Raw genomic sequence first — 271,521 nt, forward strand, 5'->3', positions numbered from 1 at the left:
CTAGTGTGAAAAAAAATCAGGTGTTTTATATACAAAAGTCTTTTATTCTTCTTTTGAAACAGTCTGACCAACTTTTCAATTGAAAATAGACTAATAAATCTCTCAACTGAAACAGTCTGATCAACTTTTCATTTGAAAATAGATTAATAAACCTCTCAATTGAAACAGTCTGATCAACTTTTCATTCAGTGAGTAAAATGAGTTCAAGAGTACACTCAGTTGATGTGAAAAAAGATGTTTTCCCAGATGCCATTCCTGAGATTGAAATTCTAAAGAGAAGAAAGAAGGAAGAAATAGAGAAACAACAAGTTCTTGAAATACAGGAACTGAAAAAAGCAAGCAAAATTCTTGGAAAACAGTGTCTGAGTGAGAAGAATGAAGAAGTTCTGTTAATTCTTCATACTCAGGCTAGACAACTACAAGAAGTGATCAAGTTCAAACTTGGAATTTCAAACACAATTCAAAAAACATTGAAATCTTTCAGTACAGTCACTGACTCTTTTTCATCTTCTACTTCTTCATCTTCTTCTTCAAATCAGAAGAAAACATATGCTCAAGTAGCAGAATCTGCTGTCTTCAAACCTGCTAGTTCAAAATCTGCTTAAAATTCTGAGAAAACTGAGAAGAATATCTCTCAGACCTCTGTTCATAGAAAGGAAAAAAAAGAAATGCAAAAAGAGAAGAACTTTCAAATCTTCAGAAACAGAAGACTTATTCTCAAAGTCTCAAACCAGAAGAGCTTGCAAAAAAACAAGCTAAACTCAAATCTCATTTTCAGAATTAGAAATGAAATTAACCAGCAGTTCTTTTCTCAGTTAATGACTGATATTGAAGTTCAAAAATCAGTCATAGCTTCAATTGAGCCATCTTTCTTTGAAAACTCTATTATTTTAACTACAATGCTTGAATTCAGTGCAGAATTCCTCATTCAGAATGAGAATCTCTAGAAATCAGCAATAGAATCTCTACTGAATACAACAATTCTATCTGAAAGAGATGAAAAGTGGGACAAATTCATTCTTCATGATATTTCAGTTGAAATTTTTGACTGTGAGGAAGAAATGCTGCTTCTCAAAAATGAATTAGAAGAATACAATTCTATTCAACTGAGAAAAGAGCCTGTATGACTTAATTCAATTGAGTTCAGACAGAGCAGAAGAAATGTCTCTGTTCTAGTATATACAAAGACACTTGAACAATCAAGAATCTCTGAAGTAAGAGTAGCAGGTTTGAAAATGAGAGTTCATGAATACAAAGATTCAAGATTGAATCTCAAAGCTCAAACACAGTGTTCAAACTGTCAAAGATATGAACACTTTGCAATCTCTTGTTTCAGAGACTCAAAATGCGCATTCTGTGCTAGAGATCACAAAACTAGTGAGCATAAATATGAAACATGCTCAAAAAGAGATGAAATATGTCAACATACTCTGCTTAAGTGCTTCAATTGCAAAGAAAAACATGCATCTAGCTCAAAAGAATGTGTATTTGCTTCAAGAACTCAGAAGAACTAGAGAAAAGATGAAGCTCAAAGTGAATCTAAAACTGAAGAGAAAAGTCAAGCTAGTAAATTCACAACTGCAAGCTCAAAAAGAAGAAACTCTCAACTATCTAGGTCTTCAAACTCCAATTCTCCAGCTAAATGTAAACAGAATTTGAATTCTCAAACATCTGTTAAGATTAGAGAATTGAGAAATGACTCTGATAATAAACTAGATAGAATGCAAGCAGTTGAGATTCCTGCTTTTCAAAATAGTTATAATCTACTATCTGATGATAGTGATTAGATTCTACTATATCTTCACTCTCTTTTAGTATGAATGTACAATAAAAACAACAAAAAAAGTTTAAAAACTCTTCAAAAATCACATTTATTCAAAATAATGTGAATAGAAACTCAAATTGCATTTATTCTTGTCTTCAGATTGCATTTGAATAAAAAGTTGACTTTGTACTTCTTCAAGAATCAAATTTTGATACTGAGTAAAAGTACATCATTTCTCATTCAAGCTATTACTGCTTTCTTTCTGAAAAATCTGAGATAAAATCAAGAGTAGCAATCTATGAGAGAAAAAGATCAAGATATCAATTTAATCTGAGATTTGATATCATATCTGACTCTGACATTCTAGTGAGTGACATTATAGATAAAGATAATGAGTTTGATACTATTCAACTTATAAATATCTATAATGAAAAATCATTGAAAGAAAACAACAATACCTGGACAATTGATAGAGGATTTTTGAATATAACTCTCTTAAAAAACTCTATAATTGCAGGAGACTTCAATGCACATCATCCCTGATGAAACTCAGAGTGCATAAGAGCAGTAAGAGCAGATAAACTGATTGAATGAACTTTTGAGCATTCAATAGATTTAGTTAACAAGTCTGATCAACAAACATTCTTTAGAAAAGGCATGAAACAGAAATCTATTATAGATCTAACTTTCATGTCATAAAATCTAATTGAAAAAAGACTTATAAACTGGTTTATTGATTCAAATGAAACCTCAGGATCGGGTCATGAGATCATTCAATTTGATATTGAACTGAGTGAAAAACAAAGAAGTGAAAATCCTCTTCTCTCTAATCAGTATAACTTTGAAAAAGCTGATTGGAAAGCAGTTGAAGAAAGAGTAAAACAGCTGAAATCTGAAAGGCAGAGTGAGCTCTATTAAAATCAAAGTCAAGATATATCAAATGAAATGCTTGAGAATAGAGCAAAGCTGATTACATCTATTCTTCTAACAAGTATTAAAGAAAATATTTCAAAGAAAAAGTCTTCTGAGTATTTCAAACCTTGATGGAATAAGAATATCACTTCTAAAAGAAAGCAATTAGCCACTGCTAAGAGAGATTGAAAGAATCACTTAATATCTGATGAAGAGTTCAAAGCTATTTGAAATGAATATTTTTCAGATATTAAAAAAGCTAAAACAGATTGCTGGAACAAATTTCTTAAAGAAGCACAAGGAAAAGAAGTTTTCAAAGTCTTCAACTATACTAAAACAAGAAGTGTAGCAAAGCTTTCAACCTTAGAATATGAATTTCAGAATGAATTATATACAGCAAATTCTTTTGAGAAAAAATGTCAAGCTTTTATGAGAATTCTCTTTCAAAACTCATCATCATATTTAGAAGAGGAGAATATGTCATTTCATGAATATATTGATGAAAATAACTGGGAATGGCCTGAGCTTACATATGATAAACTAGAGTCAGTAATATTCTCAAGTTCAATTAAAACTGCTGCAGGGCCTGATTCAATTAATCACTCAATTATTCAAACCACATATTTCTACTTGAAGAATGAATATTTTGAGCTCTTTTTCAATCTCTTAAAAAATGATTATCATTCTGAATGCTGGAGAGAAGCTACTGGAGTAATCCTTGCAAAACCTAATAGAAAGGCTTCAATTCCTAAGTCATATAGAGTAATATCTCTGTTGAACTGTTTGGGAAAAATTCTAGAAAAGATAATAGCTACTAGATTATCTTTTATAAGCTCTATTAGTAATTCTCTTCTATTTAATGAACAAATGAAAGGTAGAAAACAATGTTCTGCAATTGATACTGTTCTCTCAGTTGTTCATGATGTTCAAGTAGCAAAGCATGAAGGCCTGGTCTCAACTGCAGTTTTTATTGATATAAAAGATGCATTTGATCATGTGTCAAAGTCTAAGATGATTCAAACTTTGAAGATGTTAAAACTGCCACTTTCTCTAATAAAATGAGTCAATTGTTTCATGTCTAAAAGAATTATACAACTATTCTTTGATGGAAGAAAACAAGATAAAACTGAGATAAAAATAGAAGTATCACAAGAATCTTCAATCTCATCTGTTTTATTTGCAATATACACTGCATATCTATTCAAGAATAGAGAGATGAAAATAGTGAGATCTTCAAGTTATGTAGATGATATTGATCTACTCTACAGTTCAAAGACAATCAAAGAGAACTTAGAAGTGATTAAGAAAGTAGCAAAGGAAATCTTTGTTAGAGCAGATATCAATTTAATTCAATTTGATATAAATAAAACTGAGTTAATTCACTTTTTTCCCAGGTTTAATGAGAAAGAACTAAGTCTAACTCTTTTAAATAAAGAGATTAAACCCGGTTTAAATGTCAAATGGCTAGGAGTATGGTTAAACTTCAAGCTGAATTTTAAATATCATATTCAACAAAGAATCATCAAGGCAGAGAGACTACTGAATAGTATAATCAGACTATCAAATACTGAGAGAGGTCTATTCTTTCAGGCTATGAGACAGTTATACATAGTCTGTATTACCTCAGTAGCTGATTATGAAGTTCAAGTTTGATGAAACAATCAAGGAAACTTCACTGAACTCTTTCAAAGTCTACAAAACAGAGCTTTGAGAAGAATTCTGAGTGCATTCAAGTCATGTAAGAATAAGTGCTCGCAGGCGATTATTCGGGTGTTTGCAGCTTGGCGTGATATGTACTGTTAACTACTAGAAGTATTCATGATAGAAAGATAAAATGTAGAGATCAAATGTATAATAGTATTCAAGCTGAGTTGTGAATAGTATTCATGAACTCCAGTCTATATAGTTGTGTGTAGCCAAGGGCCGCTAGCTCTATTAATTACATGAGAGATAGGAATAGAGGTAAAGAATCTGTGAGAAGTGAGATTTCTTACATATCTCTTCCTCTCTAAGACTTCATCTGTGAAGCCTTTCACTGAGTGACTTCATAGAATCAGCTCAGCACTGCAGTGATACTCACTAAAAATTCTTTATATCTATAAAAAATCTCAGTGAGGAAAAATCCCTTGTTATTATAAAGAGAAAAGAGTCTGTCACTCAGTTTCTTGTTTCATGAGATTCTTTGTGATCTATAGATTCTTCTCTAACTATCACACAGATTCATCTTACATCTTTCATACAGAAGAGTTTCAGTTGACTCTCAATCATTTTTACAAGATTCTTATATGATCATTACACAGATTCATCTTACAGATGAATTACTCTCTGTGAGATCATTCTCATCAAAGAGAAACATTCATGAGTTGATCTTTCACTCATTCTCATAAATCATTGTTCTTTGACACTGTAGAATTATGAGAAATTTTTCATTCTTTCATTAACTCTGTAGAATTGCAGAATCAAGATATCTGCAGTCTGCAATCACTCTTTATAGTTATATAGAAAGATTCAGGTCTGTAATTCACAATCACTCTTATTTACTAGAGTGATCTGACTGTTTTATGAGATCACTCACAGTATAAGCAAACCTCTCTAGAGTAGTATAAATATCTCAGATCTATTTATAAAATCTCATCTTCTTTTCTCTTTTTCTGTAACAGCTTCTATTCTTATAAACTGTGAGTATTCTCATTTATCTGCAAAGTGTTTTCACTTAGATGATAGAGAGAGAGTATTTCTAACAATATCTGTATATTGATTCAAGAACTTCTCAAGAATAAAAATTTTTTAATTTCAATATCTTTATAATAATGTCTGATCATTACTGAGCTTCTTGTGAGTATTTCTATGACTTCTCTGATCACTTTTTATCAGCTGATAAAGCAGGGACACTGCTACTCATAATCACATCTTCATCTTCTTCAGCTCTGTCACTGCACCTGATCTTCAGACCAGCAGCTCACTTCATTTCTTTCTCAGATCAGCTTCTGACTCTAAGCAGTGCAGTTTCTCTCTTTACTGTAAGTCTTCTTACAAGTAATTTCTTACAGACTCTAGCTGACAGTTCTTATAAAGTTTCTGATGTTGTCAGTGTCTTCTACAGCTCTGTGAGCCTACAATCACTCTCTCTCTGCCTGCACAATCTCTGATCAGATATATGTGAATATGCCTAGATTCTCTATCAATGATTCTCACACCATGGCACATTTTCACAATCTCATTGTCAATGAGAGATGAATTCTCAGATACCTGCAAAATCTGAGTAATCAAGACAATGCAAATGTCATGAATTTGTGACAGAAGTTGACCTGAATAGATGAGCTCTCTCTTCATATCTTAATTATTTTCAGGCTGAATACTTCAGCACAACTGAGAGAGTAGACACAGCTTCATGAGAGATATCTAATCATATACACAGATAATCAGTTCTCAAGGCTCTGCTGCAACTGCATGCACTCTGATATTCAGCTTCTCTGAAGTCTGTGCATTTCTGATAATCTTCACATCAAATGCAATAATTATCTGTATCACAGATATAATACTCTCTGCTTCTTTAAAGAAAGAAATTGATAGTTGTGAGAGAGTTAAGTATCACAGATATTGAGAGTGTGAATATGAGTTTTCTTTATTTTTTCTTTATTAATCTCTAAATTGTGTTCACAGCCCTGTTTATTTTCTGTTTTTTAGCTTTAATAAGAATATGATTTCTTCTTTTCTTACATACACTGCAGACTGTTCATTTTAGTAGAAACTCATTATCTTATAGACTAGAATTTATAAATGACAGTGTTAATATCTTTATCACAATCAGGTTCTTAGTAAAGACCACATTATTCTGACTTATCAGAATTCATAATATGAAAGTCATATCTCAGCTTCTGCAGATATCTTATCTACTCAGATAATTCTTAAGTGAACTTATTCATCTTATCAGAATATTCTTATCACTGAACCTTGAATCAGAGCTTGTGATCTTACTTCTCTAAGTCAATAATTTCTTTAATCTGATATTCTTTTTCACTCTCTAGTGCTTTATAAACAGAGTGATGAGTCACAGAATTCTCTTCTAAGAATTTCTTATATTTATAAAGTAAAGAGATATGAAAAATATTATATATCTGTAACTCAGATAACAGTTTCAATCTATAAAACTGTAAACTAACTTTCTTCACAATCTTATAAGACTCTGTCTGTAAGAGATTCAGCTTCTTACTAGATCTTCATATAATAATATTTTCTAGACTTAGTCAGACTCTATCATCTTTCTTGAAACTCTTTGTAATATACTTAAAGTCATAGTATCTCTTCTGATACTCTTGAGTCTTTCTCAAGAATTCATGAACTTTCTTCTGAATCTTCTGAATTCTCTCAGCTCATTCACAGACATTATCACACTCTATAGTGTACTCTCATGAGTTCATCAAGATCATCTACAGATAGACTAACCGTGTGACCGTGTCTGAGACCAGGATCAAACTTTACAGTTGTCACATTGCCTAAAAGCATTACTCCTGGTCATGGTTTGTGTTCATCACATTGATTCTAAATCCCGTTATTTCAAATATTAAAGGTTCTAGATTCACTTTTCAAATAAAAATCTAGTCTCAGATAAAGAATATGTTTGAATTCTTAGTCACATTTTCATTCTGATCTCATTATTGAAAATGACATTAAATGAGATCATGAAATCATTTCTCACTTACATAATATCATAACATAGTGCTCATTTGTTGAAAATTCAACAGAGAGTGTTATCAAATATTATTACTTTTCTGAACACAGATTATAATTAATATCATTTTAATTAAAAAAAAAAATGTAAAATACAAAAAATAACAAAAAAATAAAAAACAAAACAACAAGAAAAAATCATAACAAAAAAAAAAAAAAAAAAAAGAGAAAGAAAAAAAGAAGAGAAAGAAAAAGACAGAAAGAGAAAGAAAAATTAAAAAAAAAAAAAAGAAAAGAAAAAGAAAAAAACAAAAAATAAAAATAAAAAAAAATCAAGATTACAGAGCTGCAGTACTCTCAAAATACTCACTTCTCAGAGTCTTTGCAATGTTCATCATCAACTGTGTATCTCTCACAGTGAGAGTAACACAGCTGTAATGAGTCATTGTCTTAACATCATCTAACAAATAATCAGTATATATCTATATAAATGTGAATAATTAGAAAACATACACTTAAAAAGTGTGACCAGGGTGAACTCTGCTGTCACTTGAATGACATCAAGAACAGAACACTGAAATCAATGATTTCTCTCATCAATTTCACAGACAAGGCATGTGAAGATGATCTTGAGAAATATAAGATTCTCTGACTTCTGGTAGAAATGAATCTCATGAAGAGACTCTATTTTCATCATATCAGAGACTGAGTATTATCAAAAAGTGTTACTTCAATGCACATGCACTTACTGCAGTGATTCACTCTCTGTGCACATGGCTGAGAGTTGCAGCTTTCTCACGCCACACAGCTCTCCCTGGGATGCTGCTGCCAGTTTGCAACTCATGCAGTCTCTCAGTCCAGCATGCGCTGCGCATATGCAGCTCTGCATGCTGGGGCTGTGTTGGCCATTATGGCCTGATGTGATACTCGCTTTTCATGGGCCATGTTTCATTTGATTGAGGGGGGGGGGGGATGTGACTGCTGTTTTATTTAAGAGGGGATGGATAATTGAATCTGTAGAAGATAATTTGATTTCTTCTGCATTTGAAATTTGATTAGTCTATACTCTTCAATTTGAGGATTTCTGAGAGTGTTTTAATAGTTTTCATATCAGCTTGAAATTAGTGATTGATTGAAGAAGAGAAAAGAGAGAAGAAAGAAATAAGAATAACTTATCTTTATGATATGAAAACAGAGAATTGCTGTAATCATTTATTCTAGTAACAAAGATCTGTTTTCTGCATGTATCTTTGATATAGATTATATGATAACTGTATATAAAGAATATCAACAGTGTATATATTGAATGAAGATGATGTTACTATGCAACACTGTAGCTGTTTCTGTACATTGCTGAAAGCTGTTAATATTTTCTTTGAGTCTCTTTATATTTGATAAGTCAGTAATATATTTCAATACACTTCTTCTTTCATCATCATCATCATCATCATCATTATCATCATCATTATTATCATCATTATTATTATTACTATCACTATCATCATTATCATCATCATCATCATCATCACTATCATTATTATCATCATTATTATATTATTTCTGGCTGCCTCTTCTGTCTTCACCTCTCTTCAATACTCACTGAAATCAATCATATCATCTCTCTTCAAATATTCTGTGGTCCTGTGGACCACCAAGGCGCGTGAGCACTGTCACAGATTGAAGAGAGAGAAGAAGAAGATATTCAAGTGAGAGGAGACAGATTGCAAGGCATGTTATAATACCTTGAAAAGGCTCTGCAAGAGAGTAGAATAATAATGATTTTAAGTAACACTTCTGATAGATTTAGACTGAACTAAGTATAGGAATAATGCAGATGACACTGCTCATGAGAGATTGAAGAAGAAGACAGTGAAGAGTCTCATGCAGCAGTGATAGAATCAGAAGAAGTTCTGAGAATGATTTGAGATCAAGATGAAGAGAGAGAGAGAGAAGAAGAGTGTTACTGTAAATAAGTAATGACAGAAGAAGATTGAGAGAGTGTTGAAGTGAGAGACAAAGAAGTCAAAACTGATAAGTTTTTTATTTATTGAGAGATAATAATTTTTGATAATACTTCTGTTCTCTAATTGATTAGCAGGAGCTGGCAGAGAAGAAGGGAATTGAGGCCTTGTTCAGGTCTCAAATGTACTCCATGATTCAGAATATTGAGAAGGCAGCCCTGCTCTCTGAGCATGTCAATCTGCTTACTGCTGGGGTGAAACCCAAGACAGCAGACCAGGAAATATGGGATTTTGAGATGCAGGTTGACCTGGCTGAGAGAGAGCAGTGAGAACCCTTCTCTGAGAAGGTAGTGAAGAGAGATTTTGAGATGATTATCATCTCAGATAAGAAGAAGAAGAAGAAGAAGAAGAATGAGAAGTGAATTGTGAAGAATGATAAGAAGAATGAGAAAGAGAAGAAAGATGATGAGTAGAAAAAGTTTTTTTCTTTTTATATTAGTTAGTTTAGTTATAAGTTCATAATTATTAATAATTGAAATTAATTTTGAGTTTTTAAAAATTATTGTACAAGTTGTAATCAAGTCAGGAACAATATATATATATATATATATATTTAACTATCATGATTCACAAATCACTATAATGTATAAGTATCAACATTTTTTCAACATTGATATTCACAATATTAATATATTTTTAATAATATCATCTGATAATATAATTTAGTAACACTCTCTTTCACAATATTAATATATTTCAAGAAATATGACAGAGATTAATCAAGATTGTTTATTTACTTTTATACATTGATAATATTCAATCTGAGTTAGTACTAAAATTATAACTAAGCTAAGAAACAAGATTATTTTCTCTTATATTAATTCTTCTTACACACATCAGTGATCAGTTATTGAAAATAAATTATCATCTTTCTCAAATTATTATCATATCTTCTGAATTCACTTCTTTTACTTCTATTAAAGATTCATAAACTCTTCAAGAAATCACTGTGAATTATAAAGTCTATATTATTTACAATTCAACACAGAATGCTCTCTTTTAATCATGATGAATGATCACTTCATTCTTCACATCTGATTCCAGGTCATGAAATTTATGAAAAACTCAACACAAATATTAAGCTGAACTATGAAATAATTATCAACAGGTTGCATTGCAGATTACTGAAGAGTCATCTCTCTGCTATAATCACTATAACTTCATTCAGAAACATTCATCATAGACTGATTATAGCTCTGAAGAAATTTCCCAACATCTGAAGTCATCAGAATGCAGACAATAAAAGGAAAATAATCAGAAAATTACTACTGAGCTGGTAAGTTGCTCTATCAGATAATGATTTTTGATAATGCTAACTTTCTAATTTGAAGAAAATCATGCAAAAATGACTCTGTATCAGTACTCTGATTTCACAACTCTCATCTGATAACTTCTGTGAATAATTACTTCACATATGTATATCTCTGAATCTTCCTCTTCAATCAATTGAAAACTCTGAATTCTGAACACTTCTTCAAATGCTTAATTTAAATCTTCATATTTCACATTGATTCTGTCTTCAGTTCAACCTTGAGACACACTACAAAGTCAATATGCAACATCTAGGATCAGAGTTGAAGAATCATTGAAGAGTGTCTCTCACAGTGAATGCATGAACTAGTACAAACAATCTTGCATTTATGAGAGTTACATGTTATTACATTGATGAGAACTGAACTTATCAAGAGACATTAATTGAATTTGAATCATTAATCAGTAGTCATACTGAGAATTATATAACAGAGATATTAATGACTGTGATTAAAAATGACTATTAAGATATTAGTTCCAGTCTTCTTACAATTACAACTGACAATGCTGCGAATAACTACACTATGATGAAGAGCTTGAAGCAAAAATTGACTTTACATTTCTGAAATAATAAACAAGGTCATATTCTCTGCATTGCTCATGTGGTTTAACTTGTGATGCAAACACTGATAAAGAATCTTAACATTGAGATGAAGAATAATGAGATGACTGATTCTTGAAATGAGAATGAGATGAAAGTGATTACTTAAGTAACTTTTGCATTCATTTTGTAAAAGATAATGTTTTTTGATAACACTTTTTAATATTGCTTTTTGATAACACTTTTTGATAATGCTACTGTTAATTTTGAATAGATTGACTAATAATTTAAATATCATAGATTTGAAACATTGCTAATGTGATTTGTACCTCTTCTAAATAATAACAACAATTCCATGATATTCAATAAATAAACAAATCAGTCACATCACTGAATATGATACAGAATGTTAGAACACAGTGAAGTTTAACATATGAGATGACTGTTCAGACTCTTCAATTGTATCAGATGATTGATCATTGAGTGCAACACTCTGATCAGAAAAAGATTCAGATATTGAAACTTTCTGATATGAAGTGAACTCAGTTGAAATATGTGATTGATTTACTGTTTCAGTTTTATAAGATAACAAAGACAGTCTCAATCACTCATACACCAATGCTGCAGTCAGCCTGATGAGTGTATAACAGTTTATTTACTCATCTTGAGAAGCAGTTGAATCACTCAAAAAGAAATTCAGTCTGAGATGATGCTATAGTGCAGGCTATTATTACTGTAAGAAATAAACTGGCATATTACTACAGCAAAATGAAACAATCTTTTACAGAGTACTATGCTGTAGCAGCTCTACTAGATCTCTTCTGTCAAGTTAACATCTACACTTCTCAAGATTGAACAGAGAAGGAATGAGACTCATATGTCAAATTAGCCTGAGACTACTACAATACCAACTATCAGAGATTTGAATGAGCAGATGTTCAAGATGTGAAGACAGTGAAATACAATTCTCTAGTAAGTAATGATCTTTGATAACACTTCATATCACATAGAACTATAATACTAACTTTGAAACAGAACTTGCATACATTGATTACAACTGAAAATCAGGCAAAACTACATACTTGTAAAACTGAATTTAACTGCTATCTTCAAGATAATTCAACAAATTTACATGTCAAATCAATTCTAGAGTTATAGAAAATTGTTGAGAGTATATATTCAACTGTTGCACTGATGATGCATGATATTCTGACAATTCCATTGACAGGGGTGAGAATGAAGTGAAAGTTCAACTCAAGTCAAGATATTTGTCACTATCATCAGAGACAATTACAAGAAGAAACAATCAAGAAACTCATGATTGTAAAACATGAAATTATCAGACAGTTTAATACCTCTGATCACAGTATATCAGAGAAGTGTAGTTTTCATGAGAAAGTGAAGAATAAACTTGTACAAGAATGTATTTAGTTGTTTCATGAGTGTTATCAATAATCATTATCAAATTCTGATTATATAAGCAATCACTGAATGAACTGAATGAGACTGATTTTGATCTTCAGTCTCAGTCTCATTCTGATTTTAAAAGAATGATCATCTTTCACAGTTTATCCTGGAAAATTACTCTCATTTCACTGTTCTTGAATTAAATCTGGTCATTTTTCACACCATTTCTCTCAGAAATGGTCCATTTTCAGATTTTTTTGAGGCTTGGTCCTGGTGGGACTCACGCCAAGAAATGTATAGAACCAGACCAAATGGGACCAAATGTGAAATTCATGGTCTCAGCGGCCAGTCTATCTACAGATAAGTCTCAGTGAGCATCTCAAAGAGAATTTTATCTGTGCTGACATGCTTTAAGTTGTTATACATGAACTCTGTGAGTAATAATCAATATACTCAGTCATTCTGATTATAATTAACAAAGTATCACAGATACTGTTTTAATATACTCATCAGATATTCTGTCTGATCATCTGTCTATTGATAAAAAGCTGTGCTTAGATCTTATAAGATCTTCAGTATAGTTATCAGATCAGATCAGAACTCTTCTGCAAAGATTGATTCTCTGTCTAAGACAATGTTTACAGATAATTCATGCAACTGAATCACATTGTGAATAAAGATATGAGTCAAATTCTTTGACTTCAAGTTCTTGCAGATGAGTATAAAGTGTGTTATCTTAATAAAGTAATTCACTATCACCAGCACACTGTCAAAGCAGGCATCATATATGTTCTTACTTTCAGAGAGACTCACAAGAGCATTCATTTCTAGCTATTCTCAAGGTTTTCATAGAATGAGTAGAGGAGTAAGTTCTTCATATAATCTGAATCACACTACTCATGAACTCTGATAAATAGTACAAGAATTCACTATCTTCATCATAAGTTCTCACATCTTCAGTCAGAAGTATTTTCTTAGAAGTAACTCATGAGTTCTAGTATCTGTAAAATGACCTGCTAGAGAAGAGTTATAATATCTTTTAATAAGTTCTATATATAGAAACTCATTCATAGGTACATAAATTCAGTTCTCTCTTTACAAGAGACTATTTAAGTCTCTTCAATTCTTTATTTCTGCAGAATTGATCTCTGCTGTGAGCAGTTTCTGAATATACTGAGTATATTTATTCTTCAGTTGCAGTTCAGACAATCTGAATAGAAGATCTTACAAAGACTTATACTCTGTTTCTTCTTATATCAGATCTTTCACAGCACTTCTCAAAGCCTGCAAACTCTTCAGATTATAGATACTCTCTTCAAGAATTCTCACAGAGATTCTCAGAGTGTTAACTCTCAGTGTTATAGAGAGTAGTTATACAGACTTCTTTTCTCTCTTCTTTCTCTTCTCTTACAGAGAATTAAGAGACTCTTCAGTCAATCTCTTTATAACACTCAGTCTGAGCATTTCATGAAGCTTTTCTGTCTTCTCTAGTCTCTCTGTGTCTGTCACCCTGATCTTCTTAATATAGTCTAGCCTGTGAGAGAGTCTGTTCACTGAGTTCTTAGTTCTCTTGATATGTTCTATCTTGAATCAGAACTCACTCAGTCTCTGAACTCAGTAAATCTATTATTATAAGAGTTTCTTAATTGAAGCAAACTGTTGTAAGCTGTTATGATCAGTTCTAACAGTAATCACTGTTATAAGGCTCTTGAAGTAGTGACATCAGTGATGAAAGAATTTCACTATTATAAGAAGCTTCTGATTATGAATGTCATAGTTGATCTCTGTGAGTTATATCTTCTGTGAGAAAAAGGTCACTGAAACCCAGTTCTCATTTAACTGTAGTTATAAGACTATTTCTGAAATTACAAAGAAGAAGATATCTATCTTCAATCTGATTATGAGTAAGAGATTAAAGTGAAACAGTATCACTGTATCTATAAATATCTGTTTCAATCTTATAAAGATCTTACAAGCTTCTGAGATAAGAAAGTTCTTACAGTTCTCTCTTCTTAATAATCTTTTCATTCTCTATTTGTAGAATGACTTCTTCTTATTTTCATTCTTCAGTATGTCTATAAGGGCTAAGAAGATTCTCATGAATACAAAGATAAACTATCTATAGAAATTCACAAAGCTCAGAAAGATCTGAATCTCATGAATACTAGTTAACTCTGATTATAATAGAATAGTCTTAATCTGTGAAGATTTCATCTGAATATCATCTGCAGTGATTATATATTCTAGGAAATTAATTCAGCAGACACTGAAGTTGCACTTTATAAGCTTAATATACAGTTCTGTCTCATCTAATATCTTCAACACACTTTGCATATACTCAGTATGTTGTTTCTTCTTTATGAAGTACATCATCACATCATTCAGATATATTATTATGAAGATATTTAGATATATATGAAGTGTTTTATTAATAAAAGACTGAAATGCTGCAGAAGCATTAGTCAGATCAAAAGACATCACTAGATATTCAAATAATTTCAGTGTGATTCTAAAGACAGTCTTTCATTCATCTTCAGATTATATTCACAGTCATGTATATACATTAATCATATTCAGTTGTATGAATATGATAGCTTCTGTAAGATAGTTGATCACATTCTTAATCAGAGATAGAAAATAGTGACTCTTTATTATCTTGAAGTTCAGGTTGTAGTAATCTACACACAATCTGAGATCTTTATTCTTCTTCTTTATAAACATCACAGAGACTTCTGTGAAGACCTGTGAAGATCAGATAAAGTCATTCTTCAGATTCTTCTTTACATAGATCTGCAAGATCTCTGTCTCATAATGAAAGAGCTTATAGATTAATTCTCAGAAGAGTTTCTGCTCTTCTATCAAATCTATTATCAGATTCTTCTCATAATAAGAAGAAAGCTCAGCTGTCTTAGCTAGACTGAACATCTCTGTAAGATCTTGATATTTCTCTGATATCTGAAGCTCAGTTTTCATGACTGCAAGGTTCTCAGATACTCACAAAGTTATTATATAGATGAGCTTGTCTTCTCTAATCAACTCTGTAGTATCAACTGATTCTATCTCTGTAAGTGAGTCTGTCAACACTGATCAGAAGTATAAACCTGACTTATAAACAGCTATGTGTGAATTGTGTCTTTGAAGTTATACAAGTCTCAAGTACATGTCATCTATAATGTCTGTGATAATCACAGTTTCTGTAAATCTTCTTCAGATTTCAGAGAGATCTTATAATTCAAAGATAACTCTCATAAGTCTCTCAGTTCTCAGATCTGAGTTCTTGCACTCTGCTTATTATAAGAGCAGGTTTTCAGTTTTCATCTTTCAGCTTATTTACTCTGTAAGCTTTAGAGACATCACAGTGACCTGAGATTCTGAGTTCATTAATACTTCTTATACTTGCAGAGCAGCAGCACTGTGATGCAGTCTCTCTCTGTAAGTAAGCATTTTCATTGAGAAAGTAACAGATTCAGATGTCAGCTTCAAGATTCTTAAAAAGACTGTTGCTGACTCTGTTCATGACTTCTCAAATTCCTATTTTAATTTGTTCAGACAGTTTGTATGAAGATGTTCTAGTTTAGAACAGATAAAGCAGAGTCTCTTTTTCTTAATCTCTCTATTATACACTCTGTTTATGAGAGCTTATGAAGCTCTCTCTCTCTACTCAGCAGTCAGATATAAATCTCTCTGTATCTTATCATCTTTTTCTGATAAATCTGTTCTCTGTTATTCTGGCTCTTACAGAGCTGATTAATGATTTACTCTTCACAGGTCTGTGACTCTCACAGTGATCTGTAAGTAATGAATGAGAGTCATCAGTTTCTTCAGAGTCAAGAGCTTAGAGTCTTGCTTAATAAGCTTGTTCTACATGTCTTTATTCAGTCTCTTTATAAATATCATCATTCAGGTCTTATTTCAGGGCCCTGTTTTCACAGGTCTCAATTTATATCATAATTTCATGAAGCATTGTGAGTAGTCTTCATCAGATTCCTTATCTCTTTTTCTAATATTGATGATTGCAGTTCAGATGTTCTCTGTTCAGCTCACAGAGTTAATTAACTTATTCTCTAGATAGATCTTGAGAACAGATTAGTGAAATCTCTCATGATCATTCTCTAAATGATTCAGTCAGTTCTTGACTTCAGTGTAATAGAGCCTATTATTGCATAGATGACAGCTTCTTCATCTTTCATGTCACATAGCTGAGCTTGTAAGTCAATTTCAAATACTAACTTGTAAAAGCTTTTATAGATTATGATTTGATAGATGATCTTAAGTAATTGCAGCTTAAGAAAGTTTCTTTTTGATTTGTGAGTGTCTCTGAAGATCATGTCTAAAGACTCAGTTTGAGAGTGTTTGCAGACAGTAAGCATTTCTTGTAGAAAAATAGCTTAATCTCATAGAAGATGCTCAAGAATGTTCTTCACTGAGATTAATTTATTCATGAATTCAGAGAGTTTCTCTGTCTGAGATGTAGAGAATGATGTTCTGTGAGTGATTGATGAGTTCTCTGAGACTTCTTTTATAAAGATTATTCAGAGTTCAGATGACTGCTTCTGAGTGTCTGCAGTAGAGTTCACAGAGGTGAGAGCATGCAAGTTTCTACTTCTTTCAGTTATAACAGGCAGTTGCTGACTGACTGAGCTTGAAATGTAAGAATAAGTGCTTGCAGGTGATTATTTGAGTGTTTACAGCTTGATGTGATATATACTGTTAACTACTAGAAGTATTCATGATAGAAAGATAAAATATAGAGATCAAATATATAATAGCATTCAAGCTGAGTTATGAATAGTATTCACAAACTCCAGTCTATATAGTTGTGTGTAGCCAAGGGCCGCTAGCCCTATTGATTACATGAGAGATAGAAATAGAGGTAAAGGATCCGCGAGGAGCGGGATTTCTTACAAGTCATCTCCTATTAAAGCAATGGAAATTGAAGCTTCAATTCCACCTCCTGCTATTCGATTTGAAAAGGCCTGTATGAACTATGCTCTGAGAGTCATGAAGATGAGCTTAAATCATATAATCAGAGAAAGAGTCTCTTCTTCATTTCCATCAGTTAACTCAGGAAATGAACTGGATTGAAATAGATTTCTTGATTGAAATGAGAATAATACTTTAAAGAAAATGCCCTCTCAACTGTATAGACTATGTTCACTTATTAAGAATCAATTTTCTTCATTAAATGTTGAGAAAATTGATCATGAGAAGATATCTCTCTGGAGAGAAAAGCTGGAATCTCTCATAGACTTATAAATAAGTGAACTATCTAAAGAGAGAGAATATGAACAGCATTTGAAGAAGATCTCTACAATTAATATAAAAGACTCTATTCTGATCTACTCAGATGGCTCAAAAAATGAGAATTTGAATAGATTAGGCGCAGGCATTGCTTATACTGAAGATAATATTAATTTTATCTCAGATTTCTGGAATTTAGGCTGTGAATCTGAAGTCTTTGATGCTGAACTATTTGCAATAGTGAAAGCTTTCAAACTCATTGAAATAAAATCTCATAAAAGAGAAAATGATTTGAAAGAGGCATGGATATTCTCTGATAGTCAAGCTACTTTAAAAAGACTTAGAAATAGTCAGATTTATAATAGTCAAATGAATCTTGAACTGATTTTAAACTCTGTTTTGAAAATTCAAAAGAGAAGAACATCTAAACTGATAATTTATCTGCATTGAGTTCCTGCTCATATGAATATTCATGACAATGAATTGACTGATTCAGCTGTAAAAAAGAGTTCAGAATTAAGTAGATCTATTCAAAAAACAGTGTTCTGATCTTTTATAAAGAGAAAGATAAAAGAATCTTATTTAAATAAGTGAAATGAAAGCTGACAGAAATAAAAGAAGAGCATACATTATTCAAGATTTGAGATAAAATCAAAGTGAAAATCTTGTTCAATTAAATGTAAAAAGAAAATATTCTCATCTATAATTCAGCTGAAACTAGAACATGATTATTTCAAATCTTATATACAAAGATTTGATGATAGATTTGATTCAACAGAGTGCTCATTCTGCAATGTGAATGAAAATCCTGAGCATATTGTAATGCATTGTGCATTATATAATAGTCTCAGAGTCAGATTAAAGAAGAAGTATGATTTAAATCAATTAAATATGAGGTTTCTATTCTCAACTGAGACAGGAACTAAATACTTAATAGACTTTCTATCAGAAACTAGAGCAGCTATAAGAAAATGGCTGAATTCAGAAGTATCTGAATATGAAGAGGTGGAAATTGACTAGATATAGTCTGTTAAAACAGCTATACATCATCTTTTAATAATTTTGTTTTGTTATAGTCTCTCTTTACTGTACTTGTTTCCTTCTGTTCTTTTCTCTATCTATTTAATGTGTCTATCTTTAAGACTATGTTCTCTTTTCTTTTGTCATAATATTTTCAAATGGTTTCAAACTATCAGAAGGTGTTGAAATACTGCAATTTGTAAACAGTTTTTGTATTCTGAGCTGGAATTTTCTGATTTTGCATATTTGAAATTGATAAATGTATAATAGTTGACTCTATAGATATAGGAAAAACCCTGAGAACTAAAGATTCTCAGGTAGATGTCATAGTCTCTGACTGCATACATCTATAATTGAAGAATAATAATAATAATAATAATAATGAAATACTACTGAGGTATCACTCTGGCTATTCTTACTCATGAAATGAGAGAAGAGTATTCACTCATTATCTATATAGAATAGCTAGATGCTGGCTTCTTATCAAAGAAGTCAGTGATTCATTTTTTCTTCTACTGAAATATATATAAGAGTTACTATGTGTCTCATACAATCTTCTTAGTATACTAAGTATCATATCTGTGATATTCTTGCAATAACTCTGTAGTCTACAAGCTCACTATTTAAGCAAGATAGTCAAGCTCACTTATACAGCTTCTCAAACAACTACTTTTATGTAACACTGCTGACTAGTCACTGCTTCAGTTCCGCCACATTACATATATTAATATATAACTCTTTATTAAGTCAGATTTTTCACCTGATCTCAGATTTATCATAAGTTCAATTAATTAATAAATTATCTAGACATGCTTGTAATAACATATTAAGATGTTAATTTAGCACATTGTTACAGTTATTCATTAGCTTGTAAAAGAGCTTTATAACCTCTTGAAGAATAATATTATTATGTTATATATATGTAATCTATCTATACAAGTTACACTAAATGAATAGGTTGAGGTGGCACGTGACTAGAGTAGATATAGTAATTATTAACAGATTCAAACTCATGTGATATTCTGAGATATAAGAGAGATTGAACATGATTGATTATTATTACTATCTAACTAGTAGCTAGTAAAAGCTAAATATATGTGTGTAAGTTATATGAGTTAGAGCTTGTATAGTAGCTTCAACACTCTTTCATACTACACAGACCAGTTAACTTATGCAGTTAAAAGTGCTTAAATTATTCAAATCTATAATAATAATTAATTACACAAAGTAGAGTCTAGTTTTCTCATAAGAACTAGCTTCATACATGCAAATACACTTAAATATGTAAGAAAAAACACTTAAATTCATTCTTTCTATATCTGTATTACTTTCTCAGTCATCTGAACACTACAGAGTCTCATTTCTCATATTTTTATCATTTTATTATTATTGTTATTATAATTATTATATAGACATACTCAGTGACCTTATTATTATAAGTTATTATAATTATTATATAGACATACTTAGTAATCTGATTATTATAAGTTATTATAATTATTATATAGACACACTCAGTAATCTGATTATTATAAGTTATTATAATTATCAGTATCTTTATTATTTTAATATTAATATTAATAGTTATAATTATAATTATATTTATAATATTATTAATATTATAAGTTATAATTATATTTATAATATCATTAATATTATGAGATTATAATTTTAATTATAATTATAGTCTTGTAAAATCTGATCTCTGAATTCATAGTATTTTTAATATTAATATTGTTATTAATATTATTATTAAGTATTATTATCAGAATTTTTAATATTCTTATCATTTATTTAACTGAGTAATATACTGTCTCAGAATAATGATTTCATTGCAGTCTGTTATATCTTTATATTCTGAAGAATTATCTTGAGCTTGATTATTCTTATTATTTTTATATAATTATTAATATTGAAAAGAATTCAGCTATCTGATTCTCTGAGATCTCTTTACAGTTGATTAATCTTGTATTGACAGGCATTTGATATGAGATATTTGAATAAAAGAAGCAGCTATTTGAAAAGCTTATTGTATGATTATTCCATGATTATAACACTTTGTAGAAGTACAAGAACTTCATAACCTGTGAGAGAGATTGAACATGATTGGTTGTTGTTGTTATTTAACTAGTAGCTAGTGAAAGCTAAATATATGTGTGTGGGTCACGTGGGTTAGGGCTTGTGTAGTAGCTCCAACATGGGAATATGGATATTCCCAGAATATCACGTGAGTTTGTCCCGATGACTCATCTATTATTCGCCAACTTTTTTTTTTTTTTTTCTACGGTGATATCTGTATTGACGGAGGGGTAGATAGAACCAACCCAGTATAATAACAACGGTGCCGGAGCTGGATGCAATTAGCCAACTTTCATAGCTTTAAAATAGCGGGATCTGATTAAATTACTAATTAGCACAAACATGTCCTTCACAATCAAAGTTCCCTGCTCATCTGCAAACATCGGCCCAGGGTTCGATGTGATCGGTAAGTCCGCCTGGCGCAAGATACAATTCCCGGTTGTTTGCGACGACGAGGTCTGCCTGCTCTCCCCTCAACCCCTTTTTCTAGAATTGGGAACTGACAAAGGCAAATGCAAATAGGTTTAGCGCTGTCTATCCATCTCGAGCTCCACGTCACCACTACAAACATAAGCTCCTCCAAAATCCCACTCAATTGTGCAATCACATATGAGGGTGAAAATGCAGAGGAGGTTAGCTTAGATCCGGAAGTCAATCTCATTACACGCGTTGCTCTCTACGTTCTTCGGTGTCACGATCAGCGTGCTTTCCCCGTTGAAACCCATGTTCATATCAAAAATCCCATCCCACTTGGAAGAGGCCTGGGGTCGAGCGGGGCGGCTGTTACTGCGGGCGTTATGCTAGGGAATGAAATAGGAGGTTTAAAAATGAACAAAGCTCGGATGCTAGATTATTGCTTGATGATAGGTACATGATTCCCCTCATCGTATTGCCGAGCCTCGTAGGTCCCCTTGCTAAGCGTGTGTGTGTATATACAGAGCGCCATCCCGACAATGTTGCTGCAGCCCTCTACGGGGGCTTCGTGGGCACCTATCTGAACGAGCTCAAACCAGAAGATCTAGCTTGGAAAGAGATCCCATTAAGTGAAGTTCTCCCAGCACCTGCTGGCGGCATTGACACTGGAGTGAAACCGCCGGAGCCACCCATCGGCATTGGCCATTACAAAAAGTTCGCCTGGTCACCACAAATCAAAGCCATCACGATAATACCTAGCTTCGAGCTTCCCACAGCGAAAGCTCGTGAAGTTCTACCAGAAGTGTACTCAAGAGCAGACGTCGTATGTGACTATCAACTATCCCATTTCTCTTCATCACAGCCCATTGCAAACTAGACATATACCCCTAACGACGCCTTTCATTTCTCTCATTTTAGATATATAACCTCCAACGCGCCACCCTCCTCCCCTCAGTCCTTAGCCAGTCCCCATTAGATCCAGATATGATCTATCTCGCAATGCAAGACAAAGTTCACCAGCCGTACCGAAAACACCTCGTACCCGGTCTCACCGAAATCCTCAGCTCCATGACCCCAGCCACCCAGCCCGGTTTATTAGGGATATGCCTTTCCGGCGCAGGACCCACAATACTAGCCCTTGCCACGACTAATTTCACCCAGATAGCAGATCGCATCGTTTCACAGTTTAAACAGCATGGCATTGAATGCCGGTGGGAGGTGCTGGAACCAGCTGAGGACGGGGCTGTGGTGGAAAGGAAGAAGGACGTATAGACAGACGGAGAGGGTGATCAGGGATATATAACTATCTTTTCTTTGGAGTTTTGTGAGATAGGGCTGCGGAATATAGATTTTTATACGCGATATAATGTTATGTCTTCGCTTATGTCTTCGCGCTATGTCGTCCGAATACCGTAGCGCTACTTGAATTCGGATACGAAAGGTATATTTTCTAATTAGATCGCATTATTTTGCTAAGATAGGATTCCTCGTTTCCTGTTGCTTATGACCGCAATCGTTCTTTCTTTATAGTTCGTATATTGTAGAAAGCCTACAGTATCGATAGGTATGAATTACATAGAACAAGTAATGGCCTATTCGCGTGACTAAAAAAATACTTGGGGAGTTTGCGATTCTCATCACATATATGTATGTTTTTTATGAGCCCATCCCGAGCGACAATCAAAGGCACCAGATCCTGGTTTTAACCTCAACAGTGAAATTCCCCGTCTCGGATTGTCACCAAGCACAACTAATCCACCTCCCACCACCCAAAAAAGTACAAGACAAGAGAAGAAGGGCAGTATAGATGAGAATCACTACGCGGAAAACCTGCTTCCAGCCCTACAATCTTAAAACATGCCCTCCATATCCAAATCCAAATATTCAGGATTTCCCACACCCATATCCGCTCCATTCAGCACATCATCAATACTTGCATCTAGGCCGCTACCCATACCCATACCAATCTCGCCTATTCCACTCATTCCCATCCCCTGTCCATTTCCAGCCCCATCACCCCCAGCAGCTGCTGCCACTGCCGCATCAAGCATGTCATTGAGATCCCCCGTATCGTCCGCTCCCTGATTCTGTTGGCCGGATTGCTCACCTCCTTGATCATGCCTTTGGCCGCTCATTCCCATTCCCTCCCGTTCCAGATTGATACCTTGCATTATGTTACCAACATCTATGTTCGAAACCTCCTGCGGCATCTGCGGGACGGCAGTAAGCGCATCGACTCGCCGGCTTAAACGCACGATTAGCTCTGCGCGGAGTGTATCACTATCGATTAACTTGGGAATAGATTCGCGCTCAAGGTTCAGCCCGTCGCGGAGCGTGAGAATCGGACAGCGGGGTATGGCGTCTTTAGACGGATCAACAGGATGGAATGCCGCGCGCTCTACGGCGAAGGATTCTGCAAGGGGGGCACATATGAGCGTGGCGGCTATGTCCAGGGCGAGATCTCCGCTCCCGGTTTCCGCTTGCAATTTGAGCTCGTCGATTATGCCCCTCAGCACGCGAACCGCACCTACAAGTCTTATTCCGGCGACAATCTGACGGTGTGTGTAGCTAGGAGGGGTCATGCTTATTTCAGGGCTTGTGCTCCAAAAGACAAAGGACGAGAAAGTGTTGCGAATGCTGGCAACAATCCCTCCACCTGCTGGATTTGAAGCCCAGCCTTCTACTTCGCCGTAACGCGCTGTGCTGCGCCGCTGGAAGGAATGGTACGGTTCTAAAGCCTCAAGAATGGGCTTGATGTCGTTTCTGGAAAGGTGCCTGGTGCGCACACCTTTCAGCTGGTCACCGAGCTGTTTTGCAGTTATTAATAACACCGTGCGGTGAATTTCCTGGGCTTCGCCAGATATGGAGCTGGGTTTAACGAGGGCAAGTAAAAGTTTTAACGATGTAGTCAAATCACTTTCCGACTCCCAGATATGATGGCCGAGCCACGTTAGCGCCATCACTAAAGATGGTAAGAGAAAAGGCTCTAAGAGATCTATGAAAATAAGCTTAAGTCTTGTATGGTTTTCATTCGGGATCAACGTACATTCAAACCCGCCTTTTAAGGTCTCAAATTCCAACTTTCCAGTTTCGCACGCAGCCAAACTTTGACTGAAAAGTGTTGAGACGAGGAAGTAGAATTCCTGAGGGCTGCATGATGACATTGATTCATCGCTGATCCCTTCCGCAATGAATAGGGCGGTGATCCATGCTCCAAGATTATTCTTTTGCTTTTCATCCAAATCCTCGAGTCTCTGGCTGGAGCAACCATGTTGCAGGAGTCGCAAAATAAACGAGTCTGGATTAGAAATCCCCAAGTCATAATGAGATAATCCGTATTTGTACTTGAAGGCGAGAACTAGTAGTAATATGCTGCCGAATTCGTCATAAACCGGCTGGCTTTCACCTGTATATAACGTCAGCATTTTTCATGCCTCATACATATCACGTTTCTGCGTACCTTGTTCTTCGCCCCATTTCCAAGCGTCAAGCAAAGCACACAGCGGTCGCAAGATAGTTGATGGGCTAATGAAAAGAAGCATGACGTCCAAGGAAAGAGGCCTCCGTGACAGAGAATTGCAGATATTCTTCAATGTCATTGTTTCCTTCCTTGAGCATAAGTTATGCATCACCTAGCAATATAGTTAATGGAGGAATGTCAAGGTAGCAACCAATAAAATGAAGGACATACTTCTGTGATGGCCGCCGCGATGGTACCGGCGTTGCCTTCCATCGACTCGAGCTCATTTATGAGTTGTTCCGCACGCTCGGGATTGTTATTAATTTGGGAAACTAGATCTTCTCTTCGAAGCTGTCCTCCAACAGGCAAGGTCTGCATTGGGTTTTCCCCTAGAAGTCGTTCAATGCTTGCTTCCGGGATCAATTTATGCAAAGCACAGGCAAACAAAAATTCCTGCCGGACATCTGACAGGATAGAATTTCCTTGCATTGCGAACATTTCAGAAAACGAAGGAAAGGCATTGGGGTCAATGCGACTGAGGGCGCGGGTGATGCAAAGCTCCATCGGTATGGGGTCAATAGCAGATGCACACATTTCAGCAAAAAATGGCGGCAGCTTGTTGACTAAGAAAGACCGGAAGATAAACATGGTGCGATTAGGCTCGTTGCGGTACATCCCATTCGATAACACGTCAAAGGCTGCAGTAATAAGATCTTCGATTAGTGTCATGCGATCGCCCTAGAAAAATATTATGAGTTTTCAAGAGTAATTTAGTAGTATGGACTTCAAAAACTCACTCCATATCGATTATTTAAGTAGTTAACAACCATACTATCATCCACCAGCGGTCTCCCAAAAAGCTTTAAGATGATACTATTAGTATGTAGACTACTGTAACAGTTGAGAGGGCAACAGGCATACCAAGGCATTAACATATATATATGGTCCTGCTCTGGAATTGATGATAGAGCCATCAAGGACATTAGACTCAAATTCTAGAGCTGAAATATTGACATTTTCCATCATTGCATCTTCAAGGGATTTCTCGCCGTCGTGGCCATACAAATTGAAATCTTTTCGCAAAGTTTCAAGCCTGTCACGTAAAGGAATTGATACACCACCACATAGCGGTATATATTCAGAGAGGGATTGGCCTAGTTTATTTCTCCAACCTGATCGATAACAGGCAATCAGTATTTAAGTACAATGTAAACGAGGGTCTACTGTGAGAAGAATAGAAAGAGTACCTTTTGGCCCTGAGGCAGAGAGAGCATTTACGGCTTTTTCAGTGCTCATAAGAGCAGCAAATAAAATTCCGAGAGATTCAAACACAGCCAGGGTGTCCGGAGAGTTCGTCAACGAGGCGGCGGGGTCGCCTACCGGTTCGCGACTTGAGTTCCATGAAAGAAGAGCTAAAATCCATTTTGCGAGCGCAGAAAATGTGTTTGCGGCGTCAGATGTCGTTCTGGGGGCGTGTCCCGAAGTCGCCGCTATCGTAGCATTATGGATAATGCAGTAGTCGGTCATCAGTGTACTGACAGGTGCTTTCGTGGTTGATCCATTCTGTGCAGCCACTTGCTTCTGGGAAACTGTCGACTGCGCAAGAAGTGACTCTAGTATATCCTCAAGTTTAATACTCCCAAGCCTATGTAGGGTGTCCACATAAAGCGGTATTAAGGGGTCCCAGGGCACATTTGTGACACATCTTAAGGCCAAAATAATGTCTATCAGCCTTCTCGCCGGGATGGAATAGCGATTCAGCATAAGCTTCGCAAAAGCCCTAAATTCAGAAGCATCGGTCCTCTGAGAAAGGCATCGACGGAGCAATGTTTTCCATTGCGCCGAAGAGCTCCCAACAATCTTTATCTCCTCCATCACCCTTATACCTTAGCTGATGGGCTCTTTCAACAAAAGGTTGGTTTACATTCCCACCGTAGAAACACACACATTGGCAACATGAAAGATGAAAAGCTCATTAAAGGCAGCTCATTTAGGGACATCAGACTAAAGTGCCGCGCGGAAGTCGCGGTTTCATGAATGGTGAATAACCCGGTTTCTGAATTGTTTGATGTTTGCACTGTTTGCAAATCGCGAGACCTATCGTCATTTTTTTACCCCTTTTCCTTTGCAACAACCTAGCACATTTTCCACCATTAGCTCACTTCGCAACTGCTCTTGTGACTGAAGTGGCGGCTAAATGAATCATGGGCGATTGCGAGGGCTACAATTAATATCGGTCTGTGAACCGGCTTATTTAAGTGACATGTTGCCATAATTTCATTGGCCGCCGTCGCGCATCTCTAGTCTGGGAATATCCAACCGCCTTGAAAGGGCCTGGCATGCCGCCTCTTCTTCGCAGGTACCATCTCTTTAATGGCTTCGTTTCTCCATCTATTTTCAATATGATTTATCTGTGATGATATCCGGATGGTTTAGGTCACTCGACCCCACCCAGCCCATCGCTATGATCACCATATTAGCATCCCCTATGACAAACCCACATTTCCAACCCCTTGATGCGGAAGCCGTAAGCCGGAATCGACTCTGGATGATGCTTTGTCACTCGCACTGCTGCTGCCGTGGGCGTCGACAGGGTTTTTTTATGAGGGTGCGGCCTCTGCAGCGGCATCATGTTTCCATATTTTTAGAGTCCTCGAATTGCGCGTTACTACTTCCCCCCAGAGGGAATTTCCATTGCGGTTGCCACATGCGCCCCTTCGTGTGTGGAAGTTATGCTCAGGAGGCATACTACTCTGTATCTAGCTCGTGCCACTATTTCGTTATTCTCGAAAGCATGATTGACCTCAGGTCAGATGCTACGCTATACAAACCACAAGCATGGCCAGAGCTCATGGGCATCCAGCAACATAGACCGTCTGGTCAGCTGAGTGAACAACAAAAACCGCCAGCTTACTGCTGGCAGAAGGAGTCATGGTATTGCCAATGACTCGGGCCACATTCCAAGGACATGAGCCATGCATTCACGGGTAAATAGGCTTCGACAAGGGAATAAGAAGAAGGTAAAGGTCCCTTGTTTTGCTGTTAAATGATAACTAGCGAATGACTGATCTCTGAAAACACAGGTGAGAAAGAGATATGAACAACAGCAAGTGAAAACAAGAAACAAAAGTGAAAGACCAAAAGTATAACCATAGGTTCAACAACCACAAAACACTAACAACGGTTTCTCACAAAATCAACCCCTTGTTTATCTATCTCGAAAGCATCGAACAACAAGCCTAGTAACATCTGTCCCTTCCGGGTCTGTTCTTCGAGCGGAATTTGTTCTTGCAACACACGTAGAAGTTGTTACACCTATATCTCGAATCTTTGAGCCCGTAGCATCGGCGATTGCTCCTCATACTGCCGTTGACCTCGTTACAGCAAGCTGCACTGGCTGCGCCCCAGAATGCCTCCGCCCCGGGCTTGTAACACCATGATCCGCTTTCACCGGCGCGTGCCTCCACCTCCACGGACCTTTCGAACAGGGTTGATGATGCCGACTGTTGTACTTGACATTCCTCGGCCCATTTGCCTTGCGGGCAAAGCGGTTCATCAGAAGTCGAGATGCCCTGCTCTTCCCTCATCCCAAGGGATGCGGCATACACGATGGGGAGGGTGAAGAACAAGGTGAAGGCTCTCATTTTTGCTTGGTTCTACAAGAGGAATATTCTATGAGCATCAACTCCTATCCGAAAGGAATATTTCCCGAATTCTTACCTATGGATGAGTCTTTAAAAGGGGATGTATTTGAGGCTACCAAACACAGGGTTGTGTAGGTAGTTTCGAATTTCGGAGAGGAGGAGGAACAAGAAGATGTCTGATGTACCGTTGGAATTTGGATTATGTTGTGTCTGATGTACCGTTGGAATTTGGATTATGTTGTTGATTCTTTTGATGAGTTGAGACGAATTGGTCAAAAGAAGAGAGGAATGAGCTCTTTATATAGAGTTCTATGTCGCCAAAACCACTCTCACAGCTTCAGGACGTCCTTAAGCTCCTAATATCGCACTTGGGAATACTACGTTGCATTACAGTCGATCACTAACTGGCCCCTGAAATAACTCATCTGAGGTGGAAGCCTGCATTGCCGAGCCCTATTCTGTTACATTGGTATTTCACCTGCTAATCGGATTGGGAAAAAAGGCTAGCACCTCCTGTTTACAGAGAGAGGCAATACAGTGTCCTTCAACTACAAACTAACAACCATTCTCCTGGCGTTTGGGAGATCCTGCGCTCGATATCAATCTATATCAACCTTATATCAACAAACCACCCCCACTGCTACCAAGGTTCATGCGGCGGACAGGGAAAAGAGTATCCCTAAATAAGATTATTTGAAGCACCTCAATCTCTTGATTCTTATTCCCTACAGTGGGAGGATTAAGCTTGAATACCCCCCTGGCCGCCTAGATCGTACTAACCACATAACGTTAATATCTATATGGCTGCTTTTCATGATCATATTGTTAATATTTTGTATACAGAGGATCCTCTCAAAAGTTTTGATTAGCATTAAGAATTTAATACTGTTATCGTTCCATTCTCAAGCCCCTGAAATTTAGGCTAGCTTTAGTTAAGCTGTAGCTGGTTATTCAGACATCACAGCCATTAATCTCTCTTAGAACTCTGATTAAGAGAGAGAATGAGAATACTTCATGTCTGTAACAAAGTTACACCTTTAATTCTTAGTGCTAATCCAAGCTTTTGAGAGGATCCTCCGTACCTGTCATGGTGATGCAGAGCTACGGGTCCGGGCTCTTACCACCTAGAGCAAAAAGACCATAAGATGACTGGCTCCCCAGCCCCGGTACGCCAGCCTATAGAGACCCCCAGGTATAGAGTCCCCTCAGGTCTAGAGCTCTCTTTCAATGTGAGTGATGTGTGCTCATTATAACACTAGTATAAAGTATTCATTTAATCCAAATGTCACTTTAACCTATATAGGCTGCTGTACAAATGGGTTTGAGTTAGTGATATCTTGGCATCTTAGGGGTGCCAGGTGGGGGTTTCAAACTTAATGCCTAACACTATACAGAGTAGTATTCAGTCATGATGGCTAGCTTCCAAGCCTCGAAACTCGGACCACTTCAAAGTTGACCAAGAAGCTTTCATTTGGTTGTTGTCATTCAAAAAGAAAGAGCATAACAGACAGAACTGAACGCGCTGCGCCTGATTTGGTTCGGAAGCGAGCCATGAAGGACCCAAAGAATCCTCCCTGGGACCGAAACCTTCTTCCATGATTCCTCAAATCCACGCTAATCTCCCGTAGCGCATCTCGGATCCTTCCAGAGCGCTAAGTGGAGATCTGCCGAGTAGTGTTAACCTTAAAGTGCGGAAGCGTGCACAATAACGAACACTACCTACCTGCCTTACCAATCGGCGGATTCGGGGATTCCGCGAAAAGAACAACCTTTCTTTACCTGGTCCTCCAACCGATATTCCTTGATGATTCTTGCACCTTGACACGTGGATTCCTTTTCCTATTTTGCACTCCTCGTTCCCTCGATATGCGGGCAAGCTGCAAACACCAGCGGAACCTGAGACCGAAATGTGAGCTCAAAATGCGAATAATCGCTCTCTCTCCTCCGGTCTTGGAACCTCTCCAGTAGCTGAGGGGAATTGAAAGGAGCAGGAAGTACCCCCGCAGGACAAAAGACCGAGGAGGCGGGAAGGAGACGGATCATCAGGCCATGTTTCCTCTCCGCCTTTGGGCCTTGTGTTAACCCCCCCTACTTATGTCCAAAGGAAATGGAAATTTCTTTTTCCCACTGCCTGTCTGTGTTTCAAACAAGAACCCCCACTGCGTTTGCCTACAGGGTACTTCGACATTCCTCCCATGAACGGACTGGGAACAGAACGAACTGCCTCTCCGATTCTTTATCTTTCTTCCCCGTCCACGGCCCGAAGCGCCCCCACAAGAATAAAAATAAAAATAACCTCAGCAGGTTCTCATTTCTGCGTGGCCGAGCTGGGCGAGCTGTTGTTTTGAGCCGAGTTTTCTATGCCTTCGACCCCCCCCTTCGATATAGTTCCCCCGCACAAAGGAATTGGCTGCGGCTCTCTACTTCGGTGTTAGCCGGGTATATATTATTCTATTGAAAAAAAGATCAACTAAATTAAATCTGAGGAGAGAAAGTGGTAGTGGGTGAGCATGTTCTAGCTGTAACTTGCTTTCTTCAGATTGAAGGGTGAGTTTCATCTTGTTTTAATAGAATTCGTACTTACAAAAAATGCACTGCTATTGAAACGAATGGGTACATTCCAAGGCTAACTACCCACTGCCGAGGCGGCCAGCTCCTGACGGCTGGTAGTTATTTACGGCTTCTTGTTCAAAAAAAAATAATATAATATAATAAAAAGTAATAATAATAATAATAAATAAAATCTAGTGATCCTGTAGAGCGAATTAGGTATGAATTACGGACGAAGACAATTGGCTCACGATTCGACAGCCAGGGCTTCGGCGCAGTCACTTCGATCTTCAAAATACTTAAACCACCTACCCTACCTAAGGTGTACTTACTTCGATGCTGCACAAAACTTCACATAATTTATACCATACAACCCCCAACATTTCATAATACTATATAGTAATCATACAAGTAACATCATATGCACATATCACTCTTGGAACTTGGGTTACAGCGCAGCAATTAATCAGAAAAGATGCATCATAGTTACCACCTTTTCTTAGAGCCTACCTCACATGGCATCAATCAGATAAAAATGTCCTGTATATTTGGTTTACATGTCAAGCGTTTGCCACCCCTAACACCCTCTCTGTCTCTACGCTGCACACTTTATATCCACATCATCCCCTCCCTATCTTCATTTCATTTTTTGGGTTATCTGCAGGGAACATGGAGGGCTTCCTCGGATAATGTATAGGGGTATATGCCGGAATGCGCCAGGTCAACAGTGCATCCAGCCATTTGAGACGAATGGAAAAACTTTCTTGAAAACGTGATGGACAGAATAACTCAAGCGTAGTGGGTGTTTCCCCATCCCTGTTCTTGGCATTTTATATGTTGTAGTAAAAATATGTCAAATATTAGGATAGCTTCATCATTGATATACATCTCAAACAGGAGGGGGATAAAACTCCTCTAAAAGGGGTATCCAAAGTGTGACGAACAAAGTGAAGCGCCAGTAAACGCCCATGGAAGAAACCAAAGAGCGTTAGATGGAGGAAATAGGAAACATAAAAATGTATTTGACAAATGAAAAGCATTATTGGGACCTCGCACTTCCCACGCTTCTCTCCCGCGAGTGTGTTGAGGAACCATGCAAAATATCTGGAGCTCGAGGCCCTACCATCCAGTCCTCCATCGCGAGCCACTCGCTCCAGCTCTTCTCCGCAGCCTCAATCTCGGCGTCCGCTGGTGCTTGTAAAGGTCGCAGGAATGGGATCGTTTCCAAAGGTGGCATATCATAATCTTGTTTTACAGATGCCCACCCGCCGCTTTTCGCAGCGAAGAGGTAGTTGCGCCGTTCTTGTTCGTGGAGGTGGCCAACGCCGGCAACCCAATCGTCCCCAAAAAACCCATGCAGAACACCTGGGAAATCCATGCCAGTTGCTACCAGGCGTCGAATATAAGGGACAAGGGAGATAGCGGGAGATACTTGTGGCCGGTTGGGCGGTGGAGATGAGGGTCGTGAGCTTCTAGGAGCAACGTTCGAAGACGAACTGAAAAGTGGATTCGGTTGTCTCTGGAAAGGGAGATAAATATTCAGGAAAGCGGACAACGCCTGAACGGGAATACTATATTGGGCATGATCGAGGAAATATCGCTGGCAGTTCTGGTAACGCGGATACCATTCAAATATGTCAAATTGAGGATCGTCGGCTCGATGGGAGGCCTCTGACAGACCCACCATAGCGGCAGGATCAAAATGTGCGCGTGGATCACTCATGTTATTATCCCTGGGGTCTGGAGACGGTCCTGCGATTGGCCTGGAGAAATGATTTTTTTTTAGTTTCGATGCTATTTTCCTAGCGTAGATTCGCCGACTACTCAACGGAAATGGAAAAAATTTTGAACGGTAATACCTCTGGGGGGACTTATTGCGAAAAATAAACCGGTGTACTCGAAAAGGAGAAGAGGCCGAACTCCAAAGCTTCTTGATCAAGCTATAATCCCTTCTGCCTTGGCTTTCTTCGAGAGACATTTGTTGACACGGATGGTGATGCGCACCAAAAACACCGAGGAATCCAAGAAACAGAAAACGCTGGAAACCCAAAGGTTTGGAGAGTCCTGGATTCCAATTGATCTCTGGGATAAGATCGCGTGCTTATCTACATTGATCCGAACAGAGCAGGACACACCTGAAGTCTTGACCGGCAAGGTGGTAGCTGGATATTGAAGTTACGCATAAAAAGAAGCTCTGTTGCTGGACCCTTCAGCGGGGTATATAAGTTGACGGAGCGTCCCACAGCCATCTGGTACCCGCGTTCATGCAAGTCAGGCTCGATACGAAAAGGGAACAACAATTTTCGCGGAAGGCAAAGCTGAAAGTTCCGTCCGTGGCTGGTAGCCTTCGCCTAGCCGGAAGCATATCAGATCGCGAGATGAGGCGATGGGGCTTGGGGCAAAACTAAAAAGCAAACTTGGTTTCGCAGCCATTCAAGTAACTAGCCTTGATCGACCTTTGTCCCTCCCTAGTGGTTACCGCCAGCACAAATGTGGAAACATAAAAAAGATACCCTGGGTAAGCACGTTTCAGGGTCACAGATAGATCTCTTGTATGGGCGCCCATCTTGGAACAACCACTCGGTCTGTGTTTCTATACTGTACAACGTCGTTCGGGTTGAATTCAGGCCTGAAAGTGGCCAGGTACATGAGAATGGTTGTAATTCTAAAAAATATGTAGGTCAATTATTCTTTCTCCGCCACTCCATTATTCAGGTCTTTCCGCATAGTTCAAGCCAAAGGATGGCTCAGCGTTTGCCTCGGTTTTCGAAAGCCAGCCCTTTGAGTTGGTTCTGCGGGTCCGACAAACGGTAGCATTTTGATCAAAACCGTTTCTGTCCTGACACACACAGTTTACAGAGCAACCTCTTCGTACCCTTGCAGTACAACCTTAATCTGTCCCTTTCCGCGCACTGGATCGAGGGTTTAAGCGTGGACAGAACAACCTAGATTCGAGAAAGAAGCATATAGGGCCATCCAAGATAGATGTTCTGCCAATCTGGCAACTCTTCCAAACCGACGATGTGAACAAAAACAAAGTTACATTTACCATAAGAAATCATGCAGGTGATTCACGATTTTTTTCTGGCTCTGGCTTTGGAACTGGTCCATATTTTATACTAGTGTTACAATGAGCACATATGAATGATAGTGATTGTATTAGTAATTGAGATCTTCTCATTGAAGATTGTCTGTATTTCGAGACTCACATTGAAAGATGGCTTTATTCCCTCATCTAGCTGTGAAGCATAATTGGTGCAATATCATTAGTATAACAACTCAGCTATTAGTTTAAAAATATCAGTTAATAATTTTTCATATCAAATTTTATACAGTAATATTCAAGAAATAAGTGTACTAGAGACTTAGTAGTAAGTATTCTCTTATATATCTCTTTTCTTTCTTGATTTTTTCATTACTTAATATTCACTCTATGAGTTAAAGTTAAACTTACTATGAAATTAGTATTAATTATTATAATAGAAATAAGTACTATATCTAATATAATAGCTGACAGATAAAAAAAGAAATATATATATATAACTTAAAATCAATATTTATAATTAATAAAATTTTAATAATTAAATTTTACTAAAATTCTCTTTATAATAATGTATATATTATTCAATTCAATTCAATTCAATTCAATTATATACTGTGAGTCTTAAAGATTATACAAAGCTGTGATACTATTATAGACTGTGACAGTGCTCACACACCTTGATGATTCACAGAACCGCAGAATATTTGAAGAGAGATGACATGATTGATTTTAATAAGTATTAAGAGAGAGATAAAGACAGGCAATGATATTATAATAATAATAATAATGATAATAATAATGATAATAATGATAATAATAATAATGATAATAATAATAATAATGATGAAAGAAGAAGCATAAAAGAGGAAATTGTTTGAAAGAGGCATGGATATTCTCTAATAGTCAAGCTGCTTTAAAAAGACTTAGAAATAGTCAGATTCATAATGGTCAAATGAATCTTGAACTGATCTTAAACTCTGTTTTGAAAATTCAAAAGAGAAGAACATCAAAGCTGATAATTCATCTACACTGGGTTCCTGCTCACATGAATATTCATGGTAATGAATTGGCTGATTCAGCTGCAAAAAAGGGTGCAGAATTAAGCAGATCTATTCAAAAATTTGTGTCCTGGTCTTTTATAAAGAGAAAAATAAAAGAATCTTGTTTAGACAAGTGGAATGAAAGCTGGCAGAAACAAAAGAAGAGTATACATTATTCAAGATTTGAAACAAAACCCAAGTGGAAATCTTGTTCAATTAAATGTAAAAAGAGAATATTCTCATCTATAATACAGCTGAAACTAGGACATGGCTATTTCAAATCTTATATACAAAGATTTGATGATAGATTTGACTCAATAGAATGCTCATTCTGCAATACAAATGAGAATCCTGAGCATATTGTAATGCACTGTGCATTATACAATAGTCTCAGAGCCAGATTGAAAGAGAAGTATGATCTAAATCAATTAAATATGAGATTCTTATTCTCAACTGAGACAGGAATTAAATACTTAATAGACTTTCTATCAGAAACTCAAGCAGCTACAAGAAAATGGCTAAATTCAGAATTATCTGAGTATGAAGAGGAGGAAATAAATCAGATATAGTCTGTTAAAACAGCTATACACTCTCTTTTAATAATTTGTTTTGTTATAGTCTCTCTTTACTTTATCTTTTTCTTTATCTTTTTCTTTCAATTTCTTTCTATCTATTTATTTAATGTGTCTATCTTTGAGACTGTGTTCTTTTTCTCTTTTCTTTTGTCATGATATTGTCAAATGATTTCAAAGTATCAAAAGATGTTAAAACACTGCAATTTGTAAACAGTTTTTGTATTCTGGGCTGGAATTTTCTGATTTTGCATATCTGAAATTGATGAATGTATAATAGTTAACTTTACAGACATAGAAAAAACCCTGAGAACTAAAGTTCTCAGGTAGATGTCATAGTCTCTGACTGCATACATCTATAATTGAAGAATAATAATAATAATAATAATGAAAGAAGAAGTGCATCAGAATATATTATTAACTTATCAAATATAAAGAGATAAAGAAACTATTAACAGTTTTCAGAAATGTACAGAAACAGCTACAGTGTTATATAGTAATATTATCTTCATTTAATACATGCACTATTAATATTCTTTATATGCATTTATCATATAATCTATATCAGAGATACATGCAGAAAACAGATCTTTATTACTAGAGAGAATAATTGCAGTGATTCTCTATTTTCATATTATAAAGATAAGTTATTCTTATTTCTTTCTTCTCTCTTTTCTCTTCTTCTTCAATTCATCACTAAGTTCAAGCTGATATGAAAACTATTAAAATACTCATAGAAACTCTTAAATTGAAAAGTATAGACTAATTAAATTTTAAATACAGATGAATTAAATTATATTTAATAATACTAATTATTCATCTCTCTTTTAATAAAATAATAGTCATATCTTTCTCTTCTCTCTCAAATGAAATATAATCTGTGAAAAGTGAGTATTATATCAGATTATAATGATTAACACAGTCTCAGTATGCAGAGCTGCATACATGCAGCACATGCTGAACTGAGAGACTGTGTAAGTTATAAACTGATAGCAGCATTTCAGAGAGAGCTGTGCAGTGTGAAAAAGCTATAACTCTCAGTTATATACATAGAGAATAAATTACTGCAGTAAGTGCATGTACATTGTATAAAAGTAACACTTTTTAATAACACTCAGTCTCTGATATTATAAAAATAGAGTCTCTCTGTGAGATTCATTTTTATCAGAAGTCAGAGAATCTTATATTTCTCAAGATCATCTTCATATATCTTATCTATGAAATTAATGAGAAGAATTATCAATTTCAGCATTCTATTCTTGATATTATTTAAGTGACAGCAGAGTTCACTCTGATCACACTTTTTAAGTGTATATTTTCTAATTATTCACATTTATACAGATATATACTGATTATTTATTAGATAATATTAAAACAATAACTTATCACAGCTGTGTTACTCTCACTATAAGAAATACACAGTTAATGATAAATATTATAAAGACTCTGAGAAGTGAGTATTTTAAAGATACTGCAGCTCTGTAATCTTGATTTTTTTATTTTTATTTTTTATTTTTTTCTTTTTCTTTTATTTTTTTTTCTTTTTCTTTTTTTTTATTGTGATTTTTTCTTATGTTTATTTTGTTTTTTATTTTTTATTTTTTTTTATATTTAATATTTTTTTCATAATTAAAATTATATAAATTATAATCTGTGTTCAGAAAAGTAATAATATTTGATAATACTCTCTATTGAATTTTCAACAAATAAGCACTATATTATGATATTATGTAAGTGAGAAATGATTTCATAATCTCATTTAGTGCTATTCTCAATAATAAGATCAGAATGAAAATGTAATTAAGAATTCAAACATATTCTTTATCTGAGACTAGATTTTTATTTGAAAAGTAAATCTAAGATCTTTAATATTTGAAATAATGTGATTTAGAATTAATGTAATGAACACAAATCATGATCAGAAGTAATGCTTTTAGATAATATAATAACTGTAAAGTTTGATTCTGATCTCAGACACGGTTACACAGTCAGTCTAATCTTATCAATGTTAGTAAGTATAATCAGCTTATTATTAATTTCTTCTACAGAGTCAAGTTCTTCTTTATCATCTGAAGTGTGTATATATTTGAAAACACTTTATTTAGATATAATAGTGTAGAAAGCTGTAGTATTTAAGTATTATAGAAAATCTCTACAAACTATAATAGTAGATAGAGCTTTTATAGTTAATATAAAGTTAAAGTTCTTTTCACTGATGAAGAATGTTACATTCTTTTCAGTATAGTATTCAATTGTGAAACAGTTGATTCTTTAATATTCTGATGATTAATCTTTTCAGTTCTTAGAAAGGCAATCAGTTTCATCATGTTTATAACAGATGTAATACTTACACTTTATCACTGTATTAAATACATTCTTACAGTGAAGATTGAATGTATTTCTTTCTCTGCTGTAACTAATTTACTGTGATCTGAGCTTACTTGTCTTGATAAGTTCTGCTTTATTATTATTATTCTTATTCTTTTTCTTTCTCTTTTTCTTTTCAACTTCTTTTACTGATATTTTCTTCTTGTTATTATTTAATGTGACAACTGTCTTGTAGTGAATAAGATTATCAATGAGATTATCAAGATTAATCTCAGAAACAGATGTCTTTGAAATTTCTTAACATAGATTCTTAAGATAGATTTGAATGAATGTTTAAGTATAAATCTTCAGATTATAAATAAATTATTAAGTGAGAAAGTCTTTGAATATTGATCAGCTATATGTATTAATTTCATTTATTATCACTTATTAGTGCTTTGTATATAGTGTAACATTATTTTCATAATCAGTAATTAATATAGTGATAATCTTATTATATAATTTGAATTGAAGATCTGCTCAGTGCATTTAATATTTCAATTCAACTGCTTATTATAGTACAGCTGAGTATCTCATCTTAGTGATATTATAATTATCAACTTAGTTCAGTTTTAATTAAATAAGTGTTTATAACTCTGTTTTTATTGAGTTTTATATACACTTTTATAATCAGCTTTCTTTGTATCATCAGATTTTTAAATTATTATTCATAAGCTGAGTATCTGAAGAAAGCTCTTTATCTGTAAGAATGTGAAACATGTCAATTAAAACTACTTTTAATTCAATTTTATAGTATTAGATATTAGAGTCTTTCAGCTCTGAGAGCTTTGTGATAATTTTTATTTTAATATAATTATAATTATTCTTCAATTCACACAACTTATCTGTTTCAGTAACTGAGTTTATAGTGAGATTGAGATTTATTCTCTACTTCTATAACTATTACTCATAGATAATTTTCACTGCATCTGCTTCAGAGAACTCTGCCTCTTATAAATAAGCAAAGTATATTATTATTTCAGCAATCTCATTAACAGAGCTATCTTGAGTGAGTATAGAGTATTCTATTAAGAGAAGATCTTCTATCTCTTTTAAACTTATAATATATTCTGTATTTATTTTAGTTTAAACCTTCTGAGCTATCTGAGATGATAATTACAGCTTAAGTGACTCTTATTCAGAGATATTATATGTATATATTAACTGTGTCAGATATCTTCTACTTCTAGTAATTAGTACAGATTTAAGTGAGACAGTGTTATCTTTAACAGTGAAACTGCTTATAGAGATATATTTACTGTCTACACTTCTATTCATATAAGAATACAGAGATTACTTACAGACTTATTATAGAAGTCTGTAGCAGCTTAATTAATTTTAAAATCAACAGAGTTCTTTTTAATCTGATTTATAATAAGTAACTGTAGAACTACTAATACAGTATTTCAGAATTATAATTAAGTCTTCAATTTAAAAGTATAAAGTATAAGAATATAGTAATTAGAGTGAATTCTTATAAGTAAAAGAGATATAATCTGATAAAGATAATATAATATAGTAGTTAATTATATTATTAAGATCTATCTATTATACAGTCTTTTATATATATAGGTATTTATTAAGTAATTAGTAAATATCTCACTTATACAGAAGTAGTCAGTCTGTAGAGAGAAAATCTGACAATAAATATATAATTAAGTATATAAATTTTAGAAAAACTCTGAGAATTAAAAGTTCTCAGATAAATATTATAGTCTTTAACTATATATATTTATTATAAAAAAATAATAGTAATAATAATATTATTATTATTTTTAATTTTTTAAAAAGTAATATTTTTAAAAATATATAAATAAGATTTAAACTTCTTTAAAATAATAAAATAAATTAAAGATTGAGAAATACAAATTATAATTTTATTTTAAAAATATAATTAGAATAAATAGTAAAATTTACTGAAATTATATAAAATTACTATTTAATTTCAGTACTGTATACTGAGATTAATTAATTTAATAATAGAATTATTAAATAGTTTAATTATAATTTTATACATAATTATACAGTTAGTTTAAATAGTAGTAACTAAGTATTTTTTATTTTATTCTAGCTTTTTTATTCTTCTATCTTTTTAATAATAATGAGTATTAAATACTTACTTATACTTATTATTATTATTATTATTATTCTTCAATTATAGATGTATACGGTCAAAGACTATAATATCTATCTAAGAACTTTAGTTCTCATAGTTTTTCTAATATCTATAGTGTTAACTATTATATATTTACTAATTTCAGATATATAGCCCCGGTGGCTGAATGATTAATACAGTCACTTAGTAGTATCTTAATGTGAGAAACCAAGGTGTATGAGTTCGAAACCTGCAGAGAATATATTAAATTCAGAACTCAAGCACCTCAGGTTTCTAATAAATACAGAGATGTACAAATCACTTCAATGAATCACTCTGTATTTCTGAGCTGAGAAGTTATTATTGCATGTATTTAATTATCACTTCTTTGTATTTTTCTATGTTCTTATTATCTTAACATGATCTCAACACCTGTATTTTCTTCTGTATAATTAATACTTGACCTGTATTTAACATCACACAAGAACTCATCATAAGCTCCGCTTGTATATAAGTATAATGAAAGAATAATAATAATAATAATAATTTCAGATATATAAAATCAGAAAATTTCAGCTCAGAATATAAAAACTCTTTATAAATTACAGTATTTTAACATCTTCTAATACTTTGAAATCATTTGAAAATATCATGATAAAAGAAATAAGAATAAACTCTTAAAGATAGACATATTAAATAAGTAGATAGAAAAGAATAGAAAAGAAAATAAAATAAAGTAAAGAGAGACTATAATAAAATAAACTATAAAATAAGATCTCTGCAGTTTACATCTTAAGTTATATATATATTTTAACACTATCTATAATTAATCACTGTCTCTGTTCTCTCAGACTTACTTCAGAAATTATTATTTTCTTTAAAGAGCTACTGCTCAGCTAGCTTCTATAAGTTATAACTAGCTTATTTATAAGTGAGATTCTCACTAAGAATAATATCAGAGCTACTTAATTCTAGTTAAGTCTCTAATCTTTCAGCTATCAATCTCAGTATTTTAGTCTATTAATTAACTATTACAGTCTTACTTATACTAATTATCTATTAAAAGTATTTAGATCTTATCTTATCTAAATTCTTACTAAATCTAAGATATTCTAATTTAATAGTTTTTAAATTTCAATTCTCTGAAAGTAAGTATTCAGAGTAGAGAAAATGAGATTTAATTAGTATTACACCCCCGGCCGTGTCAAGACCTCATTGCGGTTTCATACAGCTTATTACTTTCATATGGATAATTTCATTCATTCTGCAGGCTGTTCAAACCGGTTTTCAATCACTCTATAACATTATTTGAATATAATATAGAAAGATCTGATTGATGAATAGAAGAATCTCACTTCTATATAGACTAGCCGCCGGGACCATGAATTTCACATTTGGTCCCATTTGATCTGGTTTCATACATTTCTTGGCGTGAGTTCCACCAGAACCAAGCCTCAAAAAAATCTGAAAATGAATCATTTCTGAGAGAAATGGTGTGAAAAATGACCAGATTTAATTCAAGAACAGTGAAATGAGAGTAATTTTTCAGAATAAACTGTGAAAGATGATTATTCTTTCAAAATCAGAATGAGACTGAGACTGAAGATCAAAATCAGTCTCATTCAATTCATTCAGTGATTGCTTATATAATCAGAATTTGATAATGATTATTGATAATACTCATGAAACAACTAAATACATTCTTGTACAAGTTTATTCTTCACTTTCTCATGAAAACTACACTTCTCTGATATACTGTGATCAGAGGTATTAAACTGTCTGATAATTCTATGTTTTATAATCATGAGTTTCTTGATTGTTTCTTCTTGTAATTGTTCTCAGCAATAGTAATAAATATCTCAACTTGAGTTGAACTTTCACTTCATTTTCACCCCTGCTAATGAAATTGTCAGAATATCACACATCATCAGTGCAACAGTTGAATATGTACTCTTAACAATTTTTCATAACTCTAGAATTGATTTAGCATGTAAATTTGTCAGATCATCTTGAAGATAGCAGTCAAATTCAGTTTTATAAGCATGTAGTTTTGCCTGATTTTCAGTTACAATCAATGTATGTAAGTTCTGTTTCAAAGTTAGTATTATAGTTCTATGTAATATGAAGTGTTATCAAAGATTGTTACTTACTAGGGAATTGTATTTCACTGTCTTCACATCTTGAACATCTGCTCATTCAAATCTCTGATAGTTGATATTATAGTAGTCTCAGGCTAATTTAACATATGAGTCTTATTCCTTCTCTGTTCAATCTTGAGAAGTGTAGATATTAACTTGATGAGAGAGATCTAGTAGAGCTGCTATAGTATAGTACTCTGTAAAAGATTGTTTCATTTTACTGTAGTAATATGCCAGTTTATCTCTTACAGTAACAATAGCCTGTGCTATAGCATCATCCCAGACTGAATTTCTTTTTGAGTGATTCAACTGCTTCTCAAGATGAGTAAATAAACTGTTATACACTCACCAGGCTGACTGCAGCATTAGTGTATAAGTGATTAAGACTGTCTTTGTTATCTTATAAAACTGAAACAGTAAATCAATCACATATTTCAACTGAGTTCACTTCATATCAGAAAGTTTCAATATCTGAATCTTTTCTCAATCAGAGTGTTACACTCAATGATCAATCATCTGACACAATTGAAGAGTCTGAACAGTCATCTTATATATTGAACTTCACTGTATTCTAACATTCTGTATTATATTCAGTGATGTGACTGATTTATTTATTTATTGAATATCATGAAATTGTTGTTATTGTTTAGAAGAGATACAAATCACATTAGCAATGTTTCAAATCTATGATATTTAAATTATTAGTCAATCTATTCAAAATTAACAGTAGTATTATCAAAAAGCATTATTAAAAAACAATATTAAAAAGTGTTATCAAAAAACATTATCTTTTATAAAGTGAATATAAAAGTTACTTGAGTAATCACTTTCATCTCATTCTTATTCCAAGAACCAGCCATCTCATTATTCTTCATCTCAATGTTAAGATTCTTTATCAGTGTTTGTATCACAAGTTGAATCACATGAGCAATGCAGAGAATATGACCTTGTTTATCATTTCAGGAATGCAAAGTCAATTTTTGCTTCAAGCTCTTCATCATAGTGTAGTTATTCACAGTATTGTCAGTTGTAATTGTAAGAAGACTGAGACTAATATCTCAATAGTCATTTTTAATCACAGTCATTAATATCTCTGTCATATAATCCTCAGTATGACTACTGATCAATGATTCAAATTCAATTAATATCTCTTAATAAGTTCAGTTCTCATCAATGTAATAACATGTAACTCTTATAAATGTAAGATTGTTTGTACTAGTTTATACATTCACTGTGAGAGACACTCTTCAATGATTCTTCAACTCTGATTCTAGATATTATATATTGACTTTGTAGTATATCTCAAGATTGAACTGAAGACAGAATTGATGTGAAATATGAAGATTTGAATTAAGCATTTGAAGAAGTGTTTGAAATTTGAGGTTTTCAATTGATTGAAGAGAAAGATTCAGAGATATATATATATAAAGTAATTGTTCATGAAAGTTATCAGATAAGAGTTGTGAAATCAGAGTACTGATACAGAGTCATTTTCACATGATTTTCTTCAAATTAGAAAGTTAGTGTTATTAAAAATCATTATCTGATAGAGTAACTTACCAGCTCAGTAGTAATTTTCTGATTATTTTCCTTTTATTATCTGCATTCTGATGACTTCAGATATCAGAAAATTTCTTCAGAGTTATGATCAGTTCATGATGAATGTTTCTGAATGAAGTTGCAGTGATTACAGTAGAGAGATGACTCTTCAGTAATCTGCAATGCAATCTATTGATAATTATTCCATAGTTCATCTTGATATTTATGTTGAGTTTTTCATAAATTTCATGACCTGGAATCAGATATGAAGAATGAAGTAATCATTCATCATGATTGAAAGAGAGCATTCTGTGTTGAATTATAAACAACATAGACTTTGTAATTCACAGTGATTTCTTGAAGAGTTTATGAATCTTCAATAGAAATAAAAGAAGTGAAAGAAGTGAATTCAGAAGATATGATAATAATTTAAGAAAGATGATAATTTATTTTCAATAACTGATCACTGATGTGTGTAAGAAGAATTAATATAAGAGAAAATAATCTTGTTTCTTAGCTTAGTTATAATTTTAGTACTAACTCAGATTGAATATCATTGATGTATAAAAGTAAATAAACAATCTTAATTAATCTCTGTTATATTTCTTGAAATATATTAATATTGTAAAAGAGAGTGTTACTAAATTGCATTATCAGATAATATTATTAAAAATATATTAATATTATGAATATCAATGTTGAAAAAATGTTGATACTTATACATTATAGTGATTTGTGAATCATGATAGTTAAATATATATATATATATATATATTGTTCCTGACTTGATTACAACTTGTACAATAATTTTTAAAAACTCAAAATTAATTTCAATTATTAATAATTATGAACTTACAACTAACTAATATAAAAAAAAAAAAACTTTTTCTACTTATTATCTTTCTTCTCTTTCTTATTCTTCTTATCATTCTTCATAATTCACTTCTCATTCTTCTTCTCCTTCTTCTTCTTCTCATCTGAGATGATAATCACCTTAAAATCTCTCTCTGCTGTCTCTTCAGAGAAGGGTTTTCACTGCTCCTCTTCAGCCAGGTCAATCTGTGTCTCAAAATCCTGCATTTTCTGGTCTGCTGCCTCGGGTTCCATCTCAGTGATAAGCAGATTGACATGCTCAGAGAGCAGAGCTGTCTTCTCAATATTCTGAATTATGAAGTGTATTCAAGACCTGAACAAGGCCTTAATCCCCTTCTTCTCTGTCAGCTCCTGCTAATCAATTAGAGAACAGAAGTGTTATCAAAAATTGTTATCTCTTAATAAATAAAAAACTTATCAGTTTTGACTTCTTTATCTCCTGCTTTAACATCTTCTCAATCTTCTTCTACTGCTACTTATTTACAGTAACACTCTTCTTCTCTCTCTCTCTCTTCATCTTGATCTTAAATCATTCTTAAGACTTCTTCTGATCTCACTGCTGCTGTATGAGACTCTTCACTATCTTCTTCTTCAATCTCTCACAGATGATGTTATCTGTATTATTTCTATACTTAGTTCAGTCTAAATCTATCAGAAGTGTTACTTAAAATTGTTATTATTCTGCTTTCTTACAGAGCCTCTTCAAGACATTATAACATGTCTTGTGATCTGTCTTCTCTTGCTTGAACATCTTCTTCTTCTCTCTCTTCAATCTGTGACAGTGCTCACGCGCCTTGGTAATTCACAGAACCACAGAATATTTAAAGAAGAATGACATAATTGATTTCAGTGAGTGTTGAAGAGAGGTGAAGGCAGAAGAGACAGCTAGAAATGATATGATAATGATGATAATGATGATGATAATGATAATGATGATGATAATGATAATAGTAATAGTAATAGTGATGATGATGATGATAATAATAATAATAATAATGATGATGATGATAATAATGATGAAAGAAGAAGTGTATTGAAATATATTACTGACTTATCAAATATAAAGAGACTTAAAGAAAATATTAACAGCTTTCAGTGATGTACAGAAACAGCTACATTGTTACATAGTAATATTATCTTCATTCAATGCATGCACTGTTGATATTCTTTGTATGCAGTTATCATATAATCTGTATCAGAGATACATGTAGAAAACAGATCTTTGTTACTAGAGTAAATAATTGCAGCAATTCTCTGTTTTCATATTATAAAGATAAGTTATTCTCATTTCTTTCTTCTCTCTTTTCTTTTATTCAATCAATCACTAATTTCAAGCTGATATGAAAACTATTAAAACACTCTCAGAAACTCTCAAATTGAAGAGTATAGACTAATCAAATTTTAAATACAGAAGAAATCAAATTATCTTCTATCTTCTACAGATTTAATTACTTATCTTCTCTCAAATAAAACAGCAGTTGTGTCCTCTTCTCTCCCTCTTAATCAAATAAAACATGGCCCGTGAAAAGCGAGTACCACGCCAGGTCATAATGATCAACATGACTTCAGTATGCAGGGCTGTATATGCACAGCGTGTGCTGAACTGAGAGACTGTGTGAATTGTAAACTGGCAGCAGCATCTCAGAGAGAGCTGTGCAGTATGAGAAAGCTGCAACTCTTAATCATGTGCACAGAGAGTGAATTACTACAGTAAGTGCATGTGTATTGAAGTAACACTTTTTAATAACACTCAGTCTCTGATATGATGAAAATAGAGTCTCTCTGTGAGATCTGTTTCTATCAGAAGTCTGAGAATCTTATATTCTTCAAGATTATCTTCACATGCCTTGTCTGTGAAATTGATGAGAGAAATTATTGATTTCAGTGTTCTGTTCTTGATATCATTCAAGTGACAGCAGAGTTCACTCTGATCACACTTTTTAAGTGTATATTTTCTAATTATTCATATTTATATAGATATATACTGATTATTTATTAGATGATATTAAGATAATAACTCATTGCAGCTGTGTTACTCTCACTGTGAGAGATACATGATTGATAATAAACATTGTGAAGACTCTGAGAAGTGAGTATTTTGAGAATGCTGCAGCTCTGTGATCTTGATTTTTTTTTATTTTTATTTTTTATTTTTTTCTTTTTCTTTTCTTTTTTTTTTTTATTTTTCTTTCTCTTTCTATCTCTTTTTTTCTTTCTCTTCTTTTTTTCTTTCTCTTTTTTTATTTTTTTTTTTTTTTTTTGTTTTAATTTTTTCTTATTGTTTTATTTTTTGTTTTTTTATTATTTTTTATATTGTACATTTTTTTTTAATTAAAATGATATTGATTATGATCTGTGTTCAGAAAAGTAATGATATTTGATAATACTCTCTGTTGAATTTTCAACAAATGAGCACTATGTTATGATATTATGTAAGTGAGAAATGATTTCATAGTCTCATTTGATGTCATTTTCAATAATGAAATCAGAATGAAAATATGACTAAGAATTCAAACATATTCTTTATCTGAGACTAGATTTTTATTTGAAAAGTGAATCTGAGATCTTTAATATTTGAAATAACAGGATTTGAGATCAATGTGATGAACACAAATCATGACCAGAAGTAATGCTTTTAGGTAACATGACAACTGTAAAGTTTGATTCTGGTCTCAGACACGGTCACACGGTCAGTCTACTTCTATATAAGGTCAGCAGATTACTCTTTTATAATAGTGAGACACTGCTGAGATATCACTTCAGCTATTCTTACTTATGAAATGAGAGAAGAGTATTCACTTATTATTTATATAGAATAGCTAGATACTGACTTCTTATAAAAGAGATCAGTGATTCATTTTTCTTCTACAGAAATATATATAAGAGTTACTGTATTTCTTATATAATTTTTATAGTATACTAAGTATCATATCTGTGATATTCTCATAATAACTCTGTAGTCTACAAGCTCACTATTTAAGCAAGATAGTCAAGCTTACTTATACAGCTTCTTAAACAACTATCTCTATATAACACTGCTAACTAGCAATTACTTCAGTTCTATTATATTATAATTCAAATCACTCAATCTAATTACAAGTTTAAATCAGTTAAGCTCTATTAATAGATTAATATAGTCTTATATATCTGTGCTAAGACTGACTTATTCTCACTCTCTGAAGAAAATTTCATATTATCTTCTAGAGTGTATATATCTCTATTCTGACAGAAATTCAAGATTTCTGAACTTACTATATATTTTAATATAAGCTCTTTAACTGTTCTATCACTGCTGCGGTCTCTACACATCTACATTTATTATAAAGATAGAGAGATTAAGATCAGAGATTCTCTAAATTATAAGAGAAATATATTATCTGAATTTTATAACTTTATCTATATTCTTGAACAGAAATTCTGCCTTAATCTGAGCCAGTTTAATACTTATAAGATATGAGTAATATATACTGTTAATCTTCTTGAAGATATCTCTGCAACTACTTAAGTTATTAAGAAGAGAGAGCTTGAGTATACTAATACTATTATAACTTAAAAAGAATTTAAGAACTTTCTACTAAATTAAATTAAAGATTACTGTAATTACAGCTTCACAGCAGTACAGCAGTTCAATTCATTATATTAATAAGATAATAAGAATTCTTCTAATTTACACAAGATTTGAAGAATATTGAGAGAAATTATTTAATAATTTAAATCAATTAAAAACACAGCTTTATCTTATAAAGCTGACTTATAAGATGTAGATAATAATATCACAGTATCAGAGTTTATTAATTAATTATACTGAGCTTATCAACTTGACTTCTCAGATCTATTTAAATAATTAATACTTTAAGAAAAAGACTAATAAAACCTCTTTTAAGTAATTAATAACAGAATTTAAACAGTGCTATAACAGCTTCAGTGCAGAGAAAGTAAAGAAAAATTTCAAGTATTCTGATTCTTCACTCACTGTGAAGAAATATTAAAAAAGATTTGATAAAGATCTGTATTTTAACTGTGAAGCTGATAATCACTATACTAGTAATTATAAGAAGCTGAAGAAGAGAAGAAACTGAGAAGATATCTTCTTAAAGTTAACTTCTCTTCTGACAAATATATCTGTGAAAGATAAAGAAGAGAGAGAAATAAAGAATTAATAATTCTCATATCTCTGAGTTCATATTATAATCACAATATATATCTTATATAGAGAGATATCAGTGAGATATCTACTTAACTTCAGAGTAGATATTAACTTCATATTCTATTTCTTTTCTTTGATAAAAATTAAAAGAAGATAGATCTGTCAGATTATATGAAATTTATTAATGAAATAAAGTATTATCATTTTAGCATAATTTAAGTAAAGTGTGTGATCACAGACTTAGAAGAAATCTTTAAGAAGAGCAGTTTACTTCTTTATACTATTAATATTATAGATAAGAATATCATTCTAGATCTTCTATAATTAAGAGAAAATAATTCTCTCATTGACTGAGTCACTCAGATATGATAATATCATCTCACTAATAAAGAGACAGTGATAGAGAAATCTGAAGAGTTTTATTAAAAGAATCTTGAGAAAAGAATAAAGTCAATATACTATATAGCAGATGACTGAAACTTGAGAATAGATGAAGAAGTTATCACTCTTACTATAAAATTAGCAGCAGTATTCATTATTAAAGACAGATATATATAATATCTTTTTACAGACTATAAGAATGTCTTTTCAGAAAAAGAAGTAGTGAAGTTTTCTAATATCAAGATATAATATAAGATTTATCTTGAAGATAATATAATAGTACTGTACAGATCTCTTTATAACTTATCTATAAAGAAATTAAATGTTCTATACAAATATCTTGAGAAAGTGCAATTAAAGAACTGAATACATGTAACATGGCAGAACCGAAGCAGTAGTTAGTTAGCGGCGTTACATAGAGATAGTTATTTGAGAAGCTGTATAAGTGAGCTTGACTATCTTGCTTGAATAGTGAGCTTGTAAACTACAGAGTTATTACAAGAATATCACAGATATGATACTTAGTATACTAAGAAGATTGTATGAGATATGCAGTAACTCTTATATATATTTCAGTCAGAGAAAAATGAATTGCTGACTTCTTTTATAAGAAGCCAGCATCTAGCTATTCTATATAGACAATGAGCAGATACCTTCTCTCATTTCATAAGTGAGAATAACTGAAGTGATATCTCAGTAGTGTCTCACTACTAAGAAAAAGTAATCTGCTGATCTTGTATAGAAGCAGAGTTCTTATATTTATCAATCAGATCTTTCTATAATATATCTGAATAATGTTATAAAGTGATTATAAACTGATTTAAATGAGATGAAATCATCTGTATGAAAGTGATGAGCTGTGTGAAACTGTAACAGAATCTTAACACAGCTGAGAGTATGATAATATTCTTCTCTTTAAGAGTATAGTCTCTATACTCTTAAGATTACTGAATTAGAAATTATCTTTATTGTATAGTAATAATTACTAACTGATTGACAGTATATATACTGTATGTGATATAAAGAAATAGATGAGTTTTTCTACTGACTATATAGATCTTCTCTTTCTTATCTTTATTCAAATTAAATGTGTGATAAGTGAGTTTTTTATATATTGATTTGAGATATAAAAAGTGTAGTTAATAAGTAACTTACAGATCTCTTAATATATTTTATTCTATATATGAAATTCCCTGCAAAAGTGATATATTTTAGAGACAAAGATAACAGTAGTAGCAGGATTTTTCAAAAAGATTCTCTCTTCTGTGAAACATTTTTCTTTCTCTCTTCTCAATTGTAATAGTGAGTGTATGAAAGTATTATTCTTGAAGAATAATAAAGAACTTATTCTGATGTTTTCTAGTGAATAAACATCTTTGTGATGTAGCTGCAGTCTCTGTAGCTATCAAGAAAGCTCAGTTGAAGATGAAGACAGTGATGTTGATGAATCACAGAAGCACTGCTCTCATTGTCACATCTTCTTCTTCTTCTTCTTCTGCTTCTCTTGCAGCTGTGGCAGTAGTCACTGTGCCTTGCAGTGAGATGTCATCTTCTCTGCTAATTGATTTATCTGTGTTCAGTTCTTTCTCTGTCTCTCTCATCACTGTTGTAACACCGCTCCTCTTCTCAATTAACACAGTAATATATGACCTCATGTGATCATTCAGAGAGAATCTCAGAGAGAGCTTAATTCTGAGAACAGCAGCTCTGAGAAGCTCAGTCTGTAGTTTCTCTCTTATGATATATCTGAGCTCTGCTCAGAATGCTGCTGAGTTGAGTTCACAGAATTCTACAGTTTCTTTATCTTCTCTCTGTGAAGAGGCTCTGATACAGCTTCTGACCAGCACTGTCATCTGTCTGCACTGCACTAAGCAGCTGAAGAAGAAGAAGATTTTATACATTCACTTCTTCTCTCACTTCTATTGTTTCTGTTACATCTGCAACAATGACTTCTGTCTCTCTGTAAGTATTATCTCACAGAATAATGTTATATCAGCTCTGATAAGAAGTCTAGATACTCAAGTAGTACAGAGTGAGAGTCTCAGAGCTTTAAATATTGACAGATTCTATTAAGACTGAGAAGATTTCTCTTACTCATCTGTAAAAGAAGATAAAAGCATGAATCTTCAAGATAAAAAAACATCTCAGAATGACTGATTTCAAGAAGAAGTCAGTTAATACTGCTGTTGAAAGCACTGCAGAGATTAATTACTAATTAAAGAGAATCTCACTTGAATTAAAGTAGATAACTGAGATGCTTTATAAGTTAATAAGTTGATATTTTTATATATTTCTTATACTCTTCTGCAGTGCTGTAATGCTAACTTCTCAGTAGACAAAGATATCAGTACTGAAGACTTCAACAGTGAAGAATGAGTTTGATAAGAATATGATTATTAATGAGTAGACTCTGATCTCTCTTTTTACTTTTTCAGTGAGCTGCAGCTCTATTAGAATAGCAGTGATCTGCAGATTGATAATATTAATCTTTTTATTAATTTTTAATATTTCTTTTCTCTAATCACTTCAGGAATTTTATACTTGTGTAGTCTCATTAAACTTCTAAAAAAATTCTTTAAGAGAAAATAGAAGAAGAGTGTTACAGAGTCTATAAGACACTGACTCATCACTGTGAGATTATCTCTAAAAAATTCTTTGAGAAAAATAAGAAATCTTAAGCAGTATTTCTTATTCAATATCTCTGATGTGTAATGAGACAGTCTCTACTAATCATCTCATAGCTTGCAATCTCTTTCTCAGCATTTTTCAAATACTTAAGTAGTTTTCATGAATTCTCTGATAATAAATAATCTTCTCATTTGATGAGATATTGAAGCTTGTTATAATATGTTCACTTATTCAATATTTTCTTCATAAGATATTCAGTATCACTCTCAATCTTGATATCATTTTGCTGAGATGACTTCATCTTGAGATGTTGCTTATAGAGCTTTAAATAGAAAATGTGAAAAATAGAATGAATTGATTTCAATTCTGTGAGTAATTTTAACTTATATATCTGCTTACTTATCACTCTTATTACTGAGAAAGATTCTAGTCATCACTCACTGAGCTTCTTATATAATCTCATTGTCTTGATATTCTTTGCTGAAAGTAGTACTTGATTCTCTATTAAGAACTTCATTGAAAGATATTTTTAATTATAGTATTTTATCTACTGCTTCTGAGTATAGTAGATACTTTTCACTATTTTCTTATGAATTTTATTCAAAAGTTTCAATCTCACTTTTACTTCTGATACTGAGAAATACTTCATTCTCTGTATCTATTCAATATTCTGACTGTCTATTTCTCTCTTTCAAATATCATCTGTAATTAGACTGGCCGCCGGGACCATGAATTTCACGTTTGGTCCCATTTGGTCTGGTCTCATACATTTCTTGGCGTGAATCCCGCTGGGACTGGCTATCAAAAAAACAGGTAAAGTGACTATATATCAGATCTTAAAATGGAACCATGACTTGAAAAAAATGAGAAAGTGATCTCATTTGGTCTCATTTAGTCTCATTCTTGATATAAAGTTACTATTTTTAGACATTTTAAGGTTTTTTTTAGACTATTTTTAATTTTTTAAAAAGTAACGCTTTTTGGTAACGCTCAAATGAGATTTAAAGTCATTTAAAGCAATAAAAATAATTTAAATTGAGAAGTGGAAATCATGATCTCATTTGGAAAATGTGACAAGAGTAGACAGTAAGTCCCACTGAAACAGTATGGGACTACTATCTATTGTTAAAACTGTGTAATGGGATCAGTCGAATTGGTAATGAGACTATCAAAAAATCTGGTCCTGGTCCCAGACACGGTCACACGGTCAGTCTATCTGTAATGTCACTGAGTAACAAAGAATTATATTCATAATAAGTATAGAAAGAAGATATCTTTAAGATTACATTCTTTACATTATTATATATGAATTCAGCAGTTAGAAGATGTTTGAGTCAATCATTCTGATAATATAAATAAAACACTCAAAGATGCTGTTCTAGTGTCTGATTCTGATATTCAGTCTGATCATCTGTCTGCAGATGAAATACAGTACTGAGAAGACATCTTATTATAAAATGATAGTAAAAAGCTGATCAATACTTGCTGATGAAGAGAGATTCTTGATCTGTTATTAACAATTTCAGAGTACTGTGATTACAAATGATGATATTTAAAAATAGATCAGTCAATTCAGAGACTTTAATCTTTTTATAAATAGAGATATATCTGATTATCTTTATAAAGCAGTTAATAATGATTAAAATTGAGTTATATTCTTTGACTCTTGTTGACTTCAGCAGATCAACTATGAAATTCATTAATAGATTCTGTTATAAGCTCTTTGAAACAGATAGTGATATTACCTTACTATATTACTTATACTGTGAGACCTTTATTCTTTGATAGATATTGTAAGTCTCAACATACTCTTTAACATCTGCTCAGAGCTTATCTTGAATGTATTTATATTTTAAAAGCTTCTCAGTCTTCTCTAACTCAAAGTGTCCTGCATGGAAATTATTATAATAAATTCTTAATAACTTCTGATACACTGCTCTGCTATAAGAGACAAAGACTGAATTATTCAGCAGTAGAAGTTCACATTCTTCTAGTTATCAATGACTTGATTTCTTAGCAGCACTGCTCTGCTCAGAGTCTGTCTCTTTTAAGTTCAAATCAGATTCTTTCTTCTTCAACTTCTGATTTCAAGCTACAGTAGAGATATCTCTCTTCTGTAACTTATCAATAAATTTTAAAAGTAGTCAGATTGAAAGATTGTAGACTGTTTCATTCTTTATCAATTCAATAATTATAAGATATGATATAAGAAGCTCATGATCTTCAGTGTCAGTCTTCTGCAGAGACTCAAGTTTTCTTTCATCTTTTATACTGAGTCACACAGCTGTCTTTTCAGTGTCATTTTTAGACTGGCCGCCGGGACCATGAATTTCACATTTGGTTTCATTTGGTCTGGTCCCATACATTTCTTGGCGTGAATCCCGCTGGGACTAATTATTAAATAAACATGTAAAGTGACTATATATCAGATCTTAAAATGGAACCATGACTTGAAAAAAATGAGAAAGTGGTCCCATTTGGTCCCATTTAGTCCCATTCTTAGCATAAAGTTACTATTTTTAGATATTTTAAGGTTTTTTTTAGACTATTTTTAATTTTTTAAAAAGTAACACTTTTTGATAATGCTCAAATGAGATTTAAAGTCATTTAAAGTAATAAAAATAATTTAAATTGAGAAGTGAAAATCATGGTCTCATTTGAAAAATGTGACAAGAGTAGACAGTAAGTCTCACTGAGACAGTATGGGACTACTATCTAATGTTAGAACCGTGTAATGGGATCTGTTGAATTGACAATGAGACTATCAAAAATTCTGGTCCTGGTCCCAGACACGGTCACACGGTCAGTCTAGTCATTTTCAAGCTTCAGAGAATCTCAACTCTCTGCAGCCAGCTTCTTCTGCAGTGATGATAGAGATTCTTTTATAGAATTCTTCTTCACATCAATGATATTATAATCAGATTATCTAGATAGTATATTAATGAAGTTAAGTCAATCTGAACAGTATCAGATATAGAAATCATACTCTGAAAGCAGCTTCACTCATCTGACTTGATATTCTGTCAAGCTCTTTGTTATCAAGAAGTAATGCAGATTTACATGATCAGTGAGAACTTACACTGAGTACTTACTACTCTGAAGATAATATCATCAGATCTTAAAGAATTCAATAATTGCTAACATCTTCTGATTATAAGTATCATATCTTCTCTGCATAAGTAATAACTTCTTAAAGAAGAAGATCACTAATCTTCATTCACAGTGTCTTATAGACTCTGTGAAAAAGTCTTCTCTTACAGACAATTTATTATCTGTTTCTTCAGAAGTGATTATTCTCTGATTCTTTCAATATTGAAAGGTCTTCAATGTCAACTGTGAAAAGATTTCACAGATCTCATTCTCAGATGCATCAGTCTCATACTGACTGAGTAAATCAGAGTTAAAGTGATTCAGCATTGTGATATCTGTGAAAGCTTATTTCAATTTCACAAACATCTGCACAGTGTCTTGAGTGAGAGTAAACAGTCTTATTTTTCTATCTTTCACACTTCTCTTTAACAGATCTGTAAGAGAGACAGTAATTCATGAATATATATAGATGAATTATCTATAGAAATTCACAAATTCTAGAAACATCTGCATCTTACAGTACATCTGCAGCATCAGTCAGTTCTCAATGATAAAGACCTGGCTTCTATTCATTGAAATGCTGTTCATCTCAATAATATAATCTAAGAAATCAATCTTCTGCATGTAAAACAAGCATTTTTCAGTGTTTGTATAGAGTTGATACTGGCTCAAGCAACTCAACACTTCTCAAACATGAATATCATGTTCTTTCTCTGATTTCAAGAAGATTAGAATGTCATTCAGGTATACTATGCAGAAGACATTAACAAAGCCTCACAGTGTCTTATTTATATAGATCTGAAAGATGACTGAAGTGTTATAAAGATTAAAAGATAAAACAAGATATTCAAAATTGTCATACTTAGTATGAAAAGCTGTTTTTCAAACATCATCTTCATTAACTCTGATTCTATGATAGATATTCTGTATATCAATCTTTAAGAACATCTTTGCTTCAGATAATCAATCAATTATCTTGTTAATCAATAGTAATGAATAGTGATTCTTAATCATCATCTTATTAAGGCCTCTATAGTCTACACATAGGTGTAGCCTATCATTCTTCTTGAGTATAAAGAGTATAGATGTCTCTGCTGAACTCTTTAATAAATATATTCAGTTCTTTGATTGCACTTCTTCAAGATATTTACATAGAACATTCAATTCCTTTACAGACAAGTTATAAAGAGACTTATACAGCATCATTACACTGTCTTCAAGATGAATCTTATATCATATCTTGATATCAGAAAACTTCACTGCTTTTCTTTTCAAAAAGATATTCTTAAAATCTGTAAAGAGATATTGTGTACATTCATCTTCAATAATAAATACTGCTGCTAATCTTGCAGTGAGAGTGATGACTTCTTTATCTATTCTCAAGTCTCAATCACCTGCTATACAGTATATTGACTCAATCTTTTTCTCAAGATTCTTTCAATGAAACTCTTCAGATTTCTCTATCACTGTCTCTTCATTAGTGAGACAGTATCATCATATCTGAATAACTCAGTCAATGAGAGAATTGTTTTCTCTCAATTACAGAAGATCTAGAATGATATTCTTATCTATAATATTGACTGTGTGAAGAAGTAGACTGCTCTTCTTAAAGATTTTTTCTGAGTCTGTGATCACATACTTCACTTGAATTATGTTAAAACAGTGACATTTTATTTCATTAGTAAATTTCATATAGTCTGACAGATCTATCTTCTTTCAACCCTTCATTAGAAAAGAAATAGAATATGAAGTTAATATTCATCTCAGAGTCAAGTAGACATCTCACTGATATCTTCTTATTTAAGATATATATTGTGATTATAATATGAACTCAGAGATGTGAGAATTGTTAATTCTTTAATTCTTTCTCTTCTTTATCTTCTATGAATACATTTGTCAGAAGAGAAGTTAACTTTGAGAAGATATCTTCTCAGTTTCTTCTCTTCTTCAGCTTCTTACAATCACTGATATAATGATCATCAGCTTCACAGTTGAAACAGAGATCTTTATTAAATCTTTTTTAACATTTCTTCACAGTGAGTGAAGAATCAGAATACTTGAAATTCTTCTTTACTTTCTTTACACTGAAGCTGTCACAGTGCTGTTTAGATCTCATCATTGATTACTTAGAAGAGATCTTATTAATCTTTTTCTCAGAGAATTGATTATTCAAATAGATTCAGAAAGTCAGATTGACAAGCTCAGTGTGATTAATTAATAAACTCTGATATTATAATATCATTGTTCACACCTTATAAGTCAGCTTCATGAGATAAAGCTGTGTTTTTAATTGATTCAAATTATCAGTTAATTTCTCTCAATATTCTTCAAATCTTGCATTGAAATCAGAAGAATTCTTATCATCTTATTAATATAATAAGTTGAATCACTGTATTACTATGAAGCTGTGATTGCAGTGATCTTTAATTTAATTCAGTAGAAAGTTCTTGAATTCTTCTCAAGTTATAATAGTATTGATACACTCAAGCTCTCTCTTCTTAATAACTTAAGTAGTCACAGAGATGCCTTCAAGAAGGTTGATGATATATATTACTTATATCTCATAAGTATTATACTGACTCAGATTAAGACAGAATTTCTGTTCAAGAATATGAATAAAGCTGTGAAATTCAGACAAGATGTTTTTCTTATATCTCAGAGAATCTCTGATCTTAATCTCTCTATCTTCATAATAGATGTAGATGTGTAGAGGCCATGATGATGACAGAGCAGTTAAAGAGCTCATGCTAAAATGTGCAGCAGGTTCAGAAATCTCAGATTTCTGTCAGAGTAGAGATGTATACACTCTAGAGAATGATGTAGTGTTTCTCTCAGAGAGTGAAGTCAGATCAGTCTCAGTATAAATGTATGAGATTATATCAGTCTGTTAGAGCTCAACTGATTCTGTGATTCAAAGATTGCTTAAGCCAGCGTATAATTACAGGCGTACGCCGGCTTCTTATATTGTAATATCGTATGCTAAATTAATTAGTGGCCGCTATGACCCTCTTTACATTCGTACGCTAGTAGTTCAGAAGCGGCTGTGTTATTATCTAATAATTGTACATTCTTCTGAACTACATTCTCTCTCATCAGATTTGATCACACTCATGTGACCATGTTGTACATTCTAGCTTTATGTGAATTAACTCATCACTAGTGTTTCATAATCATGTGATCTATCTCTGATTCAGCTAGCATTCTATGTATGCTCTCACAAAGAAACTTTCACTATATTACATCACTAATTCTCTAACTTTTCTCATTCTTCAATCATCATCTTCATCATTGTCATCATTAAATATTATCATCTTATTCAAGATTTCTATCTCTTCTTCTGCTCAACTCTTTTCATCTATTCATCTATCACATTATATGTGTTTCTGGTGATGACTCTCTATTCTCATAACAAGCATTCTTGTAGTACTCATATCAGGTAGTTCATTAGCAGTAAATGTAATGTGTTGTAAAATGTGATCAGAACTTGTTTATCTTCTAACAATTGTCAGAATATACTATTATGAATGACATATCTTCTTCATTTTCTTATACATTCTTGATCATTTTCTTCTCAGTGAGTTTCTGATCATGTTTTCTGACACAATTTTATATAGATGCAGATGCTGATATGTTGTTTTTATTCATATAGAATCTTCATATGTTGACAGATCTATGTCTGCTAATGATAGTGAACTCAGTATTAAATTATTGATCAAGAACTTGAAGAATGTGATAATGAAGAAATTATCTGTATCATGTGTGATCAGGTCTTCTGCATTCTCTTCTATCTCTTCTATCACTTCTTTCTCTGCTACTCTCTCTCAATCTTCTACACTTGCTTCTGTGTCTGATTCTCTCACTCTCACTACCCCTGTTTCTGTGATCTCTACTCTCACTACTTCTGGTTTTACTGTCTCTGCCTTCATTACTAGCTCTCCCTGTTTCAAGGAGATGTTGTATAGACTTGATAAACTATGTTTCTCAGTATGTATGCTCTCACTCTTCTTACTGATCTCTAGAACAATTTATTGTACAAAGATAATGTATAACATGACTATCTGAAGCTCAGTTATAGATACTGATTATTATGTTTATTTTAAATATTTATGATGAGATAATTATTTATTCATTTCAGAGAATCACTCTCTTTCTCAACAGTATTGAGATTATAAGTCTTTTTCTTTTTATCTTTTCTTTCTAACACTGATTTTTCTATTCTTAGAAGAAATTGTTATAAGTTTTATTATATATAAAGTTATAATATTCACAGATATCAAGAAACTTTTCATGACTGTTAAATTCAATATTATGAGTACATCTGCTCTGATGAATATCTTCAGTATGATTGATCTGTATCAGCCTATTCTCTGACATTTGTTGTTCAACTTCATAATACAGACAAAGAATATTTATGTTTTCAGAAACAGAAACATGAATATCATACTCTTTTATACCTGCAGGTGTGAGGCTCATACATCTTGTCTGAGATGTCATTATGAAAATGAGCTATTCACATGCTGTGTTCTGCTTTCTGCATTTCTCTGTCTCTCTCTCTCTCTTTCTGAGAAGTCTCATGTGTGTTGTAATTACGCGTACAATTCTAAGATCAGTGAGTGTTTATTTGATAATTGTTATCTCTGCTTTTGCAGTTTCATATACTAACAATAGTTCTTAGTTACTTCAGTGTCAGAGATTATTTTAATTGAAGATGATAACACTGCTGAGACTATTCTCTCTCATCTTCAGACTTCTCTCATCATTTTCTCTCTCTTCTCTGTGAGAAAGATTGTGTGTATACTGAGTTGTAAGTATTCAGTTCTGAGTGACTCTTACTGTTATTTGTTCAGTTCTGTATCTTCTTCTTCTTCTATTTCTTCTGTTTCTATTCTTTCTGCTCTGGCTTCTGATTCTGTAAGTTCTGCACTCTTCTTCAATTTCTCTACCTGTACACATGTGCATTTCTATATTGACATTTCAGTCAATCTTGTGATAAATGACATTAATGTTGTACACAGAGTGATAGAGAAATCAGAGATGTATATAATGTTATTATAAGAGTGACTTACAGCTCTTGAATCTCTTACAGATCTCAAGTTTTAAGATTTTCTTTATTTTTAATGTTTTTCAGATGATGTGACATTGAAAATAGATTAAATATGTGATGTATGAAAATGAATGAAGTGTGTATGATAACATTTGTCTTTTACAGCTGACTCTTACAGTTAATAATCAATTCATTATTTCTTTTTCTTACACTTTTTCTTTATCTGCTAGTTACTACTCTTACATAACCTCTATATAATAGAGTGTTCAGTGACTAGATTCAGCAGCTTTCATCTTTTGTAATTCTGTCTCATATATTATACTGTCTCTCTTCACTCACTTAGATCACTACAGTAAACAGCTTATTGAAATTAATCTCATCTGATCTCTGAGCATCTTCAGAGATTGAGATGACTTGATCTCACATGTTTATAAATGTTTCAGATAGTTTGTTCTCTGTAATCTCTGTAATTGAACTGATGTAAATAGTTAAATTCAACTCTGAATTTCTTTTTCTTCTGTGATCTGATTCATATATAAGTCTGCTGCTTTGAGACTGCTCTTTACTATATTACACTCACTGTCTGTGATATATTATTATATAACTGACTACAGTCTCATCACTTATTGAAGTATAATGTTCATCTGATTTCTTCATTTCTTCTCATTCTTTTCTTATAATTGTGAAAAGATCAGAATAAGTGAGATCATCTGATTTGTAAGTGTCTATGATTTCTCTTATCTTGTGAGACTTTTCAATTGTAAGTCTCTTCTTTTTTAACACTGATAATAGTGCTGTAAATAATCATAATCTGCTCAGATCTTACATCTTTGCTTTTATAAGTTATAAACTATTAATTAAGTTGTGTAAGATCTGTCTCTCTGATTCTTTCAATGCATACATTTTCAGAGAATATGATTTGAGTATTTTATATGACTCAAATCACCTAGATTGAAACTTCTCAGAACTCTCATTGTGTATGAGAACTTATATTCTCATCTTGAGACTCAATTTCTTAACTAGTGAGTCTTGTATTCTTTTCAATTGAATTGCTCAGTTCAGAAGTAACTTATTAGCTTTTACATGTGCATGACTGATCTCTTTCAATCTTGATTCTGTGTCTGTGACTGTTGTGTCTGCAACTGCTACTGCTGTGTCTGTAACTGCTATTTCTACTGTGTCTGCAACTGCTGTTTCTGCTATGTCTGCAACTGCTCTCTTTCTCACCTTTTTCAAAGCATTCTCTGAGATGCGCGGATGCAATCCTGTAAGAAATCCCGCTCCTCGCGGATCCTTTACCCCTATTTCTATCTCTTATGTAATCAATAGGGCTAGCGGCCCTTGGCTACACACAACTATATAGACTGGAGTTTGTGAATACTATTTACAACTCAGCTTGAATGCTATTATACATTTAATCTCTACATTTTATCTTTCTACTGTGAATACTTCTAGTAGTTAACAGTACATATCACATCAAGCTGCAAACACTCAAATAATTGTCTGTAAGCACTTATTCTTATATTTCAAGCTCAGTCAGTCAGCAATCACCTGTTATAACTGAAAGAACTAGAAACTTATATACTTCAATCTCTGCAAACTCTACTGCAGGCACTCAGAAGCAGTCATCTGAATCATGAATAACTCTCATAAAAGAAGTCTCAGAGAACTTATCAATCACTCACAGAACATTATTCTCTATATCTGTGACAGAGAAACTCTCTGAACTCACAAATGAATCAATCTCAGTAGAGAACATTCTTGAGCATCTCTTACAGAATCAAGCTATTTTTCTACAAGAAATGCTTACTGTCTGTAAACACTCTTAAACTGAGTCTCTAGACATGATCTTCAGAGACATTTATGAACTGAAAAGAAACTTTCTTAAGTTATAATTACTTAAGATCACTTATCAAATTATAATCTATAAAAGCTTTTACAAGTTTGTATTTGAAATTGACTTACAAGTCTGACTGTGTGACATGAAAGATGAAGAAGCTGTCACTTATATAATGACAGATCTCTATTACACTGAAGTCAAGAACTGGCTGAATCATCTAGAGAATGATTATGAGAGATCTCAATAATCTGTTCTCAAGATCTATCTAGAGAATAAGTTAAGAGACTTTATAAGCTAGACAGAGAACATCTGAACTGTAATCATTAATATTAGAAAAAGAGATGAGAAATCTGATAAAGACTACTTACAGCACTTTATAAAATTGTGATATAAATTGAGATCTGTGAAAACAGGGCTCTGAAACAAGACCTGAATAATGATATTTACAAAGAGACTGAATAAAGATATACAGAACAAGCTCATTGAGCAAGACTCTAAACTCTTAACTCTGAAGAAACTGATGACTCTCATTCACTGCTTGCAGATCACTGTGAGAGTCACAGACTCACAGAGAGCAGATCACTGATCAGTTCTATGAGAATTAGAATAATAGAGAACAGATTTATCAGAAAAAGATGATAAGATATAGAGAGATTCATATCTGACTACTGAGTAGAGAGAGAGAGCTTCACAAGCTCTTATAAACAGAGTATACAATAGAGAGATCAAGAAAAAGAGACTCTACTTCATCTGTTCTAAATCAGAATATCTTCACACAAACTGTCTAAATAAATTAAAATAGAAATTTGAGAAGTTACAGACAGAGTCAGTAATAATCTTCTTAAGAGTCTTAAAGCTGATATCTGAATCTGTTACTTCTCTAATAAAAATGCTTACTTACAGAGAGAGACTGTGCTGTAATACTGCTGTTCTACAAGTATAAAAAGTATTGATGAACTCAGAATCTCAGATCACTGTAATATCTCTAAAGCTTACAGAGTAAATGAGCTGAAAGATGAAAACTGAGAATCTGCTCTTATAATAAGCAGAGTGTGAGAACTCAGATCTGAGAACTGAGAAACTCATAAGAGTTATCTTTGAATTACAAGATCTCTCTGAAATCTGAAGAAGATTTGCAGAAACTGTGATTATTATAAACATCACAGATGACATGTATTTGAGACTTATATAACTTCAAAGACACAATTCACATATAGCTGTCTGTGAGTCAGATTTATACTTCTGATCAGTATTGACAGACTCACTTATAAAGATAGAATCAGTTAATGCTGCAGAGTTGATTAGAGAAGACAAGCTCATCTATATAATAACTTTATAAGTATCTGAGAATCTTGCAGTCATGAAAACTGAGCTTCAGATATCAGAGAAATACTGAGATCTCACAGAGATATTCAGCTTAGTAAAGACAGCTGAGCTTCTTTCTCACTGTGAGAAGAATCTGATAATAAATTTAATAGAAGAATAGAAACTCTTCTGAGAACTAATCTATAAGCTCTCTCATCACAAGACAGAGGTCTTACAGATCTATATAAAGAAGAATCTGAAGAATGACTTTATTCAATCTTCACAGATCTCTGTGAAAGCTTCTGTGATGTTCATAAAGAAGAAGAATAAAGATCTCAGATTGTATGTAGACTATTATAATCTGAACTTTAAGATAATAAAGAGCTGCTACTCTCTGTCTCTGATTAAGAATGTGATCAACTGTCTCACAGAAGCTGTTATATTCACATAACTGAATATGATTAATGTATATATATAGCTGTGAATATAATCTGAGAATGAATGAAAGACTGTCTTTAGAACTGCACTGAAATTGTTTAAATATCTAGTGATGTCTTTTGATCTGACTAATATTCTCACAGTATTCCAGTCTTTTATCAATAAAACACTTTATATATATCTGAATGTCTTCATGATAATATATCTGAATAATGTGATAATGTACTTCATGAAGAAGGAAGAACATACTGAGTATATATGAAGCATATTAAAGACCTTAGATAAGACAGAACTGTATATTAAGCTTACAAAGTACAACTTCAGTACTCACTGAATTAATTTCCTAGAATATATAATCACTGCAGATGATATTCAGATGAAATCTTCATAGATTGAGACTATTTTATTATGACTGAAGTTAACTAGTATTCATGAGATTCAGATCTTTCTGAGCTTTGTGAATTTCTATAGATGATTTATCTTTGTATTTATGAGAATCTTCTTAACTCTTACAGACATGCTGAAGAGTGAAAATAAGAAGAAATTATTCTATAAATAGAGAATGAAAAGATTATTAAGAAGAGAGAACTGTGAGAACTTTCTTATCTTAAAAGCTTATGAGATCTTTACAAGATTGAAACAGATATTCATAGACACAGTGATACTGTTTCACTTTGATCTCTTACTTTTAATCAGATTGAAGACAGATGTCTTCTTCTTTATGATTTCAGAAATAGTCTTATAACTACAGTTAAATGAGAACTGAGTTTCAGTGATCTTTTTCTCACAGAAGATGCAACTCATGAAGATCAACTATAACATTCATAATCAGAAGCTTTTCATAATAGTGAAATTCTTTCATCACTGATATCACTACTTCAAGAGCCTTATAACAGTGATTACTGTTAAAACTGATCATAACAGCTTATAACAGTTTACTTTAATCAAGAAACTCTTGTGATAGCAGGTTCACTGAGCTCAGAGACTGAGTGAGTTCTGATTCAAGATAGAATATATTAAGAGAACTAAGAACTCAGTAGATGAACTCTCTTACAGATCAGACTATATTAAGAAGATCAGAACAACAGATACAGAGAGACTAGAGAAGATAGAAAAGCTTTATAAGATACTCAGACTGAGTGTTATGAAGAGATTGACTGAAGAGTCTCTCAATTCTCTGTGAGAGAAGAGAGAAGAGAGAGAGAAGAAGCCTGTGTAACTACTCTCTATAACACTAAGAGTCAACACTCTGAGAATCTCTGCAAGAATTCTTGAAGAGAGTATCTATAATCTGAAGAATTTGCAGGCTTTGAGAAGTACTGTGAAAGACCTGATATAAGAAGAAACAGAGTATAAGTCTTTATAAGATCTTCTATTCAGATTGTCTGAACTGCAACTGAAGAATGAATATACTCAGCATATTTAAAAACTGCTCATAACAGAGATCAATCCTGCAGAAATAAAGAATTGAAGAGACTTAAATGATCTCTTGTAAAGAGAGAGCTGAATTTATATACCTGTAAATAAGTTTCTATATATAGAACTTATTAAAAGGTATCATGACTCTTCTCTAGCAGATTATTTTACAGATACTAGAACTTATAAGTTACTTATAAGAAAATACTTCTAACTGAAGATGTGAGAACTTATGAAGAAGATAGTGAATTCTTATACTGTTTATCAGAATTCATGAGTAGTGTAGTTTAGATTATATGAAGAACTTACTTCTCTACTCATTCTGTAGAAATCTTGAAAACAGCTAGAAATGAATGTTCTTATGAGTCTCTCTGAAAGTAAGAACATATATGATGTCTGTTTTGACAGTGTACTGATGATAGTGAATTACTTTATTAAGATAGCACACTTTATACTCATCTACAAGAACTTAAAGTCAAAGAATTTAACTCATATCTTCATTTATAATGTGATCTGATTGCATGAATTATCTGTAAACATTATCTCAGACAGAGAATCAATCTTTATAGAAAAGTTCTGATCTGATCTGATAACTATACTGAAGATCTTACAAGATCTAAACACAGCTTTTCATTAACAGACAGATGATCAGATAGAACATCTGATGAGTATATTAGAACAGTATCTGCAGTGCTTTATCAATTACAATCAGAATAACTGAGTGTATTGATTATCACTTATGAAGTTTGTATACAATAACTCAAAGCATGTCAGTATAGATAAAACCTTCTTTGAGATGCTCACTGAGACTCATCTGTGAATAATCTTGATGAACTCACAAGAGTACACTATAGAGTGTGATGATACTCATGAACAGGCTGAGAGAATTCAGAAGATTCAGAAGAAAGCTCATGAATTCTTGAGAAAGATCTAAGAGTATTAGAAGAGATACTATGACTTTAAGCATATTATAAAGAGTTTCAAGAAAGATGATAGAGTCTGACTGAGTCTAGAAAATATCATTATATAGAGATCTAGTAAGAAGCTGAATCTCTTACAGACAGAGCCTTGTAAGATTATGAAGAAAGTTAGTTTACAGTTCTATAGATTGAAACTGTCATCTGAGTTATAGATATATAATGTTTTTCATATCTCTTTACTCTGTGAATATAAGGAATTCTTAGAAGAGAACTCTGTGACTCATCACTCTGTTTATAAAGCACTAGAGAATGAAAGAGAATATCAGATTAAAGAGATTATTAACTCAGAGAAGTGAGATTATGAGCTCTGATTCAAGATTCAGTGATAAGAGTATTCTGACAAGATGAATGAGTTCACTTGAAAATCATCTGAGCAGATAAGACATCTGCAGAAGCTGAGACATAACTTTCATACTATAAATTCTGACAAGTCAGAATGATATGATCTTTGCTAAGAATCTGATTATAATAAAAACATTAACACTGTTATTTACAAATCTTAGTCTATAAGATAATGAGTTTCTACTGAGATGAACAGTCTGCAGTGTATGTAAGAGAAGAAGAAATCATGTTGTCATTAAAGCTAAAAAAAAAAAAAAAAAAAAAACAAGAAAATAAACAGAGTCATGAACACAATTTGAAGATCAATAAAGAAAAAATAAAGAAAACTCAAACTCACACTCTTAACATCTGTGACACTCAACTCTCTTACAACTATCAATTTCTCTCTTCAAAGAAGCAGAGAGTATTATACCTGTGATACAGATAATTATTACATTTGATATGAAGATTATCAGAAATGCACAGACTTCAGAGAAGCTGAATATCAGAGTATATACAGTTGTAGCAGAGTCTTAGAGACTGATCATCTGTGTATATAATCAGATACTTCTTACAAAGCTGTATCTACTCTCTCAGTTGTGCTGAAGTATTCAGCTCAGAAACAATTGAGATACAGAGAGAGAACTCATCTGTTCAGATTAACTTCTGTTATAAATTCATGATATTCACATTGTCTTAATTATCTGAATTTTACAGATACTCAGAAACTCATCTCTCATTGACAATGAGATTGTGAAAATGTGCCATGATATGAGAATCATTGATGAGAAATCTAGACATATTCACATATGCCTGGTCAGAGATTGTGTGAGCAGAAGAGAAGTGATTATAGGCCTGCAGAACTGCAGAAGACACTGACAACACTGAGAGCTTTACAAGAACTGTTAGCTAGAGTCTGTAAGGAATTACTTATGAGAAGACTTACAGTAAAGAGAGAAACTACACTGCTTAAAGTCAGAGACTGATCTGAGAAAGGAATGAGATGAGCTGCTGATCTGAAGATCAGATGTGATAACAGAGCTGAAGAGAGTGAAGACATAGTCATGAGCAGCAATGCCCCTGCTTCATCAGCTGATAAAAAGCAATCAGAGAAGTCACAGAGATGCTTATAAGAAGCTCAGTGACAGTCAGATATCATTTGTAAAGATATTGAAATTGAAAAATTTTTATTCTTAAGAAGTTCTTGAATCAATATATGAATATTATCAGAAACACTCTCTCTCTATCATCTGAGTGAAAACACTTCACAGATGAATGAGAATACTCACAGTTTATAAGAATAAAAGCTGTTACAGAAAAAGAGAAAAGAAGATAGAATTTCATAGACAGATCTGAAATATTTATACTACTCTAGAGAGATTTACTTACACTGTGAGTGATTTTACAGAACAGTCAGATCACTCTAGTAAATAAGAGTGATTATGAATTACAGATCTGAATCTTTCTATATAACTATAAAGAGTGATTGCAGACTGCAGATATCTTAATTCTACAATTCTACAGAGTTGATGAAAGAATGAAAAATTCCTCATAATTCTACAGTGTTAAAGAACAATGATTTGTGAGAATGAGTGAAAGATTAACTTATGAATATTTCTCTTTGATGAGAATGATCTCATAGAAAGTGATTCATCTGTGAGATGAATCTGTGTGATGATCACACAAGAATCTTGTGAAAATAATTGAGAGTCAACTGAAATTCTTCTGTATGAAAGATGTGAGATGAATCTGTATAATAGTCAGAGAAGAATCTGTAGATTATAAAGAATTTCATGAAATAAGAAACTGAGTGACAGACTCTTTTTTCTTCACAGTAACAAGAGATTTTTCCTCACTGAGATTTTTTATAGATATAAAGGATTTTTAGTGAGTATCACTGCAGTGCTGAGCTGATTCTATGAAGTCACTCAGTGAAAGACTTCATGAACAAAGTCTTAGAGAGGAAGAAGTATGTAAGAAATCCTGCTTCTCATGAATTCTTTATCTCTATTTCTATCTCTTGTGTAATCAATAGAGCTAGCGGCTCTTGACTACACATAACTATATAGACTGAAGTTCATGAATACTATTTATAACTCAGCTTGAATGCTATTATACATTTAATCTCTACATTTTATCTTTCTACTGTGAATACTTCTAGTAGTTAACAGTACATATCACGCCAAGCTGCAAACACCCGAATAATCGCCTGCGAGCACTTATTCTTACAAATCCATACAACAGGTAGAATGGTGAACACTTGAAGACTGCATGCTGTCAAATCCGCGTGGTCAGTAGTGCCTGTCTGAGATATTCATCTCATAGTCTCATAGACTTACTCACTAGATATTTTATCAGTATATTGTCTAAGATTTTATTCAAGTGTTTCATCTTCTCATTCATCTGTGAATAATATGATATTCTTCTACAATGTCTTGTCTGTAACTGACTCATGAAATGCCTCACTACTTCTTCTACAAGATTTACACTGTTATCAGTTAGAATCTCACACAGCATTTCATAGTTGACATAGATCTCATCATGTAGAAACTTCATTATCATCTTCTCTATCATCTCTGAAACTGCTTTCACAACTGGTCAGTCAGTAGTGTAATCAATAGCTGTGATTATTCATTGATTTTCATTTGATGTTCACAGTAATATGTTTATAAGATTCACTTCTCATTATTTGAACAGTTGTATCATACACTTTATCTGATATTACACTTTCTCATGTTCTAATCCTTTCTTAGATTCTTTCACAATCTGATAATTCAGGCACTCATGAGTGTATATCTGAATATTCTCAGTCATGCTTAGTCAGTATACTCTTGATTTCAGTACACTTATAAGTTCAGAGCTTTCTAAGTAACTGAATTTCTTATATATATAAGTCATCAAGTCACATCTAAATAAAGATTCTAGATAGGAAGCTTCTGTGTATTCTAGATTGCAGTAAAGCATAATATCATTTTTCAATTTTCTCAGCTTGAAGTTCAGAAGTATCTCTTCTACTACTTTCACAAGACACTTATTATCTGACATCTTATCATTCTTTAAGCAAGAGATTATGATATTCACTCATTCTGATTCCTTGCATTCTCTCAGTGTATTTAATATGAACATTTCTTATACCTGATTTGCAGAATTCTCACTCATGAAATCAGATCTGTGACTGATTATATCAGATATTACAGTGTCTGATCTCTTTCAGTATTTAATATGAAGATTGTACACTTAGAACTCTGAGATTCAACATACTAAGCATTTGAAAGATTTTATCATTGATTATAAATAGACAAGACTTTCATGATTTATAATCACTGTTATTATATGCCTGTTATTAATATATCTATCTCACAATGCCAGTGTGTGCTTGATTGCTAGCAATTTCTTTTCATACACTGAGTAATTGAGCTCAGCACCTGATAGTTTTCTACCATTATATGTCACTGAGTGCAGCTTGTCATTCTTACTCATCTGTAGAAGAGCATCTCTGATAGCTCATTCAGATATGTCTGTCTCAATGTAGAAAGATTTATCACAATCTGATTGAATAAGCACTAAGAATGTTATTATATATTTTCTCAGTGTGAGAAAAGTCTCTTCACATGCAGCATTTCAGATAATTGAATGAAACTTCTTCTTTCACAGATTTGCATCTATTTCTCTTAAGAGATCTGAGAGTGATACAGATATTTATACAAAATCCTTGATAAATCTGCAGTAGTATGAGATCAACTCAAGAAACTGTTATATATAATATATGTTTCTCAGCTGTGATCAATTCACTATGACATTCAATTTCTTCAGAATGAGATGTATACAGTCATCACTCACTACATATTCTATAAACTTTAACTCTTTCATTTCAAACACATACTTAATTGATTTGACATAGAGCTTATACTCTGTCAGAGTTATAAGCACTTCATTGAGATACTTCAGATATTCATTGTATGAGTTTGAAAAGACTAGAATATCATTGAGATATATAAGATATGAGATTTCATTCTGTTTATAAAGAATTGTATTCATCATTATTTAAAAGATGACAGACACATTTATCAGACTGAATGACATTATCAGAAATTCAAACTTCTCTCATTGTGTATTAAACACAGTTCACAGAACTGACAGTTTATCTACATGAATCTGTCAGTATTCTGAGAGAAGATTAATCTTTGATAAATATCAGATGTTTTCAATCATATTCAACTGTTATTGAATCTGTGACAGTGAATATTCATTCTTGATCATAAGCTTATTAAGTACTTGATAATTGATACACATCTGTCACTTCTCACCTGTCTTTTTCATAAATAGAACTGGAAAGCCTCACACACTTGATGAGAATTGTATGAGACTACATTCTAGAAGGTCTGTGATCTGATACTTCTGTTCTTTGAGATGCATTTATGACAGAGAGTACACATTCTGATTGACTGATTTTATATTCTCTGTGTCAATCTCATGTACAAATTCTCATTCCAGCAGCAATTTCAGTGAAAGATCTATTTGAAAGATCTTTTCATGCTTCTTCAGAAGCTTCTTCATACACTTGTCCTCTCATATATCTTTTATCTTGGTTTTCTCTGCTTCTGAGTTCTGTATGACATACAGAATGCTTTCAGATGAGGTCTTGTAAATCATCCTCTTTACTTGTTAATATGTAAGCAGATTTAATCCTTCTATATCAGAAGTGTGAAATGTTCTTCTCATATCAGTTGATAGAATTGTATGAACTGTTTTCTTTCTATCAGTCAACTGCATATGATATGTACATCATTGAATCTGCAGATTGAACCTTTGAAATCAATTGAGTCTGAGAATAAGATTATATTTCATGTTCTGCAGCTCTTGCACTCAAATATAACAAGATTATTCTTTGAAGTACAAGGAAACTCTTACTCTTACAGATAATATTAAATATCAGTTATCAGATAATCTTATACATCAGAGATTCTTCACTCAGCAAACTTCTTTCAATCTTCAGATTATATAATTATCAATATATTGTATAGATACTTCTGTATCTGCTAACACTTTTGCAGTCATCTCTCAATTCTTATTCAAGTGCTCTCTATATATTAACATTTCAAGTCTCAAGACATTGAGATGAGTATTCACTTCATTCTCACTCACATCTCAGTCAGAAGCCTGCTTTCTCTTAATATTCACAGAATTCAGAGAATCATCTAATATGAGCATCTCTTTCACTTTGAAGACTTTTCATAGAATATCAGTGAGTGTCTCTGAGCTCACTGATTCTGCTAGTTTTTTGACTCTCTTACTTCTCTTAACTATGCATGCTGAGTGTAATCTTTTATATCATGATTTTAATATCTGCAGTTGAAGTAAGCTTAATACTTATAATATCAAGATTTTCACTCAGAGAATCTCTTTTTCAGAGAATTTGATACTTTAGTAATGATATTCAGATCTAGATTCATTGCATTCAGATATATAACTTATGTTATAGAAGTCTGATTATTTATTCTTTACTGAGATATACTTAATTGCAGTATTTTCTGTTACAATTGACTTACTTATTTCTATATAATGAGAATATTATATACTTTCTTCACTGTGTCTGACTGTGAGATTAAGCATTTTCATTCTGCTCTCAACTCAGATGTAAGATTATAAATGAAGATTTATAAATAGAAAGATGTTGAAAGCTCTTCATTTAATGTGAGATAGTATAAGCTGAAGTGTGTGAAGTATGATATAAGATTACTTATTTATCTATACTCAGTAAAGTATTCATAATACTTATCTTATATATTTACTTTCTCAAAGTTATGCAAGATTCATTTAAAAAACTCATTTCATATTTATAGAAATGAATATTACTCTGAGTCTGTGAGATTTATCTTTTTATCAGTCATTTATAATGACTTTGCTTTTCTGTGTAGAAACACAGCAGATTTTAAGACTTGTTGAAATTTCATTAACTATCTGTCTATGAGTTCATATTCAATCTGATAATATGATTGCATCTGACTTAGTCAGCTGATTGCAGCATTATTTTTTCAGTTATTATTAAAGCTTAGTAACTTCAGCAGATCTTCTGACTTGATGTATTTTATACTTAAATTCTCATTCTGCATAGTAATTTCTGATGATGTGTATACTTCTGAAGAGATTATGAATAATCATAATAAAATCTTCAGATTCAGTGTAGTTATCTATCTATATAAATATTCAATCTTCTACTGCAGATCTAAGATCTGATTTTCTCTATTCTTATTGATGATGATGATTATGTCAGTAAAGCTCTTTATAGTGAATGCTTAATCTGCAGTGAATACTAATTGTTATTTGACTTCTGTCTCAGCCTGTCACTGTGTACACAAGGTCTCAATCTTGTTTAGAATTCTTGTATATATACAGAGCTTTGATTTCAGTTCAGTGATTTTAACTGCTTTTCTTACTACTTTGAGTAAACTCTCTGAGAGATTCTGTATATCTTTCAGTTCAGATAGCAGAGAAGAGTGTTGTTTGTATCAGCTAGAGAAGATATTCATTTCAGTGATTTCTTATTAATTGTATAATATCTATTATTATATCACTGTATCATTATATCACTATATTATTCTATCACTATATTATTATATGATTTCTGTTATTATTGTATGACTCTGATAATAATCACTTTCTCCTTTTTATTCTTCTTTTAAGTAGAGAGTGAACTTCTTTGAATCTGATTCATCACTCTCATTTCCTTTCTTACATCTCATCTGTTCATGTCTCATACATGACATTTGTCTGAGTATGAAGTTTTCCCTTAACAAGTGAAGTAGCATTAATTAAATGCTCTTTCACTCACTGCTCTTCATATACTATCTTTTGAGATGTTCTAGAACCACACTGACATGATAACTACAAATCACTTTGTAGATGAAATTATCACACTCTGAAGAAGCCTGCACTTCTCACCAGTTTTTAGACATACTATCAGATGTGATTCAAAGGTTGCTTAAGTCAGTGTATAATTACAGGTGTACACCGGCTTCTTATATTGTAATATCATACACTAAATTAATTAGTGGCCGCTATGGCCCCCTTTACATTTGTACGCTAGTAGTTCGGAAGCGGCCGCGTTATTATCCGACGGTCGTACGTTCTTCCGAACTACAATTCAAACATATAATCAGGTCAAGTAATTTAAATTGTAATGTGACAGAACTAAAGCAGTGACTAGTCAGTAGCATTATATAGAGATAGTTGTTTAAGAAGCTGTATAAGTGAGCTTGACTATCTTGCTTAAATAGTGAGCTTGTAGACTACAGAGTTATTGCAAGAATATCACAGATATGATACTTAGTATACTAAGAAGATTGTATAAGACATGCAGTAACTCTTGTATATATTTCAGTCAGAGAAAAATGAATTACTGACTTCTTTCATGAGAAGTCAGTATCTAGCTATTCTATATAGACAATAAGTGAATATCTTCTTCTATTTCATAAGTGAGAATAACTGAAGTGATATTTCAGCAGTGTCTCACTGCTAAGAAAAAGTAATCTGCTGATCTTGTATAGAAGTGAGATTCTCATATTCATCAATCAGATCTTTCTATGATATATCTGAATGATATTATAGAGTGATTGCAAACTGGTTTGAATAGAATGAAATCATCCGCATGGAAGTGATGAGCCGTGTGAAACCGCAATAAGGCCTTGACGCGGCCGGGAGCGTGATAATACACTTATTAAAGAGTTCAGCAGAGATACTTATACTCTTTATACTTAGAAAGAATAATAGACTATATCTATGTATAGACTACAGAGATCTTAATAAGATGATAATTAAGAATTACTATTTATTATCATTAATTAATGAGATGATTGATTGATTATCTGAAGTAAAGATATTCTCAAAGATTAATATATAGAATGTCTATTATAGAATCAGAGTTAATAAAGATAATATTTAAAAAACAGCTTTTTATATTAAGTACTAGACTGGCTGCTGAGATCATGAATTTCATATTTGATTTCATTTGATCTGGTCTTATACATTTCTTGATGTGAATCCCGCTGAGACTAATCATTAAATAAACATGCAAAGTGACTATATATCAGATCTCAAAATAAAACCATGACTTGAAAAAAATGAGAAAGTAATCTCATTTAATCTCATTTAGTTTCATTCTTAGCATAAAGTTACTATTTTTAAACATTTTAAGGTTTTTTTAGACTATTTTTAATTTTTTAAAAAGTAACACTTTTTAGTAACACTCAAATGAGATTTAAAGTCATTTAAAACAATAAAAATAATTTAAATTGAGAAGTGGAAATCATAATCTTATTTGAAAAATGTGATAAGAGTAGACAGTAAGTTTCACTGAGACAGTATGAAACTACTATCTAATGTTAGAACTGTGTAATAAGATCTGTCGAATTGATAATAAGACTATCAAAAATTCTGGTTCTGATCTCAGACACGGTCACACGATTAGTCTATTAAGTACAGTAATTTTAAATATCTTGTTTTATCTTTTAATCTTTATAACACTTCAGTCATCTTTCAGCTCTATATAAATAAGACACTGTAGAGTCTTGTCAATGTCTTCTGTATAGTATACTTAAATAACATTCTAATTTTCTTGAAAATAAAGGAAGAACATGATACTCATATTTGAGAAGTGTTAAGTCACTTGAGACAGTATCAACGCTATACAAACACTGAAAAATGCTCATTCTACATGCAGAAGATTGATTTCTTAGATTATATTATTGAGATGAACAGCATTTCAATAAACAGAAGCTGAGTCTCTATTATTGAGAACTGGTCAGCACTGTGAATATACTGTAAAATACAGATATTTCTAGAATTTATAAATTTCTACAGATGATTTATCTATATATATTCACAGATTACTGCTCCTCTTACAGATCTGTTAAAGAGAAGTGTTCAAGACAGAAAAACTAAATCATTTACTCTCACTCAAGACATTATATGAGTATTTACAGAATTGAAACAAGCTTTTACAGATATCACAATACTGAATCACTTTAATCTCAACTTACTCAGTCAGTGTGAGACTGATATATTCAGAAATGAAATCTGTGAAATCTTTTCATAGTTAATATCAGAGACTTTTCAATATTGAAAGAATCAGAGAATAATAAACTCTGAGAATACAGATAATAAAATGTCTATAAGAGAAGACTTTTTTACAGAGTTTATAAAATACTGTAAATAAAGATCAGTGACCTTCTTCTTCAAGAAGTTATTACTTATACAGAGAAGATATAATACTTATAATTAAGAGATGTTAGTAATTATTGAATTCTTTAAGATCTAATAATATTATCTTCAGAGTAGTAAGTACTCAGTATAAGTTTTCACTAATTATACAAATCTGCATTACTTCTTGATAATAAAGAGCTTGACAGAATATTAAGTCAGATGAGTAAAGCTACTTTCAGAGTATAATTTCTATATCTGATACTATTCAGATTGACTTAACTCTGTTAATACACTGTTTAGATAATCTGATTATAATATCATTAATAAGAAGAAGAATTCTATAAAAGAATCTCTATTATTACTACAGAGGAAGCTGGCTGCAGAGAGTTAAGATTCTCTAAAGCTTGAGAACAGTGCTGATAAGACAGCTGTATGACTCAGTATAGAAGATGAAAGAAAACCTAAGTTCTTACAGAGAACTAATACTGAAGATTATAAGCTTCTTATGTTTTATCTTACTATTATTGAATTAATAAAGAATGAAACAGTCTACAATCTTTTAATCTGACTACTTTTAAAATTTATTAATAAATTAAAGAAGAGAAACATCTCTACTGCAGCTTGAATTCAGAAGTTAAAGAAGAAAGAATTTGATTTAAACTTGAAAGAGACAGACTCTGAGTAAGATGATACTGCTAAGAAATCAAGTCAATAGTAACTAGAAGAATGTGAACTTCTACTGTTAAATAATTCAGTCTTTATTTCTTATAGCAGAGTGATGTATCAGAAGTTATTAAGAATTCATTATAATAATTCTCATACAGAGTACTTCAGATTAGAGAAGACTGAGAAGCTTTTAAAATGTAAATATATTTAAGATAAGCTCTGAGCAGATATTAAAGAGTATATTAAGACTTATAATATCTGTTAAAGAATAAAGATTCTGTAATATAAGTAATACAGTGAGTTGATACTACTGTCTGTTTCAAAGAGCTTATAATAGAATCTATTAATAAATTTCATAGTTGATCTGCTGAAGTTAACAAGAGTCAAAGAATATAACTTAATTTTAATTATTATTAACTGCTTTATAAAGATAAATAAATATATCTCTACTTATAAAAAGATTAAAGTCTCTGAATTAACTAATCTGTTTTTAGATATCATTATTCATAATTATGATACTCTGAAATTATTAATAATAGATTAAGACTCTCTCTTCATCAGTAAATACTGATTAGTCTTTTACTATCATCTTATAATAAAATATTTTCTCAGTACTGTATTTCATCTATAGACAGATAATCAGGCTTAATATCAGAATTAGATATTAAAACAGTATCTTTAAGTGTTCTATTTATATTATTAGAATGATTGATTTAAACATCTTCTAATTACTAAATTCATGTATAATAATATAAAGAATATAATCTTAAAGATATCTTCTTTCTATACTTATTATAAATATAATTCTTCATTACTCAGTAACATTGTGAATAATGTTTTAAAGAAGAGAATAGACAGTCAGAATATTAAACAGATACAGAGAATAGAGTATCTCTTAGTATTAAAAGTAAAAGTAAGATTGAAATTTTTAAATAAAATTTATAAGAAGATAGTGAAAAGTATTCACTATACTTAGAAGTAATAGATTGCCTCAGTGACTGAATGATTAATACGGCCACCTGATAGCATCTTGGCGTGGGAAACCAAGACGCGTGAGTTCGAAACCCGCAGAGAATACATTAAATTCAGAACTCAAGCACCTCAGGTTTCTAATAAATACAGAGATGTACAAATTGCTTCAATGAATTACTCTATGTTTCTGAGCTGAGAAGTTATTATTGCATGTATCTAATTGTCACTTCTTTGTATTTTTCTATGTTCTTGTTATCTTGACATGATCTCAACATCTGTATTTTCTTCTGTATAATCAACACTTGACCTGTATTTAACATCACGCAAGGACTCATTATAAGCTCCGCTTGCATATGAGTATAATGAAAGAATAATAATAATAATAATAATAGAAGTAATAGACAGAATACTATAATTAAAAACATCTTTTAATGAAGTTTTTAATAGAGAATTAAGTGCTACTTTCAGCAAAGAATATCAAGATAATAAGACTGTATAAGAAGCTCAGTGAGTGATAACTAGAATCTTTCTCAGTAATAAGAGTAATAAGTAAGCAGATATATAAGTTAAAATTACTCTCAGAATTGAAATTAATTTATTCTATTTTTCACATTTTTTACTTAGAGCTCTATAAGTAACATCTCAGAGTAAAGTCATCTTAGTCAGATAATATTAAGATTGAGAGTAATACTAAATATCTTATAAAGAAAATATTGAATAAGTGAACATATTATAATAAGTAGACTGGCCGCCGGAATTATGAATTTCATATTTGATTTCATTTGATCTGATTTCATACATTTCTTGGCGTGAATCCCGCTGAGACTGACTATTAAAAAAACAGATAAAGTGACTATATATCAGATCTTAAAATGAAACCATGACTTGAAAAAAATGAGAAAGTGATCTCATTTAATCTCATTTAATCTCATTCTTGACATAAAGTTACTATTTTTAGACATTTTAAGGTTTTTTTTAGACTATTTTTAATTTTTTAAAAAGTAACACTTTTTGATAACACTTAAATGAGATTTAAAGTCATTTAAAGTAATAAAAATAATTTAAATTGAGAAGTGGAAATCATGATCTCATTTGAAAAATATAATAAGAGTAGATAGTAAGTCTCACTGAAACAGTATAAGACTACTATCTAATGTTAAAACCATGTAATGAGATCAGTCAAATTGATAATGAGACTATTAAAAATTCTAGTTCTGATTCCAGACACAGTTACACGGTCAGTCTAATAATAAGCTTTAATATCTTGTTAAATAAGAAAATTATTCATTATCAGAGAATTCATGAAAACTGCTTAAGTATTTGAAAAATGCTGAGAAAGAGATTGCAAGCTATAAGACAGCTAGTAGAGACTGTCTTATTACATATCATAGATATTGAGTAAGAAATACTACTTAAAACTTCTTATTTTTCTTAAAGAGTTTTTTAAAGATAATTTTATAGTAATAAGTCAGTATTTTATAAACTCTGTAACACTCTTCTTCTATTTTCTCTCAAAGAATTTTTAGAAGTTTAATGAGACTATACAAGTGTAAAATTTCTGAAGCAGTTAATAAGAAAAGAAAGAAATATTTGAAATTAATAAAGATTAATATTATTAACTCACAGACTGCTACTATTCTAATAGAGCTGCAGTCTGCTGAAAAAGTAAAAAGAAGAATCAGAGTCTACTCATTAATAATCACATTCTTATCAAACTTATTCTTCACTATTGAAGTCTTCTGTACTGATATCTTTTTAGCCCCGGTGGCCGAATGATTAATGCGGCCACCCGGTAGCACCTTGGCATGGGAAACCAAGGCATGTGAGTTCGAAACCCGCAGGGGGATACATTAAATCCGGAACTCAAGCACCTCAGGTTTCTAATAAATACAGAGGTGTACAAATCGCTTCAATGAATTGCTCTATGTTCCTGAGCTGAGAAGTTATTATCACATGTATCTAATTGTCACTTCTTTGTATTTTCCTATGTTCTTGTTATCTTAGCATGGTCTCAACACCTGTATTTCCTTCTATATAATCAACACTTAACCTGTATTTAACATCATGCAAGGACTCATCATAAGCTCCGCTTGTCTATAAGTATAATGAAAGAATAATAATAATAATAATAATAACTGATATTTTTATCTGCTGAGAAGTTAACACTGCAGCACTGCAGAAGAGTATAAGAAATACATAAAGTTATTAACTTATCAATTTATAAAGCATCTCAGTCATCTGCTTTAATTAAAGTGAGATTCTCTTCAATCAGTAATTTATCTCTACAGCACTTTTAACAGCAGTATTAGCTAACTTCTTCTTAGAATCAGTCATTCTCAGATGTTTTTTTATCTCAGAGATCTATACTTTCATCTTCTTTTACAGATAAGTAAGAGAGATCTTCTCAGTCTTAACTAGACTGACTATGTAACCGTGTCTGAGATTAGAACTAGATTTTTTAATAGTCTTATTATCAATTCAACTGATTTCATTACATGGTTTTAACATTAGATAGTAGTTTCATACTGTCTCAGTAAGACTTACTGTCTACTCTTATCACATTTTTCAAATAAGATTATGATTTCTACTTCTCAATTTAAATTATTTTTATTGCTTTAAATGACTTTAAATCTCATTTGAGCATTATCAAAAAGCACTACTTTTTAAAAAATTAAAAATAGTCTAAAAAAACCTTAAAATGTCTAAAAATAGTAACTTTATGTCAAGAATAGAACTAAATGAAATCAAATGAAATCACTTTCTCATTTTTTTAAGTCATGATTTCATTTTAAGATCTGATATATAGTCACTTTACATGTTTTTTTAATAGCCAGTCCCAGCGGGATTCATACCAAGAAATGTATGAGATCAGATCAAATGAGACAAAACATGAAATTCATGATCTCAGCGGCCAGTCTAATCTTGACAGAATCTGTTAATACTTAAAGCTTCAAGACTCTCACTCTGTACTGCTTGAGCATCTGAGCTTCTTATCAGAACTAATACAATATCTTCTTATAGAATAGATAATACTTACAGAGAGATAAAAGTCATTATTACAGATATAATAAAAATAATAGAAGTAAGAGAAGAGATAGATACATAAAATCTTCTCTTTCTTCAGCTGCTTAGTGCAGTGCAGATATATAGCAGTGTTAGTCAGAGACTGCATCAGAGCCTTCTTATAGAGAGAAGATAAAGAAACTATAAGACTTTACAGACTCAACTCAGCAGTATTCTAAGCAGAACTTAAGTGTGTTACAGAAGAGAAACTATGAATTGAGCTTCTCAGAGTTATTATCTTTAGAATCAAGCTTTCTCTGAGATTCTCTTCAAATAATCACACAAGGTTATACATAGACTGACCGTGTGACCGTGTCTGAGACCAGGACCAGATTTTTTAATAGTCTCATTATCAATTTGACTGATCTCATTACACGGTTTTAACATTAGATAGTAGTCTCATACTGTCTCAGTGAGACTTAGTGTCTACTCTTGTCACATTTTTCAAATGAGACCATGATTTTCACTTCTCAATTTAAATTATTTTTATAGCTTTAAATGACTTTAAATCTCATTTGAGTGTTATCAAAAAGTGTTACTTTTTAAAAAATTAAAAATAGTCTAAAAAAAACCTTAAAATGTCTAAAAATAGTAACTTTATGCTAAGAATGAGACTAAATGAGATCAAATGAAATCACTTTCTCATTTTTTTCAAGTCATGGTTTCATTTTAAGATCTGATATATAGTCACTTTACATGTTTTTTTGATAGCCAGTCCCAGCGGGATTCACGCCAAGAAATGTATGAGACCAGACCAAATGAAATCAAACGTGAAATTCATGATCCCGGCGGCCAGTCTAGTTATACATCACTGTGTTGACTGAAGAGAGAGACAGTGTTATAATAATAGTAAGAAGAGTAGAGAAAGAACTGAACACAGATAAATTAATCAGCAGAAGAAATGACATCTTACTACAAGATATAGTGACTATTATTATAGCTGTCAGAGAAGTAGAAGAAGAAGAAGAAAATATAATAATAAGAGCAGTACTTTTGCAGTCTGTTAATATCACTGTCTTCATCTTTAACCAGGCTTTCTTGACAGTGACAGAGATCACAGCCACATCATAAAGACATTTATTACTCACTAGAAAATGTCAGAATAAGTCTCTTATTATCTTACAGAGACAATGCTTTCATACACTTATTATTAAAGATGAAAGAAGAGGGGGAAAATTATGTTATAAAAAGAGAGAATCTTTTCAAAAAATCCTGTCACTACTGTTAACTTTATCTCTAAAATATATCACTTTTGCAGAGAATTTCATACACAGAATGAAATATAATAGAAGAACTGTAAGTCACTTATTAACTATGTTTTTCATATTTCAAATTAATATATAGAGAACTCATTTATCATATATTTAATTTGAACAGAGATGAGAAAAGAAAGATCTACACAGTCAGCAGAAAAACTCACCTGTTTCTTTATATTATATATGCAGTATATGCACTGTCAATCAGTTGATAACTATTACTATGTAATAAAGATAACTTCTAATCTGATAATCTTAAGAGTATCAGAACTATACTCTTAAAGAGAAGAGTATTATTACACTTTCAGCTGTGTTAAGATCTTATTACAGTTTGACACAGCTTATTACTTTTATAAGAATGATTTCATCTCATTTAAACTGATTTTCAATCACTCTATAACATTATTTAAATATATTATAGAAAGATCTGATTAATGAATATAAAAACTCTACTTCTATACAAGATTAGCAGATTACTCTTTCTTAATAGTAAGACACTGCTGAGGTATCACTCTGACTATTCTTATTCATGAAATGAGAGAAGAGTATTCACTCATTATCTATATAAAATAGCTAGATGCTGACTTCTTATTAAAGAAGTCAGTGATTTATTTTTCTTCTACTGAAAGATATATAAGAGTTACTGCATATCTCATACAATCTTCTTAGTATACTAAGTACTGTATCTGTGATATTCTTATAATAACTCTGTAGCTCATGAGCTTACTATTTAAGCAAGATAGTTAAGCTCATTTATACAGCTTCTCAAATAACTATCTCTACATAATATTACTAACTAGTCACTGCTTCAGTTCTATTATATTATAATTATTATCACAGTCTCTATAGTCTCTATTACTTTCTTTCTCTATTACTCTTTTTCACTTTGTATTACTTCTTTTATTTCTTTCACTTTTTACTCTCTACTCTCTACTCTCTATTTTCTCTACTATTATTATCATCTCTAGACTGACTGTGTGACTGTGTCTGAGACCAGGACTAGATTTTTTGATAGTCTCATTATCAATTTGACTGATCTCATTACATGGTTTTAATATTAGATAGTAGTCTCATACTGTCTCAGTGAAACTTACTGTCTACTCTTGTCACATTTTTTAAATGAGATCATGATTTTCACTTCTCAATTTAAATTATTTTTATTGCTTTAAATGACTTTAAATCTCATTTGAGTGTTATCAAAAAGTGTTACTTTTTAAAAAATTAAAAATAGTCTAAAAAAAAATCTTAAAATGTCTAAAAATAGTAACTTTATACTAAGAATGAGACTAAATGAAATCAAATGAGATCACTTTCTCATTTTTTTCAAGTCATGGTTTCATTTTAAAATCTGATATATAGTCACTTTGCATGTTTTTTTGATAGCCAGTCCCAGCGGGATTCACGCCAAGAAATGTATGGGACCAGACCAAATGGGATCAAATGTGAAATTCATAGTCCCGGCGGCCAGTCTAATCATCTCTACTGCCTCTATCACTGTCTTTTTCTATTACTTTTTATTACTATTACTCTCTCTCTCTATCACTCTCTTTCACTCTGTATCAGCTTTATTATCTCTTCATCTTAGTGACTGAATAATTAATACAGTTATCTGATAGTGTCTTAACATGAGAAATTAAAACATGTAAGTTCAAACTTAAGTGTGGCGGGCTGCGCCCGATCAATCATATAGACTATTCCGTTACACTCCACAGATTCCACGTACGCTCCGATCCTCGGCCATTCTCGATTGCCGATCCTCGGCCGCCACCCCGATCAATCATATAGACTATTCCGTTACACTCCACAGATTCCACGTAGGCTCCGATCCTCGGCCATTCTCGATCGCCGATCCTCGGCCGCCACCCTGATCAATCATATAGACTATTCCGTTACACTCCACAGATTCTACGTACGCTCCGATCCTCGGCCATTCTCGATCGCCGATCCTCGGTTGCTACGAACGCGCATATATTCTTCCGCCCCGAAGCTCCACCGCGTACACCACCACATACACATATAAATATCCACCTTGATCGCTGATTCTTGCACTTTCTCTTTCTTTCCTTCTCTAGCGTTTTTATCTTTGTTATATAAGACCTATCAATATTATACCGATCTATTCGGCGTAGGCCTCTTACATTAAGTATCTGTAAATTACTTTAATAAATCACTCTATGTTTCTAAGCTGAGAAGGTATTATTACATGTATTTAATTATTACTTTTTTGTATTTTTGTATTTTCTTATTATCTTAATATAATCTCAATACCTGTATTTTCTTCTGTATAATTAACACTTAATCTGTATTTAATATTATGTAAAAACTCATTATAAGCTCTGCTTATATATAAGTATAATAAAAGAATAATAATAATAATAATAATCTATTATCTTTTTTACTTCTTTCACTTCTTTTACTCTTTAATTTCTTTACTATCTCTATTACTCTCTCTTTCTATTACTCTCTTTTACTCTATATTATCTCTATTACTATTATCAGATTTAGAAAAAAGTATAAGAAATGTAAATACTGTAGAGAATGTATAAAAAGAGTAGATTAAAAAAAAAAGATTTAAAGATTAATCTGAGCTGTATAAATCAGAGTATTTAAAATATTTTTAATAGAATGTATATAATGTCACATTACAATGTTTTTTACATAGAAAAGTTGATTTTTCTATAATAAATAACAAGTATCAAATGCTCACTTACGCTCACTTTTCTGCTTACGCAGCTCTCTCTATCACTTTCACTCTTCTCTTTAATCACTCTCTATCTCTTCTTTATCACTTCTTTCACCTGTTACTCTCTACTCTCTCTATCATTATTATTACCTCTATCATCTCTATTACTTCTATCACTTCTACTATCTCTATTATCTCTATCTCTATTACTTCTATCATCTCTATCATTACTCTCTCTACTGCTTTTATCACTCTCTCTCTCTATTACTCTCTTTCACTCTGTATCACTCTGTATTATCTCTATTATCTCTTCTATCTCTTTCATCTCTTACTCTTCACTCTCTCTATTATCATCACTGTCTCTATCATCTCACTGCCTCTCTATCACTTTCACTCTTTCTTTGAATCACTCTTTACTTCTCTCTTATTATCTCTTATCATCTCTTTCATCTCTTTCATCTCTTTCACTTCTTTCATCTCTTTTACTCTCTACTCTCTCTATTATTATCACTGTCTCTACTACTCTGTTATCTCTCTATTACTTTCACTCTTCTTTCAGATTACTCTCTATCTCTCTCTTATTATCTCTTATCATTTCTTTTACTTCTTTCACTTCTTTTACCTCTTTTATCTCTTTCACTCTCTACCTTCTCTATTATTATTATTATCTCTACCGCTTCGCAATTTCTCTCTATTATTATTATTATCTCTATTATCTCACAATCTTCTTTATTACTTTTATTCTCTATCTTTACTTACTATTATCACTCTTTTCATCTCTTTCACTCTCTACTCTCTTATTATTATTATTATTATTATCTCTACTTCTTCTACTACTCTCTTTCACTCTGTATCATCTCTATTATTATTATCAGATTAGACTGATTGTGTAACTGTGTCTGAGATCAGAATCAGATTTTTTAATAGTCTTATTATTAATTCAACTCATTCTATTACATAGTTTTAATATTAAATAGTAGTCTTATACTGTCTCAGTGAGACTTACTGTCTACTTTTATTACATTTTTCAAATAAGATTATGATTTTCACTTCTCAATTTAAATTATTTTTATTACTTTAAATGACTTTAAATCTCATTTAAGTGTTATCAAAAAGTATTACTTTTTAAAAAATTAAAAAGAGTCTAAAAAAACCTTAAAATATCTAAAAATAGTAACTTTATGTCAAGAATGAGACTAAATGAGATTAAATGAGATTACTTTCTTATTTTTTTCAAGTTATGATTTCATTTTAAGATCTGATATATAGTCACTTTACATATTTTTTTAATAGTCAGTCTCAGCAGAATTCACATCAAGAAATGTATAAGATCAGATTAAATAAAACTAAATATAAAATTTATAATTCTGACAGTCAGTCTATATCAGATTAATCAGAGCTGTATAGACTGCAGAGTCAGCTATTCAATCTCATTTATAAATTTAAAGAGATGTATATAATATTATATAAGATTTTATTACAGAGTATTTAACAGTATATACTATAAACACAGAGATTAAAATATGATAGAGATAGTAAGAGAGAAGTAAAGATAGTAAAAGTGATAGAAGAGACTGTAAAGTAGTAGAGATAATAATGATAATAGAAAGACTAGAGAGTGAAAAAGATAATAGAGAGAAGTGATAGAGATGATAGAAATGAGAGAGATAATAGAGATGATAAGAAAAAGATAGAATAATAAGATAAAAGTAGAGATAGAGAGTGAAAGTAATAGAGAGTACTATGAGACAGTAGAGACAGTGATGATAATAGAAGTGATAGAGATGATAAAGATAATAAGAAGTAATAAGAAGTGATAAGAGAAGATCAGAGTGAAAGAAGTGTAGAAATAATAGAGATAATAGAGATAATAAAAGAGTGAGTGATAAGATATAGACTGATTATCAGAATCATGTATTTCATATTTAATTTTATTTAATCTGATCTTATACATTTCTTGATGTGAATTCTACTGAGACTAACTATTTAAAAAACATGTAAAGTAACTATATATCAGATCTTAAAATGAAATCATGACTTGAAAAAAATAAGAAAGTGATTTTATTTGATTTCATTTAGCCTCATTCTTAACATAAAGTTACTATTTTTAGACATTTTAAGGTTTTTTTTAGACTATTTTTAATTTTTTAAAAAGTAACACTTTTTGATAACACTCAAATGAGATTTAAAGTCATTTAAAGCAATAAAAATAATTTAAATTGAGAAGTAGAAATCATGATCTCATTTGAAAAATATAATAAGAGTAGACAGTAAGTCTTACTGAGACAGTATGAGACTACTATCTAATATTAAAACTGTGTAATGAGATCAGTTGAATTGATAATAAGATTATCAAAAAATCTAGTTCTGATTTCAGACACGGTCACACGGTCAGTCTAATAAGATAAGAGTAGAGTAGAGATATGAAGTGAAAGTGATAGAGAGAGCTATAAGATAATAGAGACAGTGATGATAAAGATAGTAGAGATAATAGAAGTGATAGATAGAGATAATAGAAGTGATAGAAGTGATAGAAGTAATAGAGATAATAAGAGTGAGTAATAAGATAAAAGTAGAGATATAAAGTGAAAGTAATAGAGAGTACTATAAGATGTTAGAGATGATAATAATAATAGAGAGTAGATTAAACTAGCTGCTGAGATCATGAATTTCATATTTAGTCTCATTTGATTTAATCTCATACATTTCTTAGTGTGAATCCTGCTGAGACTGACTATCAAAAAAACATGCAAAGTGACTATATATCAGATTTTAAAATAAGATCATAACTTGAAAAAAATAAGAAAGTGATCTCATTTAATTTCATTTAGTCTCATTCTTGATATGAAGTTACTATTTTTAGACATTTTAAGGTTTTTTTTAGACTATTTTTAATTTTTTAAAAAGTAACACTTTTTGATAACACTTAAATAAGATTTAAAGTCATTTAAAGCAATAAAAATAATTTAAATTGAGAAGTGAAAATCATGATCTTATTTGAAAAATGTGATAAGAGTAGATAGTAAGTCTCACTGAGACAGTATAAGACTACTATCTAATGTTAAAACTATGTAATAAGATCAGTTGAATTGATAATAAGACTATTAAAAAATCTGATTCTGATCTCAGACACAGTCACATGATCAGTCTAGAGTAGATAGAGTGTGTAACGTGGCGGAATCAAAGCAGTGACTAGTCAGCAGTGTCATATAGAGATAGTTGTTTTGAGAAGCTGTATGAGTGAGCTTGACTATCTTGCTTGAATAGCGAGCTCATAGGCTACAGAGTTATTGTGAGAATATCACAGATATGATACTTAGTATACTAAGAAGATTATATAAGACACACAGTAACTCTTGTATATATTTCAGTAGAAGTAAAATGAATCACTGACTTCTTTGATAAAAAGTCAGCATCTAGCTATTCTATATAGACAATGAGTGGATACTCTTCTCTCATTTCATAAGTGAGAATAGCTGAAGCAATACCTCAGTAATATCTCATTACTAAGAAAGAGTAATCTGCTGATCTTATATAGAAGCAGGGTTCTCATACTTATCAATCAGATCTTTCTATGATATATTCAAATGATGTCATAAAGCAGTTGAAAATCAGTTCAGATGAGATGAAATCATCTGCATGAAAGTAATAAGCTGTGTGAAACTGTAATAAGGCCTTGATACAGCTGAGAGTATGATAATATTCTTCTCTTTAAGAGTATAGTTTCTATACTCTCAAGATTATCAGATTAGAAATTATCTTTGTTGTATAGCAACAGTTATTAACTGATTATCAGTGTATGTGCTGCATGTGATACAAAGATGAGTTTTTCTACTAACTGTGTAGATCTTTCTTTTCTCATCTTTATTCAAATCAAATATATGATAAGTGGGTTCCTTATATATCAATTTGAAATGTGAAAAACATAATTAATAAGTGACTTGCAGATCTTTTAACATATTTCATTCTATATATGAAATTCTCTGCAAAAGTGATGTGTTTTAGAGACAAAGCTAACAGTAGTGATAGAATTTTTTTGAAAAGATCTCTCTCTCTGTGATACATTTTTCTCCCTCTCTCTCATCTGCAATAGTGAGTGCATGAGAGCATCATTCTTAAGAGACAATAGAGAGCTTATTCTGATATTTTCTAGTGAGTAATAAACATCTTCATGATGCAGCTGCAGCCTCTGTGACTGTCAAGAAAGCCAGGTTGAAGGCAGCAGTATTAATGAGCTGTGAAAGTATCACTCTCATTGTCACATCTTCTTCTGCTTCTCTTGCAGCTGTGGTGATAGTTGCTGTGTCTTGCAGTGAAGTGTTATCTCTTCTGCCAGCTGATGCATCTGTGTCTGATCTGTTCCCTATCTCTCTCACTGCTGTTGCAACGCTGCCTCTCTCCTCAGTCAATACAGTGATGTATGACTTTGTGTAATCATTTGAAGAGAAACCTGAGAAGAGCTTGGTTTCAGAGATAGTGACTCTGAGAAGCTTAATTCATAGTTTCTCTTCTGCAGCATGTCTGAGCTCTGCTCAGAATACTGCTGAGTTGAGTCTGCAGAGTCTCACAGTTTCTTTGTCTTCTCTCTGTGAGAAGGCTTCAGTGCAGTCTCTGACTGACACTGCTACTTATCTACACTGTATTAAACAGCTGAAGAAGAGAGGGATTTTATACATCTATCTCTTCTCTCACTCTCATTGTTTCTGTTATATCTGCAACAACAACTTCTGTCTCTCTGTAAGTATTATCTACTCTACAAGAAGACATCATATCAGCTCTGATAAGAAGTCTAGATGCTTAAGCAGTACAGAGTGAGAGTCTCAGAGCTTCAAGTATTGACAGATTCTGTCAAGACTGAGAAGATCCCTCTTACTCATCTATAAAAGAAGATGAAAGTGTGAATCTCTGAGATGAAAAAATATCTCAGAATGACTGATCTTAAGAAGAAGTCAGCTGATACTGCTGTTAAAAGCATCACAGAGATTAATCACTGATTGAAGAGAATCTCACTTCAATTAAAGCAGATAACTGAGATGCTTTATAAGTTAATAAGTTAATATTTTATATATTTCTTCTGCTCTTCTGCAGTGCTGCAGTACTAACTTCTCAGCAGACAAAGATATCAGTGCTGAAGACTTCAACAGTGAAGAATGAGTTTGATAAGAATATGATTATTAATGAGTAGACTCTGATCTCTCTTTTTACTTTTTCAGTGAGCTGCAGCTCTATTAAAATAGCAGCAGTCTGCAGATTAATTAATATTAATCTTTTTATTAATTTTCAATATCTCTTTTCTTTAACTGCTTCAGGAATTTTACACTTGTGTAGTCTCATTAAACTTCTAAAAAATTCTTTGAGAAGAAAATAGAAGAAGAGTACTACAGAGTCTATAAGATATCAGCTCATCACTGTAAGATTATCTCTAAAAAACTCTTTGAGAAAAATAAGAAGTCTTCAAGCAGCATTTCTTACTCAATATCTCTGATATGTAATAGAGCAGTCTCTACTAGTTATCTCATAGCTTACAATCTCTTTCTCAGTATTTTTCAAATACTCAAGTGATTCTCACAAATTCTCTGACAATGAATAATCTTCTTATTTAATGAGATATTAAAGCTTGCTATAATATATTCACTTGTTCAATATTTTCTTCACAAGATATTCAGTATCACTCTCAATCTTGATATTATTCAGCTGAGACAGCTTCATCTCAGAGCATTGCTTATAGAGCTTCAAATAGAAAATATGAAAAACAGAATGAATTGATTTCAATTCTGTGAGTAATTTCAACTTATATGTCTGCTTACTTATCACTCTTGTTATCAGAAAAGATTCTAATCATCACTCACTGAGCTTTTTACACAGTCTCATTGTCTTGATATTCTTTGCTGAAAGTAGTACTTAATTCTCTATCAAGAACTTCATTGAAAGATGTTTTCAATTATAGTATTTTATCTGCTGCTTCTGAATATGACAGATGCTTTTTATCATCTTCTCATAAATTTTGTTCAAAAGTTTCAATCTCACTTTTACTTCTAATACTGAGAAATACTTTGTTCTCTGTATCTGTCTGACATTCTGACTATCTATTCTCTTCTTTGAAATATTATTCACAACATCACTGAGTAATGAAGGATTATATTTATAATAAGTATAAAAAGAAGATATCTTTAAGATTGTATTCTTTACATTGTTATATGTGAATTCAGTGATCAGAAGATGTTTAAGTCAATCATTTTAATAATATGAACAGAACACTCAGAGATGCTGTTCTAGTGTCTGATTCTGATATTCAGTCTGATCATCAGTCTGCAGATGAAATGTGATACTGAGAAGACATCTTATTATAAGATAATAGCAAAAAGCTGATCAGTATTTACTGATAAAGAGAGATTCTTGATCTATTATCAATGATTTCAGAGCACTGTGATCATGAATGATGATATCTAAAAACAGGTTAGTTAATTCAGAGGCTTTAACCTTTTTATAAGTAGAAATATATCTAGTCATCTTCATGAAGCAGTTAACAATGATCAAAATCAAGTTATATTCTTTAACTCTTATTGACTTTAGCAGATTAACTATGAAATTCATTAATAGATTCTGTCATGAGCTCTTTGAAACAGACAGTGATATTAACTTACTGTATTACTTATACTGCAGAATCTTTATTCTTTGATAGATATTACAAGTTTTAACATACTCTTTGACATCTGCTCAGAGCTTGTCTTAAATATATTTACATTTTAGAAGCTTCTCAGTCTTCTCTAATCTGAAGTGCTCTATATGAGAATCATTATAATGAATTCTTAATAACTTCTAGCACACTGCTCTGCTATGAGAAATGAAGACTGAATCATTCAGCAGTAGAAGTTCACATTCTTCTAGTTATCAGCAACTTGATTTCTTAGCAGTATTATCTCACTCAGAGTCTGTCTCTTTCAAGTTCAAATCAGATTCTTTCTTCTTTAACTTTTGAATTTAAGCTGCAGTAGAGATATCTCTCTTCTATAACTCTTCAATGAATTTCAAAAGTAGTTAAGTTGAAAGATTGTAGATCATTTCATTCTTTATTAATTCAATGATTGTAAGATGTGATATGAGAAGCTTATAATCTTCAGTGTCAGTCTCTCATGAGAACCTGAGTTCTCTTTCATCTTCTATACTGGGTTGTGCAGCTGCCTCTTCAGCACTGTTTCTGAGCTTTAGAGAATCTCAATCCTCTGTAGCCAGCTTCTTCTGCAGTGATGACAGAGATTCTTTTGTAGAATTCTTCTCTGTATTAATGATATTATAATCAGGCTGTCTAGACAGCATGTCAGTGAGATTAAGTCGACCTGAACAGTATCAGATATAGAAATCATACTCTGAAAGCAGCTTCATTCATCTGACTTGATATTCTGTCAAGCTCTTTGTTATCAAGAAATAACATAGATTTGCATGATCAGTGAGAACTTGTACTGAGTACTTACTATTCTGAAGATAATATTACCAGATTTTAAAGAATTTAATAATTGTTAACATCTTCTGATCATGAGTATCATATCTTCTCTGTATAAGTGATAACTTCTTGAAGAAGAAAGTCACTGATCTTTACTCACAGTGTCTTATAGACTTTGTGAAAAAGTCTTCTCTCACAGACAATTCATTATCTATTTTCTTAGAAGTGATTATTCTCTGATTCTTTCAACATTGAAAGATCTTCAGTATCAACTGTGAAAAGATTTTACAGATCTCATTCTCAGATATATCAGTCTCACACTGACTGAGTAAATCAGAGTTAAAGTGATTCAGTATTATAATATCTGTGAAAGCTTGTTTCAATTCTGCAAACATCTGAGCAGTGCTTTGAGTGAGAATAAACAGTCTCATTTTCCTGTCTTTCACACTTCTCTTTAACAGATCTGTAAGAGAGACAGTAATCTATGAATATGTATAGATGAATTATCTGTAGAAATTTGCAAATTCTAGAAATACCTGTATCTCACAGTACATTCACAGCATCAGCTAGTTCTCAATAATGAAGACTCAGCTTCTGTTCATTGAAATGTCATTCACTTCAATAATATAATCTAAGAAATCAATCTTCTGTATATAGAATGAGCATTTTTCAGTATTTACATAGAGTTAATACTGTCTTAAGCAACTCAATACTTCTCAAACATAAGTATCATGTTCTTTCTCTAATTTTAAGAAGATTAAAATGTTATTCAGATATATTATACAGAAGATGTTGACAAGGCTCTGCAGTGTCTCATTTATATAGATCTGAAAGATAACTGAAGTATTACAAAGATTAAAAGATAAAACAAGATATTCAAAATTGCTGTACTTGATATGAAAAGCTGTTTTTCAAATATTATCTTCATTAACTCTGATTCTATGATAGATATTCTGTATATCAATCTTTGAGAACATCTTTGCTTCAGATAATCAATTGATTATCTCATTAATCAATAGTAATAAATAGTGATTCTTAACTGTCATCTTATTGAGGCCTCTGTAGTCTACACATAGATGTAGTCTATCATTCTTCTTAAGTATAAAGAGTATAGATGTCTCTGTCAAACTCTTTGATAAATATATTCAGTTCTTTGATTGCACTTCTTCAAGATATTTGCACAGAACATTCAATTTCTTTACAGACAAGTTGTAAAGAGATCTGTATAATACTGTTACACTGTCTTCAAGATAAATCTTATATTATATCTTGATATCAGAAAACTTCACTACTTCTCTTTTTAAAAAGACATTCTTAAAATCTGTAAAGAGATGTTATATATATTCATCTTCAATGACAGATACTGCTGCTATTTTTACAGTGAGAGTGATGACTTCTTCATCTATTCTTAAGTCTCAATCACCTGCTATACAGTATATTAACTCAATCTTTTTCTTAAGATTCTTCTGATGAAACTCTTCAGATTTCTCTATCACTGTCTCTTTATTAATGAGATAATATCATCACATCTGAGTGACTCAGTCAATGAGAGAATTGTTTTCTCTTAATCACAGAAGATCTAGAATGACATTCTTATTTATAATATTAACTATATGAAGAAGCAGACTGCTCTTCTTAAAGATTTCTTCTAAGTCTGTGATCACATACTTTGCTTAAATTATGTTAAAATGATGATATTTCATTTCATCTGTAAATTTCACATGATCTGATGAATCTATCTTCTTTTAATTCTTTGTTAAAGAAAAGAAATAGAATATGAAGTTGATATTCATCTCAGAGTTAAGTAGATATCTCACTGATATCTTCTCATTCAGAGTATGCATTGTGATTATAATATGAACTTAGAGATATGAGAATTATCAATTCTTTTCTTTCTCTTCTTTATCTTCTATGAATATATTTATCAGAAGAGAAGTTAACTTTAAGAAGATATCTTCTTAGTTTCTTCTTTTCTTCAGCTTCTTACAATCACTGATATAATAATTATCAGCTTCACAGTTGAAATAGAGATCTTTATTAAATCTTTTTTAATATTTCTTCACAGTGAGTAAAGAATCAGAATACTTGAAATTCTTCTTTACTTTCTTCATACTGAAGCTGTCATGATGTTATTTAGATTCTATTATTAATTACTTAGAAGAGATCTTATTAATCTTTTTCTCAGAGAATTGATTATTTAAATAGATCTGAGAAGTCAGGTTAACAAGCTCAGTATAATTGATTAATAAACTCTGATATTATAATATCATTATTCACATCTTATAAGTCAGCTTTATAAGATAAAGCTGCATTTTTAATTGATTTAAATTATCAGTCAGTTTCTCTCAATATTCTTCAAATCTTATATTGAAATCAGAAGAATTCTCATTATCTTATTAATATAATAAGTTGAACTGCTGTACTGCTGTGAAGCTGCAGTTGCAGTGATCTTTGATTTGATTTAGTAGAAAGTTCTTGAATTCTTCTTAAGTCATGATAGTATTGATATACTCAAGCTCTCTCTTCTTGATAGCTCAAGTAGTTGCAGAGATGTCTTCAAGAAGATTGACAGTGTATATTACTCATATCTCATAAGTATTATACTGACTCAGATTAAGGCAGAATTTCTGTTCAAGAGTACAGATAAAGCTGTGAAATTTAGATAAGATATTTCTCTTATATCTCAGTGAATCTCTGATCTTAATCTCTTTATCTTCATGATAGATGTAGATGTGTAGAGACTGTGATGATGACAGAGCAGTTGAAGAGCCTATGTTAAAATACACAGTGATTTCAGAAATCTCAGATTTCTGCTGAGATAGAGATGTACACACTCTAGAGAATGATGTAGTATTTCTCTCAGAGAGTGAGGTCAGATCAGTTTCAGTGCAGATATATAAGATTATATCAGTCTATTAGAGCTTGACTGATTCAAATATATAATCAGATAGAGTGATTTGAATTATAATATAATAAAACTAAAGCAGTGACTAGTCAGCAGTGTTATATAGAAGTAGTTGTTTTAAGAAGCTGTATAAGTGAGCTTGACTATCTTGCTTAAATAGTGAGCTTATAGGCTACAGAATTATTGTGAGAATATCACAGATATGATACTTAGTATACTAAGAAGATTGTATAAGATATACAGTAACTCTTATATATATTTCAGTAGAAGTAAAATGAATCACTGACTTTTTTAATAAGAAGTCAGCATCTAGCTATTCTATATAGATAATAAGCAGATACTCTTCTCTCATTTCATAAGTGAGAATAGCTGAAGTGATATCTTAGCAGCATCTTATTATTAAGAAAGAGTAATCTGCTGATCTTGTATAGAAGCAGAGTTTTTATACTTATTAATCAGATCTTTCTATGATATATCTGAATAATGTCATAGAGCAGTTGAAAACTGGTTTGAACAGGATGAAATCATCCGCATGAAAGCAATGAGCCGTGTGGAACCGCAACAGGGCCTTGACGCGGCCGGGAGCGTGACAGAGTGATACAATTAACAGGTATTACTATGTATTTATGAATTTTTAATAAGATGCATGTAATGTCATATAAGGTCACATTACAGCGTTTTTTACACGGAAAAGTTGATTTTTCTTTAATATATAGAGAGAAGTATATTAATAAATATATAGATTGTAATAAATGTAGAGAAGAGAATAAATATAGTAAAAATAGTAAAGAATATTTATAAAGAAAAGAATAAAGATTAATATTATATAGACTATAGAGTCTGTTCATAAATTTAATAAAAAATATATAATATTATATAAGATTATATTACAGAGTATTTTACTCAGAAAAGTTGATTTTTCTATAATATATAGAGAGATTTTAATAGAATACATGTAATATTATATTACAATGTTTTTTACATGAAAAAGTTAATTTTTCTATAATAAATAGAGTATATTAATGAATGTGTAGATTGTAATAAATATAGAGAAGAAATATAAATATAGTAGAGAATATCTATAAAGAAAAGAATAATGATTAATATTATATAGATTACAGAGTCTATTTATAAATTTAATAAAGTATATATAATATTATATAAGATTATATTACAGAGTATTTTACTCAGAAAAGTTAGTTTTTCTATAATATATAGAGTAATTACTTTGAGATATAAAGTTCTATTTAGACTGACTGTGTGATCATGTCTGAGACCAGAATCAGATTTTTTTAATAGTTTTATTATCAATTCAACTGATCTCATTACACAGTTTTAACATTAGATAGTGATTTTATACTGTCTCAGTGAGACTTACTATCTACTCTTATCATATTTTTTAAATAAGATTATGATTTTCACTTCTCAATTTAAATTATTTTTATTGCTTTAAATGACTTTAATCTCATTTGAGTGTTATTAAAAAGGGGTACTTTTTAAAAAATTAGAAATAGTCTAAAAAAAACCTTAAAATGTCTAAAAATAGTAACTTTATGTCAAGAATGAGACTAAATAAAATCAAATAAAACCACTTTCTCATTTTTTTCAAGTCATGGTTTCATTTTAAGATCTGATATATAGTCACTTTACATGTTTTTTTAATAGTCAGTCCCAGCGGAATTCATGCCAAGAAATGTATGAAATCAGATTAAATGAGATCAAATGTGAAATTCATAATTCTGACAGCCAGTCTAGTTCTATTATATATATATTATAAGCTTTTTTTATCAAAACTTCTATAAATTATATATTATAAAGTATTTTATTACAAAGAGAAATACATTAATTGAGTATTAAATCTGAAACTTTTAAATATAAAATTAATATTAACTCTCTACTTTAAGCTTTATAAAATTAAAAATAAAGAATTGATAGTATTAATTATAATAGACTTAATTACTAGTCTTACTAACTTATATTTAAGCTCAATAGTATCTTTTTCAGACTAGTTAATACATTCTAACTAATTACGAATTGAGATATTATTATACTGTATTTTTTATAAATGTAATAGCAATCACGTATAGCTTGTATTAAACTATTAAACTGTAAAATTGCAAGATTACTGAGTAGATGTTTTCACTCTTTATAGAAGTCTTTCAATTTTGATTATTATAATAGATATATTACTTGTAAAAAACAAAGTTTTTCTAAGTCTCTTTAAAAATTAATACAATATTATAAAAAATTCAAAGTATTCATGATTTCTCTAAAATTATTTAGTTATTATTTAAATATATCTATCTTATTTTATCTTAAATTTATATGTATTAATTTTTTTTTTACTATATTTTATTATACTTATTATACTAGTAAGTTAGTAACTACATTTCTGCTTTCTGAACTTGTAAGAAGTATGTCTGCTTTCTAACGCCTCTTTCATGACATATTCTCGATGAGTCTCTCACCGTCACATCTCTTTCCTTTCAGTTTCATCTGCTTACGGAGCACGATGCGCAACAAAAGGACTGGCGCCATGACCGAAAAGGAAACAACACATTTTCCATTAGCAATAGTGCGAAACTAACGACCAAACTAGCCGAAAACTTGCATTAGCGGTCAATCAAACTGTGAACTATTCAACGTCATTGCTTCACGCGAGATGGAGCAATCACACTGCAAGCAGCGTAAACGCTAAGCGGGTTTGTTGAGTTGCATATTTCGCCTCTCAGAGTCTCAGTACGGAGGTCAGTGCGAAAAGTTTTGTCTCACACTAATAATTTATCTGAAATATGATTACTAGTGTATTTAATCTCCAGGCTCTGGGATTGAAGTCTCTATAAGCCCTCTGAAACTCCCTATTCTTTAACCGTGCCATGCTTACTCACTCTCTGTAGTGAGTGTGTCACAGCATATGAAAAACCACACTGTAAAGAAAATATTTTAAATATAGTAATCTTTAAAAATTAATTAGGGCCTGTTCGGTGCGTCCGTACTTTTTGAACGCAATAGTGAATCTCATTAAAAATAGTATATTTACCAATTATTAGTAGCAAGCCGGCGTTGTGAGATGGAGAAAGAAAGCTCATAAAAACACATTCTTTTTGAACTGACTCTGAACTTCATTCAAAAAGAACATGTTTTTATGAGCTTTCTTCTAATCAATATTAGTTAACTATCTTCACTATGAATACTATTCTACACTATTCTACACTATATTGTCTCTAAAAGTGCTATTCTACACTATCACACACTGTTGAAGTTAAATACTGCTTATTCATAAGATCTTGGCAAGAGATGCAAGTATGACTGCTCAATTCATTAAACATCTGATCATTTTCATCTGTACTTTGTAAAAAGCAGCTGTATTATTAGTACAGACACTCTGCTCACTGAACAGTCATGATATTGAGACTGTACTTTTTAAAAAAAGTGAAGATCTGTACAAAAAAAACAAGTACACACAGACGCACTGAATAGGCTCTTAATAATTATCACTACATCTATCTATAATATAAAGATTATCTATATACTCATTAGAAGATGTAGAATTCACTGTAAATTAAAATTCTATAAAATTATCTTATTATGATTAAGTGACTGTAGATTTTATAGATTTGATTTTAAATAATTAAAGAGTTTTATTAAATATCTTTTTCATCTTATCTACTCTACAGATTGTAATCTTGTGATTAGCATTCTTAATAGTAAGAACTTCATCTACTTATATCTATCTGTAGAAGAATTTAATAATCTGATATCTATTTATTTAAAAATAATCTGTAAGTTTATTCTCACAGTGTATATTCAATTTCATCTAGATTATACTACTCTTGAAAATCTTATTTAACTATCTTATTAAATTAGATATAAGAGTATTTTTTATATCTTTTAAGATCTTGACTACTGTATTAATTTAGTAATATAGTTTTACAACTATCTCTAAAAAGATTAATTATAAGAAGATAGTTAATAATTAATCTGCAGATGATGAGATAAAGTGATTATATATATTATTATCATTATTATATATGTTAAGATCTGAGACATTATTAATAATAAGAGGTCTTAATTAATTAAGAATTATATTATAATTAACTGAATACATTTCATAGTCAGTAAAGTCAGCTTTTACAGTAGTAAATTTAAATACTTATAGTCAGACACTCTTCAGATTAGTAAGAAATTATCTATTATTATACTACTTATATTTATAGTAAATAGTTTTATTAACTGTCTTTATATAATAATACTTATACTGCTGAAAAGATATATTATTAAGAGATTATAGAATATAACTTATATAAGATAAGAATCTGAATAGAATAATCTTATAAAGATTATAATATTAAATGAATTCTTCTATAAGATAAGAATTATAATTATTCATTAATAATAGTTAATAACTGCTTATTTAATACTTTTTTATCATCTTATTAAACTGCTTGATTTATTTAAATTCAATCTTATTATTTATAAAGTCAGACTCAGATACAGTAATAATATAGTTATTAAATAAGTTAAAGTATATATATTAATTCTTTAAATAAACTTTTAATTTTATTATAATTAATGAATTTAATACTATATTATCTGTATTAATATACTTTATCACTGTTATTAATCTGCAGAAGTATAATAACTGTATAATAAAATTTATATCTTTAAAGATGATTATAACTTACTGTTTATATTCTTCTTCTTCTTAAAATTCAATCTTATTAAAGTTATAGATATTACAGTGAAAAAATTGATATTAATTAAAGATCGCTTTATATTAATTAAATTAATTAATAATAAAGCTTATATTCTTATAAGATACTTATTTTAAATTTATAAGTTTTTACTTAACTTATTTATAATCTGATAGATATTTAATGAATTAATATATTTATTTACAGAGTGAAGTGAAGCAAATATATAATGAAAACTCTAATTATTAAAAGTGAAGAATTTTCTTTTTAAAGTTCTTGACATGAATACAGCTCACTGATTGATATAGAATTAAGTAAAGTATAATTCTGTAACATTACACTATTATATTATCTACTCTGTATAGATTCTTGAATAGATAATACATCTGATTAACAATCTACTCTGTATAAATTCTTAAATAGATAATACATCTGATTAATCATCTCTCATAGATTCTCAAGAATGAATAATGTGTTAAAAGCCTGTTATTATTATTATTATTATTATTATTATTCTTTTATTATACTTATATACAAGCAGAGCTTATAATAAGTCCTTGTATAATGTTAAATACAGGTCAAGTATTAGTTATACAGAAGGAAATACAGGTGTTAAAATCATATTAAGATAATAAGAACATAGGAAAATACAAAGAAGTGACAATTAAATACATGCAATAATAACTTCTCAGCTCAGAAACATAGAGCAATTCATTGAAGTGATTTATACACCTCTGTATTTATTAGAAATCTGAGGTGCTTGAGTTTCAGATTTAATGTATTCTCTGCGGGTTTTGAACTCACGTGTCTTGGTTTCCCACATCAAGGCGCTATCAGGTGGCCGCATTAACCATTCGGCCACCGGGGCGTTAAAAGCCTGTGTTCACTGCTTATAAAATCAGTCTCTTGATTAATTCATTTCTTTACAGTATTCTACTACTTCTACAGCTGTCTGTCTTCAATACTACACTCAGAGAACTCAGGTATTATAATCTTCTCTCATTATATCTTTTCTATCACTGATTATCTCTTTACACTGTGTAGAACTGTAAATAAATATATACAGTAAAATCAGATTCTTCTACAGTTATAGATTCTATGATAAATAAGTCTAAACTCTCTCTATTATTCTAGATATATTAACACTTTATATAATTAACAGTAGTCTCTTAAGTCTGTGTAAAAATAAGTGCTTACAGACAATTATTCAGATATTTACAGCTTAATATAATATATACTATTAACTACTAAAAGTATTCATGATAGAAAGATAAAATATAGAAGTTAAATATATAATAGTATTTAAGCTGAGTTATAAATAGTATTCATGAACTTCAGTCTATATAGTTATGTATAGACAGTGTAGTCAAGAGCTACTAACTCTATTAATTATATAAGAGATAGAAAATAGAGATAAAGAATCTGTAAGAAGTAAGATTTCTTACAGTCTGTAAATAGTCTATTAAAATAGATATATTATCTGAGATTAAGTTTTATTACTATAAGATTCATAGTTCTGATATATCTTTATTAACAGTAGTCTATAAAAAGAAAACTATTATTCAAAGAGTTTACTATATTATTAAATATTATAAAGAATATCTCTTATTAACTTTATTCTTAACTTAATTAAGAAAACAGCTGCAGTTATTATATTTAATAATTAATTCATTTCTCAGTTCTATAGATCTCTCTTCAGTCTTTCATTAATTATCTATATTATTATTTAACTCATTCTTAAGTTAATCTTATTTCATCTTTAGAGATATGCTTTCACTGTAGTTACAGTTCTATCTCTTTTATTAATAAGCTGTAAAATCAATCTTGCAGAGTCTTCTGTTTTGAGCTTAGCTCTGCAATGTCTTTGTACACAGAGACTCATGTGTATTAAGATATTTTATCTTACTTACTATGAGAGATGCAGTCTCTGAATCTATATAATACTATTTTAATATACAGTTCACAGCAGCTTTGATATACTTAATAATAAATAAGTAAAAATTAATATTCAACTGATGAATTCATATCTTAATTATCTCTTTCTGACTGTTATTCAATACTTGATTCAGTGAAACTCTCATAGTTCTTGATTTCTTCTCATTGATTCTCTCATATAAGATGATATATAAGACTTTGAATTCTTATGACAGAGATGTGATTTTTAATTTTAAATTACTTTTATATGTATTAACAGCTCTTTACAACTACTCCTCAGTGTAATTAGAAGATTTAGACATGATTATAATTAATGATGATTATTTGAAGATGAAGAATGAAGATATTGAAAATATTTTCTATATGATGTGGTTTTCTGTACACTGTGGCACACTCACTACAGAGAGTGAGTAAGCATGGCACGGTTAATAATTAAGAGATGGAATGGCAATACTTAATGCTAGTATCAGCATTTCAGTTTAAATTCTTAGCGCAAGTCAAAACTTTTCCCAGGAGCCTCCGTACTACTGTGTACGGTACGTCCGTACTGCATAACCCGGAACACTACTCCGTACTCCGCGTCCTCTGATATTTGTTTTCCCCTGTCAAGCCACGACCACAGGGTCTGTGGCGGTGCTTTTTGACCTCCAGGTAGAAGTGGGTAAAATCTATGCTAGGTATAATCAAAGTGGTGGAATAAGAGTACCTGCGTAGCACAACGTCATCGTTTTACCTAGCCTGTTGTGTTGGCAAACAGCTTGAGCTTCTCCAGACTCGAAAGGATTAATAAAAGTGCTAATATGGTTCGGACAGTCAAGGATCACCCCTGAGCAGGGATATCTAGATCGATCGACCCAACCACTCTGCGAGGTAGAGGTTCAGCAGTGCACGAGTAGATATTCTTCCCAGTACCAGAACTTCAGCCAGATTTCTGCGGTGTTTGCTTCTGTTTCTTATTCCCATATCGCTAAATCTCTTCAGCTCAGTCATTGAGTGTTTGTATTACGGCTGAGCAAGATAAATCTGTTATTCCTGCTGATAGCCGAGGAGTTTTCGCCACGAGCTAAAGCGGTGAGAATGGGGAATTCATCACTTCTTGAATAATATACGCTAGGACCGCAAGAAGAAGCATGAGAAACGCCACAGTGTGGCTGTGATTCTGAAGCGTCTTGGATTGGCGAGAAGCCTGCATGGGACGGGGTTTGCTTTTGGACCATCTGAGATGGAGTTCAGCTCCTGACTTTCTTTCGCCAACCTTACAATGGCCTGTGCTGTTTCGGTACGACTCAGTACCTGAAGGTGGTGGTTCACACTTCCTTTTTTTTAATCACCCCTTGAACCAGGGCGTGCTTGAGGATCAGCTGCCAGCGCATCCTATTTGTGGCTTGCGTTAACTCCATGAACCCTCAATCTCAGCTTCAAACCTAAGATAGGCCCTCTGAGATTTCGTCAGAGAAATGTTTCTGTGAAGCTACCAAACATCGCCACCAAGTGCACAACGAGCCTGATATCAAAAGATGTGAGATACACATCAATTGGCAAGGGGCCGCTCCAGATAATAGTCTCAGCTAGTCACTGAAAAATGCAGATGGTTTTATCAGCCGTTCGACCACGGGTCGGATTACCCAGGAGCTCATGATAGGGTGTTTATTGTCCGGCGACCCGTAATGAAGGCTGGACGTACTCGACCAATAGCTTCAAATTCACAGTGTTCCCGAAGCTTTGTATGGGGGGCTGAATCAGTGCAAAATGACTAAGGGCCACCTTAAGTGATGAGCCTTTTAAAATCTCCGCATGTAAGTTATTCGATACGACACTGATAGAAGAATGAGAAAGAAGCAACAGGATTGTCGAACCAACTGCCTCTCCGCACCGAAACTCAGTAGAAGCCAAGTGAAACCCATATAAGGGTCCAGATATTCCCCCTCAGACTGCAGCTATTATGGAGCCTGGTGCCATGAATTGGTGTCGTAATAGGCAAGACAGAGGAAAAGGACGTTTTGAAAAATGAAGCAGACGAACGTTATGGGATGGGTTAAGAGGTAGAAGCTTTTATGCTTCGAAATGGGATTCGCAGTGACGTCAGTGCAAGTTTCAGGCGCTCGCATAAACGTAGAAACGCAGGTTCGCAGGAGTAATCATGGTGAGGGTCCATGTTGTTCGTAAGTTAAAGAATGTTATTTCACCGGGAGCACCGAAACTTAGCAATCATAGCTATTCTCCAATGTTGTCCCATGTTCCTTTTTGGTATAAGAAAAGCGATGTCATAAACTCAACATAAACCTAACATTCATTCATTCGCTAACATCAACCGGCATCCAGGATCCCAAACAAAAAAAAAAATATAAAAACCAGAACCGCAGGTGCACACGTATATGTACATGTACATTGTACATGGAAAGAGCATGAACCACGAACATAAAAGAGCAAAGCCGAAAGCCAAAAACCCAGACATCCCAAGAAACGTGCAAGATACCATGCAAGAAACAGAAAATCGCAGGATAATATCCAGAATCCGACACCAGCTATTCCACCCAAACGTATTGCCGTAAGATCTATTAGACAAGAGCATGACACGATCAATCCCACCCAGAAACACAACTGACAAGAGAGAAAAAAAAGCAGGGCAAAAGTTATGTGTAGATAATATTGGCACAAAACGCCAAAAAGAAAACGCAGGAACCCCTAGCACACCAACAGGCCGAATACAAGATGCTTAATAGCGACAGAGAACAAACCTCCCTTAGCAAAAATGAATTAGAAAGGAGATCCGTTCTTCACCACCAATCACCCTGATCTTTCATCGCGGCTGCAACCTTCATGAAGCCAGCAATGTTGCTCCCCGTAACCAAGGAAGGCAACTTGCTTTCGTCAGGCAAGGTGTATTTCTTCGCCGTCTCAACGCCGATCTCGAAACAGTCCTTCATAATCTGCTTCAATTTCGCATCAACCTCAGCAGCCGTCCACGTCAGGCGCTGCGCATTCTGCGCCATCTCTAGGCCAGAGACAGCAACACCACCTGCATTGGCTGCCTTTCCGGGACCGTACCAGACGGATTTCCCCTTGGAATGGAAGCGGCGGCTGGCTTCGAAGTGCTCGACAGCAGCGAGTGTGCAGCCCATATTGGATCCCTCAGCTATATATCTCGCGCCAGCTTCCATCAATGCCTGGGCTTCGGGGCCAGAGACTTCGTTCTGGGTGGCACAGGGCAGGACGACGTCGACTTTGCCGACGTGTGTCCATGGTCGTTCGCCCTCGACGTATTCGCATCGTTCGCGGAAGGCTTCGGTGTTGGCGAGGCTGGAAAGTTGCTTGCGTTCGACTTTGATCTGTTGGATCATGTAAATTTCTTCTGGGGTGATACTGTCCCCGTGGTCGCGGACGATTAGCGATCCCCGGCTGTCGCTGAGAGAGCAGACAGTGCCGCCAAATTCGATAACCTTGAGCGCTGCGTATTGCGCGACGTTTCCGGAGCCGGAGATCGCGACACGTTTGCCTTTAAAGCTTTCTTTGCCGTCCGTGGCATACTCGATCATATGTTGGACGTACTATTTTGGAAGATTTTGGTTAGCTGACCTGAGCCGTTGGAAACCTTTTTCTGAGTGAACTGGGTTGTACATATACATACGTAAACCAGACCATACCCAGTGGCCTCGGGACGAATGTGGCTTCCGCCCCAGCTCAGTCCCTTGCCAGTCAACACACCCTCCCAAAGATGCCGCTGCCTCTTGTATGCACCGAACAGGAATCCAATCTCACGCCCCGAAACGCCAATGTCGCCAGCTGGAACGTCAACGTCAGCGCCGATATGCTTGCTCAGTTCCATCATGAAAGCAAAACAGAATTTTCGGATTTCGTTATCTGATTTTCCCTTGGGATCGAAGTCGGCGCCTCCTTTGCCGCCGCCCATGTTCACTGAATATAGTAACAATGATATGTTAGTTTTATCTTTTCTTGAACGCTATGTATTTTCCCTTCGCCTTCCCGCCGGCCCCGTTTGGCAATGGATGGATGAGAAGAAGAAGAAAAAAAAAACTTACGTCCTGTCAAAGCATTTTTGAAAATCTGCTCGAAGCCCAAAAATTTCAGGATAGACATGTTCACTATTTTTGATTTGACGTCAGCATAACCAGATGCAAAAACGCTAAACAGTCCCCGACCGGAGACAAAAGAAAAGAAAAAGTCATTTCAATACCTGTGGGATGAAACCGGAGGCCTCCCTTGTAGGGGCCCAAGGCGGAGTTGAATTGAACCCGGTAACCCCGGTTAACTTCGAGCTGCATGAATCGACGGAGCATTAGACACAGTGCCGATTAAATTGGGGTGGGTGTGTACGACATGACATGTATATAACGAGTTTCTCGCTTACCTGTCCCTTGTCATTTTCCCAAGTTACACGGAACTGAATGGTACGCTCAGGCACGGCAGCAACGGCGAGGGCTCTGCGATATTCTGGATGCTGGTCGAAAAGGGTGGAGTTTTCCAATGTAGAGGCCAGCTCTGTTAATTCAATTATATCTGGTCAGCACAGGCCCTTTCCTTTCTTTTGTTCAACTGTGTTTTGTTAGTTTTCTCTCCAAAGCCTTTTTTTTTTTCCTTCTCTTTTTCTGTTTTAATTAATTTCTTGCTCAACAAGTTGTGTCCCCGAACTGGAGGGTGGCGAAATCCAAAAAAAAAAAAAAAAAAAAAAATCATATTTCTGTGTTTTTTTTTTCCCGTACATTTCCATTTTTTGCTCTGTTTCTTGTACAGGAACATCACATCCCAAACTCGGCCTGGGCAGCCGGCCCATGGAGGGAGGAGGCTAGAACAGAAGAGAGAAAAAAAAAGTGAATAGATAAATAAATAAAACCCACCTCTGTAGGCCTGCTCGAACTCCGGCTCAACAGCGAGATGAGACATTATTCAACAATAATAAATTCTCCTCTCTAATTTTCCCAGCGGTTTGAGGAAAAAAGAATGTAGATTTTTAGATTCAATTGGTTTTCCAAACAACGAATATCAAATTCGTGCGTTGGGTATTGTACAAAGGTTGTGTATAGTGTGTATATATTCTGCGTCGTCGTGGCTTCGGTGGTCGATTCAATAGTGAAGGACAGTATTGAAAGAAGCTGAGATGGGTTGGTATCAATCAAGAAAACCTCCTAGAAGCTTAACGAAAATTGAAGATGAAAAGAAGAAAGGATGAAGAAAGGATGAAGAAGAGGAAGAAGAAGAAGAAGAAGAAGAAGAAGAAGCGAAAAGAGGGGAACTGGGAGAATTAAATAAAAAATTTAAAATAATCGACCAGAGGCAATTTTTTTTTTTTTTTTTTTTTTTTCCTCTACTCCAATCTAGAAGTTTTCATTCAGCTATGGTTTGTCCCCGTTGTTTTCCCCCCTTGTTTTCCCCCTTCTCCTCCTCGGAAAAATTCAAGGACAAAACGGGCGTTATCTACCGTAGTTATTTAATATTTGCGGATATAAATTGGTCATTTCTATTAGGTCCCTGGCTGGTGCTGGAATGGGGGATTAAAATGAACTATCAAAATGCGCGCCGGCCGGGAACGGAGGCGGGCGGAAGATACAGGAAGGAAGGGAACATATTGTAGCGTTGGAAGATAAGGCAAAGAGCAGCCATTGGAGAGCGGGAGCTTGGGTGGAATGACGTAGAGATTATTTATTAGCTCGACAGCAGCAAAGGGGAGAGAGAGAGAGAGAGACATGAAGTGCGCCTTTGTTGATAGTGTATATATATATGTACATACATTACATACTACTGGGGGGGGGAGAGAGATAGATAGATATCTGATATCGATGGCTGCATGCTTCTCTTCTAACATAACTACCCGTAATTCCACAGCTACATCCTCGATTTCCTATTCTTCTGCCTCTTGGAATTCCTCCTCCTTAGCTGATTTTTCGTGGTGGGTGCGGTGGCGTCGGGCGCAAAAGCTTGGGACCAGGGCCCCCTCTTGTCTTCTCGAAAGCTGACAGGAAACTTCCGATGACGGACGGAACCCTCGCCGGGCACTGGCTGAGTCGCTCGCTGGAGCCGATCATTATTGCAGCTGGGTTCTGTTCTGCTTCCAAGTAGCATAAGAGCCAGCAGCAACATAAACAAACCCTCACTCTCCACGGGTAACTATAATGTACTGTACGGAGTACAAGTACATGTACAGTACATACTTATTATTATTATTATTATTATTATTCTTATTATTCTTATTATTATTCTTATTCTTATTCTTATTCTTATTCTTATTCTTATTCTTATTCTTATTCTTATTCTTATTCTTATTATTATTATTATTATTATATTGCTGTTGTTTCACGCGGCTGCTCCCCACTGCCTTATCTTATCCCGAGCTATCTTTTTATGCATAAGGTTTGCTTAGCCCAAGGAGAAGCCCCATGCAGCCGCATTGCACGATCTCCCTTATCTTTATCTTTTGCGCTTGCTCGGCATTATCAATTATTATCAAGTCATGTCATGGCCCACTTAGCCTTAACTACGGAGTAACTACTGCGTACAGGCGTCAGTTCCCAGTCAGTCCGCTCGCTCTACCCTAGCTCCCATTGCATTGGCTGCACCCGGAGATTGTGTCTTTTTTTTGGCGGCGTATAAATTAAATAATGCAGCTCTAGCGGGCGGCTTTTCGGGCGGTCGCCTCATTCTAACCTAACCCTAACCCTAATTCCCCAAAAACGCAGCCAGCCCTAACTCCCGAGACCGTTTATTAACCACTGAGTAATGAGACCGAAGGCTGCTTATTATTATTATTATTATTATTATTATTATTATTATTTATGTATGTCCTCGAGTCAGCAAAGTGACCGGCGGCAGATATACTAACTCCTAATCATCAGCTTTCCGGTGAGAAGTGGGGGTAGGGGGTAGGTAGCTCTCTACATATGCTAACCAAACATCTTCTAGAGGAAAGCCGGATTAACCAGAAAAGAAAAATTCAACTTTTTCAATAATAGATAACTTACATTACGCACAAATTCATCATTTTGCCGATCTGTCAAGTCAAGGCGCGTGCGCTATCCTATCATGATCATCAGCATCTTTAGTTACCACTTTCGAAGAAGTGAGAGGTCTTCTTTGTTAACTTATCCTCATTGGGCCACCTCTTTGTGCTCTACAATCCATTTAACACCAGCAGGTTGACGACCTACATACCGATGCTCACCAGCATAGCAGCAAACACACCCATTACCACACGCAGACCACGGTGATAACTATGCCGATGCGTCTTTCTCGTGGGAAAAAAAATAAAATTTGAGGGCCAAAAATACAATATTGCCCAGCAGATGAACCTGCCTGATAAAACGGCCATGATCACCGATTGCTTGGTGGTTCCAGCCGTGTTATCAATGATCTATGAGACAATAAGTGGGTTCCCCTGAGAACAGGAACTCAAGTACGTTATTATATGTAGGCCACTAGAAGTGGTCCTTGCTGGGAAGGTCGGTCCTCTGTCCAGCACGTACAGAAGTGGCCCTCCAACAATGACTCGCATCATGAAGATAGCAAGGATGTAGCCCTATGTGCGGTCCAGCCCTCTTGCAAAGAATGACCCATTACCTGAACAATGCCGAACGGGATAATTCAAAACTGACGCCCGAAATTTGTCGAAGCCAAAAGCTACACACGACTAGCGGCCCCCCAAACCCGATCGCTACAGATGCGCCCGATATTAACCAGCACCGACATGGCAATCCACATATAGCTTTTCGGCTCTCTCCAGCGCCCACTTGCCCGTACATGCGGCCGCTTGAATTCGCGAAATATGTTACCGGTTTTATTGGCGCGAAGCCGTTCAACAGCGTGCTGCCGCTCCACCTCAGTGAAAAATCGAGCGGATAAGGGTATTATTGTTCCAGCTTCCAATATGCCCACGGCGAGCAGAGGGGCGAAACTCTTGCATCCGTGCCATGCATGTCTGGGCAATTTCCCCCAACCCAGCACCAGCGTCGACGTCAGGATTCGGTGTGGCACTCGTGACTCGCACGATCAGCCATGTAGACAAAGGGCTGCCATGCCAGCTGTGCTAGGGCCGATATCGATCCGACCCGCGAGTCCTGGTTTCCTTGCAGACCAGTGTCTTCTTGGAGACTGAATAGGGATCCCTCTGCCCAGAACGGCTTTGTCGAGGACCTGGAGAAAGGAAGTCAAGGTATAGCGTGTTTTAAAAAAAAAAAAAAAAAAAAAAAAAAAAAAAAAAAAAAAAAAAAACCAAACAGGGGATTCTCGGGTGGTTAAGTTAAAAATTAATCTTTATTAGCGGTCAGTAGTTAGTCAACGGCTTTTTTACTTACCTTGCCGTCCATCTCTACTCCGTACGCTTGTTATCACACCCATACTTGTCTGTCATACCTGAGGAATTTGAGGAATGGCAGAGGAGGTTTCGGAGCGATACCTGGACAACTACATAGTTTAGATTATTTGTTGCAATTGTGTGCTAAGGGGAATGCACAGCGGACACATACCGAACTATCAAACAGCTTCTTTCAATTATAGAGCCTATCAGTTCTTGGTTATTGACGTATCTAGAGCGCCAGCCATATTTTCCCTTTTGCTCCAAAAAGTTCCATGCGTTGTTTGTTCGTGCATTGGGCAGACAGCAAAATGAGAGCTTTCTTCTGACAACTATGGCATACAAGTCAGCCCATACACCAGTAAAGGGCTCAAGTAGTCGATCAACCGTAGCTCTTCCCAACCACTGGCACCTAACCCCCACGTCGGATTTGAGAAAAGCTCAATTCCAACACCCGAAAAAAAGGTTGTCCCGGCATTAACATCCATCGCCAAGTACTCGTGCCAGAGTACAGTACAGGGGGGGGGCAGCAGACTGTACGTTATCCAGCAGGCAAGGATGGGGACGGAGCCAACCGAACTAGGTTTCTGGTATCGGGGTATGCTTTTGCTACTTTTCTTCTCTCCCGATAAATAATAATAATAATGAGATAATGATGGCTCGGACGAAAAAGTTTTTTTTTTTTTTTTTTTTTTTTTTTTTTTTTTTTGCGAAATCCCGCTGCCGTCATCGGAGGTTTAAGGTGACATGGTGAACCGAATTACGGCCGGCGCCTTTTGCGCCAGTTGCAGCCGGGTACGTGCGAAAATGTTTCGGAACGAGCCGGCGGAATGAACTCTGATCCCAACCCATCCCAAGATATCCTGTCATGTTTTACTCGGGTTGCAGAAAAACTGGCTAAAAAAGATGGAAACGAGTGCCGAGATTGATTTTTAAATGGAGTCAAATGTATTTTAGCTTTAATTAAATAAAACGAAACGAAGAGGACATCTGCAGGCGGCACGTGGGCGAGAAATTAAAGTTAAAATAAGCTTTGGCCTTGGCAGCCCTATCTGCGGCCCTCACGGTCAGCTGACCCCTCGTTTGCCGCCGTATAGGCTAGCTCTCGTCTTTGCATGAGCAACTGTTTAGGCGGGCTCTTCAGGGATGAGAGAGACATGGCTAAAATGCGTATCGCTCGAACACGTATCAAAGATTGAGGCAAAACTTATCCAGAAATATAAAACAGAGAGCTCTCTCTATCTTGTTGGACAAGGTGTCCCGTGTCCCGCCCTTGGTGAAAAACTTAATTCAATGCGCCTGGGAAGCATATTCTTTGCCGCCTAGGTTTTTTTTTGATACCGAGCGTGTCGTACATCGTTTGGCAAGTCAACTTAGCCAGCCATTCGGCTAATAGGATGCCAACCGAAGCCTCCAAATCGTCTAGCATCACCAAAATCTTCACATACCGCAGTTCACCCTACTCTGTCTGGCATACCCAAAATCTCTCTATCTCTCTCCATATATATATATATATGTGTGTGTGTGTGTGTGTGTGTGTTTGTGAGGAAACCGTATTTCCGTCGGGCCCCTTCCAATCGGAGATGTGACCATTCCCGCAGACTGCCCAGAGGTCACCGGGTGTCGCACACCCGTGTCTTGATAGCCAAGTTTTGGTTGCGCTCTTGGCCACTCCTCTGGAGATTCTGTGATATTTCACTGCTGGTCGTATGACACAAGCTCCTGAAGACCAGGCGTTAGCGGCCGGCCGGCTCGCCTGCAGACATTTCTCGAGTTGTGGCAGCAGATAGTCTGGCTTTCCACGCCTATCGGTTCATCTCTGAAGTGGAATTCTCGAGCGAATGTGCGTGTTTCACAGCTTGCCTAAAACGTGGGATCGGTGAGACTTGTTGTAGAGTCGAATTCTATGACTCTTGGTTTCGGAACATGCTTTGGCAAGGAGTATTATGCTATCATCGGTGACCCCGCCGTTGTTACTTATATAGATATATGTATATATATATATTGTATCTGAGTCTCCCACCCTACTGGAAACCAGTGGGAAGGCACAAGTTTGGCAATGGCGGGTAGATGCTTGCCATTGACAGGGAAGTTTTACCGAACCAAATCTCCCTAAGATTCTCTTGCTTGAGCTTTTCTATCTATGTCTTCTCTGAAACCCTTGCCAACAAGAGAGAAAGGTTCCGAGAACTTGATATTCGTGTGCTTTTGTTCTGCTTTGAACCACCCACTGTCCTGTTGTTTGATACAAATGCCAATATCTAGCTGGGCATGTTATCATCAAGCAAGTCTTGCTGATACAACAATATCCGATACCTAAAGGGAGGAGAAAAAAAAAAGAAAGCAAGAAAGAAAGAAAAACCCTCCCTCTCAGGCAATTCCATAATATTCAAACATTTGACGCTACTTTCAATGCCAGAATGGATGTTCTGGACAGCAGCGGTTCCGCCCCTTGTGGTACTGTATGTTTCGCACAAACGAGTAAAGATCTCGATGCGGGCCACTCATATGTGTATTTACTCAAGTTACTAATCATCATAATTAGTATCACTGTGGTAAATGTATGTACATACATGAACGAGAAGAACATTCAGGACCCAAATGAGGGACTTTTTGATGTTGGCTCATTTGCAGTGTCTTCATTTGTTTCAACTCGTCCACACCTCATTGAATTACCACTCTGGCAGTGTCATATAGGGAACAGTTCAATGGAAATGTAGACAGAGTCTATAAACAATTATACACGGTTCAAATAATTGACTCTTGTGACGTTTTGCTAATGAGCGCTATTTTGTGGCTTATTTCATAGACGCAAGGATTCCTTCAAATATTGCTGGATATACAATGCTGCTTTTAGTAGTGATGCTTCAAAACACTTTCCATGCTGTACACACTGATAGTGTACATCATTGCTACTGGGACGAGAGTTGGCAGAGCTGGAATATAGTTACTAGCCATCTTTCAAGCCTCCAACAGGGGCTAATTTGACATGTATTTACTCTGTACTCGCTTGGAATTTTGCAACTACGTTTATCCAATCTCCCAGAATATACAGGGTACCCAAGCCAGGACGCGGGATAAACGGGATAAACCTCGCGCTTCTACTTGCTGCTGCAGCGATAATAAGCAATGTTCGCCTCGGGGTTCCGCCGCCGCGACGCATAGAGAGCCAATCCCAGGCGCTCCTGGACTGACCACCTGCGGATGCTAACGGTGATGCTAACGGTGATGGTCACGGCTCGGGTTGTGACAGAAGCTGCCCGCACAGCGCTAAGGCCCTCCAAGAATAGGTGTCATCCATGCCAGAGCTTTCTATATCTGAGCAATGAGAAGCTCAGATTTACCAACTTTTGTCGAGCAATATTGTAACACTATATACCTCTTGGCGCTGGGAGAGGGGAAATTGGCTGCTCGTTGCTGCTCTTTTCTGTCCTTTTTGCCTGCGGCTTCTGTGTCACCTAATGCTGTACTTCCTACACCCAGCCCAAACATCGGGAGAGCAGCAGGACAGCAGTACCAGTGATACCAGAGAAGAATGCTTCCCACCACCGCTTCAGCCATTACGCGCTTCCTAAGTACACAATGAGCGTCCGCCAGACGTTTGTCGCGACCGTCCTTATTGCCGTTTATGCTGGTGCAAGAGCAAGTATACCAGATTGCGCGGTAAGTCACGCATCACCACCTCCTTTTCGCGCTGACACCTCTAGCTAACTAACTGATAGAGCAAATGTTTCCAAACCGCTGTGAACGACCATGCTTGCGACCAATGGCTGTCCGATGTTGACTGTTGCCGGAGCGACGCTTTCATTCTTTTGATATACAACTGCATCTATGATGAGTGCAGCCGGCAGCCCTTTGATGAAGCGTGGAGTCATCTCAGGGAAGAATGTGACAAGGTCGATGTTTATATTCCTCCCGCCCACTTTGTCCCGCTTCCTGAACCTACTTCGACCAGCAGTACGGAAACAACCAGCAGCACCACGACAACCAGCAGGTCCAGCACATCCACCGCCTCTGTGCCGATAACTACATCGACAGCTGCATCGGCCGCTGCGTCGACAACAGAAACTCCACCCACCGAGCCTCTAACTACGGGAACAACTACCACAGGCCCCAAGGCCAATACCATCCCTAGTGGCTCAGATGCCTCAAACGACGACAATGGAAGCGGCGGTCTTAACTCCAGTACAAAAGTAGTAATTATCGTCCCTCTCGTACTTGTCGCTCTGGCAATAGCATTGTTTTTTTTCCTCCGTCGACGCCGGAAGAAAGCCACCCCATCCAGCACAGAGGCACCAAATAACGCAGCTCACGAAAATAAGTCACTGGTTCACGAGATTTCAGGGACAGAAATTAGCAGAGGTAGCAGGTACAGGTATGCAGCGGAACTAGAAGCAGTCGAAGCCAGCAGAGCAGGAGGGACCACACTGCCTCCACCCAATTCAACCATGACGCCATATATAGCAGGCATGGACTCGCATACCAACCTGACCGGCCGTCCACAGCGAGTTGGAAACCAAGCCGCCGCCAGTGCGAGCCACACTAGCGTTGTAATAAATCATCAACCTAATGACCCTCGCACTTCGGGTACTCCTGCACCAGCAGCAATACCGCTCGCATATTCACCACCCACCACAAGCCCCGTATCAAGCTCGAGTCCGCCAGTGTCCCCAATTCAACCGCAAGGCACAAGCAATTTCTCATCACAGCAGATGTCAATGATCGAGCCGTCTCTTAATGTTTCGCTAGAAGAAAGCAGGGAGATACAAAGGCTTCTTGCGAGTCTGGAGGCAGTAGAACGGCGGAAACGCGAGAGTGCTTCACGTGCGCAAATGCTGGAGCGGGAAGAAGCTGCAGTGCGAGCGGAAGAGAAGGCGCTATTGGAGGAGATTCGGAAGAGAACTGGGAAACTCTCGCATGGAAGTGTATCGCCCAGTCCTGGACCGGTCTAACATAAAGATTTATTTTTTGATTAGCAACTTGACGCTTGTGAAAAATAAAAATATATATATCAAAAGCAGGGGGAACATCCAACATCCGTTCCAATCAGTAATTTTACTGCGGGAGCGACGTTCGCACGCTCAGGCTGGTTAAAACGGCATGGAGTTGGAAGGCTTTTTCACTGAACTCGATTAAAACATCCAAACAAAGCAACAAAACGTCCCCTTTACCGGGATCTCAACGATACTTCCCAACGGACACATCGAGATTCAGTGCTTGAGGTTGCGGGAAGAAGAAAGGGACGGAGGATGAGAAAAACGTGGAATTTAACCATCGCCCGTTACACCCACCGCCCAGCCACCAACCACCCATCCCCATACCATACCACACATCTACAGTACCTTTCATAGTTCGCCCATTTCATCCTACGGGCATGGCTTGCCACGGGGGGGGGGGTGCGCTTCACACGTATATTTAAATATCACACACAGTTTTTTTTTTTTTATTTCTTCCACATTTCAATGTTTGATATCGATATCCCACCCCAGCCTTGCATTTTTAGAATTAACACATAAGATGGACATTCCAATGGTCATCATTCCAACCCAGACTTAGCATTCATCTAGAGATGATCTCAGTCTACATCGGCGGCTGGTTTGCGGGATTTTGAAAAGTGAAAAGGAGAAGGGGACAAAAGCACAAAGCACATCTCACAAGCGGCCCCCCCCCCTTTCTACTTCCCTCAGAGTACTCCCGCACTTCCTGTCTACCCTTTCCATGGATGATGAACTCCCAAACCTCGACATACCCCCACAGAATAAACAGGCCGACTAACTTACTCAAAAAATCTATCTATCTCCTCAGTCAACCCCCTCATCCTTTTCCTTTGTCACTCGATACTGAATCTCCACCGGCCCTGTACAGTCTGTACTTGAGTCCTACTATTCTATTCACATTCCCGCCACATCGGCTACATAAGTGATGATTTCATGGAGTTTCCGTAATCCGGTGCGCAAATTTTTCTTTTTGTGGCTTTATTGCTACATCGGATATTTGGTTATGTTGTATAGGATCTGATTGTATTCTGTTTCGTGCTTCTTCTTCTTTTTACCTGTTTATTTTTATTTTTATTTTTATTTTTTTTAAATCTCCTCATTTGTATTTCAGTGTGACATCTAAGTGTGTACATGTACATATACATGTACAGCCTTAAGATAGTCAAGTCAAATAATAACATCTTCATAAACCAGCCAGCAAAATGAGAATTTCATCTGCCTGTCTGTATCTGCGTACATTTTTTACTTGAATGATAAAGGTACTCTTGACTACATGTATCTTGATTTTTAATATATATATATATATCACCAAACACATCAGTTGACAGGATTTATTTCTCTTTTATACTTTACTTTTAATTACAATAATAATAATTAATGCCTAGAGATATGCAGAATAGATAAATATAAGGAAAACATTTCAATGTAAATAAATCATCTATCAGTTTTGCTGGGTTGCTGTTTGCATAAGTTTAACTAACTCCTAATAACTAACTTATAAGAAGTCTGTTCCTAGTTTGATCAACGCACTTCCTTGAGATTATCTGCTATTTCCATATATCCATTGCCATTGTTCATGTTGGCATGGCAACTGATAAAAGAATCCCATTATCATCATTCATTCTGAGAGTGGTGGTTGGGTAAAGGTGGCGAGAATAATGTGTGTGTACATGTATGTACATTGTTTTTGAGTTCATTTGATTCCTTGAAATGATAGTAAGGATGATCAATGGCTTAGTTAAATAGTTTATTATTATTGCTATCAAGTCAAGTGCTTGGAGACAGTCAACCCCGGTGAGGCTGTGCTCCGCTCAAACTTTACTTGTTCATTCGCAACGGAATTCTATTCACAGGTACGTTGGATTTGCTCTACTTATAGTCTGGTTCGAAGGGGCAAATGATGATAAATGATGGCAAGTCAGCGACCACGTTGTTGTTGTTCCCCGTTAGTTAGGATAATGCGTAATGGAACGGGTTGTTGGGCTGAGTTGCATTTGATGTGTTAGTAGTATGTGGGAACTTTCCCACACACTTGGGCTTCTTCTTTTTCATTATTTATTTTGACTTTTGTGGGATGGATGTATTTATTTAATTCTCTGGACTTGGACTCCAGAGTACAGTACGGAGTAACGTAACGGCGGGGAGGAGTTGATATTTATCATTATTTATCTGCCCAAACAACAAGAAGAAACTCGGACCAAAACCAAAGAAGACAAGGTTCTGGCCAGATGAATAATAATAATAATAATAATGGGCCATCATCGGTGGTTTGGTTCCGTTGTATGTATTATTAATTATTCATTATTAGTGTATGTATGTTGAAGTAAACGGGGTGGCGGCGGAGATCTACCCAAGAAGATCAGAGGATACCTTTGGGGTATTGGTTATCTCGATGAAACCGTTCTACGCGGCCAGGACCAAGTTTCTGTCGGTGTCGCTGGGTTGGGTGGAGAAGTCGAACCGCCGTTGCAGAGGAGAAAAGAGAGAAAAAACTTACGACGTGTATAAATAACTAACTAGTGGTGGGTATGTATGTGAAGGTAACTAATAAGAAGCTCCACCAGATGTTTTAGATCGATCCGGAGGCTGATTCTGGGAAACACAAACTCAAAAGCCTACGCTGTACTAGTAGTAGTAGTAGTAGTAGTAGTAGTAACTTTAGTAGTAGTAGTAACTTTACTCCGACTGAGAAGTGATTGCGTGAGGAATCCGTGATCCGTTCCGTATTGATACACTGGCTGCGTTATGTTATTGGTGGTTGCCGGTGGTTTACTTGTGTTCCTGGTTTTATTATTAATATTCCTGTTTCTTGTTCCTGGTTTTGTTCCTTGTTCCTGGTTCCCATCCAATCATGTCGCGGAAACAGACCCCAAAAAGGAGACCAGCCAGGGGAACCAGCCAATGGGGAGCAAGAGTATAGTTATATATAAAGGCAAAGGCAACAAAATCAACAAATCAACATCGATGCCGTTTGCTGCCGCCCCGGCTGCTGCCACCCACCCACCACCGTTGTTGCCACGTCGAGCAAGGCCAGACAGGAGGAGGTTTTCTTTTTTCCCCTTTTTCCTTTCCTTTGTTCAAAGGAACGAATTGTTTCAAGAGTGAACTGGATATGGCAAAAAAGCGCCTAACCAAGAATTTTCCCTCTCTCGAGTTCCCGTATTATCCCGGTGGTTTGTATCCATAAAATGATGATATAGTAGTAGTTATAGTATACCACACCACTTAACTAAGTTAAAAATAAAAACCGCGAAAACACGAATCCACGAATCCAAAGCTCCCAGGTGTTCCAGGGTTGTATACTCCATACATATTCCTGTCTTCTCATCTCAGGTTGATTGATGGCTGGTGATGTGATTGATGGCTGATGATGACGGCGGAATGAATGAGGTGTCCAACCCTCCGCGATTGGCTGGCCCAGCTGGCGGTGGAAATCGAAGTCAGACAAGCACCGCAGCCACGTCCCACCGCCCCAGTCTTATTAACTACCCTAACCTAACCTAACCTAACTCCCTCCCTAATTAATCCCTTTTAATAACAATAAGCCCTCCCGAACTCGGAACTCGCCCCTAACTCGCCCCGCTAAATTCCCCACTAACTGGCCCCTAGGCCTAGCGTGCGGGCCTAGAACCGGGGCCTAGGCCAGGGCGGTCCTTCTCTGTCATCAATCTTCTTCCTCGCTTCCTCTCTTCCTTTCTTCCTTTCTTCCTTTCTTGCTCTCTTTTTTGCTTCTCCTCCTATCTCCACTTCTCCACATCTCACTCACTCTTCTCTTCTCTTCTCTTGTCTTTCTTTCACCCTTTATACTCTCCCTCGCCTCCCGCTCTTCTGAGAATATATCCTTCTCATGTCCTTCCTTTCATGTATTTAAGCCACTTATCTCCCCTCCCTCCCCTCCCCTCCAGACCAGTCCTCGACATTCATTCCTTGTGTCGATCGACGAATCCCGGGGTTACCTTGCAGCATTCCGTTGGGATACATCGCGCTTTGCCAACCTGTCCTGGTCCGTTATCCTTCGAACATCGACATCAACACCGTGTTCAACACTTGTTTCCGATCCATTCACTCCTTCACCTAGCTTTCTAAGGAGATAGCCTCCAGCTCTCGCGGTGCATTTTTTTTTTCCCCCTCACTCTGAAAAAAGACTGCAGAGCAGCCCCTTTTCACGATACATCCACCCTGTCTATCTATCTGCAGTGCGCTGCTACTGCTCCTGAATCGCCTGGCTCGATTGAATTCCGTTCATTGAGAAATACATTCAACACTACTCTGAACATACAAACGGCATATATATCCCACTCGAATATTGATTCGTACATATCTACCCTTTTTTTTGGGGGGGTTTTTTGGCATCTCGTTCGTACCATACGATCCAGAGCTAGTTCTCTTGTCAGTCGAACTTCCAAACTCGATAGCCCCATCGCTGTCGCAAAGGAACGCTGCCAGCACGCGACCAAGAACGACAACGGTCTATTACCTTTCCTCCGCTTTGATAGCGCACTCCCTTTTTTTTTCTTTTTTTTTTCTTTTTTCCCTTTTTGTTCGAGGGGCGATTTGCTTCATTTTCAGAAGCAAAAATGGCTCCCGATATCCTAAAGTCTTTGACTGTTGCGGCTGGCCTGTTGGCCTCTGTCTCGATCGCGGCTCCCGTGAAGCATCTCGTGGTTTGGGAGACTGTGACCCAGCACGTCTTAACGACGGTTGTGGTCACCACCACCGTGGATGGTGTACCAGGAGAGCCCCAGACGATCCTCCCTCCTGTCTTGACCCAGGGGAACCAGACTCACGTGTCTACTTCATCTGCTCCTCCGACACCCAGCGAGCCAGCCCCTATTCCCGCACAGTTCCACCAATTGTCCCCAGTCACATCATCACCGCCATCACCTCCCGCCCCGATAACTACTAAGGCCCCAGAACCCCCTCCACCTCCACCTCCAGCAATTCCTCCCCCTCCACCTCCACCTCCAGCAATTCCTCCCCCTCCCCCTCCACCAGCAGTTCCTCCCCCTTCGCCTCCTCCACCAGCAACTCCACCCCCTCCGCCGACGTTTCCACCGCCGCCCGGTGGGATCTGCACCGAACACAGCCCTTGCACGGGAGACATGACTTTTTATGACGGTGGATTGGGTTCCTGTGGCTTCGACATTGAGACCGACGGAGAAGACGTGGTTGCCTTGGGAGCTGGGTTGTCGGGGCCACGCAGTAACGACAACCCCCTCTGCGGTATGGTGGTGACTATCCGATTCGACGGTAAAACTCACAACGCCACCGTGAAAGACAAGTGCGGGGGCTGCGTAAGTTCCTTCCCCACTCCTTTCCAAATCTCTGTCTCACTCTTTTAAGAGAAAATCACAAGATTGCATTGAACGCTAATTTTGCCGTTTTAAAAATACAGGGTAACGGTGATCTTGATGCGACGAGATCTCTCTTCAGGAGATTGTGAGTTTTCAAACGCTCCCCCCCGGTCATATTATTATACAAGTATGAACTAACCTTTCATTCACAGTGGAGATGAGGATCAGGGCCGTCTTGGTGTTGAATGGTGGTTCACTTAGTTTTCAAGCGAAAACGTGTCCCATCCAGGCAGATGCCTACCTACCTCCTGTGTACGAAATATACATCGTCTGCTCTAAGGTCGGGTTGAGTGGGGGTCAGAGGTAAACACCCGCACGGGAAAAGAGAAGGAGAAGGAGAAGTTAGACGAGATTAACAGAAAAGTCCTTCATGCAACTGGAGAAGATTATGTCGACGTATCCGTCTGGCCTATCTATTGAAGGAGGTACTGCAAAATATCAGTCGATGGGTCGAGCTATTAGAAAATTGCTTTTGTTCCTTTTACCTTGATTTTATGTTACTACTCGCTCTTTTCTTCTTCCTCTTGTGGGCTGGCCTGAACGTTGGAAGAGAGAAGGGCAGCAGGCGGGCCAACACTGTAACTGCAACGCCATCCATCCATCCATGATGTCCCAGGAATAGTGGGTGGGTGGATGATAGTTCTAGTGTCCTCCCAAGTTCAGTCAGTGACATGGTGTTTCTGTCAAGATGAGACTTTTATCTACATGTCTTGTTTATAGAAATAAAAATAAAAAAACAATTGCTCATTGAGGTGCTCAACTCAGTCTCTCTTTCTCTGCGACTTTGCACTTTGTGATTTTATTTGAGAATCCCACTCACTGAAAAAATAAATATATTTACTAGTGAAGGTATGATTTAGATTTATTATTTTTATAGATAGATTATAGATAACTATATTATTCAAAGTAATTAATTAAAATGAAAATAGTTATATAGAAGTGTTCATGAATTCATCTTGAGAAGCAGAACTATACTTGACTCTGAGAACTAAATCACAATTAGCATTTGTGTCTCACTGCCTTGATATGATCAACAGGCAAGCTAAATTAGCAGCTTTCAGCCAATAAGCAAGCAGTCATAAATGAAGGTGGCAGAAAAATACCACTAATTGTGGCCTAGTTCTGTTCTCAGATAAGAGAATAATTTGAGAAAGATATATATGTCAAGATACTTAGAGCCTGTTCGGTGCATCTGTACTTTTTGAATGCAATAATGAATCTCATTAAAAATAGTGTATTTATCAATTATTAGTAGCAAGCTAGTGTTGTGTCATCACACTATTTCATCTTACTCACTGCTCTGAAATGGAGAAAGAAAGCTTATAAAAACACATTCTTTTTAAATGAAGTTCAGAGTCAGTTCAAAAAGAATATGTTTTTATAAGCTTTCTTCTAATTAATATTAGTTAACTATCTTCACTATGAACACTATTCTACACTATATTATCTCTAAAAGTGCTATTCTACATTATCACACACTGTTGAAGTTAAATACTGTTTATTCATAAGATTAGACTGACCGTGTGACCGTGTCTGAGATCAGGACCAGAATTTTTGATAGTCTCATTGTCAATTTGACAGATCTCATTACACAGTTCTAACATTAGATAGTAGTTTCATACTGTCTCAGTGAGACTTACTGTCTACTCTTATCACATTTTTCAAATGAGATCATGATTTCCACTTCTCAATTTAAATTATTTTTATTGATTTAAATGGCTTTAAATCTCATTTAAGTGTTATTAAAAAGCATTACTTTTTAAAAAATTAAAAATAGTCTAAATAAAATCTTAAAATGTCTAAAAATAGTAACTTTATGCTAAGAATAGAACTAAATGAAATTAAATGAGATCACTTTCTTATTTTTTTCAAGTCATGGTTTCATTTTGAGATCTGATATATAGTCACTTTGCATGTTTATTTAATAATTAGTCTCAGTGAGATTCATGTCAAGAAATGTATGAGATCAGATCAAATGAAATCAAACATGAAATTCATGATCTCAGCGGCCAGTCTACATAAGATCTTGATAAGAGATATAAGTACAGCTGCTCAATTCACTGAACATCTGATCATTTTCATCTGTACTTTGTAAAAAGCAGCTGTATTATTAGTACAGACTAGACTGACCGTGTAACTGTGTCTGAAACCAGGATCAGAATTTTTGATAGTTTTATTATCAATTCAACAGATTTCATTACATGATTCTAACATTAGATAGTAGTCTCATACTGTCTCAGTGAGACTTACTGTCTACTCTTGTCACATTTTTCAAATGAGATCATGATTTTCACTTCTCAATTTAAATTATTTTTATTGCTTTAAATGGCTTTAAATCTCATTTGAGCATTATCAAAAAGCATTACTTTTTAAAAAATTAAAAATAGTCTAAAAAAAACCTTAAAATGTCTAAAAATAGTAACTTTATGCTAAGAATGAGACTAAATGAGATCAAATGAGACCACTTTCTCATTTTTTTCAAGTCATGATTTCATTTTGAGATCTGATATATAGTCACTTTGCATGTTTATTTAATGATTAGTCCCAGCGGGATTCACACCAAGAAATGTATGAGACCAGATCAAATGGGATCAAATGTGAAATTCATGGTCCCGGTGGCCAGTCTAGTACAGACACTCTGCTCACTGAACAGTCTGTTACAGTCATGATATTAAGGCTGTACTTTTTAAAAAAAGTGAAGATCTGTACAAAAAGAACAAGTACACACAGATGCACTGAACAGGCTCTTATTATATTATTCTCAACATTCAGACTGAATATTTATATTATTTATAACTAACTAGTCATGTTATTGTTTTATCTCTACAATCAATGAAAGTTTTTATGTCTCTCTATATATTAAAGAAAAACCAACTTTTCCGTGCAAAAAACACTGTAACATGACATCACATGCACCTCATCAAAAATTTATGAACAGTGGCATTGTTCTAGCAATTGCTTCTACTATCTATCACCTCTTTGACTCTGACCCTCTCTTTATCACTTCTATCATCTCTACCACCTCTATTCTCTCTATCATCATCACTGCCTCTACCGCCTCACAGCACTCTCTATCACTTTCACTCTCTATCTCTACTCTCATCTTATCATTCTATCCCTCTCTTATCATCTCTATCATCTCTCTCATTTCTACCATCTCTATCACTTCTCTCTATCATTATCACTATCTCTACTGCTCTGCAGTCTCTTCTATTACTTTCACTATCTCTACTTCTCTCTTACTATCTCTATCACATTTTGATCTCTGTATTTATAGTATATACTGCTAAGTATTCTGTAATAAAAATCTCATGTGATGTCATATGCATTTTTTTGAATTCATGAATGAAATTGAATAGCTGACTCTGCAGTCTGTACAGCTCTGATTAATCTGATAATGATGATAGAGATGATACAGAGTGAAAGAGAGTAGTAGAAGAAGAAGTAGAGGTGATGGTGGTGGTAGAGAGGGTAAAGAGTGAAAGGGGTGAAAGAGGTGGTAAGGGTGGGTAGAGGTAGAGGGTGGAAGTGATAGGGGGGGGTTGCAGGGCGGTAGAGGGAGGATAGAGGTAGAGGGTGGAAATGGTAGGGGGGGGTTGCGGGGCGGTAGAGGCGGTGGTGGTGGTAGAGGGGACAGGGGTGGAAGGGGTGGTAAGGGGGTAGAGATAGAGGTAGGGGGTGGAAGTGGTAGGGGGAGCTGTGGGGTGGTAGGGGCGGTGGTGGTGGTAGAGGAGGTAAGGGGTGGAAGGGGTGGTAGGGTAGGGGTGGTAAGAGGGAGGTAGAGGTACAGGGTGAAAGTGGTAAAGGGGGCTGCGCAAGCAGCAAAGCGAGCGTAAGAAGCATTTTAATACCTTTTTTTAATTTTTTACCTTTCTCTTCAATAAGTAACAAGCATCAAATGCTCGCGGACGCTCGCTTTGCTGCTTGCGCAGCCCCCTTTACCACTTCCATCCTGTACCTCTACCTCTCTCTTACCACCCCTTCGACCCCGTATCAACTCTATCATCATTATCAGATTAATCAGAGCCGTACAGGCCGCAGAGCCGGCTGTTCAATCCCATCCATGAATTCAAAAGAGTGCATATGACATCACATGAGATCATGTTACAGAGCATTTAGCAGCACATGCTATAAACACAGAGATCAAAAATGAACAGAGAGAATAGTATAAGAAATGTAAATACTGTAGAAAATGTATAAAAATAGCAGAATGGAAAAAAAAAAAAAAAAAAAAAAAAAAAATATTTGAAGATTGATCTGAGCTGTATAAGTCAGAGCATTCAAATATTTTTAATGAGATGTATATATGATGTTATATTACAGTGTGTTTTTCGCATGGAAAAGTTGGTTTTTCTAAAATAAATAGAGAGAAGAGATAAACTAGTTATGATAATATATAACTTATCTCATGCATGATCAGAATCTCTCACTATCTTATCTTTCTCTTTCTCTTTTTCTCTTTCTTCTAGTGAAAAGACTACTACAAGTGTCACATCAGATTTTCATCAGTATCACAGTGTGAGTACAGTATATTGAATAAATATAAAAACACTCACAGACTTTTTATATATATATATGTATATATATATATATTCATCAATCAACACAGAAATATTATTGTCTGTGCTCTTTTTATTTTGTGAGAATATAAATATGAGTAAACAGATGTTTTGACATATTGATATCCAGGAATTCTTTTTTTTCCTTCTCACAGAGTTCATGTTTTCATGACTATCTAAATGATCTCAGATATGCATGATACACATGATATGTGTGTATATGTGTGTGTATATCTATTTACTTTCACAGATGCTGGTTTTTATTCTCAGGGGTTTTTCTTTCCCTCAACTATTTACTTTCATTTGTTTATCAGACGGTTTTTTTTTTACCTTGATATGGATGCTCCTTCTCTATACCCAGTGTTTTTCCTTGGGTGCTATCTGGCACGCCCTGAGTATGGCAAGTTATGAAGTCTACATCATTTAACTATCTCCTTTTCTTTTTTGTTTTACTCTTTTTTTTTTTTTTCTCTCCAAGAAGCGGGAAGATCTTCGAAGAAAACAAATAAACACCTACCCCTCATTTTATAACCAATGGAGCCGCATTGGCCTTCTCTATCAGCAGCCAAAACCCACAGAGACAGTTGGACCGAAAGATTCCTCGTCGAACGGACAGAGGACCTATGCCGATTCGTCGAATCCGTCCGCGGCTTTGGAAGATGTACCGCCATCTCCCGCTGCCGAAGCGGTCACAATGTAATTCTGCGGCTACGGTGGCAGGCCTCCGACGCGAGTGACTGGGCGATCCGCATCCCTATCCCCGAGAACTCAGTGTTCATGAGGGAAAAGCTACGGAACGAAGTCGCCATGCTAAACTATCTTGACACTCATACCACCGTGCCTATCCCTAGGGTGTACAAGGTAGGAACGGCAGCAGACAATCCGACGGGCCTTGGGCCGTTTATCATTACAAATTGGATCAAGGGGAGGAGTCTCGTGAAGGTCCTTCGGGAGCGGAATTTGCTTGCGCCCGATGGCTTTGTCCTTGTGCCGGAGGGCGAGCGGATCATGAAACGCGTCTATGGCCAGATTGCCGGGTTCCTGCTGCAGCTCTGGACGAAGGAGTTTGAGAAGATTGGCGCGGTCGGTGTATATGAGGGCGTGGGCGCGCGCGCGGGCGCGTTGGGTGGTTATGAAGTTCGGTACCCGCCCCTAACTCTTTATATGAATGAGCTGGTGAGGAGGTACGGGTTGAAGAAAACTGCGCTCCCCCAGCAGACATACTCGCGCTCCCATGAGTATTTCAAGGCCCTCCTTGGAATGCAGTGGTCCCATGTCGTGCTCCAGAAGAACAGTGTCAGAAACTCAACAGACGCAAGGGAAAAATTTACTGTCCGGGGCGCGATGGCCCTCGTGGCGAGCTCCTTTATCAGTAGGGACGTAGACAACGAGGCACCCTTCAGACTATTTTCTGACGACTTCAGTCTTTCCAACGTGCTTGTGGACGAAAATTTTGAAATCACCGGGATTACAGACTGGGGTTTTACCTACGCGGCGCCCTCGCAATTTGCATACAGCTGCCCATGGTGGCTGACGGCTTTACCGCCAGATACAATTATACAGAGGTTCGGCATGAGCCGATTCAGAGAGGTGTACACTCGCCAGTTTGCTATTTTCGTAGACCAACTGAAACTACGCGAGATCGAAAGCGGCATGCAAGGGCCTGGCTCGCTGTCGTCGAAGATGGTGAACTCCTTTCTGAACCGTGGAGCCTGGTTCGTGCTCGCGTGTCGCATGGGTGCCATACTGGACGACGTATACTGGAGCATTCTTGACAATTTTTGCTGGGGCAGGGTGGTCTCTAGGGACGAGCGCGTAATGTGGTTGGCAGCGGTCGCTGCAGACCGTGACTACTATATACGAGACCGGGAAGTATTTGTTGAGAGGAAAATCCGCGATCTGATAGAGTACTGTCGGTTAATGGGGATACCATGTACTGAGCGGTATGCGCCTCCTCCATCCGTTGTCAGGCTGCCTAGAGTCATGATGGATAAAATGACACAGGTATGTGGATATCATTTTTAAGGGGTTACTCTTTTTCTTTTTCTTTTTCTTTTTTCTTTTTTTTTTTTTTTCGCTCTCCCCTGCTTTTACCCCTTTTGTGCAGGTTAGATAGATGCCCGTCATTATTGCGATAAAGCTCCATGCTGATAGCTAGCCTCTGTTCAGACGCCGTCGATGGTTGCTAGCGAGGGTGGTGATAATATCAATACCAATGACGATTACGATGGTGACGATGATATCGAGGAAGAAGATAGCGACGACGACGACGACGACGATGATGTATAGACAGACATACCGGCTTTCCACCTACGTTTTGTCTTTGTTCCCTATACTTTGTAACAAAAACATTTATCTTCTGTCGCTCCCCCTCTTTTTCTCGTCTTTTGCATTCTTTTTCTTTTTTTTCCCCTTTTCTTAGGTTGCTCCTTTTCTTCCCTATTTCGTCTCCTAGTTTGGATGAAAGTTTGAATAGATGATGGGCTTGGTAGAGTATATTTCTGCCCTGTGGATCGGTTTTTTGTTTATTCATAGGTATGTACGTATCTACGGTACGTACTGTACATATATGTGCGGAGTACTACATAGGTAGTTTGCTGCTTCGTTTCTATCAATAAGATAAATCAAACTAACTGGAGGGTGAGGTGGATTAGTAAAAGATTATGCTATGCATATCCGCCCGGATTGTATTCTATACTGTGCGTACGGTAAGCTGTGTGTAATACATACAGCCTATGTATGAGAGGAATATTATTAAACGTCAGAACCTACTTGGGCAACTAAAACGTCCGTGTCCGGACTTATAATAATAATAAGTAGAGCATGCTTTTCATAGCTCATTTCTTGTCACTTTCATTTCCCAACTGAGAGGGAAGGGAAGGGAAAAGGTACGAGGGCGATGTGAATAAAACAAAAATAGAAAAGAAAAGAAAAGACAAGAAAACACAAAGAAGGAAGCTCGGAGGGAAGATCGTATTTGTTAAAAACATAAATTCGCGGGGTACTAGTTTCTATTTTCACATTGAACACATAAGCGAGAAAAGCAAAACGGCGAGAAAAGATAGAAAGAGATAAAAACCGGACAGAGCTGCAATGTAATAGTTATATAAATGGCAAAACAAGGGTAGGTTTCGTATAGAAGATGTGGGATAACGATGCCACGTTAAGGGGGGTGGGTGAGGGTTACGAACTGATAAATGCATAGCAGAAAGCACAAGCAAAACCAAAACCAGAAGCGCAGACAGACAATGAAGAAAGACAATAATAGCATTAGAGCTCATACATATCCATGAATAACTATCATTACAGTGACGATGTGGCGTAGGAAATAAAAAAATATAAAATAAAATAAAAGGGGAATTAGGCCAGGGCAGATGACGACATGATTAAAAATAGAATAAAGGAAAAGGAATATTGGTCAATCGATCAATATACCGGGTGGTAGTTGATGCGATAGGTAGTCTTATAGGCACGTAGTCCATACATCGATCGGTCGTGTGTGGTCGTTTGATTCTGATATTGTGCGTGACATGACAATAGTAGAGCATATGCACCTCGTTTAACCACTGCACATCACGCAGGACTCGGGATTCTCAATACTGCCTGAAAGTGGGTTATAGCTTCGTTAGCAACAATCACATTGGGACAAAACCAACAAGCCGAGGCGTGAAGGGAAGCCCATAAACCGACACACCAAAAGCAGAGAACTAAAAAGCCAAATATTACTCACAAGCAATAACTTCCTGCGAATATATATCCCCTTCGGTCTCTTCATCACCGCCAACCTCTCCATTCGTCGAATCACCAGATCCGTTGGCCTTGGCCTTGGTATTTTGCGATGACGTCAACTCACCACTCTGCTGGGAAACAGTGGGCTCCGGGGAAATAGTTTTCGAGCTCAGGTCAGCAGCCATGGTGTTTCCTTTAGACATGGATGACGTCTGGTCATTGGTCTGTATTTGATCGTACATGGGTCGAGGAACAGAGGAGTAGGCACTAGTATAACTGGACGAAACGCCACCACGCTTCTTCATCGCACCATTGACACGCGCAACGTTGGTGTCTGCAACTTTGAGCTGTTCTTGGTCCACGGTGAATTGAATTGGAGCTGAAGCAGCCATTGTACGGAGATAGTACATTCCGGTCTTCAAGCCAAGTTTCCAGCCAGTGAAATGCATGCTGGTAATCTTACCCATAGTGGGCTCCTTCAAATGGATATTGAGCGACTGGGATTGGTCGATGAATGCACCTCGATCAGCAGCCATCTGGACAATAGTTCGCTGGGATATTTCCCAGACAGTCTTATATAGTGCTTTGATATCCTGCGGGATGTTGGGAATGTTCTGAATCGAGCCTCCATCCGCAATGATACGATTTTTCATGTTGTCGGACCAGAGCCCCATGTCCACGAGGTCCTTCAGGAGCCAAGGGTTGACAATCTGGAATTCACCCGCTAGAACACGGCGCGAGTAGATATTAGAGGTGTAGGGTTCAAAGCATTCGTTGAACCCAAGAATCTGACTGGTGCTGGCAGTAGGCATGGGCGCAACAAGCAAGCTGTTGCGCACTCCATGCTTAGCAATATCCTGTTTTAGCGAGTCCCAATCCCAGAGGTCGGTGGGAGTGACATTCCACATATCATACTGGAGGATACCCTGAGAGACTGGGGACCCTTCATAGGTGGAATATGGCCCGTCGATCTTGGCCAGCTCACAGGACGCAGTCAAACTTGCGTGGTAAATTGTTTCGAAAATTTGAATGTTCAGCTGTTTAGCTTCAGGGGATTCGAATGGAAGTCGCAGAGCAAGGAAAGCATCAGCAAGACCCTGTACACCGCAAGCAATAGGACGGTGCCGGAAGTTGCTTCGCTTCGCTTCCTCGACTGGATAGTAGTTCCCATCGATGATTTTATTAAGGTTTCGAACGACAACTTGAGTTACTTCGTGGAGCTTGCCGAAATCATACTCTCCCCTGACAGGATCCACGAAAGTCGGCAAAGCAATAGACGCCAAGTTGCAAACCGCTACTTCATCTGGCGAGCAATATTCAATGATCTCAGTGCACAGGTTAGAGCTTCTGATTGTGCCTAGGTTCTTTTGGTTGCTCTTCTTGTTGCACGCGTCTTTGTAAAGCATAAACGGGTTACCGGTCTCAGTCTGAGCTTCAAGAATAGCATACCAAAGCTTCTGCGCTTTGATTGTTTTCTTGCCTCTGCCTTCCTTTTCGTACCTATACAAAGAGTCAGATTAGTCGTCCTTATATAGTTGTTTTGGTTTCGGGGAGCAGTAAACCTACTTTTCGTAAAGAGCATCAAATTCTTCACCATATACATCTGCCAAGCCTGGTGCTTCATTGGGGCAGAAGAGAGTCCACTCGCCATTCTTCTCAACACGCTTCATGAACAGATCGGGCGTCCAGAGAGCAAGGAAGAGATCGCGAGCGCGAACCTCTTCCTTGCCATGGTTCTTACGAAGGTCCAAGAACTCAAAGATATCGGTGTGCCACGGCTCGAGATAAATGGCGAAGGCTCCTGGTCGCTTGTTACCTCCCTGATCGACATATCTAGCGGTATTGTTGAAAACGCGGAGCATGGGAACAATTCCATTTGAGGAACCATTCGTCCCTGCAATGTAAGAGCCAGTGCCCCGAATACGGTGAATGTTGAGACCAATACCACCAGCAGTCTTCGAAATCAAAGCACAAGTTTTCAACGTGTCGTAAATGCCCTCAATACTGTCTTCCTTCATATCGATGAGGAAGCAAGAAGCCATCTGAGGTTGGGGGGTACCAGCATTGAAGAGTGTGGGAGAAGCGTGCGTGAAAAATTTCTGGGACATGAGATTATAGGTCTCGATGACTTTTTCTACATCATCACCGTGAATTCCGACAGCAACACGCATGATCATGTGTTGTGGTCGTTCAGCAACTTTGCCATTGATTCGAAGTAGATAAGACCGCTCCAGAGTCTTAAATCCGAAGTATTGGTAGTTGAAATCACGATCATAGACAATGGCGGAGTTAAATTCATCTGCATGACGCATCACTGTTTCGTACGTGCCCTGCGATATCATCGGGGCAGGCCGTTGGTTTTTCGGGTTGTGGTAATGGTACAGGTCATCTATCACTGAAGAAAACTGTTTCTTCGTTTGCTTATGGAGGTTGGATACAGCTATCCGGGCAGCTAGGATGGCATAGTCGGGATGGGTGACGGTCATATACGCCGCAGTTTCAGCTGCCTATACATATATGAACAAGACACAGTCAGACAGTATCCTTTGGGATAGAAGCAATTGGGTCTGGGGGAGGGGAGGGGGGAGGGGAGGAGGGGGGAGGGGGGAGGTTCGTACCAAGTTGTCCAGCTCCACAGTGGTCACACCTTGGTAAACACCGGAAATGACCTTCTGGGTGATAGCTGCAGCATCGACATGCTCTGGATCCAGGCCATAGCAGAGTCTGGATACACGAGCTGTGATCTTGTCGAACTGCACACGCTCCTTGCGTCCATCTAAAGTTTACATCAATGTCAGCTTGAGCCTCAGTTCGCATTCTCACAAAAACGCCATCAAGATGACAGGCCGATGTCTGTAAGGAAAATATAGCTCAATAGGAGAGGAAGACCACAGGAACTCACCTCTCTTGTAAACAAACATCTTGAAGTTCCCCCTCTGCTAAATTGTTTCCACGTTGTTGGTAAAGCTCTTCTACAAAATGGCAAACGGCAAGGAAGATAGATATGAAACGGATATAGAAAGGGGGGATGAGACGGAAATTGAGGAATGAGGATGGAGAATGTAGAATGGAAGAGGAAGAGGAAGATGAAGTCGAAGTGGCAGCAGAAGGTAGCGGTGGTGGGGAGGAAGAATTTGCTTTGAAAGCAAGACGCGTTCCTCGAGAGCTGGGGAAAAGACGCGCGTGGTTGGCGTGGTTTTTGCCTTAATGGGCGGGCAGCGTCCACTGTGGCGGGAGATCACGTGGCCATACACACAGCGGGATATCCACATTTATCTCAGCGGGCTCAGACCTCTGGCTCGGTTTGAACAGGTTGCAGACTAATCCGGCATGACACTAACCTACTTTTGATACAAGTCATGTGCTCAGAGCAATCCTCGCTAGAGGGTCTGAGAAGAAATGGTTTCATCTTCAATGGAGATTCCTGAGATTTACAAGGATTTTTCAGATTCTTTAACTTTGACTTTCTATTACTATATACCCACATATCTTTGAGATTTGAAAATCACCTTAGCTTATAGCTAAAGAGAAGAAGAATAGAAATATTTCTTTAATATTTCAAAAAAATCTATATTTAAGATAGATGTATACTCTTGAAAATGATCATATTTTTTGATCTCAGAATTTCTAAGAGCTTTTTTTTGTATGAGAAATTGAATCAAAATTCCTGTGTTCAAAAACACACTAGTCAACTTTGAGATGATACTTCTATTCTAAGAACTTGAGATATGTGTAACATGACAGAACCGAAGTGATGACTAGTCAGCAGTGACATGTAGAAGTAGTTGTTTGAAAAGCTGTATAAGTGAGCTTGACTATCTTGCTTGAATAGTGAGCTTGTAGACTACAGAGTTATTGCAAGAATATCACAGATATGATACTTAGTATACTAAGAAGATTGTATGAGACATGCAGTAACTCTTATATATATTTCAGTAGCAGTAAAACAAATCACTGACTTCTTTAATAAAGAGTCAGCATCTAGCTATTCTATATAGATAATAAGTGAATACTCTTCTTTCATTTTATAAGTAAGAATAGTCAAAGTAATATCTCAGCAGTGTCTTATTATCAAGAAAAAGTAATCTGCTGATCTTGTATAGAAGTGAGATTCTTATATTTATTAATCAGATCTTTCTATAATATATCTGAATGATATTATAGAGTGATTGAAAATCAGTTCAGACAAGATGAAATCATCTGTATGAAAGTGATAAGCTGTATAGAATTACAACAGAGTTTTAGCACAGTCAGAAGCATGATAATATTCTTCTCTTTAAGAGCATAGTTTCTATGCTCTCAAGATTATCAGATTAGAAATTATCTTTATTGTATAGTAACAGTTGTCAACTGATTAACAGTGCATATACTGTGTGTGATATAAAGAAATAGATGAGTTTTTCTGCTGACTGTGTAGATCTTTCTTTTCTTATCATTATTCAAATCAAACATGTGATAAGTGAGTTTCTTATATATCAATTTAAAATGTGAAAAACATAGTTAATAAGTGACTTGCAGATCTCTCATTATATACTGTTCTATATATGAAATTCTCTGCAAAAGTAATGTATTTTAGAGACAAAGCTAACAGTAGTAGCAGGATTTTTCAAAAGATTTCTCTCTCTCTGTGAAATATTTTTCTTTCCCTTCTCTCAATTGCAATAGTGAGTGTATGAGAGTATCATTCTTGAAGAACAATAGAGAACTTATTCTGATGTTTTCTAGTGAGTAAATGTCTTTGTAATGCAGCTGCAGCCTTCATGACTGTAAAGAAAGTCAGGTTAAAGGCAGAGACAGTGTCAATGAGCCGCAGAAGCTCTGCTCTCATTGCTACATCTTCTTCTGCTTCTCTTGCAGCTGCAGTAGTTCTGCCAGTTGATACATCTGCATTCAGTTCATTCCCTGCCTCTCTCATCATCATTGCAACGCCGCTCTCTCTCTCAGTCAATACAGTGATATATGACTCTGTGTGATCATTCAGAGAGAAACTCAGAGAGAGCTTGATTTCAGAGATAGTGACTCTGAGAAGCTCAATCTGTAGTTTCTCTTTCACAGCATGTCTGAGCTCTGCTCAGAATACTGCTGAGTTGAGTTCACAGAGTTCTGTGATTTCTTTATCTTCTTTCTGTGAGAAGACTCTGATACAGTCTCTGATCAGTATTACTACTTATCTGCACTGTATCAAGCAGCTGAAGAAGAGAGGGATTTTATATACTTATTTCTTCTCTCACTCTTATTATTTCTGTTGTATCTGTAACAACAACTTCTATCTCTCTATAAGTATTATCTCACAGAAAGATATCATGTCAGTTTTGATAAGAAGTCTAGATACTTAAGCAGTACAGAGTAAGAGTCTCAGAGCTTCAAGTGTTAATAAATTTCATTAAGACTGAAGAGATGTCTCTTACTTATCTGTAAAAGAAGATGAAAGTATGAGTCTTCAAGATAAAAAAACATCTCAGAATGACTGATCTTAAGAAGAGATCAGTCAGTATTATCACTGAAAGTACTACAGAGATTAATTACTGATTGAAGAGAATCTTACTTCAATTGAAGCAGATGACTGAGATACTTTATAAGTTAATAAGTTAATATTTCATACATTTCTTATACTCTTCTATAGCATGCTTCTCTACAGTGCTGCAGTGCTAACTTCTCAGCAGACAAAGATATCAATACTGAAGACTTCAACAGTGAAGAATGAGTTTGATGAGAATGTAATTATTGATAAGTAAGCTCTAATCTCTCTTTTTACTTTTTCAGCAGGCTGCAGTTCTATTAAAATAGCAGCAGTCTGCAGATTGATAATATTAATCTTTTTATTAATTTTTAATATCTCTTTTCTCTAATCACTTCAGGAATTTTACACTTGTGTAGTCTCATTAAACTTCTAAAAACTCTTTGAGAGAAAATAAAAGAAGAGTGCTACAGAGTCTATAAGATACTGGCTCATCATCATGAAATCATCTCTAAAAAAACTCTTTGAGAAAAAGAAGAAGTCTCAAGCAGTATTTCTTACTCAATGTCTCTGATGTGTAATGAGACAGTCTCTACTAGCTGTCTCATAGATTGCAATCTCTTTCTCAGTATTTTTCAAATACTCAAGTGATTTTCATAAATTCTCTGATGATGAATAATCTTCTTATTTAATGAGATATTGAAGCTTGCTGTAATATATTCACTTATTCAATATTTTCTTCATAAGATATTCAGTATCACTCTTGATCTTGATATCATTCAGCTGAGACAGCTCTGTCTCAGAGTATTGCTTATAGAGCTTTAAATAGAAAATGTGAAAAACAGAATGAATTGATTTCAATTCTGTGAGTAATTTTAACTTATATATCTGCTTACTTATCACTCTTGTTACTGAGAAAGATTCTAGCTACTACTCACTGAGCTTCTTACACAGTCTTATTGTCTTGATATTCTTTGCTGAAAGTAGCACTTAATTCTCTATCAAGAACTTCATTAGAAGATGTTTTTAATTATAGTATTTTATCTATCACTTCTGAGCACAGTGAATGCTTTTCATCATCTTCTCATAAATTTTATTCAAAAGTTTCAATCTCACTTTTACTTCTGACACTGAGAAATACTTCATTTTCTGTATCTGTTCAACATTCTGACTGTCTATTTCTCTCTTTAAAACATTATTCACAACATCACTGAGTAATAAAGAATTATATTCATAATAAGTATAGAAAGAAGATATCTTTAAGATTGCATTCTTTGCATTATTATATATAAATTTGATGATTAGAAGATATTTAAGTCAATCATTCTGATAATATGAATAGAACACTTAAAGATGCTATTCTAGTGTCTGATTCTGATGTTCAGTCTGATCATTGATCTGTGAATGAAAAGCAGTACTGAGAAGACATTTTATTATAAGATAATAGTAAAAAGCTGATCAGTACTTGCTGATAAAGAGAGATTCTTAATCTGTTATCAACAATTTCAGAGTATCATGATTATAAATGATGATATCTAAAAACAGGTCAGTCAATTCAGAAGCTTTAATCTTTTTATAAGTAGAAATATATCTAGTTATCTTTATAAAGCAGTCAACAATGATCAAAATCAAGTTATATTCTTTGACTCTTGTTGACTTCAGCAGATTAACTATGAAATTCATTGATAGATTCTGTTATAAGCTCTTTGAAACAGGCAGTGATGTCAACTCACTGTATTACTTATATTATGAAATCTTTATTCTTTAACAGATATTGCAAGTCTTAACATACTCTTTGACATCTGCTCAAAGCTTGTTCTAAGTATATTTACATTTTAAAAGCTTCTCAGTCTTCTCTAATCTGAAGTGTCCTGTATGAAGATTATTATAATGAATTCTCAATAACTTCTGACACATCACTCTGCTATAAGAGATGAAGACTGAATTATTCAGTAGTAGAAGTTCACATTCTTCTAATTATCAGTAACTTGATTTCTTAGCAGTATCATCTCACTCAGAGTCTGTCTCTTTCAAGTTTAAACTGAATTCTTTCTTCTTCAACTTTTAAATTCAAGCTGCAGTAGAGACATTCTTCTTCTATAACTCTTCAATGAATTTTAAAAGTAGTCAGATTGAAAGATTGTAGATCATTTCATTCTTTGTCAATTCAATAATTACAAGATGTGATATGAGAAGCTCATGATCTTCAGTGTCAGTTCTCTGCAGAGATCTGAGTTCTCTTTTATCTTCTATACTGAGTCACACAGCTGCCTCTTCAGTGCTGTTTTCAAGCTTTAGAGAATCTCAACTCTCTGCAGTCAGCTTCTTCTGCAGTGATGACAGAGATTCTTTTATAGAATTCTTCTCTGCATCAATGATATTATAATCAGACTGTTTAGACAGTGTGTTAACAGAGTTAAGCTGATCTGAACAGTATCAGATGTAGAAATCATACTCTGAAAGCAGCTTCACTCACCTGACTTAATGTTCTGTCAAGCTCTTTATTATCAAGAAGTAACACAGATTTGCATAATCAGTGAGAACTTGTACTGAGTACTTACTACTCTGAAGATAATATTATCAGATCTTAAAGAATTTAATAATTACTAACATCTTCTGATTATGAGTATCATACCTTCTCTGTGTGAGTGATAACTTCTTGAAGAAGAAAGTCACTGATCTTCATTCACAGTATCTTATAGACTCTGTGAAAAAGTCTTCTCTCACAGACAATTCATTATCTGTTTTTTTAGAGATGATTATTCTCTGATTCTTTCAATATTGAAAGGTCTCTGATGTCAACTGTGAAAAGATTTCACAGATCTCATTTTCAGATATATCAGTCTCACACTGACTGAGTAAGTCAGAGTTAAAGTGATTCAGTATTATAATATCTGTGAAAGCTTGTTTCAATTCTACAAACATCTGAGCAGTGTCTTGAGTGAGAATAAACAGTTCTGTTTTTCTGTCTTTCACACTTCTCTTTAACAGATCTGTAAGAAGGACAGTAATCTGTGAATATGCATAGATGAATTATCTGTAGAAATTTACAAATTCTAGAAATATCTGTATTTCATGATATATTCACAGTGCTGATCAGTTCTCAATGATAAAGACTCAGCTTCTGTTCATTGAAATATCATTTATCTCAATAATATAATCTAAGAAATCAATCTTCTATATATAGAATGAGCATTTTTCAGTGTTTATATAGAGTTGATACTGTCTTAAGTAACTCAACACTTCTTGAACATGAGTATCATGTTCTTTCTCTGATTTCAAGAAGATTAAAATGTCATTCAGATATACTATGCAGAAGACATTAACAAGACCCTGCAGTGTCTTATTTATATAGATCTGAAAGATGACTGAAGTATTACAAAGATTAAAAGATAAAACAAGATATTCAAAATTACTGTACTTAATATGAAAAGTCATTTTTCAAACATTATCTTCATTAACTCTGATTTTATGATAGATATCTTATATATCAATCTTCAAGAACATCTTTGCTTCAGATAATTAATTGATTATCTCATTAATTAATAATAGTGAATAGTGATTCTTAATCATCATCTTATTAAGATCTCTGTAGTCTACACATAGATATAGTCTATCATTCTTCTTAAGCACAAAGAGTATAGACATCTCTGTCAGACTCTTTGATAAATATATTCAGTTCTTTGATTGCACTTCTTCAAGATATTTACACAGAACATTCAACTTCTTTACAGACAAGTTGTAAAGAGATCTGTACAGCACTATTGCACTGTCTTCAAGACAAATCTTATATTATATCTTAATATCAGAAAACTTCACTACTTCTCTTTCTGAAAAGACATTCTTAAAATCTGTAAAGAGACATTGTATACATCTGTCTTCAATAACAGATACTACTGCTAATCTTGCAGTGAAAGTGATGACTTCTTTATCTATTCTTAAGTCTCAATCATCTGCTACACAGTATATTAACTCAATCTTTTTCTCAAGATTCTTCTGATAAAACTCTTCAGATTTCTCTATCACTGTCTCTTTATTAGTGAGACAGTATCATCACATCTGAGTGACTCAGTCAATGAGAGAATTGTTTTCTCTTAATTATGAAAGATTTAGAATGATGTTCTTATCTATAATATTAACTGTATAAAGAAGCAGACTGCTTTTCTTGAAGATTTCTTCAGAGTCTGTGATTACACACTTCACTTGAATTATGTTAAAATAATGACATTTTATTTCATCAGTAAATTTCACATGATCTGACAGATCTATCTTCTTTTAACTCTTCATTAAAGAAAAGAAATAGAATATGAAGTTAGTATTCACTCTGAAGTTGAGTAGACATCTCACTGATATCTTCTCATTCAGAGTATATATTATAATTGTAACATGAACTCAGAGATGTGAGAATTATCAATTCTTTTCTTTCTCTTCTTTATCTTCTATGAATATATTTGTCAGAAGAGAAGTCAACTTTAAGAAGATATCTTCTCAGTTTCTTTTCTTCTTCAGCTTCTTATAATCACTGATATAGTGATTACTAGCTCTGCAGTTGAAACAGAGATCTTTATTAAATCTTTTTTAACATTTCTTTACAGTGAGTGAAGAATCAGAATACTTGAAATTCTTCTTTACTTTCTCTACACTGAAGCTGTCATGATGCTATTTAGATCTTATTATTGATTACTTAGAAGAGATCTTATTAATCTTTTTCTTAAAGAATTGATTATTCAAATAGATTCAGAAAGCCAGGTTGATAAGCTCAGTATAATTAATTAATGAACTCTGATATTGTGATATTATTATCTGTATCTTATGAGTCAGCTTTATAAGATAAAGTTGTATTTTTAATTGATTCAAATTATCAGTCAATTTCTCTCAATATTCTTTAAATCTTGTATTGAAATTGAAAGAATTCTTATTATCTTATTAATATAATAAGTTGAATCACTGCACTGCTGTGAAGCTGCAGTTACAGTGATCTTTAATTTGATTCAGTAGAAAGTTCTTGAATTCTTTCTAAGTCATGATAGTATTGATATACTTAAGCTTTCTCTTCTTAATAATTCAAGTAGTTGCAGAGATGTCTTCAAGAAGGTTGACAGTGTATATTACTTATATCTTATGAGTATTATACTGGCTCAGATTAAGGCAGAATTTCTATTCAAGAGTATGAGTAAAGCTGTGAAATTCAGATAAGATGTTTCTCTTATATCTTGAAGAATCTTCAATTTTAATCTCTCTATCTTTATAATAGATGTAAATGTGTAGAGGCTGCAGCAGTGACAGAGCAGTTAAAGAGCTTATGTTAAAATATACAGTAAGTTCAGAAATCTCAGATTTCTGCTAAGATAGAGATGTACACACTCTAGAAGATGATATAGTGTTTCTCTCAGAGAGTGAGATCAGATCAGTCTCAGTATAGATGCATGAGATTATATCAGTTTATTAGAGCTCAACTGATTCAAACATATAATCAGATGAAGTAATTCAAATTGTAATATAATAGAATTAAAGTGATGACTAGTCAGCAGTAATACATAGAAGTAGTTATTTAAAAAGTTATATAAGTGAGCTTGACTATCTTACTTGAATAGTGAGCTTATAGACTACAGAGTTATTACAAGAATATCACAGATATGATACTTAGTATACTAAGAAGATTATATGAGATACACAGTAACTCTTGTGTATATTTCAGTAGTAGTAAAACAAATCACTGACTTCTTTGATAAGAAGTCAGTATCTAGCTATTCTATATAGATAATGAGTGAATACTCTTCTCTCATTTCATAAGTAAGAATAGTCAAAGTTATATCTCAGCAGTGTCTCATTGTCAAGAAAAAGTAATCTGCTGACCTTGTATAGAAGCAGGGTTCTTATATTCATCAATCAGATCTTTCTATGATATATCTGAATGATGTCATAGAGTGATTGGAAACTGGTTCAGACAGGATGAAATCATCTGCATGGAAGCAATGAGCCGTGTGGAACCGCAACGGGGCCTTGGCGCGGCCGGGAGCGTGACAATATGAATATAAAAATCAGATACATTGTGAGAACATTGTTATTCTAAGGTTTCAAGATGATACAGAAATGATGAATCTATGAAGTTAAGTTGAAATTCTCTTTCATACTCAGAGTACTGAGCAAATCCTTTCTGTGTTACTAATAATCAGGAACTGTTTCTTCTCAGATGCTTTGCAAGATATCATCACTCACATGACCTGATTTTACTATTTGGGTTAGCTTATTGCTTATTTGAGATTAGCTCATGACATAATCATCAATCCAGTGTTAAAACAGCAATGGATAGATATCTGGAGAAGCGTCTGAGCTTGCTGAGATAATATCCACATGTACTGTACCTAGAGTTAGTTATCGCTCATTATTATATTTTCTGGCTACGGTATTGAATTATAGCTTGAAAATTATTGACATTAATTGTCTATAGATATATGTGGTTTTTACTGTGTTCCGATTTCCCGCTACAAATGTCCATAGTTTTCGGATAAGAGCTCAATCCAAATTTCTCCAGGGAAGTAGAATATACAGAGGAGCGAGGAGCCAGGAGGAATATCTCTAGATTTGAAATATCGGTATTAAAGCGACCACGAAAGATAGCATAATCTGCAATACCCGAAAAAGCAACCTAGCACAATGACGAATAAATGATACAAAGTAAGGAAATCTTGGATTGTAAGGGAGAGGACAATAAATTAAGAAAATAAGTGACTTTGGCCACGTCTATAAAAAAGGAGGAAAACCCCTGGCCATACCCCGTTCTCTTATGACAGTAATGCTTTAAGAGGTTAAAAAAAAGCAAACAACGCAAAAATATATTTATCTGATATGGTACGGTGCGAGATGGCGTAGTGTGCGCTTGTTTAATATGTTACACCTGCTGTGCTCACATAGTCGAGACAAGCCCAACGAAAGCGACGACGGCTGCGACGGTGAAAGAGTTGGCATTGTGTACGTATCCGGCGGACTCATCGGTGGGTGAGGAACCAGGGGAGCTGGTGGTGGGATTGGCACCGCTACCGTTGCCATTATCATCATCACCATCGTCATCACCACCACCATTCGAGCCACCAGGAGAGCCATTCGGCTTGCTGATATCGATGAGTGCTATACCAAATACAAATTCGTTTATTAGTTCCAATTTGCGTCCCGTAATGTCAAAGTAACCCCTTTGTTGAGGAAGAGGAGAAGAGCGAAAAGTGACAACATACAAACTTTCTGACCAGCTTCAGCGCAAGAGTCTGAGAACGATTTCAGAGCATCCTTCACGGTACCCTCCGGGCACATTTTCACGATTTCGCGCTGGACATCCTTGTTGGCGCAGATATTCTTGAAGTCAAGAGGGTCCTTTTGGGTGCTATTGATTGAGCCATTAACAATTAATTCCTGGGCTAGGTTTACCATGCTCCCATTCTCCAAAACGAGAGCTCTTCTCTCTTGGTCCCCTTTTCCTTATGGGGGAATTTTTGGGGGGTTTAACGTACTTGATAGCTCCAATAAGACAACCAGGGGCCACGGCGATGACGGCGTTGAATAGAGCCAACAGGGCGGCGAAGAAGACAAATTTAGAGGCAAACATTTTGACGGTTTTTTTTTTTCCGGATTGCTAGTTACCGTAACTAAGAAAAAGCACGAGGTTGGTGTTGTTCTTGAAACAGAGGCTGGTTCGTTTTGATTCGAAACGAAGTTCGTCGAAAGCTGCGCAGCAGAACTAAGCTGAAAGATAAAAGCGAGTGTCGAACAGAGGGTTGTCAAATTAACTCAGGTAGTAGTACGGAGTAGATAAGGAATGACTTGGTTAAATGGACGTAAAGGGGAAAAAAATGAATGAATGAAGGTTACAAAGGGTCGGGTTGTTGAGTCTTGCTCGGATGGCAAATAATGGCAAACAAATGGCAGGGGCGATTGACTTGACATGGCGGCCCGAAGCGGCGGGTACACGGTCGGTCGGTTCCTGCCAAGCCCTCAGACTAGCTGGAAGTGGTTTAGCGTGTACTCCTTGGCTGTTTCACCCGATATCAAAGGTCAAAAAGGGAACACAACATGGCTCTGCTCTGGCTTCAAGGTTCACAAACAATATGGAACACAGATCACGGAGTATTAGTATTATTATTAAAGAGTGTGGAACGGACAAATCCAGTGTTCCTATTGTGGGGTACTGACCTTACTTACCCCTAACGAAAATCCAGTATCATGCGGTGACACATCCCCCTTTTAGGCCCACGTGCAATACTTCTCGTCCATATCGGATATCAGATAATATCACCTGCTTCAGTCTTCAATAACCAAAAACAGAACAATAATAACCACGAAATACTTCCGATTGCAGGAATCAAACACAAGCTGGACAGAAAATGACCAAAATCAAGCCATTAATAAAAACCAGTTGCCCCCCTTCCTCCTCCCCTCCCCCTTCTGCCCATTTCCAATCAAAACCTTAAGTCTTCCACTCCTCATCCTCCCGACTAACAATAACCTCCTGCACATCCATACGGAAATCCACAATTTCCCTCCCATTAACCAAATCATTCTCGACCGCCCTCCGATCCGCCTCCGCCTCATCTTTCGCAATCCCAGCCTTCACGTGCCGCGCAACCAACCTCTTCCGCGCCGTCTCAAAATCTACCTCAACAAACCACAACTCATCCATCAATCGCGCCGCCTCCTCCCACGGCTCCTTCCCCAGACTTAGATAATTGCCCTCGAAAAATATCACCCGCGACGTCGCGGGGATGGGCACGTCGTTTTCCACGGGATCTTTGATGGCATGGTCGAAACTCGGCGCGTAGAACGTGCGCGAGCCTGGGGCCAATGGTTCCCGCAGCGCACGTACCAGTTGCAGGAATTTGTCGGGGTCGAAGGTAAACGCTGCGCCCCGTCTCGCGATCGCGTAGGCCGGTTCTGGCATTGCGGCGAGCTGGGCGCGGGAGAGATGGTAGCCGTCCATTGAAACCGAGGTTGCAATGGGCGCGGCTGCGTCGGGGTAGGTTGTGGAGTACCGCTGGTTTATCCGTTTGGTCATTGCGGTTGCTAGGGAGGTTTTGCCGGAGCCGGGGATTCCACTGATGGCAATCATGAGGCGCGCGGAAGGCGAGGTGGAGAGGAATTTGGCTGTGGGTGTTTTAGACAAGTAAGAGTCATCTTCAAGGAAATATTCTAGATTCTGTGGAATATAGATTGGGACGGGAAAGGGCAATTTTGAAGCTTACCCCAGGCCTTGTCCACGAGTCTGCTGACCTGCTCTTCCATCTTCCAGGACAGACTAGAGACTACTCTTCTTCGAAAGGGGGATATGTGCTGAGGTATATAGGAAGACAGCAGCGTCTATAAATATGAGGCACACGATCCTCCAAGGGCACATTCAGTCAACCCACAAGGCAGAAAATGAATGACAGATGTTTCTCATCTAAATGCGACAGCAACCATTGAACATAAATTACCGCAGGCCACTCCTCCCGGGGGTCCCTGACGTCCGGAGTAGACCCCTCCGTTACAAGAGATGCTGGTCCATGCCTTGGTAGAGCCTCTAGGTCGCGCTGCCCCACGTTGAGATTATGTCACAATATAGCCAGCAAAATGTCGGCGCGGCGGAGTCATGGTCGGCCCGAGAAGCCTGGCCTTGGCGACGTCTATACTTATTGGTTCGGAGATAGAGTGGAGTGATTCGTCTTGCCACACTCGCTGTTGCAGAGTACGGATGGAGTATTTGGTGCCTGAATGTGTGCAAATGACCCAATGAGAACTTGACATTTTCCTTCCTGGAGCACGCGGTTCTCCTATTGAAATTAATTCCGAGGCGCTTTAGCCGCAGCGTGTTTAATAATGAGTAACAACGATAGGACATAGTTCATTATTGGCTTGGTATGTAGTTACTGTATTCTGCAGGCGTCTGCGGGCTACCGAGTATAAGAAATTCTCATCTTTAATCCATCTTTCACAGTCGGTTTATTTTCGTCCTTGAATTATCATATATCATATGGTCGGCAAGTGAAGCGCCCAGAGGCATCAAACTTCCCGAAGTGGATGGGTCCTCCTGTCAACCTCGAATACCTCTTTCTGCAGGATGAGGGAATTCCAGGAGCTGTCCACATTTATGATAGCTAATAAGCTTTGACTATCATAATTGTACTTGTACAGTTTTGTCGTAGTGACAGTGACGTCAATGAGGAAGTGTTTTGGATGCGTTCGAGAACATCAAGACCTAGGGATATCATCAGCAACTTCTGGCTCTTCATTCAACAAGATACTAGCCAGCGGAATCACAATAGAGATATAAAATGCAAGATAGCGAAGCAACTAAGCAGTCTATATCACAACCAGGGGCAAATTCTGAGCCCCTGGGACATCCACTGGCCCGCTCCCTTCACTCACGAGAGTCAGAAAAAGTGACCAACAAATTGTCAAAGCAAAGTCGCCGCTTTTTGGAGCAGTTGCATCTTCCTCCAGATGTCAGTGAATATGAATACTCAGGACTTCCTCATCTACAAGAAGTTACAGGTCAAGCCTACAATCGTTTTATCACAAATAGGACTCAAAGCCCATTTGTGATCTTTACAAATCTCCCAGTGGATGAATTTGAACAGAACGAAGACAACTTCTTTGGCAGAGTGGACTACAACCCGAACCTGCAGCTCCTAATCCTGACAATGGTTTCCTTCCCATATGAGGTGGCAGCTGGTGTCTTTGGAAGACTTGTTGATGATAGGGCAAAAGAGAATGATGTTCGACGTATCCTCCTTCCCCGAGGCAGTACCCGAACAGACACGCCAGACAGGTGGAAGCAAGCTGATAAGTCATGGATTCCCCGCGAGCTTCCTCCAGGAAGAACCACCCAGTGGCCGAGCATCGCCGTAGAGGTCGGATATTCGGAAACACGAGAAAAGCTAAAAAGCGACATGAAATTTTGGCTTAACACCAATAATGAAGTAAGAATGGCCCTTTCAATTGATATAAAGAGACCAAGCGGGACCATCTTCATTACAGCTTGGAAACGTGGGGCTCCGATCCCGCCCAGAATGTCTTCTAATCCGGAACCTCAAGCAACACAAGAAATAAAAATTGAGCGAGGGAAGGCTGGCCAGAAACCACATATAACCGGTAACAGCAACTTGACCATACCTTTTGAGAATATAATGCTCCGCAGACCTGGCCAAGGGGAAGTGGACTTTGTCATCTCACGGGAAGATTTGCTGGAAGTGGCAGAGGGTGTTTGGTTTGCTATGGACAACAAGTAAGCATTTTTGGGGAGGCGAGGGAGTATTGAAAATTGACTAATCATTATCGAAAAGATGAATGGGAATTACGGACAGATGCGATGCAGCCGGCGCATATGAATGATATGATAGCAGCACAACGAGGTTAGCGACTAGGTCGGAAATATGAGTTGGAGGCGGAAAAAAACTAGTTGGGGCATGGCATGGGACTAGTTACCAAGGCCATCCAAGGCAGAACAAGGGCCCTCGGAGGTTTTTTGTAACTTATCAACAAGGCGACATGGAGTGCGTAGTCTGGTTAGGCATGCTCTGACTACAGCGTACAAATAGGAGAGAGAGCTTCCTTTCTCATTATTATTACACATACTCTATACGCAATAATATTACTGTCTCTCATTCTATTACTGTCAAGATAAGAAAGAGCTTCAAAATCAAGATATAACTGTACAGGAACCGTTCCAAGCATCTCACGACCTATTATTAGTATGCTCTACGCTGGTTATCCCGGTATTTTCGTTAGGGTCCCCCTAATATTTTAGTGGCATAGTTACTAAATATCATTATGGGGGTATCGGTGAACATCCTCGCGTTTGAAGCAACAGTGAAAAGGTGATTTAGGCCACACACCTCATTTACTCTGTACACCTTGACTAACTATCCCCGGGCAACAAGGTCATTAATCCTACAACAAGCGGGTGTACTACTGATCCAAGAAAGTAATGTTTCTGACTGCTCAACTTGACCACTGAAAGATTGATTAACTATAGAAAAGTGAGGTCCCTCTTGAGCCAACTTTGCTTGAGCTTTGTCAAATTGTTAAAGGCCGGCGCTGAACATCTAGACCGCCCGCTGTGTTATATACAAATGTTCTGTACTCCGTACAGGCGAACATAGTATATTATATTATATGCTCGCAAACTTCAGCAGGAGGTGCTGGGGACCCCCAAAACCAAATGCCAGTTGTGCAAGTTTATCATCTATATCCACCACCCATATATATACGTATCCAGAGAACGCGGTGAAGAAAGCAGCTAGCTGCGAATAGCAAAGCTCCCGATTCACACAATGCCAAAGGATTGAGGCGCAATTTATTTACAGCGTTGACGACGACAGGAAACTGCACCGCGGGGATTCAGACGGCGATATGATTCGAATCGGAAGCTATTCCTCCTACCGCTGCGTAATGGCATACTAGCACACATAGGAGGAAGGGAGAGCAATCGTAGGAGCTTTGGGAAACTCAACCTAACCGAGCGCCAATGTATAGTGACAGGAGTATTTATCGTCAACGAGATGTCGGATCCTCCACTAATAGCTGATCGACGAGTCAACAAATAAAATATCGGTTGACGACACAGTTCGTTTCATAGAACTCAGGCTGTGAAAGAAGATAAAATTCATCCAGTTTAAACTTCTTTAGTAGGCGGCATTCACTCCCAATACAAACATCTCAAAATGCACAATTCGCCAAACCAAGAAAATCAAAACCCAAGAGGGGGGGGGAATCATATGAATCATACATATACTGACTGAGTTGAAGAAAAAAGAGAAAACGAGGGCAAAAAAGAGAGAAAGTCAGGCTCCTTAAAAGCCGCCAGACCTCATGATATCTCGAAGTCATTTTGGATTTTTTTTAATTGTTTTTCCCAATCTCAACAATAATATCTTCTCCTATACTTATATCGCGGCAGCCATCGCAAGCGCCGCAGCTGCACCACCAATCACCCAATTGATGTTCCCAGTCTCTCTCGGCCCGGCATTTGGTGCCCCATCAGCCAGCTTCTCAATACCAGCGGTGGCCGTGACAGGTATGAATGCAGTCTCGATTTCACTTCCGGACAATGTAGTCTTGAGAGTGGCTTCTATGCCAGCCGACTCCACTATAAATGTGCATGCTGCAGATGTAGTGCCGCCGAGGGAACAGGCGGCATCAATACCACTAAGGGAAAGTAAGCAAGTATGAAATGGGCAGAACTTTTGGTCCATTTTTTCGTTCTTATAATTAACCCTCTTTCATCACACGGCTTTTGCTTGGTGAGGAAATCTGGAAGACGGCGGGCGGGCAATAGAAATTGAAGGAGGGATGAGAAAAAAATAAAACATGAAAAAAGCTCACATTCCAGATAACGATGCAGACTGCGCGTAAGTCTCGGGGCCTTGTATGATTGTGGCAACGTCAAACTCCTCGATTTCTTCACAGCGGCCGCTGATGAGGTTTGGCAAACAACCAATATCTACGGCGAATGTAATAGCATCTTTGCCCTATAGACGGAGAAGCGCTATTAGTTAGCTACGTTTTCCAATGCTACGTCTTCTTTTCTTCTTTATTTTCTTTCTCTATATAGAGAAAATGACCGGGGAGGGCCTTGCAAATGAACAAACGCGTTGAGATAACTTACAACGTCAACGATAGATACTTCGGAGGGAACAGGAGAGGCGGCGGGAACGAGGAGGTTGAAGACAGTGACCGGGCCGGCCGCCGTAGTCGTTGGAGGCAAGGGAACTGTAGATGACTGCGCCATGCCCAGTGCTGCTAGGGAAAGCGTGAAGAATATAGACTTCATCATCGTGACTGTATGGGAATGCAGATGTTGTCCTCAGTGTTCCCTTGTCTTTTTTTTTTTTTTTTTTTTTTTTTTTTTTTTTTTTTTTTTTTTTTTTTTTGGGCACGTCAGCTTACGCACCAAAGAGTTGGAAAAAGGAGCAAATTAGCACTATGATAATGGCTTTGTATCTCGGGTCGGCAAAGCAGAAAACATCAAGCCAACAGGGGCGATGCAACCATTTTATATATGTATCCTCTGCCCCCGCCAGATTTGAAATTTCTTGTCCCTAGGTATTTGACGACTAACACAGCATGGAGTTAGCGTTGTGCCAAAGTTTTTGCCATGCCTGGTCTGTTCTCTGTGGATTCATATGTATCTCCGTCGCGCACACCATGGCTTCCATCGCCAAATCGGGCTTAAGGTGACGGCGTGCTGTTGACAAATAAAAACATCTGAAGCTAACGAATGCGCAGTTCACCTAACTGGCTGGGTTCTGATTCTTCTGAGCCAAGTCCCTGGACCGGGACCACCGACCAGGGACCACTAGAAGAGCCGATTCCTTTGTTAGCTGTTCTCAGCTCTTCTGGTGGAGAGACGGAGAGTCGGGCAAGGGGCCCCTGAGTCTGGTGGGAATGGGGACTCTTCTTTTTCTCCGACCACTCCCTGGTTTGTTATTATTGTGCCTCGTGAGTTTATCCAAGTTGATACATTCTCCCGGGAACATCCCGGCTCGAAATTCATGCGGCTTGCCACCCAACTTGAACCCCCCTCCAACTTCTCTGCTTCAGCCTAACCTGCGCAATTCGCTCTCCCGCATGACAATGCAATCCCAATTATTGGTTTCCAACCGAGGCCATGGCATCACGATGCCTTCGCGTGGAGCAGCCTCCGTTGGTTGGTGGCTTTTCTCAAATCGACATCAGAGGCTTGAACGGCAAGAGGGTTGGGTGGGACAGCATCTGAACGCGAAAAATCATCTGTTTTAGTTGGATACATGTATTGTACAGTACATGAAACTTTGGCGCTCGTACACGTTCCAACTTACATAGTAGTAGTACACACACACACACACACACACACGACCAGCTTTTTGGGGCCTTCAACAAACCTGATCTTTGAAGGCTCATTATATACGGATTAGCTACCATTTCTAGGACCCCAATTGTCGTGACGGAAGTATTTGCTGTTTGAGGCGTTGCACCTCTACAGATCACGAAAGTCCCAACCTTCATACGACCCCCCCCCCTCAAGTGTTTCCATTGACACTGTCCCTGACCTTCAGCCGGTAAGCGCTACTGCCAAAAGCTCCTCACATCAATTGTGTGTGAGTCATTCATCTGAGGAAACAAAACAAAATAAGGCCACCTGCGAATCATGTTGGAAGGCCAAGCAACTGTAAACCAAGACAGGCTAATTTTCATACCAGGGCTGAGGCATATATCCGTGGATTTAACATCTAGTAGAGCTAGACGAGGGGTTCTTCACTCCCAAGGACCTGCAAAGTAACTGAAGTGATGGGAAGAGGAAGATGACGATGAAGAATCACACTCCTCAGTGCGGCGTGGACAATCTATGCTACCCTTTTCCAGCTTAACCGCGGGCGTATTGCCGCCTGTTCAGATTGTATGACGAATTTTTGAAGCTCTGATGAGTTATCTTTCAACCCTAAGCCACTTGTTGCACGCATGATGCTGGCCCGGGAAATTGGTAGATTCGAATGCTTATGAGGAATGTCCCAAGTGACGATCACGCGAGTTTTATTATATATTTAAAGTGCAATCTAGAAGGACTAAACAATCAATGGAAGCAGAAACGATGCTCAATCGGTCTTTTACTACCCGTCTTCTTGAACTTCGGAATACGAACAGCCACCAGCAAAGCAAGCATGCAGCGAAAATACTGAGCAATAATGAATACCCATATGAATTCGAAATCCGAATAACTCGAGAAAGCACCACTAGGGAACACATTCGTCTCCTTTATCGTGCAGAAGATGCGATCAGAAGTGGCCATTTCCATTCCAAAAAATGACAGCCCATATTCGACACATACAAGTCCAGGTACTCGCTGCAAAGTCCCATTAACAGGGTCAATGTGCAAGCTGTCTAGATTTTTAGCATTCTCAGCTCCATCGAATGCCGTGATCATGAAATGCGCAAAAAGGATATGAGAAGAGAGGAGGGATGTTGGGCGCATCAGCCGCAGCTGCATGGCGCGCAGGTTCACCATATCAGTTGGCTCCACGTTATGGTATGGACCGACTGGGCAATACCAATAGAGGAACATGAGAACATGCGTGAGCGAGGTCTACGGGAGTCCAACAAGAATATCGCAGATGATGGAAGGCTTTCTAGGAGTATGTCTCTGATGGCCTCTCACAGACTTCATATGTCGCGCGCTTGGCAGAGAAATGCGGCATGATTTGCTGGATAAGTTGGTTGATGATGGAGAGGAGCATGAAGATGCCAAACATTTGGTTTTGAAGACCTTGGATGATGTTGGGTGAGCTGAAGAGCGGTAAACCGACTAGAAGTACAGGTAAGATGTAGCGGACGGCCTTGGAGTAGAAGTAGGGGGGTGAACACGGATTGCTGGAATACTCAGATTTGAACTTCGCGGAGCTGAGCTCAGAAGGGAGCGGTAGGCTCGCGGTAGCTTGTCTTCTCTTCACACTTTTGACGGGATGCGGTGGGTGACAAGTAAGCTTGCTAGGAGAGCTCGCCCCCTAGCCTAATGCTTTTGGACGCCTGCATGTTCAGGGGAGATACGTCATCTCAAACTAGTCAATATCGGTGTGTGATCCGGAGAAGCACTGATGACGTCCAGCATCCCTTCAGCGCGGAGGACGACCGTTGCGGACAAAGTAATCAATCAAGATTTGTAAATTCTTCCTAACTTCTCCAAAGTAGAAGTCGCCGCCAGCTTGAAGAAGGAGAACTCGATTGAATCTCTGCAAGAGCATTGGTAGAAGGGTGGTTCATGCACAATGGACACTCAAGGATAATAATGATTTACCCGAATGCACGCTGCACGATCAGAACTTTACAAAGGCCTGGCCGTTCTGCTTCAGTTTTTCGAAGAGGTCAAGAATAGCCCCGGATGTTTTGAGAATCGGGCCCTGAAGTCGGTTCTGTTCGCCCATCGTTCCCATGGCAAGTGTGGTGTTAAGCTCGTCGTTCGTACACCAAGTGGCCTAAAACTAATCATCGCCAAAAAGCTGCTCATTACCTTCCCCAAAACTCGACATCCTGGCCCCATTCGGCCGCAGCACCACTGAGAAGTCTCTTTTCGGCAAGTATATCACTACAGGCTACTACGTCGGCCTCGTCAAAAACTCTAGCATGCCTGACAACGCCCTCGTCCACAACGCAGCTGCGGACAACATCAAATGTAGGTTCGCACACCTACCTGGAGCGTGTATCTTCATACCCACAGGAGTCGCCGGACTACATAGGGTATACTATGCCACGCCCCAGTCCAGCAAGTCCATCCCACTGTCCCACTGTCCGACGATGCCGTGAAGGCGGACATCATCAAAGCCATCAAACAGCCCCCGAATAAGAACCCGGCCAAATTTCCCCCAGGCGAGCCGGAATTAGTGACTTTCTCTTCACATGCTCCGTACAGCCTGCAGGGTGAGTATAGAGGATATCAAAGACGGATTCTATGACAAGCTCTATAAGCTGCAGGGCGAAAGGAAGACGCACCGGACCGGAGCTGTGTGGAAGGCGCACGACACTAGCTTGATTTGGAAGTACTCAGAAGAGTTTGTGGTGCCGCAGATTATTGTGGGCTTGTGAGGTTGGGCATGGAACCTGCCAGGATCTGGAGAGGGAGCTTGGTTGTCAATCGGATTCTGAAACTAATCCGCCATGAGGGGTTTTGTCGTACGAGTCATTGAATATCCGCAAGATAGTTAATAAATAGTTTCACACGTATGAATATAGACCTTTTCTTCAAACAATTTGCATCTGTACGTGTACGTTGGCAGCAGAGCAAACCAAAATTGTCCAGTTCTCTCATATAACTTGAGCTCAATTGTCACGAAATTGCACCAGTTGCTAAGGGTACAAACACCCAAGCTGCCCTACACATAGCACCGCCATACCTACCCAACCCACAAGCGTAGCCGAATTTTAGAAGTCGTGAAGATAACTAGTTTCTGTTACTGATGGGCCCGGTTGCATTTATTCACACCGCGACGGACGCGAAACCAGGTTGGATTTTTGGCTCAACTACTTTAACCAGGAAGCTTTGTGTAATGATAACAACCACGATACTAGTTAACTTATCCCGCTTCGGGGTAACTACCTAGGTAACTGGTAGGTAGGGGGGGTAGGTAACGTGCCAACAGCTGTACAAAACCCGGATAAATAATAGCACCGAGGAAAAGTTATACGCAGTATATATATAACCAAACGGATTAAGTTTACTCCCCCTTGCGAGCTCTTGCGACTAGCCGTAACCTTAACTTAGGCTCCCCACACTGTGTTGATCGATCGGTTTCCTGCTCCTATGTAGGAATCTCCTGGCCGGGGACCTCAAGGAGATATAACTGGTTAAGTTGATGTACGTATTGATTTCATACCGACTGAGTTAAGTAAGATACATACAAAAACGAGACGAAGCCCTTGTTGGAAAAAAGAAAATGTGACGAGCTCGGAAGAGTAGGAGAGAGACAAGGGCATCCATCACGTCATGGCGAAGTCCATTTGTTTCCTAATGTCAATTTAAACCTGACAGGGAAAAAAAAAACCAAGGGAGGGCAAAAACTACGACAAATGAAAAAAAAAAAAGCAAAACATAAAGAAACGACAAGACCAGGCCGTGAAAATAAGATATAAATAAAATTCGTTAGCAGATACTTCGCACAGCGAGTAGCTCAAAAAGCCCCAGTAGAAGCAAAGCGTCACGAAGGAACAGGGAACCCGCGGTCGAGAGGAAGAAAGATTAAAGGGAAGAAAAAGAGGGTTACCCATCCGCTAAATCTCGCGGTCCAGCTGTTGATCAAACATAAAGAAAGCGAGAGAGGAGAAAAAGGAACGAAATAAAAAAACAGAAGAAAGCGCCATTTTTATAATTTCCCCCATCCTATTCCGTGATATAAGAGTCCTCGATCCAGGGAGTGGACTCGATAAGAGAAATGTTAGAGAAGAAGAAAAAGAAGGAAGTTATTAAATTGAAAAAGAACGCAGGTGTTGATAGAGAGATCAATAAGCATAGACATACAGAAAATAGAAAGGAAAGCAATTACACCCGAAAGAAAAATTCTAAAAGAGACGAGCTGATGGAAAAGAAGTTAAAAAAAAAAAAAAAAAAAAAAAAAAAAAAAAAAAAAAGATTCGATCATAATTCAAGACAAAGCCAAACTCATGGCGCAGAACCCTCTCAAAACATATCCCATTCATTTACCCATGATATAAAACAGCAGAAGAGAATATAAAAAGAGATGCAAATAGAAAAAAATGAAATAAAATAAAATGAAAAAAGAAATTAAAAGATTCACAATTTATCGGCCCTCGGCATCCCCGCTACCACTATTCCCACTCCCATTCCTAGCTGGAACATCCGTAACTCCCCTCCCTAGATTCCGCGATAACCCCACAGCCGCCCACCAGTCGTCACCGATATCTTGTCTGCGCGTCAGCTGGTCGATGATGGTTTGGACCTGCTGGAGATCTCCCATGGAGCTACTCTGGCCGAAGGAGACGTTTATGGATGTGGGGGTCGTTGATGATGAGGTGAAGGAAGAGGTTGCGTTTGTGCTTGTGTTTATGTTAGTGGTTGTGTTGTGGTCTCCATTGCGGTTCGCAGGTGTTTCTGCGACTACAGCTCGGATGGTTTGTGTGATGCCAAGTAGATTTTCTTGATATCGTCGCCGCAGTTGCTGCTGCTGCTCGCTCCGCCGGATGGCATCGTCGATTGCTGACACTGATGATGATATAGGCATAGGATCGTCGTACTGCATGAGCCGCCAGGTGGGTATGTGCTCATTGTCCGAGTCCGGTTCCGTTTCAGAGTCTTCGGACGAGGAGAAAAAATCGCAGTGGTTGTTGTGATCTGTGAATGACTCGAGGGGAGGAAAGACGCCCGGGCGCCGCGATGGGTTGCTGTTGTTGGCGCCTAGAGAGGAGGGGAGTGTCGATTGCGAGGAGTTGGCTGAGTTGCGGGAGGGGGCAGTGGAGGCAGATGCGGTGGCGGAGGTGAAGGAGGAGTCGAGGCTTGGGAGGTGTTGATCAGGTGTGATGGTGGTAAACAGAGATTCCCACATGTTTGGTTCGTCATCATCATCGTCATCATCATCATCATCATGATCATGATAGTGGCTGTCTTCGTCATCGTGTTGGCTGTCGCCTCCAGGGCTGAGGCTTCGATCGCGATCGCCAAGCCCATCGATGATGTGACGGGGTCGAGTGGCATCGAGGTCACTTGTATCTGCGACGGAGCGATGACCAACTCTTCGCAACAATGGCATGTTTGGATCGTAACTATCTGACGATACCATCGCACGCCCATTGCTACGTGGTGGGTACGCTGGTGCAAATCTGGGGCTGAACGACACAATTTCTCCAAGACGGCTCTCGAGCCGGGAGTTGGCCGTCGCATCACTACTCAATTCCGACCGGCGGGATCGTTCGGTTGAATGAGACCATGAAGGCGGATGTAGCATCTCGAACCTCAAAGAGGACTCTCGGGGAATCCTTATACGACGACCGCCAGGGGATGAGTAGTAGCGCAGGGCAGTCGTTCGGGGTATCTGATCGCCTAAATCGCGCCTAGTTTGAGATGAAGAGTAAGAACTGGACGCAGGCCAATCCAGACGAGTCTCATTATCCTGAGAAGGAGTATAACGCGAGGCTCCTGGTTCGCCGGTGGTCATTGCTGAACCTCTAGCCGTAGCAGTAGAAGAAGTGGCACTGTCGCCCAAGGCTTCGCGACTAAGGCTTTCTACCCATTGGGGCATTGAGGGACGCGAAGGTACGTAGCCAGCAGGACGATTCGAAGAAGCGCTTCTTGATCCATTATTATTCCTGTGAGGACGGCGGAGTGTCCGTTGGCGCCTAATAGTTGAGCGGGACGGTGCCAGAGGATCCGCCTTCGCCCTACCATTACTTGCAGCAGCGGAACGAGCAGGCGGTTCCCAGTGGAGACTAAACAAATACAAAGCGCATCAGTATGTCACTATTGAGAAATAAGATATCACGGTTGTATTTCCAGGGGGTTGGGCGACCATAAAGAATTGGGCGATTTTGCGCAGCCTGTCGCGACGACTTGGCGGCTCAAGGGACAACACATCACACCCAAAACTGCACGCGAATTTAAGTCACGAGTCAGGCCGCGAAGACCAAAGAAAGACTTACGGGATTCCCATTTTCGCACAGCAACAGAAGGAGAGAGAGGCGAAGTAGAAAAAGGATGCTTGCCCGTGCGCGACTCTGATGAAGCAGAACCAGGAGCTGCGGAGGAGTGGTAGTGAGGCTGTTGAGGGGAGAAGAAGCTGAGGCGGAGGACGGAACAGGAGTAGGAGGAGGTGGTTGGTGATGCGAGGGAAAGGAAATACCCGCGCGTGATTGGCCGGTGGCCATGGCGGCTGGCCGTGCGCGCGTATCGTAGGAGTACCGTATTTAACGATCTGGCGGGTGGAAATAAGGTTGGCAGAGCAATCGGCAGTACTTGCCCCCAGACACAAGATGCCCCGCCAGATTTGGGGAGTATATTACGGCATGTCGTGTATTGAGCTTGTAATAAAAGACCGGAACTGCAAAAATCCGACCGGGCGCTGGCGGTTATCCGATTAGGCTTAGTTTCGCTGGTCGGTGGGAGGATAGGGTCATGTGACTTCAGAATCAGGCAGCGATGCGTGATTGGACAGGAAAGAGTCATCGCGATGCGGATAAAGTCCCCTTGACTACGATTCCTACACCATAGACAGGAAGACTTTGGGCTGGAAGGGGAAGCAGCTGTGACAATGGCGTGTTTATTCTAGGCAGATTATATTTGCCCTCCCCCTGCCCTGAAAGGCTGATCCACTCTTGCCAACCCAAACTCCCCCCTTCGAAAGAACCGCAGGGGACAGGATGATTGAACTCGGTCTTTCCCGCATTGCTCGGTTGGTCCAATCCTCTCCCCTGCCATGGAAAGCCATCCACATCGCCGGCACTAACGGCAAAGGCTCCATCACGAGCTACATCTCCGCCCTCCTCGCCGCAGCCGGCGTGCGCTGCGGCTCCTTTTCCTCCCCCCACCTCATTGACCGCTGGGACTGTATAACCATCAACGACCGCGTGGTCCGCGAATCCGTCTTCCGCCAGATAGAAGACAAGGTCAAATTCCGCAACCAGTCGCTGGGCATTGGCGCGACGGAGTTCGAGCTGCTGACTGCTACTGCGTTTGAGATCTTCACGCTCGAAAATGTTGACGTTGGGATCGTCGAGGTGGGCATGGGCGGCCGCCTGGATGCGACAAACGTCTTAAACGACAGCAATGTTCTGGTGTCTATCATTGCGAAGATCGGCTATGACCACCAAGCTATTCTGGGGGATACAATCGAGAAGATCACGCGGGAAAAGGCGGGCATTATGAAACCGGGCGTTCCCTGCGTCGTTGACGGGACAAACGATCCAGCTGTCCGATCCGTCCTTGAGGAAGTCGCGCGGGAAACACAGACACCACTTGCCTTCACCCAGCCAGAAGCCGTCACGCAAGAATTTCCCGAGCTTGGTAAGATATTCGAGCGCCTGAACGTCGAATTACACCAGCAGGCAAATATCGCCTGCGCAGTCACAGCTCTAGGGCAGAAGAACTTTTTACCTCCATCTCTACCATTACCAAGCCTATTCCAACACATCCCCAAGACCCCACGAGCAGGTCGCCTGCATGAAGTCTCACTCAAACCTCTAATTGCCCGCAAGCAACCTGTTCTCCTCGATGGCGCGCATAACCCGCAATCCGCCCACGTCCTCTGTTCATACGTAGACCGCAACCTTCGAAAACAACCATGTACTAGGGGGGATGCTCATGGTAGTAATCATAATGTTACATGGGTAATCGCCGCATCCCAAGGCAAGGACACTCAGGAATTATTCAGCTGCATGCTCAAGCCTGGTGATAACGTTGCTGTTGTTGAGTTTGGGCCTGTGGATGGGATGCCGTGGGTGAGGAGCGTGGAGAGCGCGGAGCTGCTCTCTGTAGTACGCAGTGGCAGAGAGAGCATGCCTAACATAGCACGTTCGGAGGGTTTTGGTGGTAACATAGTGTCTGCGTTGACGTGGGCTGATGAAATCTCGAAATCGAGTGGTTGTGGTAGAAGTGGCGAAAGTGGGCCGATGGTAGTTGCTGGTAGTCTATACCTGGTATCTGATGTTCTGCGGCTTCTTCGAGAGGCGAATAATAACAATATAGATGTGCTGGAAACATCGTAACGCAACCGTGTATGTGAACTCGAAGGTCTAATCCAGCCAAGCGGAGTAGACACGAGTGGGGATCGGGGCGTTTTTGGGATGGTACAACTTTTTTTTTTAAAAAATGTACATTTTCAAGGGGAACAAAAGTGACTGGTCTGGATACACAATTTTATAATTTTATTTAGCTATTGTACAGAGTATATGATTCTATGTTATCAGGATTTGGGTAAGGCCATTGTTGTCGTTTTCGTCGAGATGGGGCTCACTTATCGATGGCTTGGCCGGGTATGGCATGGCCCAGAGCAAATGCTGGCTATCAATCAGTAGGGCTGAGGCTGAATACAAGTGACCAGGGGTTGGCTGCTTCGGTGTATGCTGTATTTTTAACTTATCGCGTTCTCCATAGCATAGCGTCATCGTTACGCCGAGAAAAGTACGCTTCGGCGGGAAATTAGGGGCAGGGCCATATCAGTCCGAGAAAGGGGAATAATGAGGTTGAACTTGGAAAGCTTGCTCCCAGTATTTAGATTTAGAGCACATACGCCCGTCAATTCGAAAAAAAATAAAAATAAAATAAAAATAAAAATCCCCATGTTCATAAAAACCAATCCAGCTTGCTTAAAATTTCCACACTAACTCAGATCCTCCGTAGATCTTGGACTTGGACCATGTTTACAGCTCGTTAGCTTGTTTCGATTTATTGTTATTATTCATTACGGAGCCAGCCCTGAGTGCTCACCAAACACACCACACCCACTTTCCACTTCTACTTCCACTTCCCAGCTGTATCTTCGCCTCTTCCCAACCACAACAACAACAACATCTATATACATACCTCATCCACCGCATCTGCCACACCAGTTACCACCTCATATCCTCCACATATATCGTTCTGTGGAAGCTTCCCTTGGGCCCCCCCCCCCCCCTCTCTTCCCTTGAATCCAAGCTAGTCTGTGGTGCCTTTTGTTAGCCCTGACATGACGATCGACATCCCTCCCTCCTCCCCCCCTTGACCTCCCCCATCTCGAAAACCCCTCCCGCGCCCCCTTATCTCCGTATTCTTCCCCCGGAAATAACCCCTACATATTCCCTTCCGCTACATATCCACGATGGTGTCACGAGCAGATGATTATTCGGGAGACACCCCCCGCCCGCCGTCTTCTTCCCCAGCATCCGCACGACTGCAAGAAAATAATCATCACAATAGCACCCCCACCGTCGCAAGGTCTCGAGTTGCTAGACCGGCCACATCTCCGTCGAAGAGGGATTCTACCAGATCGTCAAAGTCCACAGCGAAGGATGTTGCGGAGCTCACGGACTTTGTATGCTTGATGTCCCCTTTTCCTACTTACATCCCTACATATGTATACATATATCTATATACATGCATTCAAGCTAATGGCGCAACCACAGCAATTGGGCGATTGCTTGGGGAAGGGCGCTTTCGGATCCGTATACAGGGCGCTGAATTGGGGCACCGGCGAAACGGTAGCTGTCAAACAGATCAAGCTGGCGGACCTGCCCAAGAGCGAGCTTAGAGTTATTATGGTTAGGAACATTGATATGCTCTCTTCTCTCCATGCCCCAGATGTTTTTATCGCTATTTTCTGACGCTGTTCGACGCCTATGTTTTGAACGAAAAAAATTACAGCAAGAAATCGACTTGCTTAAGAATCTCGATGTAAGGGCCTAGTTTTCTTTTAGCCTTTTCCTTTTTTCTTCTATTTCCTATCTATCGCCGTTTCAAACCATTGCTCGCGCTGGATGGTTCAGGAACAGAAACAGAAATACCGACATTGAGAACACTAATTAACTTTTAACTTTCCGCAGCATCCAAACATTGTCAAGTACCACGGCTTCGTGAAGTCAAACGAGACGCTAAATATTATTCTCGAGTACGTTGATATCAACCGCCCCCATCCCCTTTCCTTTTTTCCAATACTCGGTCCTAGCTGTTGAGGAGTTGTTTTTCCTGACTTGAAGCCTGTTTCTAGGTATTGCGAGAATGGCTCCTTGCATTCGATTTCGAAAAACTTTGGCAGATTTCCCGAGAACCTCGTCGGCCTTTACATGTCCCAAGTGCTCCATGGACTTCTATATCTACATGAACAAGGTGTCATACATAGGGATATCAAAGGGGCAAATATTCTCACCACGAAGCAGGGGCTAGTCAAACTAGCAGATTTCGGCGTTGCCAGTCGTACCACGGGACTCCATGAGTCTAGCGTTGTTGGGACGCCGTATTGGATGGCGCCGGAAGTGATAGAGTTGTCCGGCGCAACGACTGCTTCTGACATATGGAGTCTCGGTTGCACAGTCATAGAGCTGCTTGAGGGGAAACCCCCTTATTACAAATTCCAGCCTATGCAGGCCTTATTTCGTATAGTTAATGATGACCATCCTCCCTTACCCCAGGGAGCATCACCTGTCAGCTTTCCCCCCCGTGTTCAACACTCGTGTGATAATTTACGAAGACTAACCGCCAAGGCAGGCTGTGAGAGATTTTCTCATGCAATGTTTCCAAAAAGACCCGAACCTTCGAGTGACCGCACGAAAACTTCTGAAACACCCCTGGATAGTCAATGCCAGAAGATCTGATTCCGTCGTCACTACAAAATCCACCGAGTATGAAGAAGCTGTCAAGAGCGTGCAGGAATGGAACGAGGCCCTGCGTTCACCAGACGCCAACTCCGCGCGGAAACCCTTACGACCAGGCTACATGAGCCCAGGACCTGGACCGGGACAGAAGGACTTTGCGCTTCCGCTTGTTATACCATCCAGAGATTTACTTGCAGGATCGGGGTCAGGGCCAGGTAACTCCAGAGATGCCGCCGAACGGTTTCGGTCACCCAACGGCGGCGACGCCGATGATAACTGGGATGATGATTTCGCATCCGCGATATCCCCAAGCGCACTTCGATTGCCGCACTTGAAGCCACATGACAACTTTGGTGGGATGCTATCGCCCGAGAAGCTAAAAGCATTTGCTTCTTTTGAGAGCGTGGCTGAACTCGGAAATATAGGTAGTCATAGTGACCCCGCCGCCGGCGATGACGAGGATAATACGACTGTGAACCGTTCCTTTGATCACAACGACACAGACCCGCTGCAAACCATCCGTCCGTTTGTCATCCCCCAGCCGGTCCCGGACGACGAAAGTGGTAGTGTCGGGAACAGCAGCCCACCCAAACACCCAAGGCGACCACGGCAGCGGAAATTTTCTATCCCTCCTATTAAAACCGGCAGCGCCATAGTCACCCCCAGATCCAATATCGCTACTAAACCGGCCCGACCCGCTGCGTTCTACAAGGAGAGCTCCGTCGAGGATTATTCAGATCTCATCGCCGCGAATGATGCTGTTCTTGAAAAGAAATTGCGTGCTATTCAGGTATGCATCCTACTGTCCCTTTTACGGATATTTATTTTTCGCAATGCTTGTAGTATAGATCAAAAGGTTAACTGCGTCAGGGCGTTGGCAATGACACGAACAAATCTGATGCCATCGGTATAACCGACTCCGCAATGTTAGAACAAAGGACCGCCGGTGACGATGACTTGGGCCATTCCCCGCAACGATCACGCCGCGCACGTAGACGGCCTCCAATTAGCCGCTCTCGTTCATCCATCGAAATAGAGAAGTTCGCGGAAGATGAGGATGACGAAGACTTCTCTGACATCCTCGGCAATGAGGAGGATACGTTTGTCAACGCGGAAAGTGATGACGGTAATGCTTCGGACCGGAGTACACTCATGCTCAATTCGAAACTATCGTGTAATTCTTGGTTAGGGGATGTGGATGATGAGGACGACCCATTTGCCCAGCTTGAGGAGGGATTGGATGAGATGGATCTGGAGGCAAATATCGCTCGTGATAAGTATGCGCGTTTGCGGAATCAGGTGGAAGGCCTTGTTAGTTCGTTGAAGACATCGCAGGAAGATGATGTGCTGGCGGATATATCGGAGCAGTTGGTGAGTTTTCTTTTCACTCTCTTTCTTGTTTCCCCCTGCCCTCTCTATATTATATTGCCTTAACTCCTCCAGTATCTGAGAGGATTAACTAATAATATTATTTTTCTACAGATGATTTTATATGCCGATTTGCCAGAGACGAAGAGTGTTATTATCAGCGCCCATGGCATGCTTCCTATCTTAGAAATTCTCGAAAATTGTCGGAGACGGGACGTGATTTCCAATCTTTTAAAGATTGTTAATGCGGTAAGTTATTTTCATTCGTAAACACGATCCTTAGAATCCGTCCTTTTCGAAACTTATTGGAATTCTCTTCTTTCGAATTAGATCATATTCGACGATTACGAAGTCCAAGAAAACCTCTGTTTCGTTGGCGGGATTCCCATAATCAACAAATTCGCATCGAAGAAATACCCACGAGAAATTCGTCTTGAGGCCGCAGCCTTCGTCCAACAAATGTATCAGACGTCCACGTTGACATTACAAATGTTCGTTAGTGCGGGTGGGTTGAATGTTCTTGTCGAATTTCTCGAGGATGATTATGAAGATGAGCGGGACCTCGTTTTAATAGGGGTTAATGGGATATGGAGTGTTTTTGAATTACAGGTAAAAACTATATTCGCATGGGTTCCTTCGCTCACCCACTCGTGCTGCAATTGCTCCAGCAGCTTTTGGAGATTTTACCGTTAACATTCTTTTGGCGTAAATGCAGGGATCGACGCCGAAAAATGACTTCTGCCGCATCTTATCGAGAAATTCAGTTTTGGACCCGCTATCCCTAGTTCTAAGTAGAGTTCTGGATGAAGAAGGAGAGCTTGCTGAACTTTGTGAGGGCCGGATTGCCAATATATTTTTCATATTTTCCCAGGCTGAAAGCCATGTCAAGGAAATGGTCGCTGAAAGGACCGTTTTGCATAGTATGTCAAGTTGAACTTCAGAGGTATCCTTTCTTTCGTGCCTAACTAACAAGTACTTTAGGGGTTCTCAAGGAGCTGAAAAGGATGACTCCCGTCCACCAAATAACGATGCTGAAATTTATCAAAAACCTATCCATGCTGTCCACGACCCTGGAATGCCTTCAAAACTCTAATGCAATTGATGTTCTTACAGAGCTACTGAGATCGACCATGAAGGGACCACACTTCCGAGAAGTGTCTAATCAAATTCTGAACACAATCTATAACATGTGCAGGTTAAGCAAACCGCGCCAGGAGGATGCTGCTTTGAATGGCATCATACCGCTCCTGCAGAAAATCGTCAAGACGGAGCGGCCATTGAAGGAATTTGCTCTGCCTATTCTTTGCGATATGGCACATTCTGGGAAAGTCGGTCGTCGAGAGCTGTGGCGCAATAAAGGCCTTTCGTTCTACGTATCGTTACTTTCGGATCCGTATTGGCAGGTTACTGCTCTCGACGCAATATTTACATGGTATTCCTCCCCTTGTTGCTACCTATGCATAGTAAAAAAAATTCCGTTGGCGCTTTTTGGGTTCCAGGTTAACGAAGTACAACTTTAGGCTGCAAGAGGAAACTGCCAAAGTCGAAGAACATCTCCTAGACGATCGAAACGGACCTCCTCCTTTCGTCGAGGCTATTATTCGTTGCCTGACGATATCCAAAGCAAATGCTTTCGAAAACCTTCTCGAACCCCTCCAGAAGTTATTACGGCTTAGTCCACCTATCGCATCGACCTTAGCCCGGCCAGATATGTTCAGCCGCATTGGGCAAAAGCTACACCACACTAAACCCGCCGTGCGGGTGAATCTACTACGTATCCTCTCCACCATCTGTGACTCAACGGATGAACACGGCAGCCTTCTAAGCCGCTACGGCCTCCTCGACGCAATCCGCGAACTACAAAAGGATTCCCGTGTCCTAGTCCGCGAACTAGCAGTCCAGCTAATAAAATCAAGCGAAGAGAGCGATGCAGCGCTTCTTGGTTCTGCTGCGGTCAAACGCCGCACAACCCTAAGACGACAAAGTACCTCGACAACCCCTCCCTCCTTAATGTCTAGTCATTCAATGCCCACCACGCCGCAAGTCAGCCGGTCTAGCGGGTCGAAGTTACTGTATGAGGGTAGGGACACGCCGCGCCGTCGCGAGAATGGGATCAACGGTGTCAGCCTAGGCCTGAGGCCTGGCAGTCGGGATGGGAGGACTGCAGCTGGAGCCGCTACCGCGGGTGTCGGAGCGGCTTCTACCGGTGGTGGTGGCGGCGGTGGGACCGGCGGGGCAGCAAGCGGAGGGGTGAAAGCACGTCTTCCACGCTCCATGACTCAACTTCGGCCATCATCCTCGTCACCTTCGTCTCAGCAGTCGCCGGTATCATCATTGGGGACGTCGCCGCAGTTAAGTGAGGATATGCGGACGCCGACGTCATCGACGAGACCGCCGTCTTCTATTGTTAATGCTCGAAGGCGGAGGACGAATACCGGAGGTTCGGGATGGACGTGAAAAGTACGGGGTCGAACCTTTACTAGATGGCGAGTTGATGGCATTGACTTTTTATTTCTTTGCTTTTTCCTCGCTGTGATTTTCCAATACTTTATCTACCCCCTTGTCCATTTCTTTGAACTCTATTTCAAAGAGAACGGGGTTTCTCCTCATAACGGACGTCAGGGTAGTGTGGATTATTTTTCTCCTTTTTATTTTTTGATATGTACGTGGTGGCGGGTACTAGAGAGAAAAGGGGATAGGTTTTTTTTTTTGTCTCTGTCAGACTCTCGAGCTTTCCACTCACGTACTTTGCATTGGCTACACTTACACACATATATTATTGCATAGCATAGGCGCACTGCATTGGGCATAGCTATTCGACGATAGTCAAATCATTGAACGTGTTTCCATTTCCATTTCATTTCTTTTTCCAAAATACCTTTCCTCTGTTCAGCTTCTTATCCTGTCATATTTTACTTCCCCTCTCCCGCCCCCCGCCGCACCGCTCTGTTTCAAGGGTGGAAAGTACCAGGTTGCGCGTTCGGATCGGATTCTGCTCTCTTGCCTCTTGAAAGAGAAGCAGATTCCAACAATATGAAGACCTTTTCTCTTTCTATTGATTTGCCTCTGATTTCTGCAGCTTCATCATCCTCTTAACTAACTACCCCTGAATAGTAAAGTAGGAGCCCGACTCCGACTTCTTTCTACTCGACCCGTTTGCGTTTGCATATATATATTTGGCAATAATGAGCAAGATATCCTCCCTCTTGGTTTCTTCTTTTTGTTAATTTTATTTGAAATTACATATTATTGTTGACGTTGCAAAAATCCCTAAAAGTTCTTGTTCCCTTTCTGCTCGCTCCGGATGCCAAGAAAGCTGGGGGTTCAATTAAGGTTATGCCACGTGATGTAATCCCTGCAAGAAAAAACTTTCTCCGCCGATCAAAACTGGTGAAGTCAGATAATTCAAGCTCTCACACCTTTACGACAAAGAAAGATTCAAGCCACCAGCCAACAATAAGAGCGGGCTCGAAAATTGAGATGACCCAATTGACAAGGAGGAGGATTCTCGTTTTTTCAATTCATTATTCATTTAGATTTATCATGGTAGTTTGAATTGGGTTTGCTCTCCTCCGCTCTACGGCGTACATCTACGCTCATTAAGCCCCTCGCCATGCGACCCCCAATCCGAATTCCAATTCCACTCCCGCCCTCCTGCAGTGGTCCCGTATCATTATCGTTCCCGTTTTCCTCCGTACCATCCAATTCGCTACTCTCAAAATGGATATGTCACCAATGCCTGCAGCAACGGCACGGACGTGTGCCGAGACGACAGATCTCCCGCTTTCTTTCACGTGTATATTCAACGACGATACCACAGTTTCAAAGAATTAATATTAATAGGGGGGGTAATAATAACAGTAAAAGGCGGCCTAGAAGAGCGTTGCAATATGCCGCGGCAGGCGGCACGGTTGGGGCGGCGTTATTTGCTTTTTCGGACGATTTGAAGCATGTATATTCGGCGGCGGAAAGGACGGGGAGGGTTACTGCGGCGTTAGTCATTTGTATTAACGAGTAAGTGGGATATCTGCTTTATTCTGGGTTTTCGTGGGTTGGGGTTTTCCGTTTGCATTTTGCTGGGATTTATAATGGATCGTGGTGGAGGGAGGTGAGAAGCAGGGGTTGTTTCTCGAGCAAATAATTTGAACTAACCTATCTCGCCTTCATATAGCTATCGGAAGACCCTAAACCGACATTCGGACTCCGAAGAAGAAAAAGCGGAGTGGCTGAAAGCCTGCCACAAGCGCTGCGCGGAGCGAACCTTGCGCGTGCTGGAGAAGAATGGATCAATATTCATCAAGCTGGGACAACACCTGAGTAGCATGGGCTACCTACTACCGCTGGAATGGACCACAACATTTGTCCCGCTACAAGATAAATGCCCCGTCTCTTCGTTCGAGTCAATTGAGGAGATGTTCGTCAAGGATACTGGACACACGATCGACGAGCTTTTCTCAAGTTTTGATAGGGTACCTATCGGGGCTGCTTCTCTGGCGCAGGTCCATGTTGGGGTGCTAAAGGAAACAGGTCAAAAAGTTGCGGTGAAGGTGCAGCATCCTGCGTTGGCCGAATGGGTTCCGCTGGATCTTGCATTAACCCGGTTTACATTTTTGATGCTGAAGAAGTTCTTCCCTGAATATGATCTTGAGTGGTTGTCGAGTGAGATGGAGTTTTCTTTACCGCAGGAGTTGGATTTTAGAATGGAAGGGGAGAATGCGAAGAGAGCCCGCGAATATTTTCGGAAGAAGGCAATTGCTGTTGCACCTTTGGTTATTCCTGAAGGTGAGTAAGGCGTCATGCATTTGAGAGAAATATTTCGTACAGTTTGGTTACTAACTTCACAAATCCAGTGATGTGGGCGCAGAAGCGAATTCTGGTCATGGAATTTATTTCAGGCCGTCGACCTGACGACCTCGAATATTTGGATTCCAACAAAATTGACAGGGACGAGGTTTCCGCCGCCCTGGCGCACATATTCAATGAGATGATTTTCGGAGACGGCGCCCCTCTCCACTGTGACCCTCATGGCGGGAACATCGCGGTCAGGAAGAACGATTCAAGACGGAAGCCCAACTTCGATATCATTCTCTATGACCATGGTCTATATCGTGACATCCCCACGGAACTGCGGCGCAATTATGCAAAGCTATGGCTTGCTGTTATTGATTCAAATGAAGCGGAAATGCGCAAGTATTCGTACAAGGTTGCCGGAGTCACAGATGACCAATTCCCACTTTTCGCCAGCGCAATCACAGGCAGGGATTATACCGTCCTGTCGAAAAAGGCGGTTGTATCCTCCCGCTCTGCGGAGGAGAAGGAAGCGATATCGAGTGCGTTGGGAGACGGATTGCTTCAGGAGCTGGTCCAAATGCTTGGGAAGGTTCCCCGAATCATCCTTTTGATTCTTAAGACCAACGACCTAAGTAAGTCCCTTCTGCTCAATGATACCTCGCAAAATAGCACCTAATTGCTAACCAACCCCCTTTTTTTTCTTCTCACCAATCCAGCCCGTAGTCTTGACGAAAACCTTCACACCCGCCACGGGCCGCTACGCACGTTCTTAATTCTCGCAAAATATGCAACCTGCACTGTCTTCGAGGAGCAAATGGAAGTCATTCGCCAGCGCGGTAGCATCCTATGGCCGCGAAACTTCGTCCAGTTCGTCCAGGCCTGGGCCAGCTATATTCGAGTCGAGATTAAATTGGAGTTATATGAACATTGGCTCTCGTTTAGGGGCCGGCTAGGCTTGCATAACTGATTGATTCGATAATATCCGTGGTCTCGAATCAACGAAGGTAAAGATTACCTCTCTATCTATATTGGGGCCTGACATATCTTTCCCTTCTCTTTTCTTACCTGGCCAGTGACCTTTGTTTTCGTCACCCTCCACATTTTTCCATACTTTTTCTGAACCAGCATTAGCGAAAGGCCTCTTTCTTCTTTTGGGCTGATTGTACCAAATTATATGCATTTTCTGTGCAACCTCGTATATTTACCTATTTTTGTTATATCTAGATATATAGACTTTTATATAGACAGGAGGATTTATTGGTTGTTAGCGATTTTGCGCAGGATTTCTACTTAAATTAATGTAAATTACTATATTCAAAGCCAAAAAGTACAGTTCATCTTTCCCTAGAGAAAGATTAGCCTCCACCAAAAGTGATTAAAAACTCCTTAGATCCCCCGAATCTCACGTGACTGGGAAGATCCGCAAAAAGTAGATATCGGGAACAAGGTGTATGTATCCAATGGATGTATATTTCGAAAAAATATTAATAGAGGCCAACATTTAGTGAGTCTTTTCTGTCTTTATTATTGTCTTTCAAAAGTCACTTATAACCACTAGTTATTCTGGGGGTCTGCGAAACCTGCAAATCAGTAAGCAGCCAATGACACAACATTCTCGATAACATATAACATTCTGATTGATTCGAAAAGCCGGCATATAGGCGGGAGGAGGAGGAGGAGCTCTTCCATGCTTTGTACAGAAGGAAAAGTAGCGTAAATTGAAGACGCCTGATATCTTCGATCCTTACCTAGCGTACACAGACTTAATAGGAAAAACGGGCTTCTGCACAGACAAGCATGACGGCAGACAAGAAACAATCACTGGGCAAGAGGCTATCCGGAAAAAATCCCAGGGTAAGCTTTATCAACATGCCTTAGGCCGCAGGTTTTTTGAAAAGAGGTAGCAGAAAATAAAAGCAACACAATTCATTCTGTCGTTTATTTTTAATTTTCATTTTTCGTCCTTCCCCAAACCCCCTCTCTAAAAGTTCTACGTTACCCATCACTCTCTCTCCCGCAAGATGTATATAAAAAGGATCGCCAAATACCCTCTCATTCTCCCTCTTGCCTACTCTTCCATTTATCTCCATACTTACGTCGTACAACAGTCAATACACGTCCCGATGGCCGCATTCGCCATGGCCCTTGTCCTGGGTGCATACTGCATCACTAGCATACGCGGCGCACGCCGTAACGCAAGATATTCATCCTTAACGCCCTCTATCTCCGGCGGGTCAGAGGGGACGGAGGGGAGCGGTTAATGTTGAATGTTGAATGTTGATGTAGAGATTGAGATGTGGGAGCTGAGTGTTTGAGGAGCTGTTTTTTTCTCGAGGTTCTGCCTTTCTTGTCTTGTGTTGGTTATTTTATTTTTATTTTATTTGTTTTTAGCATATAACTGCAATCCTGTCAGTGGGAGTTGGGAGAGGAAAAGACACTGCTTTGATACTTCTATGTGTACCTAAAGGTTCTGGTGCGTTTAGAATATGTTCCAAGGGCATTGGAGGCGCTATTTTCAGATTTTTATTTTTATTTCCGAGAAGGGGGTTAACTATGTAATGTCCACGGGTATTGCTGTGGGGCGTGGTTGGCTTCTTACACCAACATGAGAATAGCAAAATACTACGTAATCTGGAGAATTACGATAATCCGGGTTTCATAGATGTGCCTAACCTCGTATGTACATGTACATGGAAATCAATATGAAGCCTGTTTACGACTCGATCCAATCAAATCGCCAATCAAGCACAGTTATGTTCGTTGTCCTCTATCTACAGCGTATCATGATGGTATGACGATGGCGTAGCTCCTGGCCTGGCCCCATCGCCAAAACATAAGGAAAAGCGAACGGACAAGGAAATGAAAAAAAGAACTCTTTCTAAGAGTGTTCAAGACCCAGTAGAAGTAGAAATTTGGCTGGTATTCGCAAGATCGAAATCTGCTGGAGAAATGTTTTACATGGAGAAATGTGTCTGCAAGTATAATTGCAATAATGAATAATATACAGGGTAAAAATAAATAAATTAAAAAATCAAAAGAAATAAATCGCACTACCACGCAGAAATATAAACCATCACGCTCATGGGGTTGGAAGAACTGTACGTTAGCGGTAGATGAAGCAGTAGCAAAAGATCCGAGGACCAAAACACGAAATCCACCCGACCACCCAAGAAAAGAATATGAGAAAACATACCATGAGAAGGGGCACGAAGTAACACCATGCAACTAAAAGCGAGAGTACTATAAGATAGCAAACAAAATCAACCCCTGACCCAGTAGACGTTGACCACGGAGCGGAGAAAATGGAAGGCAACGCAAATGTGATCATCGAAATAAATGGAAACGAAGTGAGATGAGTTCCCTTCCCCAACAGAGTTAAACTTCTAGATATTTTGCGCATGTTTTCCCCACGCCCAAATCTGATATTTTTGTTTAGACAAACAAAAAGGTAACGTGTGTGAGAGAGACGGTGAGGTTGAAACAAAGTGAGAACGCCAGAAAATGCCAAAAGATGTTCGTCTGTATATGTTGTGTGTTGTTTCGCGCTCCAATTCGAAATGGATAGTCGCAGCATTAGTCAACTAGTGTGACATAATGCGGGGGTTGCAAAAACAGTGCGACAGAAAGATGTGAGGAAAGGAAGGCGGAAGGGATATGGTAGCTGGTGGGGCTTACTCTGAACCCGAGTACGCAAAAATTAAATAAGAGTACGTATGAATATATACATATGTACCACTGGAGGAGGTAGGAAGGAAAGTGACAGGTGGATAGTAAATTAGTCCAGGATGGCAATGTGGGTCGAGGTAGATGGGTATTGGTACATGTGAAAAGGTCGTGGGAGACTCGGAGAAGGAACGAATTGAGAGCACTGGGTGCGTTATCATTTTTCTAATCCGTTTTTTCTCAAAAATTCATTACAAGTACTTTGTGAGCGGCTGTGCGTGGTCTATAAAAGTCGCAATGCCGTTTTTAATGGTCCGGACGGCCGTCTGATGGAAAAAGCAATCTTAAAGTTTTCAATATGGGGATGAGTCATCCTCGCTCATAATTAGGATTTGTTCGCCTTCGTGTTGCATCCAGTGGATAATATTTCGGAGATATTCGTAAGTGAGCATCGTCGTCATAGCCGCCGGCACTGCACGGAACAAATTTGTTCCAATCCCAGCGTAGAATGCCCGCCAGCCCTCCTCCATCAAAATCGTTTGGCATGTGCGAATCACGCCACGATATCGGGGACGGTTGCGCATCCCATCCGAGGATGAGGCCCCAGCACCTGTCCCTGGCGGCCGACCGTGATCCTGTGGCTGCTCAAGCCCGCCTCGAAAAGCGATGCCTTCTGTCGAAAAGGCGGGGGAGGATCTTTGTTGTGTTTGCAGTCGGGTTCTAAGGACTTCGTGTGGGTATGTTGCTGTGCTGGCGCATAGTTTACTGAGAAAAGTGGCTGCAGTTATGCCCGACCAGTGTGGGTTTCCAGCGTCTGGGTGTTCACCGATTCCAAATCCGGTGAAGGCCATTTTGAAATATTCATATAGTGGGAACTGAATGGCGACATGTGAAAGGCCGAGGAGTGCAGGAGTGAGGCCGGAGTAAAAGGCACGGATGCCTTCACTCGCATACATCTTGCGTGCTGCATCCAAGGTATTCTTGTAGTACCATGGGGCTTGGTAGCCGTTGCTGGCGGGTCGAAAGCTCTGTGACATGAGTCTCGTCTTGATAACCCATATTGGGTTTGTTGCTATTGTCGAGCAAGCACCTGCTGTGAGAGATGCATATCCCCGTGCTAACCACCAGTTATCTACAAGTAGGCGTAGTCAGCAAGTTGACCAAAAGTATAGATAGATAGGAGAAGTGAATCAGAACAGACCTGTCTTTTTGGCGAAATATTGCCGGGATCTATCGTAGACCGTTAGATAGACAGCCCAGGTGGGAAGATAGCCCAACAGCATCGGCCCCAGTCCTCTATATAGCCCTCGAATACCTTCGTCTCGCCATATCATCTTCCCCGTCCCGACCATCCCACGATACAGTGTTCCGGATTCGACCAGTTTGCCATTTCGACGCAGTTGAAACCCCCCTTGCGCTTGTAGTTTTGTCTTTATCACATCCAGCGGGCACGTCACGATGCCCGAAGCAACGCCCGCACTAGCTCCGCAGAAAGGTGTAATGTACGCCTGAGGTACCCGTGTGGAATATACCTGGAGGCTCCTCAGGGCAGACGACCCTTGTGGAGGAGTGGCCCCGGCGTGTAATGTAGGCGTTGTCGATTGATTCTCTGCTGAGATCCCTTGCTGCGACGGAGAGCCGCCAAGAGTCTTTGGCGAGCTGGTGCGGCCCAGAGACATAATGAATGTCTATAGACAAGGAAGGGTACGGGATCTCAAATTCTTAACGGTCACCGCCACAGCATGGGACAAAGGGATTACGTCGTTGCGGGACGAGCGCTGCTTCTTGCGAGTTTTGAATCCGGAAATTATCCACCTGGTTATATTTTTGGAGAATTCACTATGTATTAAGTATGTATCTTGTTAATATTGACGTAATTAAATATCTCCAAACCCTCCGGTTTATCAGACCGGTACTGATGGAATCCTTTTTGGCGTGGATATAGCCTGTTCAACCGCAGCACCTGTGGTGTTCGTTACGCTCACACAGCTCCCAACAGGAGCGGCGCAACTTAGCGATCGACCATACCCCTATCACAGATGAGAGGAGAGCACAGGTAGGAGGGAGCGGGCCCAGCGGCGGCGACTCAAAGTGATGATAAGAGCGTAAGCTGGAGACAGTCGAAGTGAGCGCAAATAGACAGCAGCAATGGTGTAGAGAGGAGTTGTAAAAGGGAAAAAGCAAGGAAGAGAAGTTGTCAGCGTCTGGATGATGTCCCCTCCCACACCCGTCGTCGCCGCCGTTGATATTCTCGCTCGCTCTCGGAAGCGGCTCCGGTCACGGGACCGCCGCCAGCTGCCCGTTTTCCCACAGCTGCCCGATTACTCAGCCGTGCTGGAACCTCATCTTCCATCACAATCGCATCCAAACAGCAGAACTGTCACTTGCCCACGCCGCCCATTGCGCTACTCAGAAACCGATAATACGCTTGTCGACTGCCCGTCCCTGCTATACATGATGTCCGCTCCTTCTCTCCTCAAACAGATCAACGCCCGGCCATGGCTCAAGCGGATGATGATGCCGCTCGCCAACTGGCACGCCAACGCTTCCGGATACAGACAAATGGGACTGAGGTAAATTATATCTGCACTCCAAGCACATGAGGAGCATGCGCAGGATAGTGGTGAAATGCAGTGTTGGGGATCTGGGGAGTCGAGTTAGGCCGCAGGAAGGCCCGAGAAGCCAATTAATTGATTGATTTCCATGATTTCCATGAATACAAAAGCCGGCTGACGCAGACACAATATATTTCCAGAGCCGATGACCTGATCCCAGAAGAGAACGACACTGTCCAGCTTGCACTCAGAAGACTTCCACCCAAGGAAGCCTACGATCGCGTCTTCCGCATCCGACGCGCATTCCAGGTCCGTTCGCCTGCTATATTTCTCCGTCCTAACAGGCCCCCGCTATCAAAAATTGGCATAGAATACAGAAAGCAAGGATAAGACGGAGAGATTCGATCTTGCTAACATATGTATCACCCAACAACAGCTCTCCATTGAGCATCAGCTCCTCCCCGTCGAAGAACAAACCAAGCCAGAAGAGGTGAGCCCGAGCGCATCCTCCTTCCCTTCCCGTCCCACCTGGGTTTTTATTCTATCCTCCATTGATTTCATTCACCTATATATTTTTCACAACAAACATGGACAAAAACTAATCATTGAATTTGAAAATTATTAGGACGTCGAGTATCTCAGCCCTATCATCCGAGAAATCGAGCGCGAGAATAAGGAACGGGCGGAACTCGATAATCTCATCATCAAGCGATAATATATATATATATATATATATACGCCTAACACGGTGTTGGGTTGTGGGTGGAGGTTGGAGGAGACATTACCTTGGCCGGCGTCAAAAACCAAAAAGAAAAGAAGAAGAAGAAGAATTTTTGCGCGGGGAAGATCAGAAATGAGTTACTGAGTGGGGTTATGCAATTTTGACAAAACTCCTCTTCACATGCCTCTATCTACCTCTTTTTTCTATCTTCAAACTCAGAAATGCGCTAGCCGAGTGGTGTTGGCGAACGGTGGAAAGATGCGGTTGCCGTGGTTTGTGTGATTAGGGGTGGAATGTTATATTGGAGAATAACAGCCACTGTTACTATTGTACTGTACAGATCTACTATACTTTCATAGATGGAATGGGATGCGTTTTCTTTTGCAAGCAACTATTAATAAAAAAAAAAAATCAAGTGTGATAATGATAGCTGTATTTTAACAATATCATGAGAAGTATATAGACATGTATATATAATGTATAAAATGTCCAGTATATCGCAAAATAGGTATCCCGCGCAGCCCGAATACCAAAAATGTCAGTGCAGCCCAAGAACCAAAAGCAATTGCAATACAAACCATTCCTTTCCTTATCTTACAACCCACCCATCCCCAAGTTCACTGCATGACAGTGACATCCACATCCTCAATGCGCCACATATACCACATGAAAAGACTCCTAATTTAATTTTCACAAAATCAGCAAAAATTAAAAAATTAAAAAAAAAAAAAAAAAAAAAAAAAAAAGGAAAACAAGAGGATCAAGTCCCGCAAACCCCGATTTGATGCCTATTGACAGAAAGGGGAGGAGCCCAAAAGGGGAAAAAAGGGTTGCCAGTCAGATATATCACTCACCGGTACGGCGAGAATGGTGCAGCAACCTCCACCATCTCCTTCTCAGACATGTACTTGAACTTCCCACCACCTTTCGCTTTAAGCTTGCTAACGTCGCGGCCGACAAACGCAGCCATTCCTCGCCTACGTCACAAGGAGAAAGTGTCAGAAACACGCAACAGAGATGGAATACGGGGACCACTTCCTGTTCCCCGGAGGTGGGGGGAAGAAGGAAGAAAACACTCACTGAACCCCCAAATCCCCCGTCGAAAACACATCCATCCTCTTCAGCCCAAAGCACGAGAACATCTCCACAGACCACTTCCCCAACCCGCGGACTGCAATCAGCTTCTCTAGAACCTCTTCATCGCTCGCCTGCAGCAGCATCCGCGCACTCAGCTCGCCGCTAGCAAACTTCTCCGCCAACCCCTGGATATACTCCGCCTTGCGCTGCGACAGGCCTGCCGTGCGTAGCGTTGCGATATCGCATTTGGCGACCTGCGCGGGGGTGGGGAAATCGTCATCTCGATCGTAGCGCATTTCTGCGGTTTCTATTTTCTCTCCTGCATCCATGTTATTATTATTCTTGGTTGCTGCACCGCCATCATTAATGACAGTAGTGGCAATCGTAGCCGTAGCGTTGTTAATAGAATTGCAATCACCACCACCACCACCATCACTACGAAACAACGCCATGAATTTCTTCTTGATACTCTTTGCCGCCGCCCCAGATACCTGCTGGCCAATAATGCCACTAACTAGCGAATTGAACGGGTCGATCTCCTCGGCCAGGCCTGCGGGGGAGAACAGCGGGCACGGATGCTTCTCGATGACGGGGCGTAATTGCGGAGCTACCTTTATTAGATGGGCGACGGCTTCTTCCAACAGTGTTCCTGTCGTGGTGGTGGGGCGTGGTAGGCCTGTTTTGGAAGGGGAGGCATCCTCTGGGTTCGCGGGGTAGGCGGTTAGATGGCTGCCGCGCGGGGTGAGGAGGGTTGCGGTGGTGAAATGCGGGTCGATGGGGCGGTCGAGGGCTGGGTTGGCTTTGTTGTTTGGATATGTCCGTGTCCGTTTCGGGGTCGATGGGGGTGGTATGTCGGGTGTATTGAAGGTGGGATTCGTATCTGTCGGTGGTAAGGGGGTGTCTTTTTCTGCTGCTGCTGCGGCGGCGGCGGCTGCAGCAGCTTTTGATACAGATACTTTCTTGCCCGTCCCACCAGTTCGCTTTGAGATTGTCTTTGTAGATTTCTTCGCAGTGATGTCGGCCTTCGGGGTCCGCTTTGCCTTTGTTGAAGCTTGGTTCTGTATACTAGTACTATTCTTCTCCAGCGCCGCCTCCTGCGTTATTGCGCTAACTCGAGCTGAGCGTCTCGGAGCCATGACGATGGGAGGAGGCTTTAAAAGTAAAATACGGCGTGCGGTTTTGGTCCCAAAAATTAAGCTCATGTAGATCAACTTAGTATACAAGAAATGGGTTTATTTGCAGTTTGAACGATACCAAGCCCATGCTAGTTTGATATATCGATATTGGGCTGGGGATAGAGAGATACGTAGGGGGGTGCCGCTTTCACCTAGGCAGTCTGTGTTTTATAAAACATCCCAACTGCTAAGTTCTTGAATCCTGTCTTCCCCGCGCGCAGAGGATTCATCAATCCGCTTGCCCCTGGCACAGTAATGAGTCAGGTACTCAGCTAACAAGCTGCTGAATACGAGGTTGTTGGTGGTTGGTTCGAGTCTATCCGCGCGGCTAAACTTAAAAAAGAATTGAATTGTCTTGGCCGTTATCAACCAGTCCAAGCTATTTCCAGAAAAGTTCTTCTCGCTGGCTGCAATGCTCATTGATAGAACTTGTTTCAATTTACATATAAAAAGAAGGACACCTTCTTTCCCTCCCCCCTCCATACATTCGTCACTAAACTAATCCGCTCTAAGCTTGGAGGAGTAGCATTCATAGATGCCTTTCCGAATTGACTTTGTAGATGTACGCGAGCTGAAATCTTCCGAGTTGCCCACTCCAGGGAAATGTAAAAGGGTCAGCTATATATATCACTGGCAAGGGAGAAAATAAAATAAAATCCAGAAGCAGAGGAGAAACAAATATATCTATACTAAACCAAAGAGAGAGCAAGGGAACTCCTCAAGTTTTGCGTGCCACCAGCAAACAGCTTAACCCTTTGCTTTCTTTTTATACTACGTAATAATATGTAACAGCGAATATCACATCAGCCACTGCATTCACGTCACCCCTGCGTTCTGCAGCCACGATCAACCGAACCATATCATGCATGCATGCTTTCATGGATGAGTGGCGCGGTGGCCGTCCTAATTTGTATTTCCGAATGGTTGGATTAGTTATGTATTTCAGAAAACGGGGGACGCCTTTCAGAGTATCTTTTTGCTCGTAGCCGAGTAGAGAAAGCGGCCTTCAATAAGTACAAATAGATAATAACACTGTCCATATCTATCAGGTTTCATTTGCTGTGAGGGAGAATGCTCTGTTTTCCCCTAGAATATTTACCATTATTAGTTGTGGCTATTTGATAACTTTTGTAAACCGATCACCTCCTTAATGACCGGAGTATTTCTTTCAAAAAGAAAAAGGAAAGTTACCTGACTAGTGTAAAGTAAGGATGTGTCAGTTGACAGTAGTTGAAAGACTTAACAGGTTTCTAAAGCAGATATCGATGATGCGGGGATCTATTTACATACCTTGCGGACAACTGCTCGCTGCAGAGTATGTAGATACGAGATTCGAACGCGTCTTGATAAGACGGATAGTGTAGACAAGCGCGCTGATAGTTATTGTTTGACAATTCCACTCAGCTTTCAGTAGTTCCTTTCAATAATAAATACCGAGGTGAGTAGGTGTCCAAGTCGAGGTAAAGTTGAACGTTGGTTGCCAACTCCGGCCCGAAAAACAGCTCAGTGTGGTTCCAACCCAATCTCAACTTGGACCCATTCCCATGGCAGTGCCCCCATTGAAATACATACATGCACTAGATGTATTCAGCGACCAGCACATCACTTAGTAATATGTGTGTAATATGTGTGATGTGTGTAGTGTGTGTCTATTTTAGAGGGAGTCAATGTGTTCCTGTATTTCACTTCAACTCCCCCGATTCATGCCCCTGTCTCTTGTCTTGTTCTCCTCTCCTGCTGTTGTCTCAGAAAGTGGGAGTGGGCATAGGCGCCTTGGTTGAAACGATAGTGTGCATATTATTTCTTATTTTTTCTGTAGTAAAAACTACATCACGCTAATTCGCCACAGAAAAAAAAAAAAAAAAAAAAAACTTGGAATCACTAGTTGAATGCTCATGGCTCTGAGCTTGTGATTGAGAGGAAAACTTATTTTGTTGTTCTTTTGTTTCTCTCTGTGTGGTCTTGCAGTTTTACTGACAGTTGCAACAAGTACTTCTGTTATACTACTATTAATATGGTGACTGTATTATTATTATTATTATTATTATTATTATTATTGCAAGTGTTCATTGTTTGATTGACCCGCGGTGTATCAATCGTCTTGGTCCTGCCGAGGGGAATTGTAACAAAGCTAATCATGGGTTGAATAATACATAGTTATACAGTACCTACCTATACATGTACAGTCCATGTTGCATGCTCGGAGTAGGGCCAGCACAGCACAGATAATTAATTACCAGGGAATGAATGGTACGGTACCGGGACGGGCTTGGCGCGGTTCCATTTTTTCCTTTCCAAGATTTCCCTGCTTGTTTCTTGTTGTCTGGCTGTCTGTCTGGCTGTCTGGCTGCCCCTAATAATATAAGAAGTTGTAACTAATGGACTGACAAGAATCAGTTCTCCACTCGTTAATAATAATAGTTAGTTGTTAGTTACCGCTTCCACCACGCTCTCTTTGCCTCTTCCTTCTTCCTTCACTTTTCCTTCTCTTCACTCCCTTCTTTGGTTCTTTTTTCTTCTTTACATCTCTTCTTCTTCTTCTCTACCTTCGTTCTTCCTCCAGTTCCTTCCTGCTGTGTTGCTTCTCCCTCATTGAAGCAGCTTTCTTTCTCTCTCTCTCTCTCTCTGTGTTGGTTGCTCCTTCCCCGTGTCCCCTGCTTCTTGCCGTCTCTCGTTGATTTGATCCTCCTTAATTTAAACCCAACTTCAAAACATCGCAACCGCCAACCTCCAACGTCGTCGCTCACATTCATATTTCATCATTCAATCCCTTCATTCAATTCATCAATTAATAACCCGTTGAATACCAGTGTACCACTTTTTTCTCCCCTATCAGATCTTTAGCAATTAGTCTTTTAATTGTAAGTCCTTGTCTTCTTATCCATGTCTGTCTCTCTCCGCGTGTGTGCTTGGCCCTGTTTGTCCTTTCGTGTCACCTGTTGCCCGGGTCTGTGTTGTCTGGCCTGCCAACCAACAAGGAAAAACATCACCCAACCACGTTTTATCACAATTACAATTAGCCCAGTGTCTCTGCTAAGCTATTCGTTGTTCGCCCGTTGCTTCGTTCGTTGGTGGTTCGGGTGTGCTCCAGTCCTGTTGGAACGCAACACAAACTACTCCTTAAAATAAACACTTCTCGGTCTCGATTCCAATTCCCACAAAGCATCTCCCCGACTCCTTGATTTCGATCCCGCCGTTGCTTCTCTTGATTCCCGCCTCTTATCTTAACTGTCCTGGCTGTTTTTGCTGACTGTCCCACCTGTCATTTCTCTAGAGTTACCAAATCGCATCATTCTTCTACCATTGATCCATCCTCACAAACCATCATCGACTTTTCTTCCATTAAGGCGGAAAAAGAAAAATGGCTATCATGAAGTACCTTCTTCCTGCTTTGGCCATTGCTGGCCTGGCAGCCGGTCAGAACTGTGGGTCCTTCTTCATCTCCCTATCCTTGATCTTTCCGCCTTCGAACGATTCGATGCTCTTCATGTATTTACATCAGGCTAACCCCACGCGTGCATGACTAGCTTGCAAGGGCCCCAAGACCATTGAGCACCAAGGCGATGCCTCTGCCCTTTCCTCCTGCAAGAAATTCCAGGGCGACCTGAATATTGCCGCTGAGGTTCCCAAGGGAGAAATTAGACTCGAAGGCATCCAGGAAATCACCGGCAGTCTGACCGCCAAAGGCGCCCACAACTTGACCGCCTTGTTTGCTCCTCAGCTTCGATCCATTGGCGACACCTTCCTGCTCAGCGGCGCTATTGAGCTCAGGACCATCCAATTTGATTCCCTCACCCAAGTCGGCGCGATCAACTTCGAGGCCCTTCCTAATTGCCAGCAGCTGGCCTTCACCAAGGGTGTTTCCACTGCTAAGAGCATTCGCATCGCCAACACTGACCTGGCGAACTTGAAGGGTATCGAGTTGAAAACTGTCGGCGACATGGAAATCAGCAACAACCTCCACCTGGTGGAGGCTGATGTCGCCCAGATCACAAACATCACCGGCTATGCTAGCTTCTCGGCTAACCACGAGAATCTCAAGATCTCCTTCCCCAATCTTGAGGGTGCCCTTAACATGACCTTCCGCAATGTCAGCTCGATCGATATTCCATCTCTCAAGAAAACTGATGGTCTGCTTGGATTCTACTCTAATTATTTCGAGACCATCAAAGCTCCCAACCTCACTTCCACCGGAGATCTTGTCTTTGCTGACAACGGAGCCCTGAAAAACATTTCTTTCCCAAAACTCGAGACCGTCAGGGGTGCCTTCCAGATCGCAAACAATACTGATCTCCATGAGATCGACGGCGTTCCCAAGCTGAAGACCGTCTACGGCGCCCTTGATTTCACTGGCAATATCTCCAAGTAAGCATATGAACAAGGAGCACCCCATTAAACTTGCTTCCATTTTTTTCACGCGGAAGCATAGCTAACTCTTCTCTCTTTTCTTTCCCCCCCCAGGGTCGACCTCCCAGGCCTCGATGAAGTCCGTGGCGAATTCAACTTGCAGACCACCGAGAATTTTGACTGCGACGCCCTCCAGGAACAAGTTGGCTCAGTTGGAGACTGGGTCTGCAAACCTCAGGAAGAGAACCCCCAAACTGGCACTACCCCCACTGGCTCGGACAAGCCCAAGCCATCTAACGCCGGTGCACTCTCTCCACCTGTCGGTATGGCCGTGCTGACCCTGTTGTGTGGTCTCGCTAGCTTCGCTCTGTAAAGAGATGCTTGAGTGACATGGATGGCGTTTTTCGTTCCCTATTTTTTTGTGCAGTCTATTCCTGTGAATTCCTTGAATGGTTTCAATGTTTGCCTTTATTCCGTTACCACTTTTCTGCTTTTTTCCCTCTTGTAACTCGCAGCTCTTTTTATGGTAATATTTAACTTTTTTTTGTGAGTGCGTAAACACTTTCCTTTTTTCTCTCTTTTTTACCTGTTCATAATCTTCGCACCACAGGGGGGAAAGAGAAGGGGAAAATGATATATATCGGAATCGGAAAACTTGGAAGAATAAGAAAGAGAGAGGGGTGGCTCTGGGAGTCTGTACCCTGGTAGGGTACGTACGTACTATAAACACGGCCGGTATGTAGGAAGGGAGGGAGAAGAACAAATTGGGTTTTCGTTAGCTAAATATAAAAGAGAAAGAAACGATGATAATATGAGGCGGTTTCATTGCTCTGTCTGCTCTGCAGGTTTTATCTTAGATGGGAACTAGGAAAACGGGGAAAATGACAACTGACATCAGGTTGTTCTGTCTTTCTTTCTTTTCTTTTTCTTTTTTCTTTTTTTTCTTTTTTTCTCTTTTTGGCTTGCAGGTTGCATCGTATTTGGGTGCCAGGGCAGGGAGGGAGGGAATGGCCAATAATTTAGCGTCAATTTTCTGTTCAAATAGGGAGCACTAGAGCAACTCACTAGCAGAGGATGTGCTGAGATAGGGATAATAAGAAATCAGTTCATGATGTTCAGCCAATCTTGCAGATAATACTCTGTATGTAACTACGGAATAATAATAGGTGTCGATTTTCACGATGGAGCAACGTGCTCCCGCCAGCCAATCACACCTTCCCGCCCCCCGGTCCCGTGATCTGCAGCCGTAATAAACCTGTTTGGGGGCTAATTTTAAGTCCTTCAACTTTGCCCGTCTCTCTCCTTTCCAGCTTCAATAATCAACATCCTCAAACCTCCCCAAGTCCTCTCTCCATTTTCTTCCTCTTTCTCTTCTCCAGCCAGCTACCCCATTCGTTCTGATAATCTCCCTTTTTTTCTCCATCTCACTCTCCTCGCCCCGTGGACCCCCTCTCAATTGATAGGATCCTAGGACTTCTTCAGTTTACAAAAGCAAGGTGGTCTGGACCACGCGTTCTCACCTCCTAACTAACCATTTCAAATTTAAAAAAAAATCATAAAAAAACCCCAAATTTAGACGTCTCCCGCAACGTCGTCTCACTTGGACTGTTTGGACCCAGCAAGGAAGGGCACAGCGCTTCTGCAGTTACCGGTTGGGGTGACTGTTCTGTTTGCTGGACGGACGTCGAATTAAAAAGGAGGCCCCGTGAGACATTTATTTGAGCTTGAAAAAAAAGCGGTCTTGGGGATAGGAAATCTGCTATTCTAGTCCCGGTTTCAAACCCTGGGTTTTGTCTTTTTTGCCCTTTTCCTGATCCCGGCCTTCCGCTGTGTCCGCTTCTCGATATTTTCCGGAGCCTCCGTTCGTCCCAACCCCCCCGGTCGCAAACCCGCACACCCACCTTCAATAGTCGTAATCCCTTCCGATCATCCCGTGCCTATCTCGATATGTTGCTCCCAAAGGGCGGTGTTACGTGGAAATCGGCCAAGGCCAGATTGCCTCCTGCCAGGGCTGTGATCTCGCTGGTTTCCCGACCTCGATTTATCTTTGCTTTCGCCCTTACGGGTATGGTACTGCTGCTATGGAGAGGAATCTGGAGTTCTGCGACGGAAATGCAGAGGTATGTTGTTTACCTTTATCCTGTCCCCTTTTTAGAGACTGATATCTATGTATATATATGTATTGTTCTCATATTCTTGCCTTTTCAAGGATCCTGTGGTATGGGTATGGGGAAATGCTGACTTTGGAACCCCTTTCCGTGCTTTAGTTTCTACTGCTTTGGACCCTCAAAGTCCCCGGCGAAAATGACACCCAATGAGATGGTCGAGTGGAATTCACATCTCCAAACACCAGTATTATTTAACCACCACGAGCCGTACGAAATTAACTCCTCCACCATCCAAAATATTGACCTTAATGTGATCAAATCAACCACCAAAGCCGCGACGAACAACGAACGTGTCCTCATTGTCACCCCCCTCCGAGATGCTGCCCCTTATCTCCCCAAATACTTTGATCTGGTCAGCGAATTGACCTACCCACACCACCTTATCGACCTCGCATTCTTGATCAGTGACACGACAGATGACACTATGGCTATTCTAGCTGCTGAGCTTGAACGGATACAAAAGGCTGAGAAGACAGCCTTCCGTAGTGCTAAGATTATCCAAAAGGATTTTGGGGTGGATCTGAGCATGGAGGTCCATGAGAAGCATAGTTTTGAAGCCCAAGGCCCTCGGCGGAAGGCAATTGCGAAAGCCCGGAACTTCCTGCTCAGCGCTGCGTTGAAACCGGACCACTCGTGGGTTTACTGGCGCGATGTTGATATTGTCGATAGTCCGAAGAGAATTATTGAGGATTTCGTCGCTCATGACAAGGATATTCTTGTGCCCAGTACGCCATGCCATGTCCATATATTTTGCCTGTCAACACAGCATAACAACTAACGCGGAGTCGTAGATATCTGGTTCCACCGGTACGAGAATGGTCGTGATATCGAAGGAAGATGTATGTGACTGGGGCTTGATTCTGATACTTCCTGGTCATCTTGGAGTTGATTCTTGATTTTATGCTGACCTGCTTTTTGTTATTAGTTGACTACAATTCCTGGAAAGAAAGTGAGAAAGGCTTGAAGCTTGCCGCCAGCCTTGATAAAGACACCATCCTAGCAGAGGGATACAAGGAGTTCGACACTGGCCGCAAATACCTTGCTGGAATTGGTGACTGGAGAAACAACAAAGACGAGGAGGTGGAGTTGGATGGCATTGGAGGCGTCAATATTATTGTCAAGGCTGATGTGCATAGAGCTGGTATGTTTCTTTTTCTTGTTCTCCCCATTCCTTGTGTATTTGTTACACAGTAGATGCTAACGACTGGAATCCGGTCCAGGCATCAACTTCCCCTGCTACGCTTTCGAAAACCAAGCAGAGACAGAAGGCTTTGCCAAAATGGCGAAACGCGCCGGCTACCAAGTGGTCGGATTACCCAATTATGTGGTTTGGCACATCGATACGCAGGAGAAGGCAGGAAACCTGGGCAGCCGACCGGCCTACTGATTAACACCGCGACAACGACAACGACGACAACCTCAAACAACTCCAAACAACCTCAAAACCCTAAACAATAATGATAAACAATATTAATAATAATAAGGGAACGGAAATGTGACATTACTTCCTTCTTTCTTTGGCTTTACCTGATCCGCAAAGCCGCAGTTTTTGGACTCCCCATTTTTATTTTACGAAACCGTCCGCACCTACCCACCCCCAACCCCCTTCAGCGCAAACGCAAAAGCGACCACAACTCTAACAACATTTTTCTTACTATTAGAGGTACAGTAGAATACAACATTTTCAACACCTTTCCTTCCGCCGCATTTGGTTGTTTCAGCTCCATTCGATACACCATAAAGCTGTTGCCTGGCGGGTGTTTTATGGAAGGATGGCCTCAAAAACTTGTGGCGAAATTAAGGGGCGGGGGAAGAAAAGTTACAAATCATTATAATTGACGTCGACGGTAATACACTTTTCCCCCCTTCATGTTTTAGTTCTTTTGGCGGTTTCTTCTATTGCGCAACTTTGTTTTAGACCAGATGTTTAATGGGGGAGACGAAGACGAAGACGAAGACGAGGACGAGGAATCAAAAAGAGAATCAGTCATTCGTGGCTTGTTTGAGCTGGTATATGTATATTTATCCACAAGTTATTTTGGTTGAAGCTGACATTGCATGCGTCCTTTGCCGTCCTCATCTGTCATTTTGTCTGTCTATTCGTCTTCCTTCCCCCTCGCCTTTTTGATGCCTCTTTGCCCATCATCTATATTAATTTACTCCTCACATTTGTTTTCTTTTCTTCTTCCCCCTCCCTTCATTTCAGTTTTGTTCTCATTTTCCCTTCTCGTTCCATTTCTTATTCTTTTTTTTTTCTTTTTTCGTTTTTGAGTTCTCTCTTCTCGTCTGTTTTCTTCTACATCTTTCTGCTTTCTTTTTGACCTAAAAACTTTATTATTTCTGGCGCTTCGGGGGAAACAGGCAGGGGTGTTCGTTTTCTTTTTTTCCCTTTTCATTATATATATTTTAAAATATCTGTTAGTTTTATTCTTTGTGAGTATATTATGTTATATTATTTTTCTTCGACTTCACATTTGAATGATATTGTACAAGACATGTGATATTCAATTTTCTCACATCTCTCTCTCTCTCTCTCTGTGACAGCTTGAGATAGATTCTGCTCGATGAGTCTAGAGACGTGACTTACGTCTTAGAGCATTACACCTATATCCCAACGCCTTTTGCCTTCTTCCACCCTGTTGAAATGGGAAGATTGGAAAATGCTCTTCAAGGGTTTTAGCCAGTTCACGGCAAAACAGACAATAGCACGTATGGTTCGATAGAACCAACGCTATTGGCGAAGTTTCCCCGTGTCGATGAGTTCGCATGAGTCGCACGACTCAAGCAGCCCCTTCTTCCGTTAAACTTCCGGTCGCTCGCTAGTCATACGATGAGCTATGTCGAATATCGAATTCAATATCCGGGCTCTTAAGGAATGTGCCTATCGGGAGCTTGGACCTCGGTTGTGTGTGGGGATTTCCAAGCTCCCGGATGAGGGCCTCTACAGCGTACAACAAGGTCTTCTCACTAAAAATGGTTGGATGGAAGAGAAGTGCTAGCAAGAATCGCGAATCCAAACGCGGGATATCCTGTGTACATTGTTGCTAGCGAAGTTGCAACGCTTGGTTTTGTAGGGGGTGGCTCTGGTCTCTCTTCATGCATGAATCTTGATCAGTGTGTGTTTGTTGTGTTGGGTTGTTGGAATTGCTGACTGGGGGGGCCTTTTTTCGTTTTAGCTTTTTATTTTTAGCTGCGTAATGTGCTTGAGATACCCGGTGCCGAAAGCTTTGGCCTGGAGCTCGGCAGCATCGTAAGCACGCTCGATAGGCGCCCCAGTATATGCTAATGGAGAGGGTGTGGGGTTGTTAGCTTAGCAAAGTATGGCCCACGATGTTCCAGAAGCAGTGTTTTGCTTTTGTCAAGGGCGTGGTTGATATTGAAAAGGGCGACTTTTAAGCATAAAGGTTTCGGCCCATGGTGGTATTTACTAACCGTGCCATGCTTACTCACTCTCTGTAGTGAGTGCGCCACAGTGTACAGAAAACCACACTGTAAAGAAAATATTTTGAATATAGTAATCTTCAAAAATTAATTAATAATCACCACCACATCTATCTATAATATAAAGATTATCTATATACTCATTAGAAGGTGTAGAATCCACTGTAAGTTGAGATTCTATAGAATTATCTTATTGTGGTTGAGTGACTGTAGATTTTGTAGATTTGATTTCAATCAATCAAAGAGTCTTATTGAATATCTTTTTCATCTCATCTGCTCTACAGGTTGCAATCTTGCAATTGGCATTCTTAATAGTGAGGACTTCACCTACTTGCACCTGCCTGCAGAAGGATTTGATAACTCAATATCTATTTACTTAATAATGATCTGCAAGTTCACTCTCATGATATGCATTCAATTCCATCTGAACCATGCTATTCTTGAAGATCTTGTTCAACTGTCTTGTCAAATCAGATGTAAGGGTATTCTTCACATCTTCTAAGGTCTTGACTGCTGTATTGATTTAATGATGTAGTTTTACAACTGTCTCTGAAGAGATTAATTGTAAGAAGATAGTTAACAGTTAATCTGCAGATGATGAGATAAAGTGATCACATACATCATCATCATCATTGTATATATTGAGATTCAGAGCATTATTTTGAATTCATGAATTTTTACTTAACTTGTTTGTAATCTGACAGACATTTGATAAATTGATATATTTACATCTTGCTTACTGTGAGAGATGCAGTCTCTGAATCTATATAATGCTGTTTCAACATGTGATTCACAGCAGCTTTGATATGCTTGATAATAAATGAACAAAAATTAATGTTTAATTGATGAATTCATATCTTAATTGCCTCTTCCTGGCTGTTATTCAATGCTTAATTCAGTGAAACTCTTATAGTTCTTGATTTCTTCTCATTGATTCTCTCATACAAGATTAGACTGACTGTGTGACTGTGTCTGAGATCAGAACCAGAATTTTTGATAGTCTCATTGTTAATTTGACAGATCTCATTACACAGTTCTAATATTAGATAGTAGTTTCATACTGTCTCAGTAAGACTTACTATCTACTCTTATCATATTTTTCAAATGAGATCATGATTTTCACTTCTCAATTTAAATTATTTTTATTGCTTTAAATGACTTTAAATCTCATTTGAGTGTTATCAAAAAGCATTACTTTTTAAAAAATTAAAAATAGTCTAAAAAAAACCTTAAAATGTCTAAAAATAGTAACTTTATGTCAAGAATGAGACTAAATGAGATTAAATAAAATCACTTTCTTATTTTTTTCAAGTCATGGTTTCATTTTGAGATCTGATATATAGTCACTTTATATATTTATTTAATGATTAGTCCCAGTGGGATTCACGCCAAGAAATGTATGAAATCAGATCAAATGAAATCAAATGTGAAATTCATGGTCTCAGCAGCCAGTCTATATAAGATGATATATGAGACTTTGAATTCTCATAACAGAGATGTGATTTTTAATTTTGAATTGCTTTTATACATATCAACAGCTCTTTGCAACTGCTCCTCAGTGTAATTAGAAGATTTAGACATGATTATAATTAATGATGATTATTTGAAGATGAAGAATGAAGATATTGAAAATATTTTCTTTACAGTGTGGTTTTCCGTACGCTGTGGCGCACTCACTACAGAGAGTGAGTAAGCATGGCACGGTTATATAAAAAAGTACCTATCCGGATGGGCTAGATGTAAAGTTTGTTTTTGGGCCGACGACGGAGTGGTCACCACTTGCCCCCCCCCCTCAATTGCCGAATTGGCGCGTGGGCTAAGTTGTCGATATCGATGTAGGGCATACAGCACATGAATATCGAGTATAATCGACTGGCAAGCAGCATATATCTCACCTCTCTTCTTGCAAGCCAGGTTCCCCTCTGTTTTCCACTGCGATGACCCCTACCTGTGGGGTGCAGTGCAGCCTTCGCTCTCCTCAAAGGATTCGACACATTCTTGCCGACAGCCGCTAGAGAACAGCTCGCTTGACTATAGTTGAAAAAATTCTACGAAATGACCCTCAGACTCTTGCATGAGCGGCTGGAAGAGCATTCTTGATGCCCCCTTTTTTTTTTTTTTTTTTTTTTTTTTTTTTTTTTTTTTTTTTTTTTGGCCTCCCTCGAAATACTAAGTTAGCTGCGAGCACGGTCAAGCTTCGACCAATTTCAGGTTTTCAAACAATGGGTAGGTACTATCTGAATCCTTTAAAAGGCTGTGGTTGAGGAGCAGTGCTGGCGAGCTCACATGAGGCAGACGTGCCGGAAGCCTGAGGAGGTTTGGTCCGGCTCCGATGAAATGATCAATTGACTCAGGGGTAAATCCAAGGTTGCAATGACGGGCCTGCTCAAGGTCGTTCATTATCCCCTAAATTTGTCTCCCGTAGCTTGACAAACAGCGTCAATGCCTCTGCCAGCCAGGGAGCTCGGACTCCTTGCCGATTGGGTGGCCAGTGATCATATTTTACTTTCTTTGCATGAGAATAGCTATATCGACTCTACAGTTCAGCGTGGTGCTAGTATATTGATAGATCGTGAATTTGCATTTATCGGTTGACGGAGTCTATATCTTGAAGCATTGCGTAGATATGAAACATCACCTGGCAAAAAGGGCCAAAAAGGTCACTCTTGTTTTCCAAATGACAGTTCTCCCGGTATTACATATCCATACTATCGATGGCTGACTTCGTTTATTTATTTATGTACTGATTTTTATTTTATCAATTTTTAGGTTTTAATGCTAACGTACGTTTATTTACTTCACAATATCAAGCAATCCGGACGTACATACAATAAATAGGTTGACTAGCGTATTCCCCCCCTTTTCCACATGCCTACGTTGAAGATGAATTAGCATATTGTTAATTTTGGTTTTCCTTTCCTTTATTTTGGCGGGCGACTGAAAGGACTCCTATCGGAGAGACTTATTTCATCCTATTTCTTCTTCGCCTGCCCGGGATAAAGAGTGCGAGGAACCGGGGAAAGATTTTTACCTCTTGAATTGCGTGGAACACCTCAGACATGCCCTCTTCCGTCATCGCTGAGCACTCAACATAGGCGACAGCTTTGATCGCTTCGGCAAGCCCATGCCCTCCTCACGGGAAACCGACCGGTTCCCGTCCACGGGCTCAGGGGCATCATTTCTCCACAGTGGAAGGAGAGGGATTTGTTTCTGACTCCTATTCTTCTGCTTCTTTTCCGCCTACCCTTCGCCAGCGTGATGCGTTCTCAGGTCAACTTTGTTGCCGATGAAGATTTTGGGGATGCCTCTGGGATGGAAATGGTTTGCCTCCTCGAGCCAAGAAGACTCGATGGCGTGGAAGGAATGGATGTTCGTTACGGAGAAGCAGATGATAGCCGGGGAATGAGAGGTGGCGGAGACGTGCTTCTTCATAGGTAGTGTCTTAAATATACGGCGTAGTTTTGGCCGTGGAGTTTGAGTGGAGTTTGCAACATTCATGATAAATAGGGGCTTTCTGAACTATATGTCTAGAAACAGAAGATGTATATATAAAGAGGGGGCGTCCCGTAGCATAAATTACAAGGCATGGCCCCTTTACCGTTTTCCACCTCTTTTTAGTGGCGGTTCAGCGGGTTGGTAGAGGCGGTTGAAAAGAGAGGAAGAAAGGGTCACCATACTCACTCCATGTTTAAAGTCCGGTGATCGCAAGCATCACAAAGAGCCGGCATGCCGTACCGGAGATTTGAAGCCTGATCCTCAGAACCATCTAGAAAATCCTCCATGGGTGGGACTTCGGATTTAAACAGCCTGTATAATATGGACGTCTTGCCGACCCCGCTACTACCAATAATCACGCATCTGAAAGATACATCCATGTACACGTACATCAGCTCGACCGTATTGTTTCAATCATGCTCTAGTTAATGGGAATGAAGGGCTGCCTGGGGTAGGCAAACGACTTCACCTTATGGGGCAACCAGTGAGTGGGTTGCTTCGGGGTCTGTGAGGCCATGATAGTTTAACCGGGTGAGACTGATATGTAAAATGTAGATATGAAGCAGTTTATCGCTGATATTCCAGCAGACATGCATGTCCAGTTGGAGTTTTAGTAGTATTGATCGTTTGGTGAAGAGCAATCAAGCTCCAGAGCTAGGGTTTATATTCATCACGTGCATCATCGATGCACTGCCTTTGAGGTTCTTCTAATAACCGTGCCATGCTTACTCACTCTCTGTAGTGAGTGCACCACAGCATACAGAAAACCACATCATAAAGAAAATATTTTGAATATAGTAATCTTCAAAAATTAATTAATAATCATCATCACATCTATCTATAATATAAAGATTATCTATATACTCATTAGAAGGTGTAGAATTCACTGTAAGTTGAGATTCTATAGAATTATCTTATTATGATTGAGTGACTAGACTGGCCGCCGGGACCATGAATTTCATGTTTGGTCCCATTTGGTCTGGTCCCATACATTTCTTGGCGTGAATCCCGCTGGGACTGGCTATCAAAAAAACATGTAAAGTGACTATATATCAGATCTTAAAATGAAATCATGACTTGAAATAAATGAGAAAGTGATCTCATTTAATCTCATTTAGTCTCATTCTTAGTATAAAGTTACTATTTTTAGACATTTTAAGGTTTTTTTTAGACTATTTTTAATTTTTTAAAAAGTAATGCTTTTTGATAACACTCAAATGAGATTTAAAGTCATTTAAAGCTATAAAAATAATTTAAATTGAGAAGTGAAAATCATGATCTCATTTGAAAAATGTGACAAGAGTAGACAGTAAGTTTCACTGAGACAGTATAAAACTACTATCTAATGTTAAAACTGTGTAATGAGATCAGTTGAATTGATAATAAGACTATCAAAAAATCTGATTCTGATCTCAGACACAGTCACACAGTCAGTCTATAAGTGACTGTAGATTTTATAGATTTGATTTCAATCAATTGAAGAGTCTTATTAAACATCTTTTTCATCTCATCTACTCTACAGATCACAATCTTACAATTGATATTCTTAATAATGAGAACTTCATTTACTTATATCTGTCTGCAGAAGAATTTAATGATCTAATATCTATTTGCTTAATAATGATCTGTAAGTTCACTCTTATAATGTATGTTCAATTTCATCTGAATCATGCTATTCTTGAAGATCTTGTTCAATTATCTTATTAAATCAGATGTAAGAGTATTCTTCACATCTTCTAAGATCTTGACTGCTGTATTGATTTAGTGATGTAGTTTTGCAATCATCTCTGAGAAGATTAATTATGAGAAGACAGTTGATAATTGATCTGCAGATGACAGAGTAAAGTGATTATATATATTATCATCATTATTATATATATTAAGATCTGAGACATTATTTTAAATTCATGAGTTTTTGCTTAACTTATTTATAATCTGATAGATATTTGATGAATCAATATATTCATATCTTACTTACTGTAAGAGATGCAGTCTCTGAATCTGTATAATACTATCTTAACATGCAGTTCACAGTAGCTTCAATATACTTGATAATGAATGAGTAAAAATTAATGTTCAACTGATGAATTCATATCTTAATTACCTCTTTCTAGCTGTCATTCAATGCTTGATTCAGTGAAATCCTCATAGTTCTTGATTTCTTCTCATTGATTCTCTCATACAAGATGATATATAAGACTTTGAATTCTTATGACAGAGATGTGATTTTTAATTTTGAATTACTTTTGTACACATTAACAGCTCTTTACAACTGCTTCTCAGTGTAATTAGAAGATTTAGACATGATTATAATTAATGATGATTATTTGAAGATAAAGAATGAAGATATTGAAAATATTTTCTTTACAGTGTGGTTTTCTGTATGCTGTGGTGCACTCACTACAGAGAGTGAGTAAGCATGGCACAGTTAATAGGTTAGACTTAGGCCACTTCACTCACTGGGCAAAAGAGCTCAATCACCACTGGTTTTTATATTGAAATGATATCTGTTTTCTCAGATTTTAAATATATTATATTTCATTTTCTTTTTATCACTAAATAACAGTTATTTTACTTAAAATTTCTGTGTTCTATAATTGATACTGTGATATGTATAGACTGGCCGGTGGGAGTTACAGGACTCATCATTTGTGAGCAATTATTAATCATAGCTTGCATTAGGATATAGCAAGCATAAGTTGGTAGAAAGACCATGACTACACCTCTTCAAGGTTTTGAGAGACTCAGAGAGAGAGTTGATCATAGACTTGCTCTCATTCAAGCCTCTTCTCCTTTTGCCTCAAAATTAGTGGACAGAAAGGGGATAACAGCAGACTCACTGGCAGCCATCCAGGCTTTACTTGTAGTGATAGTGGTGCAAAAACTTGTGTTAGTCTGACTTACTATGATGTCAAAAAAATAAAAATTTGGAGGGGCACCGGGCGCCGGGCGGTAAATCTTTTCAGCCACCTTATTTTAACCTGTGGACGGCCCCCCCCCTCCCCACTTTGTCAACTGTGGTGGTAACTATACGTTACCCCTTTATTTTCGTTAGGGCCCCCATAATATTTTAGCGGCATGCTAACCATCATTCTGGGGGGGGGGGGTAGACGTTGGCCATTCTCGCGTTTGAGTGCGTTGTCATTATAGGTAGTCCCCCCGGAGGAGTGAGTGTGCCTCACGTGAGGCAGCTGAGGCTTTGGTTGGCTAACTATGGTGAGGAGCTTGGGTTAAAACAAAGCTCTCTTGGATATCTAACAGACAGAAGCGGAATTTCTATATTATTCGGTCAATCATATGTATTGTACTTGTATGGGTGCAACATGAATGAGCCAATGAGTATGGCCCCCTTGCTGCGCTCCAGCACATACCAGATACCTTCAACTCTCTTTTCAGCGATCCTAACCTGCAACGATATTTATGCTGTGTTTGCGAACAATGAAGATCGGGTCATGAAATCTCTATCCTGGAATGAATGGCAAGGCATTGGCCAAGACCATCAAAGTTTTCTTCAGTTCTAGAGGCAACTTCTCAAACCAGAACAGCTCCTAATTTGTCAGGGATATTGATCTACCAACAGATTGCGTCTATGGCAGTGTGGAAAGACTGTCGGTAGGCGACACACTCTGGCTTGGGCTGGCTGCGTCTATGATGAAATTGCGAGAAAATAGTCTTTGCCATGGAGATTCCGCGACCCTCAAGAAGATGAATTGGAGAGACGTGACAATGACGGCAAAGGAGCTGAAGGATGTATTGATCAGCTGTCCTGAGGAGCAGGCTGAAGATATTTCTATGAAACTCTGGAGCAAGAAAGTAGGAAAAAATGGTGAGTGTGGTTTCCCACCATCGGGCAACGTCACCGGGTTCCTTATCCAATTTCCAGACCCTTTTGATCTATTCATAGACTAGGTTGCGGGGTATGAACTTGTGGCATATCGTTAAGAAGTGTTTATATTCAATTCATTTCAATATCTCGTGCTAACTGGAGCCAACTTAAGCCCCAACAATAAACCCTACAATGCATTTTCTAAGAATCAAAATAAAGGAAACAAATGCGCCAAAGAGAATGAAACCATTACCCAGCAATACCTCGCGTTTTAAGAATACAGTTGGCGAGGCGAAGGTGTCACGACATCATGAGAGGTAAAACTGCAATGTGCAACACCTGCAGACTCCAATGATAACGCCGCCATCGCATTCGATACTCGAACTGAAGTTGATTTAGACCCACGGTCCTGCGTGGCCATACTCGCCCGGCTCAGAGTGGAACGAGTTTCATCATCGATCCCAGCTGCGCTAAGTCCTTCAAGGTCCTCTGGTGTAGTTGTAACTACCTCACCCCACATAACGGCCTTGAATGCTGCATCCCTATCATCCTCTGGAGGATGGCAGGCAGCGCTAATTCCAGCACTACAATTACCGGCGAGAGGCATCCGGGAGCCAAATCGTCTAATACTTATGCCAAATACCGCTATGAGTATAAGACTTCCAAGCACCATGGCGACTATCATAGGAACCGGGGCCAAGCCCATAGAGTTCACTATGTCATTGTCGGCCAACTTCCCATCAGCGTAGAAGGGAATTTCCTGCACGAAAGACAGACTTTGTGATGCCAACCAGTGCAGGACAACAAACGCTACAATCAATGGCATGCCATATTTGTATGGAAGGCTAATATAGAGCTCCGACCGTTGTTTTCCTTGGGGTTTGGTGACCCGAAGATAACTGCGATGCAAAGCGTACCCATTGTATTCGGCAGCAAGGAGCATGGATGTTAAAAGGTTGTTGTAAAGGAAATAGGAGATCGAGATCACAAGCTGGGGAGTATTCGCAAGAAGCATCAATGACATGATATCTTTCGAGCGGCCGGATTTCTGCCAAAACATCGAGGTGGCCGAACCGGGCTTGACGGAGTGGGCGGAAAGTCCACTGAAACTTCCTTCACTATTTTGAGACTTGCCTGAGCCGAATACAATGCGGTGCAGGTAGATGGCAGCTGCCAGACTGGCAAAGTACCTGATCGATTTAGCTAGTTAGCAAACTAATAGCCCGGCATTTGTATCAGGTCGAATACTTACATTGCAACGATTATATACCAATGGAACGAATTTATCGAATGAAGCCATCTTTTAGGCCGAGGTAGACGTTTTGGAATATTAACCTGAGAATAACGCGTACCTGAAGAGGCTGTAAATGCCCTTGTATAGACGTTTGACTTTGACGAAAGACACCGGCCTCGGCTGTTTGGGTCAGGCCGACTTAGAAACGACGATATTGCGTCTCCGATAGTCAGCAGTACATCGTCCCTGGAATCATAGGCCGACATGAACATGGAGGCAAGGTTGACAATATTGAGAGCGAGGACGATAATTGCAATTGGGAAACTGAACCTGAGCTCGCAAATTTCAGGTATCTTCTCGCTGAGGCAAGCTTCTATTCTAAAAATTTTGGTTTTCTCGTTTTCACTGTCACTTAGGTATCCGCATTGAGAAATTTCCTCGACGGTGATTGCATTGGCCCATGAACTGTTTTGCCAATTCTGGGCATCACGAAGGAAATCAAGGACGCCGTCAATGTTTTGGTCCTTTGCAATATATCGATAAAGCGTTTCCATATCGCGACAGAGTATATCAGGTTCGACCAGTGGTTGCCTATAGCAAGGTGAAACCTTCGCAAACGTATTTCTATTGAAGATTATTGTTCCGTTCTGACTGGGGGCTGTAATATTCAACAGCTTAACTTTCAACGGTGAAGCTGTAACTTTCCAGTTCTCAGGGTCAATCTGATCGCCCTCACACTCATTCAACGCCTCCTCGCCCCGACATATCCAGTCAAAGTCTCTGCTTCCTTCTTTAACAGGGATTCTCGGACCGCTTCCAGTGCCAGCGTCCCAGACAGTGATATTGTCGTTGTACAACTCATTCGTCAAGAGAATAAGAGCGCTGCGGTCTGGCAGATAGTCGACGGCGAATGTGTCAATACATTCACGTGGTGAAAGGTGTTCAAAGGAGCCTTGAGGCACTGAGTGGAGAAAATCAGGATTATCCTTATCGAGGGCAGACCTAACACATTCGCTGGCCGCAAGGCTGGCATCGCTTTCGTTGGGTGTTACCAAGACTTTGTATTGTTGCACGGCAGTGGACGCGAATACCACGGAGTTGTATCTGGATGTACCAGTGAGAATATGTCACTTATGGCATTGGATACTGAAGACACTAACATAATGTGGATTGGTAGTGAAGTAAGGAGCAATACCAGCCATAGGCTCAGTCTTTTATATCCGACAAAACGAAAGTTGCCGATGCTGGCCGTTCCGATTTCGAGCCACCTCCCTTGATTGTGTGCGCGATCAGTATCCGCTCGGGATGGCGAAGCCAGGCATTGCATGCAATAGCTGCTCGTGGCAAGCGTCACTGCACACAAGCAGTTGATGAAAAAGTGTAGCCCCGTAACCCAGTTTCTCGAAACCGAGCATTTACCCTTATATATCGGAGCGAACATTAACTCCATGCTTCCATATTCTCCGTACGCTCTGACGATAGCAGCGAAGGTGATGATGACATTGACGAGCAGGACGACACACGCAGAGTAAGCACATATAAGAGCTCCCCTGATCCATTTTCGCTTGTGCTGGGCCTTGTCCAGGCTTGTTTCTGGCTCATTGGGATTTTGCCTGCTAGTATAAGCGGTTTTCAAGTCGGAATAGACGGAGTTTGATCGAGCGGTGATGGATCCTGGCAAAGTATCGGTTCTTCATATAACATCAATTCGATCAGTCTTTCTATATATACCACACCAAACCGTGTGGCGGGGTTCACCCGCTATGCCGGACTTACCTTTCTGTGTACATCAACTCTGTCTCATCTGAAACTCTTCCCGAATGATAGTTTCTACCCGTCCTCCGGAATGGCAGGATAGGCGAGAGCCATCCATCCGCCTTTCGTTTTGACGAAGCCAACGGTGCGTCATTGGGAGTATGCCGCCTCGCCGTAAAAAAATGCTGTCGGGCGTCTCCAAGGGATTGATACTTCATGCTGTTCCAAAACACGTGCGCTGTGCTAGGCCGGAGGTTGAGAGAATCTGTCGTGCTGCATGCGACAATGGAAACGCACCTGCACTGGTAACTATTCCTCCATGTTGTCCCATACAGAAACTGCTTGCTCAGACCTGAAAACAAAAGGACAGAAAAGGAGCATCTTATGAAATTGGACCTGTCAGCCTTCACCGAACAGTGAGTTGAGAATCAGGACAGGGAATGCTGCGGCCTCGACTGCGGGACCTGGATCCTGCTTTCTCGGAGACATCCTGATCATCGTTGATCAACAATGCTGGTCTTTCAGAGGACCAGCGAGCTGCCTCTTTATTTCCGGAGATATCTCCCTGATTGGCTGAGATATTTAGTTGAGCCAGTTCTGCCTCTGTCAGGAACCAGGAACAATATCTATCCGTGGCAGGCTGATGCCATTATTATTGGTAGCGGCGCAGACCCATCCTGCATCACACAATCCTTATTGTTATTACGGAGTGCAGAAAATAGACATCCTCAACTGACTGACTAGTCGGAAGCAATTTCAGCCTTTGTTTAAGTAACTAGCTGGCGGCCTTTGCGCCCACTAGTTATCCTTGGATCTGTGGAACTTACAGCGTAGTTAAGTCCTTGCACACGCTAGAAATTTATTTTGAAATCCCAATATTTGGAGTCAAATTGTTCGGGAGGCCAGGCCCCTCCCTACTACGTATATAGGCACTTATAGCACTCAATAGTTGCCCAGCCAGCTGAGAGTCAGAGAGATAGACATCATAGGCATCAGCAGGGACCATAATCACCTCCAAACTGTCCAGAAGGGATGGTAACCCTTTTTACCACTTTAAATTACTAGTGTTTGCAAGGACTTAAATAATTAAGTTCCACACCTCCGTATTTTCCCCGGTTTCGCGTTTGACTCGCATTGTTTAGAATATCATGAACTTGAAACTCTGGTATCTTAGTATCTCAATAGATTATAAAGAACATTAATATTTTATTCTTAGTAGGGGAGTTGTCCTCTGGGTCTTTTTTTTCGTCTTACTCACCCACTTCCTGGTGTCAGATTTTAGGGGAGTAGGCTTGGTCACTGGTCAGAGCGAACCCTGATCGGCAGTGTCAGGGGTTTCTTCACCAAGAATAGCATCCTGTGAAACTGAAGATCTTGCTGACATCTTTAGTTTCCCTCACGCATAGGGAGCTGGCTGACACTGCAGGCAAGCCGCTAGCATTGATACACTGAAGGGCGTCGGAGGGAATGGATGCCCGCATACCTCCTATATATAATCCACACAACCTAGGACAAAAATATCGTCTTGTTGAGTCAAGTATAGCGCTCTGAGGCTTGATACTTGACTAACCGAAGCTTTGAAATACATAATCCGTATTCTTCCATATACGAACGAGGCCGTCATTCAGATCCAAAGCTGTAGTCAGCCCTTAGATTTGGTGGGCTGTCGCATCTGAAGCACGGATGTTCCTTCAACTTCGAAACTTCATTGTCATGGGCCTTTCGTTGCCTTTTGCATATTTCCCTTGGACGAAAGTTCACTAACCTGCTCCTCTCATACAGGCATTCAGCTCCGAATCTAGCAGTGGCCGAAAGCCTTGACCAACCCTCAAAGTGACCGCTGATATCGCTTCCGTCACGGGCACCGGGTTAATATCCCTAGGCCTGGAGGCTGGCAACGGTTTAGTTAGTTACTATGAACGTCAGAAACATTGCGAAGAGGAAGTCATGCCCATTTCATCAACTCTTAAAAACCTGGCCGTGAATTTTCCGACTCATGTAAAAATTTCATCAATGCTGGGAACTTCGACCCTGGACTACCTACCTACGCGGAATCCAGCCTTGTTTCTTACAATAAAAAAGGAGTCTCTAGTTGAGACGAAAACTCAAGAAAATAAAACCGGAGAGAGAAACCACAAGAACTTCCGGGGCCGGGCCTCCAACATGTTAATCAAATCCCTATATCCATCCCTTCAAGTGAAGCAAAATATATCAAACTGAACAGATCATTTCGCGTGAAAATAGATGTTTGCCACCCTCTGAAAGCTGTCAAAGACGCGGCTGCTTTTTGGGTGCTTAGCCATCTATTGAACCAATGACTACTAGAGACGCTTTGAGCACTGCTGTCCAGGAAAGGACACTCAGCAGGGAGGGATCGATGATTTACGCAAGATGCATATCCGTAAGTCTCTAGACCCATTAGGTCGGCCACGAGCGGTACTCCATTCATATCTCCTTGGGGATATTCTAGGTTTACCGAGACAGCTGAGTATATATATGACAGGAAAGATATCACCAGGTTGGCATTTATGATTTACTGTGTTATTTAGGGCTTGTATGTTGTCTCTGCAGGATGAGGGCATCCTTGTTTGGGGATGAATTTGCTCAATGTCAAGTTTTGTGACATGTCTACATGTGATCCGCGAGAGGTATTTTCCATCCTCAATTCTACCAAAGCCACTTTAGGTACATACATTCCTTATCCAAGGTGGAAGTATTACTCATGCAATCGCGGGCTTTGGGGTGGCTTTGGGGTGAACACCCCCCAGAAATTATCCTATGTGGTCTGAGAGATCTGAGCAAGTAATTGCATTCAAGCACTCCGATTGCCTAGGCGTACCTATCACCTTCATTCAAAGGACGCCGTTCATACCCAAGAAAATCTAAAATAACTCTACCTCTAATTTTTAACCCCCTTTTTTCCTTTCCGTCTCATTCTCATAGTACAGTGGGACCATGCTTATCAATAATTACCCGATCAAGATCGGCTCCCAGCCCGCCACAAACTTTCAAACTCGTTGCCAATTTCCTTTTCAATTCTCTCCTCCAGCTCGCGGATGCTCAAGGGTTGAGAACGTTTACTCAGCGTCATGCCCATAGCCGTCGCATTTTCGCGTTCCAAGAGAACTAATGAAGTGAACAAGGAAATGTAAGTCGAAAACTACATCCCTAGAACAATAACAGAGTAGAGAAAAGCGGGGAGAGCAAACTTACTATGTATTTCAACTGCAGCTCTCTTCCCACTGAACATTGCATGTTCAACATTGGTGCTATCGTCGTTATTACAATCCCCGACGGCATATACACCCGGCATACTTGTGCCCATCCCCCTAAAATTATTATCAATCTTTCCATTAACCATTCTCAGCCCCAGCTTGTAGGGTAGGTCGGAGCATTGCTTGGAGTCGAACGCTGTGAAGAATGCAGATCGATTCACAGGTTGAGCGCCGCCTTCGAAATGGACCGTGAAAACGTCGAACTCTGATTGGTTCCGAGAATCGAAATGAGTTCCACCGTCTTGAAGGCGGGTAATGTTCTTGATGGGGGAGTAGTTGTATGTGATGCCGTAGTATGTTTCGAGCCCATATGTCTCACTTGCTGGAAGCTCCGTGCCATTCGTGAAAACCATAATGTCGTGGTTTATCGTGGCGATATGCATTATATTGTCCAGAGTGCTTGTCACATCGCCCAGGATACCAATGGGCTGGTCGCGGTGCTCAAACCCGTCACACCAGGGACACCAATAGATCCCCTGACTCCAAGCTTCTCTTATACCAGGAGTGTCTGGGAGAACGTCTTCCATACCCGTGGCAAGGATAACTTTTCGCGCCAGTTTAGTAACTGGGGAAGAAGATCCTTCGCTGCCCATATCGATCTCTACCTTAAAGTGTGGCAGGTTATCAGAGGAATACTTCACGGGAGTAATCTCCAAAACTGTGCCATTTTTCATTTCTGCTGTTGGATATCTCTGAATTTGTTCGCGGGCTATGTGCCGAAAGAATGACGGATCCACGCCTACGAAACTATCAACAAAACCGAACTCCCTTTAAGGGTATGCGAGGAATGATGTGCATTTCACATTTACACACCATCATTGCTAATGACATCGTGCATATGTCTTGTCAACAGGTTGCGGTATTTCCCAGAGTCGACCATCAACGCCGTTCTCCGGACTCGGGATAAGCCACTCAACGCGCTGAGACCAGCGGGACCACCTCCGACGATGATGACATCGTAATCGACGGGGGGAACATTGCTTGCGATAGCAAGTGTCAGAAAGAAGAACAGAATCAATAATCCAGATGCAGAGTGGATCATAGACATAGTGGATTAAAACTGCGGCGATAAAATGTTATCGGAAGAACACTCTTTTTGACTAGGCCACTAGGTCTTTTTGAAAGCCTTAGAGGTGGGAGAGTTTACATCGTGTAACTCGTCTTCCCCCAGACAATACAAACGACAGAGCGGCGGCTTCCTCTTTGAAGAGCTTCCAGTCCCCTACCCTCGCAATGGCCCAGTCTTAGTCCATAGTGAACTGTGATGCCCCGCGAAGGGCTGGAGGAAGTTGCGTTAGAGTTAGAGCAACGGCTTCATATTGCTGATGTGTACATGTACATGTGCCTCTCCCCACACATCTCTGTGTAAAATCTATCACATAGATGTATTCTAGAGAATATGTACTCCTCTTTGTATCTTTTTATCACATCATTCCCTTCTAGATAGAAAATAGAGGAATCAATTGATTCTCCTTCTATGATACTTAGGTTTGCGCTCGGGTTTGTAGAGCGCGAACCCTACTTAAAGTAGGTGTAGGGGTGTGAGAGAAACTTTGATGTCGCGCTTGCTGTTTGCGACAGGCGCGGAGGCCGTTGTGCCAAGCCTCGGTTTCCCGAGATAACTAAGTAGTTAACTTGGAGCCGCTAAAATGTTTCGGCCCGATCATGCAACACCAACCTACCTTGTGCCAGGGTATGTAACCTGCGGCCAGCACTATCGATACGTGTTCCGGGTATCATGGCTTCTAGTCATTGGTGAGGATAGACTCAGATTATTGTTTGATCAAAATATCTCTTAGAAATGTTGGTGTCAGGTTCCAGAACCCCAAAAATTATGACTTGATAGATTACAAGGCAGTTTGGCAATTGCACTTATGGTTTCACATTGTAACTATTATTCGTTCTACCGGTGCCTGACGATCATTTAGAGGAAGCATGTATATATACCGTTTAAACAAAAGAAGGAAACTGCCACAAAATGTATTCATAAAGGATGACGAGCATGCTAGGTGATGCTGCAAATGCAATTGGTGAATATGAGAAATGAAACGGAAAAGACAATTAAAGACACAAAAACCTAGAAACGATAGAAAAGTAAGTTGTTTCATGGTCGAGGTACGGTTTAACGATCGTGAATGCATATTTATATATGCATGCGGATTTTGAGCGGGAACAAAAGATGATTGAAATTTCTTAGGTATCATTGAAGTGCGGAGAAATGGAGAAAAAAGGACAGATGTATAAGCTCTCAGTTCCTTCCCGGAAGAGCATAGTATTGGAAATAACCGTGAAAACTCCAACAGTAGGAATGAACGAACTCCCAAGAAGATAAGAGACGTAAAATAGCCTTTAAAACATCGAGCTCTTTTTCCTGGTTAGCGTGTTTTGACGACCATCGTCCTTCTTAAATAGTCCGAAAATACTTCGTTTTTCTTTCAGCTGGGGATTAGATGGCCGCTGAGCCCCGAACTGTGGCGGCGCGAAATTGTGCGACGGAGCGGGGATGTAGGATGAATAGCGGTGGCGCGCAATGGAGTTGGGATTGGTAGATGCAGGTCGCGGGGGTAGGTTAGGCCTTGGCGCCTGAAGGCTTTGTGAGTGTTGCCGCCTATGCCGCGCTTCCTCTTTGCCGTATATTTTCTTGAGGCGTTCCGTTTCTTGGTCGATGGCAGCCTGTCTTCTTCTTGCTTCCCGCTGCTCTGCTTCTAGCAGCCGTTTTGTCTCTTTCTCTGCCTCTTTTTCGCGACGACGGCGTTCTTTCGCTTCAGCTTCCGCTTCCTTTTTTAATCTGGCAGTCTCTGCATCGATTTCCCATTGGGTGCGAGGATCAGCTGGGGGTGGGCGGGTTTGCCGTTCTGGGATGGAAACCTGGGGCCTTTGGGGTTTGGTAGGTGGCTGTGACTGATTTGTTTCCTGTGAAGAGATGGGCTTTGGACCAGATGTGATATTGGGATTGGGGGGATCGGATATGTGAAAAGTTTCGCTCATTTGACCAAAATATACATCTCGAATGACAATGGCGCCTAGCAGAAGGACTACCTCTAGTCCCTTAAAATCTTCAATTTCTACCCGATAAAGATTTGGTTCATATAAAGTCACCTCTTTAAATCCCCGTAAGATGGCAATAGTTATATCAGGCTCTTTGCTCTTTTTATCATCTAGTTTCTTTCCAGACATATAGCAATTAAGATCCCTTGAGAGCTTCCCATCCTTGCGCCAGATAAATTTTAGTTTTGGAGTGATATCTGATGCGGCGGGATCGCTCATTGTCCGATCGAGGGTAGAGTTTGAAGGTTGTCTGAAGGTCTGCTGCGGCATTTCAAACTCCCATGACGCTGCAGAGTTCCATGTCTTCGGTCTGTGGCGAACAAGGACCTGCTGATCGGGGTTGTATAACTGTATAATGAACACATTCGGTAGTATTGGTTCTGGAGGGGGGGGAACTCCACCGTTCTGCCGAATGGCTTCTTGCGACGACGACGGCTTTGTCCATTTAGGGATCAAAAGAACCTCAGCATAGAGGACATCAGGAGAGTAAGGATCATAGATGCCCGCGGCATAGCGGTTTTTAGATCCCGGTAGCGAGGGATCAAGGTGCCGGAGGGTATAGGCGGGTGTAGGTTCAGCACCGTGTTGCGCGAAAAAGAAGGAAGAGTTGAACTTGGGTTTTTCGTTAGAGGGCTTGACGAAGAAGGCTGTTGAGTTTATTAGCTACTTCACTATGTCCAAATACAGTAATATAGCATAGGAAATCGTACTTGGCAGATTTTCATCCAGCATCTTGGAAGCTGTAGACGATCTCCTCTGAGAGTTAGGAACAAGATTGCAAAAATGCGTTCAGGGATAGAACTGGATGTTTGGGTTCGAGAATGAATTTAGGTGAGCCAAACCATGTCCTGGAAGTGGGAGACAAACGATAGGCGGACTCTGTACTCTCCTGAAACTCGAGAGAAAAGAGAGGATTCATCGGATATAATGTAGTAGCTGCTACTGGAGAGCTCTGTAGTTATTCCGCCCCACCTGCAACAAGGCTGGGGCATACGCAGTACACATGAACGTTGGTGCCAACTCGGGCCGGAAAAACAGCTCGGCGTGGTTCCAACCTGATTTCAACTTTTGACCCATGGCAGTACCCCATTAAAAGCACATACACTACGCTCGAGTAGACATAATCCAGCACATCATAATATTGATTTTTCATATTTACAGAGATTTAGACTGGATTAGTAATAGTGAGTTGTGTATTTTTAGATGTGGCCAGAAAAGTGGGCCAAAAATTGGCACCACGTTCAACTGTAACCTGGCTGTGGCTTGCTCATGCGTCAGTGTCTTATGTCATCTACTTGGCGCCAAGATTCAGTCGTACTTTTTATGGCTTAGCGTCTGCTTCTGCCACGTTCCTGCCTGAGCCGCAAGGCGGAAGCCTAACTTTAATTAGACCGATTATCTGCGGACTTTTCTTTTAAACCCCCCAAGCTCTCCTTGTGGATTCATACCAGAACGCGTGGAGCGACCGTTGAACTAACGGACGAAAAATGGAAGGGAGCAGGAACAGCGGCAATTGCGGACATTTCCGATAGGGGAAATCAGGGGGAAAAATACCAAGAACAAAGGAATGTTGTGCTAGCTACATTCTATTTCATGTGCTGTAAGTAGAGGGACCATCCGTTGCGCTCATGAAAGACAACCTCCCGACCAGCGGCAGGATTGTTGAGAAGGATCGTCTCTTTCTTACGGGAACACCGGCCTCAATCTAATTTTAGCAACATTTTTTGGATAGGCCCGTAAGCCTCTCTTCATGAATACACGAGATTGTAGGAACGATTTTTTCAGAAAAGTTTCAAATTCATAGCGCAGCACTTTACCCAGGAATTTATTTCTTTTCCCATCCTGTTACGAACCTCTCTAGCGGTCCTCTTGCAGAGCTTTGGAAGTATGTTCGCAAAAGCCGCCTGAAATAGCAATATCATCTCAATCGTGCTTGGGCTTGATGTTGTGGTAGCAAGAGTATGCCAGACACATCTAGTAGGTAGTAATATCGAGCTTAAATCACAGGACAGAACATCTGGTGGTTCCAAGCCACTAACAGGGCGACATCCCACCGACATCCATGCAGGGTGAATTGGCATCAGAGCTCCAATCGCTGATGATGCCGGTACACGTTCCTTCTGCCGCGCAAGCTGCATAATACTACAAGAAAAGCATGGAATTTCCAGTATAGAACCTAGGCTGATCACTCCATTACGAGTGCGTTACGAATTCATTATGAATGACGAATACTGTGCAGTATAAGGTACTAAGAGAGAGTTTGTACCTGAGATTGGTTGCGCGTGAAGAAGGCCATTCCGACTCTCAATCCTTTGAACTAGTTTCAATCGTCCGCTTACAAATAACTAGCACAGTCTTTCGATCGCTGAAATTCCAGCGCCAAAATATCTATGCAACTTTTTGGTTTTCCGCAAAGTTAATCTATATAGCGTGCTAGGTGAAGATATCTATGTATCTGTCTCGCCGAAGCAGCGGCCTGGTAGACAGTTCTCACCCGCGAAAAGGAAATAGCCGCAATGTTGTCCCCGGGAAGCCGAAGCATGAAATACCAGGTGCGAGGACCATAAAAAACTGGGGGAAGAAGAAGAAGAAGAAGTGAAATATCAGCGCGAAAAATCTATATTTATGGCCTTCATCTATGCATCTGACATTTAATCATCTAAGCAATGACTCTCACATCCTCGGCCCCGTCTGCTATAACAACCTTCTCCCCCGCATTCTCTTCAATATCGACACCGGCTGGCCCCTTCTTCGCCGCTTCCTGCTTAGCAAATTCTAAAATCTGATTCTCCCAACCTGTCATAGCCTGAACGAAGAATTGCTTCTGCAGGTCACGGGAGGGCGCCTCGGCCGGTCTCCCACGGCGTGTGCGTGACTCTCGTGTTTCTATGATGCTGGCATTGTCGCCGTCCACGGGGCGACCGTATAGATCATCTTGGTCCACGGAGGCGGCGAAGGTGTAGGTGCGGTATTCGGTATTGCGCCATCCGGTGCCTGGGTAGGTGGGAGAAGGGCGGATATTAGTATAGTTACTGGGGCTAGGTTTCATGTTTGTAACTTTTTTTCCCGCGAAAGAAAGGTCACGCATAAGCTTGTTGGTTTGTGATTTTTTATTTATTTTTTATTTTTTTGGTAGGGATTTGCACAGGAGTAATTAAGATGGTGAAAGGTGATCGATCCCAAGGCAGGGCAGATAAAATAGTGGTGAGATTAAATACCTTGGTAAAGTGTGCTATCTTCCCAGTCCTCCGTGAAATAATGTAGAAATCCTCCATGCGTTACAATCACAATCTCCTTTTCCGGTCGAGCTTTTAACCAACGTCGCGCTTCCCTAGCACGATTCGCAATCGCCTCAGCACTAGGTGCCCATTTTTCTTTCTACACATATAATAAAAGGAGTCATATTAGCCCACGTTCCTCTGTTCAGCTATTGTATGGCCGGAAACCAATCCGACACAGCAAAATAACGGACATCCAAATCCGAATCCCTAACTCACCTTCGAATTCCAATCCTCCCCTACTAATTTCAAATCTACCGGGAGCCCATTATCATCCACCTCCTTTTGCAGCACTGTCAAGTCACTGCCAACATCGCATGGCACGTCGCTCGTCTCTTGGATCTCTGGCAGCGCAATGATCGTCAATCCCTTATTCTTAATTTGATCTTCAAATGCTAGTAACGCGGTGTATATCGTGCGTCGGAGAGGGGAGGCAACGACGAGGTCGATCTGGGAGTGGTGCGGGAATTCCGCGCTGAGGTCTCTACATTGCGATTCGCCGTGTGGGGTTAGGAGGGGGTCCGGGATGATGTGGTTGGCGTGGCTGAGGTTATGAAAGCCCTGGAGATCCCGCCGTCAGTGGAGAGATTGGGGATGTAGGATGTAGAGCAGACGGGGGGACTAACCTGTGCATGACGGACACAGTGAATGATTGGTGACATCTCCAGATCTATGATATATACAAAAGGGGATTTCGAGGCGAAAATAACAGTGTCCGATACCGCGGCAAATGTTCCAGGCTGGTGAAGCGCGGGGTAGGTATGTATGTATGTACTGTAGTAGGAAAAAGCCTTCAGTTAAATGCAGTATATTCTTCGTCTAAATGCGTATTGGATAAATAATGAATGAATGAATGAATGAATGAATGTATACTGAATAATATAAGATGTCACAACAGTAAATTGAATTCATTGTCTATATTGGAAAGACTCTTGACTTTGCGACGGCGAAACGTAAAGTTAGTCATAATAACCGTGGGGCAAGTTTTGGGCTTTGGCCACCCCCCCACTAGATCTAACCAATGGCATGGAGGATTTATTACATGGCGGTTGAAAAGGGCGGGCATAGTCTTTCGGTGAGCGCTCGGTATGTTCTGATTGCGACAATGACAACTGAGTATTTCCAAAGCCCGCAAAATCAACGTATATATCTTGTATGAATAAATCTTCGCTTGGCATGTCGAGAAGAGCAAATTGTTAACAAAGAAACCCGGAAGCAGTCACACTCGCCTCGCAAAGAAGAAATATATCCCAACACCCAGCCGGGTCTACCAAACCTGATATCCCTCCTTTCGTTCTCTTAATAACCGTAGCCTCAAAAGCAACAAAAATTAGGTATAAAAACGTGCAAGAGGGAAAGAGCACTAATAAAACATAACGTGTCGAAAGGTAGGTATTTGCCTCGCTTGCATGTCAAAAGGTATATAGAGTAAAAGAGACGCAGTTGCATGGAGTAGATGTCAAAAATCAAGAACGTCTTTAGGCCCGTGCAATCAAAAGGACATGAGGAATTCGTTGGAAATCAATGCCAGGAAAGAAATCAGTCCATGCATCTCACCATACATTAGGCGACCCCAAATCCTCTTGCGTTCTCAAGAGCTTTTTCCAACTTTTCCTCGAGAATGGCTCGGTTGGAATACTCCGGGAGCAGGAGCCTGCCAAAGCATGTTAGGCTCGTCGGAAGGCGCTGTATCATTGGTTAGCTTCCTGCACACAAGCCAAGCCCAGTTATTATAAAATTGTTAAGGGTTAGTAAGTTACGTACGTTATCCCCAGTACCATTCCTCTGAATCACGAACATGATACTAGAAATGCCGTTGACCGGCACTCGATCGCTAGCCGTGACGAACTCCAGCAGCTGACGTTTCCTTGTCTGCGGGTATCGCTTCACTATGGACCAAAAGTCGGAGATCACACGATGATTAGGTTCGAAGCCGCCTTCGTACCGGGCATTGTGCTCGAGCTCTTCAATGTCAATCTCCTGGATCCCTTCGATGACAGTTTTCAATGCTTCCGGTGTAAATATTGATAGCGCCGTTCGATCTAGACAGGTATAAAAGCCTCGGGCGAATGCCTCATATTGCGGGCGGACGGATTTGTCTGTCAGCCAGAAGATATAGTCCTTGACAAATCGTTCTCGATTCGCGTTCGTGACCAAAGCGGCTTCTTGTGGAGGCGAAGGTGGTGTAGCTTTGTAAGTTCTTGAAGAAGCCCCTTTCAGTATCCCAGAGAGCACCCCGTCTCTCTTCGATGTGGAATTTTCATCGGCCGATTCACGGAGCATTGACGTATTATCATCAAAACTCCCAGGGTGACTTGTTTTCCCTGACCATGATTGTCGGTAATACGATCCGCTCTTTTTCCGTTCCCAGGCTGACCGTTCAGGGGCAGGCCATGGTTCATTGCGATCAACTTTCTCCATGTCGACAGACACGAAGGTTCCAAACGCATCAAAACTAAACTCATAAGTCCTCATGAAGATGTCGCCAACATCTCCATCATCCCATGATAATAGGTCATCCAAGCCCTTGGCAAGCTCTGGCCAACCGACTCGGATATCATCGAGATTTTTAACTCTCAATCCTAGTAGTTTCTTATACAACGCAACTGGAAAGTTAACCGGAAGGGTCAAACCGTTATAAACAGCAAGGGACATCAATAGCCCTAATAACTCGAACTTGTACAGCGGTTCCATCGAACACGGCTGAAACCAAGACATGCGAGTTCGCATGTCCATCGTAAACATCCCGTATGATGGGTCCAATGCCTCTCCAAGAGCTACGCGGAAAAACTCTTGCTGCACACCACCGTGATCGATACCTTCTTCCCCTTCGTCCATACCCATTTGAACTTTAAGGGGTCGCATTAGCTCACGTCTTTCTCGTCGCCACAATTGATTGAGAGCGTCGGTAAGGACATTATCACGGCGTACAACTAGAACCAGATATGTCGAAATGGATGTTTTCAATCTTGCAAGCAGACTAACATCATCATCTATCGGTATGATACTCGAGAATGCCGGCTGAGTAACATGTCGTGAGGTAGTCATTGCGGCTTCATATGACTTGGACATGTTAGAATAGTTAATAGCCCGGAAATATATCACCAAGGCGGACGGAGGAAATAAGAAGGGATAGGATAAGAGATGCACTGTTCGGTTATTTGGGAGGATTCCGAGCCATTCAACAGGCATTTCCGTCGGGTCTAACCGCTCGGAGAGGAAAGATGTATGGAAGTCTTCAGGCTCTAAACCAAGTCTAAAGCGTTCTTTATACATTGATGCAAGGAGTTGCAAAGCGCCCCCAAAGGCACCGGACTTGGCCATTTCGGGTTTGCCGTCCCATTCCTTCAGCAAGAGGCTCCGTAGCCATTCCACAGCTACCATATGGGGATTGGTAGGTCGCTCGTCGTGTAGAAAGGAATAGGATGTTTGTGAAGATTTTTCATTGGTCTTGGAGAAGTCACGGAGAGTTCGTATGATCAGCCTCGTAAAGTCATGTTTCTCTTGTCGCTCAATATCGTGGATGTTAATGGTTCGGGTCTTAGAAATTTCGTGGAAGGCCATACGCGCAGAGACCACCCGAACCAGGCGATTTACTAATCGGAGCGCGAGGTCATGCTCAAACATTTCTGAGATGGCCACTAATGATCTCCTAGTAGACCGAGGATGCTTTCTCATCTCAGAGTCAGGTAAAACGGTACCGGAAGAGCGGATATGGCGAATGATCTCCCATGTTTTCGGGTCAGTTTGCGGGATGAAGCTTGATAAAGCTAGTAGCGTGATAACCGAAATGTAAGCGGCATCGCTATCAGAAATGTAATCTTCAGGAGTGTCGGTATTACAGGGTGGAAAAAACCCATGTTTCGAAACAGCGCGGGACGAAGAAGCGACCCATCGGACAGGGAGCATATGTGGCCTGGGCAAGGAAAATTCCCGTGGTGGAACAAAAAGCTTCGCGAGAGAAGTCCACAAGCTATGCAATGTGGTTTCCCACGGACATATTCGATGCAGGACACGAAAAGAGTTTTCTACTTGTTCGATATCCAGTGTGTTCGCGTTCTCCCGACGGTCACTTTCCGCTGAGGTTGGGGAATCCTTCCGGAAGGATTGAACAAGTTGACGAGGACTGCTTAGAACATAAAACACACTCTGCACAACAAATGGGAACACCTCACGCTGGCGGGGAGTTGCATACTGCCAATCCCAAGGTTCAGAATATCCGCGAGACTCCAATTCTGACATTTCTTCGATCCACTTGTCTCTATCTTCGTCGTTTTCAAACATTAACTTCGCTAGTCCAGTCACTATCTGCTCTGATAAGTGAGATAGGGTCTGGATTTGTTGAGGTATAAATAGTTTGCCGTTGTTGGCATCTCTGGATACTGGAATTTCCGGGCTTTCGGTTGGAGACTGTGAGTGTTGTATACTGTAGTCTATCGATACCCGGCTGCTGTCGCACTCAGCGCTTTCCGATTTCCTTGGGCCGTGGGACCCATCCCACGAGACGCGCCTATGCCGCTTCTGCTCTGGCTTCGAAGTGTTGCTCACATCACTTGCATTTTTATGTTTCTGTGGTCGTTGCTTTAAAGGTGGCGGAGACTGTAAGGATCGATTAGGTTGGTTTGACGGAGTGTTATGCGATGAAGCCTTTCGGGGTTGTTTGCGTTCAGAGCGTACCCTGTCCTCGGCAAAGGCTTTCGAAGGCTGTTTCCGGTGCTCCATTTCACCAAGGGACAGGCGCTTTACAGGTTGTCCGGGGATCTTTACCTCAACCGCCGTCGGTTGTGGATTAGGATTGGAAGATGTAATAGTTTGAGGGCGGGACTTAATATTAGGATGCGAAACGACCTGCTTCTGTCGACTATTTCGTTTTGGGTTACTTGGATGCTCTTGGCTTCTACCTGGTGTTTCAGTTCCGGGAGGCTTGGATGGCGAGCTACCATAATCGTTGGGGTCAGACGAGACTGTATCGAATGCCTCGTGAGATCGTCGCAGAGGTAGCCACTCCACCATGCGCAAGGAAAGAGTGTCGAAAAGATTTTGAGTAAACGATTTCGGATCTTTTAATCGCTGCGAACTTTTGCCGTCTTCGCTTTGTGGTGGGCCCGGCTTCTCGTTCGCTTCGGTAGATTTTGTAGTCCTATTATTCCCGCGATGTTGCTGGTGTAATGTATCACCCGCTGGCTTCTCTTGGGCGCCATTATCCTCCGCGTTATTGTGGCCTTGAGCGTCAGAGGAGAACTTAACACTTTGTTGGGACACTTCACATGACCGTCTCCTGTGTCGTCGGATCCCATCTCCTGAGAGGAAGTCGGTGTTGGTGGCCGGGGTATTACGACACAAACCTCTCTCCGGGTTATCCTGGCTAGCTAAGTAGCAGGCAACTGTTCGCGCACTCAGTTCGGTAAACCTGCGAAGAGGCGCATCCGTAACTCTCCTGCGATAGCTAAAACATGTAGGGGTGGCGCAGAACGGGTCCTGGCAGCCGTAGAGGAGCTGGTTTTTATACCTAAAATAGAAGCCGTAAGCAAATAGCTAGGATGGCAAATGTCTGTGTCGAACAAACAAACCGTTTAACAAGGAGATTGAAATCTCTCTGACGCTTGTCTCTATTCCATGCTAAGACTCCTGCGGGATCTGTCACAGCGATAGTATTTTTGGCCAGCAGCTCCGGGGCGTCGGCGGGGAGCTTCGATGGATGGTAGAGTCCCCTGTCTCCAACGGACGCGGATCGCCCCGAGTCTGGCGGGCTCCCAGAGCCTCCCCGAAGCCTGGTCATGGTGTAGCAGTGTGTATCATATCTGAATGCGATAATGATACGAAAGTATGCAGCAGAAGGCGGGTAAATGTTGTGGTAAAAAAAAAAACGCCTTGGATGAGGCCCAGAAGATGCCTGATAGCAAAGAGAAGAAAGAGGCTCTGGCGTCACAGGATGACAGAACCGCCAAGAGGCTAGCGCCACATCCAGCGATGCTCTGCGTATTGTACTGTACTGTCACCCCGCCCAAAAACAACGTCATTAGCCACAACAGCCGAGATTTATTTTGTTTGAAAAGTATTCAACGCAACTTGATTTGAAACTCGACACCGAGAGAGACAAGACATCCGCAAACCAGGGTACATTCAACTCTTTAGAATCAAACATATTTGCTTTCGCAAAGGCGCCCCCCCCCCCCCCCCCCAAGAAACTTTTTGATTAGCAAGACCTGTCACAAGAGATTCAATATTGTTAAACGCTGGAAATATGACCCCCGCAGTCGCCGGACACAGCGGAGAACTCACCTCTGATGGGTCTCTGAATATAGCAGCTACGCATCCGTTTACTTGCAATACATGCCAGGTTGCTTTCAGAAACAGCGATGCCCAGAGAACCCATATGCGGAGTGATTGGCAGTACGTATATATTCTGTCCCTGTTCCCTATCGTAAATCCGATATATGTTAATACCTCTTGTGTAGTCGATATAATTTAAAGCGTCGAGTCGCATCTCTTCCCCCACTGTCTTCTGAGATATTTGCTGAGAAAGTCCTTACGGCTCAGGCAGCGAATTCTGCCGCTGCAGCCAAAGCCTCCTTCGAAAAAACATGTGCAGCCTGCCAGAAAACATTCTTCAGTGAAAATGCCTTCTTGAATCATATGGCCAGCCAGAAACATAGGTCGAGGGAAGCGCAACTGCGGAAAAGCGGAGCCCTTCAGGATGAAACTGCTTCCGTGATGAGTGGCACATTTTCTCTGGGAGAACCGATCAATACAGGGGAGCCCGCCGCTGCTCCCCCTGCCACTTCCATCCAGGAATCCGCCGCAGAGGCTGAATTCTCCAAGATCGTGGACGCAATGAAAGATACCACCATCGATAGCGAGGATCCATTATCGAAGCGTCCATCCAGGCCAACTCATTCTTCAGTTGCTGGAGCTCGTCAGGCGTCACCAAGTGGCACTGAACCCGAGTATGATGAGGACTATGCGTTAACCCACTGCATGTTTTGCAACCACAATTCAGCAAGTGTGAAACAAAATGTCCTCCACATGAGGAAGTTCCACGGGATGTTTGTGCCTGAGCAAGGATACCTGATGGATGGCGAGGGGCTGTTGAAATATCTCTTCGACAAAATAACAAAGAACAACGAGTGTCTATACTGCCATAAGATCAAGTCAAGCGCCGCAGCGATTCAGACACACATGCGGGATAAGGGGCATTGCATGATTGCGTTCAGTACGGAGGACGAGATGCTCGAAGTGGGGCAATTTTACGACTTTTCCAGCACCTATTCTGACGACGAGGATGGATCAACGTCCGCAACGGGATCTCCCACTAGTGATGCCAAGGATATCAACGATGAGGAGGGGTGGGAAACGGAGAGCTCAGTATCATCATTTGACGACAGGGATGCGCTGTATACTGATTACGAGCTACATCTTCCATCTGGACGGACGGCAGGACATCGCTCTCTGTTCAAATACTTCCGACAGAATCTACGGAACTATCCAACTCCGGAGGAACGTCTTTTACGCCAGCGGACAATTACGGACGCTGCACAGAATCCGGACGTACACGACAATGACGCTAGCGTCAGGAGAAACCAGTCACTTGTTACGAGAGCGGAGGGCGGTCTTGGTATGATTGGTGCGAGCGATAGCCAGAAGCGGTGGGTCAAGGCAGCGGAGGTTAGAGAGACACGGAGTGAACAGAAAGCGAAGAAGCAATATGAATGGGGCCTTCATAAGAGGGGTAATTTCCAGAAGCACTTCAGGGTAAGTCATCCCAGCTCATGTTTCAGATTTCACACCATGTTCGTTCATTTACTAACTCTTAACTCTCAATTGCAGGATCATCTCCTCCAGTAATCGGTCTGAATGGATTGCGTGCGGTTGATATTCCTGATCTTCTCACGTCACATACTCCTCTTTTTTTTTTTTTTTTTCTTTTTTCGCGCTGTAGTTGGACACTTTGGCAGCTCGATGTAATGTACAGTACATACTCTGTTAATCAGGTCCACGAACGATAGATAACTGTAACTAATGAATTTCGAATTGAGGCGAGCTGATCGTTGCTTCATCTCAAGCCTATGATACAGGTAGCAGCTTACAATTTAAAAACTTTTCATATCAGATACCACAAGTGGGAATAATTCTACATTTCCATCCTCACATAACAGTAGTATATAATTAACGTCCATTCGCAAATGCCACAACAGCACTAGGGAAAATGAAATGTAAATAGAGGCAAGTTCCCTACAAAAGGACGCGGTCATATTACCCATAAAATAGTCAACGAAGACCTCGTTATTATTTATGTAGCCGGGGTTAAAAAAACAAAGGTGAAGAAAAACAGAGATAAGAAGAAGAAAAAGGACATACGGTACAAGATCCTCATCGAGATGTAATCAATCTTCATACATGAAGGAGGAAATTCACTTCAAAGTGACAGGCGATCCAGTGGTCCTGCTAAAAGCTCCAAAATCGAAAGAAAATAGTACGCCAACGTAAGATACATTAATCAGAGAAGCAGACGTTGCGTTTCATCATCATCGCCCTGATCCGTAGATTTGGAACCACCTCCGCCCTTCCGCTTTCTACGACGTTTCTTCTTCACAACATGACCGCCATCATCATCATAATCGCCACCATTATCGGCCGGCAAGGCTTCATTACCACTTGCGGAAGTAAGAGCTTGTGTTGTATGCGCTCGATCGGGGCCAGGGGAGACAACAGGCACCCCGTCTTCATCAGTTGTGCCATCACTACTCGTATGCAGAATCACCTTGCGGATTCCGTTGCTATCGACGACCTGCTCTGTGATGCTGCCGCTGCGAGCCGGGCCATGTTGGCGACGATGGTCGCGGGCCTTTTGCGCTTCCAACGAACCGGCGCTGTTTGGCCCGCTGCGGTGTGAGTGGGTGCTGGGGGTTCGAGATGCGATTACGTTCTCAGATTTAGGAGTAGTCAGGTTCAGGGTGCTACGGTCATGTCGCGGGCTCGAACTGTGGGTACTGACTTCGTCTATCGTCTCTGTGGGTTGGGTGGAATCGGTTGCTTTCCCCATTGTGCCATAGGAGGCTTGCACGGCCAGGACGGCATCGCTTGCAGTCTTCCCTGCCGAACGGACCTGAGATGGGGGTCGTGTTGTTAGAGCACTACTAGTTTCCGATGGTCGGGGTTGGGAGATTGTAGATTGGCGATCCGAGCTGGTCGCTTCGCCCGGCTTAATTTTAACTGCCTGGTATCTTGTTTGCCGTGGGCGACTGGCGAGATTCGAAGGGCCTAGGTGCTTCAAATGTTCACGGATTTCCGGAGTTGGACCCCGTTTGATAATCGGAGCCTCTACTGAGTCGGCGTTGTCAAAGGTACCTGACTTTCGGAAATAGAATGAGGTCTGTGGTGGTGAGCTATAATCCGCTGCAGAATGTCTGCGGGGAAGTGTGTCGCTGGTCGTAGGCTCTGCGTGCGCTACATGATTGTCGGACAAGTCTATAAGATTGCCATGCATATGCGGGGGTTCTGCAACAATTTGGCCTTTCGGAACGCGGGACTTGGGTGCGGGGGCCATACGACGTATAGCTTTATGTACATCAATGAAGACATCGGACTCGTCGATGATTTCCCTATCGAGTATTAGTTAGACATTCCTCGGCACCAGGGTTATTTACACGTACTCTCCAATCAGCTCCTCGATGACATCCTCGAGGGTAACTACTCCCAGTGCTCCGTGATCTTCACCGGGATATTCTGAAACTAGAACCATATGAGACTTTCCTTCTTGGAAAAAGTTGACAATATCCAGACAGCTAGTTTCAGCACGAGTTTCTGGCAGCGTTGCAAGCGCAAAATCTCTCACTAGCTTGCAGTCTTCTGGATCATAGGTAATGAGCATCTTCACCAGCAACATGCCAACAAAATTATGTGGCTCATCCGGCGCATGTATCGGAATTCGGGAGTATCCCTGGGACAAGATTAAATCCATCATCTTTTCATCCAACACTGTGTCGGCGGGAATAGTGAAAACGTCTTCCATTGGAATCATAATGCTGCCCACAGACTTCTCTTTGAGGTCAAGGACAGCAGTAATAATGGTAACCTCATCAGAGTTGAGCTGTTCTCCAGCCTGTCCCAGATTTTTATGCAACGTAACCAGAGTCTTCAACCCAGCTTTTTTATATACAGTTCCGTGATCTTCGCCCAAAATTCTATCAAGCAACTTGGCGATGGGCCATGAAATCGGTGACGTGATATACATCAGAAATAGAACGCAAGGCGCCATCCATGCTCCGATGGGTAAACCATAACGGACACAGATCGACTGGGGAACGACCTCGCCAAAAACGACTACACCAGCGTCAGGACCAAGCAATAGAAGTATATGGGGAAAGCAGGGCACATACCGATGAGTGCTGTACTGCCCAATACAGCTGGCCAGCCGCCTCCCAATGACCGATCAAGGATAATAGGGAGCGTTTCATTGGTGATGACGTTGCTAAGCAATAACGTAACCAAAACCCAGTGTTTACCCCGCTTCAAGAGCTTCAATACCTTCTCGGCATGTTTCTTTTCAGCGCCTTCGCCTGAAGTTTTTATGACCTGGAGGTAGACTTCATCCTGGTGTATGGAAGAAAAATTAGCATGAGTATTTTACGGTGGCGCAAAAGGAGTAAAAGAGGGAAACCAGCGGGCGCAATACCTGACCCATAAGGGCAATTGTTAACCCAGCGAAAGCACCACCACTAATCACCAGGGCCGCAGCTATCGAGAGATATAGCCACAGGCTGGGATCATCGGGAGCTTTGCCATCATCCTGGGTATGGAGTTGGAGGGAGCTCAGGATGGGAAAGGCAGAGATGGTAGGAAGCTGTGCCGCTGCGAGAAGCAGTTTGGCAACCACCAGCGCTACAGATCGTCCGGCCACATGCTGGTTCGGATACATAGGAGAACCCTTTGAGACAAGTGGTTAATACGCATGGAAGGTATGTACAGATCTGTACGTAGTTTAGTACCTATGAACTGCGGCTGGCTGGACGTACCTCGATGAAACAAGTTATATCAGGTCACGCAACAGTGCGTATCGAATTCCTTAAAGAAAGAGAGTATAAGGAAATGTGTCTGAAAACAGCCGGATATCCAAATCCACGAGAATAGGTCGACGTCGACAGGGGTTGGAGCGGGAGGTTTGGAACAAGGGAAAAAAGGAACCCCAGGCGCCGATCTCGGTCGCGATGTGATCATAGGAGTCTTGGCATGCAGCAAAGGTTCTGTCAGCTTATGTCAGCAAGGACCGCGCTGGCCTTCTCCGGACTATAAATTATCCGGCGCATCCAGACTTTGATGCAATCTATATAAAAGTGCTTACCACTGAACACTACTACATGCATGATGACGGTGAAGTCTCTTGAAACATTAGCTTACTATTTGATGGACTTGTATAGGTGCAGTGAGCTGGAAAGCACCACTGCAATGAATAAATCCATACAAAGCTAATTAACAGGTGAAATGCAGACTTGTTTCTCAATGACTGCTCTACTACAATGGCCCCTCGCAACACTTCTGAAAGAAATCAGCTATACAATAGTTTTAGTATTTCCACTCATTAAACTGATCTTTGAAAAGGAGGCCTGACACACTGACACCATTTAATGGCCCATTTTTGGGTTTCATGATTTTTAAGATTTCTATTGTTTAACAACAAGAAGAACATTTCAAGGAAAAGCCCGTCTAGTTCAACTAACAAATAAGAAAATATATGAAATAGGGAGTTTCCAGAATACAAACAAAACAACTAACTATAAGAAGAGATTTCTCATTTCACTTCTCTTTAAAATACTTTCTGCTTGCTTGTGAACAACAAACAAGCAAGAAACATATGTTGTCTACCATCTTTCTCCCACTTCTATCTTGACCAACAGACTCTTGGTTTGTCCCACATACTTAGATAGAACCTCATAGAGAAGATTCGTTGAATATCCTACCCAACTGCCTTCTTGTTAGAATATACATATGTGAAGCAACAAGAACCCCTTCATCAAGTACAGGAAAGATGAGATGTATGAAATACAGGGGCTGACCAACCTCTACCCTTCTAGGAATCTCCTCTCCCAGTCTATATGAAATATCAACTTCCTTCACTTCTTCCTCAACCGTCCTGCTATAACTTCATTAAAATTTGTCCCACGAGCAGAGCAAAGAAACATCGCATTCACTACAGCAACAACACTTCATAGCAGACAGTTGTGGAATTCACGCGGGGGGTAAGGTTGAATAACACAACACCACAACAACACAACACACAACATAAAAACACCCCTCTACTCAGAGCTCCCCTTCTTCCTCTTCTCTTTCTCATTTTTTTCCTCTCGTAAAAAAAAGCACTCATCATCAAACCCATAAGAATTCTTTCTCTCATTCTTCACAGCCTAACGGTGATAACTTTTTCTACCTATCTGTCCCCATCTCGACACCTCTCCTCTATCTCTCGCCTGACAAGCGCTCTTGAGCCACCAGACGGCTTCGTGATACCGTACCGCCATCAGTCTCCACTTCCATCTTCGTGACCTCCAAGCAGTCAAGTGCCAATCAGCTGTGCTCCTCTGTTAACAAAACCACGAGAAGTGACAGGAGAAGAAAAAAGGAGAAAAAAAAGTTGGTCTATGTGATAGGTCTTTTGCCCCCTTTCCCCCTTTCCCCACCTCGAAAGATCGAATCCTCGACCCAGGGGGATCAACCTTCCGGTAGTTCTCGAGACGCCAAGGGAAAGCTTGACAATGTTTCCCCTGACGGTGCTGTGCCTGGTGTTGCTTGTGGGTAACCTTTCTGGTGGCCCAAGCACCTCTACGGCAGCCGCCGCGGTCATCACAACTACCTCGGAGAGCCCGTTGCTGGCCGCGGAGTCGATTCTCGATTCCACCATGATGTGCCCTCTGGTCTTTAGTGCGGTCCTTTTCGTCGCGTTGGCCTTGCTCAGTTTCATCCCGGTATGTGTCAGCGTGCATAAGATGCTGAGCACTGGCAAGGGCCCCATCACCGTCGCTAAGGTGATAAGGATCGTCTTCGCCAGCCTAGTTGGCAAGCACATGGTGACTGCGTGGTCATCTCTGCATACGACTCTCTCGCGTATTTACTCGCAAGACGGTGCTCTGGGTGCCGCGCGCTTCGCGGTGGATCGGGCAGTATCTGCGTTCCGTCAGACCTGGGCATACCGTCTCTACCGCTGGATTTCGCCCAGCGGACAGGTAATATCTTTCAGAACGCTATTTGTGGGTGTTATTCATTCTTTCCCCCTCCTTTGTAGCTGGGTACTATGGCCTGCTAACCGTAAGGCTAGCCGCCCTTCATGCTATATTGCGGGTACATCAAATTCGGTGCACCAGCCTGCGCCTATCTTTCAGGCCTTCTTGCCGGGATCGCCAACGATTCCGAGTTGCGTATTTCTAGTTGTGACTATGTCATAACTGGCATTTACGCTCCCGTGGAGAAACATAGGTGGCATGATGACCGACTGCAGAACCTTTACTGTTCTGGAGCGCTGTCCGGATTCGTCACGCGGACTGAATGGAAAGAATGGATAGAGCAAAAGCTCTATGTAAGTTACCTTGATTTTCACATGTTAGATTTTGTTAGATTTTTTCTTTTTTCTCTTTCGTTCTTTCTTTCTTTCTTTTTTAGAAAAAAGGCGCACGAAACTAATGAGACGGCGCGAAAACATAGTCATTGGAAATGTTCCACCTTGCCCTCTTCGTGTCCTTGGTGGCGCTGGCGTTCCTGCCTACCTTCATCCTCTACACTGTCATTAGCCTGAAGGACTTTGACTATGTCATTGTCCGGAAAGCCGACCTGGCAGCAATGAAGGTTGCAGAGAACCCAACCCCGAAGAAGGCCGGGAGGGCAAGTGGTGTGATCCCCGCCAGAAACGGGACAATTGGGAATCGAACGAGCGCCAGTCAGCGCACTTTGATGATTGACCAGTTAAAGAGCCGAATTAGGGAACTTGAAGTTTGCAACCTCGACTCTACGTCCATGATTAGGGCTCTTGAGGGAAAAAGCTGGAATAAGGACAGAGTACTCGCCAGACTCATGAAGGACCGCGCGGATCTGCAGCTGGAGAACTCAAGAGAGCGGTCGCGACGAGAATATCTTACCGAGAAGCTGGCAAAGTCAATCAAGCAGCAAGACACGCTCAATTTAACTTCCTCCCTCAAGTTGGCGCGAGAGCAGCTGGGACAGGAACAGATGAAAGTGAAGATTGCAGAAGACATGTACAGCGCTCTCAGGACCCTTGCGGGGAACATAAATTTAGAACCGAGCCTGCACAAGTACATCCACGATTTCGACAAGATCGCTGAGAAGTGCAATGTGGACAATTTGAGTTCGTCGGCCCGCAAGGCAAGGCTAGAAGTCATGCAGCAAACCCTCAAGAACAAATTACCCTACCTGCTTAGGGAGGCAACGATCAAGGCTTACGCGGTTCGGAACACCAGATGTGACGAGCAAATTGCCGCTATCAAGAAAAACGGCCGCCCTCAAGAGAGATCTCGAGAGTGCGCGCCGCCATATCAATTCACTCGTAACCGAACCAGCCCAGCGTACATGCATTGCGACCCGAACGACAACCTGGCGACGAACACTGAGCTTGATGCGGTGAGACAACAACTTGCCACAGTTGTTGCTGATCTTGAAGCGCAACGTGTTGAGACTGCCGCTATGATTGGCCTCCTGGAAGGTGAACGTAGCGCGCACGCTCTTTCCGTGGCGTCACTCAATGAGACGCACAACATGGTCGTCACCACACACTCGAGCCAAACTCAAGAGCTCAAGGTGGAGATCCGAGCAGCGAGACGGCACGGTGAAGAAGTCAGAGCAGGGAAGGAGAAGGAAATCGCGGACCTTCGCCAAGAACTCGAGGCCAAGAACCAGGAAATCATAACTCATACATATGAGGTCCAGGAAAAAGGCCGGGCACTCCTCAGGATGGAGGGCGAGCTTCACGAAGCCCGGCGCTCCTTTGGAGCCCTTCATGTCGCCGCCAACGCCCAGACTCAAACACGAGTTACTGGAGCTGAGCTCGCTCAACTTCAACAACAGCTGGCCAGCTCCGCTACTCGAGAGGAAGCCCTCAGTGCCGAGCTTGCCCATGTTCATGGACTGCTGCGGAACATGGAGCTCGAGAACGCCCAGTCTCTAGAGCAGCAACGGCAAGCGAAAGACAATCTGATTGCACAGTATCAGACAGCCTTGTTCAGCAAGGATTTCGAGTACAAGCAGCAGATTGACCAACTCCAGTCCGCTGGCCGAGCCCTCGATGCGGAGTGTCAGAAACTGCGCGCAAGGGTCCAAGGGCACCAGGCAACCTCATCTGTGCTCGCGGACGCTAACGCAAAAGTGGTTGAATGTCGAGCACAAATCAATCATCTGATGCAGAAACTGAGCCAGCTCACCCAGGCTCCGACAGACGATTTGACCAGACAGCATATCGAGAAACTTCGCGCGCGGGTGCAAGTTCTCGAGAAAGGGGACCGTGACAATGTCACGGACAAAATCCGGTCCACCCAACGGATCAAGAGTCTGGAAGAGGACCTACAGAAGACCAGGGTTGCTCTCAGCAACGCCAAAGCGGAGGCGGCAAGCCCTCGCAGAGCGCTAGGGCCGAATCCGTTGAGAGCAAAAGTCGATGACTTGAACAAGGCTCTAGAGGCAAAGAATGCTGAAATAAGCGCGCTGCAGGTCCAAATTGAAACTCAGCGGGACAAGATCAAGTCTACAGAGGATCAGCTTAGCTACCTTGTTTCCCTGGGCTGGATCCCAGCGGATAGCTCCAAGGGGCTGCAGGAAACTCCCATTCTGGAGGCAGAAGACTTGATCAAATCCGAAGTTGAGGCCACGAAAAGGGCCGGTGAGCCGCTCTACGTGCCACAAAAGAGGCAAAGGACGGAGGAGTATGAGTCCTCAGCAATCCTGCCTGTGCCAGCCACCTGGGTGCAAATGACGGATGCGTGAACGTGCGATTAAGCACAATTATTTAGTAGGTGGTGTTTGAAGCAGACTCGACGAACACAATGACTAATTTCTGAGTCAGATCTCAGCATCCATCCAGCTAACTGTTGGGGGTCCCGCGGTTGGTCGGCCCTTCTACCAGCAGTGCGCTGGTGGTGATCGAGCTCTTTTGCCCCAGTAGCCTACAGGTTATGAGACCGTTAAGCGTGAGCCCCGCTGTGATCAACATGCATGGGTTCGATCCCAGAATGGACTTAAAAATTCCTAACAAATACCCTGGACATTTTAACAGTGCCAAGAGACATCCCAGGAGTGTGCCCTAGAAGTCCCGTGAGCCCTAGGACTGACTGAGTCCATTATTAAAAAGGAGCCATTGTGGGGAGGCCACTGAAGGGAGCCACTGAGGGGAAGTACTGTACTCTGTGGTAGCTGGTCCGAGGGGGGGTGTTGGGGGTCCCGCGGTTGGTCGGCCCTTCTACCAGCAGTGCGCTGGTGGTGATCGAGCTCTTTTGCCCCAGTAGCCTACACTAACGACAGGGATGGATAGCTTATAAATTGAAAACACCATGTCGATACTGCACTCTGTACTTCTTGCTAAGGTAGAAGGGTAGGTGGCCCTTGGGCTGCCTGTGAATTTTAAGGCGGCGAGTTTTATATAAAACTTCGACAGAGACGAGCCAATAATTTCCTTTCAACACCATTGTGCAGCGTGCTTGCACCAGATTCAGGGGCTTCTTCGCCTAACTTTGTTATTCCTCTCTTCGTTGGAGTCGGAGTTGGTTGTCCCCGTCTACGCTGTAATATGGGCTCGATGCTGCCAAGATCCCTTCGAGACTGGGCTGGCTCGGACTGAGTGTTGATCATAGCCTCGTATTCGGGACAACGATTCTTCTGCCTCTTCATGCATCGTCAATCATATGCGCTGGGCCGCTTTGAATGTTTACTTCTTCTGCAGGAGCGAACCACGGAACTCAGCCCGCCAGAACATCTTCGATAATAAAATAACGAATTCCACATACGAAATCATTGGCTGCTATCGTTGTCTGCCTACCAATAAAATGGCAGCCCGCTTTTACGTGGGCCACTGCTGTGGCCAACGTTCAGAAAGGGTCGTATGGATCCAATCATTATTGACAGTTCTGGTGCGACAATCCAGGGCTGATCTAGTGATTCCTGGCACACGGCAGGCGCTGACGCAGCCACCATCGACGCTGCCCAAACGAGACCTTGCAGATCCGTCTCAAAACTCCGCATAAAAAGGAACACGCCTGGTGCGGATCTGGCAGACCATTCCCAGCCTCAAATACCCGTGAAAGCGAAATAAATACCTTGATCGATTGTTCAGTCTCTAATCCTCGACGGAGTGATGTCTCCCAGACTGCTTGTATCGCTTCACACGTAGTTCTATATCGGACGGCTACAGGCTCCGGAGTTTCTGATCATTTGCCAACTCGATATGCTACTCCAACAACAAGACAGCCTTGAAAACGATGTTGAAGATGTCCCGTTCCTGCCAAAGTCGCCTTCTTTGGATCAGTCATCGGTTACTTCAAGCCAAAACCCAGATGGCATCAATAGCGCCCGGCGGAAAATTCGCATGCGGCTCACTATCGCTCTTTTTGCTATTGTGCTTGCCTTCGAGACTGGCGGATCCATGCTCGCTGCCCCCATGACACGCATGTTCGAATCGATAACTTGCCTACAGTACTATAAGGAGCACGACCCTGCAATAATAGGGAAGAATGGAAACATTCCTGAGGAATTATGCAAGAATAAGGAGATTCAGGGTGAAGTCGCAATTGTGAAGGGTTATGGAGAGCTTTTTGACGCGATGGCTGGTACGGTCATTGGTTTCCGGACCTAAAAATGTTCCATATAATAACTGGGTAATAGGTGTGCTTCTTTCGGTACCGTATGGCCTATTGGCAGACAAATACGGCCGGAAACCAATATTTTGCATTTGCATTCCTGGGTTTGTCCTGAACATGATGGTTACAGGCGTAATATTATACGCGTCGGATACGTTTCCGTTACGTATGGTTTGGCTATCTACCTTAGCCTGGATGTTTGGAGGTGGTTTTGCTGTTGCTAGCACAATGGTATGGACGATGATGGCGGATGTTACTGCTGAATCCCAAAGGTTTTTGTCCCTGCCAGTCATAGCACAAACGGCGGAAATTATACTTCTAACTTATTGATATAAAAAGGGCTGCTCTTTTCTTCAAATTCGGCGTCTCAATAATGCTGGCCGACTTCATCTCTTCACTCTTTACCTCGTGGCTCATGAAGTACAGTCCCTGGATTCCGATGGTCATAGGATGGAGCTTTACCATGATTGGAATCCTTCCAGCCGTACTACTACCAGAAACGAAAGGGACATTCACATCGGAGAAGGAACTCGCTCATGAGCTTTCTGAACCATCATCACCTATCAACGATGGGCCTATCTATTTTTCGCCTGAGCAGCGCAATGCCGGTATGCTATCATTCGCTAAAAAGCCACGTCCGGCCTCACAACTCAGGCGGATGGGATCTCAGTTCAGCTTCATTATCCAGGATAAACACCTCATATTTCTCCTTTCCACATTCCTCGTCTACAGATTGAGCCGCGGCACATCATGGCTCCTCATACAATACATATCCAAACGCTACCACTGGACCCTTGCGAATGCGAATTTCTTAAACTCCTTCAAATCAATCCTAACCGTATTTCTCTTCCTCGCCCTACTCCCGCTCGCATCATGGTACCTAACATCTCGACGAGGCACACACTACCGGCAGAAGGACTTGACCCTCGCCAAAGGCAGCGTCATCCTCCTCCTCGTCGGCACGTTTATCATGGGCATCTCACCCTCAATATCCCTCTTTATCGTCGGTCTCATCGTGCAGACGTTGGGTATCGGGTTTGTGTTTATTGTTCGGTCCCTGGCCACCACCATGGTGCATAGAGATCAGACTGCACGGCTGTATACGGCGATAGAGATCCTGCAGAGCATCGGAGTGACGATTGCCAGTCCGACAGTGACTTTCTTTTTCAACAGGGGTTTAGATATGGGAGAGGGCTGGATTGGGTTACCTTGGGTGGTGGCGTCTGGTCTTTTTGGCGCGACGGCGGTGTTGCTATGGATGTATAGACTACCCTCTCTTCCAAAGCAATCTGTGTCTGAAGCTTCGATTGCACTTTGAGTTTGATATCTGTTAACTTTTTCTCGTTGCCACTTTTTCCCTGTTTTCTCTTCCTTTCGAGTATTTTTTATTTTTTATTTGCATTTTTATTTTTTTTAAACATGTACAGTGCATGCGATTTATATCCTCTCGGCCTTGAAGCGATTTGTTTTCTTTTCATACTTTGTGTGTTTTTGTAGATATTTTATTCGGGATGAAGAGAACCTCGCAGCATAGACATGAAATACATACAGACAGACAGACAGACAGACATCCTTTTTATATTCCAATTACCATCCGGCCGCACATTATGTTTCCAACCACTTCTCAATGCACCGAGTACTAGCGAGGTTTTGCGTTAAAACCCCATCCACGAAAATACCTCGATGCCAAGAAAGTACCTCAAGCCTGCGGAGAAAAAATAAAATAAACAGTTATAGGCCGGAGAAGAATCGGAGGTGAATTAATTGGCCGAAGATCGGATTGTGAAGAATCAAACGTAGGTAGGTACAGTAACAGTACGGAGTATATGTGGCCGTGATCATTTGTTGTTCTGCAAAATAGCAATAGTCGGTCTGTCTATAATAACAGCTATTTATATGAACCAAGACACATCGATCTGAATATGGTAAATTTCTCATTGTATACAGATTCATTTTTAACCTGCTTCATTCATTTTTTTTTTATTTTTTAATCTTGACAGTTCTGGAGAGAATAATGGGTAAAGCTGTGCGCTTCAGGCGTACATATTATCAGATTGGTCAGATCTCTCAGGCGGATGAAGGAGAAGCACTTCAAAGTGATTGTTTTCTTCTGCTTCAATTCTGCTTTTATATATTTTTTTGTTTATTATAGTCCACACTCAGGTTACTATTATATGTACTGTTAACTTATATTTCACCAATTCCTTAACTCATTATGGACTCTGGCGCAATAGACCTCGGCGACTAGAGGTTAGCGGCAGGTAACCAACGCTAACCGGATAACGGCGGGTGTACCTGAGCCCAGACCATCCATCCATACCTAGGTATCAGAACCTTCTAGCGTTGATCACGGGGTTTACCAGCCGGAGATCGATCAGATCCATGGATGGATCTGGGCACTGTTTCAGAAGCAGTTAGCGCCGTGGAAATGTTCGCCGCTGGTTGGGTTGGAACCGTTTCATATTATTATTATATTATTTCATACCCTAAACCCATGGAAGTCCAAATTAATACGGGAGTGAGTGATCATAGGTACGGTACTGCACATTCACCTGCAGATTTAATATTACAGACTGCAGAGGATGGAGGAGGGGAATCCGGGTGCAGCTTTTTCATTATTGTTAGGCATTTCATTCATTCAGCGCTAGCATTCACTTAATTATTTATTCATCATTTTAACTACGCTGTATAACTATGAATTCATTATTTAATACGGAGTAATTAATTCCCCAATTCCCCAAGGCTGCTGGCATTTGCAAGCCCAACAACCCACTTTCCCCTGGTCTTGGCGCCCAGGCCCGCTAGTCCCGTTTAGCCACCCAGTGACCACCACACTCCCCCAACCAACCACAATCGTCAATCGTTCAATTGTCAATCATCAATCATCAATCATTCATCCATCCATTCTTTTATCCTGACCATTCTCCTTTCTTTCTATCTCTCTCTTTCTAATCTCTCTCTTTTCTAACCCATGTTACGGAGTAGTTGTTTCTACCGTGGTCGTTCGATCCAGTGCCCCCCCCCGCGCTGCTGCTGCTGCTGCTGCTGCTGCAATCTTTCGTGTTGAATCGCCGTTAGATTGACGCCAACCATTCATTTCCCCACAAGTGTGATCGATGTAACACACCGCACAACTACTACTTCAAACCACTCTCCCTCTCTCTCTTCAGCGCCTATCGTAGAGATAGATGTCCAATTATACACGCATTTTACATTTTGTATACTGCTTCACAGTCATTTAAAACATTTACCACGCCTCTCACACCACGATAAACCACTTTGTTGTCCTCTTCCTCTTCCTTCTTTTTTCCCCCTTCCCTCTGCGACCGGCTGGACCGAGAATCGCGATCACACACTCTCTCAAAATAACTCACCGTGTACTCTTTGTACATCACATTTACATTTCTCCTTACCCAGAAACTTGGTTGAACCAGGTCACTCTTGACTTTTTTAATCGCATGAAAAACAACTCTCAGAGAGATCGCGGATTCGTCTTAGACAATGGGTTGTTGTACATCTAACAGGAAGGAAGAATACTGGGGACATATGCGACAAGAACAAAAATGGGATTACATTGTAAGGACCTCCTCAATCTACTTGTTGTTTGGAAAAGGGCTACTTTTGGAAATTGTCTTTCCACTAACTGCCTATTTTACTTGATAGAATCTCCAAGACTTCAAGTCGACTACATGTTTTACCCAACTCTCTTATTTCATTCTTTGGATTTCAGTTTTTATATCGATCGCTGTATATGGCGTCGACACCTTCACCGCTGTCAATTTGATCGCTTTCAATCGATGGTCCACTGAGGCAGAACAATTAATCCCCCGTTACATCTCAAAATGGATCTTCGCAGGATGCATCATGCTTTCCTTCGTTTTCCTCATATACCGATGGATTCGTGCGATCCGTGTTATGAAACAAGGAGGAGTCGCACAGAGTTATCTTGACCCCCTAGCCGTTAGAATTCAAAGTATCCGCGTTGGGGAGAAAGGTCAAGGCTGGCGTCGTTTCCTGGTGTTTTACGAACTTACCAAGAGCAAAAAGGGCGCTGATTACGTTGCCCTCTTCACGTACTTCAACTTTGAGGCATGGATGCGAACGGTCTTCGCCGAGGGCCCTCGACAGTTCATTAATGGGTCGATTCTATATTCCGTAATGGAGTCGGATCTGATTCTCCAAGGAGAACACGCACCCCCGGAAGGTACCTCTTCTGTCTCTCAGTTTTTTAGCAATGTTGGAGCATTGGCCGATAAGGACAGGCGACAAGCTGTGATTCTGTCAGCGATGTTATTTACCCTTGTGATTTGGGTGTTCTCTGTCCTCAGCCTCATGCTGTCGTGCGTCCTATATCTACTTTTTCTGTGGCATCATATCCCTAGCGAAGACGGTTCCCTCACTGCCTATTGTCGCCGCAAGATTAATAGGCGATTTGAGAGAATTGTTAAGGAGAAGGTCGACAAGGTATTGGCCAAGGACGTCGTGCTGCAGGATCGCGGTCCTTCTGACCCTGAACTTGCGACTGGTATTGTCAAACGGCAGCCCACCCTGCCCACTTTCCATCAGCCAAGCACGGACAAACTGCCAGAGATGCCAGCTCTTTCCCGCCAGACAACTGTGTCGACGCTTCCGCTATATTCCAACGCCCCATCTAGAGGCCCCACCCCTCAGCGTCAACCAACGTTGCCTAATTTGCGCCAGCACAGTTCAGATGAACTTCCAGAAATGCCGGGACTATCACGTCAGACCACAGTCTCGACTCTGCCGCCATATGCCAACTCTACAACACCAGGTGCCAATTCTCACCGGCAACCAAGCCTGCCAGATACCAACTGGTCCAACTATGATGATATGTCTATGGGCAATGGCAACCACAGCTCTCGCGTTTCCGATGACAACCTACCCTTGGTGAACAATGCCGCAGGGTTTAGCTACAACAATGAACGAGATTATAATCAAGGCCCTCCGGTCCTACCACCAATCGATAGGCAAGGAACACCACTGTCACTCATGGCAGGTCCAAGGCCCCGCGACCACATACCGCCAGGGCCGGACCCGTCAGCGGATAACCAACAATTCCCCTTCTCACCACCAATGCCGGCGCTCAGCGACAGCGCTTCCCCCGTTAGCCGTTCGCAAACGTCACCCCCTGCGCGGCCATACTCGCCACACCTTACTCCCAGCGGTGGTAGCGGCTACCCGGCCTTCCCAGCAAGCCCGGCGCCCCGGAATCCTCTCCCACGTCTCCCGGGCGGTGGAATGACCGCAGGCCCGCCTCCTATCCGCAACTTTACTCGTCCATCCACGACTTCTCCTTCCAATGAGCATGCCAACCGATCCGCTGCCTCCAACAGACCCTGGCCGCAGCGATCAGGCACCGCACCCCCTCAAAATCCATCGCCATATGGTGGATTTTGAGGCGTAAATAAGAATATGCAAAATTATTTATGTGTTATATTACAATAAAATATTCACATCATTTTGTGCTCGATATATTGCGGGAGCATTAGATTTGTTTAGCCTAAAGGATTGAACCCTCACGAGCCAGGATTTTCGTAAAGTCTACCGGCGTTTTAAGGCTTCTGTGCTTTTAGTTTCTGCCGGACGTTGCTGGCGCAAAAGGCGAAAAGGGTAAATTCGATCCCAGTGGAATATGGAGACGTTTTTTTTAGTTCTATTCTTTTATTATGGCTTTGGGCTCTGTGAAACTAGTTACCTACGTAGCTCTCACTTAGCCCGTATGTTTTCAACACCTACCTACACACATTGAGCTATGGTCCACAATGCCGCTCGAGTCACATCTCACACACGACCGTCTACCCCTCACATCGTTTCTCTTCGATCTCAATAGCTATCCAAACATTTCTCACATTTCCTCACCATTTCATGTTATCCAAAAGGGACATTGTCATGCTCGATCCCGTTCTCCATTTCAATATTCATTTTTTGCCATGTTCCTTTTCTCGTCTTTTCTCATCATTCCTTGCCACGACCTTTCCAAAAATAGCAGAAACCAAGCAAAACTGGATTTTGTTAAAGCCATGCTTTTTATATCTACCCCTTTTTTCATGAACGAGCACAAATGATCAAACAGATACACACAATACAACCACGCCCCAAATACCCGAATTTATTTATTTATTTTTTGTAGTGGTTTTTAATTCCATTCACTTCTTGTTCTTTCTTCCCCACTTCTACTCGTTACGTTCGGTTACACTTATGTCCATGTTACTTACACTTCACAATACCTATCTATACTTTGATACCGGATTCGCCCTTCTTCTTCTTCTTCTCTTGCGCAAAACTCTCTTTAATCACTCTTGTTTAAATTACCTCTTTTCCCCCTTTTTTCCATTCCCCTTCTTCGCATGAATGTAACATGAACATATAAATTCTCATCAACCAATTGAATAGGCCGAGCTTGGAAAAATCTACCAGTGAAAGAAAGCATTTACTGCTCCCCCCCCGCCCAACTCCTTTCTTTTTATTTCACATCTATGTAGCTAGCCAAGTAGCTCGGTACAACCCCTTTTTTGAAATAACTACATGTATCCTGTGCAAGCTCTTGGAAAAGTTAATCTTGTACATGTACAGTACGTTTTAAGTAATTCCTTTTTTTAAATTTTCCCACTTGCGGTTCCCTCAACTCCGGGGGCGCCGATTCGAAATAAATCGTCGCCAAGAGATATAAGGCGCGCAGTCCGCTCCACTGAGTCCACCCCACAGGTTTTTCGTGGGTTCAACGGTATCATTACATAGTAGGGGAGTAGTTAAGGTTCTGAAGGCCCACTTCCCGCGATTTGATGAGAAGCGCTTTTACTTTAGATTACATAGTAGATGAGGAGAGAAGTATCTGATTAGAGCTGGTTGGCTAGCTGTGGATATCTATATCTATATCTATATCTATCATGGTTGGGTTGGGTAGGAAGGAGGTGTGGTGTTGGTGTGGAGAGAGAATCTGGCAGGTCTGGGTTTTTTTGTTTCCTTTTCTTCTTCTTCTTCTTCTTCTTCTTCAGCTTCTGCTTTTCTTTCTTTCTTTCTTTCTCCCTTTTTTATACACATGAAGGACAGTTGCGGGATCATTTACACCGTCCCATCCCACGAGAAGTGCGTGAGTTTGACATAAAATAAGTACAGACATTTTACCCATTCCAGCTCAGGAAGGACCAGGTGCCCTTCTGCTTGTTCGTACATACATACATACATAAAATATCGAGCTGTAGCTGTCCCAAGTGCGGGAGAGAGCCACCTACCCTAGTATACCTAGTCACCATGGTGGTGGTTTGTGAAGTTTCTATGATGTACTATACATGTACATACCTATACGTTACAGCAGCGCTCATAGTCTTTATATGCATGCTGTTTTAAAAGAAAGGTACTAGAAGAGGAACAAGTATTGCTTTCTCAGGTGGGGAATGTGTATTCTGGACATTGATGGAACTTGGCGTAAGGAGTAGTTAAGGTAACTAAGTAGTATTTTCATGTTTACATGTTTACAAATGGATGCTTCAAGTGGTTGTTTTCACTAGTTACTGGCGAACTAAGAAGCTGTTTTTTTCTTTTTATTTTATTTTCTTTTTTGAAGATATTCTACTCCAACATCAAAGCTACATTCCTAGGTACGTTGTCATTTTCGACAATTGTAGCAGACTGCCACATTAATTAAATCTTGCTCTCAAGATTTTAGGTTTTAAATATCCTTTATTTGTACGCTTAAACTTTTACAAGGTTAACTTTGAGCTTGATAATTCGCTTTGACCAAACTATATTATTTATTGGTTTGCATGGCTGACTAAGCTGGCATATCTCCCTCCACCCATCGCCGGACAAAGGACAGCTTTGCGCAAGGAAATCTACGGTAATCCAAGTCCACTGACATCCCTGTCCCTATATGTTTGGCGCTTGACTGTCCAGGCTCGATACGCCGCCAGTCCTCGCTTCAGGACACCTTACATTTCGGAGCGCAGCATATTCACCTCGTCGCACACGCGGACCGAGATGCCAATAGCAGCCAACAACCGCAAACCATGAAAAGCTTTCTACCCTCTTCAGCTATGAGCCATTGATACCTACAACCGGATCTTGAAAGACTCATTTGTTGGGTCAGCCTATGCTACGAAGTAAGAGAGTGAGCCGGAAGAACAATGGGATCCTAGTGATGATGATGATCGCGGTATCTATTTAAAACGAGAGAACTCATGATGGATGATATACTTGGCGGTACTGCTGCTTCTGCTACCGCGGTGTCTGGCGGGAGCAGTGAAATTAGGACAAACGGAAAGATGGGCTCTGGCAGCCTTTCAGAAGATGACAAAAGGTCGTATGTTGCTGGGGCCCGGAAGGGGAGTGACGCTGACATAGGCCTGGGAGTAAAGGGGCCCTTCAAGGGATCAAATTTTGGGGCTATCAATGGACACATCTCTCCGCAGCCGGAAGTGCTGCATAAGGAACATCTGGGTATGCCGAAAAGTCGTAATCCCGAAACAAGCACTCTGTCGAAGCATGACGGTGCAAACGTGGTGCGTTTTCATACACCCGACGAGGCGATGGAAGGCCAGAGGGGACACAAACCACATTTTGCACCGACCTCAACGGAGACTCGATTAGGTTTGGCAAATACTGTTAAGAAGGCGGATGGCGGAACTGCGACGGTGGCATCCCCGGCTTCTGGCGACAGGCCGGTGCATCAGGCCGTACAACCCGCAGATGTAGGAACCCCATCCTCCTCGCAGCGCCCTCTGAAGCCGATTAATACAAACCCGCAATCTCCTTCGAGTCATGATCGTGAAAAGGACAAAGTTCTCAAACTGTCGCCGGCAAAAATTCATGAACTCACTTCTTCGCCAGAATCTTTAACCCTACACTCCATCCCACTGGAGCCCGATAAAAGACAGCCAAATTTACGGGCTCCAATACCCTCAGATTCGCCAAGTAATGGTACGATCCTGGACACGTCGATGGGACCACGGGCTGTGGATGGGTCTTTAAAACGAACAAAATCTCCCCGCCGCAAATTAAGTGCTGGCAAAAATGTACATGTGGAGGATGCACCCGACTTTCTAACGTCCGGACATCAAACGATCCGTCCGTTCTCTCCCCGTCAGAAAAGCCACTCAGCCCGAGCTGTGTCGACCACTGATACGCTCCAGAAACGGCGATCTTCCGCAAGTGGTGATAGGGTCGCTGATTCATGGCCAAGGCCAAACCGTGTTGACACCTCTAGAAGTCGTCCAAATTCATCATCGGCGCCAGATCTACTTCCGTCGCCAGCACCCCAATCTATCCCACTCCCTCCTTTCTCTATCCCGACATATCTCCAGTTAGAACTGGCCTCTGAACGGCCCTCGCCCTTATACATTCACCGTTCCTCCACGAATGATTTTCCTTACGAGTCTTCGCGAGCGAAACTCGAGCGGCTACAAAACTTTTTCCTTCTACCTCCCGCCCTAGAACAGGTACTGTTCTTCGGTGCTCTTGCATGTATCGATGCGTGGCTTTATTACTTCACAATCCTGCCATTGCGATTTCTCAAGTCTATTTTTCTTCTTCTTCGTTCCTGGGCTATCAATGTTGGAGCCGAAGCACAGTTTATTTCACGGTTTATTTTTACCGGACTTGGCAGGGTATGGCGCCGGAGACAACAGGGGTGCCCGGCTGCCCGCAAGAACGGGCATGATCAAAAGCATAATGACAGCCCTGCTCACTCGCGGCCACGCTTTTCGAGCAATGTTTCTACTGATCAGGAGAGCCCATTCCTTGACCATGATGTCAAGAATCGGCCATCTGAAAAAAATGACCCGCGAAACCGGGTGCCTTCCAGTCGAAGACATCGCAGGACCAGGTCTATTCCCTCCACACTTTTACCGAACGATAAGGCAGATATTTTGAAGGGTTTTCTCATGATCTGTACATGTCTGATTCTGATGTATTTCGATGCCAGTCGGGTTTATCACTGGATTCGCGGGCAGGCTGCCATTAAGCTTTATGTTATTTATAACGTACTTGAGGTATGGCTACCATCTGATCTGTTACCTCATTTGGAGTTCGAGAAGCTAATACCTACCTGGATATTTAGGTTGGGGATAGACTGCTTTCAGCAATCGGCCAGGACGTCCTCGAATGCTTGTTTTCACGCGAAGCTCTGGAGAGGAAACCTGATGGGCGCAGCAAGATTCTGCGTCCATTTTGGCTATTTATCATCGCACTGATATATACCGTTATCCATTCTGTCTCACTTTTCTATCAAGTCATCACACTCAATGTGGCGGTGAATTCATATTCGAATGCCTTGATTACCCTCTTATTATCGAACCAGTTTGTGGAAATTAAATCCACCGTCTTTAAGAAATTTGAAAAAGAAAATCTCTTCCAGCTTACCTGTGCCGACGTTGTCGAGCGATTTCAACTCTGGCTGATGCTTACAATCATCGCGTCTCGGAATATTGTTGAAACGGGTATCTTCAGCTTTGGCAGTGGCTTGAGCTTATTTGCTGGTAGCAAGCCAACCCCGAGCGCGAATGCTACATCATTTGCAACTCCACCCAGAACTGCATCGTCCATTCTTCCACAGGCCTTCACCATCCTCCCGTCATCCCTACTCTCGTCGCTTAGCAAGGTGAACTCATTTCTCCCAACGATCGGCCACCTCCTCGGACCCTTCCTTGTGGTCCTAGGTTCTGAAATGATAGTCGACTGGTTGAAGCACGCATATATCAATAAATTCAACAATATCCGTCCTGCGCTGTACGGCCGGTTCCTCGACATACTCGCCAAGGACTACTATACGAATGCCTTCGCGGACCAGAATCTCAACCGCCGCTTAGGCCTACCCGTCATTCCGCTCGCGTGCCTCTTCTTCCGCGTCTCCATACAAACCTATCAGATGTTCCTGACATCGTGGCTACCACAGACACCATCCCTCGTCACTCAGTCAAACACCACGTCTTTAACCTCAATCCACGACCGTTATTCCCCATCCCCATCGCCCTCCCCTTCATTTATACTACCCCTCCACCCCCTCGATCCCAGCTTCCTCACTAAACTCTCCTCGCTATTCCAAACCATGATAGCCCACGCCACCCCTTCTCCCGCAGCCTTCATACCAATTTTCACCACCATCCTCGTCCTGCTCCTATACCTCACCCTCCTCTTCATAAAACTTATCCTCGGCATCATTCTCCTCAGCTACTCCCGCGCCCGCTATAAGAAAATGAAATCGCTAGAACGGGTCACGATCACGAATGCCTCCTCTTCTAAACCAACTGCTACACCATCCACCATGGCAACAACAACAGCAGAAACAACACCGCCCCCGCCACCTCCACCATCACAATTTCCCAACCCCCAGCCCACGACAGCAACAACAAACCCCGACATCGTCGAGGGTGCGCGTCGCGTTGGTGGCTGGGGTGCTGTGGAGGTGGGCGAGGATCGGAGAAGGTGGATCTATGCTGATGATCCAGAAGGCGCAAGACGATTAAAGGAGAGAGAGGAACGGGATAGAGTGGTGAAGCCCAGTGCTGGAGGCGATGGGATTGAAGGGGTGATGAGGTATGAGATGGCGGCGAAGAGGATTTGGTGAGTCAGAGCGAGCATATTTTGATGTCTGTATTTTTACAAGATGTACAGTGAGGAGTGACGTGGGTCCCCTTTTGGGGTTGGGGGGGGGGGGGGGGGGTTGTTCGTTTTACTTTGCATTATTTGTATGATTCGCGTGGAGGCGTCTTTGTGATCTTTTCTTTGTGTTTCTTTGCATATATACAGAGTACACGGTGTCGCATGTCGCATTGTAGTTCCATTGTATGCATGTGTATTAGATATGTGATAAGGATAACGATATGTGGTAACGAATATAACCCTTGATTTTCTGATTTGTGTTGTTCCCCACTTTTGTGGTTTTGTTCCCTGCGAATGACATTTTTGAAAGAGGGATGGATAATAATGCAAATAGACCGCAAATGTGAAATGCGAATTAAAGGATATGGTAATGTCAAACGAGGGATGGGGAAAGAATGCAACTCCAAGCGGGAAAAAAAAAAGTATTTCTATCAATACATTATAGGGGAGGAAAAGCATTAGAAAGAATAACATAGTATCAGAAAGTAGAGCATCGAGGTCAGGTCCTGTGGTGAAGGTGCTCAATCGAAGAAGGCATCCCGATGCATGATGGTTACCAACTGACTCCATCAACAACTTCAATCATCCTCCATTCCATCCCTCAGTCCATTCCCTGTCTTACTCCTCTGAATCCTCCCCAGCCTCGCTATCATTACTAGCACTGCCGTCCTCGTCTAGAGTACCGTCATTACCAGTCCCAGCTCCATCCTTTCCCAAATCCCTGAACACCCGCGTCATAATCTCTCGACTCTTATACAGATTTTCAACCCTCAGCCGCTCGTTATCCAAGTGCGCATGGTCACTCGCCTGGCCACACGGTAGGTGAGCCGCTGGCGCATTGAATTCTTTCTCTAGATAGCGGATCGTCGGGATCGATCCACCCTCACGGATATAGATGGGTTGGATGAATTGGCAGGGGCGCGCAATAGATACCGGAGAATGAGATGCTGATGTAGAGTTCCGTGTATGAGGTTGCGGTCCGGATGTTTCTGCTGCCGCTACTGGGGTTACTTCGCAAGCGGATGAAGACGCGTTATGTCTGCAAGGTGCACGGGGTCGACTGGGAGGTTTAGTGCCCGCAAGGTCAGAGCCGTGCGCCAGGGTTGAAGAGGTCGGAACGCTAGGTGCAGAGAGCCTGTGTCCTGAGCGAGTTTTGGGCGCTGAGGACGAGGAGGAAATTATTCGGCCGACATTCGAGGCCACACTGTCAGTTGAGTTTGAGCGGAGAATTTCACGACGAGATAGCTGGTTAGATGGATTAACGGGTGGGTAGTTATAGTGACGATCTCCCTTGGCAGAAGACCATGCTGCGGTTACAGCGCGTGAAAGCAATTTGAAGATGTCATTCTCAGGGTCCCCAAGCCATGGTTCCGCTTTTCCTGCTATTTCAACTGTCAATATGTTTTGAGAGTCAAAATTTGCAAACTGAGCATGTGCAAACTCCGTCAGGTCAGCTGCCACTTTATCTGCGTCCTGGTTAGGCACTATTCGGACGGAAAGTGTTGCTCGCGCTCTTCGCGATATAGTTGTCGAGGTATTTTGGCAGCCTGGGACCTCTACCCGATGGATTGTAAGAGATGGTTCCCGCCAACGGTGCATTAGGGAGTCAGTGAAAGCTTCGTAGTCCTCGATTTCAGGGTGATGAGGAAGTAGAGCTTTGGCAATTGCATCGTATCGTCTCTTTTCTGCTTCGGTCAAGGGAAGGACGGGGTCATGGAACCCTGGAATATTAATCTTCCCTCTCGCACCAACGAGAGTAGCAAGAAGCATGGTGAGATCCTTCAATGGTTCATCGAGAAGGGAACTACCATCAATTCCACTGTGTAAATCTGGGTTACTGCTTGTCACGACAAAATTAGCATGAACCACTCCTCTTAGCCCGTATGTCAGGCATGGAATGTGATCATCCAGCCAGTAACTATTTGCCAAGAGGATCCAGTCAACTTCTCCGATCAAATCCTTGTGTTTCTGAACCGTTTGTGCAAATCCCTGGGAACCAGATTCTTCTTCGCCCTCAATTAAAAAGACGACATTGCAACTTAAATTTTTCGTCTGGGCTAACTCCGCAGCAGCATATAGAGCAGCGAGAACCGGGCCCTTGTTATCCGACACACCTCGACCATACAAAAACCCATTGATCGAAGTGAGCTGGAATGGATCCGTATTCCATTTCAAATGATTCATATCCGCACCGACAACGTCATAGTGTCCATAAAATAGAACAGTCTTGCTGGCTGATGACTTTGATGCTGCATCGAATCTCGCAAAGACGATCGGATTTGTATCTGGCCCCGTCGCCAAAAGTTTAGTTTTGGCGCCCAAATAATTGCAGTGACGTCGAAGGAAAGCCGCGCCCTGGTTACATTCTCCAGCAAACTTGGGTCTCGAAGATATTGTCTTAAATGCAACAAAATTTGCCAGACCATTGACCATCTCATCTAAAAAGAGAGTCAGTAAATAACCATTAAAATGGGTATGATTGCTCCGTACCATTGCCAACTGCAGGGATCTCTTGGACATCTTGAGGGTGGTCTGTTAAATCCCAAATAGCGACTGTATTATCGTTGCCACCAGTAGCGTAGATACGCCTATTATTGAAAACTCCAGCTGCTGACGCCAGCATCGTCCCTTTGTGAGCAGCCCACGAACCTATCTCTTCGAATCTAGAGTTAAATTTCTGTCGTCAATGGTTAGTGAGAGATGCAATCAATATAGAGAGCAGGGCATATATACCCTTATGATGCCAGAGGAGTCACCAGTAATAGTAACATTTCCGACAACATCAATTGCCCAGAGGTCCCCACTGTGGGCCGTGAGCTTCCTGATGATCTGACGAGAATCCAGGTTCCAGATGTAAACTGCACCTCCTGAAAGGCCACAGTAAAGGAACGCACCGTCGACAGCAATAGAGAGTACTGAATCGCTACCATTTTTTAACTCGCCCAGCTCAAGCAGTGAACCTTCTGGGCACTTACCAAGCTCCCAAAGCTTGACAGACCCATCCCCCGAGCCCGTCAGAAGTACTTCCTCACCATTTGCCCACTCCTCCAGGCCTCGGACTAAGAGCATGCAATATATATAGCCATTGTGGGCATACAGCTTGTGCTGATCTTTCTTGAAGGTAAGGCTCTGGCCACCCTGGCCAAGTCTTTCAGCTGCCTCCCCAGCATCAGGGTTTAGTGTAACAATGCCACCAGGGCCCTTGGAATCGAAAAATCGATGCCTCCTGTTTGACGGATGCACAGAAACTGGCGGCGGTGGAGGGGTATCCAGTTGCAGATCACACCACTGTCGAGGATCAGTCAAGTCATATAATATGAACAGGAGCTGGATTAGGGAAACCGTACTTGAATGCTCGTGTTTTGGCCCCCGCAATAAACAGTTTTGAGATTGGATGAGTACACTACTGTAAATAGATCGCCTACATCGTGATGCGAGTAAATCGAGTAGAGGCGCTCAAAAGTCCTCGTTGACCAAACCTAGCCAGTATTAGTTTCCTTATACACGAAATACCATTTCACATATTAAATCAAAGCAATGGAAGTGTATGAAAACGCACATTAACAACGGAGTCACCACCACTTGAAAAGAGGAGGCTCGCATCATCAGACAGATATAAACCGAGCACACTCTCCTGGTGAGCCTTCACAGATAGGATCAGTTCATAGGTATCGAGCGACCAAGCCTGCATGCATCAGGCATATGTATGTCATGACGTTAGCCATCTGTGAATCTCTCATTCAGATCTGGATATATAAACTTTAAAATTTGTGATACAAACATACAACAATATCGCCCCCCTGGAGCCCCGCAAACACACACTCCTCGTCAAGCACAAGAGCAAGAACAGATCGGACTGCCTGGACACGATGGCCCACACCACACTGGTTGCTTATCTGGACCTCGGGAGGCGTCTCTCCGTTGCAGTAGCTATGCTGGGGTTGAAATTGGGGCCGTCTGTTGAGCTCTAGCTCGATATCAGAGGGGCCATCGAAGTCTGAATCATCCATGATTCCGCTCATTAGCAGGTGTGTTAAGGATGCAAAGAAGGCTTTATTATTAAGCAATGGGAATGTTCAGTCCAAGGCCAATCATTTCTAGTGAACGACGGCGTGGGTTGTTTTTGCTTGTGGATATCCAGCAGAAGTTCCAGTTTGCAGATGGTTGAGGGTTCTTTTTTTTTTTTTTTCGCGTCGTCGTCGTCGCCTCCGAGTTTGGAACTTGCCGCCAAACAAAAAGCACTATGGGAGCGCACCATCTTTCCCCTTTGCTCCATATTTCAACAACAACAAAGGTCTCAAATAATAATCATAATAGCAATAACATTGCGGAAATTTTGCAGGGAAATATTGTGTTAAAAAGGAAATCCCCTTTCGGCATGCCGGTTGGCACATAGAAAGAGGAGGAATAAAAATGCTAAAAATCTCACCACGCTTTCGCTGCGTTCGCGCCATGTCTAGGCTGCACATCCTTCTCGGCCTTGACCTCGACAGTGGACAACCACCACCAGGAGAACAACGTTAGCTTCAGGATAAACGGGAATAGGCAAGCAAAGGTTTAATTAATTAAGAGTGAAAAAGGCAAAAGAAAAAACAAGAAAGAGACGCTTTTTCTCCAGGCTCAACAACTGCACCTCTTCCGCCCACCAGCCCCAACTCTTCTATACTGAGGGGACGAATCGCTAGATATAGGGCTTGGTTCATTGAAGCCAAAGGAGCAACCGAGTCACCATGGAATAACCCACCGTCCATCGTCTTCTCTCTTTCTACAGGGTGAAAGAGAAATATCTTTGCTTTTTCTTTCTTTGTTCTAGTGACTAACCTTGCTTCCGTCTCCCAGCAGAGCCGTGCTAGGAGGGCTTTTCCCGGATGTTGCTTGCACGCCTTCATTTATATCTGCGGGATTCCTCGCGAATTATCTGCGTCGGAAATGATGCAATAGGAGGTGAGAGTGGTGGCACCGACTGGGCGGGATATATTATAACCGGGGACACGGACACACAAGGTCGCGGAGAATCGTGGTAGGGGGAAGTGTGAGTATCGACTCTCTCTCACCGCTTCGAAAATTTTTCTTCTTTGTGATGTTTCTTTTTCCTGTGTTATTTTTATCCAACTTTTTATTTTCATATTTTTATTTTTGTCTGGCATTCCTTTGACCGGTGGCCTTCAGAGTCGACAGAAGTTCTGCTTGTCTGTGATAGGCCCCATCTGATGCCGCGAAGAAGTGCCACGCTGGTTGCAATTGAAATGCAAGCTGCACTTTTTGTCCATTGTTTCTCCATCTAACTGTTTGGGGCACCAAAACAATTATGGATAGCTGAATGATGCAATCGCCATGCCTCGTCCCAAATAACACAGCACAAACTGTCAAAAACCCTACCCTTTCGCAGTGAAGTTTCGAGGTATCTCAAGGCTTCCTTGAAAGCTGGGGATTTTTCTTGCGAGGGTGGTTTCGTGTCTACGGGTGCTTTTCATTCTGCAAATCGGGGGATCTTTGACATACCGATACAGTTGTTTAACGGCACTTCTTTCGCAGACAGGCAAGAACAAGTAGGAGGTTAAGAAGGACTACATCACGATATCACCCCATTTACGAAAAATTTCAACGTTGCCGGAACGTGAAAAGTGACAGAAGTTTTCTCAGCGTATGATTTCAAATGGAGACATTATTCTAAAACAAGACCGGATATCTATCTGGGTGTTGGAAGCCGGTTCCAGGAGACAAAATGCTTGCTAGTTATTGATACCTTCCCGGAGCTGGCATGGATTCTTTGAACGACAGCTTACGCAAACTTATTAACAAATTTACCTTGACTATTCCATGTACAACCGAAAGAGAGATGGTTACAGACAGGAGCAATAGACGAAATGGAAAGGCAGCAAGTGGCTGCTGAGAAGACGACAGAAAAAACAGTTTCCGATTGATTGCTTGGGGAGAATCTGAGTTAGCTGCAAACGCTCTACTCCATAGATATTTTCAGTCCACTTTCATTGCGCAGGCACACCACTCAACTGTCCGATTCGTCTCTCCTTTTCAGCTGGGAGTGTTCAAAGCTAAGCATCCAAGCATTTACAATATATAGGCATCTGAGCATGGGATCTGGCCCATATAACTGGAGTATCAGCATCCAAACGGGAGAATATTAACCGGGGGGGGGCGTAAAAACTTGAAGGGAATTCTCTGTTGTGGCGCATGACATACAAGCCATATGTGGCTGTCAAGTGCCGAGGCTACCACCAGCCACAATATGCATGCGCCACGCACTTATTTCCATACCGGAAGAACGTAGGGTTATTACACGTATAGACTGACCGTGTGACCGTGTCTGGGACCAGGACCAAACTTTACAGTTGTCACATTCATTACTTCTGATCATGGTTTGTGTTCATTACATTAATTTCAAATCATATTATTTTAAATATTAAAGATTTCAGATTCACTTTTTAAATAAAAATCTAGTTCTGAATAAAGAATATATTTAAATTCTTAGTTATATTTTTTTCATTCTGATCTCATTATTGAGAATGATATTAAATAAGATTATAAAATCACTTCTTACTAGACTGACTGCTGAGATTATAAATTTCATATTTAATCTCATTTAATCTGATCTTATACATTTCTTAGTATAAATCTCACTGAGACTAATTATTAAATAAACATGCAAAGTGACTATATATCAGATCTCAAAATGAAATCATGACTTGAAAAAAATGAGAAAGTGATCTTATTTGATCTCATTTAGTCTCATTCTTGATATAAAGTTACTATTTTTAGACATTTTAAGGTTTTTTTTAGACTATTTTTAATTTTTTAAAAAGTAACACTTTTTGATAACACTTAAATGAGATTTAAAGTCATTTAAAGTAATAAAAATAATTTAAATTGAGAAGTGAAAATCATGATCTTATTTGAAAAATGTAATAAGAGTAGATAGTAAGTCTCACTGAAACAGTATAAGACTACTATCTAATGTTAGAACTGTGTAATGAAATTTATTAAATTGATAATAAGACTATTAAAAATTCTGATTCTGATCTCAGATATAGTCACACAGTCAGTCTACTTCTCACTTATATAATATTATAATATAGTACTCATTTATTGAAAATTTAATAGAGAGTATTACTAAATATCATTATTTTCTAAATACAGATTATAATTCATATAATTTTAATTATAAAAAAAATATAAAATATAAAAAAAAAATAAAAAACAAAAAATAAAACAAAAATAAGAAAAAATCAGAATAAAAAAAAAAGAAAAAGAAAAAAAAATAAAAGAAAAAGAAAAAAATAAAAAATAAAAATAAAAAAAATCAAGATTACAGAGCTGTAGTATTTTTAAAATACTTACTTCTCAAAGTCTTTATAATATTTATTATTAACTATGTATTTCTTATAATAAGAGTAATACAGCTGTGATAAGTTATTATCTTAATATTATTTAATAAATATGTGATTCGGAAGAACGTATAACTGTCAGATAATAACGCGGCTGCTTCCGAACTACTAGTGTACGAATGTAAAGAGGGCTCTAGCGGCCACTAATTAATTTAGTGTACAAGATTCAATATATAAGAAGCCGGTGTACGCCTGTAATCATACACTGACTTAAGCAATCTTTGAATCACATCTAGTAGCATGTCTAAAAATCAGTGAGAAGCACAGACTTCTTCAGAGTATGATAATTTCATTTACAAAGTGATTCATAGTTATCATGTCAGTATAATTCTAGAATATCTCAAAAGATAGTGTATAAAGAGCAGTGAGTGAAAGAGCATCTGATTAATACTGCTTTACTTATTGAGAAAAAACTTCATACTCAGGTGAATGCCATGTATGCGAACAGATGAGATGTGAGAAAGAGAATAAGAGTGATGAACCAGATTCAAAGAAGTTCACTCTCTATTCAAAAGAAGAATAAAAGAGAGAGTGATTATCACTGAAGTCATACAATGATAACAGAAATCATATAATAATATAGTGATAGAGTGATATAGTGATATAACAATACAAGCAATATAATGATAGATATTGTATAATTAATCAGAAATCAATCACTGAAATGAATATCTTCTCTAGTTAATATAAACAACACTCTTCTCTGCTATCTGAACTGAAAGGTATGCAGAATCTCTCAGAGAGTTTACTTAAAGTAGTAAGAAAAGCAGCTGAGATCACTGAACTGAAATCAAAGCTCTGTACATATACAAGAATTCTAAATAAGATTGAGGCCTTGCATACACAGTGACAGGCTGAGATAGAAGCTAAACAATAATTAACATTTACTGTGAATCAAGCATTCACTATAAAGAGCTTCGCTGACACAATCACTATCATCAATAAGAATAGAGAAAACCAGATCTTAGACCTGCAGCAGAAGATTGAATATTTATACAGACAGATAACTAGACTGATCACTGAGATTATAAATTTCACATTTGATCTCATTTGGTCTGATCTCATACATTTCTTGATGTGAATCCCGCTGGGATTGACTATCAAAAAAACAGGTAAAGTGACTATATATCAGATCTTAAAATGAAACCATGACTTGAAAAAAATGAGAAAGTGATCTTATTTAATCCCATTTAGTTCCATTCTTGACATAAAGTTACTATTTTTAGACATTTTAAGGTTTTTTTTAGACTATTTTTAATTTTTTAAAAAGTAACACTTTTTGATAACACTCAAATGAGATTTAAAGTCATTTAAAGCAATAAAAATAATTTAAATTGAGAAGTGAAAATCATGGTCTCATTTGAAAAATGTGACAAGAGTAGACAGTAAGTTTCACTGAGACAGTATGAGACTACTATCTAATGTTAAAACCGTGTAATGGGATCAGTCGAATTGGTAATGAAACTATCAAAAAATCTGGTCCTGGTCTCAGACACGGTCACACGGTCAGTCTATAGATAACTATACTGAATCTGAAGATTCTATTATAATCATTCATGATCTCTTCAGAAGTGTACACATTATCAGAGACTGCTGTGTAGAATGAGAATCTGAGTATGAAATACATCAAGCTAGAAGATCTGCTGAAGTTACTAAGCTTTAATAGTGACTGAAAAAATGATGCTGCAATCAGCTGACTAAATCAGATGTAATTATATTATTGAATTGAATATGAACTCACAGACAGACAGTCAATGAAATTTCAACAAGTCTTAAGATCTGCTGTGTTTCTATGTGAAAAAGTGAAGTTATTATAAATGACTGATGAAAAGATGAATCTCACAGATCTGAAGTAATATTCATTTCTACAAATATGAAATGAGTTTTTCAAATGAATCTTGCACAACTTTGAGAAAGTGAATATATAAGACAAGTATTATGAATACTTCACTGAGTATAGATAAGTGAGTAATCTTATATTATACTTCACACACTTCAGCTTACACTATCTCACATTGAATAAAGAGCTTTTAATATCTTTCTATTTACAGATCTTCATTCATAATCTTATACTTAAGTTAAGAGTGAAATGAAAATACTTAATCTCACAGTCAGACACAGTGAAGAAAGCATACAATATTCTCATCATACAGAAATAAGTGAGTCAACTGTAACAGAAAATACTGCAATTGAGTATGTCTCAGCAGAGAATAGATAATCAGACTTCTATAACACAAGTCATACATCTGAACACAATGAATCTAGATCTGAATATCATTGCTAAAGCACTGAATTCTCTGAAAAAGAAATTCTCTGAGTGAAAATCTTGATATTACAAGCATTGAGCTTGCTTCAACTGTGAATATTAAAATCATGATATAAAAGATTGCACTTAGCATGTGCAGTCAAAAGAAGTAAGAGAGTTAAAAAACTAACAGAATCAGTGAGCTCAGAGATACTCACTGATATTCTATGAAAAGTCTTTAAAGTGAAAGAGATGCCTGTGTTAGATGACTCTCTGAATTCTATAAATACAAAGAAGAAGCAGGCTTCTGAATAAGATGCAGGCAAGAATGAAGTGAATGCTCATCTCAATACCTTGAGACTCAAAATATTAATATATAGAGAGCACTTAGATAAGAATCAAGAGATGGCTGTAAAAGTGTTAACAGACACAGAAGCTTCTATACAATATATTAGTGATTATATAATTCAAAGATTGAAAGAGATCTGCTGAGTGAAGAATCTCTGATACATAAGATTATCTGATAACTGATATTTGATATCATCTGCAAGAGTAAGAGTTTCCTTGCACTTCAGAGAATGATCTTGCTATATTTAAGTGTGAGAGCTGCAGAATGTGAAATACAATCTTATTCTTAAACTCAACTGGTTTCAAAGATTCAACTCACAGATTCAATGATGTACATGTCATATGCAGTTGACTGATAGAAAGAAAATGATTCATACAATTCTATCAACTGATATGAGAAGAACATTTCACATCTCTGATATAGAAGAGTTAAATCTGCTTACATATCAATAAGCAAAGAGAACAATTTATAAGACCTCATTCAAAAGCATTCTGTATATCATACAGAACCTGAAAGTGAAGAAAATCAAGATAAAGAATATACAGAAGAATAAGCATATAAAGAAGCTTCTGAAGAAGTATGAAAAGATCTTCTGAACAGATCTTTTACTGAAATTGCTGCTGAAATAAGAATTTGTACATGAGATTGACACAGAGAACACAAAACCAGTCAATCAGAATGTGTACCCTCTGTCATAAACACATCTTGAAGAACAGAAGTGTCAGATCACTGATCTTCTAGAATATAATCTTATATAACTCTCATCAAGCACATGAGACTTTTCAGTTCTATTTATAAAAAAGATAGATGAGAAGTGATGAATATGTATCAATTATCAAGTACTTAATAAGCTTATGATTAAGAATGAATATTCACTGTCATGAATTCAACAACAGTTGAATACAGTCAGAAACACTTGATATCTATTAAAGATTAATCTTCTCTCAGAATACTGACAGATCTGTATAGATAAACTATCAGTTCTGTAAACTGTATTTAATATATAATGAAGAAAGTTCAAATTTCTGATAATACTATTCAATCTGACAAATGCATCTGTCATCTTTTAAATAATGATGAATACAATTCTTTATAAACAGAATGAAACCTCATGTCTTGTATATCTTGATAACATTCTAGTCTTTTCAAACTTATACAATGAATATCTGAAGTATCTTAATAAAATGCTTATAACTCTGACAGAGCATAAGCTCTATATCAAATTAATTAAATGTGTGTTTGAAATGAAAGAGTTGAAGTTTATAGAACATGTAGTGAGTGATGACTGTATACACCTTATTCTGAAGAAATTGAATGTCATAGTGAATTGACTGTGACTGAGAAATATACATTATATATAACAGTTTCTTGAGTTGATCTCATACTACTGCAGATTTATCAAGAATTTCATATAAATATCTACACTACTCTCAGATCTCTTAAGAGAAACAGATACAAATCTGTGAAAGAAGAAGTTTCATTTAATTATCTGAAATACTGTGTATGAAGAGGCTTTTCTCACACTGAGAGAACATATAATAATATTCTCAGTGCTTATTCAATCAGATCATGATAAATCTTTCTATATTAAGACAGATATATTCAAATGAGCTATTAAAGATACTCTTCTACAGATGAGTAAGAATAGCAAGCTGCACTCAGTGATATATAATAATAGAAAACTATCAGGCACTGAGCTCAATTACTCAGTGTATGAAAAGAAATTGCTAGTGATTAAGCATATACTGATGTTATGAAATAGATATATTAATAATGAGTATATAATAATAATGATCACAGATCATAAAAGCCTTGTCTATCTATAATTAATGATAAAATCTTTTAAACACTTAGTATGTTGAATCTCAGAGTTCTAAGCATACAATTTTCATATCAAATACTAAAAGAAATCAGATGCAGTGATGTCAGATATAATCAGTCACAGACTTAATTTCATGAAAGAGAGTTCTGTGAATCAGGTACAAGAGACATTCATATTAAATATACTGAGAAAATGTAAGAAATCAGAATGAGTGAATATCATGATCTCTTACTTAAAGAATGACAAGATATCAGATGATAAGTATTTTATAAAAGTAGTAGAAGAGATACTTCTGAACTTCAAGCTGAGAAAATTGAAAAATGATGTTATGCTTTACTGTGATCTAGAATATGCAGAAGCTCTCTATCTAGAATCTTTATTTAAACACAACTTGATAACTTATATGTATAAGAAATTCAGTCACTTAGAAAGTTCTGAACTTATAAGTATACTTAAATCAAGAGTATACTGATCAAGCATGACTGAGAACATTCAGATATATACTTATAAGTGCTTAAATTATCAGGTTATGAAAGAATCTAAGAAAGAATTAGAATACAAAGAAGTACAATATCAGATGAAGTGTATAATACAATTATTCAAATAATGAGAGATGAACCTTATAGACATATTACTGTAAATATTAAATGAAAATTGATGAATAATCACTGCTATTAATTATGCTACTGACTGACCAGTTGTAAAAGCAGTTTCAGAGATGATAGAGAAGATGATGACAAAGTTTCTACATGATGAGATCTATGTCAACTATGAAATACTGTATGAGATTCTAACTGATAATAATGTGAATCTTATAGAAGAAGCAGTGAGGCATTTCATGAGTCAGTTATAGACAAGATATTGTAGAACAACATCATATCATCTGCAGATAAACAGAAAGATGAAACACTTAAATGAAATCTTGAGTAATATGCTGATGAAATATCTAGTGAGCAAGTCTATGAGACTATGAAATGAATATCTCAGGCAGATGCTATTGACCACGCGGATTTAACAGCATGCAGTCTTCAAGCATTCACCATTCTACCTGTTGTATGAATTGCATCCGCGCATCCCGGAGAATGCTTTGGAAAAGGTGAGAGAGAGAACAGCAGTTGCGGACACAGCAGGAACAGCAGTTGCAGATGCAGTAGAAACAGCAGTTGCAGACACAACAGTCACAGACACAGAATCAAGATTGAAAGAGATCAGCCACACATGTGTAAAAGCTAATGAGTTACTTCTGAACTGAGCAATTCAATTGAAAAGAATATAAGACTCACTTGTTAAGAAATTGAGTCTCAAGATAAAAATATAAGTTCTCATATATAATGAGAGTTCTGAGAAGTTTCAATCTAGATGATTTGAGTTATATAAGATACTTAAATCACATTCTCTGAGAACATATGCATTGAAAGAATCAAAGAGACAGATCTTATACAACTTAATAAATAATTCATAACTTGTGAAAGCAAAGATATAAGACTTAAGTAAATTATGATTATTCACAGCACTATCATCAGTGTTGAAAAAGAAGAGACTTATAATTAAAAAGTCTCACAAAGTAAGAGAAATCATAGATACTTACAAATCAGATAATCTCACTTATTCTGATCTTTTCATAATTATAAGAAAAGAATGAGAAGAAATGAAGAAATCAGATAAACATCATACTTTAATAAGTGATGAGACTGTAACTAGTTGTATAATAACACATCACAGACAGCAGATGTAACACAGTAAAGAGCAGTCTCAAAGTAATAGACTTACATATGAATCAGATCACAGAAGAAAAAGAAATTCAGAGTTGAATTTAACTGTTTACATCAGTTTAATCACAGAGATTACAGAGAATGAACTATCTGAAACATCTGTGAATGTATGAAATCAAGTCATCTCAACCTCTGAGAATGCTCAGAGATCAGATAAGATTAGTTTCAATAAGCTGTTCACTATAGTAATCTGAGTGAGTGAAGAGAGACAGTATAATGCATAACAGAGAAGTCAACCGCTCCACCACGAACTCGCTCGATTTTTCGAATAAGAACCCGCCGATAGATCCATCGAAAAGCCCTCGATCATACGAGCATTTTGACCCCATCGCCGACCGCATACCCCGTGTGGTGGTGGAGTTATCCAGCCAAACGTGAACCGGACGTTGTTCGAAGCTCCTGTGTGGGATTATCCCCCGTTCTCCCCTACCACACCACAACCCCGGGCCAGAGTGCCATACAAATTGTAAGGTGAAGTGACCTAGCCATATGCACCAATCTTCTCGATTTTGGAAGACCCCCGACCTGTAGTTGTGGAGATATCCGAGGAGCGACCTCCGCGAAAACCCTGTCCATCTTTGATGTTCCAAAACACCAACGCCAAGTCTCACCCTCGTACCGCCCTTCCCAATCTGGCCCATCCCCGGCAGAAAAATACAAAAAGATACCTCGGCGATAATATCAAGCACATAATCAACGGACTCTTCTGAAGTGCAACCTCCACGGTCCGCTGCCAGTGTATCTAGACTTCAACACCAAGTCTCACCCCTGTACTACCCCTCTCAATCTGGCCCATCCCCAGCAGAACGATACAAAAAGATACCTCGGCAACAGTATTCAATACATAATCAGTGGACAACGAGTCAACAGCACATCAACAACTATAAAATCAGTATACTCCAAGGTCTGACTGAGCCTTTGATCCCTGCACAGTGAGATATATTAAATCTAGTTTTAATATCTCAATATTCAATAGATTCTGCAAGGGATTGAGAACAGCAACACTAGGTTTCTATTGAATTTGAGAATTAACTCTATATTGATATAATCATTGACAAAGTCTTCTATTTTGAGATATAAATAACCAGTTCCTCTACATCCCGCTGACAATATTTATATTATCATATAGAAACAGACTTATATTCTCTATAATATCAAGACCCTGAAGAGGGAAAGTCTTGGTAGAGGGTATACAGTAGTGCATATCTTAGCAGTTTCTATCTCATTCTTCTGCAGCAGTTAATGCAAAAAAAAAAGATCTTAGAAATAGTTTTTTACTTCTCTTGAAAAAGTAAGGTGTTTTTCTCTGGATTTTATATAATATTCTTACAAAGAATTAAAAACAGAGTTGTTTTCTGTCATAATTTCATATTCTTTTAAGTAAGAATTACTATTTCAGTGGCTGAAGAGCTTTCATTAATACTTAATTCTTTTTTACACTCTTTATTAACTGATTTGAGTTGCACACTTGTTGTGTGAGAAGAATTGGATGATTTAGAATAAAATTGAATAGTTTTAATCAATTTCTCTGCAAAAAATTGATTTATTTTTTGTCAGTTTTTCTCTCAAAAACTGTCATATCATCTGATTTATTATCAATTGATATCATACTTTTTCTCACTGTATCCCAAGAAAGAGATTGTAAAGATTTTATTGATTTATCTTAAAAATCAATTTTAGTTTATTAGATTCTCTTCAAAAATCTAACCTAGTTACTGAACTAGTGTGAAAAAAATCAGGTGTTTTATACATAAAAGTCTTTTATTCTTCTTTTGAAACAGTCTGATCAACTTTTCAATTGAAAACAGACTTAGAAATATCTCAATTGAAACAGTCTGACCAACTTTTCATTGAGTGAAAACAATGAGTTCAAAAATACGCTCAGTTAATGTGGAAAAAGATGCTTTCTCAAATGCTATTTCTGAGATTGAAATTCTGAAGAGAAGAAAGAAAGAAGAAATAGAGAAACAACAAGTTCTTGAAATACAGGAACTTGAAAAAGCAAGCAAGATTCTTGGAAAGCAGTGTCTAAGTGAGATGAATGAAGAAGTTCTGTTAATTCTTCATGCTCAGGCCAGACAACTACAGGAGGTGATCAAGTTCAAGCTTGGAATCTCAAACACAGTTCAAAAAACCTTGAAAATTCCTAGTACAATCACTGACTCTTTATCTTACTCTTCTTCTTCCTTTCTTTCTACTTCTTCTTCTTCTTTGAATCAGAAGAAAACATATGCTCAAGCAGCTGAATCTGCTGTCTCTAAACCTGCTCTCTCAAAACCTGCTCAAAATCCTGAGAAAACTGAGAAGAATACTGCTCATGCCTCTATTCATAGAAAAGTGGAAAAGAAAATGCAAAAAGAGAAAAACTTTCAAATCTCTAGAAATAGAAGACTCATTCTCAAAGTCTCAAACCAGGACATTCTGCAAAGAAACAAGCTAAACTCAAATCTCATTTTCAGAATCAGAAATGAAATTAATCAGCAGTTCTTTTCTCAGTTGATGACTGATATTGAAGTTCAAAAACCAGTTATAGCTTCAATTGAGTCATCATTCTTTGGAAACTCTATTATTCTGACTACAATGCCTGAATTCAGTGCTGAATTCCTTATTCAGAATGAGAATCTCTGGAAGTCAGCAGTAGAATCATTGCTAAACACAACAATTCTATCTGAAAGAGATGAAAAGTGAGGCAAATTCATTCTTTATGATATTCCAGTTGAAATTTTTGACTGTGAAGAAGGAATGCTACTTCTCAAAAATGAATTGAAAGAATACAACTCCATTCAACTGAGAAAGGAGTCTGTATGACTAAATTCAATTGAGTTCAGACAAAGCAGGAGAAATGCCTCTGTTCTAGTATATACAAAAACACTTGAACAGTCAAAGATCTCTGAAGTAAGAGTAGCAGGTTTGAAAATGAGAGTTCATGAATACAAAGACTCAAGAATGAATCTCAAAGCTCAAACACAGTGTTCAAACTGTCAAAGATATGAACACTTTGCAATCTCATGTTTTAGAGACTCAAAATGTGCATTCTGTGCCAGAGATCACAAAACTAGTGAGCATAAATGTGAAACATGCTCAAAAAGAGGTGAAATTTGTCAACATACTCTGCTTAAGTGCTCTAATTGCAAAGAAAAACATGCATCTAGCTCTAAAGAATGTATGTTTGCTCCTAGAACTCAAAAGAACTGGAGAAAAGATGAAGCTCAAAGTCAATCTAGAACTGAAGAGAAGAGTCAAGCCAGTAAACTCACAACTGCAAGCTCAAAAAGAAGAAACTCTCAATTATCTAAGTCTTCAAACTTCAATTCTTCAGCAAAATGTAAACAGAATTTGAATTCTCAAACTTCTGTTAAGATTAGAGAATTGAGAAATGACTCTGATGATAAACTAGATATAATGCAAGCAGTTGAGATTCCTACTTTTCAGAACAGTTATAATCTACTATCTGATGATAGTGATTAGATTCTTCTCTACTCTCTTTTAGTATGAATATACAACAAAAACAACAAAAAAAGTTTAAAAACTCTTCAAAAATCACATTTATTCAAAATAATGTGGGATAGAAACTCAAATTGCATTTATTCTTGTCTTCAAATTGCATTTGAATAAAAAGTTGATTTTGTACTGCTTCAGGAGCCGAATTTTGATGCTGAGCAAAAATATGTCATTTCTCATTCAAGCTACTACTGCTTTTTACCTCAAAAGTCTGAGATAAAGTCAAGAGTAGTGATCTATGGAAGAAAGAGATCAAGATATCAATTTAATCTAAGATTTAATATCATGTCTGACCCTGATATTCTGGTGAGTGATATTATAGATAAAGAAAATGAGTTTGATACTATACAGCTCATAAATATCTATAATGAAAAGTCATTGAAGGAAAATAACAATATCTGAACAATTGATAGAGGATTTCTGAACATAACTTCATCAAGAAACTCTATAATTGCAGGAGATTTCAATGCACATCATCTCTGATGGAATTCAGAATGCAAGAGAGCAGTGAGAGCTGATAATCTGATTGAATAGACCTTTGAGCATTCAATAGATTTGGTTAATAAGTCTGATCAACAAACATTCTTTAGAAAAGGCATGAAACAGAAGTCTATTATAGATCTAACATTCATGTCACAAAATCTAATGGAAAGAAGACTTGTAAACTGATTTATTAATTCAAATGAGATATCAGAATCAGGTCATGAGATTATTCAATTTGATATTGAACTGAGTGAAAAACAAATGAGTGAAAATCCTCTTCTCTCTAATCAGTATAACTTTGAAAAAGCTGATTGAAAAGCAGTTGAAGAAAGCATAAAACTGTTAAAATCTGAAAGACAGAATGAGCTATATTGGAATTCTGGTCAAGATATCTCAAATGAAATGCTTGAGAATAGAGTGAAGCTTATTACATCTATCATTCTAACAAGTGTTAGAGATAATATTTCAAAAAGAAAATCTTCTGAGTATTCAAAACCTTGGTGGAATGAGAATATCTCATCTAAAAGAAAAGAATTAGCTACTGCTAGAAGAGATTGAAAGAATGATGTAATATCTGATGAAGAGTTCAAAACTGTCAGAAATGAATATTTTTCAGATATTAAAAGAGCTAAAACAGACTGCTGGAATAAATTTCTTGAAGAAGCACAAGAGAAGGAAGTTTTTAAAGCTTTTAACTATACTAAAACAAGAAGTGTAGCAAAACTTCCAGCTCTAGAATATGAGTTTCAGAATGAATTATATACAGCAAACTCTTTTGAGGAAAAATGTCAAGCTTTCATGAGAATTCTCTTTCAGAACTCACCAGATTCAGATTCAGATTCAGAGGAAGAGAATATATCACTTCTCAACTACATTGATGAAAATGACTGGGAATGGCCTGATCTTACACAAGATGAATTAGAGTCAGCTATCTTCTCAAGTTCTGTTAAAACTGCTGCAGGTCCAGATTCAATTAATCACTTGATTATTCAAAATACATATTCCTACTTAAAGAATGAATATTTTGAGCTCTTTTTCAATCTCTTGAAAAATGGATATCATCCTGAATGCTGGAGAGAAGCCACTGGAGTGATTCTTACAAAACCTAATAGAAAAACTTCAATTTCTAAGTCATATAGAGTAATATCTCTATTGAACTGTTTAGAAAAGGTTTTAGAAAAGATAATAGCTACTTGACTATCTTTTATAAGCTCTATAGATGATTCTCTTTTATTCAGTGAACAAATGAGAGGTAGAAAACAGTGTTCTGCAATTGACACTGTTCTCTCAGTTGTTCATGATATTCAAATAGCAAAGCATGAGGGTCTGGTCTCAACTGCAGTTTTTATTGATATAAAAGAAGCGTTTGATCATGTTTCAAAGTCAAAGTTAATTCAGACATTGAAGATATTAAAACTGCCACTTTCCCTAATAAAATGGGTTAACTGTTTTATGTCTAAAAGAATTATACAACTCTTCTTTAATGGAATGAAACAAGACAAGACTGAGATAAAAATAGGAGTACCACAGGAGTCTTCAATCTCACCCATTTTATTTGCAATATACACTGCATATCTATTCAAAAATAGAAATATGAGAATAGTGCGATCTCCAAGTTATGTGGATGATATTGGTCTAGTCTACAGCTCAAAAACTATTAAAGAGAATTTGAAAGTAATTGAAGAAGCTGCAAAGGAAATCTTTGTTAGAGCAGATATCAATCAAATTCAATTTAATATGGATAAAACTGAGTTAATTCATTTCTTTCCTAGATTCAATGAGAAAGAACTATCTCTAACTCTTTTAAATAGAGAGATTAAACCCAGTGTAAATGTCAAATGATTAGAAGTATGGTTAAACTCCAAGTTGAATTTTAAATATCACATTCAACAAAGAACTGTCAAGGCAGAAAGACTATTGAACAACATAATCAGACTATCAAATACAGAGAGAGGTCTATCCTTCCAGGCTATGAGACAGTTATATATAGCCTGTATTACATCAGTAGCTGATTATGGAGTTCAAGTTTGATGAAATAATCAAGGGAATTTCACTGAACTCTTTCAAAGTCTGCAAAACAGAGTCTTGAGAAGAATTCTGGGAGCATTTAAATCATCTCCTATTAAAGCAATGGAAATTGAAGCTTCAATTCCTCCTTCTACTATTAGATTTGAAAAGGCCTGTATGAACTATGCTCTGAGAGTTGTAAAGATGAGCTCAAATCATATAATCAGAGAAAGAGTCTCTTCTTCATTTCCATCAATTAACTCTGGAAATGAACTGGATTGGAATAGATTTCTTGATTGAAATGAAAATAATTCTTCAAAGAAAATGCCTTCTCAACTGTACAGACTATGCTCTCTGATTAAAAATCAATTTTCTTCTTTAAATGTTGAAAAAGTTGATCATGAGAAGTTATCTCTCTGGAGAAAAAAGCTTGAATCTCTTATAGACTTACAAATAAGTGAACTATTAAAAGAGAAAGAATATGAACAGCATTTGAAGAGAATTTCTACAATCAATATAAAAGACTCTATTCTGATTTATTCAGATGACTCAAAAAATGAGAACTTGAATAGATTAGGCGCAGGCATTGCTTATACTGAAGATAATATTAATTTTATCTCAGATTTCTGAAATCTAGGCTCTGAATGTGAAGTCTTTGATGCTGAACTATTTGCAATAGTGAAAGCTTTCAAACTCATTGAAATAAAATCTCATAAAAGAGGAAATTGTTTGAAAGAGGCATGGATATTCTCTGATAGTCAAGCTGCTTTAAAAAGACTTAGAAATAGTCAGATTCATAATGATCAAATGAATCTTGAACTGATCTTAAACTCTGTTTTAAAAATTCAAGAGAGAAGAACATCAAAGCTGAGAATTCATCTGCACTGAGTTCCTGCTCATATGAATATTCATGACAATGAATTGGCTGATTCAGCTGCAAAAAAGGGTGCAGAATTAAGCAGATCTATTCAAAAAATTATGTCCTGGTCTTTTATAAAGAGAAAAATAAAAGAATCTTGTTTAGACAAGTGGAATGAAAGCTGGCAGAAACAAAAGAAGAATATACATTATTCAAGATTTGAAACAAAACCCAAGTGGAAATCTTGTTCAATTAAATGTAAAAAGAAAATATTCTCATCTATAATACAGCTGAAACTAGGACATGGCTATTTCAAATCTTATATACAAAGATTTGATGATAGATTTGACTCAATAGAATGCTCATTCTGCAATACAAATGAGAATCCTGAGCATATTATAATGCACTGTGCATTATACAATAGTCTCAGAGCCAGATTGAAAGAGAAGTATGATCTAAATCAATTAAATATGAGATTCTTATTCTCAACTGAGACAGGAATTAAATACTTAATAGACTTTCTATCAGAAACTCAAGCAGCTACAAGAAAATGGCTAAATTCAGAATTATCTGAATATGAAGAGAAGGAAATCAATCAGATATAGTCTGTTAAAACAGCTATACACTCTCTTTTAAGAATTTGTTTTGTTATAGTCTCTCTTTACTTTTTCTTTTTCTGTATCTTTTCCTTTCAATTTCTTTCTATCTATCTATTTAATGTGTCTATCTTTGAGACTGTGTTCTTTCTCTCTTTTCTTTTGTCATGATATTGTCAAATGATTACAAAGTATCAAAAGATGTTAAAACACTGCAATTTGTAAACAGTTTTTGTATTCTGGGCTGGAATTTTCTGATTTTGCATATCTGAAATTGATGAATGTACAATAGTTAACTTTACAGACATAGAAAAAACCCTGAGAACTAAAGTTCTCAGGTAGATGTCATAGTCTCTGACTGCATACATCTATAATTGAAGAATAATAATAATAATAAGTATAATGCATAAGACAGAATTACAAAGATGAAAACTGTCAAATCTAGTCACTGAATGCTGTATTATATAGAGGTTGTATAAGAGTAGTGACTAGCAGATAAAGAAAAAGTGTAAGAAAAAGAAAAGAGATAATGAATTGATTATTAACTGTAAGAGTCAGCTGTAAAAAGACAAATATTATTATACACATCTTATTCATTTTCATATATCACACATTTAATCTATTTTCAACATCATATCATCTGAAAAACATCAAAAACAAAGGAAATCTCAAAACTCAAGATCTGTGAGAGATTTGAGAGCTGTAAGTCACTCTTATAATAACACTGTATATATCTCTGATTTCTCTATCACTCTGCATATGACATTAATATCATTTATCACAAGATTGACTGAAATGCTAATATAGAAATGTGCACATGTACACATAGAGAAATTGAAGAAGAGTGTGAGACTCACAGAATCAGAAGCTAGAACAGAAGAGACAGAGATAGAAGAAACAGAAGAAGAAGAAGACACAGAATTAGATAAACAACAGAAGTCACTCAGAACTAAACACTTATAATCTGATATGCACACAACCTTCCTCACAGAGAAGAAAGAGAAAGTGATAGAAGAAGCTTAGAGACAGAAGCAAGTAGTCTCTACAGTATTATCATCTTTGATAAGAATGATCTCTGACACTGAAGTAACTAAGAATCATTGTTAGCATATAAAAATTGCAAAAGCAGAGATAACAATTACTGAATAAACACCTACTGATCTTAGAATTGTACACACAATTACAACACACACAAGGCTTCTCAGAAAGAGAGAGAGAGACACAGAGAAATGCAGGAAGCAGAATGCAGTGTGTGAACAGCTCATTTTCATGACAACATTTTAGACAAGATATACAAGTCTCATATCTGTGAGTGTAAAAGAGTACAACATTCATGTTTCTGTTTCTGAAAACACAGATATCTTTTGTCTGTATTACAAAGTCAGACAATAGATACTAGAGAATAGACTGATATAGATCTATCATTCTGAAGAAATTCATCAGAGTGAATATCTCTGCAATATTAAACTTTACAGTTATAAAAAGCTTCTTAATGTCTGTGAATATTACAACTTCATACATAGTAAAACTTATAATGATTTCCTCTAAGAATAGAAAAATCAGCATCAGATTGAAAAGATGAAAAGAAAAAGACTTATAATCTCAATACTGTTGAGAAGAAAGATAATTCTCTGATATGAATGAATAATTGTCTTATCATGAATATTTAAAATAAACATAATAATCAGCATCTGTGACTGAGCTTTAGATAGTTGTGTTATACACAGTCTTCATACAATAAATTGTTCTGAGAGTCAGTAAGAAGAGTGAGAGTGTACACACTGAGAGATGTAGTTCATTAAGTCTACACAACATCTCCTTGAAACAGGGAGAGCTGATAATGAAAGCAGAGGCAGCAAAACCAGGGGTTGCAGGAACAGAGGTAGCGGGAGCAGGAGAATCAGATACAGAGGCAAGTATAGAAGATTGAGAAGCAGCAGAGAAAGAGACAGAGAGAGAAGCAGCAGAGAAAGAAGCAGCAGAAGAAACAAAGAGAGATATAAGAGACTCAGTCATATATGACACAGACAATTTCTTCATTATCACATTCTTCAAGTTCTCAATCAATGATTTCACATCAGGTTCACTATCATCAGTGAACACAGATCTGTCAACATGTGAAGATTCTATATAAATAAAAACAACATATCAGCATCTGCATTCACACAAAATTGTGCCAGAAAACACAATCAGAAACCCGCTGAGAAGAGAAATGATCAAGAATGTATAAGAAGATGAAGAGAGTATATAAGAAGATGAAGAAGATATGTCACTCATGATAGTATGTTCTGATAATTGTTAGAAGATAAACAAGTTCTGATCATGTTTCACAACATATTACACTTACTGCTAACAAACTGCTCAGTATAAGTACTATAATAATGCTTGTTATGAGAACAGAGAGTCATTGCCAGAAACATGTACAATGTAATAGATGAATAGATAGAAAGAGTTGAACAGAAGAAGAGATAGAAATCTTGAATAATAATAATATTTAATGATAATGAAATGAAGAAGATGATTGAAGAATGAGAAAAGTTAGTGAATGAGTAATGTAATATAGTGAAAGTTTCTTTATAAGAGTGTATATAAGACACTAGCTGAATCAGAGATAGATCACACAATTGTGAAACACTAGTGATGAGCTAATCTGTATGAAGCTAGAGTATACAACATGATTATATAAGCATGACTGAATCTGATGAGAGAGAATGTAATTCAGAAGAACATACAATCATCAGATAATAACACAGCTGCTTCCGAACTACTAGTATACAAATGTAAAGAAGGCTCTAGTAGCCACTAATTAATTTAGCGTATGAGATTCAATATATAAGAAGCCGGTGTACGCCTGTAATTGTATGCTGACTTAAGCAATCTTTGAATCACAAATAATCAGTATATATTTGTATAAATGTGAATATTTAGAAATTATATATTTAAAAAGTATAATCAGAGTAGACTGACTGTGTGATTATATCTGAGATCAGAATTAAATTTTTTAATAGTCTTATTATCAATTTAACTGATCTCATTACACAGTTTTAACATTAAATAGTAGTTTTATACTATTTCAGTAAGACTTACTATCTGCTCTTATTACATTTTTCAAATAAGACTATAATTTTCACTTCTCAATTTAAATTATTTTTATTGCTTTAAATGACTTTAAATCTCATTTAAGTATTATCAAAAAGTGTTACTTTTTAAAAAATTAAAAATAGTCTAAAAAAAACCTTAAAATGTCTAAAAATAGTAACTTTATACTAAGAATGAGACTAAATGAGATCAAATAAGATCACTTTCTTATTTTTTTCAAGTTATGATTTCATTTTAAGATCTGATATATAGTTACTTTATATTTTTTTTTGATAGTCAGTCTCAGCAGAATTTATATCAAGAAATGTATGAGATCAGATTAAATGAAATTAAATATGAAATTTATAATCTCAGTGATCAGTCTAGATCAGAGTGAACTCTGCTACTATTTAAATAATATTAAGAATAGAATACTGAAATTAATGATTTCTCTCATTAATTTCACAGATAAGATATGTGAAGATAATCTTAAAAAATATAAGATTTTCTAACTTCTGATAAAAATGAATCTTATAAAGAGACTCTATTTTTATAATATCAGAAATTAAGTGTTATTAAAAAGTGTTACTTTCATATAATATATATATACTTACTGTGATAATTCACTCTCTATATATATAACTGAGAGTTATAGCTTTTTCATACTACACAGCTCTCTCTGAAATACTGATACTAATTTGTAATTTATACAGTCTCTCAGTTCAGTATACACTGTATGTATTAGACTGACCGTGTGACCGTGTCTGAGACCAGAATCAGATTTTTTGATAGTCTCATTATCAATTCAACTGATCTCATTACACGGTTTTAACATTAGATAGTAGTTTCATACTGTCTCAGTGAGACTTACTGTCTACTCTTGTCACATTTTTCAAATGAGATCATGATTTCCACTTCTCAATTTAAATTATTTTTATTGCTTTAAATGACTTTAAATCTCATTTGAGTGTTACCAAAAAGCGTTACTTTTTAAAAAATTAAAAATAGTCTAAAAAAAACCTTAAAATGTCTAAAAATAGTAACTTTATGCCAAGAATGAGACTAAATAAAATCAAATAAAATCACTTTCTCATTTTTTTCAAGTTATGATTTCATTTTAAGATCTGATATATAGTCACTTTACCTGTTTTTTTGATAGCCAGTCCCAGCGGGATTCACGCCAAGAAATGTATGAGATCAGATCAAATGAGATCAAACATGAAATTCATGATTCTGATAGCCAGTCTAGTATGTATACAGCTCTGTATACTGAGACTGTATTAATCATTATAATCTGATATAATACTTACTTTTCACAGATTATATTTTATTTAAGAGAGAGAGAGAGAAGATATAACTATAATTTTATTAAGAGAAAATAAATAATTAGTAATATTAAATATAATTTAATTCTTTTATATTTAAAATTTGATTAGTCTATACTCTTCAATCTGAGAGTTTCTAAGAGTGTTTTAATAGTTTTCATATCAGCTTGAACTTAGTGATAAGTTGATAAAGAAGAGAAAAGAGAGAAGAAAGAAATAAGAATAACTTATCTTTATAATATAAAAACAGAGAATTGCTGTAATTATTCTCTTTAATAATAAAGATCTGTTTTCTGTATGTATCTCTGATATAGATTATATGATAACTATATACAAAGAATATCAACACTGTATGTATTAAATAAAGATAATATTATTATATAATACTGTAGCTGTTTCTGTATATTTCTGAAAGCTGTTAATATTTTCTTTATCTCTTTATATTTAATAAGTTAGTAATATATTTTAATGCACTTCTTCTTTCATCATTATCATTATTATTATTATTATTATTATTATTATTATTATTATTATTATTATTATTATTATTATTATTATTATCATCACTATTATTATCATTATTATCATTATTATTATTATTATTATTATTATTATTATTATTATTATTATTATTATTATTATTATTATTATTATTATTATATCATTTCTGACTGTCTCTTCTGTCTTTATCTCTCTTCAATACTCATTAAAATTAATTATGTTATTTCTCTTCAAATATTCTATGATTCTGTGAACTATCAAGGCGCGTGAGTGCTGTCACAGATTAAAGAGAGAGAAGAAGAAGATGTTTAAATAAGAGAAGACAGATTATAAAACATATTATAATATCTTGAAGAGACTCTGTAAGAAAGTAGAATAATAATGATTTTAAGTAATACTTCTGATAGATTTAAACTGAACTAAGTATAGAAATAATATAGATAACACTATCTATGAGAGATTAAAGAAGAAGATAATAAAAAGTCTTATATAATAATAATAAAATCAGAAGAAGTTCTGAGAATAATTTAAGTCTAAGATGAAGAGAGAGAGAGAGAAGAAGAGTGTTACTATAAATAAGTAATAACAGAAGAAGATTGAGAGAATATTGAAGTAGAAGATAAAAAAGTTAAAACTGATAAGTTTTTTATTTATTAAGAGATAATGATTTTTGATAACACTTTGTTTTTCTAATTAATTAGCAGAAGCTGATAGAGAAGAAAAGAATTAAGATCTTATTCAGATCTTAAATACACTTCATAATTCAGAATATTGAGAAGACAGCTCTACTCTCTGAGTATATTAATCTACTTACTGCTGAGATGAAACCTGAGACAGCAGATCAGAAAATACAGAATTTTGAGATATAGATTAATCTGACTGAGAAGAAGTAGTGAGAACTCTTCTCTGAAAAAGCAGTAGAGAAAGATTTTGAGATGATTATCATCTCAGATAATAAGAAGAAGAAGAAGAAGAAGAATAAAAAGTAAATTATAAAGAATAATAAGAAGAATGAGAAAGAGAAGAAGTAGAAAAAGTTTTTTTCTTTTTATATTAGTTAGTTATAAGTTCATAATTATTAATAATTAAAATTGATTTTGAGTTTTCAAAAATTATTGTACAAGTTGTAATTAAGTCAGAAATAATATATATATATATATATATTTAATTATCATGATTTACAAATCACTATAATATATAAGTATCAATATTTTTTCAATATTGATATTTATAATATTAATATATTTTTAATAATATTATCTGATAATGTAATTTGATAACACTCTCTTTTATAATATTAATATATTTCAAGAAATATAATAGAGATTAATCAAGATTATTTATTTATTTTTATATATTAATAATATTCAATCTGAGTTAGTAATAAAATTATAACTAAGCTAAGAAACAAGATTATTTTCTCTTATATTAATTCTTCTTATATACATCAGTGATTAGTTATTGAAAATAAATTATTATCTTTTTTAAATTATTATCATATCTTCTGAATTTACTTCTTTTACTTCTTTTACTTTTATTGAAGATTCATAAACTCTTTAAGAAATCACTGTAGATCACAAAGTCTATATTATTTATAATTCAACATAGAATACTCTCTTTCAATTATAATAAATGATTACTTCATTCTTCACATCTGATTTCAGATTATGAAATTTATGAAAAACTCAATACAAACACTGAGATAAACTATAGAATAATTATTAATAGATTGTATTACAGATTACTGAAGAGTCATCTCTCTACTATAATTACTACAACTTTATTCAGAAACATTTATTATAAACTGATTATAACTCTGAAGAAATTTTCTAATATCTGAAGTTATTAAAATGTAGATAATAAAAGAAAAATAATCAGAAAATTACTACTAAGCTGATAAGTTACTCTATCAGATAATGATTTTTAATAATACTAACTTTCTAATTTGAAGAAAATTATGTGAAAATAATTCTATACTAGTACTCTGATTTCATAACTCTTATCTGATAACTTTTATGAGTAATTATTTTATATATATATATCTCTGAATCTTTCTCTTTAATTAATTGAAAACTCTGAATTCTGAACACTTCTTCAAATACTTAATTTAAATCTTCATATTTCACATCAATTCTGTCTTCAGTTCAATCTTAAGACACACTATAAAGTTAATATACAATATCTAGAATCAGAGTTAAAGAATCATTGAAGAGTGTCTCTTACAGTGAATGTATAAACTAGTATAAACAATCTTGCATTTATAAGAGTTATATGTTATTATATTGATGAGAACTGAACTTATTAAGAGATATTAATTGAATTTAAATCATTGATCAGTAGTTATACTGAGAATTATATAACAGAGATATTAATAACTGTGATTAAAAATAACTATTGAGATATTAATCTCAGTCTTCTTATAATTATAACTGATAATACTGTGAATAACTATACTATGATGAAGAGCTTGAAGTAAAAATTGACTTTGTATTTCTGAAATGATAAATAAGGTTATATTCTCTGTATTACTTATGTAATTCAACTTGTAATGCAAACACTGATAAAGAATCTTAATATTAAGACAAAGAATAATGAGATGACTGATTCTTGAGATGAGAATAAGATGAAAGTAATTACTCAAGTAACTTTTATATTCACTTTATAAAAGATAATATTTTTTAACAACACTTTTTAATATTGTTTTTTAATAATGCTTTTTAATAACACTACTGTTAATTTTGAATAGATTGACTAATAATTTAAATATCATAGATTTAAAACATTGTTAATATAATTTGTATCTTCTCTAAATAATAACAATGATTTCATGATATTCAATAAACAAATAAATCAGTCATATTACAGAATATGATACAGAATATTAGAATATAATAAAGTTTACTATATAAGATAACTATTCAGATTCTTTAATTATATCAGATAATTAATCATTAAGTATAATACTCTGATTAAGAAAAGATTCAGATATTAAAACTTTCTAATATAAAGTAAACTCAGTTAAAATATATGATTAATTTACTGTTTCAGTTTTATAAGATAATGAAGACAGTCTTAATCACTTATATATCAATACTGCAGTCAGTCTGATAAGTATATAACAGTTTATTTACTCATCTTAAGAAGCAGTTGAATTATTTAAAAAGAAATTCAGTCTGAAATAATACTATAGCACAGGCTATTATTACTGTAAGAAATAAACTGATATATTACTATAGTAAAACTGAACAATCTTTTACAGAGTACTATGCTGTAGCAGCTCTACTAGATCTCTTCTATCAAGTTAATATCTACACTTCTCAAGATTGAATAGAGAAGAAATGAGACTCATATATCAAATTAGTCTGAGACTACTATAATATCAACTATCAGAGATTTGAATAAGCAGATGTTTAAGATATGAAGACAGTGAAATATAATTCTCTAGTAAGTAATAATCTTTGATAACACTTCATATTATATAGAACTATAATACTAACTTTGAAACAGAACTTGTATACATTAATTACAACTGAAAATTAGATAAAACTACATACTTGTAAAACTGAATTTAACTGCTATCTTCAAGATAATCTGATGAATTTACACATCAAATCAATTGTAGAGTTATAAAAAATTATTGAGAGTATATATTTAATCTGTTACACTGATGATATGTAATATTCTGATAATTTCATTAACAGAGATGAGAATGAAGTGAAAGTTCAACTTAAGTTAAGATATTTATCACTATCACTAAGAACAATTGCGAGAAGAAACAATCAAGAAACTCATGATTATAAAATATAGAATTATCAAACAGTTTAATATCTCTGATAACAGTATATCAGAGAAGTGTAGTTTTCATGAGAAAGTAAAGAATAAACTTATATAAGAATATATTTAGTTGTTTCATAAGTGTTATCAATAATTATTATCAAATTCTGATTATATAAGCAATCACTGAATAAATTGAATGAGACTTATTTTAATCTTCAGTCTTAGTCTCATTCTGATTTTGAAAGAATAATTATCTTTCATAGTTTATTCTGAGAAATTACTCTCATTTCACTGTTCTTGAATTAAATCTGGTCATTTTTCACATCATTTCTCTTAGAAATGATTCATTTTCAGATTTTTTTGAGACTTGATTCTGATGAGACTCACGTCAAGAAATGTATAAGATCAGATCAAATGAAACTAAATGTGAAATTCATGATTCTGTCAGTCAGTCTAATCAGAAGTAATGCTTTTAGATAATATAATAACTGTAAAGTTTGATTCTAGTCTGAGACACTGTCACACGGTCAGTCTAGACATTGTAGTCAGAATAATGAAGTTTCTAAAGAAGAATGACTTAATTGAAGCTATAACTGATTTTTAAACTTCAATATCAGTTATTAACTGAGAAAAGAACTGCTGATTAATTTCATTTCTAATTCTGAAAATGAGATTTGAGTTTAGCTTGTTTCTTTGCAAGATGTTCTGATTTAAGACTTTGAGAATAAGTCTTCTATTTCTGAAGATTTGAAAGTTTTTCTCTTTTTGCATTTTTTTCTCTACTTTTCTATGAATAGAAGTATGAGCAGTATTCTTCTCAGTTTTCTCAGGATTTTGAGCAGATTTTGAGATAACAGGTTTAGAGATAATAGATTCAGCTGCTTGAGTATATATTTTCTTCTGCTTCAAAAAAGAAGAAGAAGTAGAAAAAAAAGAAGAAGAGTAAGATAAAGAGTCAGTGATTATACTAGAAATTTTCAATGTTTTTTAAACTGTGTTTGAAATTTCAAGTTTGAACTTGATCATCTTCTGTAGTTATCTAGTCTGAGTATGAAGAATTAATAGAACTTCTTCATTCATCTCACTCAGACACTGCTTTTCAAAAATCTTGCTTACTTTTTCAAGTTTCTGTATTTCAAGAACTTGTTATTTCTCTATTTCTTCTTTCTTTCTTCTCTTCAGAATTTCAATCTTAGAAATAGCATTTGAGAAAGCATCTTTTTTCATATCAACTGAGTGTATTTTTGAACTCATTGTTCTCACTCAATGAAAAGTTAATCAGACTGTTTTAATTGAGATATTTCTATATCTGTTTTCAATTGAAAAGTTGATCAGACTGTTTTAAAAGAAGAATAAAAGACTTTTGTGTATAAAACATCTGATTTATTTCACACTAGTTCAGTAACTAGATTAGATTTTTGAAGAGAATTTAATAAATTAAAATTGATTTTTAAGATAAATCAATAAAATCTTTACAATCTCTTTCTTGAGATATAGTGAGAAAAAGTATGATATCAATTGATAATAAATCAGATAATATAACAGTTTTTGAGAGAAAAACTGATAAAAAATAAATCAAATTTTTGCAGAGAAATTGATTAAAACTATTTAATTTTATTCTAAATCATTCAATTCTTCTCACACAACAAGTATGCAACTTAAATCAGTTAATAAAGAGTGTAAAAAAGAATTAAGTATTAATAAAAGCTCTTCAGTCATTGAAAAAGTAATTCTTACTTAAAAGAATATGAAATTATAATATAAAACAGCTCTGTTTTTAATTCTTTATAAGAATATTGTATAAAACTCAGAGAAAAACATCTTACTTTTTCAAGAGAAGTAAAAAACTATTTCTAGAATCTTTTTTTTTTCATTAACTACTGTAGAAGAATGAGATAGAAACTACTAAGATATACACTACTATATACTCTCTATCAAGACTTTCTCTCTTCAGAGTCTTAATATTATAGAGAATATAAGTCTGTTTCTATATAATAATATAAATATTATCAGTGAGATATAGAGAAACTGATTATTTATATCTTAAAATAGAAGGCTTTGTCAATGATTATATTAATATAGAGTTAATTCTCAAATTTAATAAAAACTTAGTATTGCTGTTCTCAATCTCTTGCAGAATCTATTGAATATTGAGATATTAAAACTAGATTTAATATATCTCACTGTGCAGAGATCAAAGGCTCAGTCAGATCTTGAAGTATACTGATTTTATAGTTATCATATCTGCTAATTATGTATTGAATACAGTTGCTGAGATATCTTTTTGTACTTTTCTGCTGAGAATGAGCCAGATTGAAAGAAGTGGTACAAGAATGAGATTTAGTGTAAAGACAGAGAGAGTTTTTCACGGAGAATGCACTTCAGATATATCTGTTGATTATGTACTTGATACTATTACTGAGATATCTTTTTGTATTTTTCTGCTGAACATGAGTCAGATTGAGAAGAGCGGTACATGAGTGAGACTTAGCGTTAATGTTTTAAAACATCAAAGATAGACAGAGTTTTCATGAAAGTTACTTCTCAGATATCTTCATAATTACAGATCAGAGATCTTTCAAAATCAAGAAAATTGATGTATATAATTAGACTGATTATCAGAATCATGAATTTCATGTTTAGTCTCATTTAATCTGATTTCATACATTTCTTGATGTGAATTCTGCTGAGACTAATCATTAAAAAAACATGCAAAGTGACTATATATCAGATTTTAAAATGAAATCATGACTTGAAAAAAATAAGAAAGTGATCTCATTTGATCTCATTTAGTTTTATTCTTAATATAAAGTTACTATTTTTAGACATTTTAAGGTTTTTTTTAGACTATTTTTAATTTTTTAAAAAGTAACACTTTTTAATAACACTTAAATAAGATTTAAAGTCATTTAAAGCAATAAAAATAATTTAAATTGAGAAGTGAAAATCATGGTCTCATTTGAAAAATGTGACAAGAGTAGACAGTAAGTCTCACTGAAACAGTATGAGACTACTATCTAATATTAAAACAGTGTAATGAAATCAGTTGAATTGGTAATGAAATCATCAAATATTCTGGTCCTGGTTCCGGACACGGTCACACGGTCAGTCTACATATGACTAGGTCTCTTCGCCTTACAATTTGTATGGCAATTTGGCCCGGGGTTATGGTGTGATAGGGGTGAATGAGGGATAATCCCACACAGGAGTTTTGAACAACGTCTGGTTCATGTTTGGCTGGATAACTCCACCACCACACGGGATATGCAGTCGGCGATGGGGTCAAAATGCTCGTATGATCGAGGGCTTTTCGATGGATCTATCGGCGGGTTCTTATTCGAAAAATTGAGCGAGTTCGTGGTGGAGCGCTGTTTGAGAATAAAGAATGATTATCTTTCACAGTCTATTCTGAGAAATTACTCTTATTTCACTGTTCTTGCATTAAATCTGATCATTTTTCACGCCATTTCTCCCAGAAATGATTCATTTTCAGATTTTTTTGATACTTGATCCTGGTGAAACTCACATCAAGAAATGTATGAAATCAGATTAAATAAGATTAAATGTGAAATTTATGATTCTGCCGGCCAGTCTATCTATAAATATTATACTGATCTATTTAGTGCAGGTCTCTTACACTTGAAAAACATTCATTGTCTTCTTATTAGAAATGATTACTCACTGAGATATTCAAATATGTAACAATATATAAGAAATAGAGAAACAGTTAAATAGTTAAGTAGACACTGAGTTCTTAGATAGAAGCTTGCTCATCAGTCACTCTGACTCTGTCATAAGATTTTATAAAAAGAATGTCAGTAAAAGACCTGAGAGTTCTGACATCACAGATATATAAGATATTCATACAATTACACTTCTTCTAATTTCACAGATATCACACATTTAACAATTGATATAATCATGTCAAATAATAATATGAGAGAACTCTTGAACATGAGCATAGATATAATACCACAGTGACTTTAAGCAATGTTGAAATTACAACCGCAACAGATAGCTGATATACATGCAACTTAATAACTTCAATATAAGAAAATTCAATAATTAACTCAATAAGAAACTCATGCAATTAAATACTCTAATTGCAAAGAAAAACATGCATCTAGCTCAAAAGAATGTATGTTTGCTTCAAGAACTCAAAAGAACTGAAGAAAAGATAAAGCTAAAAGCAAATCTAGAACTGAAGAGAATAGTCAAGTCAGTAAACTCACAACTGCAAGCTTAAAAAGAAGAAACTCTTAACTATCTAAATCTTCAAACTTTAATTCTCTAGCTAAATGTAAATAGAATTTGAATTCTCAAACTTCTGTTAAGATTAGAGAATTGAGAAATGACTCTGATAATAAACTAGATATAATGCAAGCAGTTGAGATTTCTACTTTTCAGAATAGTTATAATCTACTATCTGATGATAATGATTAGATTCTACTCTACTCTCTTTTAGTATGAATATACAACAAAAACAATAAAAAAAGTTTAAAAACTCTTCAAAAATCACATTTATTCAAAATAATGTGAATAGAAACTCAAATTGTATTTATTCTTATCTTCAAATTGCATTTGAATAAAAAGTTGATTTTATACTGCTTCAGAAGCCGAATTTTGATGCTGAGTAAAAATATATCATTTCTCATTCAAGCTACTACTGCTTTATACCTCAAAAGTCTGAGATAAAGTCAAGAGTAGTGATCTATGAAAGAAAGAGATCAAGATATCAATTTAATCTAAGATTTAATATCATGTCTGACTCTGATATTCTGATGAGTGATATTATAGATAAAGAGAATGAGTTTGATATTATACAGCTCATAAATATCTATAATGAAAAGTCATTGAAGAAAAATAATAACATCTGAATAATTAATAGAGAGTTTCTGAACATAACTTCATTAAAAAACTCTATAATTACAGAAGATTTCAATGCACATCATCTCTGATGAAATTCAGAATGCAAAATAGCAGTAAGAGCTGATAATCTGATTAAATAAATCTTTGAGTATTCAATAAATTTAGTTAACAAGTCTGATCAACAAACATTCTTTAGAAAAGACATAAAACAGAAATCTATTATAGATCTAATCTTCATATCATAAAATCTAATAAAAAAAAAACTTATAAACTGATTTATTAATTCAAATGAGACATCAGAATCAGATTATGAGATTATTTAATTTAATATTGAACTGAGTGAGAAATAAATAAGTGAAAATCCTCTTCTCTCTAATCAGTTTAACTTTGAAAAAGCTGACTGAAAGACAGTTGAAGAAAGTATAAAACTGTTAAAATCTGAAAGACAGAGTGAGCTATATTGAAATCCTGATCAAGATATCTCAAATGAAATGCTTGAGAATAGAGTGAAGCTCATTACATCTATTATTCTAGCAAGTGTTAAAAATAATATTTCAAAGAGAAAGTCTTCTGAGTATTCAAAACCTTGATGAAATAAGAATATCACATCTAAAAGAAAACAATTGACTACTGCTAGAAGAGATTGAAAGAATGATATAATTTCTGATAAAGAGTTTAAAGCTGTCAGAAATGAATATTTTTCAGATATTAAAAGAGCTAAAACAGACTGCTGAAATAAATTTCTTAAAGAAGTATAAGAAAAGAAAGTTTTTAAAGCTTTTAACTATACTAAAACAAGAAGTGTAGTAAAACTTTCAACCTTAGAATATAAGTTTCAGAATGAATCATATACAGCAAACTCTTTTGAGAAAAAATGTCAAGCTTTTATAAGAACTCTCTTTCAAAACTCATCAGATTCAGATTCAGAGAAAGAGAATATATCACTTCTTAACTATATTAATGAAAATGACTGAGAATGACCTGATCTTACTCAAGATGAATTAGAGTCAGCTATCTTCTCAAGTTCAGTTAAAACTGCTGCAGAGCCTGATTCAATTAATCACTTAATTATTCAAAATATATACTTCTACTTAAAGAATGAATATTTTGAGCTCTTTTTTAATCTTTTGAAAAATGAATATCATTCTGAATGCTGAAGAGAAGTCACTGAAGTGATTCTTATAAAACCTAATAGAAAAACTTCAATTTTCAAGTTATATAGAGTAATATCTCTATTGAACTGTCTAGAAAAGATTTTAGAAAAGATAATAGCTACTTAACTATCTTTTATAAGCTCTATTAGTAATTCTCTTTTATTCAGTGAATAAATAAGAGATAGAAAACAGTGTTCTGCAATTAACACTGTTCTCTCAGTTATTCATAATATTCAAATAGCAAAGTATGAAGATCTGGTCTCAACTGCAGTTTTTATTGATATAAAAGAAGTATTTGATTATGTTTCAAAGTCAAAGTTAATTCAGACATTGAAGATGTTAAAACTGTCACTTTCTCTAATAAAATGAGTTAACTGTTTTATATCTAAAAGAATTATATAACTTTTCTTTGATGAAATAAAATAAGACAAGACTGAGATAAAAATAGAAGTACTGTAAGAATCTTCAATCTCACTCATTTTATTTGCAATATACACTGTATATCTATTCAAGAATAGAAATATGAGAATAGTGTAATCTCTGAGTTATGTAAATGATATTGATCTAGTCTACAGCTCAAAAACTATTAAAGAGAATTTGAAAGTGATTAAAGAAGCTGCAAAGAAAATCTTTATTAGAGCAGATATCAATAAAATTCAATTTGATATGAATAAAACTGAGTTAATTCATTTCTTTTCTAGATTCAATGAGAAAGAACTATCTCTAACTCTTTTAAATAGAGAGATTAAACCCAGTGTAAATGTCAAATGATTAGAAGTATGATTAAACTTCAAGTTGAATTTTAAATATCACATTCAATAAAGAACTGTCAAGGCAGAATGACTATTAAATAACATAATCAGACTATTAAATACAGAGAGAGGTCTATTCTTTCAGACTATGAGACAGTTATATATAGCCTGTATTACATCAGTAGCTGATTATGAAGTTTAAGTTTGATGAAATAATCAAGAGAATTTCACTGAACTCTTTCAAAGTCTGTAAAACAGAGTCTTGAGAAGAATTCTGAGAGTATTTAAATCATCTTCTATTAAAGCAATGAAAATTGAAGCTTCAATTTCTTCTTCTACTATTAGATTTGAAAAGACCTGTATGAACTATACTCTGAGAGTTATAAAGATGAGCTTAAATTATATAATCAGAGAAAGAGTCTCTTCTTCATTTCTATTAATTAACTCTAGAAATGAACTGGATTGAAATAGATTTCTTGATTGAAATGAAAATAATTCTTCAAAGAAAATATCTTCTCAACTGTACAGATTATACTCTCTGATTAAAAATCAATTTTCTTCTTTAAATATTGAAAAAGTTGATCATGAGAAGTTATTTCTCTGAAGAGAAAAGCTTGAATCTCTTATAGACTTGTAAATAAGTGAACTATCTAAAGAGAAAGAATATGAACAGCATTTGAAGAGAATTTCTACAATTAATATAAAAGACTCTATTCTGATTTATTCAGATGACTCAAAAAATGAGAATTTAAATAGATTAGACACAGGCATTGCTTATTCTGAAGATAATATCAATTTTATCTCAGCTTTCTGAAATTTAGACTGTGAATCTGAAGTCTTTGATGCTGAACTATTTGTAATAGTGAAAGCTTTCAAACTCATTGAAATAAAATCTTATAAAAGAGAAAATAGTTTAAAAGAGATATGAATATTCTCTGATAGTCAAGCTGCTTTAAAAAGACTTAGAAATAGTTAGATTTATAATGATTAAATGAATCTTGAACTGATCTTAAACTCTGTTTTGAAAATTCAAAAGAGAAGAATATCAAAGCTGATAATTTA

At 38.2% G+C, this 271,521-nt stretch overlaps 45 protein-coding genes across 55 annotated transcripts; 23 read left to right on the forward strand and 22 right to left on the reverse strand.

Annotated features, from left to right (window-relative positions):
• Positions 1-9,280: 9,280 nt before the first annotated feature.
• Positions 9,281-9,638, forward strand: BDCG_16130 (uncharacterized protein; the record flags this gene model as incomplete). Its single annotated transcript, XM_045425392.1, has 2 exons — positions 9,281-9,313; positions 9,444-9,638. The coding sequence occupies 2 exons, from the start codon at positions 9,281-9,283 to the stop codon at positions 9,636-9,638; spliced, it is 228 nt and encodes a 75-aa protein (XP_045279153.1).
• An 11,537-nt stretch (positions 9,639-21,175) lies between these two features.
• BDCG_00402 (homoserine kinase) lies at positions 21,176-23,156 on the forward strand. Its single transcript, XM_045415911.1, has 5 exons — positions 21,176-21,374; positions 21,491-21,835; positions 21,907-22,205; positions 22,301-23,029; positions 23,098-23,156. The coding sequence occupies exons 1-4, from the start codon at positions 21,311-21,313 to the stop codon at positions 22,652-22,654; spliced, it is 1,062 nt and encodes a 353-aa protein (XP_045271751.1). The 5' UTR covers positions 21,176-21,310; the 3' UTR covers positions 22,655-23,029; positions 23,098-23,156.
• Positions 22,870-26,852, reverse strand: BDCG_00403 (RNA polymerase II mediator complex subunit Nut1). The gene is made up of 7 exons (XM_045415912.1): positions 26,090-26,852; positions 25,764-26,014; positions 25,640-25,702; positions 25,074-25,580; positions 24,843-25,014; positions 24,429-24,788; positions 22,870-24,377 (listed from the first exon to the last, which is right to left on the reverse strand). Exons 1-7 carry the CDS (start codon positions 26,715-26,717, stop codon positions 23,233-23,235), a joined length of 3,126 nt encoding a protein of 1,041 aa, XP_045271752.1. The 5' UTR covers positions 26,718-26,852; the 3' UTR covers positions 22,870-23,232.
• Positions 26,853-27,867: 1,015 nt separating this feature from the next.
• BDCG_00404 (uncharacterized protein) lies at positions 27,868-28,691 on the reverse strand. Its single transcript, XM_045415913.1, has 2 exons — positions 28,563-28,691; positions 27,868-28,498 (listed from the first exon to the last, which is right to left on the reverse strand). Exon 2 carries the CDS (start codon positions 28,484-28,486, stop codon positions 28,082-28,084), a length of 405 nt encoding a protein of 134 aa, XP_045271753.1. The 5' UTR covers positions 28,487-28,498; positions 28,563-28,691; the 3' UTR covers positions 27,868-28,081.
• Positions 28,692-31,247: 2,556 nt separating this feature from the next.
• On the reverse strand, positions 31,248-34,086 carry BDCG_00405 (uncharacterized protein). The gene is made up of 2 exons (XM_045415914.1): positions 32,896-34,086; positions 31,248-32,799 (listed from the first exon to the last, which is right to left on the reverse strand). Exons 1-2 carry the CDS (start codon positions 33,012-33,014, stop codon positions 32,076-32,078), a joined length of 843 nt encoding a protein of 280 aa, XP_045271754.1. The 5' UTR covers positions 33,015-34,086; the 3' UTR covers positions 31,248-32,075.
• A 54,494-nt stretch (positions 34,087-88,580) lies between these two features.
• On the forward strand, positions 88,581-88,871 carry BDCG_16131 (uncharacterized protein; the record flags this gene model as incomplete). The annotated part of the gene is made up of 1 exon (XM_045425393.1): positions 88,581-88,871. A coding segment is annotated over one exon (291 nt), but the record flags the coding sequence as incomplete, so codon positions are not given.
• A 12,373-nt stretch (positions 88,872-101,244) lies between these two features.
• On the reverse strand, positions 101,245-106,344 carry BDCG_00406 (NADP-specific glutamate dehydrogenase). Its single transcript, XM_045415915.1, has 6 exons — positions 105,966-106,344; positions 105,479-105,609; positions 105,305-105,386; positions 105,150-105,212; positions 104,738-105,024; positions 101,245-104,657 (listed from the first exon to the last, which is right to left on the reverse strand). The coding sequence occupies exons 1-6, from the start codon at positions 106,009-106,011 to the stop codon at positions 103,887-103,889; spliced, it is 1,380 nt and encodes a 459-aa protein (XP_045271755.1). The 5' UTR covers positions 106,012-106,344; the 3' UTR covers positions 101,245-103,886.
• A 2,322-nt stretch (positions 106,345-108,666) lies between these two features.
• On the forward strand, positions 108,667-108,960 carry BDCG_16132 (uncharacterized protein; the record flags this gene model as incomplete). Its single annotated transcript, XM_045425394.1, has 1 exon — positions 108,667-108,960. One exon carries the CDS (start codon positions 108,667-108,669, stop codon positions 108,958-108,960), a length of 294 nt encoding a protein of 97 aa, XP_045279155.1.
• Positions 108,961-109,107: 147 nt separating this feature from the next.
• BDCG_00407 (MFS transporter) lies at positions 109,108-109,424 on the reverse strand (the record flags this gene model as incomplete). The annotated part of the gene is made up of 2 exons (XM_045415916.1): positions 109,108-109,251; positions 109,413-109,424. 2 exons carry the CDS (start codon positions 109,422-109,424, stop codon positions 109,108-109,110), a joined length of 156 nt encoding a protein of 51 aa, XP_045279156.1.
• A 1,098-nt stretch (positions 109,425-110,522) lies between these two features.
• Positions 110,523-115,714, forward strand: BDCG_00409 (uncharacterized protein). Its single transcript, XM_045415917.1, has 2 exons — positions 110,523-113,074; positions 113,134-115,714. The coding sequence occupies exons 1-2, from the start codon at positions 112,994-112,996 to the stop codon at positions 114,361-114,363; spliced, it is 1,311 nt and encodes a 436-aa protein (XP_045271756.1). The 5' UTR covers positions 110,523-112,993; the 3' UTR covers positions 114,364-115,714.
• Positions 115,715-117,263: 1,549 nt separating this feature from the next.
• Positions 117,264-121,049, forward strand: BDCG_00410 (uncharacterized protein). The gene is made up of 3 exons (XM_045415918.1): positions 117,264-119,702; positions 119,804-119,847; positions 119,915-121,049. Exons 1-3 carry the CDS (start codon positions 118,986-118,988, stop codon positions 119,961-119,963), a joined length of 810 nt encoding a protein of 269 aa, XP_045271757.1. The 5' UTR covers positions 117,264-118,985; the 3' UTR covers positions 119,964-121,049.
• A 3,508-nt stretch (positions 121,050-124,557) lies between these two features.
• BDCG_00411 (phosphotransferase enzyme family protein) lies at positions 124,558-127,636 on the forward strand. The gene is made up of 2 exons (XM_045415919.1): positions 124,558-126,325; positions 126,491-127,636. The coding sequence occupies exons 1-2, from the start codon at positions 124,856-124,858 to the stop codon at positions 126,608-126,610; spliced, it is 1,590 nt and encodes a 529-aa protein (XP_045271758.1). The 5' UTR covers positions 124,558-124,855; the 3' UTR covers positions 126,611-127,636.
• Positions 124,757-131,226, reverse strand: BDCG_00412 (ribonucleoside-diphosphate reductase large chain). The gene is made up of 5 exons (XM_045415920.1): positions 130,953-131,226; positions 130,669-130,826; positions 129,617-130,557; positions 128,052-129,550; positions 124,757-127,924 (listed from the first exon to the last, which is right to left on the reverse strand). Exons 1-5 carry the CDS (start codon positions 130,969-130,971, stop codon positions 127,881-127,883), a joined length of 2,661 nt encoding a protein of 886 aa, XP_045271759.1. The 5' UTR covers positions 130,972-131,226; the 3' UTR covers positions 124,757-127,880.
• Positions 131,227-139,925: 8,699 nt separating this feature from the next.
• On the reverse strand, positions 139,926-141,725 carry BDCG_00413 (uncharacterized protein). Its single transcript, XM_045415921.1, has 4 exons — positions 141,702-141,725; positions 141,014-141,587; positions 140,741-140,886; positions 139,926-140,636 (listed from the first exon to the last, which is right to left on the reverse strand). Exons 2-4 carry the CDS (start codon positions 141,106-141,108, stop codon positions 140,416-140,418), a joined length of 462 nt encoding a protein of 153 aa, XP_045271760.1. The 5' UTR covers positions 141,109-141,587; positions 141,702-141,725; the 3' UTR covers positions 139,926-140,415.
• BDCG_00414 (phosphoribulokinase/uridine kinase) lies at positions 141,607-145,002 on the reverse strand. Its single transcript, XM_045415922.1, has 3 exons — positions 144,648-145,002; positions 142,739-143,730; positions 141,607-142,640 (listed from the first exon to the last, which is right to left on the reverse strand). Exons 2-3 carry the CDS (start codon positions 142,776-142,778, stop codon positions 141,967-141,969), a joined length of 714 nt encoding a protein of 237 aa, XP_045271761.1. The 5' UTR covers positions 142,779-143,730; positions 144,648-145,002; the 3' UTR covers positions 141,607-141,966.
• Positions 143,329-145,280, forward strand: BDCG_00415 (uncharacterized protein). Its single transcript, XM_045415923.1, has 2 exons — positions 143,329-144,759; positions 144,818-145,280. Exons 1-2 carry the CDS (start codon positions 143,807-143,809, stop codon positions 144,819-144,821), a joined length of 957 nt encoding a protein of 318 aa, XP_045271762.1. The 5' UTR covers positions 143,329-143,806; the 3' UTR covers positions 144,822-145,280.
• On the reverse strand, positions 145,191-148,230 carry BDCG_00416. Of its 2 annotated transcripts, XM_045415924.1 has the most exons (4): positions 147,427-148,230; positions 147,142-147,314; positions 146,859-147,004; positions 145,247-146,681 (listed from the first exon to the last, which is right to left on the reverse strand). In XM_045415924.1, the coding sequence occupies exons 2-4, from the start codon at positions 147,307-147,309 to the stop codon at positions 146,420-146,422; spliced, it is 576 nt and encodes a 191-aa protein (XP_045279157.1). In that variant the 5' UTR covers positions 147,310-147,314; positions 147,427-148,230; the 3' UTR covers positions 145,247-146,419. The 2 variants fall into 2 exon arrangements, with proteins under 2 accessions (XP_045279158.1, XP_045279157.1); XM_045415925.1 differs by lacking the exon at positions 147,427-148,230 and having other exon boundaries at positions 145,191-146,681; positions 147,142-147,378.
• A 1,209-nt stretch (positions 148,231-149,439) lies between these two features.
• On the forward strand, positions 149,440-149,794 carry BDCG_16133 (uncharacterized protein; the record flags this gene model as incomplete). The annotated part of the gene is made up of 2 exons (XM_045425395.1): positions 149,440-149,644; positions 149,670-149,794. The coding sequence occupies 2 exons, from the start codon at positions 149,440-149,442 to the stop codon at positions 149,792-149,794; spliced, it is 330 nt and encodes a 109-aa protein (XP_045279159.1).
• A 513-nt stretch (positions 149,795-150,307) lies between these two features.
• On the forward strand, positions 150,308-151,030 carry BDCG_16134 (uncharacterized protein; the record flags this gene model as incomplete). Its single annotated transcript, XM_045425396.1, has 4 exons — positions 150,308-150,444; positions 150,506-150,678; positions 150,765-150,923; positions 150,978-151,030. The coding sequence occupies 4 exons, from the start codon at positions 150,308-150,310 to the stop codon at positions 151,028-151,030; spliced, it is 522 nt and encodes a 173-aa protein (XP_045279160.1).
• Positions 151,031-152,628: 1,598 nt separating this feature from the next.
• BDCG_00418 lies at positions 152,629-157,239 on the reverse strand. 3 transcript variants are annotated; one of them, XM_045415927.1, is made up of 3 exons: positions 154,650-157,170; positions 154,520-154,595; positions 152,629-154,439 (listed from the first exon to the last, which is right to left on the reverse strand). In XM_045415927.1, exons 1-3 carry the CDS (start codon positions 155,170-155,172, stop codon positions 152,798-152,800), a joined length of 2,241 nt encoding a protein of 746 aa, XP_045279161.1. In that variant the 5' UTR covers positions 155,173-157,170; the 3' UTR covers positions 152,629-152,797. The 3 variants fall into 3 exon arrangements, with proteins under 3 accessions (XP_045279161.1, XP_045271763.1, XP_045279162.1); XM_045415928.1 differs by lacking the exon at positions 154,520-154,595 and having other exon boundaries at positions 154,650-157,239; XM_045415926.1 differs by having other exon boundaries at positions 154,520-157,239.
• Positions 155,083-157,270, forward strand: BDCG_00419. 2 transcript variants are annotated; one of them, XM_045415930.1, is made up of 2 exons: positions 155,124-155,398; positions 155,461-157,251. In XM_045415930.1, exon 2 carries the CDS (start codon positions 155,730-155,732, stop codon positions 156,708-156,710), a length of 981 nt encoding a protein of 326 aa, XP_045279164.1. In that variant the 5' UTR covers positions 155,124-155,398; positions 155,461-155,729; the 3' UTR covers positions 156,711-157,251. The 2 variants fall into 2 exon arrangements, with proteins under 2 accessions (XP_045279163.1, XP_045279164.1); XM_045415929.1 differs by having other exon boundaries at positions 155,083-157,270.
• Positions 157,271-157,346: 76 nt separating this feature from the next.
• Positions 157,347-163,946, forward strand: BDCG_00420 (STE/STE11/CDC15 protein kinase). Its single transcript, XM_045415931.1, has 12 exons — positions 157,347-158,014; positions 158,106-158,240; positions 158,344-158,373; positions 158,523-158,587; positions 158,687-159,119; positions 159,184-160,080; positions 160,161-160,661; positions 160,773-160,907; positions 160,989-161,267; positions 161,374-161,578; positions 161,640-162,090; positions 162,179-163,946. The coding sequence occupies exons 1-12, from the start codon at positions 157,802-157,804 to the stop codon at positions 163,113-163,115; spliced, it is 4,281 nt and encodes a 1,426-aa protein (XP_045271764.1). The 5' UTR covers positions 157,347-157,801; the 3' UTR covers positions 163,116-163,946.
• A 117-nt stretch (positions 163,947-164,063) lies between these two features.
• Positions 164,064-168,319, forward strand: BDCG_00421 (Atypical/ABC1/ABC1-B protein kinase). The gene is made up of 6 exons (XM_045415932.1): positions 164,064-164,672; positions 164,830-165,440; positions 165,509-166,081; positions 166,166-167,039; positions 167,100-167,303; positions 167,558-168,319. The coding sequence occupies exons 1-4, from the start codon at positions 164,272-164,274 to the stop codon at positions 166,414-166,416; spliced, it is 1,836 nt and encodes a 611-aa protein (XP_045271765.1). The 5' UTR covers positions 164,064-164,271; the 3' UTR covers positions 166,417-167,039; positions 167,100-167,303; positions 167,558-168,319.
• Positions 168,031-171,407, reverse strand: BDCG_00422 (mitochondrial carrier protein). Its single transcript, XM_045415933.1, has 2 exons — positions 170,314-171,407; positions 168,031-170,244 (listed from the first exon to the last, which is right to left on the reverse strand). The coding sequence occupies exons 1-2, from the start codon at positions 170,789-170,791 to the stop codon at positions 169,466-169,468; spliced, it is 1,257 nt and encodes a 418-aa protein (XP_045271766.1). The 5' UTR covers positions 170,792-171,407; the 3' UTR covers positions 168,031-169,465.
• BDCG_00423 (ubiquinol-cytochrome c reductase subunit 7) lies at positions 171,101-172,799 on the forward strand. Its single transcript, XM_045415934.1, has 4 exons — positions 171,101-171,685; positions 171,868-171,976; positions 172,104-172,157; positions 172,293-172,799. The coding sequence occupies exons 1-4, from the start codon at positions 171,321-171,323 to the stop codon at positions 172,380-172,382; spliced, it is 618 nt and encodes a 205-aa protein (XP_045271767.1). The 5' UTR covers positions 171,101-171,320; the 3' UTR covers positions 172,383-172,799.
• Positions 172,677-174,955, reverse strand: BDCG_00424 (DNA-3-methyladenine glycosylase II). The gene is made up of 3 exons (XM_045415935.1): positions 173,469-174,955; positions 173,243-173,365; positions 172,677-173,066 (listed from the first exon to the last, which is right to left on the reverse strand). Exons 1-3 carry the CDS (start codon positions 174,665-174,667, stop codon positions 173,006-173,008), a joined length of 1,383 nt encoding a protein of 460 aa, XP_045271768.1. The 5' UTR covers positions 174,668-174,955; the 3' UTR covers positions 172,677-173,005.
• Positions 174,956-174,967: 12 nt separating this feature from the next.
• BDCG_16135 lies at positions 174,968-176,314 on the reverse strand (the record flags this gene model as incomplete). 3 transcript variants are annotated; one of them, XM_045425397.1, is made up of 4 exons in its annotated part: positions 175,521-175,543; positions 175,740-175,835; positions 175,931-176,013; positions 176,075-176,314. In XM_045425397.1, 3 exons carry the CDS (start codon positions 176,212-176,214, stop codon positions 175,828-175,830), a joined length of 231 nt encoding a protein of 76 aa, XP_045279165.1. In that variant the 3' UTR covers positions 175,521-175,543; positions 175,740-175,827. The 3 variants fall into 3 exon arrangements, with proteins under 3 accessions (XP_045279166.1, XP_045279167.1, XP_045279165.1); XM_045425398.1 differs by having other exon boundaries at positions 174,968-175,726; positions 175,832-175,835; positions 175,931-176,214; XM_045425399.1 differs by having other exon boundaries at positions 175,208-175,716; positions 175,832-175,835; positions 175,931-176,314.
• A 646-nt stretch (positions 176,315-176,960) lies between these two features.
• Positions 176,961-180,008, forward strand: BDCG_00425. 2 transcript variants are annotated; one of them, XM_045415937.1, is made up of 5 exons: positions 176,976-177,269; positions 177,451-177,501; positions 177,915-178,065; positions 178,168-179,005; positions 179,102-180,008. In XM_045415937.1, exons 3-5 carry the CDS (start codon positions 178,002-178,004, stop codon positions 179,358-179,360), a joined length of 1,161 nt encoding a protein of 386 aa, XP_045279168.1. In that variant the 5' UTR covers positions 176,976-177,269; positions 177,451-177,501; positions 177,915-178,001; the 3' UTR covers positions 179,361-180,008. The 2 variants fall into 2 exon arrangements, with proteins under 2 accessions (XP_045271769.1, XP_045279168.1); XM_045415936.1 differs by having other exon boundaries at positions 176,961-177,501; positions 179,102-179,935.
• Positions 180,009-180,234: 226 nt separating this feature from the next.
• Positions 180,235-183,710, forward strand: BDCG_00426 (mannan polymerase II complex ANP1 subunit). Its single transcript, XM_045415938.1, has 5 exons — positions 180,235-181,107; positions 181,255-181,880; positions 181,947-181,994; positions 182,081-182,296; positions 182,376-183,710. The coding sequence occupies exons 1-5, from the start codon at positions 180,935-180,937 to the stop codon at positions 182,540-182,542; spliced, it is 1,230 nt and encodes a 409-aa protein (XP_045271770.1). The 5' UTR covers positions 180,235-180,934; the 3' UTR covers positions 182,543-183,710.
• Positions 183,711-186,786: 3,076 nt separating this feature from the next.
• Positions 186,787-188,094, reverse strand: BDCG_00427 (uncharacterized protein; the record flags this gene model as incomplete). Its single annotated transcript, XM_045415939.1, has 3 exons — positions 186,787-187,002; positions 187,426-187,468; positions 187,841-188,094. The coding sequence occupies 3 exons, from the start codon at positions 188,092-188,094 to the stop codon at positions 186,787-186,789; spliced, it is 513 nt and encodes a 170-aa protein (XP_045271771.1).
• Positions 188,095-192,005: 3,911 nt separating this feature from the next.
• Positions 192,006-195,694, reverse strand: BDCG_00428 (uncharacterized protein). The gene is made up of 4 exons (XM_045415940.1): positions 194,928-195,694; positions 194,312-194,842; positions 193,170-194,255; positions 192,006-193,107 (listed from the first exon to the last, which is right to left on the reverse strand). The coding sequence occupies exons 1-4, from the start codon at positions 195,122-195,124 to the stop codon at positions 192,189-192,191; spliced, it is 2,733 nt and encodes a 910-aa protein (XP_045271772.1). The 5' UTR covers positions 195,125-195,694; the 3' UTR covers positions 192,006-192,188.
• Positions 195,695-197,596: 1,902 nt separating this feature from the next.
• On the reverse strand, positions 197,597-199,593 carry BDCG_00429. 2 transcript variants are annotated; one of them, XM_045415941.1, is made up of 3 exons: positions 198,995-199,593; positions 198,120-198,920; positions 197,597-198,032 (listed from the first exon to the last, which is right to left on the reverse strand). In XM_045415941.1, the coding sequence occupies exons 1-3, from the start codon at positions 199,227-199,229 to the stop codon at positions 197,884-197,886; spliced, it is 1,185 nt and encodes a 394-aa protein (XP_045271773.1). In that variant the 5' UTR covers positions 199,230-199,593; the 3' UTR covers positions 197,597-197,883. The 2 variants fall into 2 exon arrangements, with proteins under 2 accessions (XP_045271773.1, XP_045279169.1); XM_045415942.1 differs by having other exon boundaries at positions 198,120-199,593.
• A 16-nt stretch (positions 199,594-199,609) lies between these two features.
• BDCG_00430 lies at positions 199,610-202,388 on the reverse strand. 2 transcript variants are annotated; one of them, XM_045415944.1, is made up of 3 exons: positions 202,072-202,388; positions 201,940-201,980; positions 199,860-201,876 (listed from the first exon to the last, which is right to left on the reverse strand). In XM_045415944.1, the coding sequence occupies exons 2-3, from the start codon at positions 201,959-201,961 to the stop codon at positions 200,531-200,533; spliced, it is 1,368 nt and encodes a 455-aa protein (XP_045279171.1). In that variant the 5' UTR covers positions 201,962-201,980; positions 202,072-202,388; the 3' UTR covers positions 199,860-200,530. The 2 variants fall into 2 exon arrangements, with proteins under 2 accessions (XP_045279170.1, XP_045279171.1); XM_045415943.1 differs by having other exon boundaries at positions 199,610-201,876; positions 201,940-202,388.
• Positions 202,389-203,888: 1,500 nt separating this feature from the next.
• On the reverse strand, positions 203,889-205,169 carry BDCG_00431 (phosphoglycerate mutase; the record flags this gene model as incomplete). Its single annotated transcript, XM_045415945.1, has 4 exons — positions 203,889-204,223; positions 204,448-204,607; positions 204,727-205,068; positions 205,134-205,169. 4 exons carry the CDS (start codon positions 205,167-205,169, stop codon positions 203,889-203,891), a joined length of 873 nt encoding a protein of 290 aa, XP_045271774.1.
• A 901-nt stretch (positions 205,170-206,070) lies between these two features.
• BDCG_00432 (HECT domain-containing protein) lies at positions 206,071-210,286 on the reverse strand (the record flags this gene model as incomplete). The annotated part of the gene is made up of 3 exons (XM_045415946.1): positions 206,071-206,193; positions 206,272-210,016; positions 210,078-210,286. 3 exons carry the CDS (start codon positions 210,284-210,286, stop codon positions 206,071-206,073), a joined length of 4,077 nt encoding a protein of 1,358 aa, XP_045271775.1.
• A 347-nt stretch (positions 210,287-210,633) lies between these two features.
• Positions 210,634-212,880, forward strand: BDCG_00433 (C2H2 finger domain-containing protein). The gene is made up of 3 exons (XM_045415947.1): positions 210,634-210,900; positions 210,966-212,259; positions 212,335-212,880. Exons 1-3 carry the CDS (start codon positions 210,752-210,754, stop codon positions 212,350-212,352), a joined length of 1,461 nt encoding a protein of 486 aa, XP_045271776.1. The 5' UTR covers positions 210,634-210,751; the 3' UTR covers positions 212,353-212,880.
• Positions 212,436-215,702, reverse strand: BDCG_00434 (uncharacterized protein). Its single transcript, XM_045415948.1, has 5 exons — positions 215,523-215,702; positions 215,183-215,434; positions 214,887-215,100; positions 214,161-214,830; positions 212,436-214,109 (listed from the first exon to the last, which is right to left on the reverse strand). Exons 2-5 carry the CDS (start codon positions 215,423-215,425, stop codon positions 213,005-213,007), a joined length of 2,232 nt encoding a protein of 743 aa, XP_045271777.1. The 5' UTR covers positions 215,426-215,434; positions 215,523-215,702; the 3' UTR covers positions 212,436-213,004.
• Positions 215,703-217,256: 1,554 nt separating this feature from the next.
• On the forward strand, positions 217,257-220,537 carry BDCG_00435 (uncharacterized protein; the record flags this gene model as incomplete). Its single annotated transcript, XM_045415949.1, has 3 exons — positions 217,257-217,748; positions 217,817-218,074; positions 218,200-220,537. The coding sequence occupies 3 exons, from the start codon at positions 217,257-217,259 to the stop codon at positions 220,483-220,485; spliced, it is 3,036 nt and encodes a 1,011-aa protein (XP_045271778.1). The 3' UTR covers positions 220,486-220,537.
• Positions 220,538-221,540: 1,003 nt separating this feature from the next.
• On the forward strand, positions 221,541-221,738 carry BDCG_00436 (uncharacterized protein; the record flags this gene model as incomplete). The annotated part of the gene is made up of 1 exon (XM_045415950.1): positions 221,541-221,738. One exon carries the CDS (start codon positions 221,541-221,543, stop codon positions 221,736-221,738), a length of 198 nt encoding a protein of 65 aa, XP_045271779.1.
• Positions 221,739-221,938: 200 nt separating this feature from the next.
• On the forward strand, positions 221,939-223,819 carry BDCG_00437 (MFS transporter; the record flags this gene model as incomplete). Its single annotated transcript, XM_045415951.1, has 3 exons — positions 221,939-222,320; positions 222,376-222,622; positions 222,690-223,819. The coding sequence occupies 3 exons, from the start codon at positions 221,939-221,941 to the stop codon at positions 223,666-223,668; spliced, it is 1,608 nt and encodes a 535-aa protein (XP_045271780.1). The 3' UTR covers positions 223,669-223,819.
• A 1,074-nt stretch (positions 223,820-224,893) lies between these two features.
• BDCG_00438 (pheromone-regulated membrane protein 6) lies at positions 224,894-229,957 on the forward strand. Its single transcript, XM_045415952.1, has 2 exons — positions 224,894-225,926; positions 226,014-229,957. Exons 1-2 carry the CDS (start codon positions 225,852-225,854, stop codon positions 227,766-227,768), a joined length of 1,830 nt encoding a protein of 609 aa, XP_045271781.1. The 5' UTR covers positions 224,894-225,851; the 3' UTR covers positions 227,769-229,957.
• Positions 229,958-230,136: 179 nt separating this feature from the next.
• Positions 230,137-234,835, forward strand: BDCG_00439 (cytomegalovirus gH-receptor family protein). Its single transcript, XM_045415953.1, has 2 exons — positions 230,137-232,357; positions 232,426-234,835. The coding sequence occupies exons 1-2, from the start codon at positions 230,549-230,551 to the stop codon at positions 233,929-233,931; spliced, it is 3,315 nt and encodes a 1,104-aa protein (XP_045271782.1). The 5' UTR covers positions 230,137-230,548; the 3' UTR covers positions 233,932-234,835.
• On the reverse strand, positions 234,020-239,270 carry BDCG_00440. 2 transcript variants are annotated; one of them, XM_045415954.1, is made up of 7 exons: positions 238,399-239,270; positions 237,752-237,963; positions 237,526-237,651; positions 237,314-237,445; positions 236,700-237,254; positions 236,457-236,643; positions 234,047-236,404 (listed from the first exon to the last, which is right to left on the reverse strand). In XM_045415954.1, the coding sequence occupies exons 1-7, from the start codon at positions 238,433-238,435 to the stop codon at positions 234,585-234,587; spliced, it is 3,069 nt and encodes a 1,022-aa protein (XP_045279172.1). In that variant the 5' UTR covers positions 238,436-239,270; the 3' UTR covers positions 234,047-234,584. The 2 variants fall into 2 exon arrangements, with proteins under 2 accessions (XP_045279173.1, XP_045279172.1); XM_045415955.1 differs by having other exon boundaries at positions 234,020-236,404; positions 237,752-239,270.
• Positions 239,271-247,672: 8,402 nt separating this feature from the next.
• Positions 247,673-248,198, reverse strand: BDCG_16136 (uncharacterized protein; the record flags this gene model as incomplete). The annotated part of the gene is made up of 2 exons (XM_045425400.1): positions 247,673-247,689; positions 247,901-248,198. 2 exons carry the CDS (start codon positions 248,196-248,198, stop codon positions 247,673-247,675), a joined length of 315 nt encoding a protein of 104 aa, XP_045279174.1.
• A 1,222-nt stretch (positions 248,199-249,420) lies between these two features.
• On the forward strand, positions 249,421-250,245 carry BDCG_16137 (uncharacterized protein; the record flags this gene model as incomplete). The annotated part of the gene is made up of 2 exons (XM_045425401.1): positions 249,421-249,648; positions 249,778-250,245. The coding sequence occupies 2 exons, from the start codon at positions 249,421-249,423 to the stop codon at positions 250,243-250,245; spliced, it is 696 nt and encodes a 231-aa protein (XP_045279175.1).
• Positions 250,246-271,521: the final 21,276 nt, after the last annotated feature.

Source organism: Blastomyces dermatitidis, assembly GCF_000003525.1.
Source record: "Blastomyces dermatitidis ER-3 genomic scaffold supercont1.1, whole genome shotgun sequence".
Lineage (NCBI taxonomy): Eukaryota > Fungi > Ascomycota > Eurotiomycetes > Onygenales > Ajellomycetaceae > Blastomyces > Blastomyces dermatitidis.

What these genes read in the sequence shown, in the direction of transcription:
- BDCG_00402 (XM_045415911.1), top strand. Translation starts at nt 21,311, where the DNA reads ATGTCCTTCACAATCAAAGTTCCCTGCTCATCTGCAAACATCGGCCCA. An exon ending in CCCAGGGTTCGATGTGATCG is followed by an intron (nt 21,375 to 21,490) that starts GTAAGTCCGCCT and finishes AAATGCAAATAG; the next exon opens with GTTTAGCGCTGTCTATCCAT. An exon ending in TGTACTCAAGAGCAGACGTC is followed by an intron (nt 22,206 to 22,300) that starts GTATGTGACTAT and finishes CTCTCATTTTAG; the next exon opens with ATATATAACCTCCAACGCGC.
- BDCG_00403 (XM_045415912.1), bottom strand. Translation starts at nt 26,717, where the DNA reads ATGGAGGAGATAAAGATTGTTGGGAGCTCTTCGGCGCAATGGAAAACA. An exon ending in ATATATATGTTAATGCCTTG is followed by an intron (nt 25,703 to 25,763) that starts GTATGCCTGTTG and finishes ATCATCTTAAAG; the next exon opens with CTTTTTGGGAGACCGCTGGT. An exon ending in GAAATGGGGCGAAGAACAAG is followed by an intron (nt 24,789 to 24,842) that starts GTACGCAGAAAC and finishes CGTTATATACAG; the next exon opens with GTGAAAGCCAGCCGGTTTAT.
- BDCG_00404 (XM_045415913.1), bottom strand. Translation starts at nt 28,486, where the DNA reads ATGAGAGCCTTCACCTTGTTCTTCACCCTCCCCATCGTGTATGCCGCA.
- BDCG_00405 (XM_045415914.1), bottom strand. Translation starts at nt 33,014, where the DNA reads ATGTCTCTCGAAGAAAGCCAAGGCAGAAGGGATTATAGCTTGATCAAG. An exon ending in CGCAATAAGTCCCCCCAGAG is followed by an intron (nt 32,800 to 32,895) that starts GTATTACCGTTC and finishes TCATTTCTCCAG; the next exon opens with GCCAATCGCAGGACCGTCTC.
- BDCG_00406 (XM_045415915.1), bottom strand. Translation starts at nt 106,011, where the DNA reads ATGTCTCATCTCGCTGTTGAGCCGGAGTTCGAGCAGGCCTACAGAG. An exon ending in GTTCGAGCAGGCCTACAGAG is followed by an intron (nt 105,610 to 105,965) that starts GTGGGTTTTATT and finishes TTGAATTAACAG; the next exon opens with AGCTGGCCTCTACATTGGAA. An exon ending in CTGGGTATGGTCTGGTTTAC is followed by an intron (nt 104,658 to 104,737) that starts GTATGTATATGT and finishes CTTCCAAAATAG; the next exon opens with TACGTCCAACATATGATCGA.
- BDCG_00409 (XM_045415917.1), top strand. Translation starts at nt 112,994, where the DNA reads ATGAGCGTCCGCCAGACGTTTGTCGCGACCGTCCTTATTGCCGTTTAT. An exon ending in CAAGTATACCAGATTGCGCG is followed by an intron (nt 113,075 to 113,133) that starts GTAAGTCACGCA and finishes ACTAACTGATAG; the next exon opens with AGCAAATGTTTCCAAACCGC.
- BDCG_00410 (XM_045415918.1), top strand. Translation starts at nt 118,986, where the DNA reads ATGGCTCCCGATATCCTAAAGTCTTTGACTGTTGCGGCTGGCCTGTTG. An exon ending in AAGACAAGTGCGGGGGCTGC is followed by an intron (nt 119,703 to 119,803) that starts GTAAGTTCCTTC and finishes TTAAAAATACAG; the next exon opens with GGTAACGGTGATCTTGATGC. An exon ending in AGATCTCTCTTCAGGAGATT is followed by an intron (nt 119,848 to 119,914) that starts GTGAGTTTTCAA and finishes TTTCATTCACAG; the next exon opens with TGGAGATGAGGATCAGGGCC.
- BDCG_00411 (XM_045415919.1), top strand. Translation starts at nt 124,856, where the DNA reads ATGGAGCCGCATTGGCCTTCTCTATCAGCAGCCAAAACCCACAGAGAC. An exon ending in TGATGGATAAAATGACACAG is followed by an intron (nt 126,326 to 126,490) that starts GTATGTGGATAT and finishes GCCTCTGTTCAG; the next exon opens with ACGCCGTCGATGGTTGCTAG.
- BDCG_00412 (XM_045415920.1), bottom strand. An exon ending in CTGTGGAGCTGGACAACTTG is followed by an intron (nt 130,558 to 130,668) that starts GTACGAACCTCC and finishes ATATATGTATAG; the next exon opens with GCAGCTGAAACTGCGGCGTA. An exon ending in TTCGCAGGAAGTTATTGCTT is followed by an intron (nt 127,925 to 128,051) that starts GTGAGTAATATT and finishes ACCCACTTTCAG; the next exon opens with GCAGTATTGAGAATCCCGAG.
- BDCG_00413 (XM_045415921.1), bottom strand. Translation starts at nt 141,108, where the DNA reads ATGTTTGCCTCTAAATTTGTCTTCTTCGCCGCCCTGTTGGCTCTATTC. An exon ending in TGTCTTATTGGAGCTATCAA is followed by an intron (nt 140,887 to 141,013) that starts GTACGTTAAACC and finishes CTCAATCAATAG; the next exon opens with CACCCAAAAGGACCCTCTTG. An exon ending in TGAAGCTGGTCAGAAAGTTT is followed by an intron (nt 140,637 to 140,740) that starts GTATGTTGTCAC and finishes TATTTGGTATAG; the next exon opens with CACTCATCGATATCAGCAAG.
- BDCG_00414 (XM_045415922.1), bottom strand. Translation starts at nt 142,778, where the DNA reads ATGGAAGAGCAGGTCAGCAGACTCGTGGACAAGGCCTGGG. An exon ending in ACTCGTGGACAAGGCCTGGG is followed by an intron (nt 142,641 to 142,738) that starts GTAAGCTTCAAA and finishes AAACACCCACAG; the next exon opens with CCAAATTCCTCTCCACCTCG.
- BDCG_00415 (XM_045415923.1), top strand. Translation starts at nt 143,807, where the DNA reads ATGCAAGATAGCGAAGCAACTAAGCAGTCTATATCACAACCAGGGGCA.
- BDCG_00416 (XM_045415925.1), bottom strand. Translation starts at nt 147,309, where the DNA reads ATGATGAAGTCTATATTCTTCACGCTTTCCCTAGCAGCACTGGGCATG. An exon ending in AAGTATCTATCGTTGACGTT is followed by an intron (nt 147,005 to 147,141) that starts GTAAGTTATCTC and finishes CTCCGTCTATAG; the next exon opens with GGCAAAGATGCTATTACATT. An exon ending in TCTGCATCGTTATCTGGAAT is followed by an intron (nt 146,682 to 146,858) that starts GTGAGCTTTTTT and finishes ACTTTCCCTTAG; the next exon opens with TGGTATTGATGCCGCCTGTT.
- BDCG_00418 (XM_045415926.1), bottom strand. Translation starts at nt 155,172, where the DNA reads ATGACTCTTTCCTGTCCAATCACGCATCGCTGCCTGATTCTGAAGTCA. An exon ending in AAATCGCCCAATTCTTTATG is followed by an intron (nt 154,440 to 154,519) that starts GTCGCCCAACCC and finishes GTATTTGTTTAG; the next exon opens with TCTCCACTGGGAACCGCCTG.
- BDCG_00419 (XM_045415929.1), top strand. Translation starts at nt 155,367, where the DNA reads ATGATTGAACTCGGTCTTTCCCGCATTGCTCGGTTGGTCCAATCCTCT.
- BDCG_00420 (XM_045415931.1), top strand. Translation starts at nt 157,802, where the DNA reads ATGGTGTCACGAGCAGATGATTATTCGGGAGACACCCCCCGCCCGCCG. An exon ending in ACGCTAAATATTATTCTCGA is followed by an intron (nt 158,588 to 158,686) that starts GTACGTTGATAT and finishes GCCTGTTTCTAG; the next exon opens with GTATTGCGAGAATGGCTCCT. An exon ending in TTTTAAAGATTGTTAATGCG is followed by an intron (nt 160,908 to 160,988) that starts GTAAGTTATTTT and finishes CTTTCGAATTAG; the next exon opens with ATCATATTCGACGATTACGA.
- BDCG_00421 (XM_045415932.1), top strand. Translation starts at nt 164,272, where the DNA reads ATGCGACCCCCAATCCGAATTCCAATTCCACTCCCGCCCTCCTGCAGT. An exon ending in ACCTTTGGTTATTCCTGAAG is followed by an intron (nt 165,441 to 165,508) that starts GTGAGTAAGGCG and finishes TCACAAATCCAG; the next exon opens with TGATGTGGGCGCAGAAGCGA. An exon ending in TCTTAAGACCAACGACCTAA is followed by an intron (nt 166,082 to 166,165) that starts GTAAGTCCCTTC and finishes TCACCAATCCAG; the next exon opens with CCCGTAGTCTTGACGAAAAC.
- BDCG_00422 (XM_045415933.1), bottom strand. Translation starts at nt 170,791, where the DNA reads ATGTCTCTGGGCCGCACCAGCTCGCCAAAGACTCTTGGCGGCTCTCCG. An exon ending in ATATTTCGCCAAAAAGACAG is followed by an intron (nt 170,245 to 170,313) that starts GTCTGTTCTGAT and finishes GCCTACTTGTAG; the next exon opens with ATAACTGGTGGTTAGCACGG.
- BDCG_00423 (XM_045415934.1), top strand. Translation starts at nt 171,321, where the DNA reads ATGATGTCCCCTCCCACACCCGTCGTCGCCGCCGTTGATATTCTCGCT. An exon ending in GCATCCGACGCGCATTCCAG is followed by an intron (nt 171,977 to 172,103) that starts GTCCGTTCGCCT and finishes ACCCAACAACAG; the next exon opens with CTCTCCATTGAGCATCAGCT. An exon ending in AACAAACCAAGCCAGAAGAG is followed by an intron (nt 172,158 to 172,292) that starts GTGAGCCCGAGC and finishes GAAAATTATTAG; the next exon opens with GACGTCGAGTATCTCAGCCC.
- BDCG_00424 (XM_045415935.1), bottom strand. Translation starts at nt 174,667, where the DNA reads ATGAGCTTAATTTTTGGGACCAAAACCGCACGCCGTATTTTACTTTTA. An exon ending in ACGGGGGATTTGGGGGTTCA is followed by an intron (nt 173,366 to 173,468) that starts GTGAGTGTTTTC and finishes CTTGTGACGTAG; the next exon opens with GCGAGGAATGGCTGCGTTTG. An exon ending in GCACCATTCTCGCCGTACCG is followed by an intron (nt 173,067 to 173,242) that starts GTGAGTGATATA and finishes AAATTAAATTAG; the next exon opens with GAGTCTTTTCATGTGGTATA.
- BDCG_00425 (XM_045415936.1), top strand. Translation starts at nt 178,002, where the DNA reads ATGGCTATCATGAAGTACCTTCTTCCTGCTTTGGCCATTGCTGGCCTG. An exon ending in CCTGGCAGCCGGTCAGAACT is followed by an intron (nt 178,066 to 178,167) that starts GTGGGTCCTTCT and finishes GTGCATGACTAG; the next exon opens with CTTGCAAGGGCCCCAAGACC. An exon ending in TTCACTGGCAATATCTCCAA is followed by an intron (nt 179,006 to 179,101) that starts GTAAGCATATGA and finishes TTCCCCCCCCAG; the next exon opens with GGTCGACCTCCCAGGCCTCG.
- BDCG_00426 (XM_045415938.1), top strand. Translation starts at nt 180,935, where the DNA reads ATGTTGCTCCCAAAGGGCGGTGTTACGTGGAAATCGGCCAAGGCCAGA. An exon ending in CAAGGATATTCTTGTGCCCA is followed by an intron (nt 181,881 to 181,946) that starts GTACGCCATGCC and finishes GCGGAGTCGTAG; the next exon opens with ATATCTGGTTCCACCGGTAC. An exon ending in GGCTGATGTGCATAGAGCTG is followed by an intron (nt 182,297 to 182,375) that starts GTATGTTTCTTT and finishes AATCCGGTCCAG; the next exon opens with GCATCAACTTCCCCTGCTAC.
- BDCG_00428 (XM_045415940.1), bottom strand. Translation starts at nt 195,124, where the DNA reads ATGAAGTATCAATCCCTTGGAGACGCCCGACAGCATTTTTTTACGGCG. An exon ending in GAGTTGATGTACACAGAAAG is followed by an intron (nt 194,843 to 194,927) that starts GTAAGTCCGGCA and finishes TGTTATATGAAG; the next exon opens with AACCGATACTTTGCCAGGAT. An exon ending in TGGTATATAATCGTTGCAAT is followed by an intron (nt 193,108 to 193,169) that starts GTAAGTATTCGA and finishes TAAATCGATCAG; the next exon opens with GTACTTTGCCAGTCTGGCAG.
- BDCG_00429 (XM_045415941.1), bottom strand. Translation starts at nt 199,229, where the DNA reads ATGTCTATGATCCACTCTGCATCTGGATTATTGATTCTGTTCTTCTTT. An exon ending in CGATGTCATTAGCAATGATG is followed by an intron (nt 198,921 to 198,994) that starts GTGTGTAAATGT and finishes ATAGTTTCGTAG; the next exon opens with GCGTGGATCCGTCATTCTTT. An exon ending in AGCTGCAGTTGAAATACATA is followed by an intron (nt 198,033 to 198,119) that starts GTAAGTTTGCTC and finishes TCACTTCATTAG; the next exon opens with TTCTCTTGGAACGCGAAAAT.
- BDCG_00430 (XM_045415943.1), bottom strand. Translation starts at nt 201,961, where the DNA reads ATGCTGGATGAAAATCTGCCAA. An exon ending in GCTGGATGAAAATCTGCCAA is followed by an intron (nt 201,877 to 201,939) that starts GTACGATTTCCT and finishes TAAACTCAACAG; the next exon opens with CCTTCTTCGTCAAGCCCTCT.
- BDCG_00433 (XM_045415947.1), top strand. Translation starts at nt 210,752, where the DNA reads ATGACCCCCGCAGTCGCCGGACACAGCGGAGAACTCACCTCTGATGGG. An exon ending in CATATGCGGAGTGATTGGCA is followed by an intron (nt 210,901 to 210,965) that starts GTACGTATATAT and finishes CCTCTTGTGTAG; the next exon opens with TCGATATAATTTAAAGCGTC.
- BDCG_00434 (XM_045415948.1), bottom strand. Translation starts at nt 215,425, where the DNA reads ATGTATCCGAACCAGCATGTGGCCGGACGATCTGTAGCGCTGGTGGTT. An exon ending in CAATTGCCCTTATGGGTCAG is followed by an intron (nt 215,101 to 215,182) that starts GTATTGCGCCCG and finishes TCCATACACCAG; the next exon opens with GATGAAGTCTACCTCCAGGT. An exon ending in GGGCAGTACAGCACTCATCG is followed by an intron (nt 214,831 to 214,886) that starts GTATGTGCCCTG and finishes ACGCTGGTGTAG; the next exon opens with TCGTTTTTGGCGAGGTCGTT.
- BDCG_00438 (XM_045415952.1), top strand. Translation starts at nt 225,852, where the DNA reads ATGGGTTGTTGTACATCTAACAGGAAGGAAGAATACTGGGGACATATG. An exon ending in AACAAAAATGGGATTACATT is followed by an intron (nt 225,927 to 226,013) that starts GTAAGGACCTCC and finishes TTTACTTGATAG; the next exon opens with AATCTCCAAGACTTCAAGTC.
- BDCG_00439 (XM_045415953.1), top strand. Translation starts at nt 230,549, where the DNA reads ATGATGGATGATATACTTGGCGGTACTGCTGCTTCTGCTACCGCGGTG. An exon ending in TTATTTATAACGTACTTGAG is followed by an intron (nt 232,358 to 232,425) that starts GTATGGCTACCA and finishes CTGGATATTTAG; the next exon opens with GTTGGGGATAGACTGCTTTC.
- BDCG_00440 (XM_045415954.1), bottom strand. Translation starts at nt 238,435, where the DNA reads ATGTGCAGCCTAGACATGGCGCGAACGCAGCGAAAGC. An exon ending in GGCGCGAACGCAGCGAAAGC is followed by an intron (nt 237,964 to 238,398) that starts GTGGTGAGATTT and finishes TGGATGATTCAG; the next exon opens with ACTTCGATGGCCCCTCTGAT. An exon ending in GTGGTGACTCCGTTGTTAAT is followed by an intron (nt 237,446 to 237,525) that starts GTGCGTTTTCAT and finishes AATACTGGCTAG; the next exon opens with GTTTGGTCAACGAGGACTTT.